The sequence below is a fragment of the Tachyglossus aculeatus genome, chromosome 5 (genome assembly GCF_015852505.1).
Source record: "Tachyglossus aculeatus isolate mTacAcu1 chromosome 5, mTacAcu1.pri, whole genome shotgun sequence".
Classification (NCBI taxonomy): Eukaryota; Metazoa; Chordata; class Mammalia; order Monotremata; family Tachyglossidae; genus Tachyglossus; species Tachyglossus aculeatus.
The window spans coordinates 29,839,909-30,122,821 of record NC_052070.1 but is presented as its reverse complement, the minus strand read 5'-3'; the positions used below and the strand labels follow the sequence as shown (position 1 = coordinate 30,122,821).

At 44.4% G+C, this 282,913-nt stretch overlaps 1 protein-coding gene across 1 annotated transcript; it reads left to right on the top strand.

Moving 5' to 3' along the window:
- Nucleotides 1-71,856: 71,856 nt before the first annotated feature.
- On the top strand, nt 71,857-277,882 carry RTTN (rotatin). Its single transcript, XM_038746402.1, has 49 exons — nt 71,857-71,887; nt 76,403-76,590; nt 79,386-79,587; nt 80,797-80,889; nt 83,488-83,578; nt 87,134-87,248; nt 88,312-88,462; nt 90,423-90,588; nt 92,903-93,084; nt 103,179-103,294; nt 109,540-109,710; nt 117,495-117,707; nt 121,051-121,163; nt 124,354-124,483; nt 127,662-127,787; nt 128,797-128,913; nt 134,578-134,717; nt 137,950-138,121; nt 140,768-140,867; nt 145,507-145,595; nt 146,311-146,428; nt 149,091-149,187; nt 151,193-151,258; nt 155,226-155,414; nt 158,020-158,259; nt 161,535-161,679; nt 167,617-167,771; nt 169,410-169,629; nt 175,104-175,232; nt 175,797-175,907; nt 178,567-178,725; nt 180,874-180,945; nt 185,131-185,320; nt 188,475-188,566; nt 210,143-210,251; nt 216,535-216,730; nt 222,444-222,534; nt 225,932-226,085; nt 228,174-228,311; nt 230,786-230,997; nt 246,729-246,834; nt 251,680-251,777; nt 254,427-254,504; nt 263,303-263,429; nt 266,291-266,493; nt 272,906-273,173; nt 274,634-274,737; nt 276,182-276,251; nt 277,488-277,882. The coding sequence occupies exons 1-49, from the start codon at nt 71,857-71,859 to the stop codon at nt 277,568-277,570; spliced, it is 6,726 nt and encodes a 2,241-aa protein (XP_038602330.1). The 3' UTR covers nt 277,571-277,882.
- The last annotated feature ends 5,031 nt before the right edge of the window (nt 277,883-282,913 follow it).

The window sequence follows — 282,913 nt, the reverse complement described above, 5'->3', positions numbered from 1 at the left end:
TGGAGGGTATGGGCTGGGCTGTAGAAGGAGAGAATGGAGGTTAGGTAGGAGGGGACGAGGTGATGGAGAGCCTTGAGCTCTATACACATAGAGCTTAACTAATACTATTAATATAACTATTTCAATCATATGCCATTATTATTATTAATAAATATGATTGAATGAATGAGCAAATACCATCGTTACGATTATTAATTATTATTATGGCTGAAGGGGAAAACTCTTGTGTCAGCAGCTGAGTGGGCGAGCTTCCTGTTTGGTTAGGTTTTTATTTTGGACCTCGTAACTCACCGATACTTATGAATGTTTCTAGTACTTGAGTGGTTTCTTTTCCCCCCCTCTATCCCACTCCCCCTTTCCTGCTCCTCCTTTGCCTTTCTAGACTTGCCCTCCTTCCTCTTCCCCTCCTCCCCCTCCCCATCCCCCCTACCTTACCTCCTTCCCCTCCCCTCCGCACCTGTATATATATATATATATATATATATATATATATATATATATATATATATATATATATATATATATATATATGTTTGCACATATTTATTACTCTATTTATTTATTTTACTTGTACATATTTATTCTACTTATTTTATTTTGTTAATATGTTTTGTTTTGTTGTCTGTCTCCCCCTTCTAGACTGTGAGCCCGCTGTTGGATAGGGGCTGTCTCTATATGTTGCCAATTTGTACTTCCCAAGTGCTTAGTACAGTGCTCTGCACATAGTAAGCTCTCAATAAATACGATTGAATGAATGAATGAATGAATGAATATTTTTCAGTCATATATATTGAGTGCTTACTGTGTGCAAAGCACTGTATTAAGCATACAACAATAAATGGACACATATTCCTGGCCCACAGTGAACTCACAGTCTAGAGAGGGAGAGAGGCATTAATATAAATAAATAAATGAATACATTGCATAAGTGCTATGGGGCTGGGAGGGAGAGTTGAAGGAAGGGAGCAAGCCAGGGCAACACAGAAGGAAGTGGGAGAAGAGGAGGAGAGGATTTAGTCAGGGAAGCCTTCCTGGAGGGGTTGTGCTTTCAATAAGGCTTTGAAATAGGGGAGAGTAATTGTTGGAGAGTAATCGTCTGTCTGATTTGAGGAGGGATGGCATTCCAGGCCAGAGGCAGGATGTGGGCGAGAGGTCAGTGGTGAAGTAGACGACATCAAGGTACAGTGAGAAGGTTAGCATTAGAGGAATGAAGTGTGCAGGCTGGGTTGTAGTAGGAGAGTAGCGAGGTGAGGTAGGAGGGGGCAAGTTGATTGAGTCTTTTAAAGCCAATGGTGAGGAGTTTTTCTCCTCTCCGTATTGTACCTGGAGAGTTTTCACTACTCTACCAGTTTCTGCTATGGTAGGGAGAGTCAAGCAGAGTCATACCCATTCCATTCCTAGACTGGACAGTAGCCAGCAAGTGGAAAACAATGTACTACAAGTCAAAAGTCACTTGAGCTGGGCACTATGGGAGAGAGTCAAGGGTGGAGAGTCAGGTTTACTGCGTGGAAGAGGGCAATGGTAAACCAGTTCCTTATTTTTACCAAGAAAACTCTATGGATACACTACCAGAACAATTGCAGATGGAGGTGGGGCGTTCTGGGAGAGATGTGTCTATGGAGTCGCTATGGGTTAGAAACGACTCATCAGCATAAAACGAGATGAGGATTTTTTGTCTGATGCGGAGGTGGATGGGCAACCACTGGAGTTTCCTGAGGAGTGGGGAAGCATGGCCTGAACAGTTTTGTAGGAATATGATCCAAGTAGCGGAGTGGCATGTGGACTGGACTGGGGAGAGAAATGAGGCAGGGAGGCCAGCAATGAGGCTGATAGAGTAATCAAGGCAGGATAGGATAAGTGATTATCCTATCCTCAAGTACTAGTGCTACTACTACTACAACTACTATTACTACTCTTGCCTTCCGGATATCTCTACTTGTTTGTCCTCCTCAGACCTTAACCTTAACATGGCCAAAACTAAACTTTTCATCTTCCCAACCAAACTTTGCCTCCCCACACCTTTCCCCTAACTGTAGACAACATCACTATCCTCCTTGTCTTGCAAGCCCTTAACCTTGGCATTATTATTATTACGGTATTTGTTAAGCACCTATGATGTGTCGAGGACTGTTCTAAACTCTGTGGTACATACAAGGTAATCAGGTTATCCCACATGAGGCTCACAGTCTTAATCCCCATTTTACAGATAAGGGAACTGAGGCACAGAGAAGTTAAGTGGCTTGCCCAAGATCATACAGCAGGCAAGTGGCGGAACTGGGGTTAGAAGCCACGTCCTCTGACTCCTAAGCCCGTGCTTTTTCCACTGAGCCACACTACTTCTGTATCTCGACTTCTTTATTTAATCAGTATAATCAGTCTGCCCCTCAAATACTGTCCGTTCTACCTTCACAACATCTCCAGAATCCACCCCTTCTCTAGCCAAACTGCTGTCATGCTAATTCTCCTCGAGCTCTCGGCTTTCTTTAGAGCCTGCTCTGCAAACACACTCTGACTTTGGTTTTGCCATCACAGTGCTCTGTTGCTTCTCTTCTTCCCTCTCAGGGTCCTTTTTCTCAGCTTCTTTGCTGACTTTTCCTGCACCTCTCTCCCCCTAACTGCGGGTGTTCCTCTTCTCACGTCTCACTTCTCACTTTACACTCATTCCCTCTGGCATTCTCCTGCTCCCATGGCTTAAGTTACCAGTGCTAGCCCCAACATCTCACCTCCTTCACAATCTCACGTTTCCTCTTATTACTAAAACTGAACTCCTCATCTCCCCTCCCAAATCTTCTCTTCCACCTAAATTGCCCATCACGGTTGATCTCTCCCCTCCGCACCCCTAAAGCCCACAATTTTGGCATTATCCTTGACTCCTCCCTGTATTTCAAACAATATATTCTATTTAAATCCTGTCAGTTTTTCCTTCCTAACATTTCCAGCATCCGCCCCTTCCTCTCCAACAAACAGCCACCACCCTGTTTCAGGCATTTGTAACATCAATTGGTCAATCAATCAATGGCACTTACTGAGTGCTTATGGTATGCAGAACACTGTACTAAGCTCTTGGGAGTGTATAATGCAACGGAGTTGCTAGACACATTCCCGGTCCACAAGAAGCTTACAGTCTAGAGTGGAGGAGAGATGTTAAAATAAGTTACAGAAAAAGGAAATGGTGGAATATAAGGACATAGATGAAAAGTTTCTGTAAAACGAGGATTCAATGCCTCTTCTCCCTCCTCCTTAGACTCAGGGCCTGAGGAATGGCAGGGACTGTCTTACTTGGTTATGTTATATCTACCCCAGCCCTTAATAAAGTGCTTGACACATAGTAAGTGCTTAATAAATATCACAATTACTGTTATTGTTCTTAAAGTGCGTAATGGGTGCACACCCAAGAGCATAGGTGATGCAGAGGGGAAAGTGAACAGGGTGGGGGAATAAGGGTTAGTCAGGGAAGGCCTCTTGAAGTCTCTTGACATCTCCTTGAAGTGGCCTTCTTCGACTAGGCCCTAATTTCTTCTCCCTCTCCCTTCTGCTTCACCCTTGCACTTAGATTTGCACCCTTATCCACCCCTCCCTCAGCCCCAGAGCACTTATGTACATATAAATAATTTATTTATTTAAATTAATGTCTGTCTCCCCCTCTAGACTATAAGCTCGTTGTGGGTAGGGAACATAACAATAATAATGTTATGTTATGTTATATAATAATATAATATAACAATAATAATGATGGCATTTGTTAAGCGCTTTCTATGTGCGAAGCACTGTTCTAAGCACTGGGGGGGGGGATACAAGGTGATCAGGTTGTCCCACGAGGGACTCACAGTCTTATTCCCCATTTTACAGATGAGGTAACTGAGGCCCAGATGTGCAAAGCACTGTTCTAAGCGCTGGGGAGTTTGCAAGGTGATCAGGTTGTCCCACGGGGGGCTCACAGTCAATCCCCATTTTACAGATGAGGTAACTGAGGCTCAGAGAAGTTAAGTGACTTGCCCAAAGTCACAACATGTCTGTCAACTCTGTTATACTGTACTCTCCCAAGTGCTTAGAACATGGTTAAGTGCTCCATAAATACGATTGATGTATTGACTGATATGACTTCAATTGTGTTTTGAAGGTGGGGAGAGTGATGATCTGTCGGTTATGACGGGGTGGGTGTCTCAGGTAGGAGGGAGGGCATGGGCAGGGGTCTGTGGTGAGATACGTAAGATCGAGGTACAATAAGTAGGTTGGCATTAGAGGAGCAAAATGTGTGGGCTGGGTTGTAGGGAGAGATTAATAAGGTAAAATAGCATCGAGAGATCTGGTTGAGTGCCTTGAAGCCTGTAATAAGGAGTTTCTGTTTGATGCGAAAGGCAACAAGTAAACATAAAGTCTCTTTCATGGTCCCCTCCTTTGCCTCCCACCCTCTAACTGTAGGATTCTCTCAAGGCTCAGTTGGGCGTCCCCTTTTATTTTCCATCTACACCCACTACTTCAGAGAACTCATTCACTCCCACAGCATCAACTATCATCTCTACCAGGATGATTCCCAAATTTACACCTCCAGCCCTGACCTCTCTCCTTCTCTGCTGTCTCGTATTTCCTCCTGCCTTCAGGATATCTCTACTTGGATGTTCCACTGATGCCTCAAACATAACATGTCTAAAACAGAACTCCTCATCTTCCCACCCAAATTCTGTCCTTCCCTGAAATTCCTATCACTGCTGACAGTTCCACTATCCTCCCTGTCTCACAAACCCATAACCTTGGCATCTTCCTCATCTCGTCTCATTCAACCCACATATTCAATCTGTTACCAAATCCTGTCAGTCCTACTTTGACAACAGTGCTAAAATCTGCCCTTTCCTCTCCATCCAAACTGCTATTATGCTGATCCAAGCACTAATTATACCTTGCCTTGGCTATGGCATCAGCCTCCTTGCTGACCTCCCTGCTTTCTGTCTCTCCCCACTCCAGTCCATACTTCACGCTGTTGCCTGGATAATTTTTCTAAAAAAAGCATTCAGTTCTTGATTCCCACTCCTCAAAAACCTACTGTGGTTGCCCATGCATCAGAATCTCCTTACCATTGACTGTAAAGCATTCAATTGTCTTGCCTCCCTCCTACTTTACCTCGCTGATTTTCTACTACAACTCAGCCTGCTTACTCCACTCTAATGCCAGCCTACACGCTGTACCTCAGTCTCGTCTATATCACTGATGACTCCTTGCCTGTGTCCTCCCTCTGACCTGGAACTCCCCCTCCCCCCCCACACCATATATAACAGACCTCTACTCCCTTCTTCTTATAGGCCTTATTAATAATAATAATAATAATAATAATAATAATGGCATTTATTAAGCACTTACTATGTGCAAAGCACTGTTCTAAGTGCTGGGGAGGTTACAAGGTGATCAGGTTGTCCCTCGTGGGGCTCACAGATTTAATCCCCATTTTCCAGATGAGGTAACTGAGGCACAGAGAAGTTAAGTGACTTGCCCAAAGTCACACAGCTGACAATTGGCGGAGCCGGGATTTGAACCCATGACCTGGGACTCCAAAGCCCATGCTCTTTCCTACTGAGCCACGCTGCTTCTCTAAAAATCACTTCTTCTCCAAAAGGCCTTCCCCACCTAAGCCCTCATTTTCCCTACTCCCTCTCCCTTCTGCGTCACCCTGGCACTTAGACTTGTACACTAAGCACTGGATATTCACCCTGCCCTCAGGCCCACAGCACTTATTTACATATCCATAATTTATCTTAATGTCTGCCTCCCTCTTTAGACAGTAAGCTTCTTGTGGGCAGCAAGCGTGTCTGCCATCTCTGTTGTACCGTACTTTCCCAATCAATCAATCAATCAATCAATTGTATTTATTGAGTGCTTACTGTGTGCAGAGCACTGTACTAAGCGCTTGGGAAGTACAAGTTGGCAACATGTAGAGACAGTCCCTACCCAACAGTGGGCTCACAGTCTAAAAGGGGGAGAGCACTTAGTACAGAGCTCTGTGCATAGTAAGCGCTCAATTTAAATATCATTGGTGGATTGATTTTTGCCTGCTTGGCTACTCTATCAGCTTCCTCATTAATCTCTCCCCTGATAAACTACCACTCTGCTGCCCAGATCATTTTTCTAAAACCCGTTTCTGTCTACATCTCCCCTCTCCTCAAAAACCTCTCCAAAACAGTCAGAAATTCCTGTCCTTCCTGAGCTTTAAGGCAGTCAGTTATCTTCACCCAAGTTTTTATCCTCTTCCTTCTCCCCCTACACCCCTGCTTACATGTTTCATTCCTCTCAAGCTAACCTACTCACCATTTCTCAGTTTGGTTTCTTCTGCCTCCCATTTCTTGCTCTTGCCCTCTCTTCTGTCTGAAGCTTTCTCCCCTTCACATCTACCATACCACAGCTCTTTCTGATGGTGGTGGTGGTTCTGGATCACCACCAAGGTCGCCGGGCAACTAAAGAATTAGTCAAACAGAATGTGACTATTGAAAGTTTTAATAAAGTTTTACTGGTAAGGCCAAAGACTGAATGGGGGGTAACACACCCAGCGGGCTCCTTTCCTTAAGGGAAAAGGCGGTCGAGTGCCCGAGGTAACAAGCTTCTCTACTGCTGTTGCTGATCACAGTGATTGGTACAGATTTGAAAACAGGGGGGACTGGATTGGTGCAGATTTGGTGCAGATTTGGTGCAGATTTGGTGCAGATTTAGTGCAGAGCTGGGCGGAGTCTATCTCATTATTTGGTTTGGTTCCCAGACCCAGCTAGTGGGCTGCAGGGTCTAAGGCCCATACCAAATATGGCAACAGGACCTTATACGTTCAAACAATGTCTGCAACCTTTCCATGGTGCATGGGGCCCCATTATCTCCATCTTTAAAATCCTTCAGAAGTCTCATCCCCTTTAGGAGGTCATCCTTGATTAATTTCTCACCTCCGGATATTACATCTCCTCAAATGCCAGTTCAGTACTTTCTTTGCTAACCACACATTTGTATACTCACAGCTTCATGTGTATAATATATATGTAAATGTATATATGCATATACAGACATAATAATAATAATGTTCGTATTCATTAATCACTTTCTATGTGCCAAGCACTGTTCTAAGCACTGGGGTAGATACAAGGTAATCAGGCGATCCCATGTGGGGCTCATAGTCTTCATCCCCATTTTACAGATGAGAGAACTGAGGCACAGAGAAGATAAGTGACTTGCCCAAGATCACACAGCTGACAAGTGGTGGAGCCAGGATTAGAACCCATGACCTCTGACTCCCAAGCCCTTGCTCTTTCCACTAAGCCACTCTCCTTCTCATATATATATATATGAGAAATATATATATTTCTATAGATAGATAGATGGATGTTAATAATAATGATGATGACATTTGTTAAGCGCTTACTATGTGCAAAGCACTGTTCTAAGTGCTGGGAAGGATACAAAGTGATCAGGTTGTCCCATGGGGGGCTCACAGTCTTAATCCCCATTTTACAGATGAGTTAACTGAGGCACAGAGAAGTTGTGACTTGCCCAAAGTCACGCAGCTGACAAGCAGGGATTTGAACCCATGACCTCTGACTCCCAAGCCTGTGTTCTTTCCACTGAGCCATGCTGCTTCCCTATTGATATATGATTGCTTCCCTATTGATATTGATATTGATAGCTGCTTCCCTGTTGATATATGTGTATATCTATCCTATCTGTAAATAATTTTAGAGTCTATCTCCCCCACTAAATTGTCAATTCATTGAAAGTAGAGATCATGTTTACTCATCTGTTGTTCAATTCAAAGGACTTAGTGCTAGACCCTGTACATATAGGCACTTGGTAAATACAAATGATTGATAAAAGAGTAAGATAAAGAGAAACTAATGAAAAAATCAAGTAACTAAAAAGCATATAAGTAAACAGATGACAGGGTGTAGAGGAGAGTGCTAAGGAGTCTGATGAAGTGTGTATGCCAGGTGCATTGAAGTATGAGAGAAGAAAAAAAATACGGTACTTGGTAAGCACTTACTATGTGCCAAGCACTGTAGACAGGAGTCCTGCCTTTGAGGAACTGACTTTTAACTGCCAAGATAGAAGATTAAAAAGAATGTCTCTTGCAAGAGGCCTTGAAGGAGACATGTAGAGTGTAGGGTCATGGGAAGAGGTCCAGATGGGGGGCCCTAGGCTGGAGAAAGGAGGAGAACCCAGAGTGAGATAACAATTTCAAGCTTTGCTTGACAGCAGTGAAGAATATGCAAGTTGGGAAGTAGCAGGAGAAGAATGTGGCTAGGTAAAATGAAGCAAGGCAGCAGGGAGCCTGCTTAGGAGATTTTGTTTAATGTGGAGATCAATGAGTAGCCATTGGAGGAGTGGCATGGGGGTGTTCAGAGCAGTGTGGGAAGATATGTGCAGCTCTGTGTGGGAGAGACTGGAGATGGGAGGGAAAGAAAGCCGGGAGACCTGTAGGAAGATCGTTAGGGCAATCCACCTGGGAGGTGATAAGGAATTGAAAAAAGGGTAGGGGAGAAATGGCATATCTTGTATCTACCCCAGAGTTTAGTACAGTATGTAGTGCACAGTGCTTAACAAATACCATAATTATTATTGTTATGGCTATTATTATTATCATTATATCTAATAATACTCATGATTCTGGCACTTATTAAGCACTTATTGTGTTTCAGAGCACTGTGCTATGTTCTTGGATAGGTACACTATCATCAGACTGGTCTTGGTTCTGGGGCCTCACAGCAGGGCTCCTACTCTAACAAAAGGCTCACAGTTTAAATCTAGGAAATACTTTGGAAGAATCAGCAGGAATGGAGACAAGTGAGTGTTTTCAATTAAAAATAAAAGAGCCCAAATAACAGATGTTCTAAAGTCGAAAAAGGTTTGTGTTGGTTGAAAGAGTTAAAATGTGCTCATGGCAGACACTCGGCTGGAAATTTTAAACTCTTTTTTGTTTAATGATGTTTGATAAGAAGAGGAGACACTTTGCCAGACACTGTACTTAGCGCTGGGGTAGATACAAGATAATCAAGTTTTACAGTCTTAATCCTCATTCTACTGGTGAAGCAACTGAGGCACAGAGAAGTTAAGTGACTTGCCCAAGGTTTCACATACCAGGCCAGTGGCAGAGCTGGGATTAGAACCCAGGTCCTTTGACTCCCAGGCCTGTGCTCTTTCTACTAGGCCATGATGCTTTTCACAACTCTTGAGAACCTGCATACCTCCTCCTGGGCTGGCTTTCAGGATGAGAGATTCAAGTCACTTGATCTGGAGTTTATGAAATGCACGATTCAATATAATCAATCAATTAATAATGGTATTTATTAAGCATTTACCGAGCACAGAACACTGTACTAGGCTCTTGGGAGAGTACAATAAGAATAAGTGGCTATGATCCCTGTCCTCAAGGAGCTTATAGTCTATCAAGGGGAGGCAGACATTAAAATTAAGTCCAGGTAGGGAAAACGACTGAGTGTAAGAATATGTATCTAAGTGCTGCGGGGGTGGAGTGAGTACTTGGGTGTTTAGGAAGATTAGAGGAGCAGCGTACTTTAAAGTAGCAGCGTGTCATAGTGGAAGGACCATGGACTTGGAAGTCAGAGGTCATGGGTTCTAATCCCCACTCCTCCACTTATTAGCTATGTGACTTTTGGCAAGTCACTTATCTTCTCTGTGCCTCAGTTCCCTCATCTGTAAAATGGGGATTAAGACAGTGAGCCCCACATGGGACAACCTGATTGCCTTGTATCTTCCCCAGTGCTTAGAACAGTGCTTGGCACACAGTAAGCACTTAACAAATACCATTATCATTATATATAATTATATTTGTATTATTTATATTATTATTATTATAATTGGAAAGTGAGATTTTTGGAAGAAAGTTATCACTAAAGGTCACATTATTAGACCACACAATTCTTGTCAAAGTGACTCGAAGGAATTAATTAACTACTCAGTATAGTGCACTATACTAAGTGCTGGGAAGAGAACAATAGAGTTACTAAACACAATCCCTTACCCTCAAGGATTCTATGGTCTAGTGGGAGAGAATCTTAATCAGAGAAGCAGTGTGGCTCAGTGGAAAGAGCCTGGGCTTGCGAGTCAGAGGTCATGTGTTCTAATCCTGGCTCTGCCACCTGTCAACTGTGTGACTTTGGGAAAGTCATTTAACTTCTCTGAGCCTCAGTTACCTCATCTGTAAAATGGGGATTAAGACTGTGAGCCCCACAGGGGACAACCTGATCACCTTATATCCCCCAGCACTTAGAACAGTACTTTGCACATAGTAAGCGCTTTTGCCATTATTACTATTATTATTATTATTATTATTATTATTATTATTATTAATCACAAATCAAGACAGCATTGAAGGGAAGAGACTCAAACTTCAAATAGCTAAGGTTAAAGATATAAGCTCCGTGGTTCTTAGTGTGATAGAATATATCATTCATTCATTCAATCGTATTTATTGAGTGCTTACTGTAGGCAAAACACTGTACTAAGTGCTTGGGAGAGTACAATATGATAAACAGACACATTCCCTGCCCACAATGAGCTTACAGTCTGCGGGGGGTCGGGGGTGGGGTGGGGTGGAGACAGTCATCAATACAAATAAATTACAGATATGCATATATCTGTGCTGTAGGGCTGGGAGAGGGGATGAATAAAGGGAGCAAGTCAGGGTGACACATTTAAGTCCATGGGGTATGGACACAAATACCTCGGTGATGCAGAAAGGAGGGAGAGTAGGGTGGAGAGAGAAGAGATCTGCCCTGGGAGAGCATCTTGAATGAGACATGTTTAGGAAGCTTTGAAAATGGGGAGGTTGGTGGTTTGTCAGAGATGAAGGAAGAGGGAGTTTCAGGTCGGAAGGAGGGTTACCGAAGATTGTGCAACATTGCTTTGTAAGGAGCTGGGTGGCTAATGGCTGCTGTTAATGCCTGGAATTTTACAAGTAAACCTGCCTTGACCTTCGCCCCCATCTTAAGGAAGTGATGCCTTTCAGTTCTCCTCTGCAGTAATTTCTGGGAAGATATTACAGGGTTGAATTTGTGGATCCTTTTAGAAGCAGCAGTAGTCATAGTGAAGGCATTTATTGAGCACCCAGTGGGTGCAATGCCCTGTACTAAACACCTGATGCGGTGATACTGGCCAGCAAAAGGAGGAAATAACCACATTTCAGCCAGTTAGGGAAACTCAGAGGCGGGGAGCAATAATCCCCATTAAGATTAGTACCCAGCCCCTATTTCAAACCTCTGAAGCCATCTGCTGTAAATTCAAATCTAGGAGTCACTCAGAGGGTCTTTGGGAATTACCGAGTCTGTTTGTCGTTAGTTGTAGAGTAACAGACAGTGTAGAACAACATTTGGGAATTGCAAAGCTCTACCGTCTGCTCATCTGCTCTTGACCTCCGAATGTCTCTGTTCTGAGGAACCCCTCAACCCACCCTACCCACTGGCCCAGTTATTTTAAATTTTCATGAGCGAGGATGCTATGAGAACTTGAACGGAGATGACCATATATCACATCTCTTCATTTCCACAGCTGCCTGTTGTAAGTTAGAAGCTGAATTTCTTGTTTTCAGCTATTGTTTTGGCCCTATTTCTCATTTTTAAATAATTGGGATATTTAGGGTTATATTTCACTACGTTGTTGTGAAATATTGGTCTGGAACATTGAAATTGGTTTGGGCTGCCTGCCATAGAAGGAATTCATTAAAATGTTTTAGGCTACATTTTCCATCCAGGCATTCATTTTCATTTCAAGTCAGCCTTTACCGGAAGAGTTCAGTTTATGCACACAAAGTGCTTCTTTGATCGAAGGAAGAAGATTAAAGAGAATTCTAACATGTCTCAAGGGATCAGGAATCCTTTAGACTGTGAAGCCCGCTGTGGGCAGGGATTGCCTCTCTTTATTGCAGAATTGTACTTTCCAAGCACTTAGTACAGTGCTCTGCACACAGTAAGCGCTCAATAAATACGACTGAATGAATGAATGAATGAGTGCGGTGGTGGTGTAGTTTTGAGCAGTGGTAAAGGGATGAGAGCTTTACCTAACTGAGAATTCTAGCCCCTAAAATTGTTTCTCTGAGTCCTGCTTAGAACAGGTGCCATGTCTGATCAAAGGTGATATTATCGGTGGTGACATTTTACTGATAGCATGCAGGTCTGGCTGATTGGGCCAGGAGTAGTGTGTGGCAGTCAATCAATCAAAAGTATTTATTGAGTGCTTACTGTGTGCAGAGCTCTATACTAAGTGCTTGGGAGAGTACAATTATAATGTATTATAATACAATATATTCCCTGCCCACTAAGAACTTACAGTCCTTCTGAATCTGATGAATGCCAATTAATTCTAGATCACATCCTGTCCAATTTCCCCTCAGACCTTCTGAACCAACTATGCACTTATGCACTCCCCCCCTAAACTTCTGCACATATCAACTGAACTACACTGCCTTTTGAGAGCTTATTCACCCATCCATCCATCCACTGTTCTTTTCTCTGCTACTAGCTGTAAATTATATTGTGTTTGTCTTCCTCACTAGACTACAAGCTTCTTAAGGGCAGGGAACATATCTTCTAATTCTATTGCACACTTCCAAGTGCTTAGTACAGAGTGCACAAAATTGGCACTCAATGAAAGTCTTATTTATTTGCAGAATCACCTCACTTTTGGCATATTTTTTGCAATCCAAAAACAGGGAGGGGCTAGTATGTAAAATCATACAGGAATAAAGTATTTCATTAAAAAGAACAAGAGAAAAAAGAAGAGAAGAAAACAAAAGAGGAGGAAAAGAAGAGAAAGGAAGAGCAAAGTAAGAAGCTGGTGGACCCCTAGTCTGCATCCTGCCTTTAATAATAATGATGATGATGATAATAATAATAATAATAATGGTATTTGTTTAGTGCTTACTATGTGCCAGGCACTGTATTAAGTGCTGGGGTATATACAAGCAAATCAGGTTGGACATAGTCCCTGTCCCACATGGAGCTCACAGTCTTGCTCCCCATTTTACAGATTTATTCATTGTCATATTTATTGAGCACTTACTGTGTGCAGGACACTGTACTAAGCCCTTGATGAGGTAACTGAGGCACAGAGAAGTGAAATGACTTGCCCAAGGTCACATAGAAGATAAATGGCAGAGCCGGGATTGAAACCCATGACCTCATGGCTACAAGGACCATGCTGTATCCACTATGCTATGCAATGACTTTGGCCTGGAATTCCCTCCCTCTTCATATCTGACAAACCATCATCTCCACCTTCAAAGTCATATTAAAAGCACATCTTCTCCAAGAGCCTTTCTCCAACTAAGCCCACATTTTCTCTACTCCCTCATCCTTCTATGTCACCCTTGAGCCTGGATTTGGACACTTGCACCCCCGTCCCAACCCCACAGCACTTATATATGTAGCCATAATTTATTTATTTATATTTATGTCTGTCTCCCCCTCTAGACTCTTAGCACCTTGTGAGCACTGGATGTGTCTATCAATTCTGTTATACTTGTACTCTCCCAAGTGTTTAGTACAGTGCTCTGCACACAGGAAGTGCTCAATAAATACGATTGATTGATTGAAGTCACTGAAGACTTTTGGGCCACTCAGTCAATCAGTCAAATTACTTCTACTGTATTCATTCATTCATTCATTCAATCATATTTATTGAGCGCTTACTGTGTGCAGAGCACTGTACTAAGCGCTTGGGAAGCACAAGTTGGAAACATATAGAAACGGTCCCTACCCAACAGCGGGTTCACAGCCTAGAAGGGGGAGACAGACAACAAAACAAAACATATTAACAAATTAAAATAAATAGAATAGTAAATATGTACAAGTAAAATAAATAGAGTAATAAATATGTACAAACATATATACATATATACAGGTGCTGTGGGGAAGGGAAGGAGGTAAGGCGGGGGCATGGGGAGGGAGCGGAGGGGGAGAGGAAGGAGGGGGCTCAGTCTCTTCCAAGTGCTGGTACAATAAGCACCTTTGCCTCTTATCAGCTGTGTGACTTGGGCAAGTCACTTAATGTCTCTGTGCCTCAGTTACCTCAACTGTAAAATGGGGATTAAGAGTGTGAGCCCCATATGGGACAACCTGATTTCCTTGTATCTACCCCAGTGCTCAGAAGAGTGTACATAGTAAGCACGTAGTAAGCGCTTAACAAATATCCTCATTATTAGTGCTAGACTGTAGACTTGAAGCTCACTTTGGGTATTATAGGCACCCTGACTTGCTTCCTTTACTCATTCCCCCTCATTATCATCATCATCATCATCATCATCAATGGTATTTATTGAACACTTACTGTGTGCAGAGCACTGTACCAAGCACTTGGGAGACTACAACAAAATAGGGGTAGTAGACACTGACTACAGCTAGTTTACAATCCCAGCCTCACATCACTTATGTACATATCTATAATTCATTCATTCATATTCATTCATTCATTCAATCATATTTATTGAGAGCTTACTGTGTAAAGCACTGTACTAAGTGCTTGGGAAGTACAAATTGGCAACATATAGAGATGGCCCCTACCCAACAATGGGCTCACAGTCTAGAAGGGGGAAACAGACAACAAAAAAAAACAAGTAGGCAGGTGTCAATAACATCAGAATAAATAGAATTATAGCCATATACACATCATTAATCAAATAAATAGAGTAGTAAATATGCACAAATATATACAAGTGCTGTGGGGAGGGGAAGGGGTTAGGGCAGAGGGAGGGAGGGGAGTCAATGGGGAGGGGAGGAGGAGGAGGAGAGGATAAAAGTGGGGCTCAGTCTGGAAAGGCCTCCTGGAGGAGGTGAGCTTTCAGAAGGGCTTTGAAGGGCGGAAGAGAGCTAGTTTGGTGGATGGGTGGAGGGAAGGAATTCCAGACCAGAGGTAGGACGTGGGCCAGGGATTGACGAGACAGGTGGGACAGGAGAGAACATGGCTCAGGAGGAGGTTAGCGGCAGAGGAGTGGAGTGTGAGGGCTGCGCTGTAGAAGGAGAGAAGGGAGGTGACGTAGGAGGGGGCGAGGTGATGGAGAGCTTTGAATCCAACAGTGAGGAGTTTTTGCTTGATATGAAGGATGATAGGTAACTGCTGGAGATTTTTGAGGAGGGGAATGACATGGCCAGAGTGTTTCTGTACAAAGATAATCCAGGCAGCAGAGCGACATATAGTCTCCCCCTCTCGACTGTAAGCTTATTTGGAGCAGGGAATGTGTCTGTTATATTGTTATATTGAACTCTCCCAGGTGCTTAGTACAGTGCTCTGCACACAGTAAGTGCTCAGTAAATTGACTGATTGAAAGGTACTGTGTCTGTTAATTCTTTTGTACTCTCCCAAGAGTTTTGTACAGTGCTCTGTACATATTAAGCGCTCAAGTACTATTGATTGATTCACTGATTGACTGACGAACCCTCACACTCCCTTCTACCTCACACTACTCTTTCTTTTGTCTCAAGGAAGAAACACTTTTGGCAAGCGTGTTCTGAACTTTCTCTTCTCCTTATTTCACCTTGCATGAGCCTACCTTTCAAAGAGGAAACTCCCTCGCAAAAACTGGCATCTGGGGCATTAGCACAATGTGAGCCTTCTTTTCTCCCTTCCTTCTTGGCACCAGCTTCCCTTTTTATAAAAATAATCCTTGTGGGCAAGGTTCTCATCTACCAGCTCTATTGTATCATACTCTTTCCCTGGCGTCAATTACAGGGCTCGGCACATGATAAGTGATCAATAAAAAGTAAATAATATAATCACTCATATTTATTGAGCACTTACTGTATGCAGAGCACTGTACTAGGTGCTTGGGAGAGTATAATATATTAGAGTTTGTAGTTGCTCTCCCCTGCCCAAGGAAACCAGGTCCTTCTTCACCAGAACTGGAGGTGAAGTCAGGAGCTCTTACTTGCCTGAGTGGTGCTTCTAGACTGTGAGCCTGTTGTTGGGTAGGGACCGTTTCTATATGTTGCCAACTTGTACTTCCCAAGCGCTTAGTAAAGTGCTCTGCACACAGTAAGTGCTCAATAAAATTCGATTGAATGAATGGGTTGGGGGTGGCAGAGCCAGGAGGAAGGGGCTTTCAGTGAGACAAAAGAGAAGGGGGCTCTCAGGAAAACAAGTCAAGCAATGCATACTGAGCCCCAACCAAATGACAGATTACAGAGAAGAGTCACTCTCTTGGGCTCAGTCAGTGTGGCTAAGTCACTCTCTGGGGTTTAGGAGTCAGAGGACATGGGTTCTAATCCCGGCTCTGCCACTTATCAGCTGTGTGACTTTGGGCAGTCACTTAAACGTCTTTGTGCCTCAGTTCCCTCATCTGTTTTAGACTGTGAGCCCACTGTTGGGTAGGGACTGTCTCTATATGTTGCCAACTTGTACTTCCCAAGCGCTTAGTACTGTGCTCTGCACACAGTAAGTGCTCAATAAATACGATTGATTGATTGATTGATCTGTAAAATGGGGATTAAGATTGTGAGGCCCACGTGGGACAACCTGATCACCCTGTATCCCCCCAGCTCTTAGAACAGTGCTTTGCACGTAGTAAGCTCTAAACAAGCACCATCATTATCCCCTTCTAGACTGTGAGCCCGTTGTTGGGTAGGGACTGTCTATATGTTGCCAACTTGTACTAACCAAGCGCTTAGTACAGTGCTCTGCACACAGTAAGTGCCCAATAAGTTCAATTGAATGAATGGATGAATGAATGAATGAATCTGTAAAATGGGGATTGAAACTGTGAACCCCATATGGGGCAGGGACTGTGTCGAACCCGATTTGCCTATATCCACCCCAGCGCTTAGTACGGTGCCTGGCATATAGTAAGTGATTAACAAATACCAGAATTATTATTATTATTAAAAAAAACCCAGGTCCCGGGTGCAGTTTGAGACATCTCTCCGGGCAGTCTCTGCCATAGCGGATCAGGGTAGGGCCATATTTTTGATGACCGACCCCAAGGAACAATAGGACAATAGGACAATAGCCACAGAAGCTGCTTGGCCTGCTGGGTAGAGCATGGGCCCAGGAGTCAGAAGCACCTGGGTCCTAATTCTGTCTCCGCCAGTTGTCTGCTGTGTGACCTAGGCCAAGCACTTCAGGACATCAGTTTCCTCATAAATGGGGATAAAGACTGCAAAGCCTAGTGGAACAGGGACTGTGTCCAACACAATTACCTTGTATTTACCCCTGTGCTTAGTACAGTGCCTGACACACAATAAGCATTTAACAAATACCACAATTATTTTTATTATTTTTAGGCCATGAAGCAACTGGTGCAGGGGTTGGATGAGGTTGGTGTTATTCTGAGACTCACCAAAGCCTGTGACCATTTCAATCATTCAATCAATCGACAGCATTTATTCAATGCTTTCTGAAATTAGAATCATAATAATTGTGGTATTTGTTTAGTAGTGCTTCATAATGCCATGTACTGGACTAAGCACTGGGGTAGATAGAAGAGGGAGAACAGGGGAGCAGACCACCCCACTAAGTGCTTGGGAGAGTATGATACAATAGAGTAGGTAGTCAAGATCCCTGCCCACAAGGATTATTTTTCTGAAAAGGATAAGTGGTGCCAAGAAGGAAGAGAAAAGAGAAGGATCTTGTGCTAAGAGAGAAGGCATTGTGCTAATGCCCCAGTTGCCAGTTTTTGCTAGTGAGTTTTTTTCTTTGAAAGGCAGGCTCATACAAGCTGCAATAAAGATAAGAAAAAGGTCAGAACCCAGTATCCAAATGAATTTCTTTCCTGCCCATAGAGAGCTTAGAGTCTACAGAGGGAAACAGACATTAAGATCAATTAGGGAGAGATTGTTACACAACATCTCAGGAAGTGGAACTGTTCAAAAGCCAGAAGAATCAAGTCTCATTATTATCCCGTGATAGAAGCCCGCGTTCCTGATGGCACATCCCTTGTTCAGGAACAGGACCGTGATCCCTGGTGATCTGGAGCCTGGCAGAAAGCAATCAGGACCCGGGATCAGGCCCAGATTCAGATCAGGGGGAGTTTGGGATTGGGAGCAATGGGACATGATAGCAGGACCCAGCCTGGCTGCAGTGTGACTGAGGGGGTGGTGACTGGAGGTACACCAAAGTGCAAGAAAAGTCACATCAGGAAATGCTGCACCAGGAAATGCCTCCAGGGTGGAGGAGCAAGAGCAGAGTTTATCTATTATATTGTTATACTGGACTCTCCCAAGGGCTTAATACAGTGCTCTGCATACAGTAAGTGTTCAGTAAATATGATTAACTGACTGACTTACTGACAGATTAGCTCTGCCTGAAACTGCCCAAGCATGTGGGCAGGACAGGGCTGAGGAGACGGTGTGCCTGACTCTGCTCCTCCTATAATAATCATTACCATGCTATTAAGCACTTACTCCATGCCAAGCACTGCGTAAACACTGGGGTAAATAGATGATAAACAGGTCAGACACCATCACTGACCCTCACAAAGCACGCAGGCTACGAGCATTGTCTAAATCTAAGACAGGAAAAGCAGGTTTCTTATTCCCATTTTACAAGTGAGGAAACTGAGGCACAAAGCAGTTTCATGACCTGCTCAAAGTCACCCAGCAGACAGATGACGGGGCTGGGATTACAAACCAGATTTCCTGACTCTTTTGTATTTTTGATTTTGCGGGGGGACAGTGTTAGTGGTATTTGTAAAGCTCTTACTATGTGCCCAGCACTATACTAAGCACTGGGGTAGATCAATCAATTGTATTTATTGAGCTATTACTACATACAGAGCACTGTACTTAGCTCTTGGGAGACTTCAGTGTGGCTTAGTGAAAATAGCCCAGGCTTGAGAGTCAGAAGTCATTGGTTCTAATCCTGACTCCACCATTTATCAGCTGTGTGACTCTGGGCAAGTCACTTAACTTCTCTGTGCCTCAGTTACCTCATCTGTAAAATGGGGATTAAGACTGTGAGCCCCAAGTGGGACAACCAAGTGGGCCTTCCCAGACTGAGCCCCCTTTTTCCTCTCCTCCTCCACATCGCCCCTCACCCTACCTCCTTCCCCTCCCCATAGCACTTGTATATATTTGTACAGATTTATTACTCTATTTATTTTACTTGTACATATTTACTATTCTATTTATTTTAATGATGTGCATATAGCTATAATTCTATTTGTTATGACAATTTTGACACCTGTCTACATGTTTTGTTTTGTTGTCTGTCTCCCCCATCTAGACTGTGAGCCCGTTGTGGGGTAGGGACTGTCTATATTTTGCCAACTTGTACTTCCCAAGTGCTTAGTACAGTGCTCTGCACATAGTAAGCACTCAATAGATATGATTGAATGAATTATCCTGATTACCATGTATCTACCCCAGTGCTTAGAATAGTACTTGGCACATAGTAAGTGCTTAACAAATACCATATTATTATTATTATTATTACAATTCCACAGAATTAGCAGACATATTCCTTGCCTATATACAGTCTAGAGGGAGAAACTAACATTAATATGAATAAATAATTTAAAATATATAATTTAAATATATGTACATAGGTACAAGCAAGCAGATTGGCCACAGTCCATGTTCTACATGGGGCTCGTAGACTTGATCCCCATTTTATAGTTGAGGTTATTGAGGCCCAGAGAAGTGAAGTGACTTGCCTAAGGTCACACAGCAAACTAGTGGCAGAGTCGGGATTAGAACCCAGGTCCTTCTGACTGCTAGGCCTGTGCTCTATCCACTAGGCCATGCCGGTGAAAGATAAGGAAAGACTGGCAGATTGGTACGGATTTTAAATGAGCAGGGGAAGAAGCTGGCAGAAGCAGGGGAGGGGGAAACAGCAAAGGTGGAAAGAATCTGGATGCAGGGGTAAAGAGGAAGGGAGAGAGGGAGGTTGGGAAGGATGGGAGAGGGGATGAAGAGGGAGAGGGAGAGAATCAGAGTGGCTCCTGAGCAGAAGAACCAGCAGCTAAACCAGCTTTCAAGCCAGCTGGTGGCCTCAGGAGGGAAGAAAATAGCTAGCTCAAATCTCCTTTGTCCTGAACATCTAAGTAGAGATGTCGTGGAGGCAGGAGAAAATGCCAGATTGTCTGGAGAGAGAGGTTGGGACATTGAGGCAGAGGTAGTGTGAGGAGGGGGTGGTTGCAGCCTTGGGAACAGATGAGCTCTCCAAGGAGTGAACGTAGATTGAGACGAGAAAGTGACCCGGAACTGAGCTTTGAGGAAGCCCCACAGTTAAGGAGTGGGAACTAGAGGAAGAGCCGGCCAAAGACAGTAGAGAAGCAGCATGGCTTAGAGGAAAGAGCTCGGGCTTGGGAGTCAGAGGTCGTGGGTTCTAATCCTGGCTGGGTGACTTTGGGAAAGGCACTTAACTTCTCTGTGGCTCAGTTACCTCATCTGTAGAAATGGGGATTAACACTGTGAGCCCCCTGGGGACAATCTGATAACCTTGTATCTCCCCTGGCACTTTTAACAGTGCTTGGAACATAGTAAGCATTTAACAAATACCATCGCTATTATTATTATTATTACAATAAGAAGGAGCTGCCAGCGAACTCAAAGAACTAAATGAGGATTGTGCCAGAGAAACCAAGTGTTGAGGAGGGGAATTTTGGCATGACGTGGGGTCAGAGGCTGTGTGGCATTGGTGAGGGATCAGGCTTTAGTAGAAATAGTAACAGTAATGGTATTTATTAAGTGCTTACCATGGGCAGATCACTGTACTAAGCACTGGGAGAACACACACAAGCAGCCTGGCAAAGTGCATAGACCACAGGCCTGCAAGTCAGGACATCATGGGTTCTAATTCCGACACTGCCACTTGTCTGCTGTGCAATCTTGGGCAAGTCACTTCACTTCTTTGTGCCTCAGGCCTCAGTTACCTCATCTGTAAAGTGGGGATTGAGACTGAGCCCATGTTGGATAGGGACCATGTCTAACCTGACTTGTTTGTATCCACCCAAGAGCTTAGTACCATGCCTGGCACACAGTAAGTGCCTAACACCACAACTATGAAATAGACATGGTTCCTGTCTCTTAAGAGGGCTTGCAATCTAAGGCTGTAAGTTTCTGTCCAATTGTTCCTGGCGGCAGGAATTGTGTGAGGTGTCTTCTGGTGTGTTTCCTGGTTTCCAGTCAGGGGTTGGGGGTCGGGGCCGGGTGGAAATGATGAGGGATCAGCCTTTAAAGTTCAGTCCAGAGGTCTCCAGTTTCCTTTGGGTGGGGGGAGGGGGGATAGGAGAGGGGGATCAGTCAGTCAATCAGTGGTAGTTATTGAGCACTCACTATGTGCAGAGCACTTCAATGAGTGTTTGGGAGAGGACAATGGAGTTCATTCATTCATTCAATAGTATTTATTGAGTGCTTACTGTTTGCAGAGCACTGTACTAAGCACTTGGTTAAGAACAAATAGGCAACATACAGGGACGGTCCCTACCCAACAATGGGCTCACAGTCTAGAAGGAGGAGACAGATAACAAAACAAAACAAGTAGACAGGTCTCAATACTATCAGAATAATAGAATTATAGCTATATACACAACATTAATAAAATAAATATAGTTAATATGTACGAATAAAATAGAGTAGGTAGACATGTTTCCTGACCACAAGGAGCTTACAATCTAGAGGGAGAGGCAAACATTAAATTAAATTCTGGATATTCATTCATTCGTTCATTCATTCATTCATTCAATTGCATTTATTGGCACAGGGAGGGCATTCCAGGCCGGAGGGAGGATGTACGGGGGCGAGGGAGGGGTCAGGGGCAAGATAGACAAGGTCAACTTACAGTAAGAAGGTAGCATTAGAGGAGTGAAGTGTGTGGGCTGGGTTGTAGTAGGAGAATAGTGAGGTGAGGTAGGAGGGGGCAAGGTGATTGAGTGCTTTAAAGACAATGGTGAGGAGCTTTTATTTGATGCAGAGATTGGTAGGCAACCACCGGAGTAAGGGGCAATTACTCCCCCCCCCACCCCTTTGAAGCCTTATTGCAGGCACATCTCCTCCAACAGGCTTTCTCTAACTAAGGCCTCCTTTCCCCTTCTCCCATTCCCTTCTGATCCACCCTGACTTGCTCCCTTTATTCATCCCCTCTCCCAGCCCCACAGCACTTATGTACATATCTGTAATTTATTTATTTTTATTAGTAATCTGCCTCCCCCTCTAGACTGTAAACTTATTAAGGGCAGGAAATGTGTCTGTTAATTATTATATTGTACTTTCCCAAGCGCTTAGCATGGTACTCTGCACACCGTATGTGCTCAATAAATACAACTGAATGAACAAATGAATCTTACCTTGGAACATGACATTTCCCTTGCCTAGAAAGAGTGCATTAGCCCATATTGGGAATTTAATGTCTAAATGATATTCAGCACTCCTCATCTTCTCCTTTTATTTTTTTAAACGATATTTGTTAAGGGCTTACTGTGTGCCAGATGTTGTTCTAAGTGCTGGAGTAGATACGAATCACTTAGGTTGGACACAGTCCTTGTACCACATGGGACTCACAGACTTAACCCCTGTATTACAGATGAGATAAATGAGTCGTAGAGAAGTGAAGTGACTTGCCCAAGGTCACCAAACAGTGCAGGAGTGAGAATTAGAACCTAGGTCCTTCTTACTTCCTGGCCCCACTAGACTATGCTGCTTCTCCTTAGCCCTTGGAAGGAGTGTTGTGCTGCTCCAGAGTCCACAGGCCTGCGTTACATGGATGAAGACCGCACACTCATCTTTAAATCCACGGCAGCCAACTCCCTCATTGCACCCGGTGCCCTCACGGAAACGTGACTGACCGGGAAGGGAGAGGGAGGGAGGGGCTACCCAAACCAGTGGCACAAGAATCAGCTCTTCCAGGCAGCTTCTCGGGCCTGAAGTTTCTCAGGATGGAGCTTCATCCACCAAGCGCCATGGGACTCCATCTACCCCGGCTCTCTGGAGCTGGGACCGGGTCGCCATATCAGATGACACCACCTGAAAAGAGGGATGCCTTTCTAGTTGTATGGTTTGGGTTTCAATTGGCAGATTTTTGTTCTAGCTTCAGGGTTAGAGCAGTTGATAGTCTGACCAGCAAATTATCTAAAAGCAGTTGCTCAGTGAAGGGTTCATGCTCGTTCTGGTTCCCCACTGGTTAAAAACAATAATAACTCCGTTCTTCACCCAGGGATGCTCCAGTTGGCAGTCTTCTCTGTGAGAATGGATGCTGTGTCCGCAAGGCTGGAGGGACAGAGGCTGGGTCACTTCTTCACAAAATGGAAACCAAGCATTGTGTCAGAATCCGTGTCAATTACTTTAAAAACAAACATGGTTACTGCAGTGCCAATGTAATCATTTCATTTGGAAAGCAAACGCACTGTCTCTCCCTTTCTCTTTCTCTTTCTCTCTCTCCCTCTCTTTCTCGAGCACATACTCTAAAACAGAAGCAAACCTTGTCCTGTTCTTCATAATCATCTCCCAGGAGACAATTATCCTGTAAAATTGATGTGTGCCACTGTGGTTATTATTTAATGGTTGAAGACACTGCCTGTTCTTGATGAATATGAACATCTTCATCCTTCACTTATTTCTGATTAAAACTCAGTTCACCTAATGAAGGAAAAGATATTTAAAACACAGACAGATTACATAATGTTTTCCAACCCGGAAACTCGAAAGATGTCTGGAAGTGAAACTGTTTTCCAGATAATTATTTTGTTCTACTTCATCAATGTGTCCAATAGGCAAATAAAAATTCCTATCTACTTCATTTATTTTTTAAATTTTTTCCTTTTCATCTCATTATTAAAATAAATTGATGTTAGTTTAGTTTTGGAATACACCTCTCCAAATTTCTTCCCGAACTGTTATTCTAGTTGAGAAGGCACCAAGTCCCCCCTGCTCCAAAAGAAAATGTCCTGCCTTTTACAATATCGGGGGTTTGTTTAATCAACAGAACCACAGTAAAATTGGGGCCAGAGAGCTGACAAAGCCTGAGGCACTCCTCGTTAAAACAGGGTCAATACAGCTTGTTATGGCTCTCTGCCTGCTGGCACTGGTCACTGATCTGAGAGAGACTAAACGTGAAGAGAATGGGTCACTCTGTCAGGTGGCTGCCACATTCTGAGGGTCAGCCCCAGAAAGAACACAGTACCATAATAAGTTGAACACAAAACTGTTGGCTCCCAAATCCCACTCATAGTAATAACTTTAAAGTTATTTATGGAGAGCTCAGTGAGTACAATGCAATCACTCAGTGGTATTGATTGAGCACTTACCGTGAGCAGAGCACTTGACTAATAATAATTATGGTATTTATTAAGTGTTTACTTTGTGCCAGACACCTTATTAAGTGCCGGGGTGGATACAAGCCAATAGGGTTGGACACAGTCCCTGTGCCGCGTGGGGCTCACAGTCTCGATCCCCATTTTGCAGATGAGGTAACTGAGGCACGGAGAAGTGAAGTGACTTGCCCAGGTTCACACAGCAGACAAGTGGCAGAGCCGGGATTAGAATCCATGACCTTCTAACCCTCAGGCCTCAACTCTATTCACTACGCCATGCTGTTTCTCAAGCGCTAAGGATCAATCAATCACACAGGCATAAAAATATTTACAAATAGAGTAATCAGAATAAAGTGACTGCACAAGTGATTATACATACAATAAACAAACTCTGAAGGGAGGTAAAAATCAACAAATATGGGCTAAAGTTGGCTGACCCTTCTCAGACTCGCACCTGGAGAGTTTCCAGTAGTCTGCCCTTGACTACAGGAGGGAGAGTCAAGCAGAGGCCTACCCATTCCATTCCCAGCTTGGGCAGTGGCTAGTGAGTGGAAGGCAATCTGCTACTAGTCAAAACTCACCTGAGCTGGGCAACAGCGGCTTGGCAGAGAGTTGAGGGCAGAGACTCAAGTTTGCTGCGTGGAAGAAGGCAATGGCAAACCACTTCTGTATTTTTACCAACATAACTCTTTGAATACACTATCAGAATGACTGCAGATGGAGAATGGGGCATTCTGGGAGAGATGTGTCCATGGAGTCGCTATGGATCGGAGACGCTAAAGGTCAGAGATGACTCGGCAGCGTAAAACAAGACAAGTGTTGGCTGACAGGTTGATGTGAATCAGGGTGTGGGGAGCTCACCACGAAGACTTGATGAAGAAATTAGGATTTTAGGAGGGCTCTGAATGGGGAAGGAGCTGTCAGATTTGGGCAATGGGGGAGGGGTTTTAGGCCGGTGGAACATCGTGAGGGAGGGAGGGAAGGAGGGAGAGAATGGAGGTGGGAGAGTGGAGAGCGATGTACACTCAGGATTACTTTCTGCTCTGTTTTAAAAGAGGGATTAATGCCATTACAGGAGCACCGTGGCCAAGTGGAAAGAGCGCAGGCCTGGGAGTCGGGGACCAGGATTCTAATTCCAGCTCTGCCACTTGTCTGCTGTGTGACCTTGGGCAAGTCCCTTTACTTCCTTATGCCTCAATTAGCTCATCTGTAAAACCTCATCTCATCCTTGACTCCACTCTCTCATTCACCCCACATATCCAAGCAGTCACCAAAACCTGCTCGTTTCACCTTCATATAACATCGCCAACATTCGCCCTTTCCTCTCCATCCAAACCGCTACCACATTAGTACAATCACTCATCATATCCCAACTGGATTACTGCATCAGCATCCTTTCTGACCTCCCAACCTCCTGTTTCTCTCCACTTCAGTCTATATTTCGCTCCGCTGCTTGGATTATCTTTCTACAGAAACGTTTTGGGCATGTCACCCGCCCCTCAAAAATCTCGAGTGGTTGCCTATCAACCTCAGTATCAAAAACTCCTCACTATTGGCTTCAAAGCTCTGCATCACTTTGCCCCCTCCTACCTGACCTCTCTTCTCACCTTCTACAGCCCAGCCCGCACACTCCGCTCCTCTGCCGCTAACCTGCTCACTGTGCCTCATTCTCGCCTGTCCAGCCATCGACCCCCTGACCCACCCCCTACCTCTGGCCTGGAATGCCCTCCCTCCTCAAATCTGCCAAATTAGCACACTTTCCCCCTTCAAAGCTGTACTGTAAGCTCACCTCCTCCAGGAGGCCTTCCCAGACTAAGCCCCCCTTTTCCTCTGCTCCCACTCCCTTCCCCTCGCCCCCACTCACTCCCTCTGCTCTACCCCCTCCATGCCCCACAGCACTTGTGTGTATATATATGCATATTTATAATGCTATTTATTTTATTAATGATGTGTATATATCTATAATTCTATTTATTTATATTGATGCCTGTTTACTTGTTTTGATGTCTGTCTCCCCCCTTCTAGACTGTGAGCCTGCTGTGAGAAGGAATTGTCTCTGTTGCTGAATTGTACTTTCCAAGCACTTAGTACAGTGTTCTGCACACAGTAAGTGCTCAGTAAATATGATTGAATGAATAAAACAGGAATTCAATACTGGTTCTCCCTCCTACTAAGATTGTGAGACCTGCGTGGGACAGGGGCTGTCTTTGACCGGAGTATCTTGTATCTTCCCAAACATTTAGTAGAGTGCTTGACATATAGTAAGCCCTTAACAAATACCATGGTCACTGCTATTATTATTATTATTATTTTTCCAACAGTCATTATTGTAGAACACCTACAGAGTCAGAAATGGGCAAAAACACAATTTGCGTGGTTTTGCTTTCAATCTTAGCTTTTCAGTAGCCAAAATGTTGCTTTCAACATTGGCTTTTCCTCCTTATTTAGCCGCTTCTTTAAAAGGCACGTTATTTCTGCCATTTTAAACTTCCTCGGATATTCTAGGCTGGGTTCTTCCTTTTCCCTGCTTGCAAGGGTTTAGAACTGAGCTTTATTGTGCCAGCCTCTGCCTCAGTTGGTCCCAGTGTAATCAAGTTTTGAGAAAATTACATGGAGAGTCAACCAAGAAAGAAAGCCCCAAGTGTTTGAGTTTCAATTGTGGTTTCCCATGGTGTGAGGAGCTTTTGTTTCAGATGATGGGAACAGCTCAGCGGACCGGCCCTGGCTTCCCTTTGACCTCCTCAAACCAATTAGCAAACAATGTCTTCACCCGCTTTCACTGTTCATCCTTGTTTCTTCTGCAAATCCAGGCAATTAAGCTGCCTGGGAGCCCCAACCTCAGCAAGCCTCTCTCTGTTAGACACTGGAAAATATTCACTACAAATTCATACCAAAGTAAACAACCCCAAAACCACACATGATGTGACATGTGCTCCGATAACATGTAGAAAAGAGGTTTTAATAAATCTCTCTGAATTTCTTTGCTCATCAGGGTTGGGGAGGTCAAAATCTAGCCCCGGTTCTGCCACCTGCTTGCTGTGTGACCATAGGCAAATCACTTAATCTCTCTGTGCCTCGGTTACTTCATCTGTAAAATGGAGATTAAATCCTGCCCCTACTTAGACTGTGAGCCCCACTGGGATAGGGATTGTGTCTCCAACCTGATTAAAGCAGCGTGGCTTAGTGGAAAGAGCACAGGCTTGGGAGTCGGAGGACATGGGTTCTAATTCCACTCCACCACTTGTCTGCTGTGTGACCTCGGGCAAGTCACTTCACTTCACTGTGCCTCAGTTACCTCAACTGTAAAATGGGGATTAAGACTGTGAGCCCCATGTGGGACAACCTGATTACCTTGTGTCTTCTCCAGTGCTTAGAACAGTGCTTGGCACATAGTAAGCACTTAACAAATACCATCATCATTATTATTATTATAAACTTGCTTCTACCCCAGCACTTAGCACAGTGCTTGGCACGTAGTAAGCACTTGAGAAATACCATAATAGCATAACAAACCATAACTAATGATTATGATTATTATCATGTGCTTAAGAAATACCATTAAAGTTATCAATCAATTAATCATATTTGTTGAGTGCTTACGGTGTGCAGAGCACTGTTTTAAGCTCTTGGGAGAGTAAGTGCTCGATAGATATGACTGATAGATTTTTTTTAATGGTATCTGTAAAGTGTTATAACGTCAACTTTAAAGCACTCAATCACCTTGCCCCGTCCTACCTCCTCACTACTCTCCTACTACAATCCAGCCCACACACTTCATTCCTCTAATTCCAGCTTTCTTACTGTACCTCAAGCTCAGTTATCTTGCTGTTTACCTGCCACCCATGTCCTGCCTCTGGCCTGGAATCCACTCCCTGTTCATATCTGACAGACAATTACTCTCTTCCCCTTCAAAACCTTAGTGAAGACACATCTCCTCCTAGGCCTTCTCTGATTAAGCCCTCTTTTCCTATTCTTCCACTCCCTTCTGTGTCACCCTGACTTGCTCTCTTTATTCATCTCTCTGCCCAGCCCTATAGCACATATGCACATATCAGTAATTTATTTATTTATATTAACGTCAGTCTCCCTGTCTAGACTGTAAACTTATTGTGACCAGGGAATGTGTCTGTTACATTGTTATATAGTACTCTCTCAAGTGCTTAGTACAGTGCTCTGCACACAATAAACACTCACTAAATATGACTGATTGATTGATCGATTGATTCCCTTCCCTTTAAGGAACTTACAGTCTAGAGAGGGAGACAGGCATTAATATAAATAAATGAGTTACAGATATGTACATGAGTGCTGTGGGCCTGAAGGTGGGATAAATAAAGGGTGCAAATCTAAAAACTAGGGAGATGCAGACTATAAGCTCATTGTGGGCAAGGAATGTGTCTGCTTGATTATGTTCTACTCTTTTAAGTGCTTTGAAGGGTGCTCTGCATACAGTAAACAGTTAAATATGATTGATTGATTCATGGATGTAAAAGGGAATGGGAGAAGAGGAAATGAGGGCTTAGTTGGGGAGGGCTTTGAAGGTGGGGAGAATGATGGTCTTTCAGATATAAAGGGGGAGGGAGGGAGTCTCAGGCTAGAGGCAGGACTTGGGCAGATGGTCAGCAGGTGAGATAGACCAGATTGAGGTACAGTGAATAGATTGGAATTAGAGGAGGGAAGGGAATGTGCTGGACTTAGTAGGAAATCAGTGAGGGGAGAGAGGAAGAGGCAAGATGACAGTGCTAAAGTAAGTCCTAGTTTATGGTCCAGGATTTATTGCCTCTGGATCTTCAGGGAGTGCCCCTCAAAACCTGCATTCTTATCATCCTGGCATCTGGGCTGCAATCCCGACACTCCCTACCTGGTCCTTCCAAACAAAGGGTTCACCTTGGAAAGCAGGAGGCTGGATGGCTAAATTTCCCAAGAAGTGATTGCATAGAGAAGCAGCATGGCCCAGTGGAAAGAGCCCGGGCTTGGGAGTCACAGGTCATGGGTTCTAATCCTGCCTCTGCCACTTGTCAGCTGTGTGACTTTGGGCAAGTCACTTCACTCCCCTGGGCCTCAGTTCTCTCATCTGTAAAATGGGGTTGAAGACTGCGAGCCCCATGTGTGACAACCTAACCACCTTGTATCCCCTCCAGCGCTTAGAACAGTGTTTAGCACATAGTAAGCACTTAACAAATACCAACGTTATTATTATTATTATTATTATAACAGCACCCTCCTCTCATTCTTCCTACAATCCACTAATACTGGAGTGATGTTCGTGACCCACTGTTGAGGCTACTTCTTTCCATTGTTCCCTCTGGGGCAAAGCAATTCAAAGGAATACAGCCAGCTGGGACATAGATGGAGGAAACAAGGGGTGCCATTTGCAACTCTGTCTTACATGGGAATGTGTGATAGCTTTCTCAATCAACCAGTCAATCAATCAGTGGTCTTTGTTGAGTATTAATGAAGAGCTGATGGTTTAGTTCCAGTGACAGATCGAACCTCTTGAGTGGGTTTTATCTCATCCACCTCATCCTACCTCTTTCCACTTCATCCCGCCCCATCAGCCCTGTCCTTTACACTGGTCATACCCTGGTGCTTACCATTTTTTTTTTGTATCTCCCCCACTACAGTATTAATATTTTGCAGGCAGAGAACATGTCTTAGACTTCTGTTGGATTGCCCCAGTGCTTAGTACAGTGCCTTGCACTCAGTAGGTGCTAATAAATAGCATTATTACCGAGAAGCAGCATGGCTTAGTTGATAGAGCACAGGCTTGGGAGTCAGAAGGAGGACCTGGGTTCTAATCTTGGCCCTGCCACGTGTCTGCTGTGTGACCCTGGGCATGCCACTTCACTTCTCTGGGCCTCAGTTACCTCATCTGTAAAACGGGAATTCAGACTGTGAGCTCCATGTGGAACGGGGGACCGTGTCCAAGCTGATTAACTTGCAGCTACTCCAGCACTAAGTGCAGTGCTTGGCATGTAGTAAGCACTTTACAAACATCACCATTATTACCGTTCCCAAAGAATCTGTTCCAGTACAGAACTCTCTACATTGTGAGTTCATCTTGGACGCAGGGTTTGGGCTCCCAGCTCTGAGCTTTTTCCAGGTTCTCAAGGGCCATTGCAGCGAATGGTGTGCTTTTATTCATTCATTCATTCAATCATATTTATTGAGTGCTTACTGTGTGCAGAGCACTGTACTATGCGCTTGGGAAGTACAAGTTGGCAACATATAGAGACGGTCCCTACCCAGCAGTGGGCTCACAGTCTAGAAGACTGTGCTTTCCCATGGCTTGTCCATTCCTCCCAGCTTCTAGTGCCAGGCCTTGAGCTGCCTCTGCTGGATTTATCCCTCCCTCCCTCCCCAGATGACTTCTAGGTGTAAAATCAAATCAGAGCCTCATTCAAGCAACCTCTTCTGCTTGGCACCACAAGAGTAATAATAATAATAATAATCATGGTATTTGTTAAGCACTTACTCTATGCCAAGCACTGTACTAGTTCTGGGTGGATACAAACAAATCAGGTTGGACATAGTCCCTGTGCCATATTATAATAATAATAATGACATTTGTTAAGTGCTTACTATGTGCAAAGCACTGTTCTAAGCACTGGGGGGATGCAAGGTGATCACATTGTCCCACGTGGGGCTCACAGTCTTCATCCTCATTTCACAGATGAGGTAACTGAGGCTCAGAGAAGTTAAGTGACTTGCCCAAGGTCACACAGCAGACATGTAGTGGAGCCAGGATTAGAACCCATGACCTCTGACTCCCAAGCCCGTACTCTTTCCACTGAGCCACGCTGCTTCTCTAAGGGCTCACTGTCTTCATCCACATTTTACAGATCAGATAACCAAGGCCCAGAGAAGTGAAGTGAATTCCCAAGGCCACATAGCAGATGAGTGGCAGAGCTGGAAGTAATAATAATGATAGCATTTATTAAGCACTTACTATGTGCAAAGCACTGTTCTAAGTGCTGGGGAGGTTACAAGGTGATCAGGTTGTCCCACGGGGGGTTCACAGTCTTCACCCCCATTTTACAGATGAGGGAACTGAGGCCCAGAGAAGTGAAGTGACTTGCCCAAAGTCACACAGCTGACAATTGGCAGAGCTGGGATTTGAACCCATGACCTGTGACTCCAAAGCCCAGGCTCTTTCCACTGAGCCAGGCTGCTTTTCAAGACACCCTTCCTCACTTCCACAGGCTGGGCCCTCCAGGGGACCCTCAGTTTCACTCCTTAGCAGCAGGAGGAGCAGGTTGCTAGTTGACCTTGGATTTTATCAGGCCCTGCTACTCGCTGCCTGGAGCCCCCAGCTCAAACCCCCAAATGCCTTTCTTTAGATCACTGATGCAGCCTCGCTATGTCTTTTGTCCCATAACACAGCAACATGCAGCTACTGCTCTTCTCCTACCCACTAGGGTTTGAGCGAAGAATCCTGCTCCTTTTCTTTTCCTAGGGTATTTGTTAAGCACTTCCTACGTGCTGAGCACTGTACAAAGCACTGGGGTAGATACAAGATATTCAGGTTGGACATAGCCACTGACCTACAGTCTAAGTAGGAGGGAGGAAGATTCAGTCCCCGTATTAGATATGAGGAAACGGAGGCCGAGAGAAGTGAAGTGTTTTGCCCAAAGTAACACAACGGACAAGTGGCAGAGCTGGGATTAGAACTCAGATCCTCTAGCTCCTGGGTCCGTGCTCTTTCCATTAGGCCACACTGCTGCTTCAAATACTAATAATTAATTATGGCACTTGTTAAGCACTTACTGTGTGCCACCACTGTTCTAAGCACTGGGGTAGATACAAGTTAGATGGGAAGCAGCATGGCTCAATGGAAAGAGCATGGGCTTGGGAGTCAGAGGTCATGGGTTCTAATCCCAGCTCCACTGCTTGTCAGCTGTGTGGCTTTGGGCAACTCACTTAACTTCTCTGTGCCTCAGTTAGCTCATTTGTAAAAAGGGGATTAAGACTGTGAGCCCCACGTGGGACAAGCTGATCACCTTGTATCCTCCCCAGCACTTAGAACAGTGCTTTGCACATAGTAAGTGCTTAACAAATGCCATCATTAATTAATTAATCAGGTTGGACACAGCCCCTGTCTCACATAGAGCTCCCAGTCTCAATCTCCATTTTACAGATAAGGTAACTGAGGCACAGAGAAGTTAAGTGACTTGCCTAAGGTCACATAGCAGACATGTAGGGGAGCCAGAATTGAAATCCAGGTCTCTCTGACTCCCAGTCCTGTGCTCTCTATCCATTAGGCCACACTCTCATGTAAGGGGGTGGCCTCGGGCCTGGGGCTACAGCAACAGTGATTCATTTATACTGGGAGAGGTGCCAGGGCACAGAAAATCAGCAGAAAGAACCCTTTCCCAGGGGCTGAGATGCCTCCTCCAAGCAAGGAGGCTTCAGAGTGAGGGGGAAGAGAGGCAGTTTTTGAGACCAGAAGCTTACCACTTCCTCCTTTCTCTGCTCCCACGCATCTCCCGTGCACCTCGCTGGCTTTGGAGAGCCAGGCAGAGCCCCTCACATGTGCCAGGCCTGTATTAAGAGGTGCCAAGATGCTGTGCACGGGGGCCAAGGCTGTTTTCCGGCCTGGCACAGATTAGGTTCTGTGGAACAGGGTTGGTAGGTTTTGGACTACCTACAGCTCTGGGGACTTGCAGGGTGCCAGCTTGCAGCTCTTGGGGCTGATCTAGCTTTCTTGGAAGTAAGGCAGAGTGAAGCTCTTGGCTTCTCGACACCCGAGGAACAAGTATTTCTTGGGCAGAATCATACTCATGGACCAATACTTCTGGAGGAACAAATCACATACATTTCACTCTTGTGGCAAAAGATGTAGCTGAAATTCATTTGGAAGCTACTTAAACGTGGGTTTCTCTTGGGGGGAATCATTGAAACCTGCCCTTAGAAAATGGAATTACTGTTTTAGATGCAAAAACATAGTTTTGACCTCGGTGATATACAAATCAAAATGGGAATGGTGACTCGTTTTCATGAGCCAGGAAAATCAATCAGTTATATTTATTGAGCACTTACTGTGTGCAGAGCATTGTACTATGTACTTGGGAGAGTACACTGGAGTTAGCAGACATGATCCCTGCCTTTGAAGAGGTTACAGTCTAGAGGGGGGAGACAGACAATAAAATAATCTAGAGACAGGAGGAAAAAGGAAAGTTGATATGTATGTGAATGAGCACTTAAGTAGGTGATTGAGTACCAAAATGCCTCAGGTCATTCATTCATTCAATCGTATTTATTGAGCACTTACTATGTGCAGAGCACTGTACTAAGCGCTTGGGAAGAACAAGTTGGCAACATATAGAGACGGTCCCTACCCAACAGCGGACTCACAGTCCAGATCAGTCTAGGTCATTGTGGGTATATAGGTGTGTGGTTAGTAATAATAATAATAGTATTTGTTAAGCGCTTACTATGTGCAAAGCACTGTTCTAAGCACTGGGGAGGTTACAAGGTGATCAGGTTGTCCCACAGGGGGCTCATAGTTTTAATCCCCATTTTACAGATGAGGTAATGAGGCACAGAGAAGTGAAGTGACTTGCCCAAAGTCACACAGCTGACAATTGGCTGACAATTAGAGAAGCAGTGTGGCACAGAGAAGCAGCGTGGCTCAGTGGAAAGAGCCCGGGCTTTGGAGTCAGAGGTCATGGGTTCAAATCCCGGCTCTGCCAATTGTCAGCTGGGTGACTTTGGGCAAGTCACTTAACTTCTCTGGGCCTCATTTACCTCATCTGTCAAATGGGGATGAAGACTGTGAGCCCCCCGTGCGACAACCTGATCACTTTGTAACCTCCCTGGTGCTTAGAACAGTGCTTTGCACATAGTAAGCGCTTAAAAAATGACATTATTATTATTATTATTATTATTATTAATTGGTGGAGCCGGGATTAGAACCCATGACCTCTGACTCCAAAGCCTGCTCTCTTTCCATTGAGCCATGCTGCTTCTCCAAATGCTAGTACAAAATGCTGGGATGGCATCTGGAGAATGGAACTGGGGGAGTAGAGAAATTTATCAAGGAAGACTTCCTGGAGGAGGTGAAATAAACCCCCCCATAAAATCAGTGGTATTGATTGAGTGCTTACTGTGTGTAGAGCACTGTACTAAGCCCTTGGGAGAGTACAGTGGTGTAGTGGATAGAGCACAGGCCTGGGATTCAGAAGGTCATGGATTCTGATCCCGTTCTGCCACTTGTCTGCTGTGTGACTTTGGGCATGTCACTTCACTTCTCTGGGCCTCAGTTACCTCATCTGGAAAATGGGGATTGAGACTGTGAGCCCCACGCGGGACAGTAACTGTGCCCAACTCAATTTGCCAGTATCCACCCCAGTGTTTACTACAGTGCATGGCAGGTAGTGCTAAAAAAATACCATTATTATTATTATTATTATTATTACACTAGAATAGAGGTGGTAGATACATAGATACATTCCCTTCCCATGAGGAGCATGTAGTCTAGAGGGAGATTAACAGTCTTGAGGGGAACAAGAAAAGATTTGTCTCAAATTTCTCTCCTCAATTTTATTACATGTAATAAAGGACTCATCATGAAGCACTCCTAATAATAGTAATGATGGTATTTGTTAAGTGCTTACTATATGCCAAGCACTGTTCTAATAACATTTATGAACAGTGTTCTAATCCACCTGAAATGTGGAAAGGTGGGGAAAGGCAGTATCAGATAAATGCCATGAGTCATGAGGAAACTGATGTTCTTTTTTCTTTTGGTCTCTTGTCCCTGCCTTGGTTGGTTTTGCTCATGAAAGTCATCAAGTTTTCTCACATTTATACCAAGGCTTATTATGGGCAGGGAACATGTCTGCTAATTCTGTTGCATTGTACTCTCCCAAGCACTTAGTACAGTGTTCTGCATATAGGAAGTGTTCAATTGATAGACTGATTGATTGATTGATTCATTCATTCATTCAATCATATTTATTGAGCGCTTACTGTGTGCAGAGCACTATATTAAGCACTTGGGAAGTACAAGTTGGCAACATATAGAGACGGTCCCTACCCAACAGCGGGCTCACAGTCTTGATTGATTTGACAGTGCATCAAATTTCCCATTTTAGTGAACTTTATGACATGTAATAATAATAATGATGGCATTTATTAAGCTCTTACTATGTGCAAAGCACTGTTCTAAGTGCTGGGGCGGTTACAAAGTGATCAGGTTGTCCCATGGGGGCTCACAGTCTTCATCCCTATTTTACATATGAGGTAACTGAGGCACAGAGAAGTTAAGTGACTTGCCCAAAGTCACACAGCTGACAGTTGGCAGAACTGGTATTTGAACCCATGACCTCTGACTCCAAAGCCCGTACTCTTTTCACTGAGCCACGCTGCTTCAAAATCCCATAGTTCCCACTGGTTTGTCAGTGCTATTGGCTGCTGTCAACGAGGCATTCCCAGGACTCTGGGACCACAGTCCTATCTCATTCCTTCCTATTCTGCTAGAGGCGATGTGGTGAAGAGTAAAGAGCATGTGACAGCCAGGTGGAAGACCTGGGTCTGGTCTCAGCTGTGTCTCTGGCCTGCTCTGTGAAATGAGGATAATTGCTTAACCTCTCTGGGCTTCCATCAATCAGTGGTATTCATTGAGCACTTACTGCATGAAGAGCACTGTACTAAGTGCTTTTTAAAAAAATGGTACTTGTTAAGCATTTACCATGTGTCAGGCACTGTTATAAGTGCTGGGGTAGATACAAGATAATCAGTTTGGACATAGTCCTTGTCCCACATGGGGCTTACAGTCTTGATCCTCATTTAAGAGATGAGGTGACTGAAGCACAGGACTTGCCTAAGGTCACACAGCGGACAAGTAGTGGAGCCGGGATTTGAATGAAGCTCCTTTTGACTCCCCAAACCATTCTCTAGGCATGGTCCCTGCTCACAAGGAGCTTACAATATCAGTTTTCTCATCCATAAAGTGGGATAAAATAGATTGAGAGCTCTATGTGGGGCTAATCTTCTTATCCAATCTGGTGTTTAGCTCATAGTGAGCACTTAGCAGACACTGTGGTATGTATTCCTGCCCCTAGAAAGCAGGTTTAACAAGGCAGGGGAACCCAGTTCACCTAAGCAGTACCCACAATGCAAAACTCTATTTTCCACCTCTCAGAGATGACTGAAAATCATCCAAAAGTCATTCTTGAGAAATCAGCAGCCAGCTCCGTTTCTGAAGTGAGACCTGCATTTGTCACTAGAATTTCTAGGAAATAGCAAATGGACAGGCCAATTCCTTTTCCTCTGATGCTAGTCCTCCTCGGGCATCACGGTCTCCCCAAGAAGGCAGCATCGATTTATCACAACCTCCCTCTCCAGGGAAGATCTATCAAAAACAAGTTTACTGATCAGATGTTGTGCCTAGATTTTAAAAGGATTCATTTCTTATCCAATTGAATTGGTATTTTTAATACTTTGGAAAGGAATGTGGCACCTGAAAATGCCCAGATAAAGGTGATTGAGAACCCCAGATCTGGCAGTGGATGTTGACAAGTACAACAATGAAGGTACTTTAAGCAAGTGTTTTTATCAGCAGGAATGAAGAAAGAGAGACAAAGAAGGTTGGACCTAGGAGGACATGTAGATTTTTAAGCTCTTCTTTTAGACTTCAAATTTGTCCTGTAGACTGTAAACTCCTTGTGGGCAGGGATCCAGTCTACTTTCTATTGCACTGTACTTTGACAATTGTTTAGTACAGTGCCCTGCACAGAGTAAGTGCTCAGTAATCGCCATTGATTGTTTGTCTGATTGATCAGCGCAGCCTGCTGATTCTTTAAATCAAGTACCATTCCATTTTTTTTAATGGTATTGGTTAAGTGCTTATTCGGGGCCAGACGCTGTACTAAGTGCTAGGGTAGATACAACCTAATCAGGTTGGACAAAGTCTATGTCCCACATGGAGCTCACAATCTTAATCTCCATTTTCCATATGAGGGAATTGAGGCATGGAGAAGTTAAATGACTTGCCCAAAGTCACACAGCAGACAAGTGGCAGACCCAGAATTAGAACCCAGGTTCTTCTGACTCCTAGAACTGGGCTGTCTCCACTAGGCCACGTTGCTTCTGTAGTGAAACAAATTCTACCAGAATAAAATTACTTTCTCACAACACTATGAGGTGTATTTCCTTAACTAAACATGAAAATGACAAGACTACCTATGCTATTGACCTTGTGAAGACTTGGATTGGTTATGAGAAACTCCTGTGTGAGCATCCGGAGTTTCTGAGCAACTAACTGAGTCCTGCTGCTCTCCTTTAGGCAACATAGGGACTGGAGCGAGGTCAGCCTCAAGAAGCTTGGGTGGGGTGGGGGGTGGTCTCCATGACTTCACATCCCCCAGTACTTCTTTCTGGTTCAAGTCAGTGGGCTTCCACAACCTGGAACTCACTCAGAATCAAATCACTGATCAATCCACCCTGATGTAAGCCTCTCTCGAGCTCTTCATTCATCATTTTTCAGCATAAATAGCTCCTTGCTAGCTCCTGGAAGACTTGGCAAAATCTGACCAAAACCTTCCTCGTAGGGGTATTTCTCTTTCTCTTAATTTTATTGAACAAGGTGAATTGTCAATTTAAGAATAGGTACTGTCATTGGTGACCTGTGAGGATCAATTTTCCTACTTTGGTCTGCTTGTGAGCAGGGATCCATTCATTCAATTCAGTCGTATTTATTGAGCACTTACTGTGTGCCGAGCACTGTACTAAGTGCTTGGGAGAGTGCAATATAACAATAAACAGTCACATTTCCTGCCCACAATGAGCTTAAAGTCTAGAGGATCCAACAACTCACCACTCTTCATGACCTACCACCACCACTCTTCCTCTCTTTAAAGATCTGTTAAAATCATATCTCCTCCAGTTAGCCTTCCCTGACTAAACCTTATAGATCTCCCTACTCTATTTTCCCTCCCTACTGTATCACCTGTGCCCTTGGGTCCACACTATCAAAGCACCTCCACCCCACAGCACTTATGTGCATGTCTTTATTCTCTCTTGCTTCCCCTACCTGTAATTTACTAGACTGTTAGACTATTGAAGGGCTTACCAACCCTGCTGCATTGTCATCACCCAAGTGTTTAGTTCAATGCTCTATGCACATAAAGCGATAAATGCCATTGATTGATCAGGGATCAAGTCTCCTCCATCTAAATGTACTCTTCCAAGCAGTTATATGTCTTGTCTTACACCGTCGAGTCTTCGACCCATAGCAACACCGTGGATACATCTCTCCCGAAACACCCCACCTCTACCTGCAATCGTTCTAGTACTGTAGTTTTCTTGGTAAAAATATGGAAGCTGTTTACCATTGCCTCCTTCTGCCCAGAAAACCTGAGTCTCCACCCTCGACTCTCTCCCATGCTGCTGCTGCCCAGCACAGGTGAGGTTTGACATGTAGCAGATTGCCTTCTACTTTCTAGCCCCTGCCCAGTAGAAATGGAATGGATATGCCTCTTCTTCACTCTCCTTCCTGTAGTAAGGACCGGTAGAGTACTGGAAACTCTCCAGGTGTGACCCTGAGTGGTAAAGCAGTTATATAGCACACTGCAAATGGACTGGAGGCTGAGACTATGCCTGCTAACTTCATTGTATTCTCTTATGAGTATCATACATTCTGAGGGCAGAAAAAACAGTAGGAACTCAAGAAATACTACTGATTGGTCAGAATCAGATTTCAGAATCCAAGCATCTTCCTGCTGGTGCTCTCTGTTTTCAGGGAGCTCATCTCTAGACTGAAAGTTCGTTGTGGGCGGGGAACGATGCTTCAATGAATCAATGTCACATTTATGGAGTGCTTACTGCATGCAGAACACTGTACTAAGCACTCAGGAGAGTACCAGCACTTAGAACAGTGCTTTGCACATAGTAAGCGCTTAATAAACGCCATCATTATTATTATTCCAAGATAGCAATACAACAGGCATGTCCCCTGCCCACAAAAACCTTGACAGCATTCGGCCTGAGGTGCATCATTATGTATGAAAGTCACCAAGGCTTGACTGCAGTTCTAGTATGTCACCATGTGTACTTAGCCATCCTTTCCATCAATCAATCAATCAATCAATCAATGGCATTGAACATCTTCTGAGCAGAATACACAGATTGGTTAAGGTTTGGGAGAAAAAAAATCAAGTTAGCAGACACAATCCCTGACCTCAAGGACATTTCAGAGTACCAGGGGAGACATACATGGAAAATTCACCATCTTCTAATTCAGCATCCAACATGAAAATCTCAATTCTTAACAAGTTTCAGCATTGGGCTGTAGAGAAAAATTCAGCACTAAATCCTGTGTGAAGGCGTTTTGAAAATTGCTATTCTCTGGGGGCTGTTTTTCTTTGTTGGAGTCAGAAACTAGCATTTGTCTGGATCTCACTTTCACACCACACTCTAAATTTTTCATGGGGTTCTTTCTGAAAACGTTTTATTTTTGAAAAGATTTAGTGGGTCTGGACACATCAGGGAACAAAATCTGTACTGAGACATCTAAAAGTCTGCAAATGGGCTTCACTGCCACCCTTCCGGGAGATGCTGAAACACATTTGAGAACAGTTTGATTGCAAAGTTTCCTTTCCTTCTGAGGGTGGTGGCTAAGTTGGATGTTTAATTGCTTTTATTCTTACTGGAAATGATTCTGGAGAAATGAGGGCTTCAGAGCAGCTCGAGTTCTCCCCATGGGCTTTTACTTCGGGGTGGGAGAGGCACAGGGACATCCTGGTGCATCCTGTCCTCTCTGCAGGACCCATGACCTTTCGATTCATCGATGGTATTTATCGAGTGTTTACTGTGTGCACAATATCATGCTAAATGCTTGGAAATATGACATAACAGAGCTGGTAGACACATTCCCTGTCAAAAAAGCGCTTACATCATTATCATCAATCGTATTTATTGAGCGCTTACTATGTGCAGAGCACTGTACTAAGCGCTTGGGAAGTACAAATTGGCAACACATAGAGACAGTCCCTACCCAACAGTGGGCTCACAGTCTAGAGATGAGCATACAGTCTAATTAAATAAATAAATAAACAAATAAATAAATGAGAAGCAGCATGGTATATTGGATAAAGCCTGGGCCTGGGAGTCAGAAGGTCATGGGTTCTAATCCTGGGTGCTGGGTGATCTTGGGCAAGTCACTTCACTTCTCTGTGCCTCAGTTACCTCATCTGTAAAATGGGAATTGAGACTTTGAGCCCCAGGTGGGACAGGGACTGTGTCCAGCCCACTTTGCCTGTATCAGTCCCAGCATTTAAAACAGTGTCTGGCACATAGTAAGCACTTAACAGATACCACAGTTATTATTATATATTAATTTATATTAAATGTCTGTCTCTCCCTCTGGACTGCAAGGTCGTTGTCATCAGGAAATATGTCTATCTAGTCTATTACACTGTACTCTCCCAAGTGCTTTGACAAGTGCTCTGGACACAGTAAGTGCTCAATAAATACCACTGATTAACTGAATGACTGATTGGTTGATAGGAACTTAGAGTCTAGGGTTGGAGAAGATATTCAGCCTACATAAGTAGTGAGCAATCAGGAATGCACATGCTGCCATCCACAACCAGCCAACTCCAAGCCCAAGTCAGTCCATCAATCAATCATATTTATTGAGTGCTTCCTGTGTGCAGAGCACTGTACTAAGTACGTGGAAGAGTATGGTAGAACAATAAATAGACACATTCTCTGTCCACAATGAGCTTACAGTCTAGAGGGGGAGACTGACATTGATATCAATAAATTATAGACATGTCCATAAGTGCTTTGGGGCTGGGAGGGAGGATAACAATAATAATAATAATAATGGCATTTGTTAAGCACTTACGATGTGCAAAGCACTGTTCTAAGTGCTGGGGAGGATACAAGGTGGTCAGGTTGTCCCACGTGGGGCTCACAGTCTTCAACCCCATTTTACAGACGAGGGAACTGAGGCCCAGAGAAGTTAAGTGACTTGCCCAAAGTCACACAGCTGACAAGTGGTAGAACTGGGATTAGAACCCATGACCTCTGACTCCCAAGCCCGAGGTCTTTCCACCAAGCCATGCTGAAAGGAGCAAGTCAGGGAGATGTAGAAAGGAGTGGGAGAAAAGGAAAGGAGGGCTTAGTCAGGGAAGTCTTCTTGGAGAAGATGTCCTCCTCTGGCTCAACCTGCAGCAGATTGGAGATAGGTATCATTTGCTTTTATCTGATCAATTGATTAATTGATTAATGATCAATTGCCCCTTCACTGAGTGATTGATGATTCAAGCACAAATAATCATAATTGGCTCCAGTGTCCTTGGAGTCTCCCTATTTGTTCACACCTGGTGATCTGCTCCTGGTGGGCAGTGAACCTATCTACTAACTCTGTTGTACTGTACTCTCCCAAGAGCACTGCACAGGTAAGCGCTTAATAAATACCATTAATAGATCAATTGATTGATTCTCTGTCCCAGTTCCCACCCCCACCACCTGCCTTCCGATCCAGATCTCCTTCCCTGCTCGAGTCTTCTGGGGTTGTCAGCTAGGGGGTTCTCAGCCAGCAGTGCTTCCCCCTTCCACCCTTCCACTTCCTTAAAGGCCGTGCCCAATTCAAACCCTACTGCCAAACCCCACAAGGTGACATGTTCAGGGGGTGGGCCATGCTATGGTGGCTTTTTTACAATGATATCTGTCAAGCACTCACTATATCTCAGGAACCATTCAAAGCGCTGGGGTAGATACAAGTTGAGCACGTTAGACACAGTCCCTGTCCTGCATTACAGTCTAAATAGGATGGAGAACAGGTATTCATTCATTGATTCATTCATTCGTATTTATTGAGCGCTTACTGTGTGCAGAGCACCGTACTAAGTGCTTGGAAAGAAGTACAATACAGCAGTAAAGATAGACAATCCCTGCTCACAATGGGCTCACAGTCTAGAGGGGGGTAGACAGACATCAATACAAATAAATAGAATTATAGATATTGCACATATGTACATAAGTGTTGTGGGGCGGGGAGAGGGGGGAAGAGCAAAGGGAGCAAGTCAGGGGGATGTGGAAGGAGAGAGCTGAGGAAAAGTGGACATTATTTCATTCATTCATTCAATCATATTTATTGAGCACTTTGTGCAGAGCACTTACTTTGTGCAGAGCACTGTACTAAGCACTTGGGAAGTACAAGTTGGCAACGTATAGAGATGGTCCCTACACAACAACGGGCTCATAGTCTAGAAGGGGGAGACAGACAACAAAACAAATCATGTGGTCACGTGTCAAGTCATCAGAATAAATACAGGTAAAGCTAGATGCACATCATTGACAAAATAAATAGAATAGTAAATATGTACAAGTAAAATAAATAGAGTAATAAGTCTGTACAAACATATATACAGGTGCTGTGGCGGGGGGAGGAGGTAGGGTGGGGGGATGGGGAGGGGGGAGACGGAAAAGGGGGCTCAGTCTGGGAAGGCCTCTTGGAGGAGGTGAGCCCTCAGTAGGGCTTTGAAGGAAGGAAGAGAGCTAGCTTGGTGGATGTGCGGATGGAGGGCATTCCAGGCCAGGGGGAGGGCATGGGTCGGGGGTCGATGGTGGGATAGGCGAGAACAAGGCACAGTGAGGAGGTTAGTGGCAGAGGAGCGGAGGGTGTGGGCTGGGCTGGAGAAGGAGAGAAGGGAGGTGAGGTAGGAGGGGGCGAGGGGATGGAGAGTCTTGAAGCCCAGGGTGAGGAGTTTTTGCCTGATGCGTAAGTTGACTGGTAGCCACTGGAGACTTTTGAGGAGGGGAGGAACATGTCCAGAGCGTTTCTGCACAAAGATGATCTGGGCAGCAGCGTGAAGTATAGACTGAAGTGGGGAGGATGGGAGATCAGAGAGGAGGCTGGTGCAGTAATCCAGTCGGGATAGGATGAGAGATTGAACCAGTAGGGTAGCAGTTTGGATGGAGAGGAAAGGGAGGATCTTGCTGATATTGTGGAGGTGAGACTGGCAGGTTTTGGTGACCGATTGGATGTGAGAGGTGAACGAGAGCAGAGAGTCGAGGATGACACCAAGTTTGCGGGTTTGTGAGATGGGAAGGATGGTAGTGCCGTCTACAGTGACGGGAAAGTCAGGGAGAGGGCAGGGTTTGGGAGGGAAGATAAGGAGTTCAATCTTGGACATATTGAGTTTTAGATGGTGGGCAGACATCCAGATGGAGATGTCCTGAAGGCAGGAGGAGACCCGAGCCTGAAGGGAGGGAGAGAGAGCAGGGGCAGAGATGTAGATTCGGGTGTCATCAGTGTAGAAATGATAGTTGAAGCCATGGGAGCGAATGAGTTCACCAAGGGAGTGAGTGTAGATAGAGAACAGAAGGGAACCAAGAACTGACCCTTAAGGAACCCCTACAGTAAGGGGATGTGAGGGGGAGGAGGTGCCCGCAAAGGAGACTGAGAATGAACGGCCAAAGTGATAAGAGGAGAACCAGGAGAGGATGGAGTCAGTGAAGCCAAGGTTGTATAGCGTGTTGAGGAGAAGGGGGTGGTCCACAGTGTTGAAGGCAGCTGAGAGGTCGAGGAGGATTAGGATAGAGTATGAGCCGTTGGATTTGGTGAGAAGGAGGTCATTGGTGACCTTTGAGAGGGCAGTTTCAGTGGAATGTAGGGGATGGAAGCCAGATTGGAGGAGGTCAAGGAGAGAGTTGGCATTGAGGAATTTGAGGCAGCAGGTGTAGATGACTCGTTCAAGGAGTTTGGAAAAGAATGGTAGGAGGGAGATAGGGTGATAACTAGAAGGGGAGGTGGGGTCAAGAGAGGGGATTTTTAAGATGGGGGAGATGTGGGCATGTTTGAAGGCAGAGGGGAAGGAACCAGTGGAGAGTGAGAAGTCAGGGAAGGGGCGAGAGATTTTATAAGATGAGAGGGAATGGGGTCAGAAGCACTAGTCGCTGGAGTAGCACTTGAGAGGAGGGAGGAGATCTCATCTGAGTATACTGCTGGGAAGAATGGGAGAGTAATGGAGAGGGTTCAGAGCAGGGGGGTTGGAGAAGGGGGAGGAGTGATTTTGGGGAGCTCAGACCTGATGGAGTTAATTTTACCAATGAAGTAGGAGGCCAGATAGTTGGGGGTGAGGGAAGGAGGAGGGGGAGGAACAGGGGGCCTGAAAAGGGAGTTGAATGTATGGAAGAGCTGATAGGGATGATGGGCATGGGTGTCAATAAGGGAGGAGAAATAGTTTTGTCTGGCAGAGGAGAGGGCAGAGTTAAGGCAGGAAAGGATAAACTTGAAGTGAACGAGGTTGGCTTGGTATTTAGACTTTCACCAGCAGCGTTCAGCAGCTCGAGCATAAGAGCGAAGGAGGTGGACAGTGGCAGTGATCCAGGGCTGTGGGTTAGTGGTGCGAGAGCGGCGAAGGGAAAGGGGAGCGAGCGAATTGAGCTGAGTAGACAGGGTAGAGTTGAGAACAGTAATCTGATCATCAACATTGGGTAGAGAGGAAAGGGAGGGAGGTGGGGTGTGAAGCTCTCAGAAAGATCAATGGGGTCAAGAGAGCGGAGGTCTCTGTGAGGTAGTAATATAGAATTACAGAGGAGGGGAGTGTGAGTGAGGAGGCAGGTGAGAAGGTTATGATCAGAGAGAGGGATTTCAGAGTTTGTGAGGGTGGAGATAGTGCAGCGGTAGGAGATGATGAGGTCGAGGGTGTGACCAAGTTGGTGAGAGGGCGAGGTGGGGTGGAGCAGGAGGTTGGCAGTGTCAAGGAGAGATAGAAGGCGGGCGGCAGAGGAGTCACCAGGGATATCCATGTGGATGTTGAAGTCTCCGAGGATCAGAGTGGGCATGGAAAAGGAGAGAAGGAAGGTGAGAAAGGGGTCAAAATCGTTAAAGAAGTTAGAGGTGGGGCGGTGGGGGGGGGGGAGGCGTTAGATGAAGGCTACAAGAATCTGGAGGGGGTGATAGAGGTGAATAATGTGGGCTTCAAGGGAGGGGAAGGAAAGGGAAGAGGGAGGAGGGATAGTGCGTAACTGACATTGGGGAGCGAGAAGGAAACTGACACCTCCTCCTTTTCCTGTGAGCCTGGGGGAGTGGGAGAAGAAGAGGCCTGCACTGGAGAGAGCAGCAGAAGAGACCGTGTCATCCAGAGAGAGCCATGTTTCAGTTAGGGTGAGGAGGAGTAGAGAGCTGGAAAGGAATAGGTCCCGGGTGAAAGGGAGCTTACTTATAATAGAGCGGGGGTTCCAGAGGCCACACTTGGCAGCAGCAGTGGAGGGAGGGGAGGGTTTGGATTGGGATGAGTTGGCTGGGGCCTGGGTGGGGATTGGGGGAAGAGGGGTGGTGGTGAGAAAGAAGAACTGGGATGGGGTGGGGGTGGGGAGGAGGGGAGGGAGGGGGTTGGAAGGGAGGAGTTGAGGGTTGGCACTGGTACAGAGGGATCCTGGAGGGGGGGGAGGGGGAGGGGCGGGGGCGGGGAAAGGGAAGGAAAGAGCTGGGTGGGAGAGGGGAAAGGGAAGGTGAGGAATGGGAAGGGCAGTTGGGAGCAAGGGAATTGATAGTTCATGATGAGGTCAAAAGGTAAATGACAGCACAGTGGGAGGTTAACAATTAACATGTAGTAGCAATAATGCAGTAGCAATAATAAAATAAGTAGGTGTTGACATCACAGATGGTAGTTAACAATTAACATGCTATGGCAATAATGAAATAAGCAGATGAAGTGGCCTCCACCTTCAGCTCGGAGGCTCCCTCAGAATGCCAGTTCAGAAACCCCATCCCTTTTCCTTCCTCCTGCTCTAGACTGTAAGCTCGTTGTGAGCAGGGAACGTATCTGTTTGTTATGCCCGTTGTTGGATAGGGACCACCTCTATATGTTGCCAACTTGTACTTCCCAAGCGCTTAGTAGAGTGCTCTGCACACAGTACGCACTCAATAAATACGATTGAATGAATGACTGAATCAATCAATCATATTTATTGAGCGCTTACTGTGTGCAGAGCACTGTACTAAGCCCTAGGGAAGTACAAGTTGGCAACATATAGAGACAGTCCCTACCCAACAGTGGGCTCACAGTCTAGAAGGGGGAGACAGAGAACGAAACCAAACATATTAACAAAATAAAATAAACAGATATGTACAAGTAAAATAAATTAATAAATAAAATAAATGAATGAATGAATGATGATATCACAGAGAGCAGATAACAATATGTGATGGCAAAAAATAAGCAGATGATGACATCACAGACAGCAGTTAAGAATTAACATGCGATGGCAGTAAAATAAGCAGGCGGTGACATCATCGAGAGATGTTAACATTCGATGGGAATAATAAAATAAGTAGACAATGACATCACAGACAGCAGTTAACAATTAACATGCAGAAGCGACCGTAATATGGGCAGATGATGCTCAAGGCCGAAGGATGAATTGTTCATAGGTCAGTCAAATCAGATCAAAGAGGTTAATGGCAAGCAGAGTCCAGGGGCTCTTGGCAAAATTGTCTCGGAGGTGGAGGAGGATGGAGTCCTATGGATGGTAGTTCATTAGTCTGGGATGACCTCTTGGAGGAGGTGCGCCTTCAGCAGGGCTTTGAAGGGGTGAGGGGGAGAGTGATTGTCTGGTGGATTTGAGGAGGGAGGGCTCTCCAGGTCAGAAGTAGGATGTGGGGCAGGGGTCAGTGGAGAGACAGGCAAGATTGAGGCACAGTGAGAAGGTATTGAATCCCCATTTTACAGGTGATAGAATTGAGGCACAGAGAAGTGACTTTCCCAAGATCACATAGCAAGTAATTGGCAGAGTAAGGATTAGAACCCAGATCCTCTGACTCCCAGGTCTGACTCCCAGTGGTATTATTGAGCACTGACTATGTGTAGAGCACTGTCTTAAGCACCCGGGAGCTTATAATACAACAGAGTAGGCAGGCACGTTCCCTGGCCACAGTGAGCTTTCAGTCTAAAAGGGGAGACAGACATTAATATAAATAAATAATTTATCATATGTAATTTAAAGATAGGTACATAAGTGTTGTTCCCCTCTCAGAATCACACCTGGAAAGGTACCAGTACTACCAGTTTTGGCTACAGGAGGTAGAGTCAAGCAGTCCCATTCCATTCCATTCACTGCCGAAGGGCAGTGGCTAGTGAGCATGAGGCAACCTGCTACAGGTCAGAACTCACCTGTGCTGGGCAGCAGCAGCATGGGAGAGAATCGAGGGCAGATCGTCAAGTTTACTGTGCTGAAGAAGGCAATGGTAAGCTACTTCTGTATTTCTACCAAGAAAACTCTATGACTAAGCTACCAGAATGATTGCAATGGAGAGTGGGGCGTTCTGGGACAGATGTGTCCATGGAGTCGCTATTGGTCAGAGATGACTTGACAGCAGAAGATAAGACAGAAGAGTTGTGGGGATGAGGATGAGGATAGTATCAGATGCCCAGAGGTCACAGGTTCCAGAGGTCTCCCTCTCTAGACTGTAAGCTCACTGTGGGCAGGGATTGCATCTGTTGTGTTGCACTCTCCCAGGTGCTTAGTACAGTGCCCTGCATACAGTAAGCGTTCAGTAAATACCATTCATTGATTGATTAATCCAACAGCATAGATGATGTAGAAAGGAGATGGAGGTGGGGAAAGCAAGGCTTAATTGGGAAGGCCTCTTGGAGGAGATGTGACCTTAATAAGGCTTTGAAGGTGAGGAGAGTGGTGGTCTGGTGTATATGGGGCGGGCGGGGGGGGGGGGGGGCGGCGAGGGGAGTTCCAGGCTAGGGGGAGGATTTGGGAGAGGCGTCGGTGGTGACATAGAAGAAATTGGGGCACGGTATGTAAATGGGCTCTAGAGGAGTGAAGTGTGTGGGAAACACTGTCCTATCTTTGTCTTTTCCAACCCTGTAGACAGCACCACCATCCTTCCTGTTTCAAAAGCCTGTAACCTTGGCATTATCTTTGACCTCTCTCTCTCATTCAACCCTTATATTCAATCTGTCACTAAATCCTGTTGGTTCGACCTTTGCAACATTGCTGAAATCCGTTCATTCCTCTCCATCCAAACTGCTACCATGTTAATCCAATCACTTATCCTCTCCTGCCTTGATTACTATATTGGACTCCTTGCCTCCTGTCTCTCCCCATTCCAGTCCATACTTCACTCTGCTGCCTGGATCATTTTTCTATGAAATCATTCAGGCCATATTTCCCCACTCCTCAAGAAACTCCAGTAGTTACTCATCCACCTTTTCTTCAAACAGAAATTCCACACCATTGACTTTAAAGCATCTTACCCCCTCCTACCTCACCTCACTACTCTCCTACTACAACCCAGCCCGTACCCTTCACTCCTCTAATATCAACCTTTTCAATGTACCTCGATCTCATCTCTCTCTCCATCGACCTGTCACCCATGTGCTGCCCCTGGTCTGGAGTACCCTCCCTCCTCAAATCCAACAGACAATCACTCTCCCCTTCTTCAAAGCCCTATTTTAGGCACATCTCCTCCAAGACACCTTCCCTGACGGACTGACTGACAGTTGATGAAGTAGGAGGGGAAGAGCTGATTTAGCTCTTTCCATCAAGTCACACTGCTTTTCTGTGATACTGGGTTAAGCCTTCAAAATGCAGTATTTCCATTCAATCGATCGTATTCATTCATTCATTCATTCATTCATTCATTCATTCAATTGTATTTATTGAGCACTTACTGTGTGCAGAGCACTGTACTAAGTGCTTGGGAAGTACAAGTTGGCAACATATACAGACGGTCCCTTCCCAACAACTGGCTCACAGTCTAGAAGTGGGAGACAGACAACAAAACAAAACATATTAACAAAATAAAATAGAATAGTAAATATGTACAAGTAAAATAAATAGAATAATAAATATGTACAAATATATATACAGGTGCTGTGGGGAGGGGAAGGAGGTAGGGCGGGGGGAAGGGGAGGGAGAGAGGAAGGAAGGGGCTCAGTTCAGGAAGGCCTCCTGGAGGAGGTGAGCTCTCAGTAGGGCTTTGAAGGGAGGAAGAGAGCTAGCTTGGCGGATTCATTCATTCATTCATTCATTCAATCATATTTATTGAGCACTTACTGTGTGCAGAGCACTGTACTAAGCGCTTGGGAAGTACAAGTTGGCAACGTATAGAGACGGTCCCTACCCAACAGCGAGCTCACAGTCTAGAAGGCGGAGACAGACAACAAAACAAAACATATTAACAAAATAAAATAAATATGTACAAGTAAAATAAATAAATAAATATGTACAAACATATATACACATATACAGGATGTGTGGAGGGAGGGTATTCCAGGCTGGGGGAGGATGTGGGCTGGGGGTTGATGGTGGGACAGGTGAGAACGAGGCACAGTGAGGAGGTTAGAGGCAGAGGAGCGGAGGGTGCGGGCTGGGCTGGAGAAGGAAAGAAGGGAGGTGAGGTAGGAGGGGGCGAGGTGATGGAGAGCCTTGAAGCCGAGAGTGAGGAGTTTTTGCCTGATGTGTAAGTTGACTGGTAGCCACTGGAGACTTTTGAGGAGGGGAGTAACATGTCCAGAACGTTTCTGCACAATGATGATCCGGGCAGCAGCGGGAAGTATAGACTGAAGTGGGGAGAGACAGGAGGATGGGAGATCAGAGAGGAGGCTGATGCAGTAATCCAGTCGGGAAAGGATAAGAGATTGAACCAGCAGGGTAGCGGTTTGGATGGAGAGGAAGGAAAGGGTGGATCTTGGCGATGTTGCGGAGGTGAGACCGGCAGGTTTTGGTGACGGATTGGATGTGAGGGGTGAACAAGAGAGCGGAGTCAAGGATGACACGAAGGTTGCGGGCTTTTGAGACGGGAAGGATGGTAGTGCCATCTGCGGTGATGGGAAAGTCAGGGAGAGGGCAGAGTTTGGGAGGGAAGATAAGGAGTTCAATCTTGGACATATTGAGTTTTAGATGGTGGGCAGACATCCAGATGGAGATGTCTTGAAGGCAGGCGGAGACACAAGCCTGAAGGGAGGGAGAGAGAGCAGGGGCAGAGATGTAGAGTGCTTAGTGTGTGCAGGGCACTATACTAAGCTCTTGGAAGAGTTCAAAGAACAATTTATACAGGCCCATTCCCTGCCCAGAATGAACTTACGGTCAAGAGGGGAAGGCAGACATTAATATAAATAAATATACTACTGATATGTACAAAGGTATTGTGGGGCTGGGGGTGGTGAATAAAGGGAACATGTCAAGGTGACACAGAAGGGAGTAGGAAAAGAGGGAATAAGGGCTTAGTTAGGGAAGGCTCCTTGGAGGAGACATGCCTTCAATAAGGTTTTGAAGGTGGGGAGAGTCACTGTCTGTTGGATAAAAAGAGGGAAGGCATTCCAGGCCAGAGGCAGGATGTGGAGTTGCTGACCATATCCACACTCCAGGTATTCATTCATTCATTCAATCGAATTTATTGAGCACTTACTGTGGGCAGAGCACTGTAACTGCTTGGGAAGCACGAGTCAGCAATATATAGAGACGGTCCCTACCCAACAATGGGCTCATAGTCTAGAGTCCACCACTCCAGGTAGTGTGGTGGAGTGGAAAGAGCATGGAACTAGCAGCCAGAAGCCCTGGGTTTGTGTTGGGTGACTTATCCTTTTTGTGGTATTTGGTATTTGTGGCATTCTTTAAGCATTTACTGCCACTCTACGGCATAAGACAAGACATAAGATAAATGTGCCCTACCGTGCTAAGCACAGAGGTAGATTCCAGATAAGTGGATCAGACCCGGTCCCTTTCTCCCTGGAGGCTCACAGTCTAAGCGGGAGGGAGAACAGACATTTAATTCCCCTTTAACAACCGAATAAAACCGAGGAACTGAGAAGACAATAATAATAATAATAATAATAATAATGACATTTATTAAATGCTTACTATGTGCAAAGCACTGTTCTAAGTACTGGGGAGGTTACAAGGTGGTCAGGTTGACCCACAGGGGGCTCACAGTCTTCATCCCCATTTTACAGATGAGGTAACTGAGGCACAGAGAAGTTAAGTGACTTGCCCAAAATCACACAGCTGACAATTGGTGGAGCCGGGATTTGAATCCATGACCTCTGACTCCAGAGCCCGTGCTGTTTACACTGAGCCATGTCACACAGCAGACACGGGGCTGAGACAGGTTGAACCTGGATCTCCTCATTTCTAGTCCTCTGTTCTTTCCACTGTGCCACATGGCCGCAAAAAGGATATAATGTTACCTGCTTCTCTTTATCTCACAGAGTAGCTGCCAGGATAAAATTGATGTGAAAACCCCTTTGGAAGAATTAGAGTTCCACATGAACAGCAGGGCTGTATTAGCATTATTATCCAGGCCCAGAGGCGAGTCTGGGGAGACAGAGCAGGGGCATGTTATGGTGCCCTTTGGGAGGCAAAGTTGGGAATGAACTAAACCCCAACTCGGTTGTTGTGGACTTTGGGGGCAGGAAGGGAGGCAGGAATGTGCTGAAGCAGGACAGGGGTCTTCTAGAACGGTAAAAACCTGAGCCCTGGCCCTCTATGGCACTGAGGGACCAATTAGGCTGTGGATTAATTTCACTGCTCTGCCCATGCTGGACACGGAATTGTTACATGGAGTATATTACTCTTCATTAACAATGCACAGTCCTTGATTAATTATTAATGCTTCCTCCCTCCCCTCCCCCAACCACCCTGGGAATTCTATTGACATTCCAACATGATTCCAAGTGCATGTCTGCAATGTACGGCACTGGCACTATCCGCTGGATTGCTAAAAATTGGCATTAGCTGCTGCCGTTAAAGGCTTTGTGCCAGCCTTTGGAAAGCAGTTTGGCCTAGTGGAAAGAGCCTGGGCCTAGGAGTCAGAGGACCTGGGTTCTAATCCAGGCTCTGCCACATGTCTGCTGTGTGACCTAGGGCAAGTCACTTGATAATAATAATAATAATTGTGGTATTTGTAAAGTGCTATCCATGTGCCAGGCACTGTACTAAGAGCTGGGGGGGAGGGGATACAAGCAAATCGAGTGGAATACAGGTCCTGTCCTACATCAGTCTCAAAGTCTTAATCCCCATTTTACAGATGAGGTAACTGAGGCACAGAGAAGTGAAATGATTCGTTTAAAATCACACAGCAGACAAGTGGCGGAGTTGGTATTAGAACCCATGACCTTCTGACTCCCAGGCCGGTGCTCTAGCCACTAGGCCATTGTGCTTCTCTGTGACTCAGTTACTCCAGCTGTGAAAAGGGGATTCAATCCTACTCCCTCTTATTTAGACTGTGAGTCCCATGTGGGACAGGGACTGTGTCCAATCTGATTAACTTGCATTTATCTCAGTGCTTAGAATAGTGCTTGCTACATAACACCGTCTCTATATGTTGCCAATTTGTACCTCCCAAGCACTTAGTACAGTGCTCTGCACACAGTAAGCACTCAATAAATGATTGATTGAATGAATGAATGAATAATAAGCACTTAAGTACCATAATCATCATCATCAAGGCAAGTTTGGTTTCTCCCTGGGAGGCCACAAGGAAAGACGGAGAGTTCATTTTCCAGTCAGTTTAGGGGTTTTGGTGGTCCAGGCTGTTGGCTTAGGAGAGAATTTTGTTCTGCTCACATTGACCTAATGTCGGTCATTATCTTCCCCGGAGACCGAAAACTGTGAGCTTCTCATGGGCAGGGATCACACCTACTAACTCTTTTGTATTTATACTTTCCCAAGCACATAGTACAGTTTTTTGCATCACCTCCTTGCTGACCTCCCAGCCTACTGCCTCTTCCCACTCCAGGCTATACTTCAGTCTGTCGCCAGCATCATTTTTCTACAAAAACGTTCATTCATTCATTCATTCATTTGTTCATTCATTCATTCATTCAGTCGTATTTATTGAGCGCTTACTGTGTGCAGAGTACTGTACTAAGCGCTTGGGAAGTAAAAGTCGGCAACATATAGAGACTGTCCCTACCCAACAACGGGCTCACAGTCTAGAAGGGGGAGACAGACAACAAAACAAAACATGTGAACAGGTGTCAAGTCACCAGAATAAATAAAAATCAACCTAGATACACATCATTAAGAAAATAAATGGAATAGTAAATATGTACAAGTAAAATAGAGTAATAAATCTGTGCAAACATATATACAGGTGCTGTGGGGAGGGGAAGGAGGTAGGGCAGGGGGGATGGGGAGGAGGAGAGGAAAAAAGGGTCTCAGTCTGGGAAGGCCTCCTTCCATGTTTCCCCATTCCTCAAGAGCCTCCAGGGGTTGTCCATACACCTCCACATCAACCAGAAACTCCTTCCCATTGACTTCAGAACATTCAGTCACCTTGCCCCCTCCTACCTCACCTCACTCCTCTCTCATTACGGCCCAGTCCACATGCTTTGCTGCTCTAATGCCAACCTAGTCACTGTACCTCGATCTTGTCTAACTCACCACCTACCTCACAACCACATCCTGCCTCTGGCCTAGAACGTCCTCCCTCTTCATTTCTGACAGACAATTATTCTCCTCACCTTCAAAGCCCTATTGAAGGCGCATTTCCTCCAAGAGGTCTTCCCTAAATAAGCCCTCATTCCCTCTTTTCCCACCCCCTTTTGTGTCACCCTGACTCACTCCGTTTATTCACCCCTCCCTCAGCCCCACAGCCTGTACTTACATATCTGTAATTTATTATTTATATTTATAATAATAATAACAATTGTGGTATTTGTTAAGTGCTTTCTATGTGCCAAGCACTGAACTAAGCTTTGGGGTGGATAATAATAATAATAATGATGGCATTTATTAAGCACTTCCTATGTGCAAAGCACTGTTCTAAGCGCTGGGGAGGTTACAAGGTGATCAGGTTGTCCCACGTGGGGCTCACAGTCAATCCTCATTTTACAGATGAGGTAACTGAGGCACAGAGAAGATAAGTGACTTGCCCAAAGTCACACAGCTGACAATTGACAGAGCTGGAATACAAGCAAATCAGGTTGGACACAGTCCCTCTCCCATGTGGGGCTCACAGTTTCAATCACCATTTTACGGATGAGGGAACTGAGGCCCAGAGAAGTGAAGTGATTTGCCCAAGCTCACACAGCAGACAAGGGTCAGAGCCAGGATTAGAACATATGACCTTCTGACTCTCAGGCCCGTGATCTATCCACTAGGCCACACTGCTCCTCAGTAATAATAGTGATGGTATTTGTTAAGCGCTTACTATGTGCCAAGCACTGTCCTAAGTGCTAGGTTAGATACAAGGTAATCAGATTGTCCCATATGGGGCTCACAGTCTTAATCTGCATTTTACAGATGAAGTAACTGAGGCATAGAGAAGTGACTTGCCCGAGTCACACAGCTGACAAGTGGCGGAGTCAGAATTAGAACCCACCACAGGATTAGAACCCATGACCTCTGACTTCCAAGCTCGTGCTTTTTCCACTAAGCCACACTGAGTAGCCATGCTGCTCCTCACTGTCTCCTTCTAGACTGTGAGCTCACTGCAGACAGGTAATGTTTCTACCAACTCTGTTGTATTGTACTCTCCCAGGAGTCTGGTACAGTGCTCTGCACATAGTAAGCACTCAATAAATAAAATTCCTTGATTGAATTCAGAGGCGGTAGGAGGGAGTGGGGTGGGGGAGTGTTTCAACCACAATTTCTAATGCTGTTTTCCCCTTATGCCTTTATGCTTGGTGACCTATATTCATTCAATTGTATTTATGGAGCGCATCTACAATGCTGTTACCAGGAAGATTGGAGAAAAGCAATTAACAGATCTCAAGGTGCCTCTCAAGGAGCCTGTGACTAACTGCTCTTTGGGCTTCCCTCCACTGAATTAGTTGTAAAATCCAACCCAACTAATGAAGTTAATACTTTATTGGAGGGCTGAGACTCAGAGAGAGAGAGAGAGAGAGAGAGAGAGAGAGAGAGAGAGCAGATAACAGCTCCCTCATGCAAATACTACCCAGTCATTGAACAGCAGGACTTTCAGTAATAATAATAATAATTATTATGGCATTTGTTAAGCACTTACTATGTGCTAGGCACTGTACTAAGTGCTGCGGTGGATACAAGAAAATCAGGTTGGACACAGTCCCTGTCCCATGCGCAGCTCACAGTTTCAATCCCAATTTTACAGATAAGGTGACTGAGGTCCAGAGAAGTGAAGTGACTTGCCCAGGTCACACAGCAGATAAGTGGTTGATCCAGGATTAGAACCCATGACCTTTTGACTCCCAGGCCTGTGCCTTATCCACTATGCCACGCTGCTTCTCATATATTTATTACTCTATTTATTTATTTATTTTACTTGTACATATCTATTCTATTTATTTTATTTTGTTAGTATGTTTGGTTTTGTTCTCTGTCTCCCCCTTTTAGACTGTGAGCCCACTGTTGGTTAGGGAATGTCTCTGTGTGTTGCCAATTTGTACTTCCCAAGCACTTAGTACAGTGCTCTGCACATAGTAAGCGCTCAATAAATATGATTGATGATGATGATGATGCTGATTCAGTAAAATCAGTCTTTGAAAATACTCAATGTCCTTGAGATGTTCATGATACCTGACAGTGAGCTGGTTGGCCGACTCATCTCATTCCCAGACCATCTACAACCGAAGTCCTCATCTACCCACTCAAATTTTCTCCTCCACCTAACCTGCTTCATATAATACTCAATGTTCTTGAGATGTTCATGATCATTGACAGTGAGCTGGTTGGCCAACTCATCTCATTCCCAAAATATCTACACCTGAACTCCTCATCTTCCCACTCATATTCTCTCCTCCACCTAAATCCCCCTCTGGACTGTACGCTCTAGGAGGGCAGGGAGCATGTTTACCGAGAAACAGTACTACCTTCCTCCCTAGCTTTGAAGAAAATCCACAACCCTGGATTTATCCTCCCTTCCTTTCAGTCCTCATATTCAACCTGTCCCTAAATCCTGTCGGCTTTTCCTCCACAGCATTTATACAACACCCCCAAACCTGACACCCCCCCCCACACACACACCACACACACTTCTCCATCCAAATGGCCACCATGCTTATCCAGACCCTTGCCAGATCTTGGCTTGACTACCTCATCAGCCTCCTGCTTCCACGTTCTCCCCACTCTAGTTCCTACTTCTCACTCTGCTGCTTTCAAAAATGTTGTTCTGCATTTGTCTCCTCATCTCTCAAAGCCTCCAGTGTTGGCCCATTTTTCTCCACATCAAGCAGAAGTCCTCTTCTGTGTCACCGATGCAATTGAGTCTGTGCCATTTAAGAACTTTGACAGCCTAGTGTAGCTAGAGCAATTGCCTAGGAGTCAGAAGGACCCATGTTCTAATCCGGGCTCTGCTATTTGTCTGCTTTGTGACCTTGGGAAAATCCCTTACTTTCTCTGTGGCTCTGTTACCTCATCTTTAAAATGGAGATTAAGATTGTGAGCCCCATGTGGAACATGGACTGTGTCTAACCTCAGCACTCAGAACAGTGTTTGACACAGAGTAAGCACTTAACTATTATTATTATTATTATACTTGCCCTGCTCCCAGCAGCAAAGCATTTATGTACATGGGTTCATAAGTGACCTTGGGCAAATCACTTCACTTCTTTGTGCCTCAGTTGCCTCATCCATAAAATGGGAATTAAGACTGTGAGACCTATGTGGGACAGTGCCTGTCTCCAACCCAATTTGCTTGTATCCACCTCAGTGCTTAGTACAGTGCCTAGCACATACTAAGCACTTAACAAATATCATCATCATAATTATTATTATCATATAGACTTATGCACTGGCAATTCCCCCATCTGTAATGTATTTTACCATCTGGCTCCCCCTCTGAACTGTAAATTCCTGGAGGGCAGGGATCATGTCTACCAACTCTATTGTATTGTTCTCTCCCAAGTACTTAGTTCAGTTCTCTGCAAACATTAAGTGCTCAAGAAATACCATTGATTGATTAACTTAAGGCATTCAGTCTGCTCTCTCAGTCCTAGGAATGCATTCTATTCTTCCACTGTTTCCCAGCTTGCAGCCTTTTCAAGATCACCTGCTCCACTGTTGGGTAGGGATCGTCTCTATATGTTGCCAACTTGTACTTCCCAAGCGCTTAGTACAGTGCTCTGCACACAGTAAGTGCTCAATAAATACGATTGAATGAATGAATGTGCTTTGTTCTCATCTCTCCATCTCTCACCTCATGCTCACTCCGTCCCTATTCCCTCCCCTTCCAAGTTCGCCAGACCACAGTTCTCTCCACCTTCAAAGCCCTTCTGAAATCACATCTCCTCCAGGAGGTCTTCCCTGATTAATCTCTCATGCCCCCCTTGTGCCTTGTCTATGCACTTGCATCTGTGACCTTTGGACATTTGATATTCACCCCACCTCCAACCCCTCAGCAGATATGTACAGCGTGGCTCAGTGGAAAGGGTACGGGCTTTGGAGTCAGAGGTCATGGGTTCAAATCCCGGCTCTGCTAATTGTCAGCTGTGTGACTTTGGGCAAGTCCCTTAACATCTCTGTTCCTCAGTTACCTCATCTGTAAAATGGGGATTAAGACTGTGAGCCCCATGTGGGACAACCTGATTACCTTGTAACCTCCCCAGTGCTTAGAACAGTGCTTTGCACATAAGTGCTTAATAAATGCCACTATTATTATTACAGATCTTCAAATTATATATTATAAATAACTTATATTAATGTCTGTCTCCCCCTCTAGATTGTAGGCTCATTACAGGCAAGGAAGTTGTCTGCTAATTCTCTGTATTGTACACTCCCAAGCACTTAGTACAGTGTACTGCATATAGTAAGTGCACAATAAATACCATTAATCAATTGTCATCTTAGGATAATGAGAATCCTCAGGCTGACCTGAGGGATCTAGAACAACAGGAAACAGCATGGCCCCATGGATAAAGCATGGGCCTGGGGGTTAGAGGACCTGGGTTCTAATCCCACCTCTGCTGTATATTTGCTACATTTCTACTGTGTAATCTTGGGCAAGTTTCATAATTTCTCTGTGCCTCAAGCACCTCATCTGAAAAATGGGGATTAAGGCTGTGAGCCCCATGAGGGACAGGGACTATGTCCAACCGGATAAACTGTTTTTACCCGAGTTTAGAACAGTACTTGTCACATAGTAAACTCTTAAGAAGTACCATCGTAATCGATGCTGTTATTATTAACTCACTTGGTTTGACCTTCCCTCTGCCACTGTCACCTCTGAGAACAGCCTCCTTGTAAAGTGCAATCAATCATCGGCCAGTGAGAGCAGCAGCTGATCTTCCATGGAAAGAAACCTGGATTCTGCTTTCCTTGGAAATTGCCTGCTCTCTTGACCCCCGAGGTGGAAAGGTAAGACTCCTAAAAGGCTGGGGCATAGGTCGCTAGGATTCAACTCCAGGGACAATTAATTATCAATCAATCAATCAATTAATGGTATTTATTGAGCACTTGCTATGTGCACAGCACTGTACTTACTAAGCACTTGGGAGAGTACAACAGAATAAGCAGACACATTCACAACCCATAGTGAGCTTACAGTCTAATTAATCAATTATGGTATTTATTGAGCATATATTGGGACCACTTGGAAGAACAAAACAGAGAAGGTGCAATACAACAGGGAAGCAGCTTGGCCCAGTTGATATAGTACAGGCCTGGGAGTCAGAAGGAACTGAGTTCTAATTCTGACTTCGCTACTTGTCTGCTGTGTGACCTCAGGCAAGTCACTTTACTTTTCTGTACCTCAGTTACTTCATCTGTAAAATGGGGATTGAGATTGGGAGCCCCATGAGGGTCAGGGACTGTGTCCAACCCCAATTCCTTGTATCTACCCCAGTGCTTAGTACAGTACCTGACACATAGTAAGCACATAAAAAAAGCCATATTTAAAAAGTTTAAGAATTTGGGAAGCATTTTGCAAAATTAGTAAAGAGTGCTGCACAGAGTAAGCGCTCAATAAATGCAATTGAGTGAATGCAAATTAAAGTGTCACAAATGCTACATGGAGTAGTGTTGATCCAGTGAAATAAAATGTACCACTGTACATCCAACCATAAAATCTACCCTGTCCCACTGGGACAGATACAAATTTATAAGGTTAAACACAGTCCCTGTTCCACCTGGAGCTTGCAGTCTTTGTTTCCCATTTTACAGATGAGGTAATTGAGGCACAGAGAAGTTAAGTGGATTGCCCGAGGCCACACAGCAGATGAGTAGCGGAAGCAGGATTAGAACCCGGGTCGTCTGACTCCCAGGGCTGTGCTCTATCCACTAAGCCACACTGCTTCTTGTTATTCACCTTTGTGTCCCCAGGTGACATTTTACACTGAAATAGCTTTCCTTGTCTTCTCCAAATTCCCCAGGTTAGGAATTTCTAGCTGGTATGTGAGTCTCCCTGCTTCCGAAAGTGTGGTCCCACCTGTGATCCCTACAGGCTCCAGGAGCTCGGGGGAAATGTGTACGAGAGCGCCCACTGCTGGTCAAGCCACAGACCACTGAAAAGCAGGCCGAAAGGGTGTTCTTTGGGATGCTGGGTCTGGGGGATGCTTTCCCTCAGAATCCAGCCTCAGCGAGAGAGAGGAAGAAAAAAAGGAAGGAAAGAAGGAAAGAGAGAAAGGAAGGAAGAAAGAAAGAAAATGAAAGAAAGAAAGAAAGAAAGTGGAAGGAAGAAAGAAAGAAAGAAAGAGAAAGAAAGAACAAAAAAGGAAGTAAGAAAGAAAGAAAAAGAAAAAGGAAGGAAGGAAGGAAGAAAAAGAAAAAGGAAGGAAGGAAGAAAGAAAGAAAAAGGAAGGAAGGAAGGAAGAAAGAAAGAAAAAGGAAGGAAGGAAGGAAGAAAGAAAGAAAAAGGAAGGAAGGAAGGAAAGAAGAAAAAGGAAGGAAGGAAGAAGGAAAGAAAAAGGAAGAAAGAAAGAAAGAAAGAAAGAAAGAAAGAGGAAGGAAGGAAGGAACAAAAAAAGGAAGGAAGGAAGGAAGAAAGAAAGAAAAAGGAAGGAAGGAAGGAAGGAAGAAAAAGGAAGGAAGGAAGGAAGGAAGGAAGAAAAAGGAAGGAAGAAAGAAAGCAAAAGGAAGGAAGGAAGGAAGAAAGAAAGAAAAAGGAAGGAAGGAAGGAAGGAAGAAAGAAAAAGGAAGGAAGGAAGGAAGAAAAAGAAAAAGGAAGGAAGGAAGGAAGAAAGAAAGAAAATGGAAGGAAGGAAGAAAGAAAGAAAGAAAAAGAAAGAAAGGAAGGAAGAAAGAAAGAAAAAGGAAGGAAGAAAGAAGAAGGAAGGAAGGAAGGAAGAAAAAGGAAGGAAGGAAGAAGGAAGGAAAGAAAGAAAGAAAAAGGAAGAAAGGAAGGAAGGAAGGAAGGAAGGAAGGAAGAAAAAGGAAGAAAGAAGGAAGGAAGGAAGAAAGAAGGAAGGAAAGAAAGAAAAAGGAAGGAAGGAAGGAAGAAAGAAAAGGAAGGAAGGAAGGAAGAAAGAAAAAGGAAGGAAGGAAGAAAGAAGGAAGGAAAGAAAGAAAAAGGAAGGAAGAAGAAAGGAAAGAAAGAAAAAGGAAGGAAGGAAGGAAGAAAGAAGGAAGGAAAGAAAGAAAAAGGAAGGAAGAAAGAAGGAAGGAAAGAAAGAAAAAGGAAGAAAGAAGGAAGGAAGAAATCAATCAATCAATCATATTTATTGAGCGCTTACTATGTGCAGAGCACTGTACTAAGCGCTTGGGAAGTACAAATTGGCAACATATAGAGACAGTCCCTACCCAACATTGGGCTCACAGTCTAAGAGAAAGAAGGAAGGAAGAAAGAAAGAAAGAAAGAAAGAAAGAAAGAAAGAAAGAAAGAAAGAAAGAAAGAAAGAAAAAGGAAGGAAGAAATAAAGAAAGAAAGAAAAAGGAAGGAAGGAAGAAAGAAAGAAAGAAAAAGGAAGGAAGAAGGAAAGGAAGAAAGGAAGGAAGGAAGTATGAATGAAAGGAAGAAAGAATGAAAGGAAGGAAGGAAGAATGAAAGGAAGGAAGAATGAAAGGAAGAAAAAATGGAAGGAAGAAAGGAAGAAAAAATGGAAGGAAGAAAGAGAGAGGAAGGAAGAAAGGGAGAAAGAGCCCTCAGGAACTCTAAAGAAAGAGCCTTTGAAATGTTTGCTTGGTTAATAATAATGATAGCAATAATAATAAGACCAGAGAAGAAGTGTGGCCTAATGGAAAGAGGAGGGGCCTGGGAGTCAGAGGACCTGGGTTCTAATTCATTAAACTGTATTTATTGAGTGCTTACTGTATACAGAGCACTGAATTAATCACCACTCTACCACCCACCTGCTGTTTCACCTTGGGCATTTCACTTCATTTATCTGTGCCTCAGTTCCCTCATCTGCAAAATGGGGATTCAATACCTGTTCTCCCTCCTACTTAGACTGTGAGCCCAGTGTGGGACCTGATGATCTTGTATCTACCCCAGCACTTAGTACGGTGACTGGCACATAGTAAGATCTTAACAAATACCATAGTTATTATTATTATTTGTGTTAGTATTAATAATAATAGTGGTAATAATATTAATAATTCCTGCTCTCCCTCGCACTCAGACTGAGAGCCCCATGTGGGACAGGGACTGTATCTGACCTGATTAATTTGTATCTACCCTAGTGCTTAGAACAGTGCTTGACACATAGTAAACACTTAACAAATGTCATTTTTTTTTTAAAAAAGGAGCCGGACAACCCATGATTCTGTGCTTCCAGGATTCATTCCACACTTCCAGAGCAATTCCCGCCCAGACTCAGGGACTGGGAAATCACGTAAAGTCTTTGCTTGGTTTTCACCGGGGGATCCCTCTCAACTGTTGCCGATTTGTACTTCCCATGCACTTAGTACAGTGCTCTGCACACAGTAAGCGCTCAAGAAATACGATTGAATGAATGAACTGTAGGCTCCTTGTGGGCAGGGATCGTGTCTCCCCAACCTACTGCACTGTACTCTCCCAAGCACTTAGTACAGTACTCTGCACAGAGTAGGTCAGTAAATAACCATTGATTGCTTGACATCACCTTTCTACATGCCTTCAGGAATATTCTCTGAGCCTTCCGTGGGCTGTGTGCCCATCGGAAAATACAATCCACAGCCAGCATTGTTATGATGTTTAATTAACTAATGCTGGGGAAGAGGGATGTTAGGGCAAAGCAATATTTCTATGCTGCGGATGCTATCCTGATTAGTCAAACCTTATCCTCTCTCTTCTGGGTATGGTTCAGCCTGCTACAGAGGCTTCCTGGAAAACTCATGATAACACACACATCTCTTCAGAGATGGGGCAGGAGCATGGAATTCTCCTGAGATCTGCCAGAAGTCGTGAGCCCGTGAGGAGAATATCTACTGTTAAGAAGTAGCGTGGTCTATTGGATAGAGCACAGGTCTAAGAATCCGAGGGAGCTGGATTCTAATTCTGGTTCTACTACTTGTCTGTGGGGCGACCATGGGCAAGTCACTTCACTTCTCTGTGCCTCAGTTACCTCATCTGTAAAATGGGGATTAAGACCATGAGCCCCATGTGGGATATGGACTGTGTCTAACCGGATTATCTTATATTTACCCTAGTGCTTAGTACAGTGTCTAGTACATAGTAAGCACTTAATAAATGCTTTAAAAAATGTAACAGCTACCCTCCTCTCTGTGGGGCATGGCCAAGACTCCCTGTGAGGGCCCAGGGCAGCACTTTTTGAATCTTTTTCATTCATTCATTCATTCAATCATATTTATTGAGCACTTATTGTGTCCAGAGCACTGGGAAGTACAAGTCGGAAACATATAGAGATGGTCCCTACCCAACAACGGGCTCACAGTCTAGGATGGGGAGACAGACAACAGAACAAAACATGTAGACAGGTGTCAAAATAGTCAGAACAAATAGAATTATAGCTATGGACATTCGGAGCCTTCCTGACTCTCTGGCAGGAGTGTTTGCAGGCTCTGGAGATGTCCTCCAGTTCAGGCTCCTGTGCCATGATGCGCATTCATTCTCAGTGTTTCCATGCCCACGTGGGGGAGTGCAAGCTGGCACTGGGCCTGGGGAGCGGAGGTTGGCACACCCCTCCTCCCCTCACTGTCTGCCACTGGCCAGGCAGGGGGGCCACTTCCAAGGGGGTTTTCTTCCACAAAGTCTCTTCTTCAGGATTACTCCCTGATGGAGAGAGGGAAATCATTGTACCTCCACCTACACTGAGGCAGATTCTGCCCTGCAACCCCAACAAGCTCTGTGTCTAGGGGGTCTCCCTCCAGAGAAAAGCCAGATGGGAGCCCTCTTTTACCATTTCCAAGGCCTTCCAGGGCAGGCTCAATGAGGACCGTTACTCTGCTCCCCAAGGGAAGATGGGTAGGATCAATAAGAAAAATGATAATAATCATCACTGTGGTATTTGATAAGTGTTTTCTGTGTGCCAGGTACTGTACTAAGCACTGGAGCAGATACAAGATAAACAAGTTGGATTACTGGGGGTCACAGTCTTAATCTCCCTTGTACAGATAAGAGGCATAGCAGTTATGTGACTTGTCCAAGGTCACACAGGAGACAAGTGGCAGAGCCGGGGTTAGAACTCAGGTCCTCTGATTGCCAAGCCCATGCTCTTTCCATCAGGCCACACTGCTTCTCAATTGATAGCATTTATTGAGCACCCACTGTGTGCAGAGCACTGTACTCTGTCCCACAGAATTATAGACACAATCTCTGCCCTCAAGGAGCTGAAAAAATCTAGTAGTTTCTGGCTTCTGTTACCACAGCAGAAAGACGAGTGTCAGCAGGTGTGCGGGGTCTGGAGCAGGGAGTGGGGAAGGATGGGGAGATGTAGTGGCTGCCGTCACCTCTGGAGCTTGCCTCCCAAGCCACTGCCTCTTCTGAAGTGGCCACCGGCAGGACTGTGCTGGTTGGAATGGGCCTGGACCCCTGGTCCCATGATGTCCACACAGCCGTGGCTAAGTACCCTGGGAAGATGCTACAGTGGGCAGAGGAAGGGTCAGACATAGCTGTCCAGAGCAGAACAGGGAGGAGGGAAAATGGACCAAAGAAGCAACCCTGGTTGGGGGATATAAGGAGAGGCTCTAGGAGGAGATAGGTGAGAGAAGGGAGGGAGGGGGAAAGGGAGGGAAGGAGAGAGAGAGATAGACAGACAGGCAGGATGATAGAATGAGGAGATATGTAGAGGTACAGAGAGGGAAAGAAAGAGACAAGCTGTTAAATTCAAAGAAGATTCAGGAGCAGGGGAGAGAATAGGGCCGTGAAAGGAGGGGAAGGAGGAAAGAGAGATCAAGGAAAAGGACAAGTACAGCTTCTGGGTGATGCTTGGATCAGGGATTTTTGTCTCCCAAGATGGATTCTGAAGCCTCCAGTTCTGAGCATAGCTCTCCACCATGGCTGAGCCAAGCAACTGCTGCTTTTCCTCCCACCTCTGAGCCCATGGTCACACAGCAGAAAAGTGGAGGAGCCAGGATTAGAACCCAGGTCCTTCTGGCTTCCAGGCCTATGCTCTATCCACTGGGCCATGCTGCTTTTCTAATATTATTATTGTTGAAGGGCAGGGGAACCTAAGGGGTCTGAAGGGGAATGGATTGCTGTACTTCCAGGAATAAGCTGGTGTAGGGTGAGGGGCTGCATGCCCTGTAGTGATTCTATTCCCTTTCCAAATGAAGTTTAAAATGGTTGCTAGCTTTTCTTAAGGCCCGCTGCAAAACTAAAACTGAGTCCTTGGACACATAATGCTATGACAATACCAGCACTGATTATGGTTTTCCAGTTTCTGCAGGGCAAAGGTCTGACGGTTCAAGGAAACTGAAATCCTTCGTGGAAGAGTGAGAATTGTGGGGGTTTGTGGCGGGGTGGGGGGGAGCAGAGGCAGGGGGCAGGACCCAGGAGGTTGGCCCAGCAGGATCCGTAACAGAGAGGGGAACAGAACATTAGCAAAAACAAGAAACATCTGGCTTCCCTAACAGGTCAGATGTATCAGTCAATCAATGGCACTTGTTGAACACTTAGTTGGTAAACACAAGGAGTTTACAGTCGACAGGGAACAGCACATCAAGCAACTGGCCAGCTTGGGCTGAGCACTCCATTACACTCTCTTGAGGGCTTATTATAGTGCCTTGTCCAATGCAAGTAAAACTATTGATTGATTGATTGATTGGTTCCAATTTGTGAGTTCTCCTACCTCACCTCCCTTCTCTCCTTCTACAGCCCAGCCCGCACCCTCCGCTCCTCCGCGGCTAATCTCCTCGCCGTACCTCGTTCTCGCCTGTCCTGCCATCGACCCCCGGCCCACATCATCCCCCAGGCCTGGAATGCCCTCCCTCTGCCGATCCGCCAAGCTAGCTCTCTTCCTCCCTTCCAGGCCCTGCTGAGAGCTCACCTCCTCCAGGAGGCCTTCCCAGACTGAGCCCCTTCCTTCCTCTCCCCTTCGTCCCCCTCTCCATCCCCCATCTTACCTCCTTCCCTTCCCCACAGCACCTGTATATATGTATATATGTTTGTACATATTTATTACTCTATTTATTTATTTATTTATTTATTTTCCCTGTACATATCTATCCTATTTATTTTATTTTGTTAGTATGTTTGGTTTTGTTCTCTGTCTCCCCCTTTTAGACTGTGAGCCCACTGTTGGGTAGGGACTGTCTCTATATGTTGCCAATTTGTACTTCCCAAGCGCTTAGTACAGTGCTCTGCACATAGTAAGCACTCAATAAATACGATTGATGATAATTTGCAGCTGAGCAGCGAGATTGGGATCCAGAATTCTCTGACAGCTCAAGGAGCTTGGGAAATCATATAAGTGTTTCTAGAATGCAAAGTTCAACGGTTTAGTTGAAAGATTTTTGTCCTAGGCTGGGACCTCCTGGGAAGTGGGAGCTCTTGAGGACACAGAGGGCAGATGCAGAAGATGAGCTATTATACTCTCCCAAGTGGTTAGTACAGTGCTCTGCACACAGTAAGGGTGGTTTAGTAGATACAGCACGGGCTTGAAAGTCAGAAGGTCATGGGTTCTAATCTCGCCACATGTCTTCTGTGGGATCTTGGGCCTCTAGGCCTCAGTTACCTCATCTGTAGAATGGCCAATTAAGAGTGTGACCCCTATTTGGGGACAGGGACTGGGTCCACTCTGATTACCTTGTATCTACCCTAGTGCTTAGAACAGTGCCTGCCACATAGTAAGCACTTAACAAACACCCTAATTATTATTACTATTATGGGCTCAATAAATACGATTTAATGAATGACACAATGCCCCACCCTGTCCGTGCATTCCCTCCCCGGGGCATGGCCTCCAAGGCCCACATTTATTATTATTATTATTATTAAAGTGCCATCCAGTCATTTCCAACTCATAGCGACTCCATGGATATAGTTTCTCCAGAACGTCCTGTCCTCTGCCATAACCTGCAACTTTTCTAATGGTTCTTCCGTTATCGTTGTTATGGTCTCTATCCATCTAGCAGCAGGTCTTTTCCCCTGGACTTTTCCTAGTATTAGCGTCATTCATTCATTCATTCATTCATATTTATTGAGCCCTTACTGTGTGCAGAGCACTGTACTAAGTGCTTGGGAAGTACAAGTTGGCAACATATAGAGATGGTCCCTGCCCAACAGTGGGCTTATAGTCTAGAAGAGGGGAGACAGACAACAAAACAAAACATGTGGACAGGTGTCAAGTCATCAGAATAAATAGAAATAAAGCTAGATGCACATCATTAAGAAAATAGAATAGTAACTATGTACAAATAAAATAAATAGATTAATAAATCTCATCATCATCAATCATATTTATTGAGCGCTTACTGTGTGCAGAGCACTGTACTAAGCGCTTGGGAAGTACAAGTTGGCAACATATAGAGACAGTCCCTACCCAATAGTGGGCTCACAGTCTAAAAGAGGGAGACAGAGAACAAAACCAAACATACTAACAAAATAAAATAAATAGAATAGATATGTACAAGTAAAATAAATAGAGTAATAAATATGTACAAACATATATACATATATGCAGGTGCTGTGGGGAAGGGAAGGAGGTAAGATGGGGGGATGGAGAGGGGGAGAGGAAGGAAGGGGCTCAGTCTGGGAAGGCCTCCTGGAGGAGGTGATCTCTCAGCAGGGCCTTAAAGGGAGGAAGAGAGCTAGCTTGGCGGATGGGCAGAGGGAGGGCATTCCAGGCCCGGGGGATCTGTAAATCTGTACAAACATATATACAGGTGCTGTGGGGAGGGGAAGGAGGTAGGGCTGAGGGGATGGGGAGGAGGAAAGGAAAAAGGGGCTCAGTCTGGGAAGGCCTCCTGGAGGAGGTGAGCTCTCAGTAGGGCTTTGACGAGAGAAAGAGAGCTAGCTTGGCGGATGTGCGGAGGGAGGGCATTCCAGGCCAGGGGGAAGACGTGGACCAGGGGTCGGGTGTCTTCTCCAGACAATGAGACCTCCAGATTATGTGTTCAAAATACGCTAATCTAAGTCGAGTCATTTGGGCTTCCAAAGACCACTTTGGCATAATTTGCTCTAAAATCCATTTATTTGTTTTTTGGGCTGTTCACAGTATTCGCCAAGGCCTTTTCTCCAGAACCACATTTCAAATGAATCGATGTTCTTTCTATCCTTTTTTTCCCACCGTCCAGCTTTGGGATCCATACATTGTCCCTTGAAACACCATAGAATTGACAATTTGTATCTCTGTGGCAATTGTTCCATCAGCCCATTAATGATGTGTATAGAGAAGCAGCGTGGCTCAGTGGACAGTGCTCTGCACACAGTGAGTACTCAATAAATATGATTGAATGAATGAATGAATGAAAGAGCCTGGGCCTGGGAGTCATTTATTCATTCATTCAATCAAATTTATTAAGCGCTTACTGTGTGGAGAGCACTGTACTAAGTGCTTGGGAAGTACAAGTTAGCAACACATTGAGATGGTCCATACCCAACAGAGGGCTCACAGTCTAGAAGGGGGAGACAGACAACAAGACAAAACATATTAACAAAATAAAATAAATAGAATAAATATGTACAAATAAAATAAAGAGTAATAAATATGTACAAACTTATATACATAGATACAGGTGGTGTGGGGAGGGGAAGGAGGTAAGGCAGGGGGGATAGGGAGGGGGAGGAGGGTGAGAGGAAGGAGGGGGCTCAGTCTGGGAAGGCCTCCTGGAGGAGGTGAGCTCTCAGTAGGGCCTTGAAGGGAGGAAGAGAGCTAGCTTAGCGGATGTTGGGAGGGAGGGCATTCCAGGCCAGGTGGATGACGTGGGCCGGGGGTCGATGGTGGGACAGGCGAGAACGAGGCACGGTGAGGAGATTAGCAGCAGAGGAGTGGAGGGTGCGGACTGGGCTGTAGAAGGACAGAAGGGAGGTGAGGTAGGAGGGGACGAGGTGATGGACAGCCTTGAAGCCGAGGGTGAGGAGTTTTTGCCTGATGCATAGGTTGATTGGTAGCCACTGGAGATTTTTGAGGAGGGGAGAGTCAGAGGTCGTGGGTTCTAATCCCGGCTCTGCCACTTGTCTGCTGTGTGACCTTGGGCAAGTCACTTCACTTGGAGAAGCAGAATGGCTCAGAAGAAAGAGCACAGGCTTGGGAGTCAAAGGTCATGGGTTCCAATTCCGGCTCCGCCACTTGTCTGCTGTGTGACTTTGGGCAAGTCATCTCACTCCTCTGTGCCTCAGTTCCCTCATCTGGAAAATGGGGCTAAAGACTGTGAGCCCCCCGTGGGACAACCTGATTACCTTGTATTCCCCCTAGTGCTTAGAACAGTGCTTGGCACATAGTAAGCGCTTAACAAATGCCATTATTATTATATATCTACAATTCTATTTTATCTATTTGGATGGTAGTGACGCCTGTCTACTTGTTTTCTTTTGTTGTCTGTCTCCTCCTTCTAGACTGTGAGCCTGTTGTTGGGCAGGGACCAAGCTCTTAGTCCAGTGCTCTGCACACAGTAATGGCTAATGCAATACGATTGAATGACTGAATGACTTGTGCACATAGCTTTAATTCTATTTGTTCTAACGATTTTGACACCTGTCTCCATGTTTTGTTTTGTTGTCTGTCTCCCCCTTCTAATAATAATAATAATAATGATAGCTTTTATTAAGCACTTACTGTATGCAAAGCACTGTTCTAAGCCCTGGGGAGGTTACAAGGTGATGAGGTTGTCCCACGGGGCGGGGGGGGGGGGGGGGGGGGGGGGGCCTCACAGTCTTAATTCCCCTTTCCCAGATGAAGGAACTGAGGCCCAGAGAAGTGAAGTGACTTGCCCAAAGTCACACAGCTGACACGTGGCAGAGCCGGGATTTGAACCCATGACCTTTGACTCCAAATCCCGGGCTCTTTCCACTGAGCCACGCTGCTTCTCACTTCTAGACTGTGAGCCCGTTGTTGGGTAAGGACCGTCTCTATATGTTGCCCATTTGTACTTCCCAAGCGCTTAGTACAGTGCTCTGCACACAGTAAGTGCTCAATCAATAGGATTGAATGAATGAATGAATGAATGACTGAAGTCTGGCCTTCCCAGAATGAGCCCCCTCCTTCCTCTCCCCCTCCTCCACTTCCCATTCCCCCCTTACCTCCTTCCCCTCCCCACAGCACCTGTATATATGTCTGTACATATTTATTACTCTATTTATCTATTTTACTTGTACATATTTATTCTATTTATTTTATTTTGTTAATATGTTTTGTTTTGTTGTCTGTCTCCCCTGTCTAGACTGTGAGCCCACTGTTGGGTAGGAACCGTCCCTATATGTTGCCAACTTGTACTTCCAAGTGCTTAGTATAGTGCTCTGCATACAGTAAGCGCTCAATAAATATTACTCTATTTTATCTGTACTTATTTATTCTATTTATTTAATTTTGTTAATATGTTTTGTTTTGTTGTCCTCCCCCTCTCCATCCCCCCCTTACCTCCTTCCCCTCCCCACAGCACCTATATATATATATATATATGCTTGTATGTATTTATTTATTTTATTTCCACATATTTATTCTATTTTGTTTCTATGTTTTGTTTTGTTGTCTGTCTCCCCCTTCTAGCCTGTGAGCCCACTGTTGGGTAGGAACCGTCTCTATATGTTGCCAACTTGTACTTCCCAAGTGCTTAGTATAGTGCTCTGCACACAGTAAGCGCTCAATAAATATTACTCTATTTATCTATTTTATTTGTACATATTTATTCTATTTTGTTAATATGTTTTGTTTTGTTCTCTGTCTCCCCCTTCTAGACTGTGAGCCCGCTGTTGGGTAGGGACCGTCTCTATATGCTGCCAACTTGTACTTCCAAGCGCTTAGTATAGTGCTCTGCACACAGTAAGCGCTCAATAAATATTACTCTATTTTATTTGTACACATTTATTCTATTTATTTTATTTTTTTAATATGTTTTGTTTTGTTGTCTGTCTCCCCCTTCTAGACTGTGAGCCCGCTGTTGGGTAGGGACCGTCTCTATATGTTGCCAACTTGTACTTCCAAGCGCTTAGTATAGTGCTCTGCACACAGTAAGCGCTCAATAAATATTACTCTATTTATCTATTTTATTTGTACATATTTATTCTATTTTGTTAATATGTTTTGTTTTGTTCTCTGTCTCCCCCTTCTAGACTGTGAGCCCGCTGTTGGGTAGGGACCGTCTCTATATGCTGCCAACTTGTACTTCCAAGCGCTTAGTATAGTGCTCTGCACACAGTAAGCGCTCAATAAATATTACTCTATTTTATTTGTACACATTTATTCTATTTATTTTATTTTTTTAATATGTTTTGTTTTGTTGTCTGTCTCCCCCTTCTAGACTGTGAGCCCGCTGTTGGGTAGGAACCGTCTCTATATGTTGCCAACTTGTACTTCCAAGCGCTTAGTATAGTGCTCTGCACACAGTAAGCACTCAATAAATATTACTCTCTTTATCTATTTTATTTGTACACATTTATTCTATTTATTTTATTTTGTTAATATGTTTTGTTTTGTTGTCCGTCTCCCCCTTCTAGACCGTGAGCCCGCTGTTGGGTAGGGACCGTCTCCGGATGTTGCCGACTTGTACTTCCCAAGCGCTTAGTATAGTGCTCTGCACACAGTAAGCGCTCAATAAATATTACTCTATTTTATTTGTACACATTTATTAAATTTATTTTATTTTGTTAGTGTTTTGTTTTGTTGTCTGTCTCCCCCTTCTAGACTGTGAGCCCGCTGTTGGGTAGGGACCGTCTCTAGGCGTTGCCGACTTGTACTTCCCAAGCGCTTAGTACAGTGCTCTGCACACAGTAAGCGCTCTCAATCAATAGGACTGAATGAATGAATGAATGGCTGACTAATCAGTGAATGACTTTTTCCAGGCCCTTCCTTCCTTCCCAGCCTAGCCAGCCTAGCCAACCAGCCAGCCGGCCAGCCCTCCTAACGGCGGTTCCTGGCCTGGCGGCGTCCGCACTACAACTCCCAGCGTGCGCTGCGAGCGGAGTGTTCCCTTCCGGCGGGTCCCCCCCCGCCCCCCATCGCCTCCGGCCGTCCCGAAGGTTCCGGACGGCTGCTCGGGTCCGCCAAGCCGCCCGTTCCCCAGCCCCGGCGGCGGGCCCCCCCGGCGGCCGTGGCCTCTCCCCCCCGCCTCGTCCTCCCGCTCGCCCTCCCGCCCTCCGTCCGGCCCTCCCTCCCTCGGCGGCGGCGGCGGGCGTTTCGTGTGGGTGGTGGTTTCCGGGGGCCCGCACTGGGGGCGGCGCGGAGCCGAGCCGAGCCGCGGCGGTTGAATGTGTCCGGGCCGGGCCGGGCCGGGCCGGGATGGAGCTGGGCGGCCTGGTGCGGAAGCTCGGTAACGCCCGCCTGAACCCTGACCCCTGACCTCTGACCCCTGACCCTCACCCCCCGTCCTTGGGGCCTCAGCCCCCATCTCTGATCCCCTGACCCCCCGATCTCTGACCCCCTGGACCTTCCCCCCGACGGCCAACAGTCCCTGACTTCCCCCCCCCCCGTCCTTTTGACCGCAGCCCCCCGATCTCTGACCCCCTGGACCTCTTCCCCGACGGCCAACAGTCCCTGACCTCTGGCCCTCCGGTCCCCTCTGACCGCAGCCCCCGATCACTGGCCCCCTGGACCCCCCCCCCCCCCCCCCGCACACACACACACGGGCTCACCCCCTGCTCTCTGGCCCCCTGGTCCCCTCTGACTGCAGCTCCCGATCTCTTATTCCCTGGACCTTCCCCCCGACCGCTAAAAGTCCCTGACCTCTGACCCCCCAGTCCCCTCTGACCGCAGCCCCCGATCTCTGACCCCCTGGACCTTCCCCCCGACGGCCAACAGTCCCTGACCTCTGCCCCCTCCGTCCTTTTGACCTCAGCCCCCAGATTTCTGACCCCCTGGACCTCAATCAATCAATCAATCAATCAATCGTATTTATTGAGCGCTTACTATGTGCAGAGCACTGTACTAAGCGCTTGGGAAGTACAAATTGGCATCACATAGAGACAGTCCCTACCCAACAGTGGGCTCACAGTCTAAAAGGGGGAGACAGAGAACAGAACCAAACATACCAACAAAATAAAATAAGTAGGATAGAAATGTACAAGTAAAATAAATAAATAAATAAATAAATAGAGTAATAAATATGTACAACCATATATACATATACGGGCTCACCCCCTGACCTCTGACCCCCTGGTCCCCTCTGACCGCAGCCCCCAGATCTCTGATCCCCTTGACCTTCCCCCCGACGGCTAACAGTCCCTGACCACTGATCCCCCCAGTCCCCTCTGACCGCAGCCCCGATTTCTAACCCCCTGGACCCTTTCCCCCGACGGGCTCACTCCCTGACCTCTGACCCCCGGACCCTCTGACCGCAGCCCCGATCTCTGACCCCCTGGACCTTTTTCCCCTATGGGCTCACCCTGACCCCCCGATCTCTGACCCCCTGGACCTTCCCCTCGACGGCCAACAGTCCCTGACCTCTACCCTCCCGTCCTTTTGACTGTAGCCCCCGATCTCTGACCCCCGGGACCCTTTCCCCTGATGGGCTCACCCCCTGACCTCTGACCTTCCGGTCCCCTCTGACCGCAGCCCCGATCTCTGACCTCCTGGATCTCCCCCCCCCACGGGCTCACCCCCTGCTCTCTGGCCCCCTGGTCCCCCCCTAACTGCAGCCCCCGATCTCTGATCCCCTGGATCTTCCCCCCAACGGCTAACAGTCCCTGACCTCTGACCCCCCAGTCCCCTCTGACCGCAGCCCTGATGTCTGACCCCCTGGACCCTTTTCCCCTAATAATAATAATGATGGCATTTATTAAGCGCTCACTATGTGCAAAGCACTGTTCTTAGCGCATGGGAGGTTACAAGGTGATCAGGTTGTCCCACGGGGGGCTCACAGTCTTCATCCCTATTTTACAGATGAGGCAACTGAGGCACAGAGAAGTGAAGTGACTTGCCCAAAGTCACAGAGATGACAAGTGGCGGAGCTGGGATTTGAACCCATGACCTCTGACTCCCAAGCCCGTGCTCTTTCCACTGCACCACGCTGCTTCTCTAATAATAATGATAGCATTTATTAAGTGCTTACTATATGCAAAGCACTGTTCTAAGCGCTGAGAGCTTACAAGGTGATCAGGTTGTCCCATGCGGGGCTCACAGTCTTAATCCCCATTTTACAGATGAGGTAACTGAGCCCTACAGGCTCACCCCCTGACCTCTGACCCCCCGGTCCCCTATAATAATAATAATGATGGTGTTTGTTAAGCACTTACTATGTGCAAACCATTGTTCTAAGCCCTGGGGGGATACAAGGTGATCAGGTTGTCCCACGTGGGGCTCACAGTCTTCATCCCCATTTTCCAGATGAGGGAACTGAGGCCCAGAGAAGTGAAGTGACTTCTCTAATTTTCTCTTCTTCCCCTCTGACTGCAGCCCCCGATCTCTGATCCCCTGGACCTTCCCCCTGAGGGCCAACAGTCCCTGACCTCTGATCCCCCAGTCCTCTCTGACCGCAGCCCCTGATCTCTGACCCCCAGGACCCTTCCCCCCCAATGGGCTCACCCCCTGACCTCTGACCCCCCGGTCCCATCTGACTGCAGCCCCTATCTCTGACCCTCTGGACCCTTCCCCTGGCTCACCCCATGACCTCCGATTCCCCGGTCCTTTTGACTGCAGCCCTGATCTCTAACCCCCTGGACTTTCCCCCCGACGGCCAACAGTCCCTGACCTCTGCCCCCACCCCTGGTCCTTTTGACCACAGCCCCCGATCTTTGACTCCCTGGACACTTTCCCCCCCTACAGGCTCGCCCCTGACCCCCTCGGTCCTCCCTCACCTATGGCCTCAGGCCCAGATCTACGACCCTGCCCCTCACCCCAATCCCTCTGACCCAATCCCCTATCTCTGACCTCCTGGACCCTTTCCTCTGACGGCCTCAGTCCCTGATCTCTAACCCTCCGGTTCCTGAACTCTGACCCCCTGGACCCTTTCCCCCGACGGGCTCACCCCCTGATCTCTGACCTCTTCCTCCCTCGCCCCCCCCCCCCCCCCCGCCCCAAGTTCCTCTCTCCCCTACGGCCTCAGCCCCTGCTCTCTGACATCCCTGGTTCCTCATTCCCCTATGGCCTCAGCTCCTGCCCTCTGACCCTTGCCCAGTCCCCTCTGACTGCAGCCCCCAATCTCCGACCCCCTGGACGCCGTCACCCCATAGGCTTACCCCTGTGAGCCCGTTGTTGGGTAGGAACCGTCTCTATATGTTGCCGATTTGTACTTCCCAAGCGCTTAGTACAGTGAATGAATGAATGACCCCCCCCCCCCCCCCCGGTCCTCCCTCCCCTATGGCTTCAGCCCCCAATCTCCGATCCTGCCCCCCACCCCCTACCCCAGTCCCTCTGACCGCAGCCCCCGATCCCTGACCCCCCAGTTCCCCTTCCCCCTACGGCCTTAGCCCCTGAACTCAGACTCCCCTGGTTCCTCATCCCCCCGTGGCCTCAGTACCTGCTCTCTGACCCTTCCCCGGTCCTCTCTGACCGCAGCCTCCGCTCTCTGACCCTCTGGACCCTTTCCCCCGACGGCCTCAGTCCCCGATCTCTGACCCGTTCCTCTGAATGCAACCTCCGATCTCTGACCCCCTGGACCCTTTCCCCCTATGGTCTCAGCCCCTGAACTCTGACACCCCCCATCCCCCCCTCCCCCCGCCGATCTCTGAGCACCCCAGATGGTCCCTCTGACCCCAGTTCCTGGTCTCTGATCCCTCAGTCCCTCAGACAGCAGCCCCAGATCTCTCACCTCCCTGAACCTTTTCCCCATGGCCTCAACCCCGATCTCTGACTCTCCCCAGCCTCCCTCTCCCTATGGTCTCAACCTCTGATTTCTGACCTTCCTCGGCCCCCCTCCCCCTGTGGCCTCAACCCTCAATATTCAACCCCTGCTTCCTTGATCCCTCTCCCTAAGGCCTTAGCCCTGATCTCTGACCCCCCGATCCCTCTTTCCCTATGGTCTCATCCCCTGTCCCCTTGACTCCTCTCTGATCCCCTCTCTGAACTCTAAGCCCTTGGTCTTTCTCCCCTTGTGAGCTGAGCCCTTGATATCTGACCACCCTGTCCCTCCAAACGCATTCCCTGCTCTCTGACCGCCCCCCTCCCAACCCACACCCTGCAATCCTTCTGTCTGCAGCTCCCACTCTCCGACCCCTGGGTTCCTTTCTGCCCACGGCCCCTGAACTTCCAACCCCAGCTCCCTCTCTGCTGGCAGCCCCTGATCTCTGACTCCCTGGGCTCTCCCTCCCTACGGCCTCAGCCCCCAGTCTCTGATCTCCTGGAGCCTCAGCCCCTGATCTCTGGCCTCCGGCCCCTCTTCCCTAGAGCCTCACTCAGCCCCTGATCTCCCACCCCCTGGTCCTTCTTCCCCTGTGGGCTCCACCCTGACCTCTGACCCCTCAGTTCCTCTCTAACTGCAGTCCCCAGTCTCTGCCCCCACACTCCCTCTCTGACCTCCCGGTCCCCCTCCCACTATGGGCTCAGCCCTGATCTTTGACTCCCCCGTCTCTCTCTGACTGTAGACCCAAGTTTCATCCCTCTTCTTCCACTTAGCCCCTTCCCCCCGCCCCTCTTCCCTCACCCTTCCAGTTTTCCCACGGTTCCCCTCCAATTCCCATCCCTGAACCCGGCTCGGGAACCCCGAATGCATCCGCTTCAGCCCGCGACTGTCACCGCGCCCCGGTTCACAGGGAAGCGGCAACACCCTACAGGGGTGGCGCACCCCAGCCTTTGGCCTGCAAGGTCTCCCCAGCCCCCTCCCTCCGCCCTTCCCTCCCTTCCTTTCTCTGGCCCCTCCAGGCCGGACCTCATGCCTTTCCCTGTCTGGCAGGGCACCCACTGGTGGAGATCCGGGAGCGGGCACTGCACAACCTGTGCTGCAAGCTGGAGCACGGGCTGGCTTCTCTCTCCCAGCTGGCTGGAGACAAGCGGCTGCTCATCCACCTCCTGGAGTGGTTCAATTTCCCTTCCACCCCCATGAAGGAGGAGGTGCTGGCTCTGATCGGCAGCTTGGCCAAGGTAAAAGCGTCCCGGGCGTCCCCAGGAGCCGCTCTTTCGAGTAACACACTTTTGGATCCGAGCGCTAACAAGGAGTAACAGAGAAGCAGCATGGCCTCGTAGATAGAGCAAGGGCTTGGGAGTCAGAAGGACCAGGCTTCTGAATTTCAACTCCACCACTTGTCTGCTGGGTCACCTTGGGCAAGTCACATCACCTCTCTGGGCCTCAGTTACCTCATTGGTAAAATGGGGATTAAGACTGTGAGCCCCATGAGAGGCATGGACTGTGTCCAATCTGCTTAGCTTGTATCTACCCCAGCGCTTAGCACAGCAGTGTCTGGTACATGGTAAGTGCTAGTGAAGCACATGGCTCAGTGGAAAGAGCACGGGCTTGGGAGCCAGAGGTCGTTGGTTCTAATCCCGGTGACACCACCTGTCAGCTGTGTGACTTGGGGCAAGTCACTTCACTTCTCTGGGCCTCAGTTACCTAATCTGGAAAATGGGGATGAAGACTGTGAGCCCCACGTGGGACAACCTGATTTTCTTGTATCCTCCACAGCGCTTAGAACAGTGCTTTGCACATAGTAAGAGCTTAACAAATGCCATCATTATTATAGAGATGCAGCATGGCTCAGTGGAAAGAACACGGGCTTTGGAGTTAGAGGTCATGGGTTCAAATCCTGGCTCCACCACTTATCTGTGTGACTTTGGGCAAGTCACTTAACTTCTCTGGGCCTCAGTTCCCTCATCTGTAAAATGGGGATGAAGACTGTGAGCCCCATGTGGGACAACCTGATTTCCTTGTATCTACCCCAGCACTTAGAACAGTGCTTGGCACATAGTAAGCACTTAACAAATACCAACATTATTATTATTATTGTTAACAAATATTGTAAAAAATTTTTAATGTCTTGTCTTCCGTATAGGCTCTAAACTCTTTGTGGGCAGGGATTGTGCTTACCAACTCTATTGTACTGTACTCTCCCAAATGCTTAGTATTGTGTTCAGCACACAGCCCTCAATGAACACCATTAATTGATTGGGAGAACAGGAATAAAATCTTGACTTTCCAGATGAGGAGACTGAAGCACAGAGAAGTTAAAAAATAATAATAATAATGATGGCATTTGTTAAGCGCTTACTATGTGAGAAACACTGTTCTAAGCGCTGGGGGGGGATACAAGGTGAACAGGTTGTCCCACATAGGGCTCACAGTCTTAATCCCCATTTTACAGATGAGGTAACTGAGGCATAGAGAAGTTAAGTGACTTGCCCAAAGTCACACAGCTGACAAGTGGCGGAGCTGGGATTAGAACCCATGACCTCTGGCTCCCAAGCCCGGGCTCTTTCCACTGAGCCATGCTGCTTGCCCAAGGTCACACAGCAGACAAGTGATTGAGTCAGGGTTCAAACCCAGGTCCCATGAGTCCCAGGCCCGTGCTCTTTCCACTAAGCCACACTGCTGCTCAACCTTCTCTCCCCACTGGTGCTGTACTCGGTCATGGGAGTTGACAGCCAGAGAAATTCTTGTCCTGAGTTCAGCACCATCCTTCCAATCTTTACATTTTTATACTCCCCCCATTAACATACAGAGGAATCAGCACGATAAAGTTGACATCGAAGAGCGAATCGTTCATGTCACGGTGTCTGGGGTACAGTGAACTTGCAGATTAGCGATAAAGATTTTTTACACTTACAAAGTGTAGTTTTTGTCTTTTAATCCAGTGAAATCTAAGCAGTTGGAGTGGCTCCCAGAGGGCGGGAAGCTCAAGTTGCTAAAACGACCCTACTTTAAATGAGCCTAGAAGGGAACTGAAACAGGCCAATGAACCTTTAGCAAAGGGAGAGGAGCTGAGACATTATTAGCAGAGGTGGTTATAATCGACCATCTGGTGGCAGAACGACCTGGAATCGACAAGACCAGCTGTCTGTACATTGCTATTTAAGGAATAAGATCTCCTTATTTTAATGGGAAGAAAAGAAGTATTCATTTTGCAAGAATAGAACAGAGTTCTTCGTAAAGGGCAGGCATTTGAGTTATTAAATTGGGATTGGATGGAATTATCTGTTCACTGGAATAAATGACTCTGTGAAGCTGCATTTAAGTTTTGATAAAATAATTCTCTAGTTGAGGTTAACAGTTTAAAAGTGGAATGAATCAGTCATTGCCTTTTTGGGGGGAATTAAGAGGAGTGCTTAATGTTTTCACCTACCTACCTCTTAATGTAGCATGATGTTATTCCAGTTTCAGAATTCTCAACCTTTTTAGTGAGGCCTCTAGCCCTGATCTTGGGAAGCAAAGTTGGTGATGAGATCTGTTTGTGTTCGCCGAGAAGATGGGAGAGAGTAAAGTTGCTCTTTGACCCCAATTACACCTAACTTCACTTGTGTTTTTTTTTTGTTGGGTTTGAGAAATCAAATACTGCTTTTCTTCTTTCTGTGGTCACTGTCGACAAAATAATTCTCATTTTTTCTGGTGAGGATGATTTTGGTATGGTCCTTTGTCGTTTGGGGGGTGGGGAGAGTGCAAAATAGGTGTGAAAGAATGGATGCGGCTCCCAGAAGCCAGTGCTCCGTTGTCCTTCCTGGTGATCTGTAGGTAGCATTTACTCGAAATATTCCTGGACTTTTGTACATTTGAGTTGGCCAATCTCTCCAACACAGCTTCCTCGTGTCTGCCGAGATGCTTCCCACAGAGACTCAGATTTGGTTGAGAAATAGCAGGGCCATTTTCCATTTCTTCTTGGTTTGCTCGAGGTGTAGGATTTATTGGGCGTTTTTGATCATCCTCCGCTGACCGCCTTTTGTCATTGCAGCATCCGCCAGCGGCACAGCATCTGCATGAGATTGGGGCCGTGGAATTCTTCTCCCAACTTCGCCCCAATGTCCATCCAAATCTGCAAGCTGAAATCGACGGCATTTTGGATGGGCTCTTCCTCCTTTCTTCAGAAGTCCCGTCCCCGCATCACCGTGCTGCATCTCACCGGACCACATCCTCGGCCCCTGTAAACAATCCAGGTAGCTCCGTGCAGTTCAGAGGGGAGAGGTTAAGAAGGAAAGGCCTCTTGGAGGAGAAATGATAGTAGTAGAGCTTTGAACATGGGGAGAATGGTGGTTTTTCAAGTGTGGAGCAGCAGGGAGGATACGAGCAAGGGGTTGACATTGAGAGAGACAAGATGGAGGTAGAATGAGCAGGTTGGAGCAGGAGTGAAGTATGTGGGCTGGGTTGCAGTGGGAGATGCGAGGCTAAGTAGGACGGGGGAGAGCTGATTGCTTTAAAGCATCTCTCGTGCTTTAATCTTACCCTCTGAAATGTTCATGCCTTTGCATGCAGGTACTCAAAAATATTACTGAATGGGTGAGTGGATGTTATATGACATTTAGCTTTAATTCTGTTTGTTCTGAAGACTTGACACCTGTCTCCACATGTTTTGTTTTGTTGTCTGTCTCCCCCTTCTAGACTGTTGGGTAGGGACCATCTCTATATTTTGCCAACTTGTACTTCCCAAGCACTTAGTACAGTGCTCTGCACACAGTAAGTGCTCAATAAATACGATTGAATGAATGAATGATACAAGGTAATCAGGTGAACTTCTCTGGGCCTCAGTTACCTCATCTCTAAAATTGGGATTTATTTCCCATTCCCCCTCTACCTAGACTTTGAGCCCCATTTGGGACAGGGACAGTATCTTGTATCTACCCCAGCATTTTGTTTGGTGTTCGGCACATGTAAGTGCTTAACAGATACTATTATTATTATTATTCTTATTGTTAACAATAATAATAATAATAATGGCATTAATAATAATGATCTCAGGGACTGGATCTCCCAATCACTAATTGAGGTGTAGATGATCAATAGTCTCTACTAATTGCTCTATATGAATATCCTAGCCAGATAATTCAGACCCCAAGTGGGTATTTTTGGCCAAAGATGATCCACTTAAATCATCTCTGGAGCAAACCAACTAGTTTGTTGCCCTGTCTTCCAACTTCCATGAACTGGCAGTTCCAGCCAGTATATCTCAGCAACAAATGGCTCCTTAATTTCGTTGAGAAATTTTTTTATAAGGGAAGTGCAGCATCCTATGTGGAAATGGTTGGTACTTTTCTAGACTGTCTTGTCAAAGCACATTTATGAAGAAAAAGAAAACTTAAAAGATTGGAAATAGTTTTCGTGAGGTAATGAAATCACCCCAGGTAACAGAAGTTTCCTCTGCTTTTTAGTTTCGCCTCAAGAAGAAGAAATCATCACTGGCTATTTTCCACAAGACAGAAGTAACTTCCAGGAGAGGGAATTGCCTCCCAAAAGACCCGTGGGTGTGTAGAGCAATGGATGGCGTTTGCATAGATTAATCTGAAATGGCTGGGCATGCCCAATCCCGAGAAGTCATTACTGTAGGGCTCAAAACCTTAATTGCCTAACCCAAGTTGACAGTTTCTTCAGATCATCGGTCTGTGGTGTGAAGGCACCAAGAAGGTTAACAAAATGTTGGATGTCTTCAGCAAAGGGATAGAAGGCAAAAGGCATCATTTTGTCACTATAGAATACCACATGTGGAATATTATGTTATCGTGGTTGCTTCATCTTTGGAGGGACAGAATAGAGCTGGTGGCAGACAGAAGGGCAAACAAGATGATCAAGAGACAGCCTGGCTTCCATTAGAGAATAAACCAAAAAAGTTGGGACTCCAACCTGGAAATACAAAAGCTGATGGAACCCATGACTGAAGTTTGCAAAAGCATGAACGGTGTGGACAGGGAGAACATGCCATTATTATTAAATCTGCCAACACTAGGACTTTAAAGCAGCGAGTGAGGCATAGGGGAGTGAGCAGGGGCCTGGGTGTCAGAGGGAGCTGGGTTCTAATCCCAGCTCTGCCACTTGTCTGCTGTGTGACCTTGGACAAGTCACCTAATGTCTCTGGGCCTCAGTGCCTCATCTCTAAAATGGGGATTAAGACTATGAGCCCCATGTGGGACATGGACTGTGCCCAGCTTGATTGTCTTTGTATCTACCCTACCACTTAGTACCGCACTTGACGCATAGTAAGTGCTTAACGAATACCATTAAAAAAAAAATGAAAGGTTCAAGGAGGAGTTTGAAAAGTAAAAAAATAAAAACACTTCTTCAAACAATCGTGGGGGTGGAAATTTAAGGGATTTCTTAACATGGGTTGTTGTGCAGGTTGAAAGTATCGATAAGCTCAAGAGTCTTTTGGGCAGGGTCACGAAGGATGAGGATTCAGTCATTCATTCATACAGTTGTATTTATTGAGTGCTTACTGTGGGCAGAGCACTGTACTAAGTGCTTGGAAAGTACAATTCAGCATAAAGAGAGGCAATCCCTGCTCACAACGGGCTTACAGTCTGGACAGATCATAATTGGGTAGGAGAGGGAAACTTAAGGCTGCAGAGCGGAACACTCATCCCCGAACATGAGGAAGCTAGTCCTGAATAGCAGACATCACCTTGTTCCTCTCAGTTCTGATATCCCTGTTATAGACAGAATCCTGGGCCATCAATTTGACCCAGGAGTGTGGTGGCTCAGGGACTTGGGGAAACTGCAAGGGGACTAATGAGGCTCATGCTGGGAGACAAAAAAAAAAATTACAAAGCTCTTTTGCAGGGTTTTTTTGCCCATAGATTTCCCCAAGAAGCAATGCTCATTTTCCCTAAAATTAAAGCGCACCAAGCTTTGTCTTCAAATTACCCTCTGGCCAGGGTCGGCTGAGCCCATTCCCACTGCTCTCCATTAGAGTCTTATGGAGTTGATTATTTTTGTGACTATTCAGCACGTTTTCTCAGAACTCTTACCGACCCTAACAGTCCTATCTTATTTCAGTGGCTCTTTGGAAGCCAGCATCTTTGAGGACTTAGAGTTCTACAGTAAACACATGTTGTCCTTTCACGACTTCCTTTCTTTTCCCTCACCTGTTGTGGCTTGGAAAAGGGCACAGCATATAGCGTAAATTGGTTGGTGGGTTGTCCTTTTCCAGTTGGAAGGGCATGTGCAGAAGCGGCTTCTCAATCCTGCCAGTTTACCTCTCTGAGCAGGGAAAAGGCAGCTGAAAAATGAGCATGCCCGGGACCTGGGTGGTTTTTAATTATTCTTGGTCTTTCTGGGCCACCTACTGACTCCTTCAATTTTGCCGAAGAGTGACACTGTTTAGGTGTGCTGGTTTCAGTTGCTCTTATTGAAATCTTCATTTGCTTTTCCTGCAGGTTTAAAGTTAAAAGGAGAATATCAAGTATTAAACCTTGTAAAGGATATTTAAACACGAACTGTCATTTTTAATGGATTTTATTTATTTCTTTGAAATGTGCTTTTACAGGTAGCAGGTCAGTTGAGAGTTACATATACAAACTGACCTACCGTTTATAATGCTGATTTCCTGAGGTCAGTTATGCCACTTGCTGTCAGGTGCTAGCCAGTCACTGGGAAAATGGAAAATGAATCTGGAAGTTGAAAAAATGGCAGCTTAAAATTAATGCATGATAAGTGCTTTTTACCCGGTTACCTTTTAGGATATACATGTAAATGGCTCCCCGATAGAGGAGAAAAAAGCTCTTTTTTAAAAAATAAGTCCAGGAAAATAGTAAATTAGTAGTTTTGGTAAGGGAAAATTTTACCTTAAATGTGCCATGTTTTCCCAATGAAAATGTTTGTTTTTTGTTGATCATGAAAAGGTGAATTCTTCGTCTTTTAGAGTGTAATATTCTCATTGACTTCAGCTAATGTGGGTTATGGATGAACTTAATGAAGATGTCCCCCTACTGTATTGCTATTCTTTCATATTACATTCATAGGCAAGTGGGTTAAATGCCAGAAGGTTTCAGGAGTTTTACCACTCATTTCTAGAGTGGCTCTACTCTGTTGTCATAATGATGTCACATTTTTACCATTTTTTTTAACAGTAAATCAGTCGGTGAAGTGCTTAAAGTTTTCCACGTTTCCTTGGCTGCCGCTGACCACCACAGACAGACATGTTCTCTCCTCGAATGAAAGGTACAGGAACCGAAGTGTTTAAATGGTTCCTAATTCAATTACAGATATTCAGTCTCAGTGCTCCTAATTCAATTACAGATATTCAGTCTCCGTGCTTGACAGATAATTCATCATCATTATTACTCTCTTCCCACTGTAAGTAATTTTTCAAGGCAATTTGGTGTTCATGAAAGGCACAAGATCATCTAGATTAAAGTGCCTCATTTATCGGGTGAATTGGTTTTTGCTGGGTTGAGCAAGGTGTCTCAGAAGTGCATGGCTGGGAAACCCCACTAAGCAGGAGTGATTATGTAAATCTCCACTTCAGGCGGTAACACCAAAGGGAGTGTTAGGTCTAAGTGGAATTGTTATCTTGGAAATACCCAGTCACCAGAACCAAGTTAAATAAGACTAAGCCCCACTTTTCCTCAGCTCCCACTCCCTTCTGTAGTCATCCTTACTTGCTCTCTTTGCTCTCTCCCCTCTTCCCTCCCGACAGCACTTATGAATACATGTAAATATCTTTAATTTTACCTATTTACATTGATGCCTGTTTACTTGTATTGATGTCTCCCCCGCAGACTGTGAGCCCGCTGTGGGCAGGGATTGTCTCTCTTTATTGCTGTATTGTACTTTCCAAGCACTTAGTACAGTGCTCTGCACACAGTAAGCACTCAATAAGCATGATTGAATGAATGAATGAAGTTAAATAGAATCTCCAGTTTTCTTGAAAAATAAGTCTTAGGAAAACTAAATGCTGATAACAACATCCAGATGCCATCATTCCCAGCTCCCAAATCCTAAAATTGAAAGTTCTGCCTTAATGTGAGTCTTCGATCAAGCAGGCATTTATTGAGGATCTGCTTTGTGCAGAGCCCCATACTAAGCGCTTGGGAGATGTGTTTTGGTTTGAGTGCAGTAAGTGAGTTAGGGAATGTTCTTCTGACTCCCTGAGCTTTCTGGGCCTCGGCATGATGAGTTACTAAAGGAATCGCTTGTGTGCCCCTGTGACCACACGTGGCTTCGGAACAAGCGAATCCCACAGTGCAACTGTTCTCTTTGGAAAGGTTTTGGAAGAATGCCGCCCCTACATTCTAGGAGCAGTAGATGTGAGTAGCATGATACCATTATTAATCCACTGAATTTTCAGTAACCCATCCCTGAAACAAAATTCTTTGAACAGTTTCGGGGTTTTCTTTCTTATGGAAAAGAAGCTGGAGGCAGTCTTGGGGTGTAAATAATTTGAAAGTTGAAAGGCCAACTGTTTGCCTTTTGTAAGCCATTTCCTTTTTTTCCTCCAATAATCATTTCACATTAAAATCGTGCAGAGTTTTGGGAAACTCCAGAATTAGCAAGACAGTTCAAATCTTACAGCACCTCTGTTCTTGAAGTATCAATACTAAAGAAAATGGAATGCAGCTACTGTGCATTGTACACATGTCACTAGTACAGTTTCACTTTCTGGTCCTGCTTTTCTAGCTCTTCAGCTTCCTTGGGCCACCTTGATTGAGCTTGGCCAGACAAGAGTATCAATAGTGAGGCCCCAGAACACAGATGGCCAACAAGGAGGCAATGTTAGCAGCAGCCCAACTTCACTGGGCAGGGCATAGGAGGAGAATGGGTGACAAGAGGATACCCAAGTAGCTACTCTATGCTGGGCTGAAAGGGGGCACACACACAAGTCGGGGAGGGAGAAGAAAGGATTTAAAAGCAAAGTGAAGCTCACATTCCCAAAGTGACATCACAGCAGACAGACAGTTGGAAGATCACAACTGACCTGAGGCTTTGAGAAGCTAGAGCTACCAGAAGGGCAGCCTCCACAACAGAGACTGTCCTGAGTGAGGCAAACTTGAGCCTTGGGGTCAGAATGACCTGGGTTCGAACCCTGGATACTACACTTGTCTGCTCTGTGTCCTTGGCCAAGTCACTTAACTTCTCTGTGGCTCAATTACCTCATCTGTAAAACGGGGATTAAGATTGTGAGCCCCATGTGGAACAGGGACTGTGTCCAATCCAGTTTGCTTGTATCCACCCCAGGCTTAGTACAGTGCCTGGCACATATTAAGTGCTTAACAGATACCATATTTATTGTGGTAATTTAAACTTGGACTGTCTCTCTAAGCAGCATGGTGTAGTAGAAAGAACATGGGCTTGGAAGTCAGAGGATGTGAATTTTAATTCTGCCTCCACCACTTGTCTGCTATGTGACCTTGGGCATGCCACTTAATTTCTCTATGCCTCAGTTACCTCATCTGTAAAATGGGGATTAAGACTGTGAGCCCCATGTCAGACAACCTGATGGTCTTTTGTCTAGTCCAGTGCTTAGAACACTGCTTGGCACATGATAAGCGCTTAACAAATACCATTATTATTATGCACCATATAGAAGGGAATATTGACCACACATCAGTCTTTTCACCCACAAGTACCTATATGGAGAGGATTTCTCCTCATTAGCGTCTAAAAATTTAGGGCAGTGGTACAGATAGATAAAGGTATCTGTAGCTCATTCTGCAGTGTTTATTATATGTGTATTATAGTGTCCTGACCACTTAGTACAGTGTTCTTCACCCAGCGAACGCTCTAGAAGTGAAGGGGAAACAGCGTGGCCTTAGTGGATAAAACATGGGCCTGGGACTCAGAGGACCTGGGTTCTAATCCCAGCTCTGCCATTTGTCTGCTGCGCAAATCACTTCACTTCTCTGAGCCTCAGTTACCTCATCTGTAAGATGGGGATTGGACCTCTGAGCCCCTTTATGGGACATGGGCAGTGTCCAGCCTGATTGTCTTGTATCTACCCCAGTGCTTAGTACAGTGCCTGGCACATCATAAGTGCTTAAGAAATCCCATTTTAAATAAATAAATAAGTGCCATTGTTGATGAGGATGATGATGGTGGCCAAGGTTTGGAGGGGTCCAAAGGTTTTAGAAAACAACCTGCTTGCCGCCTCTGCATCGTGTGCCAGCTGAACCATTTCTACACTGCCAGCATGTACTGGAGTTTCAGAGGAGTGATGTGTACACTTCCTATCTTGGGTGTCAGTGGATCTGCTCAAGGACTGCTTGTCCACCCCTAGCACCAGGTTCCAAGGACTATGTTATTAATCAGTGCTGTTTATTGATCACTTACGGGTTGCAGAACACTGTATTAAGCGATTGGGAAAGTACAGTACAGTGTTGTGCAGATGAATCAGTTCTGTTTAGGTTCTGTATTGGCTCTAAGCTGTTTTAGAAATCCTGATCTACTTTCACGTTTGTACATTTGTCTAAATTCCTGATATGTCTGTCTGGAACACTGTGTTCTATAGCCCCTCTTGCTGTCATACTGTCCCAAGTGCTTAGTACAGTGCTTCAAAGAGAGTAAGCACTCAGTAAATAGCACTGATTGGTTGACTGATTGTAGTCTCGGATTTGATTGGAAGTTCCTAGAAGGCAGACATCTGTTTAATCCACTCTGTTCCTCTTCAGCCCTGTTTGCAGTTGGTACTGCTGAAATGCTTTTTGATGATTGAGGGGATGATGCCAGGATGCTCTGGGAAATGTTAATGTTTATAAAGAGTGCTTTGATTTCTTTTAGCTCTCTGAGAAGTACTAACCACACTTTAATCTGGAATACATGTGAGCTGTTACAAGATGTGATTATGCAAGATTTTCCTGCTGAGATCTTCCTTCAGAGACCAAAAATTGTTCAGGTGGGGATCGTTTAAGTTTGAAAAGCATGGGCCCACATTGATACAATTTTGCATTAGTCTCTTCCTTTAAGGTTTCCAGTTAGCCAGTTAATCATACTAGATAGCCACAGGATGTAGGGCTAGAATGGGTTTCCAGTGTTCACTGGGCCTGCTGGCTTCAAAATGGTGAACTCCAGCCATCCTGAGTACGCCTAGGTTTGAATTTAGAGCTCAGGGGCCGGGAAGAGTGCTCTGTATGCTCGCATCTTCAGATTCTGGAGTACCCTGAGACGTGAGGCACTTCCCTGAGCCCCTCAAGGCCAAGTTCCCCTGGACCTATAATGGGGCAGGTTAGAGGGGCAACATGTCCATGACTGGGGCCTTTCTCAGCCTTTGTGCTCTGGGAGAGAAAGCATTGGAACTGCGGATCCAGACCATGTCTTGCCTCTGGAAAGTTCTACACCTAAATGTCCTGATTTCAGAGAGACCATGAAGGGCATATTATAGAGTTGGGGTGGGGGAGGGCTGGCTTCTGTAAACAAAACGGCAGAAAATGTGTCGTAGAATCCCACCCCCAGTAAAGGTTCTCCACTATGTGAGTTTTCAGACTTGGAACTACAGAGACCTCTTTCTCTTCGGGAACCTACTTTCCAGCCAAGTAGCCTTTACTGGCTGGAAGCTTTTTTTACTTCTGCCCAAATATTGCTCTCTCATTTTATCTTATTTCCCTTCAAGGGACAATATTTTGGTGTCCTAAGCGTCTGCCTTGCCAGGCAGGAGATGACTCCCAGGGATGCCAAGGTGTGATGTTGCATGTCACTTGGGGTGGTGGAAGGTTTGGTAACATGGTCCATTTGGGTAAGTGGTAGTAGGAAAGGGTGGCAGTACCCTGGTTTCAGACAAAAGGTAAATTTTAGTTCTCGTCAGGTCTGCATGAGCAGAACTTCACTCTCCACTGCTTTTCCTTTTCTTTTGCAAACAGGCTGCTTTTCATTCCTTCACTTTCTTTAGCTTATTTTTAACTTTTCTGGTAAGTCTAGGCCTCTGTTCTCCTAATCATTTTCATTGTTGTTCTATATTCCAGAGCCTTTTGTCTCTATTGAAGCTGGCATTCGGAAGAGATGGAAAACATCACTTAGCTTTGCAGGCTGTGTCGTGCTTACAACAATTGTGTACATATTTAAGAAACAGACTTAACTTTCATCGAGATCCAAGTTTTTTCTCCAGTAAACAAGGTGTTTATATAATTATTTAGTCTTTACTTTCTGGCTGTGTCTGTATCATTTCCATTATATTTGATATGGCAGAAGTCAGAACACAATCCTTCCTCCTTTACTCACTCATCAGTAGAACATAAATTATTAAAATTTAAAAGAATTAAAGCATGGAAATAAATTGGCTCCCATCCCCTAAAGATTCTTACATAATTCTTTTCTCTCACTCATGGATAGAGACCAACATAATCAGGTAAGCAGCGTGGCCTGATAGAGAGAGCATGCCCTGGGAGTCAGAAGGAACTGGATTCTAATCCTGTCTCTGTCACTGGCCAGCTGTGTGACCTTGGGCAAGTCATTTCACTTCTCTGTGCCTGAGTTACCTCATCTGTAAAATGGGGATTGAGACTGTGGGTCCCACGTGGGACAGGGACTGTGTCCAACTCTATTTACTTCTATCCACCCCAGTGCTTAGTACAGTGCCTGGCACGTAGTAAGCACTTAACAAATACCACAATTATTATTGCTATTATTATTAGGCATTCCTGCATCAGGTGTGAAAACCATACAACATTTCTGTCTCTACAACTGATTATTGATATAATTATGTGTCCAATTCACTGTCCCTTTAAGTTCCCATTTTTTTCATCTGTATATGAAGTGACATTGGCCACCCTTCTTTAGGTTGATGGTTCTAGTCCAAAAATAGAGAAGGAAGCCAAGTGTTCAAATGGAATCTCAACCTGTTTGGTGGCTTTAACCCCTTTATCTGTGTACCAGAATTAAAGATGTGAAGTCTTCAAGCCAGGTCTGCGGACTCTGCCCTCGATCCCCCTCCTTTCTCGTAAGTCTCTTTCCTGGAGTGGCTGCTGTTGGCCCCAGAGCCGTCTCTGATTCTGCTACCACGGTCAGCAGCTGTAGCCCGTTTCATCCGACCAAAGCAACGGGCTCATGGCAATTTGGCACAGCAAGCTGCAGTCACTTTGGCTGGAAATGAATTCTACATGTGTTAAGAAGCTTTGCGGGCTCTTCATGTTGTGCTGCATGCCTACTCTCCCTTGCACTCCAGGCCTCAGGGGAAACCCGGCTGACTATAATCAGTAACTTCTGGGGACCAGGTTCACCATGGACATGCGCTCCTTTATAGACTCTTTATCTTCCCCTTCTGCCTACCCCTTCTCCTCTCCTAGTCCTGCCAACCACACGAAGGGAATCAATCCCCAAATCAATTTTTGATCTCTGTTTATATTCAATGGAAAACTAATGGCCTGAGAGATCTTGGCTCTGCGCCATGTCTGCTGTGGGGCCTTGGGAAAGTCACTTCTCTGTGCCTCAGTTACCTCATCTGTAAAATGGGGATTAAGACTGGGAGCCCTAACTGGGACAGGGACTGTGTCCAACCCGATTTGCTTGTATCCACCCCAGAGCTTAGTATGGTGCCTGGCATGTAGTAAGTGCTTAACAAATACCACAATTATTATTACTATTATTCTGTGCTTCTTCTGATTGGGACATTGACTCCCCTCTCTCCAGGAGAATTAAGCCCTTCCTCTTTTTAAATAAAGGTCTTTGGAGGGAATGATGAAAGTAATTATTATAGAGGGGAGGTAGACATTAATATAAATAAATCAATTACAGCTATTGACATAAGTGCTGTGGGGCTGAGGGTGGAGTGAATGCCAACTGCCTACAGGATATAGTTCCAAATGCAACAGTAAGTAATGGAAGTAATGCCTGGTGAGACATTCATTCCCCAAGGTGAGGCTGGAGGGGGAAATACACAACCAAGGTATTTGTTTAGAGGTCGACTCTAGTCGGCTTACTCACATTAAAGCAGTGAGTGCTGTATGTTCATTCGATTTAACCCATTTCTCATATTGGCTGGCACATCTCATCAATGCTTTTCATAGAACAGTTACTTGTCCTGCGTCCTTGATGAAAAATGCGCCTTCATTTTCATTTTTCTTTCTTTTATTCTTAGATTCGGTGTCTCAGAATTCCTCTCTGACCTATTGCCAAGAAGCCAGAGGCGCCCAGCATTCTCCAAATCCATCCCCTGGAAGCAGTAGCCCTCGCCCTTCCGTCATTGGACGCACTGGCCAGCGCCCCAGGGGGGATGGCCAGGATTGGGATGCAGTTTCTTCCAGGTGAATTGAGCCATAGTGCCAGCTAGTGAGATCAGGCTGGGGAGGACATCAGGTGGCCATTGCCAGAAGAGCCGAGGACAGAGGCTTACTCATCCTGCTGGCTCATTTTAGCTTGTTTTTTTTTTTAAGGGGCCACTCCAGTTAGCTTACTCAGTTTGAAGCAATGAATGCTGCCTGTTTGTTTTTCACCGAATTTTTAGTTTGCAAACTCCTTGAGAGTATAATAGATCCATTCTCAAAGGTTTTGGGGAAGTTCTCTATGTCCAGTAAGTGCCTGAAGAGTGACCTTGTTTGTGTATTTTCCCCTCCTTCCACACCATGGGTAATCGATGTTTCACCCGGCATTACTTACATTACGTACTGTTGCATTTGGAACTATACCCTTTAGGCAGTTGGTATTCACTCCACCCTCAGCCCCACAGCACTTATGTACATTGCTGTAATTAATTTATTTATATTAATGTCTTCCTCCCTCTAGACTTTCAGCTCGTTGTGGGCAGGGAATGTGTCTCCCAATTCTGCTGTATTGTACTCTCCCAAGCACTAAGTATAGTGTTTTGTACACAATAAACATTCATTAAATACCATTGATTATTTATGTAAGACTTCTTTGGCTTGTTAATAGGTGAGTGTTTAGTACAGTTCACTACACCAAGTAGACACTCAAAACTTTTGCTACTACTTCTACAAGTTGTCAGGCTTTTTCTCTTGAAGATTTTTTTTTCCTTAATAATGGTCATTCTAGGGTCATTCAGTGGAATGATTTTGTGGTGAAGAAACCTAGGTGTAGTTGAGTGAACTGAACCATTCTAGCCAGTTCACATGGATTCTGTTCCCTTGGGAATTAATCAGTAGTATTTATGGATCATTTACTGTGTGCAGGCCAGTGTACTAAGTGCTTGGGAGAATACAGTACAACAGAGTTGGTAGACACATTCCCTGTCCACAAGGATGTCACAGTCTAGAGGGCAAGACAGACATGAATGAAGAAATTATGGATATGTACGTGAGTGCTGGGGAGAATATCAAGTTCTTTAAGGATACAGATAAAACTGCATAGGTGCTGCACAAGAGAGTGGGAGTAAGGGAAAGGAGGGTTTAATCAGGGAAGGCCTCTTGAAGGAGATAAGATTTTAATAAGGGTTTGAGGATGGGGAGAGTAGTCGTCTGTCCAATATTAAGGGGGAGGGAGTTCCAGGCTAGAGGGAGGACTTGGGGATGGGGTCGGTGGAGGAATAGACAAGATCAAGGTACAGCGAATAGTTTGGTGTTAGAGGAGTGAAGTGTGTGGGCTGGGTTGTGGTATGAAATCAGACAAGTAAATTGGAGGGAGCGAATTGATTGGGTGTTTAAAGCCTATCTTGAGGAGTTTCTGTTGGAAGTGGGAACCTTGGGAATTTTCTTTCTAACAGCAGTGAAGTTGGGACACTGGTAAATGTATTCAAGTTAAGTAATTTGTATTTCCAAGAGGTGAACTATTAAACATTTCAGATCATGTAGTGAAGACCAGTAAAGACAAGCTAGACTGATGTCCTATTTGGTTAAACTGTTCTTTTCAGGATAATTGCTAGAGAGCCATAATATGAACCTGTAGACTTCTTTTCCTCTAGAAATGAAAAAAAAAATGATAAAAAAATGATGAATGCTAATATTTCTTGGCTTGCTGTAGACATCTGAGGTATTTTGAGGAAGTCTTGGAAGAGTGAAGTATGTAATTTGAATTGACATGATTACCTTGAGAAGCAGCGTGGCTTAGTGGAAGGAGCACGGACTTGGAAGTCAGAGGACATGAGTTCTAATCCCGGCTCCACCACTTGTCTGCTGTGTGACCTTGGGCAAGGCACTTAACTTCTCTGTGCCTTAGTATCTCATCTGTAAAATGGGGGTTAAGACTGTGAACCCCACATGGCACAACCTGATTACCTTGTATCTACCCCAGCGCTTAGAACGGTGCTTGGCACATACTAAGCGCTTAACAAATACCATAATTAATTATTGTTATTATCCTGAGGCAACTTGGTAGGGGTTTTCATCGAAATTTCTCCCCCTCTAGACTATAAGCTCGTTATGGGCAGGGAACATTCCCACTAATTATATTGTACTCTCTGAAATGCTTTGAACAGTGCTCTACACGTAGTAAATTCTCAATAAACACCATTGGTTGATTGACTTACTGATTGATTGAAATTCATCTAGGTTGCCCAGAGCATGTGGAAACATGTCACCTATCACCTTCCTTGTCCCCAGACTGTACATGTGGTGAACTTCTTTTCTGAATCTGGTTCATTTTCAATGGTTGTTATTTATTCTTCAGTGGAAGCAGTCCTCAAGTGAATGGCCACTCTAGGCTCTCTGTACATTCACCAGTGGATATGCGACACATCGATCTGCCAGAGCTAGAAAGTGAGGACATGTTGGAATTGCAGTTCCAGCAGCTCAGCCTTCCCCAGTTCTGTGTCTCGGTTCTGGAATCAGCAGTCCCACTCTTAAGAGCAGGTGAGTTTGAACAATAATAATAATAATGTTTGTTAAGTAATAATGTTGGAATTTGTTAAGCTCCAGGCACTCTACTAAGTGCTGGGTGGATACAAGCAAATTGAGTTGGGCACAGTCCTTGTCCCACGTGGGGCTCACAGTCTCAATCCCCATTTTACAGATGAGATAACTGAGGCACAGAGAAGTGAAGTGACTTGCCCAGGGTGTCACAGCAGAGAAATGGCAAAGCCGGGATTAGAACCCATGACCTTCTCACTCTCAGGCCCGTGCTCTATCCACTGTGCCATGCTGCTTCCCTTAAGTGCTACAAAGTGCCAAGCTCTGTGCTAGGCATCAGGATAAATACAAGATAATCAGGAGAGACACAGTCCTTGCCCCACGTGTGGCTTACAGTCTAAGGGGGAGAGGGAGGGGAAGGGACAACTGGTATTAAATCCCCATTTTACAGATAAAGAAACTGAGACACAGAGAAATTTATGTGACCTGTCCAAGGTCACATGGCAGGCAGTCACTCAAGGGTATTTATTGAGAGCTTTCTGTGTGCAGAGCACTGTACTAGGTAATAATAATAATAATAATTATGGTATTTGTTAAGCACTTACTATGTGCAAAGCACTGTTCTAAGAGCTGGGGTAGATACAAGATAATCAGCTTGTCCCACATGGGGCTAACAGTCTTAATCCCCATTTTACAGATGAGGTATCAGGTAACTGAGGCACAGAGAAGTTAAGTGGCTTGCCCAAGGTCACACAGCATTCAAGTGGTGGAACCCGGGATTAGAACCCACGACCTCTGACTCCCAAGCCCGTGCTCTTTCCAGTAAACCACGCTGCTTCTCAAGCAGCATGTTTGGGAGAGTCCAGTAGAGTCAGTAGACCCAACTCCCTCTGTTTTGTGGTTGGTGGTGAGCAGAAAGGGTGGATGGGAAGGAGAGTTATCAGAGTAGGGATGGAGAGAAGCCTGCCCATTTTGAGAGAAAGAAGAGGGGGAATGACAGCCAGAGTGACTGATTTTCCTCTTTTTGGCCACAAACATGGGAAACACCAGGGAAAAGTTTCCTCTCGGGAAGAATTTACTTCGTATTCAGTTCAATTCAGTCATATTTATTGAGTGCTTACTGTGTGCAATGTACTCAGCATTTGGGAAAGTACAACATAACAACAAACTGATACATTCCCTGCCCACAACAAGCTCACAATCCAGAGAGGGAGACAGACATTAATATACGTGAATAAATAAATTACAGATATATACATATGTGCTTTGAGGCTGGGAGGGCGAATGAAAAAAAGGAACGAGTCAGGATGACGTAGAAGGCAGTGGGAGAAGAGGAGAGGAAGGCTTAGTTAGGGAAGGTTTCTTGGAGAAGATGTGCCTTCAATAAGGCTTTGAAGTGGGGGAGAGTAATTATCTATCTGATATGAGAAGGGAGAGAGTTCCAGGCCAGAGGCAGGATGTGGGCAAGAGATCGGTGGCAAGATAGACAAGATCGAGGTACAGTGAGAAGGTTAGCATTAGAGGAACGAAGTGTGCGGGCTGGATTGTAGGAGAGTAGCAAGCTGAGGTAGGAGGGGGAAGATGATTGAGTGCTTTAAAGCCAGTGGTAAGGAGTTTTGCTTTATGCGGAGGTGGATGGACAACCACTGGAATTTCTTGAGTGGGGAAACACGGTCTGAACTTTTTTGAAGGAAAATGATCTGGGCAGCAGAGTGGATATGGACTGGAGTGGGGAGAGGCAGAGGGCAGGGAGGTCAGCAAGGAGGCTGATACAGTAAAAAAAAGGAGGGATAAGTATTTGGAGGGAGAAAGAGAGTTAAGGCAGTTTCTGTAATGGACGTGAAGTGGGATTTGCCCGTTTGGTTAACCAGAAGGCCTCCCCAGCTCCTCCACCTGAGGTATTTCACAGTGATGGTGGGAGTCCTGAAGGGCTAGTCCGGCCCCTTACCAACCCTGATCTCAACCACCTCTCACTAAACTCTGGGTTCATCAACTTACTTCTGCTCCATGCCATCCACCTCTGGTCTCCCCAGCTTGGCTTTGTTCTCCCTTCTTCCCTCGAGAAGCAGTGTAGCCAAGTTGAAAGAGCATGGGCCCAGGAGTCAGAGGACCTGGGTTCTAATCCAGGCTCCACCTCATGTCTGCTGTACGACCTTGGAGAAATCACTTAACTTCTCTGTGCCTCAGTTGCCTCATCAATAAAATGAGGATTAAGGCTGTGAGTCCCATGTGGGTCGTGGACAGTGCCCAACCTGATTAGCTCGTGTTTACCCCAGCGCTTAGTACAAAAGCTGGCACATAGTAAACACTTCTCAAAAACCATTTTTTAAAAAAAGAAAGACAGTGATGATATTGGCAGCTCTGATATCCTGTGGCATGTCCTCAGTGTTCTATAAGTTGAGGAAGTGTTTCTATATGCGTTTTAGCAGTGTGTGTCCTCCACACTGGTAAATCTCAGCAGGGGCATATGTCATCAGGTGCTGTGCCATTTGTCATGGCTCTGATGACAATGGTGCCTTTCTCAGTAGTTGGGACAAGTGCTGGGGTCTCTGAGAGCTGGAAGCTTTCCTGTCTTGAACGGCCTCATCTTCATTAAGAGACAGGGTATTGAGGCAGGGTTGAGGAGACAACTTTTCATGTAGAGTAAGAAAAGTTTGCTCCTTTCAAAAACACATCTTAAAGAGTTATCAAACCTGTCAAGGCAGCAGCGTAAGATGAGTGAACTTCTGTTCTTTAAAACCCTCCCAAATATTAAATGGGTTCCATGCAGTGCAACCTTTAAGGCATGAGGATTTTTTTTGTTTGCTGAGAAGTTGCGGTTTCCTACTATAAGTTTCAGGGTGACCTTTGGAAGAAAATCACATAACTTGGCTTACAGACCAAACACGGGAGAAATATTTGCCCTTTGGATGTTGTTGTGATCCTTGTTTCCAAGAGGTTGGTGTATGTTTTGAACTCTTGCTATTGACATAGTCTTGGAGTGAGACTGTAAGCTTCCAGATCTTGTGGGCAGGGATCACGTCTACCAACCCCGTTGCCCTTCTGCTGGCTTCAAGGACCGGACTCTATCCATTAAGCCCTGCTGTGCAGCAGAATGAAGTATGGAATGGAGAGGGGAGAGACAGGAGGCAGGGAGGTCAATGAGGAAACTGAGGTAAGCTGTGATAAGTGCTTGGATCAGCATGGTAGCAGTTTGGATGGAGAGGAAGGGGAAGATTTTAGAGATGTTGTGAAGGTAGAATCAAGAGGATTTGGAGGCAGACGGAATGTGTGGATCGAAAGAGAAAGATGAGTCAAGGATAGCGTCAGGGTTATGGGGCTTCTGAGGCAGATGGAATGGTGCGTTGTCTGCTGTGATGGGGCAGTCTTGGGAAGGACAAGGCCCAGGTGGGAAGATGAAGAGTTCTGTTTTGGAAATGCTGAGTTAGGGGTGTTGTTGGGACATCCAGACACCGATATCCTGAAGTCAGCAGGAAGGGTGAGACTGCACAGAAAGGGATGGGTTTGGGCTGGAGAGGTAGATTTGGAAATCATTCACATAGAGATGGTAGTCGAAGCCGTAGGTTACATCACTGGGATAAATGTGCCTTTGTTTGCCAGCAATTGATTGTGATGTACACATACTAATTTGCACCCATTTTACAATGAGAAAAATAGCTTTATATGTCACGCTTGCTTCTAACCTTTTCCTAATTTGCTGTAAAAGTCAAATTGATAATTGTACAGGTATTTCTTCAAACATTAATTTTCTAAATTTCCTCTTGCCCTTTGCAGTGAAATAGCACACCATTTATACATGCTCACTAGCAGGAGCGATTTTTAAGACTTTATGCCAGCTGTTGAAATGTGGAAGTTTTAAGGGCACTAAAGATTAGCCAGATCACTTTGGTTTCATTTGCAGAAACGTACCTTGAGTATTTTGGGACCAAGAATTATTTTTGAAAGTTTCTTCTCCTCATGTTTCTTCTGAATGTGAGTTAGTGCTGATCTGCAGGTTGGGGTTTTTAACTTTCACCCTGAAAAATGTAGCTTAGTGGAAAGAGCACAGGCCTCTGACTTAAAGGAACTGGGTTTAAATTCTGGTCTGCCACGTGGCTACGGTGTAAATTTGGGCAAGTCACTTCTCTGTGCCTCAGTTTTCTCATCTGAAAAATGGGGATTGAATCCTACTCCCTCCTACTGATACCATGAGCCTCATATGGGAGGTTAAATGCTTACTATGTGCCAGGCTCTGTACTAAGCACCGGGGTAGATACAAGCTAATCAGGTCGGAACAGTCCTTGTCCCCCACGGGGCTCACAGTCTTCATCCCCATTTTACAGATGAGATAACTGAGGCACAGTTGAGATAACTGAGGCACAGAGAAGTTAAGTGACTTACCCGAAGGCACATAGCAGACGAGTGGTAGAGCTGGGATTAATAATAATGTTGGCATTTGTTAAGCACTTACTATGTGCAAAGCACTGTTCTAAGCGCTGGGGAGGATACAGGGTGATCAGGCTGTCCCACGGGGGGCTCACAGTCTTAATACCCATTTTACAGATGAGGTAACTGAGGCACAGAGAAGTGAAGTGACTTGCCCAAAGTCACACAGCTGACAATTGGTGGAGCTGGGATTTGAACCCATGACCTCTGACTCCATGCTCTTTCCACTGAGCTACAAACACGGGTCTTCTGACTCCCAGGCCTGTGTTTTATCCACTAGACCATGCTGCTTCTCATGTCCAACGTGATTATCTTATATCTACACCTGCACTTAGTATAGTGTTTGGCACATAACAGATACAATAAAAGAAAATAAAGTGACCCTGGGTTCCAATCCCAGATCTGCCACTTTCCTCCTATATGACTCTGGGCAAGGCAGTTAACTTCTCAGTGCTTTAGTTTTCTCATCTCTCTGGAGATGAAATACTTGTTTTCCCTTTTACAGAGTCTGTGTCCAGTCTGCTTATAGAGTAGCTACCCCAGACAGTAATACAGTGCTTAACCATTCATTCATTCAATCGTTTTTATTGAGCGCTTACTGTGTTCAGAGCACTGTACTAAGCACTTGGGAAGTAGAAATCAGCAACATAGAAACGGACCCTACCCAACAACAGGTTCACAGTCTAGAAGGGGGAGACAGACAACAAAAACAAGTAGAGAGGTGTCAATACCATCAGAATAAATAGAATTATAGTTATATACACATCATTATAAAATAGAGTAATAAATATGTACAAATATACACAAGTGCTGTGGGGAGGGGAAGGGGGTAGGGCGGGGGGGGCGATGGGTAGGGGAGGAGGAGCAGGAGAAGAAAAAGGGGGCGCTCAGTCTGGGAAGGCCTCCTTGAGGAGTTGAGCTCTCAGTAGGGCTTTGAAGGGATGAGAAGATTAACCCACAGTAATCACTTAATAAATAGCACAGCAGCATGGTGTCATGGATAGAGCATGGGCCTGGGAGACCTAAAGTCATGGGTTCTAATCCTGGCTCTGCCACTCTTCTGCTGAGTGACCTTGAGCTAGTCACTTCTCTGTGGGCCTCAGTTACCTCATCTGTAAAATGGAGATTGAGATGGTGAGCCCCATGCGGGACAGGGACAGTGTCCAACCCTATTTGCTGTTTAGAGAAGCAGCATGTCTTAGTGGAAAGAGCCCAGGCTTGGGAGTCAGAGGTCATGGGTTCGAATCCTGGCTCTGCCCCTTGTCAGCTGTGTGACCGTGGTCAAGTCACTTCACTTCTCTGGGCCTCAGTTCCCTCATCTGTAAAATGGGGATAAACACTGTGAGTCCCATGTGGGACAACCTGATTCCCTTATATCTACCCCAGCACTTAGAACAGTGCTCAGCACATAGTAAGCACTTAACAAATGCTATTATTATTATTATTATTATTATTGAATCCACCCCAGTGCTTAGTACAGTGCCTGGCACATAGTAAGTGCTTAAAAGATTTCACAATTATTATGAACAAAACAAAATAAAAATATCAGGCCTCTCACCTGCACTGTTCTAGACAGGTCTTATTTGGTTCCACCATGGTACTCGTCCTGTGAGCCGCACTTTCAGCCTTCACTAAAATTCTTGCTAGTCTGCAGCCTGAAATTTGTTTAGACTTGGTTAAACATCTTTAGGGCCTTGAGCCGGTATTAACTTCTTGGCTAGATGGGTAGTGTGCTCGACATGATATACCATCTGTCTCCTTGGTATTTTTTTGTTCTGTAAATACTAATACAGATTCGTGGAGCTCATCAAACTCACTTATCGTCTGTCTGTCAGGGACAAGGGAAAAAATCAAGATGGATGAGTGGGTAATGGTATGTGTAATGAGCAAAAAGAGACGTGAGAGGCAGAGAGGTATTGAGCCAAATCATGAAACAAAGCGGTGAATAAGCATTTCAGACAGAGATGGCCCAGGCAGGACCAAGCATACTTAGGTTTTTGGAGTGTTTCAGGTGCACAGTGAAGCGCGTAGGAGACCGTGTTGTCTCCACCGTGGGGCTGTGGCTGAGCCTTGGCTTGGACTTTGAGCTGGGCTGGGGTCTATTCTGTGTAGGCTTGCCCCTGTCTGGAGAAAAGCTTAGCCTAGGGAACTCTGGTTTTTCAGTCTTCCCACCAAGAAGACCTGGAAGCCTCTTCCCCGGTTAATCTCTCATCTCTCCACTCCCTGCGACATTGCCAACAAAGCATTCCATCACCTTGCCCCCTCCTACCTCACCCTGTTATTCTCCTACTACAACCCAGCCCACATACTTCACTCCTGTAATGCCAACCTTCTCACCGTCGACCTCTAGCCCACATCCTACCTGTGTCCTGGAATGCCCTCTCTTTCATATCTGACAGGAAACTACTCTCCCTTCCCTCAAAGTCTTATTGAAGGCACGTGTCCTCCAAGAGGCCTTCCCTGATGAAGCCCTCCTTTCCTCTTCTCCCACTCCCTGTATTCGTCACCCTTCCCAGCCCCACAGCACTTATGTACATATCTTAGTTTTATTTATATTAATGTCTCTCTCCCCCTCTAGACTGTCAGCTTGTTGTGGGCAGGGAAGGTGTCTGTGATCTTAGTACAGTGCTTTGTACACAGTAAGCGCTCAATAAATATGATTGAATGAATGAATATTGAATTCTCCCAAGTGCTTAGTGCAATGCTCTCCACTCACCAAGTGCTCAGTAAATATGGTTGACTAACTGACTTCAACCCTTTCATATCACCGAAGCACATCACCCCTACACTTTCCCCACTGTAGCACTTATGTATGTATGTATCTTTAAGCTTTTTTGCTTCCCCCTCCCTATAATTTGTTTTAATGTCTGCTAGATTGTAAACTCTTGGAGAGCAGGGATCGTGTCTTCTAGCACTTGTACTCTCCCAAGTGCTTAGTATGTGCTTTGCCCAGAGGAAGGGCTCCATTAATACTATTGTACTGAAGCAGCGAGGCTTCAGTGGAAAGAGCCCAGGCTTGGAAGTCAGAGGACATTCTAATCCCACCTCCGCCACTTGTCTGCTGTGTGACCGTGGGCAAGTCACTTGACTTCTCTGTGCCTGTTACCTCATCTGTGAAATGGGGGTGAAAAGTGTGAGCCCCACCTGGGACAACCTGATCTACCCCAATGCTTAGGACAGTGCTTGGCACATAGTAAGCGCTTAACAAATGCCATCATTTTTATTACTGTTATTATTTGTTCAATCTGATGGTTCCCTGAGGCGCCTCTTGGATTTCATCTGGATCAGCTCCAGGACCAGACTGGAGGTGGGCTAGGACTGAGCAGGGTTGTCCCTGGATCCCTGCACTCTGGGATTTTGTGTTTGTCTCAGAGGGGTGTACTTTGGGGTGACCTGGTGCTGAGCCCTGAAACGGAATCTGACTAGTCTGATAGGCTCATCTCAAGGGTCATGGGTTCAAATCCCTGCTCCGCCAATTGCCAGCTGTGTGACTTTGGGCAAGTCACTTAACTTCTCTGGGCCTCAGTTACCTCATCTGTAAAATGGGGATTACGACTGTGAGCCCTCCGTGGGACAACCTGATCACCTTGTAACCTCCCCAGCGCTTAGAACAGTGCTTTGCACATAGTAAGTGCTTAATAAATGCCATAAAAAAGTCACTTAACTTCTCTGTGCCTCAGTTACCTCATCTGTAAAATGGGGATGAAGACTGTGAGCCCCACGTGGGACAACCTGATCACCTTGTATCCTCCCCAGCGCTTAGAACAGTGCTTGACACATAGTATGCGCTTAAGAAATACCAACATTATTATTATTATTATTAAGGGAAGCAATGTGGTCCAGTGGAAAGAGCACGGGACTGGGAGTTTGAGGACCCAGGCTCTAGTCCCGGCTCCGCCACTTGTCTGCTGTGTGATCTTGGGCAAGTCACTTCTCTCCTCTTTGCCTGTTATTTCGTCTATAAATTGGGGATTAGGACCGAGCCCCATTTTGGCATTTTGGGTAGGGAGTGTGTGTTTTTTTTGTTGTTGTTATTGTTGTTTCATTTTGTTTTTTGGTACTGGTTAAGTGTTCATTATGCACTGGGCAGTATACTAACACTGGGGTAGATATAAGCCAATGAGATTGGATACAGTCAGTGTCCCATGCGAGGTTCACAGTCTTGATGCTCATTTTACGGATGAGGTAGCTGAGGCACAGGGAAGTTGTGACTTGCCCAAGGTCACACAGCAGATGAGTGGCGGAGCCAGCATTAGAACCCAGGTCCTTGGACTCCCAGGCTTGTGCTTTATCCACTAGATCACACTGCGTCTCATGTCCAACATGTTATCTACCCCAGTGCTTAGTACAGTGTTCAAGTGGTTAGTTCAGATCTCAAGTGCTTAGTATAATGGTTTGCACTCAGTAAACACTCAATAAATATGATTGACTGAATGAATGCTTAGTACACAGTGCCTGGCACATAGTAAACACCTAACAAATACTATTGGAAAAAAAGAGGGGGGATTGTAACCATTGGATGCTTCCAGTTTTCTGGGGTGTCTTTTTCATGGTGATCAGATATATGATTAATTTGTTTTGTTAAGATCCAACTTGGGTTTTTTAGTGCAGTTAGTCCCCTTAGATTCCCTTCCATCAGCTTTGGAAACATTTACATAAAAAAAAATGGCATTTGTTAAGCACCTACTATGTGCCGAGCGCTGTTCTAAGCACTGGGGTAGATACAAGGTAATCAGGTTGTCCCACCTGGGGTTCACAGTCTTAATCCCCATCTTACAGATGAGGTAACTGAGGCACAGAGAAGTAAAGTGACTTCTCCAAAGTCACACAGCTGTTCAGTGGAGAAGCCGGGATTCGAACCCACGACCTCTAACTCCCAAGCCCGTGATCTTTCCACTGAGCCACTCTGCTTCTCTGCCACACTGGCACTACCAAACATTGGTAGATATACTATAGAATCATGGTGGTTCATGAGAACTGACTCGAGTGCTCTGAAGTTCAAACTCCCAGATTTTGAAAAGCAGCATGGCCCAGTGGAATGGGCATGGACCTAGGTTCCAGTGCCAGCTCCAGCATTTGTCTGCTTGGTGACCTTGGGCAAGTCACTTAGCTTCTCATCACTTAACCTCTCTGGGCCTCAATTTCCCCTTCTGTAAAATGGAGATTAAATCTTACTCCCACACTATGAGCCTCATGTGAGACAGGGACTAGGACTCACTGACTGTCGTATATCTACCCCAGTGCTTAATACAGTACTCGGTACATAGTAAGCACTTAGCAAATACCACAATTATTATTAGAGAAGCAGCGTGGCTCAGTGGAAAGAGCACGGGTTTGGGAGTCAGAGGTCATGGGTTCTAATCCCGGCTCTGCCACTTGTCAGCTGTGACTTTGGGCAAGTCACTTCACTTCTCTGGGCCTCAGTTACCTCATCTGTAAAATGGGGATGAAGACTGTGAGCCCCATGTGGGACAACCTGATTATCTTGTATCCCTCCCAGCGCTTAGAACAGTGCTTTGCACATAGTGCTTAACAAATGCCATCATTATTATTATTATTATTGTCATTGTTATTATTCAGGTTCATCATTGAGCACTTTTCTGAGAGCTGAAACTTTCAGTACACTGTTATCTTAAACAACAACTGATCCCGTTTCCCTTCTGCATTCCCAGGCAGTCGAAGAATGACATTGCGGGTTCTGGAATTGCTTGTGGAGAACATGCTACTTCTCGGCCATGCAGTGTCAGAAGAAACCTGGGAAGACAGCAGCCTTTTTGCCTTAGAACTGGTGAGGCAAAGCATTTTCTTTTATCGTTTAATACAAGTTAGTACCTTTGTTATTCTATATAGTCCTTGGCCAAACCCCTTATTTCAAGCTTTTCATTTTCAGAACTATAATGGGTTCAGCTTGAGAAATTCCTGATGATTTTTTCCTTCAGTGGGAAGACACCCTGTTTGGCTACTGTACCCATTAGTAGCAGTAGCATTTATTAAGCGCTTACCATGGGCAGAACACTGTAGTAAGCGCTGGGAGAGCCTATACAAGTAGGAATAAGACATAGTCTTTTTCCCTTTGAAGAACTCAGATTACTTTTGAGGCTTGCCAAATGGTGCTCAGATAGCGTGCAAATGTATGTTTCATATGAAGCTATTTGTGTTGAGGGTTTAGCAGTGACTGTGAGGAGGTACACACTGTGCTACAGGGAATGTTTGGTGAATCATGGGACTTGGTGAATCATGAGGATGGAGTTCTCTCAGCCTATGCCCAGACTTTGGGTTCTGGGACCAGGCTGAACTACTACTGCCAAACCAAGTTGACCTCAGGTGGTGTCACTGTGGCCTTTTTCCAGTTCTCTTGCCCCACCCCAGAGCAAGAGCTGTTTTCCTGCCTCGCCGCTGTCTGGTCTGCCCAAGCTGCCCGTGTCGAGTCAGCAGGGATGCATCAGGGCTCGGGCTCCAGAGTCATGGCGTCTGGGGCAGCGGGGCTTCATATACCTCACAACATGGCCAGGGGCTGTGGCTGGGGCAGAGCTGACTGAAGGACAGCAGAGCTACATTTGTGCAGTCCCGTGGGGTGAACGCTATTGCCCCATGGGGAAGACCAGGACGGGGGGAGGCAGGAGGCTGCTGGCCTGAGGGCTCTCACAGGGCCTTGGGGAGGGGACAGACCCCTTACGTCCAGGCCTCATTTACTCTCAGCCACTGTAGTCAGGGAGGGCCAGAGAGATGGCAGTAAAGGAGGGGAAGAGGTTTTTCCTTAAAATCTTTGCCTTCCTTTTCCTCTCCCTCATTCTTTCTCTATTGCTTCCTTCTTTGTATCTTTCTTCTCTCACTCTCTCCACTCCCACCCTCACTCTCTCCACTCTCCCTCTCTCCACTCTCCCAACTCTCTCCATTCCCCCACTACTCTCTCCGTTTCCTTTCACTCTCCCCACTTCACTCTAATTTCTCCCCTGCCTGCCATTCTCTCTTCATTCTCTCCACTTGCTCCTGCTCTCTCCATTTCCCCCCTTTCCACTTTTTCCCACTCTCCACATTGTCCCACTCTTTCCACTTCCTCCCAACTCTCTCCACTTTCTCCCACTCTCTCCACTTTCTCCCACTCTCTCCACTTTCTCCCACTCTCTCCACCTCCTCCCATTCTCTCCACCTCCTCCCATTCTCTCCACTTTTCTAGAGAAGCAGTGTGGCTTGGTGGAAAGAGTTCGGGCTTGGGAGTCAGAGGACGTGGGTTCTAATCTTGCCTTTGTCACTTGTCTGCTGTGTGACCTTGGGCAAGCTACTTAATTTCTCTATGCCCGTTACCTCATCTGTAAAATGGGGATTAAGACTGTAAGCCCCATGTGGGACAACCTGATTACCTTGTATCTACCTCAGCGCTTAGAACGTCACTTGGCAAATAGTAAGCGCTTAACAAATACCATAATTATTCGTATTATTATTATTCTCCTCACTCTCTCCACTTTCATCTTACTCTCTCCACTCTCCCCTACTCTGTCTCCCCCATTGAATATTCCTTTCTTTCCTCCCTTCTCTTAAAGCACGAATGCCAATGCCACATCTCCTCAATGCTCTGCCCCCCAATTTTCCCCATTCTCAAAATATAAAGTCAAAACCCCTGATTTTTTAGATTTTCATTTACTAAAATTTTCCTTGTAATGGACAGTATTACTAAATGCTGAGAGTTTTGGCCAAAGAATTTTATGTTAATCAGCAAGCTAATAGTTCACTCTTTACTTCTGGCTGCTGATCTTACAGAACGCAATGAATTATTTTTGTTTTAAAGGTTAAATCTGTTGTTTAATTTCCAGCTAATATGCTGGAAATGTTAAATACAGCAAAACTGTTTGGAATTATTTTTGGTTTGCTTTGGTTTGGTAAAAATATCTAATTATCTAAGTAGATAATTAGAAACATTTAATTTCCGCATATTGTTTAAAGCTTTCTTAGAGGGGGGGAAAAGGAGCTTCATAGTAGTTGGGATTTGCCCACTGTTGGGTAGGGACTGTCTCTATATGTTGCCAACTTGTACTTCCCAAGCGCTTAGTACAGTGCTTAGTACAGTGCTCTGCACACAGTAAGCGCTCAATAAATACGAATGATGATGATTTTTCTTGTCACTTTTAAGGTTATGAAGAAAGTAGGTGAATTGAATAAAAAGAGAGAGGAGAATAGTCTTCTAGACTGTGAGTGCGTTGTTGGGTAGGGACTGTTTCTATATATTGCCAACTTGTACTTCCCAAACGCTTAGTACAGTTCTCTGCACACAGTAAGCACTACTCAATAAATACGATTGAATGAATAAATAGGAATGTATGTGCCGTCCAAGCAGTTTTGTATCTGCCTTCTCAGAAAACAGTCACCTTCAAATATGAAGTATCTCACTCTCTCTCTCTCTATATATATCTTTCGATGTGGACAGTAAGACCTTATCCATCCTCTGAATAGTGCTGAAAACCCAATGAGGGGCCACCAATCCCTTCTGCTCTGTACAAGTGAAATTCTTTGCTGGGCTCTTGAATTGGCTTTTAGAAGTGGTGTCGCCTAGTAGAATGAGCACAGGCCTGGGAGGACTTGGGTTCTAATCCTGGATCTGTCATTTCCTTCATTCATTCAATAGTATTGATTGAGTGCTGTGTGCAGAGCCTTGTATTAAGCGCTTGGGAAGTACAAATCGGCAACATATTGACATGATCCCTACCCAACAATGGGCTTACAGTCATTTGCCTGCTCTGTGGCCTCAGACGAGTCACTTCTCTTGGACTCAGTTTATTTACCTGTAAAATGGGGATTCATTACCTGTTCGCCCTCTTTAGACTCTTGAGCCCACTGTGGGACAGGGGTTATATCAGATCTGCCTATACTCTATTCCAGTGCTTAGTGTAGCGCTTGTGGCTCATAAAAAGTGCTTCACAAACATTATTATTACTATTGTTATTAGTAGTGTTATTATTATTATGCAACAGCAGATTGTGTTTTTCATTCTTCCTCAGTTTTTAATCTTCCTGATTCCTGTACTTGTGAGGAGCCATTCCATTCTTGAAATTCACCCTCCAGTCTGGTGCACTATCTTTTCCTCATGACTCCCAGCTGTCTCCAGCTTTGTCACATGATTTGAATTGGGCTTCTTTGGGCCTTATTGAGATTTTAGTTCTTCCAAGTGTTTTTTGGGCCCTTTTCTCTGCTCTCCCTATTTTAGCTAATCGCATAGCAGCTGGCTAGGTGATTCTGACATCATCCATTCTTCTTACTCTAATCACCCCACCCCCAACTCCACAGCACTTATGTACATATCTTTAAATTATGTAGTATAAATTACTTGTTCATATTAATGTCTGTCTCCCCCTCTTGACTGTAAGCTCATTATGGGTAGGGAATGTGCCTATCAACTCTGTGGTATAGTTTTCCCCCAAGTGCTTAGAACAGTGCTCTGCACTCAGTAAGCGTTCTGCAAATACCATTGATTGATTAATGAAACTCCATCATGATTAGCACTGCCTCAAGCTGGTACATTGAGTTCCCAGATCGTCTTGTTTCTGATACTGTCTTACCATGTGGTAGAGGTGAAGATAATTGAGATTGTTCTAGAAGTCAATGGTGAAAGCCAAATGATTCTCACTACTACATAAAAAGTGAACTTGGAACATTTTTGTAGACATTCAGGTTGGTCTGAAGCTTGAAGCCACGTTATCACCCAGCCTCTGTCAGTCTCCCGAGGGCCTGCTGGCTCTCTCGGTGGGCTACTACTTTGCCTATTTGTGCATTATTGGAGCTAACAGACAGGGTGCCACCTAATTCTGGTCTTCTTCAGGCTAAATGCTGGTCTACAGTACCTTGCCAGAGCTGAAAAGCCATTTATAAGAAGTGGCCGGTTTTTCTTCATTCATTCATTCATTCATTCATTCATTCATTCATTCATTCAGTTGTATTTATTGAACACTAACTGTGTGCAGAGCACTGTACTAAGTGCTTGGGAGAGTACAGAATAACACTAAACAAGCATATTCACTGCCCAGTCTAGAAGGGGAGACAGATAATAATAATAATGATTACATATATTATAAAGATATAAGTATTAATTATGTATATTAATGTCTACCTCCCCCTCTAGAGGCAGACATTAATATAAATAGTTAAGGAGAGTGCACATCCAGGACACAGTCATCAGCAAAGAGGAGCTCCTTTGTAATTGATTCTATGGACTTCGGAAGCTGGCATTATTCTCTCGAGTTGGAAAAGGTTGCCTTATTCAACCATATATTAGAACATGGGAGTTGAAGATTGTCACATGCTTATTAAGACAGTAGCATGTGAAATTATGGTACACACATTTGTGAGTCAGTGTGGTAAAATAGTGTTGTCAGTTCAAAGGCTTGGAGGCTATTTTTGAGAGGGGGGAAAGAAGCCTAGGAGAGTGTGATGTTGTGGTAGACAGTGCAGAAGGGAGTGAGTTGGTCACAAACAATGGGAAGCTCAGCAAGATCAGGGAAAGAGCTGTGGCTGCCTTAACGTTGGGTGGAAAGGGTGGCGAGTTGCCCATGGCCTACATACAACCAACTCTCACTTCCACCTGCTGACTTCTTGTGGGCGGAGAATTCATTCATTCATTCATTGAATTGTATTTATTGAGTGCTTACTGTGTGCAGAGTACTGTACTAAGCGCTTGGAAAGTACAGTTCAGAAATAATGATAATAAGGCATTTATTGAGCGCTTACTATGTGAAAAGCACTGTTCTAAGCACTGGGAAGGTTACAAGGTGATCAGGTTGTCCAAGTGGGGCTCACAGTCTTAATCCCCATTTTACAGATGAGGTAACTGAGGCACAGAGAAGTGAAGTGACTTGCCCAAAGTCACACAGCTGACAAGTGGCGGAGCCGGGATATGAGCCCATGACCTCTGACTCCAAAGCCTGGGCTCTTTCCACTGAGCCATGTTGCTTCTCTACTATCCCTGCCCACACCGGGTTTACAATCTAGAGGAGGGGAGACAGACATCAAAACAAGTAAACAGGCATCAATATAAATAAATAGAATTATAGATATATACATATATTCATAAGTGCTTTGGGGCAGGGAGAGGGGGATAGAGCAAAGGGAGCGAGTTGAGGTGATACGGAAGGGATGGGGAGCTGAGGAAAAGGGGGCTTAATCTGGGAAGGTCTCTTGGACGACATGTTGCCAGTGTTGCCAATGCCAATGTTATGTTGCCAACTTGTACTTCCCAAGCGCTTAGTACAGTTCTCTGCACACAGTAAGTGTTCGATAAATATGATTGAATGAATGAATGAGGAGGTGTGCCGTCAGTAGGGCTTTGAAGGGGGAAGAGTGATTGTTGGGCAGACTGGGGAGGGAGGGTGTTCCAGGCCAGAGGTAGGATGTGGGCCAGGGGTCAATGGCGAGACAGGCGAGATCGAGGCACAGTGAGGAGGTTAGCAGCAGAGGAGTGGAGGATGCGGGCTGGGCTGTACAAGGAGAGAAGGGAGGTGAAGTAAGAAGGGGCAAGGTGATCAAGTGCTTTGCAGCCAACAGTGAGGAATTTTAATTTGATACAGTTTGTTATATTGCTATACTGTACTCTTCCAGGCGCTTAGTACAGTGCTCTGCACACAGTAACTACTCAATACATACGATTGATTGATTGACGTCCCCTCATCCTTCCTGCCATGGCCATTACCAAGTCAGAGAGGAGGGCCTGCATCCTAAAGAAGGGGAGTGTGTTTGTGCTCAGTGAGTTTTGAGCTGCGCGAGAGTAGATTCAGGGTATGTGCTGAAAGTGGAGCTAGATTGGTGGGCTGAGGAGGGAGTTGATGGAGAGGAAGTGCAGATGGCACAGATCTATTCAGGAGAGGCAGAGTTGTCATTTAAGGGAGGAGGAGCCACGGAGGGAAGGAAAGGGTAGTAACTGAAAGGAGAAAGCAACATGTCTACCAATTCTGTTGTATTGTACTCTCTCTCGAGTTTAGTGGAGTGCTCTGCACAAAGTAAGCACTCAGTAAATCCCTTTGATTGATTAATTGTTTTGTTTGTTTCCAGAAAGAGAAGCTGCTCTCAGTTCTGGGATCCCTTGGAGAAACGCTAACCTACCACAAAAGCAGCATCAGCTCCGAACAGCCAGAGTCCGTGCTTGGGCACCACAGAATGGCATTTGTCAGCATTTCACTTTTCACAGTCCGATTGTTGCAGACACTGCTCCCTGTGGAAAAGGTGAGGAACAGATAGAATTACTAAATTGCATCTTAATGAATTAATATACTGAGTGTTCAGTGTAGGTTTCCCAGGCCATCTGCAGGGGTTAAGTTCCTGAAATTACACTCAGAGGACAAGTACAAAGGGTCATGGGGAAAAACGGGGTGAGGGGCTATTGGATTTCTTAGATTGTGAGCCTCCCAAGGGACAGGGACCTTGTCTAATTCCTACCTGTATATTCTCTGCCAGCACTCAGTACAGTGCTCTGTTTTGTAAGTGCTTAGTAGATACTATCACTAGTACTGGGTGAAACATAGGTTTGGGGAAATTCAATCAAGCAGTCGTATTTATTGAGTGCTTACTGTGTGCAGAGCACTAAACTAAACTGTTGGGAAAGTTTAGTATAATATTTTGATCCCTTTCTCACATCCCGTCTCTCTTTATCCATCCCTACATTGATCCTTTTGGACTTCTGCTGCTCGCCTTCTATCACTCCTCAACTCCAATGACCTCCTGCTCCACCCCAGCTCTGCCACTCACCAACTTGGGCACACAGTTGATCTCATCATCTCTAGTCACTGTACAATTTCTACCCTCACCATCTCTGAAATCCCTCTCTTTGACCACAGCCTCATCACCTGCCTTCTCTCCCACACACTTCCATGCAAATCTGTCCTCTTCCCTGACAGAGACTTCTGATCTTTTCACCCTATCCAATTTTCTTAAGTCCTCATGTCCCATTTAACCTCCATACTCAAGCTATCTTCCCTTGATGACCAAATTGACGCCCTAAACACCGTCCTCTCGGCTGAACTCATCTCTCTCATTTCCCTAGCCCATCGTCGATCTTGTGCCACCAATCCACAGCCCTGGATCACCTCCCTAGTCCACTTTCTTCACTTCTGGTCACAAGCTGCAGAGTGCTGCGGACCGAAATCTCGATATCAGGCCAACTTCATCCATCTCGAGTTCATCCTTGAGTGCTTGAACTCTACTCTCTCCTCTGCTCGGCAGAATTATTTCTCCATTCTTATTGAAACCCATGCCCATTTCCCTCACCAATTATTCCAGCTGTTAAACTCCCTCCTCAAACCCCCTGTTCACCTAATGACCTGGTCACCTACTTTGAGATAATTGAATCTATCAGAAGTGATCCCCATCACATCTCCCCTGCTCTTCTCCAGTTCCACCCTCCTCTTGTCCCTTTGTCAACTCTCCCATCCTTCCCAGCAATATCTCAAGATGAGATCTCCTGCCTTATCTAAAAATCCAACCCCTCCACTGCACATCCAACTCCATCCCTTCGCACCATATCAAAGCACTTGCCCCCTCCTGTCTTCTCTCCATGACCTTCATCTTCAACTGTTCTCTCTCCAGTGGCTTCTTCCCCACTACTTTCAAACATGCTCATGTCTCCCTTACCCTAAAAAAACCTCTTTCCCTTGACTCCACACCTCCCTCCGGTAATTGCCCCATCTCCCTCCCACCATTTCTATCCTAGCTCCTTGATCGAGTTGTCTACAGTTGCCGTCTCAAATTGGTCTCTTCCAGTTCTCTCCTTGACCCTCTCCAATCTGGCCTCCACACCTTCACGCCACAGAAACCACCAAGTGTTGTTCATGGCCTGTATACAGAACTGTGATAGCCAGAATTGTTAAAAGAAAATGGAGTGTGACTTTCTAAGACCACAGTTGGAAAAACCCATGGTTTACAAGGGAAATCTGTGTTTTCTTGTTATTTTATAGTGCAGCAGGACATGATGAGAAACTTTTCTTCATTTTTTTCCCTATTTTAATTTTTTTTATGTATGTGAAGCAAAGCAAGGAATAGCAATGCACAGTTAGCTTATTGTTAGCTAATGCAGTATTCCCATTTGAAAGCTGTGGGGAGGGGAGTGTTGCATGTGTGGTTGCCTGGTTTTTGTGAGTGGGGTTGGGGAGAAGGGGAGGCTGAGATGAATTTGGAAGTGGAAAGAGAGGGGCAGATTCACCAAATAACTTCTGCAACAGATGAGACTGTTAAGGCCCTTTCCCTCCATTCCCTTGCTGGCTGAATCCAGCTTGTCCCCCTGCCTCCCTGAAGGACATGAGGACTTTAGCCATCCCAACCCTTTTAGGCCAACTCGCATCCCTTCCAGTAGGATGCATCGTTAACCACTCCAGGCCTTTTTGCCCTGGAGGAAGGCAATGGAGTCCCACTGTTCTCCGTCAGTTTCAGATAACTCTTTAGTACAGCGGAAAGACCATGGGGCTATGAGTCAGGAAATCTAGGTTTGAGTTTTAGACTGCTTCTGGGGCAAGTCACTTAGCCTCCTTCCTCCCTGTGTCTCAGAGTCCTCAATTGCATAATGCAACACCACCTGCCCGTCCACACCTCAGGGATGCTTTGAAGATGGCATGAGATAAATGATGTGGATAATTCTTTGGAAAAAAATAAAAGCACTATTCAAATAGAAGGTATTCTTTTTGAGCAGTCATGTAATGAAATATTTAGGAACTCCTGGGCAAGCATATGACTGGTAAAAGTCCTGGAAGATTAGGGTCTCCCTCCACAAACATGAGAGGCGATCAAATCTCCAAATGGCCCAAGGCAAGTCCTAAGGCATATTTTCTGGTATTAATGCTTTTGTTCCTATCCTTTTCTTTCAGCCTTTGGGCATGGCTCGCTACTTTGAAAAGACCAATTAATAACTAAAATTGGGGTCAGAGGGGAGGATTTGGCAAGGGGTTTTGACAGGTGGGTCATTGTTTCCTCACTCCTTGTTCTGCCTAAAATGAGTTTGGGGTGTGGATACTCTGGGTTTTAGATTCTTCAAAGCATTTCAGTTAGGCATTGAATAGCATTTGAGATCAGTAAAGAAGTAAATCTATAGCTGTTAGTCTATTTAATCTGCCATTTAGTAGTTTTTATAAAGATTCATTTCATAAAATTCTAAGTAGTATAAATCAGGTTGTGCCAGAAAAATCCTGCTATTAAGGTATTGGTTTCCATTGAGTCTGTTTCCTTGGACTGGTAAATTGGATAAGGATTTTTTAAAGGGATATTTGAAAGTGTAAAGGCTTCATTTTGTTAATGCTTATTCCTTCACAAGTTTGTGATTTACAAGGTTATGCTGCCCTCTGCCTGTTGCTAGCTCACCAAACTCCTTTTGGCCTGTAGAGCTGTCTCAGAAATCTGCTAATCTACACTCTGAAATATCCTAGTTTTTAACCACCTGGGTTCCTGCACCATAGAAATTGGATGTCAGCAGGCAGATTAGGGAGTGGCAGCTCACCTAGAGTTGAAAATTAAAGGTTGATGGCAGACTACAGTGAGCCTGGTGGATGTCCATGCTCCTTCATGAAGTTTTTCTGTGAAAAATCAGGGGGAAATTGTTGCCGTATAAGGCTAATTATAAAGTCTGGCGTAAGTAATGTCAGTAACCTTATAATGGCACTTGTTAGTCAGTGGGTACTTCTGGAGAGCTCTCTACTTGTCTCCACTGAGCATGCTGGGAGATGAGCCTCCTCTTCCTAATTCTTTAGAATAGCCACTAAGAGATGTACATGTGCTCCGGTGGAGAGCACATAGGACTGAGAACCAGATCTTTGCACAACCCTACTGGGGTTGTGCAAGTCAATCAGCAGAATTTCTTGAACTGTTGAGGTCAGAAAACTGAACTCGGGGCTTTCTGAACACAAATGTTAGCCCTGCTCTCACTTGAGGTTGGGTGATTAGCCTGTATGAACTGGTGGAGACTGTCCCTTGTGTTTCTGTGCGGGTGGAGGCTAAATTCCCATCCTCCCCTCTGTGTGGGGTCGCCGTGATGGGCAGGTGTGGCCGGGCATCTCTTTTGGGCGGGGGAGAGGTGGGCACTGCTGGGGAGCGGTCAGTCCTTCTGCTACTTGTGAAGCCCTTGCTTTTAGTGTTATGGTGTCTGTTAAGTGCTTACTATATGTCAAGTACTGTTTTATGCACTGGGGTAGATGTAAGTTAATCAGGTCGGACCCAGTCCTTACTCCACATGGACCTCGCAGTCTAAGGAGGGGCAACAGGCACTGAGTCCCCATTTTATAGGTAAGGAAATTCGGGACAGAGAAGTTGTCCATATTTACTATTCTATTTATTTTGTTAATGACGTGCATCTAGCTTTACTTCTATTTATTCTGATGACTTGACACCTGTCCACATGTTTTGTTTTGTTGTCTGTCTCCCCATTCTAGACTGTGAGCCCGTTGTTGGGTAGGGACCGTCTCTATATGTTGCCAACTTGCACTTCCCAAGTGCTTAGTATAGTGCTCCGCACACAGTAAGTGCTCAATAAATATGATTGAATGAATGAATGAATGAAGTGACTTGTCTGGGGTCACCCGGCAGGCAAGTGGCCGACCTGGAATTAGAACGCAACTCTTCTGACTCCCGGGCTGGTGGTCTTCCACTAGGCCACCCTGCTCCTCGGCTCTTGTGCAGTCCTTTAAGCCATGTTGGTGCACTCCTAACCTTGGGGCCTGCATCTGGAGGGCAAAGGGCAGGTTGTCCCAGGATCCCACCCCTGCCAGAGGCCCAGAGACTGCAGTGTAGGGAATACTTTGCTGACTCGTCCAGTGGTTGCTCACCTCCCTCTGCGACACACTCCTTAGCACTGTTGGCTTTAAGCTGCGTGGCATAGTAGAAGCAGCATGGCGTAGTGGATAGAGCACAGGCCCGGGAGTCAGAAGGTCATGGATTCTAATTCTGGCTCCACCACTTGTCTCCTTTGTGATCTTGGGCAAATCACTTAACTTCTCTGTGCCCCAGTTATCTCATTTGCAAAATGGGGATTGAGACTGTGATCTCCATGTAGGACAGGGACTGTGTCCAACCCGATTTGCTTCTATACACCCTGATTTGCTTGTATCCACCCCAGTGCTTAGTACAGTGACTGGCACATAGTAAGCGCTTAACAAATACCATAATTATTATTATTTAAAGCCCTCAACCAGATTGCTTCCCCTCTACCTTACCTCAGTGATCTCCCACTACAGCCCAGCCTGCACACCTGGCTGCTCTGCACCCACTTGCTCACCATGCCTTGACTTCATCTATCCTGCTGCCATCCCCTTTCCCACATCCTCCCTCGGGCCTGAAACTCTCTTCCCCCTCCGTATATGCCAGACCACCACTCTCCCCACCTTCAACGCCTTCCCTGATTGACCCTCTTTTCCCCTACTTCCTCTTCTTTCTGCGATGTCTGTGTATCTGTACCCTTCAAGCAACTGATATTCACCCCACCCTCGGTCCCATAGCACTTAGGTACCTACGCGTAATGTATTTATATTAATGACCATCTCCCCATCTAAACTGTAAGCCCGTTGTGTACAGGGAACGTGTCTACCAACTCTGGATTGTATTCATTCATTCATTCATTCAATTGTGTTTATTGAGCGCTTACTGTGTGCAGAGCACTGTACTAAGCGCTTGGGAAGTACAAGTTGGCAACATATAGAGACGGTCCCTACCCAACAGTGGGCTCACAGTCTAGAAAGGGAAGACAGAGACAGCGAACAAGACATATTAACAGAATAAAATAAATAGAATAAATATGTACAAGTAAAATAAATAGAGTAATAAATACGTACAAACATATATACATATATACAGGTGCTGTGGGGAAGGGAAGGAGGTAAGGCGGGGGGATGGAGAGGGGGAGGAGGGGGAGAGGAAGGAGGGGGCTCAGTCTGGGAAGGCCTCCTGGAGGAGGTGAGCTCTCAGTAGGGCCTTGAAGGGAGGAAGAGAGCTAGCTTGGTGGATGTGGGGAGGGAGGGCATTCCAGGCCAGGGGGAGGATGTGGGCCGGGGGTCGACAGCGGGACAGGCTAGAATGAGGCACGGTGAGGATATTAGCGGCAGAGGGTGCGGGCTGGGCTGGAGAAGGAGAGAAGGGAGGTGAGGTAGGAGGGGGCGAGGTGATGGACAGCCTTGGAGCTTACTCTCCTAAGTGCATAGTACAGGGCTGTGCACACGGTAAGCGCTCAGTAAATAGCATGGATTGGTTGATTGACTTATTCAGCACACTGTGCATGCTCTCCCAACCCAGTAAGCAATGACTTAGGAAGGTCCAAAGGCAGCTCAGCCCCTTTGGGAAGGCCTTGGGATCAGCACCACTAGTATTCGGGATCTTGTTTGCCGCTTAACTGTACTTGGAGAAGCAGCATGGCTCAGTGGAAAGAGACCGGGCTTTGGAGTCAGAGGTCATGGGTTCAAATCCTGGCTCTGCCAACTGTCAGCTGTGAGACTTTGGGCAAGTCACTTAACTTCTCTGTGCCTCAGTTACCTCATCTGTAAAATGGAGATTAAAACTGTGAGCCCCCCATGGGACAACCTGATCACCTTGTAACCTCCCCAGTGCTTAGAACAGTGCTTTGCACATAGTAAGCACTTAACAAATACCATCATTATTATTATTATTATTATTATTACCAAGTTCGTGGGAGTCTGTCATCATAGAATGCATGAAATCAAACCAGGCAAGAGCATCGTGGCCTACTGGAAAGAACACGGGCCTGGGAGACAGAGGACCTGGGTTCTAATCCTGGCTCTGCCACTTGTCTCCTGTATGATCTCGGGCAAGTCACCTCACTTCTCTGTGCCTATGTTAGCTCTCTGTAAAATGGAGATTAAGGCTTCGAGCGCTTACGTGGGACAGGAACTGTGTCCAAGCAGCGTGGCTTAGTGGCAAGAGCATGGGCTTGTGAGTCAGAGGATGTGGGTTCTAATCCCAGCTCCACCACTTGTCTGCTGTGTGACCTTGGGCAAGCCACTTCACTTCTCTTTGCCTGTTACCTCATCTCTAAAATGGGGATTGAGACTGTGAGCCCCACGTGGGACATCCTAACTACCTTGTATCTACCCCAGCACTTAGAACGGTGCTCGGCACATAGTAAGTGCTTAACACATGCCATAATAATAATAATAATAATAATTATTATTATTATTGTTATTATTATGTAGCCTGGCACTTAGTATAATGCCTGGCAACAAGTAAGTGCTTAACAAATACCATAATTATTATTATTCTGCTCTTTCAAGCAAGAAATCAATCAATGCCATTGAGTGCTTACCATCTGCAGAGCCCTGTACTAGGCACTTGGGAATGTAAAATACAGCAGAGTTGGTAGACACATCCCCTGCCCACCAGGAGCTTACCGTCTCCACTATAGTGTAATAAAGTTTCCCCTGACTTCTTCAAGGGGCTAAGCGATGCCTGATCTTCTCTGATGATAGATTTCAACCTAAGGTTATTCTGTGCCACGTGGCGTTTTTGATAAGTTTCTAACCCAGAAAGATTTCCTATGATTAAAAGTCATTGTCCAATTTATTGGCTGGAAGCTTGGTATCTATTGAGCATGGCCACCCTACAGTTGAAACTAGCTCCTGTTCTGGGGTTTTCTTAAAATCAGTGAATCTAAACATCCCTCATAATTAAGTTAAAATTGCAACTGTAATTTTCTCTAGATTTTTTGGTGGAAATTCAAATGGTTTTCTCTTTCCTGATGGAGTCTTGGAATCATAACACAGAAAATTGGAGACCTCCTTTAATGTAGTGTCAGCAACACACCTATCAATTTGGGACCTGTCCAAAGTAAACAAACTGATATGCAAAGTCTGTGTTTGGAACGGTATCGTTTCATTTGGACAGTGGGCAATGCCCTCGCTAGCAAAAGAAATGCAAGATAAATTGCTTTTCTAAAAAAAAAATTAAATCATGGATTATTTCTCTTCCTTCATTTGATTTATATGCTGCCATATCACTTTCAACTATTCTCTTATGTCCTTTCCTTCAAGGCAAGCCAGGTGTTACCGGAGAGATTGATGAATGCATTGTTCCTTCTGGCCATGGATATACCCTTTTCTTTGGAGTATCCAAATATTCATGAGTCTGTGGTCGCCTATCTGGAGCAGCTGGATTTCGAGAACTACAACCTTTATAAACGGACAGCAGAGACTGTTCATTCAATTGAATGCAGCTGTAACTTCCTAACCGATGTTGGAAAGGAGGTAGGAACTTTATTTGCAAAGTCCTCAGCAGACTATCTAGTTGTGCCAAAATGTTTCATGGGTGATCACGTAGAGGCAGAATTGGTTCATTGTCGACTGACGTAGTGACACGGTTTGTCTATAATAAAGAAATAAAACAAATCCCAATTTGTGAAGGGTTTCCAATAATAGGATTTATAACCTCACTGGCGTGAAAGGAGTAACAAAAAACTTAGGGTAGGTAGTGGTATATCTGTATTTTAAATAATTTGTCATGATCAATTAATCAGTTACGTTTATTGAGCGTTTACTGTGTATAAAGCACTGTACTAAGTGCTTGGAAGAATACAATAGAACAGATTTGGTAGACATGTTTCCTACCCACAATGAGCCAACATGACAGGGAGAATTACAAATTTTAAGAACCCAAATTTTAAAAAGATAAGTGACACAAATGGATGTATATGAATGTTCACTCAGTGACTTATTTTCCACCACTGTCTCAATCATTGATACTTGATGAGCACCACACTAAGCCATTGGGAGAGTCTAACAGAAGAGAAGCACATTTCCCCGCCCTCAAGGAGCTTATAATTGAATGGGGGAGTATTAGAGTCTTTTAGACTGTGAGCCCACTGTTGGGTAGGGACTGTCTCTATATGTTGCCAACTTGTACTTCCCAAGCGCTTAGTACAGTGCTCTGCACACGGTAAGCGCTCAATAAATACGATTGATTGATTTAATATTTTCTGAGTTGGATTTACATATCGGCTCTTAACACTTTCATTTCTCCCACTCTGGGGTCACGTGATTGGGTCTTCTTGGAAGAATGTTAACTTTTCCAGGAGAGCAAGGTGCCAGGGAGCGCAAAAACTCTCTTTTGTGGAACAGCAGCTCCCGTGGCATCAGAAGAGGTTATGGAAGCCTTTGAGGTAGGGTATCTGGATTTCTCCAGAAGGGAATGGGAGCAGTCTTGCCCCTACTGCCCCTCAGTCTTCCCTCATCCTTTTCCTTCCATCCTTCCCAAACCATAGAAGGCCCTGGAATCTGGGAACTTTTTCCCCAAGAGCTGATGCCGCCTGCTCCGATTCTGGGATCCCAGTGTGTCACGGATGTGTGCTCAAGGGCTTATTGCTGAGCTCCGCGCGCAGCAGTTGCTCAAGAAACACTATTATTGTTATTTTTATTAAGCACTTACTATATGGCAAGTACTCTAATAGGCACTGGGGTAGATACAAGATAATCAGATTGGACACATGGGTCTCACCGGTCTAGGTAGGAGGGAGTGGGATTTAATCCCCAATTTACAGAAGAGAAAACTGAGGTACACAAAAATAAAGTGACTTACTCAAGGTCACACAGCAGACAAATGGCGGATCCAGGATTAGAACCCAGGCCCACTGACACCCAGGTCTGTGTATTTTTCACGAGATCATGCTGCTTCCCTGTGTCAGTCAAACACTGCTGACTGATGTATTGTTGAAGTGGTACCTTCATGGCTTTGGGGCTTTAATGTACCTCCCAGCTCCCATCAGGGACTAACCAGGTCGTGGCAACATGTTCATGGATTGAAGCATTCTCCTGAATGACCCATCCGTTCGGGGCCGCAGCAGAGGGAGTGTTCGTAATATCCCTTTGATGAGAATCCTGTGCGGAAAGTCACCAGGAATCCCTGAAGGCCCAGCGGGGGTAGTCTGTCCAAGAGACAGGCTTGGATTCACTTCCTCATTACCTCAGTGTTAGACCTTCTGTTGGTCCGGGAGAAAGCACTGTTCTGGGAATCAGGAGATGTGGGTTTTGGGCCTGGTTCTACGTGGAGTTGGCTAACACGGTGAAGCTGTCCACCTCCTATTTGCACTCCCTGCCCCAGTGTGAGCATGGCTGGCAGGGATGAGAGCATGTGCATGGCACTGCACAAAACAAGAGCACCGTAACAGGACTGAGAATCTGCTCAGGGGAACTCTAGTCCTCTGCTTTAATGGAGGTAGTGTGGCCTAGTGGAGAGAGTATGGGCCTGAGAGTCAGAAGGACCTGGGTTTTAATCCCAGCTCTGCCAATTCCTTTCTGTGACCTTGGCCAAGTCACTTAATTTCATTGTGCCTCAATTTTCTCAACTATAAAATGGGGATACCTGTTCTCCCTCCTACTTAGACTATGAACCTCATGCAGGATAGGGACTGTGTCTGACCTAATTAACTTGTACCCCAGCGCTTAGAGCAGTGTTTGGCAAATAGTAAGCGCTTAACAAATAACATTAAAGAAAAAAAAAGTCCTGGGACCGAGATGCATCCGTCATCCCTGATGGGAGACTCAATTATCAGCTCAGTCCTGGAGTCTGCTTTTTTGAATGTCCAATAATTTGTAGTCCGAATGTGCCGACCACTGTTGTTCTAGAACCTGTTGGCATTTTGTCAGTGAGAATCACTTCTGTTTAAACGTCGCCAAATCGGATGCACCTTTTCAAGTTTACCAAAGGCTCTTGTGAGCCTCACTTGATAGGTTTCAGAAAAGTGGCATGACGGGACAAGCAAGGACAATTTTTTACATCTGTCCACCTGAGAGCTCCCTCAGCAGCAACGTGGATTGACCTCTCCTGTCAACAAAGTTATGTTGCCAACTTGTACTTCCCAAGCTCTTAGTACAGTGCTCTGCACACAGTAAGTGCTGAATAAATATGAATGAATGAATGAACAGAGCACTGCACTAGGTGGTTGGGAACATAGTAAGAATTAAACAACACTTTCCCTGCCCTTGAGGAACTTATAGTCTAATGAGAAGCTAATCAATCAATCATATTTACTGAGCACTTTCTGTGTACAGAGCACTGTTCTAAGGCCTTGGGAGAGTGCATTATAACAGAATGGATAAACACATTTCCTGCCCACAAGGAGCTTACAGTTTAGAGGAGAGTGAATTAGGTACATATTCCACTTTCAAACCCAGGCTTTCCCAGCCCTGTCACAAGACCTCGCCAATTCCCACTTTCTCTTCCAGGGCTCGCCAAACTTCCAACCGCCTTGGTTCTGTGTCGAGTCTGTCCTGGACTCCCATGTTCCCACTTTCTAGGTCCTTTTTGCTTCTGTCTTGGATTAGGGCTCCCGGACAACAGCAACAAGCCACAGGGACCCCATCCCCACTCATTGCTGACCTGAAGCTTACCGAGGGCCAGTTCTGCAGCTTTCCTGCCCCACTTCTTCCTTCCAGAGCCAGAATCCATGGTCTGCCTGTTGAAGAAATAGATTGAGGCAGGAGAAAAATGTTCTCCAAATCACAGAATGCTCTAATTATTAAAAAGCTATTAAGTTGGCCGATAAGCATCTGATGGGATTCTGACATTTAATGTTGCACTTTCCTTCTTTTCCAGGGAGAGAAGAATCTCTTTGAATTAGTGGAGCTGGCAGACCAGGCTTTGCGAAGCCTTTTTTATCATCAGCATTTTCCGTTATTAAAGGAATTCATCTCCATCTGTTCAAACATGTAATAAATCCTCTCCTAGAAGATTTCGTACTTTTAGGCCCCGATTAGAATTTAGCTGGTACTGTGCTAAGTCTTGGGGGTTATGAAAGGATCGGGTTGGTGCTGCTTTCCACTGTTCTACTTTCCTGTTTGGGCAAGAAATGTTAAGAGACCAAAGAGGGGGCTGCCTGACTGTGGGCTTCCTACCCAGTTTGAAATACGTACGTGCTGGCATCCTGTTGATCCAGTTCTGGAGCAATAGCTGCTCGATTGGCGGCTACAAGAGAGGCAGAGATAGGGGCAAGGGTCAGGCAGGGAAGAAGAGCTGCTCAGAAAGCAATGATAGTGACAGTTGGCAAGATGGCAGCTCAGTGGGAACCAGGGAGAAGAAGCGTGTCCTTCAGGAAAAGGGCCTGGGAGAACGAGGGAGATAGTGGTGCTGTCAGGCTGGGATGAAAGGATTGGGCTATAGTCCTGACAATCAATCATTGAATCAATCAGTAGTATTTATGGAGCACTACTGTATGCAGGACAGTGTACTGAGTGCTTGGAAGAGTAATAATAATAATAATTTTGGTATTTGTTAAGCACTTAGTATGTGCGAATCACTGTTCTAAGTGCTCGGGGGATACAAGGTGATCAGGTTGTCCCACGTGGGGCTCACAGTCTTAATCCCCATTTTACAGATGAGGTAACTGAGGCCCAGAAAAGTTAAGTGGCTTGCCCAAGGTCACACAGCTGACAAGTGGCAGTGCTGGGATTTGAACCCATGACCTCTGACTCCCAAGCTTGCACTCCTTCCACTGAGCCACGCTGCTTCTCTAAGAGTGCAGTACCATAGAGTTGGTAGACCCAGTCTGTGCCCACAACAACCTCACAGTCTCAGGAGCACAGAACAAAGCTCGCTGTGGGCAGGGGATGTGTCTCTCCCAAGCGCTTAGTACAGTGCTTTGCACACAGTAAGTGTTCAATAAATACAATTGAATTGAAAGCTTTCAGCATTTAGGATGAACTGAAGTATTTAGTCTCAGTCCCCCTTTGAACTCAGGATTCCAGTGGACAATCAGTTGTATTTATTGAGCACTTACTGTGTGCAGAGCACTGTACTAAGCACTTGGGAGAGTACAATGCGACAGAGTTGGTAGACACGTTTCCTGCCCTCAGTGAGCTTACAGTGTAGAGGAGGAGACAGATATTAATATAAATAAATTACAGTTATATACGTAAGTGCCATGAGGCTGGAGGAGGGGTGAATAAAAGGTGTAAGTCCAAGTGCAAGGGTGACTCAGAAGGGAGTGGGAGAAGAGGAAATGAGTGCTTAGTCAGGGAAGGCCTCTGGGAGATGTGCCTTCAATAAGGCATTGAAGGCGGGGTGCGCGCGCCTCTCCGATATGAATACGGAGAACGTTTCAGGCCAGAGGCAGGAAGCAGAAGCAGCGTGGCTCAGTGGAAAGAGCATGGGCTTTGGAGTCAGAGGTCATGGGTTCGAATCCCAGCTCCGCCACATGTCTGCTGTGTGACCTTGGGCAAGTCACAACTTCTCTGGGCCTCAGTTACCTCATCTGTAAAATGGGGATTAAAACTGTGAGCCCCACGTGGGACAACCTGATCTCTTTGTATCCCCCCAAGTGCTTAGAACAGTGCTTTGCACATAGTAAGCGCTTAACAAATGCCAACATTATTATTTTTTTTTTATGTGGGCGAGAGGTTGGTGGTGAGATGGATGAGATCAAGGTCCAGTGAGTAAGGTCCAGTGGGCCCTCCTGGAAAAACCAGGGGGCCTCTTCTTGACCTCTAGGTTTCTCCTCTCCACTGGACAGCTTCTGGGGACAAATGATTTATTGCCCCCATGCATATTAAAATTCCATTAAGGCTAGTACTTTGAGGGGCTAAGTACCAGAGAGCTCCCAAACTATTCCTGTCTGACTGTTAGGAAGGAGACAGAGGAATTGGCTATTGGGTCCTTGGCCCTAGGGGAAGCTCTTATCAGCTCCTCCTTTGGCCCACCTGAGGGTGACTGTTTAGCTGCCCCACTGTTCTAGTCCCACAGATGAGGGGAGAGGCAGCCCTCCCTTCCTCCCACCCCCTGTTCCTCCTGATAACAGAAAGACAGGACCCCCCTTGCCGGAAGAAGGCTGCCTCAAAACCGTGAGGAGCAGAGCAAGAGGCTGGGGCTTAATCTGTCATTTATTTAGAATGAGCACAATCTGTCAACAAGGTGCGGAGAATATGAGAGATGGAAAAAACAAGATTACCCGGGAAGCATGAGGGAAGAAGTTCTAGTGTAGGAAAACAGAGACTGTTAGAAAAGCTTCCAAGTGTAGTAATTATTCAAAGAAGAAGTGTCTGTTAATGGGTGGGAAGGCAGACCAAATTAGAAATTTAGGAATGGACTTCAGAGGTCCTTGAAGGTAGGGAATCGTGTCTACCTACTCTATTGTTTGATGCTCTCCCAAGCACCTAGTACAGTGCTCTGCACACAGTAATTGCTCAATACCATTGATAGATTAATGGATTGATTGTGCCGCAGGAAGGAGGATCCTGACTAGCTGTGGTCCCGCCCTTCTGCTGTTAGAGCAAGAGGAAGCTGCTTTAAAGTGAGTGGGTGCTTGGGGGTGAAGAAGAGGAGTTGAGAACAAGCCCTCCAAGTAGAAACTGTGTAGTGAAGGAAGTGGGCAACAGTTCCAGCCACAATTAGCACACCAAAGTTGTCCTCCTAAACCTTGGGTTTTGCTCTAAGTCTAGGGCTCCGACCCACCTGCCTGGGGTAGCTTAGTTGCTCTCCTGTTGGGATTTGGAAGTATGACTGGCATCTCTGCAAGAGTCCCCTGCCAAAGGATCTCCTAATCTCCAGAAAGTAGTTTACTCACCTGACATTATTATGGCATGATCGTTTTGCTCCTTTCTCTGCAATATTTAATTTCAAGTCAGAGATGCCAACTTTGCATTTGAAGGGAGGGATTTTAGAGGGGATGGGGATAGGAAGGGGGTGGGCTTCAAAGAGCTACTGGACTATTTTGGGTCTTTTCAGCCCTTGTTGGAAACTTTGGTCTTGTCAGAACCCTGGGATGGGAGTCCAGCTCGCAGAGCTGTCAGGGCAGAGACCCCTATTGCTAAAGTTCTCTGAGACACATTTTGAACCAGACTTCTGTGCAGGGGTTTGCCACAGCGTAAAAGCTGACAAATCTCAACTGTTTAACTCTTCTTGTAGGTGCAAACCAGGTCAGACCAGTGGTCCTGTGCTCCAGGGTGAAAGTCAAAAGGTTCTGCTGCGACTCTTGTCTTACCCCGTGCTCTCGGTGAAGGCCGAAGCTTATCGCAACTGCCTGGAAATGGTTAAGGTAAGAACGTGAATTCAAGCAGCTTTTTTCTTGCCCCCAAAGCCCACTATTTATTTATGATTCCACTTAGTTTGATTTGATTTTTATCTGTGATTCCATAGCAAACCTCTTATTACATCCCCCAAATAAATTACTTAAAATGAGTACATGAATTTCTTAAAAATTAATCCACTTTGCCTGTCACTTATCGTAATGGATAGTAATTGTTCATCATTCCTAGGGACACTATATTAAAAATTTGATTAGCTTAATATTTCCATTTAGTGATTAAATTGCTCTGTGAAAGGTTTTACCAAGCAAAGTGTTGTACTTCATTTTATATTGAATTAGTATAATTTGCCATTGCTAAGGCAAAGCCGAATTTTACCGAGTCCTAATGTTAACCTTGATCTTTCTACTCAGAAAATGATTTAACTGACTCCAGTCAGAACCAATGACCTGGCTTTTCTAGTTCTGGAATGGTTGACCTAGTTTTCATCTTCCTTACATAACCAAAGCCAAAGAAAAGAAAATAAAGTTTAATGGAATATTAGGGTTGTCTATAATCCGTCATTTCATTAAACCACATTAAAGCGGCACGTATTTTAATTTGAAAGAAAAACTGTTGAGCCCTAGATCCCAAATAGTCACGTGGCCATAGCGTCTCCTTTAGGAGCGTATTATTAATCATAATTTACTCTTTGCTAAGTAGGCTGTTGAACAGCCTTTCAGTTGGTCATGGATGCTGACCCAATTTCCTGTATTGCTGAGACCTTTGCTGTCCTCAGATGTTAATAATGGCGCTAGTAGTGGTGAGGGACCAAAGGGTCATAAACTAGAGTGTGTCATGGTGATTTGCATACATTTACAACACTTTTTAACCCCATCTTGCGGAGCTCAACTTCACTGCTTTTCAGAATGCTCCATTTATACCGTGTCAACCTGAGAGTAAATAACTTTTAAAGGAAGGAATTATTCAGTTCACATGGGTGTTAGCAGCAGTTTCTTATGTGAGGCTAATTCTGTCCTAAGAATTCTACTTCTCCCCTCTCAGATGTTTGTCTGAGCTCCTAGTGCTATACTGTGGGGCATCAGTACTGGTAGTAATCGTATTTATTAAGTGCCTACTGTGTAAAGCATTTAACTAAGCACTGGGGAAAAAACAAAAATAACCCTAGAACACATGGGTGACTATTAGTCACCATCTCTGGTTATCAAGGGGCTCACAATGATAATAATAATAATAATAACTGTGGTATTTGTTAAGCACTTACTATGTGCCAGGCTCTGTATTAAGTGCTGGGTTGGATACAAGCAAATAAGGTTGGGCCCAGTCCCTGTCCCACATGGAGATCACAGTCTCAATCCCCATTTTACAGGTGAGGTAACTGAGGTCCACAGAGAAGTGAAGTGACTTGCTCAATGTCACTCAGGAGACAAGTGGCAGAGTCGGGATTCGAACCCATGACCTTCTGACTCCCAGGCCCGTGTACTATCCACTACGTCATGTTGTTGTTGTGCTATTTATTAAGTGGCTACTATGAGCCAAGCACTGTATTAAACTCTGGATCTAAGAATAAGGTAGGAAGAGGGAATTGGCAACAGATAAAGACAGAAAGATGACTCAGTAAAAATACAAAACAACAGACAATACGAAGACTATGAAAAATGGAAAAAATAGAACAAAAAGAACAATAGGTAAAGTGTCTAGAGGAGTAGAATTTCAGGCTCCTTGTGGCTCAGAGTCAAATGTTCACAGCCGAGGCCACAGGAACTGGAACAACCTTCCCAACTTTCAGATTCTGTGGAGGTTGCGAGCTGCCGCTACTTTTGTCTTTCCCACTGGTGTGGGGCATGTTGGGAGTGAGGCCTCAGAAGGGCAAGGTGGGGTTGGAGGGATCGTGGAGAGGGCGGTTACCATCACCAGCTCCCATGTTCAGCCCTCTGGTGGGCTGTCAGGCTGCTCTCTCCTGCCTCTGCTTCTGCCCTTCCACATTGGGTCAAAAGATGACATGGGAACCGCATGGGGACATGGTGAAGGTGCTATGCTATAGTCGCCTCACCCAAGGATCTGGGATCTAATAACATAGCAGAAATGGGCAACTTAGAGCACGGGCCTGGGTGTCCGAGGATGTGGGTTCTAATCCCAGCCCCGTCACTTCAGCGCTTAGAACAGCGCTTTGCACATAGTAAGCGCTGAACAGATACCGTTATTAATTAATTGTCTGCTGTATGACCTTAAGCAAGTCACTTCACTTCTCTGGGCCTCAATTACCTCATCTGGTATACATCTGCTCTGTATATATGTTTGTATGTATTTATTACTCTATTTATTTATTTATTTTACTTGTACATATCTATTCTATTTATTTTGTTAATATGTTTTGTTTTGTTCACTGTCTCCCCCTTCTAGACTGTGAGCCCACTGTTGGGTAGGGACCGTCTCTATATGTTGCCAACTTGTACTTCCCAAGCGCTTAGTACAGTGCTCTGCACACAGTAAGCGCTTAATAAATACGATTGATTGATTGATTTCGTCCTGCTCTCTCTGGTCCTCAGGCAGAAATAATTCATCTGTTTTTCTGTTTAAGGGATCACAACCCAGGCTTCCATGCAGTCCTTTCCCCACCACAGAGTAAGGCATTCCTGGGGTTGGAGTAATTTAACCAGGCTCTCTAAAATATCAGCACACACATTTCGAAGCTGATTTAGTGTCACCTAGTGCAGCTCTGAGGCCCTGACCCGATTCCACAGATCCCAGATATAGTCACCACTGCTCACCAAAATCATATTTAAACACATCCCTTTAGGCAGGGGCCCTCTGTTGGCATCCCTATGTTGGGTGTCTCTCTCTTTCAGAGACATCTTGCTGACTTCTGGCTTGCTCTTGCAAGACTTAGTACAGTGCTCTGCACACAGTAAGCACTCAATAAATACGATGGATTGATTGACTGGTGGTAACGCAGCCCCTCTAGATTGGATACGCAGAGGGGGCATCCTCTTTCAGGCTTCAGCTGCCCTCTCTAAACTTTTGTGGTCTGCCTTAGTTTGAGTCTCCGGGGAAGACCTTGCTAAATGTGGTGTTTGAAAACCCCTAGATTGTGAATGAAAAAATAACCTTATGAGAATTGTAAGTATATTAAAAAGGGGATCTTCTTGAGTATAAGAATTAATAATATGCTTTCAAACATTTTTAAAGGAATGCTTAGGAATCCATAACGTTTCTAAGCCATCATCTTCAATTTGCCATGGAATTCACTTCCTTCTACACCCCAAAGTTTTGTATGAAATCTCCACTTTTGGTCTTCAAGAATCCCAAAACGAGGTAAAGTATGTTTAAAAACAAAGGGTGGGGAAACATCCTCAGGCTTCAGAAATGCTACTTAAAGGGGCCTTTGATCTGGACCGGTAATACTGGAATGGTAGTTTGGGAAACAAATTTAGCTGTTTTCTATCAGTAGGTTGAGGTGTATTATAAGTTGTGTGTAGACTGTAAGCTTGTTGTGGGCAGGGAACATGTCTACCAACTTGGTTGTATTGTACTTTCCTAAGCGCTTTGTACAATGCTCTGCACATAGTAAGTGCTTAATAAATGCCATTGATTGGTTGATATTGATTGATTGTTGGCCTGACTAAAAGGGGAGGGGAGTTTATGATGTTTGAGAGAATGAGAAATATAGTGCAAAAACCTTTGGATTGAAAAAACACTAATCATTTTTCTTTTATTTTTCAAATCCAATTTTAGGAAGAGAGTTGTGCATGAAGGTATATCCCTCTAGATTGTAAGCTCGTTTGGACAGGGAATGTATCTATTGTTGTATTGTACTTTCCCAAATGCTTAGTACAGTGCTCTGCACACAGTAAGCACTCAATAAATAGGATTGAATGAATAAATATTTCAAAACCAACAACAAAAAACCTCAAACGAATGGCTCAGGGTGATCAAGGAGTCTCCCATCCTGAATGGTTGATGAGCCTTGGTCCTGTGCTAATTAGTAGGGTAGTGTGTGAGAGCATTCTTTTGGGAGAAGGAATTGACCAGTGTTTAAAGGAGTTAGCCAAAGTTTCCTAAGGGGAGCTAGTTCTGCCTCTAGACCTGGAACATCCATTTCAGGCTTTAAAACACTGAATCCTACTTTGTAAAACAACATAAGCTGTGGTATATGTTGGAAAAGCCTTTCGTTGCATTTTGCCTCAATTGTCAACTTCCAAAAGGTGGATCTTGTCTAAAGTAATCGGGTACGACTTTTATTCACTCCAGAAGGTCGGCCTGGTAAACTCGGGGGGCACCGTTTTTTATCATATTGTATCAGTTTATCCTTGTTGTTGAGCAGGTGAACGCTACTGCCAAGGCCATTCTGATATATCTGCTTCAGGGGCGATTAATGATGACAGCAGTGACCTGGAACAAGTTTATTGAGGCGCTCTGCCCTGTCATCCCAATTCTACAGGTATTCCTTGCTCTTTGGCTTTTCAAATTCAGTTTTCTCTTAGGTTGAGTTTGATGGACTTAGCGACTCTGTATCCTGTAGAACTGTTATGTTGGACTAGAATGAGGGAGAAGTCGCAGAGTAAGATGAGTAAGGAAACAGAAAGAGTCCTTGTCTGGTTATCCTCTCACAGAATGCTCAACAGGACAGTTACTCCAGGGATTCAGCCTTTATCCGGACACAGGCTAAGTGGCACTTGATTTCTTAGTACAGTGTTCAGCACACTGAAAGCACTCAATAAACACCACTGATTGATTTAGCCAGGTCTAAAAATGAGGCCCTTTCATCTGTAGACTTTAATGAATCAATGGTATTTACTGAGCACTTACCATATGCAGAGCACTGTACTAAGTGCTTGGGAGAGTACAGCACAGCAGAATTAGCAGATGTGTTCCCTGTCTATAATGAGCTTACAGCCTAGAGCATAAATTTATCAGCATAGCTATAAGCCTATCAAATGAGAAATATCTGCATTCATTTTTACATTGAGCCTGGAGGAACTGTTTTCTTTGTTGTGGAGTTGGAACCTGAGGACAGAAGGAGCCTTTCTACAGCCCAGATTCAATAAAATAAGAGAAAGAGCTAAGAGTATAGTTAAGATTGAAAGGTCCATGTTTGAAATAGTCTTTCCCAAATAATTGGCTCATTCCTTACCAGATCCCTGCCTGTGACTGCTTCTTGTAGAAAGTCTTTGAATGTAGTTTTATATGTCACCAGTGCTACCTACTGAAGAATTTTTGACACTAATTCAGATAACTGTTTTAACATAGTTTATGGTATTGTATCAAATCCCAAAGACTATATTGATCCTTTAAATTGTCCTGTGGGGATATAATTTCTTAAAAATTAACAAAGCTAGGGCTGACTTACACTTCCTAAAATGAAGCAAGTCAGTGTTTAAAATAAATAGTTCAATATTCTATTTCGTGTGAGGTACTAGCATTGGGTTGGCTGGCAACAGATGTACCATTTATACCCATAAAATCGTTGTTCCTTCAAAATTAGTTTTTTAAAAAATTTTTATTTTATTTACTACTTAATCTCTCCCCTGTGAGGGCAACCAAGAATGATGACTACCTGTTCCCTTGGGCTTGGAGTAGATGACAGAATAGCTGTCATCCATTATTGCCAAGTGAGGAGTCTTGCGATGCCTTACTATTCTTTACTATACCTTTCTTACTCTGTATAATGTGAAGAGGACAGGCTGTGAAAATCCTTTTCAGGTTTTTATGTAGAAGTAGGAGAAGGATAGTTTGACAGGACCTACCCCGCAGAAGAGCATGAAAATTTTGTTGTGTATGTCAGTGTTCTTGGCGTTCCCTCAAGGGCTCTATGAGATTGTGGCTAAGAGTTGGGCTCAGCAGTGAGATCTAGCATCTGCTGTGTACAGATGTGTACAGATGCTGTGTGCAGCATGCTGCTGTGAGGGTCATGGGTTCTAATTTTGACTCGTCCACTTATCAGCTCTGTGACTTTGGGCAAGTCACTTTACTTCTCTGGGCCTCAGTTTCCTCATCTGTAAAATAGGGATTAAGACTGTGAGCCCCACGTGGGACAACCTGATTACCTTGTATCTACTCCAGCGCTTAGAACAGTGCTTGGCACATAGTAAGCACTTAACAAATACCATCATCATCATTACTGGACTAAGTGCTTGTGAAAGCACAATGGGATTAGTACACATAATCCCGGCCTTCAAGAAGATGACAATCCAGCCTAGTGGGAGAGGCAGATAAAGTGTATTATGTATAGAAGGGAATAATAGAGTATATCACGTATGCATAAGTGATACAGAAGGTAGTGAGCATGTAAGGGCTTGAGGGGTGGGGCAGAAGTGGTAGTTGTGGGGGTCATAAAGTGGGGAGATTATAAAATTAATTGGGAAAATCCCGCTGGAGGAGATGTGATTTCAGAGGGGCTTTGAATATGGGGAGAGCTGTGGACTGAAGAAAGGGGAAGGGGGAATTTCAGACCAGAGGGATGGACCTGTAGCCTACCACTCATTCCTTCATTCATTCAATTGTATTTATTGAGTGCTTAGTATGTGCAAAGCACTGTACTAAGTGCTTGGGCGAGTATAATATAACAAAAATGGAGCCAAAGGTGAACTATTGCTGCTATGGAGAAGGAACTGTGTGATTAAATTGGACCCTGATATTTCCTGTTAGAGGGCATTTGACCTATTATCTTGTCTTTACCATACTGCTTAGCACAGTGCTCAGTATGTAGTAAACACTATCATTCAACTGTTTCTGGTGATTCAGGATAAAAGGGACAATTTGCCATCTGGATTGTCCAGATTGATGATTTACTTTCAGGTCACTGCCCAGGAGAACATGGGATTGATTTACCTGAGCAGGTCAGTCTTGGATGGGGGCTTTGGACTGTTCTCTGTCTTACATGCTTGGTTGGCATAAATAGGCAGTCATGTGTAGGTTTGGATAGCTGTAGTCTCAAGAAGCAGGTTTAAATTGAGGCAAGATTGTAGATGTACTAACTGCTTTACATCTCAGCAACTGTCACCCCTTCCTCTAACCCATTTGCTAAAATCCTCCCTTTCCTCTCCATCCACACTGCTACTGTGCTGATCCAAGTACTATTCATACCCTGTTTTGACTACTGCGGTGACCTCCCAGCCTCCTGCCTCTCCTCACTCCAAACCATACTCCAGTCTGCTGCTCGGATTATTTTTCTAGAAAGCACATTCAGTCCACATCTACCCACTCCTTAAGAACCTGGAGTGGTTTTATCAAACAGAAACTCTATACCATTGGTTTTAAAACACTCACTCAGCTTGCTTCCTCCTATCTTGTCTTGCTGGTTTCCTACTACAAGCCAGTCTGCACACTTCACTCCTCTAATCCCAATCTACTCCTTGTAACTTGTTCTCATCTGTCTCGCTGTTGACTGCCTGTCCACATGCTCTTTCTGGTGGGACATCCAAGTGGAGATGTCCTGAAAGTAGGAGGAAATGGGAGATTGCAGAGAAAGAGAGAGGTGAGGGCTGAAAATGTCGATTGGGGAATCACCCACATAGAGGTGGTGTTGAAGCTGTGGGAGCGAATGAGTTCTCCAGGGGTGTAGATGGAGACTAGAAGGGGAACAAGAAATAAGCCTTGATGGCCACCCCACCACCAACTGTCAGAGGGTGGGAGGCAGAGGAGGAGCCCGCTAAAGAGACTGAGAATGAACAGCTAGAGAGATAGTAGGAGAACCAAGAGAGGACAATGTCAATGAAGTTGAGGTGGATAAAGTTTCCAGGAGAAGGGGGTGGTCCACAGTGTCAAAGGTACTGAAAGGTTGAGGAGGATTAGTCTGGAATACAGCTGTTTGGGTTTGGTAAGAAGGGTGTCTTTGAAGACCTTTTAGAGGGTAGTTTCCATGGAGTGAAGGGGGTGGTAGCAAGATTGGAAGGGGTCAAGGAGAGACTCGGAGAAGAGGAGATGGAGGCAGCGGGTGTAGGTGACTGCTCAAAGGAGATTGGAGAAGAATCATAGGAGGGAGATGGGGTGATAAATGCAGGGAGCCCTGGGGTCAAGGGAGGGTTTTTTTAGGGTAGGGGAGATATGAGCATGCGTGAAAGCAGTGGGAAAGAAGCCATTGGAAAGTGAACAGTTGGAGGCGGCAGTCAGGGAGGGAAGAAGGGAGGGGGCAAGTGTTTTAATAAGGATCTGAATTCTCATCCTCACTCTGCCGTTTGCCTGTTGTTTAACTTCCCTGGACATCAGCTTCCTCACCTGTAAAATGGGAATTAAATGTCTGTCTCCCTCCCCTTAAATTGTGGTCCTCATGTGTGACAGAGATGGTGTCCAACTTGATTATCTTGTATCTTTCATAGTGGTTCTTTGCTTGTCACATGGTAAGCACCTAATAAATGTTAAACATTATTTTTGTCATTGTTGATTTCTTTTTGCCATTCGTCAAGCACCGATCTAAACACTGGGGAGATAGAAGTTAATCACGACAGATACAGTCCCTGTCCTGTATGAGACTCGCAGTAGGGGAAGAACAGGTGTTGAACCCCCATTTTGCAGTTGAGGAAATTGAGGCACAGAACTGTCAAGTGACTCACCCAAGATCATACAGTAGGCAAGTGGCAGGCCTGGGATTAAAACCCAGGTCTTCTGACTCCCAAGCCTGTGCTCCTTCCGCTAGACCACACTGCCTGTTATGAGTAATAGTAGAGAAGGGAGTCAGAAGGTCATGGGTTATAATCCTGGCTCTGCAACTTGTCTGCTATGTGACGTTGGCAAGTCACTTCATTTCTCTGTGCCTCAGTTACCTCATCCAGAAAATGGAGAATGAGACTGTGAGCCCCACATGGATCAGGAGACTTTGTCCAACCTGATTTGCTTGTATCCACCCCAGAGCTTAGTACAGTGCCTGGCACATAGTAATTGCTTAACAAACACCATCATTATTATTATTATTATTATCAATGACAGAGAGGTCAGGCTGCTGCAAGTCCTGTGCTTCAAGTGGTACTTAGTGGCCTAAGGAAGATAGTCTTCCCCAACCAGAGCTTTTTATTCTTACCTTCCAGTCCCACCAGATCCCTTTGACTGTCCTTCAACAGTAATCGACTTGGGCACCCAGCATTCCTGAATTTCATAATGAAAACAGAAGGACAGCCTCTCTGAGGAATCTTTTGACCTAAGCAGCACATTTGCCAGAATTGTCAAGGAGTAATAATATAGATAATTGTACATGATATGAACTTTGTGTTCAAAAAGTTGTAATGATGTTTTAGAAAGCTGATCAAAACCTGAGATACCGCAACATTTTAGAAGGAGGGTTTGGATAAATTCATGGATGAGCAGTCCATTCTATCTAGGGCCCTCAGGTTTTATTTATTTTATTTCTGAATTTATTAAGAGTTTCCTGTGTGCCAAGTACTGTGCTAAGAGCTGGTGGGAGAGAATGTGTGAAAAAATAGGTCTTTGGTCTTACTGTAGGGTTGCTTTTTAATTTTTTCCCTAGTATAGTATTTGTTAAGCACTCACGGTGTGGCAAAGACTGTACTAAGTGCTGGGGTATATGCAAGATAGGTTGGACACAGTCCCTGTTCCACATAGTGCTCACAGTATTAATCCCCATTTTACAGATAAGGTAACTGAGACACAGAGAAGTGAAATGACTTGCCCAAGGTCACATAGTGACAGAGTGACACTCAAGTGGCAGAGCTGGGATTAGAACCCAGGTCCTCTGACTGTAAGCTCATTGTGGGCAGTCTGTTATATTGTTCTGTTGTACTCTCCCAAGTGCTTAGTACAATGCTCAGCACAGAGTAAGCACTCAATAAATACGATTGACTGACTCTGATTTCCAGGCCCGTGCTCTTTCCATTTTCTGTTACTTCTCTTTTGTTCTTAACTGGACTTATTTTAAGTTGTATGCATTGTTGTAGTTTCTGCCTAAAGCTGCTGCTTCTTCTCAGGCCACTGTCTAAGAAGTGCATTGCAGAGGCTAATGAGCTACTGACATTAGATCCTTATTATGATGTTGTGCAGCAAAACAGAGCTAAAAATTCCTGTTCATAGAGATTTGTTTCTTCTCATCTAGCAAACTTGGTGCTTTATTAAAGGACTGTATGCCTAAGCTTTCTTTGCTTTTAATCTGTCTTAGGGTTATGCAGATATGGAAGAAACCTTGGGGAAGTGCATTCTCATTCTGAGTGAAACCAATTCTGAGGCTGGCGATGGAATTCTCCCTCGAACTACCAGACTGAAGGCAGGACTGCGACTTCTGCTAGCCAAGAAACAGTCGTGAGTAAAGCAATAATTTAAAATATGGGGAAAAAAGATAAGGTACTGGGTTGACTACCCAAGTGCTTAAGTGAATCAGACACATCAAAATGGCAGTTGGGGTGAAATAAGATGTGGGCTTGAGAGATCATCCTTTATTCAATTCCGCTTTTTTTTTAATATAAATTCTAAAGTCCCCAATAACAATCTGAGTGCAGTAGTTTTCCTGCTGGTGGTGGGGTGATCTAATTCTTGGTTGGAGCCCTGTTCTCCCTTATGAATGCCTTGATCCCATCCTCCTCTTGTGTTCTGTTGACTACCTTGTGGCTCCTGGTGCCTGCCTTTCTGTGTTCGCGTCTGCCTCATCCCATTCTCCTGCTCCTTTCCTTATTCCCCATACATCCAGTTTGAGTACCCCAACATCGGCAGTAGGAGCCCTCAAGTGTCACTGCCTACCTAGTCTCTGAAACAGGGAATGAAACCATATTCACTTTCCCCTAAGTGCTTAAGTATGTTGTATGCTAATCTGACTAGCAGACACTTTCTGATTCCCCAGTCAGTGAGCTCCCTTCCTGGTGTTGACTCATTCACTCATTCATTCATTCACTCATTCATTCAGTCGTATTTATTGAGCGCTTACTGTTTGCAGAGCACTGGACTAAGCGCTTGGGAAGTACAGTTCAGCAACAAATAGAGACAATCACACCGGGCTTCAGGTATAGATTTCTCCCAGTCCTAGTAGAGCTTGCCATTCTGCTGATGTGATTAGGAGAAGCAGTGTGGCTCAGTGGAAAGAGCCCGGGCTTTGGAGTCAGAGGTCATGGGTTCAAATGCCGGCTCTGCCAATTGTCAGCTGTGTGACTTTGGGCAAGTTACTTCACTTCTCTGGGCCTCAGTTCCCTCATCTGTAAAATGGGGATGAAGCCTGTGAGCCCCCCATGGGACAACCTGATTACCTTGTACTCACCCCCAGCACTTAGAACAGTGCTTTGCACATAGTAAGTGCTTAATAAATGCCATCATTATTATTATTAGCAATCAGTTTTCTTGGTCGAGCTTCCGGTTATCTTCTTTTTGATCAGCAGGCAGTCCTATGCTGTGTGATCCTGGGCAAGTCATTTCACTTCTCTACCTCAGTTCCCTCATCTGTAAAATGAGGATGAAGACTGTAAGCCCCATGTGGGACAACCTGATTACCTTGTATCTACCTCAGTGCTTAGAACAGTGCTTGGCACATAGTAAGCGCTTAACAAATATCATCCTTATTGTTATTCATTCATTCGTATTGATTGAGCACTGACTGTGCAGAGCACTGTACTAACTGGAAAGTACAATTCAGCAGTAGAGACAGTCCCTGCCCACACCGGGCTTAAAGTCTAGAAGGGGGGAGACAGACATCAAAGCAAGTGAACAGGCGTCAATATAAATAAAAAGAATTATAGATATATACACTTCAACGCAAGTAAACAGGCATTAATGTAAATAGAATTATAGATAGGTACATATATACTATCTACCGCACTTTAGTCACTCCTGTTTCCAATATTCAACCTTCGTCCATGCCTGGTGGTGGTGGTAGTAGTAGTAGGAGTAATAACAGTATTTATTAAGTGCTTTCAGTGTACTAAGTGCTGGGAAAGAATACACATGGGAATTAGACAAGGTCACTGTCCCTTGGCAGGCTCACAAGCTAAAAGATGGAGTGAGGGGCCTCATAGTAGACATATACCAGATGAAGCAAAAGACAACATAAAGACAAAAAGCAACTTCCACTAGACTGTAAGCGCCTTGTGGGCGGAGATAGTGTCCACCAACTCTATTACATTGGGCTGAGCAAAGCCTTCTCCCCTCAGCATTACCAAACCACTTACTTCCCCTCTGTCAAATCCCTCTGAGAGGCATTCTCTGATTTTCATCCACAGGCCATTCCACTAACCACTTTAGAACTGCTCTGTATAGTTTACATATTTAATTTTCTGTTGGTCTACTTACCTGTTTATCATGACTTCCCACACTTTAAAAAAATTGTATTATTTTGCATTTTTGTTTCTGCTTGACTTCCCTACCCACCCCCAATTAGCTTGTAAGGTCTTTGAGGGCACCTCATATCTAATTTCGATTGCATCTTCTCCAAGCACCTATTACAGTATACTGACATCAGTAACTGCTCAAGTAATGGTGTTGCTGAATTACACAGTGTGTTCCTTTTATAATTCAGTGGCAGCACTTGACTTTGTTGCCGAAAAAAGTCTTTGGTCGTGTGTAAGTTTTTGCAAGGTTTAGGTTGGCACATAACCTTGGCCTTCTTTAGAATGATTGTCAGACCATAGGGCTTTGAGTCCACAAGTGGTTCATGATCATAAGTCTGTCTTCGTTCTTGCGAGCTTTCAGTGCACAATCATAAAGCTGTCTTCGAGATTTTGGATAATAGCTATAGGCTGTTTAATTGAAGACTCCTTGTCTAAGCCCCACTTTCATCTTCTACTTCTGCATCACCCTGACTTGCTGCCTTTATTCATCCCCCTTTCCAGCCCCATAGCCCTTATGTATGTATCTGTAATTTATTTATTTATAATAATATCTGTCTGCAACTGTAAACTGTAAGCTCGTTGTGGACGAGGAATATATCTATTCATTGTTGTACTCTCCCAAGCACTTAGTACAGTGCTCTGCACACAGTAAGCGCTCAATAAATTGGATTGACTGACTGACTGGAGAGTTTAGCTGCAATAAGCAGCATGGCGTAGTGGAAAGAGCATGGGCTTGGGAGTCAGAGGTTGTGGGGTCTAATCCCAGCTCTGCACTTGTCAGCTGTGTGACTTTGGGCCAGTCACTTAACTTCTCTGAGCCTCAGTTACCTCATCTGTAAAATGGGGATTAAGACTGTGAGCCCAACCTGGGACAACCTGATAACCTTGTATCTCTCCCGGTGCTTAGAACAGTGCTTGGCACATAGTAAGCACTAGCACATACCATCATTACTATTATTATTATTTCTTGGAGGATCTGAAGAATATTACAACACTACCTTCATGATTTCTAGGCTGTATAGACTAGATTGAACATGATTTAATGTGATTTAGTAGTCAAGCTACTTTATCCTTTTATAATCATGGATTAACATACGAGTGTGTTGTGTTAGTAATATAGGAACACAGTATTATTGTGTAGCATTGCAATCGCAATGATATGTGTGTTTTCAGAGATGAGTAAATGGAAGAAAAACCCTGATGTTCTTATTTTGTGTTTGTAGGGTACGCTCCATGGCACTAAAACATTTAACATTTCATCTAACAAATGAAGAAGGACCCAGCTTGAAGCGCCCTCTCTTAGATGGAAATGTTCTCTCTAGAATTACTAATTTATTCATTGTTGAAAAGCCGCTTGAACTCAAATTGGATGACCCAAAAGAAACAATTATTAAGGTGAATAAAAGTAATCTTGTAACACTGTGTTACATGAATTGCTTATTTCATGCATATTTTATTTGCTTTTGGGCCCTGACCTCTCCATGCAGAGTGGGAGATTAGACTGTTGTGATGGGGCAGGAGAGTACTTAACTCTGGTTCTGCAGCTTAATCAGGCAGGAGTGGGAAATGGAGAAAAAAACATTTCTCCATCTTCTGTGCTCAGGTGCAGAACTGCTATATTGTTAGGTTGTACCTGAGGAAGATTATCGTGGGCAATTTTAGAAAAACACAACCATGTCTTCCATGCCTCTTGAGTCTTCCCATGCTCCAGTTACATGTTTTTCAAGAGGAAGCGGGAAGGCTCTCAAATACTAGATGGTGTACTGATGTCTGGGCTTTCGGGAGAAATAATCTGGTCAATTTCCTTAGAGAGCTCCTGGGGCTGCAGAGTCTTATGGCCAGCTGCACCAAGTTCTCTGCGATTGGTACCTGGTGATCCCGTTCATGTCTTTGGATGTTTTGCATGTGTAGGAAAGAGTGACATTGGCCGTGGCCTAGAATAGCCCATGGGGTGGTGTCTTTGGAGATAGCTGATTGATTGACAGCTGAAACCCATGCTCTATCCACACAGAAGCAGAGTGGCTTGATGGAAAGAGCACAGGCTTGGGAGTCAGAAGTTGTGGGTTCTAATCCCAGCTCTGCCATTTGTCAGCTGTGTGACCTTGGGCAAGTCACTTAACTTCCCTGTGCCTCAGTTACCTCATCTGTAAAATGGGGATGAAGACTGTGAGCCCCATGTGGGACAACCTGATTACCTTGTATCTCCCCCAGCGCTTAGAACAGTGCTTGGCACATAGTAAGCACTTAGCAAACACCAACATTATTAAGTATTATTATTATTGTTCTCTGGCTGCCACCAATTGTCAATTTGATCAGAGGTGGAGAATCATTGACAGCTGTGGGACAGACTCTCCCCTTGGTGGACTGAGAGAACATTGCCCCTGTCAGGCCCAGTGGAATATTGACCCCATCTTTTTTTTATTTTTATAGTATTTGTTAAGTGCTTACATTGTACCAGGCACTGTACTAAGCACTGGGGTAGATTCCAACTAATCATGTTGGATACAGTCCATGTCCCAAATGGGACTCACAGTCGTAATCCCCGTTTTACAGATGAGGTAACTGAGGCCCAGAGAAGTGAAGTGACTTGTCCAAGGTCACCCAGCAGACATGTGGTGGAGCTGGGATTAGAACCCAGGTCCTTCTGACTCCTAGGCCTGTGCTCTATCCACTGGGCCATGCTTTCTGACTGCCTTTCCTAGCATTTCTGTGGTTTTCACTATTAAGCGTCATGCATGTCTTGAAAGTTTTGGGTGTTTCTAACACCTGTATTTGAGCCATTATGAGCTATGCCAAAAAATAAGGAAGATCCAGTATATTCTTTTTAATTCACTGAGTTACTGGAAGACAAATTACAGATCATCAGATTGTTACCTTAGAGACTTGTCAGCAGAGGCTTGTGCTGAAATGTTACTTATGGAGTGTATTGCCAGCCTGGGATTTAAAAGGGCATCAAGTTTGTTTCATTATTTTAATATTGGTGCTTTCTTTTTCCAGTTTCATTTCATTTATCAAATCAGTAAAAATTAGGTTAAACTGAGAAAAGCTCTAAAAATCCATACCCTACTGATCAATTAACATTCAATTTTAGGAGATCGTCCTTAACTGCGTATCCCATACTAACTTCCTTTCTAAGCAATTGTTTGGAATATCAGATACCTCACTGATATTCACTTAACTTCTCTGTGCCTCAGTTACCTCATCTGCAAAATGGGGATTAAGACTGTGAGCCCCACCTGGGATAACCTGATAACCTTGTATATCCCCTGGCGCTTAGAACAGGGCTTGGCATATAGTCAGTGCTGAACAAATATCATCATTATTATATAAACAAAGATTTTAGTTTTTACAGTTCTAAAGTTACATTTAAGGAGGTAACTATTACAACTGTTTATAGTTGCTCCATAGTAATGATTTGGTCTGAGATTAAATCAATATTGTGAATTCATCTTTCTTTTCTCTTTGCTTATTTTTCTCTTCTGTTCCGAGTCTTATTGTTCATCCTATGTTCAATATGTATTAAATTCACTTGCCCTTAACAGTGCAGTTAACCACAAAAATTTTTAAAGAAATATAATTCTGGGAAGAAACCCTATGTAAGTTATTTATGGTCCAATGCTGTGACCATCTGGAAGCAGACTTAAAAACAGTTACTTTTGAAAAGTATTTAGAGAAAGGTGTTTTGTTGAGGGTTTTTTAATGTTTTATGCAGCTTTTTAAAATGCTCCCAGGAAGGCAGCCTGGCTAGTGGAATGAACACAGTACTGAGAGTATGGAGACCTGAATTCTAGTCTCAGCTTTGTCACTGGCATGTTCTTTGACCTTGGACAAGTCACCTTCCCTGGGCCTCAATTTCCTCATCTGTAAAATGGGAACAACATAACTTTCTCACTCTCCCTCTAAGATTGTGTGCCCCCTGTGGGACAGGGACTGTGTTTAAACTGATCATTTTAACCCATAATGGCTATTGAGTAATTACTTGAAAATTGCATGACTCATTATTTAATGTGTTTCAAAATGTAAATTAACTTCTGTTTTTAGGTGGGGACAGCTGAAAAAGTATATGAAATTTTTACCTCGGACACCATTGATTTAGCTTTGAGAAAATCTGCGGCTGAGCAGTTAGCTGTAATTGTGCAAGGTAATATAAACACCTGATTCTCTTCTAACACGGGGTCATGTTCTTGCATAACTCTGCCTTAAGGAGACTCACATCGCAGTTTTCACTGGATCTGACATTGCAGACATGCACGTGGACAAACTGTTTCCCTCTTCCATCATGTTATGTCTAAACAGGTTTGTGTTGTTGGATGAAGGCTCCCTAACTCACTCATAGAGCTGTAGTTAAAACATGCATTTTGTCAAAACTAAGCCTCAGTGTCATTCAGTGGTATTTATCAATCAATCAATCAATCAATCAATCAATCGTATTTACTGAGTGCTTACTGTGTGCAGAGCACTGTACTAAGCACTTGGGAAGTACAAGTTGGCAACATATAGAGACGGTCCCTACCCAACAGTGGGCTCACAGTCCAGAAGGGGGAGACAGAGAACAAAACCAAGCATACTAACAAAATAAAATAAATAGAATAGATATGTACAAGTAAAATAAATAAATAAATAGAGTAATAAATATGTACAAACATATATACATATATACAGGTGCTGTGGGGAAGGGAAGGAGGTAAGATGGGAGGGATGGAGAGGGGGGCGAGGGGGAGAGGAAGGAAGGGGCTCAGTCTGGGAAGGCCTCCTGGAGGAGGTGAGCTCTCAGCAGGGCCTTGAAGGGAGGAAGAGAGCTAGCTTGGCGGATGGGCAGAGGGAGGGCATTCCAGGTCCGGGGGATGACGTGGGCCGGGGGTTGATGGCGGGACAGGCGAGAACGAGGTATGGTGAGGAGATTAGCAGCAGAGGAGCAGAGGGTGCGGGCTGGGCTGGAGAAGGAGAGAAGGGAGGTGAGGTAGGAGGGGGCGAGGTGATGGACAGCCTTGAAGCCGCAGACCACTGTACTGAGCATTTGGGTAGAGTATAGTACCTCAGAGTTGGTAGACATGATTCTTGTCCTCTAGGAGCTTAATGTCTGCAGGGAGAAAACAGTCCAGAGGGGGAGACCCAGGTGATAGAATGCCAACCAGGTGAATTACTTTTCTGTTGACATTGCTTGGAGGCTTATTTCAAACACTAGAGCTGCATTTCATGGTCTCTGTTCTCTTTTAAATAATAATAATGATGATTGTGGTACTTGTTAAGTTCTTACTATGTACCAAACCCTGTTCTAAATTCTGGGCGCTGGGATAGATACAAGTTTATCAGGTTTGACACAGTTCCTGTCCCACATAATAATAATAATAATGATAATGATGGCATTTGTTAGGCACTTACTATGTGCCAAGCACTGGTCTAAGCATTGGGGTAGATACAAGGTAATCAGGTTGTCCCACATGGGGCTCACTCTCTTAATCCCCGTTTTACAGATAAGGTAACTGAGGTCCAGAGAAGTTGTGTGACTTGCCTGAGGTCACACAGCAGACATGTGGAGGAGCTAGGATTAGAACCCAGGTCCTTCTGACTCCCAGGCCCATGTTCTATCCACTAAGCCATGCTGCTTCCCTTTAACAATGACCCTTGGAAGCTGGGCTCCATAATAACAATAATAATAATAATAATAGTAATTATGGTACTTGTTAAGTGTTTACCATGTGCCAAGCACTGTTCTAATCTCTGGGGTAGATACAATTTAACCAGGTTGGACACAGTCCCTGAACCATATGGGGCTAACACTCTTAATCTCCATTTTACAGTTAATAATAATAATAATGTTGGTATTTGTTAAGTGCTTACTATGTGCCAAGCACTGTTCTAAGCACTGGGGTAGATACAACGTAATCAGGTTGTCCCCCATGGGGCTCACAGACTTCATCCCCATTTTACAGATGAGGTAACCGAGGCTGAGAGAAGTTGTGTGACTTGCCCAAGGTCACACAACAGGCATATGGCAGAGCTGGGATTAGAACCCATGACTTCTGACTCCCAGGCCAGTGCTCTTTCCATAAGCCATGCTGCTGAATAACAAGAATAATAATAATTATGGCATTTGTTAAGCGCCTACTAAGTTCTAAGCGCTGGGGGAGATGCAAGGTCATCAGGTTGTCCCATGTGGGGCTCACAGTCTTAATCCCCATTTTACAGATGAGGTAACTGAGGCCCAGAGAAGTTAAGTGATTTGCCCAAAGTCACACAGCTGACAAGTGGAGGAGCTGGGATTAGAACCCACGGCCTCTGACTCCCAAGCCTGTCCTCTTTCTACTGAGCCACGCTGCTTTCTAGAAGCCATGCTTCTCATGGTGCCTCATCCAGTCCAGTTTATTTGGCATCCAGGTCAAGTCATGACTAGGCTGGACATCCTGGACCAACCAGAATATCCAAGACCCGTAGTATCTCCCCACTCCCTCTCCTGCTTGCACCCTCCTCCCCCCCTGCCCAAGCCTCAAGCATTGGGGTCCCCTGGGTGGAGGGGGAGCGGAGGCCTTGTGCATTGCAGAGGTCTGAGCACCCTGGGCCTGCACCTGCCAGGGCTCCAGATGACACGCAAGAATGTCTTCCACCAAGTCAGTTAACTAATATTGCACCACTTTCCCAGTTTTAACATCACTTTAGTCTCTCTGCGAGAGCTGTCTCCAGACCAGCCGATTTAAAAATTTCCCTTTGATGTTTCTTAATTGCAGAGACCAATCAATCAATCAATCGTATTTATTGAGCACTTACTGTGTGCAGAGCACTGTACTAAGCGCTTGGAAAGTTGGCAACATATAGAGACGGTCCCTACCCAGCAGTGGGCTCACAGTCTAGAAGGGGGAGACAGAGAACAAAACAAAACATATTAACAAAATAAAATAAATAGAATAGCTATGTACAAGTAAAATAAATAAATAAATAGAGTAATAAATATGTACAAACATATATACATATATACAGGTGCTGTGGGGAAGGGAAAGAGGTAAGGTGGGGGGAGGAGAGGGGGAGGAGGGGGAGAGGAAGGAGCGGACTCAGTCTGGGAAGGCCTCCTGGAGGAGGTGAGCTCTCGGGCCTTGAAGGGAGGAAGAGAGCTAGCTTGGTGGATGTGGGGAGGGAGGGCATTCCAGGCCAGGGGGATGACGTCTCAGAGATGCAGTCTCAAATCAGTGTAGCCCCAATTGATTCATGTTCACTAGAACTAATGGGTATGATTCTGCCACCTCTGTCTCGCAAACCCAACTCCCCCCACTCCCCTCCCCACCTCACTCCCTCCACTGCTTGCCTTGAGGCTACATGGACTAGTGTGCTAAGCAATGACCTTGCCCAGGGTGTTGTCTGAGGGCCAAGCAGCCATCGCCACTTAGGGTTCTGTGATCAGCTCAACCACTGCTGCTTTGATCCTTCAAATAATAATAATAATAAAAATTATGGTATTTGATAAGTGCTGACTATGTGCCAGACACTGTACTAAGCGCTGGGGTGGATACAAGCAAATTGGGTTGGACACAGGCTCTGACCCATGTGGGGCTCCCAGTCTCGATCCCCATTTTTACAAATGAGGTAAATGAGGCACAGAGAAGTTAAGTGACTTGCCCGAGGTCACTCATGACTTTCTGACTCCCAGTCCCGTAACAGTAAGCTCACCGTAGGCAGGGAATGTGTCCGTTTATTGTTATATTGAACTCTCCCAAGCAGTTAAAACAGTGCTGTGCACACAGTAAGCGCTCAATAAATACGATTGATTGACTGACCTTCTGCATTCCAAAAGGACTCTGCTAGGAAGAGCAGAGCAGGCAGCAGGACTGATTTTCATGCCTATGGGAGAGAGGTGGCTTTCCCTTTTGCAGCTCCCAAGGGTGAGTCGTGTCTTCTTAGAAGGTTTGAATGAGCAAGTAGGACTTAGCTTCCTAAGGCACTTTTCTTCTGCAGAATTAAGAGGTCACACAAATCCAATGCATTTTAAAGGAGGCACTTACTCTCCCAAGCACTTAATACAGTGCTCTGCACATAGTAAGCACTCTGTAAATGCAATTGATTGATTGGTAGTAAGTTTCTGATCCAATAATAGTAATAATAATAATTGTGGTATTTGTTAAGCACTTACTATGTGCCAGGCACCATACTAAGTGCTCGCTGGGGTGGATATGAGCAAATCGGGTTGGGTACGGTCCCTGTTCTGAGTGGGACTCACAGTCTTAATCCCCATTTTACAGGTGAGGTAACTGAGGCACAGATAAGTTGACTTGCCCAGGATCACATAGCATCTCTGAAGCATCTTTCCAGTTAAAGCATGTTTCACAGAATAGACTCCTTTCACCCTTCAGTCACTTGGTTTAGATCAAGTCATCTGTATCATGGGTGAGTCACCAGGAGCCGAGGGCCATTTGTCCTGGGGGAAGACATTTGTGGGCTTCAGGCCAATTGCTGATGAAGGAGAGTGTATGTCATTAAGCACATATAGATAAATAGAAGCCTGAGTAACAAAGCCAAAGATAGAAGGGATGGAGAAATCAAAATGTGTGTTTTCATTTAAAGTACCACTTCTTAGCTAGGTTTTATAAAAAAAAAAAAACACAGAAAACCTCCAGAGGGTGCACTGTTGCTGTCATGTTGTAAATTGAGGAGCCAATGCTTTATTTGGAAAATCCAGCACTTTTTATTGCCTCTGCAGTTACATAAACCAATTCCTCTTCCTATCAACACCATGAAAAATTGAACATGGCTACAGCGTTATTATATTTTGGTAACTCTACCTTCTTTTTCAGATATCAAAATGCATAAAGTGGTAAAGAAGTTGGGTGCAGTTGACAAGATTCTTGCTTATATCAGTGAATGTGTAGGTCAAGGTGGCAAGGTAAATATATACATTTAAATTCCTGTGCTCAGTTGTTATAATAGTAATAATAATTGTGATGTTTGCTAAAGGTTGGGGTAGATACATGCTAATCAGCCAATAGCCAGCCAATCATACACACCTAGCCAGTGGCTGGTTTTTTGGAGGTTCCCCAGAGAACTCCAGGCACCCTCCTGTTGGGTAGGGAAGACCACATCCAACTTTGCAGAAGGTGTCCACCATGAGGTTGTGATGGGGAAAAGATTGCTACTGCCTCTGTCCTTGGGGAGGGAGACCAAGTGGCATGTGCGATGGTGCGTTGGGTGACATGGCTGTTGTGAAGGAGTTTTGGTACATACCGGGAGGACAGACAGAGCAGAGGAGGGAAGCCTCTTTGAGGTGCATTGGAAACGACACCACAGATGTGGAGTGGTAGAGCCATGCCAGGTCTAAACAGCCACAAGGGGCTTGCAGTTGCCTGCAGTAAGATCTGTGTTCTCCTTTTCCCTCGCGTCAGAGCCCACTTGAGGCATCCTAAACCCCAGGTGGGCTGGCGTTAACTGGGGACGCCCACGCTGCCACTTCTTGATTTGCCGTGAAAATGGCATCAGGGCTTAGGCAAGCAGCAACAAAACATTCCAGAAATATAAAGTCAGAAAAAGCAAGCCCAGAGATGTGATAACTTCGGTTGAGTTTATGAAACTGAAATTTATTCTGTTTCTTCATTCTGGTCCAGGTATTGGAGTGTGTAATGCTGCCATGTCTCACATTCCTCCGGAAACTAGTGACCGCGGATCCAATCATACGCCTGTCCCTCTCCCAGCAGCCCTCAGTCCTGCTCTCATTATTCAGAGGTGATTGCAAAGAGCTTTGCAGTACAGTGACACTCAGATTGTTATTTGAGAGCTTAGAATTTATACTGAAAGAAAACCAGAATTGAATAAATGATGATCTCTCATCTCCTCAGCATTCTATTTCACTCCAGTTGCCATTTCAACCTGTCTGATTCACTTAAGCACTTGGGTAGTCAACCTGGGGGCATGAAAGTACCCGTCTATATATTTTATTGCTTCTGCCCATCTGCAATTTATTTTAGAATGTGAACTCCTCAAGATCAGGGACCGTACCTACTAACTCCATTGTACTCTCCCAATCAATAATAATAATAATAATTGTGGTATTTGTTAAGCACTTACTATGTGCCAAATACTATTCTAAGCACTGGGGCAGATACAAAGTAATCACGTCGGACACAGTCTCTGTCCCACATGGGGCTCACAGATGAGGTAACTGAGGCAGAGAAGTGAAGTGACTTGCCCAAGGTCACATAGCAGATGTGGCAGATTCGGGATGAGAACCCACAACCTCTGATTTCCAGGCCCGTGCTCTTTCCACTAGGCTATGCTGTTACTAGTCCAGTGCCCTGCGCAGCATAAGTGCTCAATAAAGACTGTTAGTTGATAAAACTCTTTAGGCTAAAAAGAACCAGCATATGAATCAAAGTTTCAGCAGGATTGCTAGGTTTGATTCTAGAAAATCAATCAGTGGTGTTTATTGAGTACTTCTGGTTTGCAGAACACTGGACTAATTGCTTGAGAAAGTACAAAACCGTAGAACTGACTCTTTAGCATTGAGGTCTAAATTGAGGATCAGTGTGGCCTGGTGAAAAGAGCACAGACCTGGGAGCTGGAGGACCTGGGTTCTAATCCCACAGCTCTGCCATGTGCCTGCTGGGTGAGCTTGGGCAGTCACTTGCTTAGGAATCCTTAGTGTTTCTAAGCCACGACCTTTATTCACTTCCTTGTACATTCCAAAGTTTTGTTTGAAATCTCCACTTTATGTCTCTGGGAATCCCAAAATGAGGTAAAATATATTTAAAAACAAGGAGGGGAACATATCTGCAGGCTTCAGAATTGCTATTTAAAGGGACTTGTGTCCTGGAGAAATAATACCTGAATGGGCAGTTCAGGAACTCAAATGAAACTGTTTTCTACCAATAGTTTGGGTGTATTGTAGGTTGTATGTATACTGTGAGCTCACTGTGGGCAGGGAGTGTGTCTACCCACTGTGTTGTATTGTACTTTGCCAAGCGCTTAGTACAGTGCTCTCTGCACACAGTAGGGACTCAATAAATACCGTTGATTGACTTAAAATCCTTATGCCTCAGTTACCTCATGAGGTCTAAACCTAAACCTCATCTGTAGAATGGGGATTCAGTACCTGTTCTCCCTCCTACTTAGATTGTGAGCTCTGTATGGGACAGGTACTGTGCCTGAACTGATTATCCTGTATCTCCCTCAGGGCTTAGGTTCAGGGCTTAACAAATGCTATTATTTATTATTTTTATTATTATTATTGCTGATAATAATAATAATGGCATTTGTTAAGCACATACTATGTGCCAAGCTCTGTTCTAAGCGCTGGGGGGATACAAGGTGATTTCGTTATCCCACGTGAGGCTCACAGTCTTAATCCCCATTTTACAGATGAGGTAACTGAGGCTCAGAGAAATTAAGTGACTTGCCCAAGGTCACGCAGCAGACGTGGGGGAGCCAGGATTAGAACCCATGACCTCTGACTCCCAAGCCCGGGCTCTTTCCACTGAGCCGCGCTGCTCAGTAGTAATAATAATAATAATAATGATGGCATTTATTAAGTGCTTACTATGTGCAAAGCACTGTTCTAAGCACTGGGGAGGTTACAAGGTGATCAGGTTGTCCCACGGGGGGCTCACAGTCTTAATCCCCATTTTACAGATGAGGTAACTGAGGCACAGAGAAGTTAAGTGACTTGCCCAAAGTCACATAGCTGACAAGTAGCAGATCTGGGATTTGAACCCCTGACCTCTGACTCCAAAGCCATGCTCTTTCCACTGAGCCGTACTTCTTAGTAGTAGTAGTAGTAGTAGTAGTAGTAATAAAATAAAGTATATTTTAAAACAAGGGGGAAACATGTCTGCAGGCTTCAGATAGTATTTAAAGGGACCCGTGAGCTGAAACAACAGTAAAGGAATGGGATGGTAGGAAACACAAATGAAGCTGTTTTTTATCAATAAGTTGGGTGTATTGTAGGTTGTATGTAGACTGTAAGCTCGTTTTGGGACATGTCTACCAACTCTGTTTTATTATACTTTCGCAAGCACGTAGTACAGTGCTCTGCACATAGAAAGTGCTCAATAAATACCATTGATTAATTAAAGAGCATATCTGCAAAATGACTGACCGAGAAGACGCAGAATTGAAATTCTATCCCTTTTACCTGGACTCGTCTCAGAAGGATCACTGAACCCTTATTTGTGTCTTCGGGATTGCTTTTCCATTCATACAGGGTCTAAACCTAAGATGGTTATGTCTGCTTAGAGTGTTGCTGCCATAGTGTGATTTTTCAAATATAATATGTATTTTAATTTTTTTTAATTAACACTTTAAGTTAAAATGTATCATTGATATTTCGTGAGCTTTGGAGTAGAGGTGTTTTGGGGGATATTGAAGTCTTTTATTCTTTTGGATTCTCCAGTTGCTTTGATCCTTCAAGAAGACACTGCAGTTGTGACAGAAGTGGCAGCATTGTTTGGTCTTCTCCTCTTTGATGAAGTTTCAAGACTAGACGTATGGTAGGTTACGATGGCTTTATAGCACCAGCTCATCCCGAGGTTGGAAGTCAGTGGCAGAGCTACACAACTGAAACACAGTTTAAAAATCAGCCGAATTTCTGACACCGTAGATATGAACCTTTCTGGCAACCAGCCGAGGAATAAGCTAGTTGAAATAAAGAAACCATTGGGAGCTCAGAAAGCCGATAGGATATTACTAGTTGTTGCTCTTTTCTCTGGGAATACTACCAGAACAAGTCTGTTGCTTCATATGGAAGTCTGAGTGCAGACAGAAAATGAAATGGAAATTTGGCCTGGCTGGATGGTTTTCCAATCCATCCCATTATTTTATGTTCTGTCTCTTCAATGCAGGGTATCTTGAAGTTTTCCCCAATGTGGAATGACAGACCCCTGAAAAATGCTGCTGAAAGTTCATTAGTAGTATTGAAGGCAGAGATTGAGTCTTAATTCAAACCAAGGCTCTCATTGCCAAATGTCACATGAACCAAAACTGGTTCTAAATGGATGCTATTAAAGATATATGACCTACTTTTTCCTAGGTCCTTGTATTTAGTATATTTAACAGACAACATTTTACATTTCCAATTTAGTCCTCAGGAAGTAATAGCTCTTCTTTTTCCCCAGGTGGGCTCTGTAGGGGTGACTGCCTGCAGCGATGGTCTTTCTGATCTCAGTTGGTTGGGGAGGCCTAAGCTTGCTGATAGGACTGGAGGTGTTGGGGATGGGTTTAGAAGTTGTGCCCAGAGGTACTCTGTATTCTTCCAAGGACTTAGTACAGTGCTTTGCGCACAGTAAGTGCTCAGTAAATACGATTGAATGAACGAATGAAAGATAGGCCCAAACCGACTATGCCTGGAGCAGCTTTGTAATTGTCCAAATGACTTGGGCTGTGGGAAACTTGCTGCCATTTCCCCTGGGTGGCACCTCTCTTAGGGTCCCAGCAACATTCTTCACTTCTCTGTCTAATGATTTGTCATTGGCAGCTCCTCTTTGACTTTTATAGCCAGGGTGTTCACACATCTAACAGAGTAAGGCTTGCATGCAAGATGTTTAGCCTGTCACCATTTGTCTGGATCCTGGCATAATATTGTAACACATTAATAGTTGTTAAGCGCTTATTATGTGCCAAGCAGAGTTCTAATCCCTTGGGGTAGCTTCAAGGTAATCGGCTTGCACACAGTATCCACCTCACATGGGGCTCACAGTCTTAATCCCCATTTTACAGATGAGGTAACTGAGGCACAGAGATGTTAAGTGCCTTGCCCAAGGTCACACAGCAGACATGTGACCGAGCCAGGATTAGAACCCACGTCCTCTGATTCCCAGGCCAATGTTCTTTCCACTAGACCATAGTGCTTCCCTACACATTACATATTAGAAGATCCTTTTGCCCTTTCAGGCTGAGTATTGCTTTTGTGGGGGCCAGAAAAAAAACTGGCTAAACTATTTTGTAATGATGCCTTAAAGAGCAGATCAACGTATCTTTGCATGGTCTACTGTATAGGAGGTGAACAAAGTGGCAAGAAGATGCTGGCCTGTCAGCCACAAAATCTGGCCAGTATTTCTTTTATCATTTCATCTTCTAAAAAATGTGAGTGGAATTAAAGGCTCATATCCATTTTCAAGTGGTGGTCAATCAGAGGGTGTTGGGTTTAATTAGAAGATAGATGGTATTAGGAGCTCAGTAATTCTCATTAATGTTGGATTTTTTTCTTAGTCAATCAGTGGTGTTTATTGAGCACTGTTCTAAGCTCATAGCACCACTCTCCCCCTCTGGCTCCACCTTATGCTTGTTTCGCCTTCTGGGTGGTGTTTTTCTTTTGTATTTGTTCTTAAGAGCCTTTGAAAATGAAGTTAACAAGTTAATAGGTTTACTAGATTGATAAAACTAACTTCAGTCCCTGGTTGAAGAAAAGTCAATTTATTCCAGGAAGGTTTAAGCAGAGAAATAGAGACCATGAAGCCAAATTGCTTTCTGTTTTTTATTTCAAATGTGTGCAAGCAGGTCTGACTGTGTGTCCAGTACTTCCACACCTCCTCTCTTCAGCTTGCCTGTTACAGTGATTAGACGGTAAGGACTTTTTTGTCGTATTCATGAAGACTAAAATACGTTTAATTTCAGAGAGGCATCGAGAGATCATCATCTGTTACAGTGATAACTTTGTTTCACATAAATCCCTTTACCTAAAAATTTACTATGCTCACTTCAATCAAGTAATCAATCTTATTTATTAAGTGCTTACTATGCGCAGAGCAGTGTACTAAGTGCTTGGGAGGGTACAGTACAATGGAGTTAACAGACACTTTCCCTGCCCATAACGAGCTCTTTTTCTTCCTTTGTTCTGATCTAAGTTGACAGTTATTTAACAGAATAAGCTTTCTGCAATTGAATATGCAAATATTAAGAGTCAGAAATTTACAATACGTGGATTCTATGACTGATGTTTATCACCATCTCCTATCCAACCTTCTCTTTTATTTGGCTATCTCTTTTTTCAGTATTTGAAATTTCCAATTTTCTTCTTCAGTTATTTCTATTTTGGCCTGTCAACAGCTAAATGAAAAACTATCTATTGAAGGTCCAGACCAACTATTCTTATCTACTATAATAATCTGACTCTAGATTGTTGTATTAAAGATACACAATTGGAAAACCTTCTGTGTTTACATGATATACGTGACATTTGAAGATGTTCATCCTTAGACTAGAAAATTTTTCAAGAGGAAATATGCAGTGATTTTCCAAACATTGATTTGTTGGACAGTGCTTGAGGTTGCTGTGGTATCGGTTAGGACTTTTCACTTGGACTGACCTTGGAGGCTTTTACTGGCAGTGAGATACTTTGATTAGTACAGTGCTCTGCACACAGTAATACTCAATAAATTGATTGATTAGGCTTGATCCTGGTCACAGCTGTATTAGGAGTATTATGCTAGTTTTCACTTTATAACGTGAGAGGGATTGAGAGAACCTTGAAAGTAATCGAAAGCTTTTGGATGATCTAAGAACCAGGACCCTGAGAGTAAGGTTGTGACACCCTTCCCACTGAACTAACCAGGGATTCAATAAGTTTCTTGGGAAGCAATGTGGTCTAGTGGAAAAAGCATGGGCTTGGGAGTCAGAGTTCTATTCCCAGCTCCCCCACTTAATAGTAATAGTAATAATTATGGTATTTGTTAAGTGCTTACTATATGCCAAGCACTGTTCTAAGTGCTGGGGTAGATACAAGGTAATCAGGTTGTCCCTCATGGGCTCACAGTCTTCATCCCCATTTTTTAGATGAGGTAACTGAGGCACAGAGAATTGAAGTGGCTTGCCCAAGGTCACACAGCAGACAGGTGGTGGAGCCAGGATTAGAACCCACATCCTCTGACACCTAAACTCGTGCTCTTTCCACTATAATAATGATGGCATTTTTTAAACACTTAGTATGTGCCTAACACTGTTTTTAGCGCTGGAGCACTATGCCACACTGCTATTCAATTATGGTATTTGTTAAGCATTTATTATGTGCCTAGCACCTGAGAAGCAGCATGGCTATGAGAAGCAGCGTGGCTCAGTGGAAAGAGCACGGGCTTTGGAGTCAGAGGCCATGGGTTCAAATCCCGGCTCTGCCAGTTGTCAGCTGTGTGACTTTGGGCAAGCCACTTAGCTTCTCTGGGCCTCAGTTCCCTCATCTGTAAAATGGGGATTAAGACTGTGAGCCCCCCGTGGGACAACTGGATCACTTTGTAACCTCCCCAGCGCTTAGAACAGTGCTTTGCACATAGTAAGCACTTAATAAATGCCATTATTATTATTTTTATTATTAGCACAGTTCTAAGTGCTGGGATAGATACAAGGTAATCAGATTGTCCCAAATGGGACTCACAGTCATAATCCGATTTTACAGATGAGGTAACTGAGGCACAGAGAAGTTAAGCAACTTGTACTTTACTCACTTCTCTGTGTCAGTTCCCTCATCTGTAAAATAGGGATTAACACTGTGAAACCCATGTGGGACATGGACTGTGTCCAACTCAATTGTCTTGTATCTACCCCAGCGCTTAGTACAGTGCATGGTACATAGTACATAAGAAATACCTTAAAAACAGAAGCTTGGAGAATCAGCACCCCCCCAAAATGGAGAGTGGAGTTGTTTTTTCGAGAGGCATGTATGGAGATCGTGTGCTAACCTGAAACACTGGAGAGGACCTTCGCCAGAGTGACTTGAGCACCATTCCTGGCATGGGCAGGATATTTAGGATCCTGCCTGGTGAAAACAAAGGAGGGCAGGACTTCAGCTGAGGGAGGATGTTGTGGGAGAGATCCATGTGTGCTTGCCCTCAGGAACATGTTCAGAGTGACTTTCGGCTTAACCACAGTTCCAGTTTAAATCCTGTAATAGAAATGAAAAATCATAGTTTTTAGGTTGTTGGGCATTGAGTTCCTTTTTGACTGGAAGACCCAGATATTTTACTATCTTAACTGTTGACAAGAGGCTGATATGCTCCATTAATGGTGGGATAATGATTATGTGATTAATGATTATCAAAGTGTTATGACTACTGACTAGTTATACATCTCTTGACTATCCCCAGCATCCGTGGAGTAAAGCAAACTTACTAAGTCCAGTCTCACCAATTAATTGGTGTGTATTTATTGTGCTCTAACTATGTGCAAAGCACTGTAGTACACACTTGGGAGAGTACAGGAGAATTAGTAGACTCAAGCCTTCCCTCAAGGAGTTTGTCACCTCGTGATCTACTAATCTCATTCAAACTAATCCTTCAGCCATGCTGGGGATACGAAGTTCACCTGGAAGCTGATTTTACCTTTCAATCAATTGTATTTAGTGAGTGCTTACTATGTGCAGAACACTGTACTGAGTGCTTGGGAGAGTACGGTAAAGCAGAATTGGTAGACACGTTCCCTGTCCACAAGGAGTTTTCAGTCTAGAGATTAATTAATGATTCTCTGGGGAACTCTTTCTCCTCATTTAAGTGCTTACTGTGTTCCAGGCATTGTACTGAGGACTGAGGTAGACACAAGATAATCAGGTGGGCACAGTCCATGTCCCATGTAGGGCTCACAGTCTTAATCTCCATTTTAAAGATGAAGTAATTGAGGTACAGAGAAGTGAAATGACTTGCCCAGAGTCACAAAGCAAACACGTGGCAGGGCTGGGATTGGAACTCAGGTCCCTCTGTCTGTCAGGCTCAGGCTCTATCCATTAAGCTGCACTGTTTGGATTATGCCTCTTACAGGGGCAACAGAGTGGACCTCATGGTTAGGTTGTATCATCTTGCATTCCTAACTGCCTTCGTCATCTCTAACTTTCCCATTATGGACTGCTTGCCAGTCAGTCAATCAAAAGTTTTTATGTAGCATTTACACTGTGCAGTGCACTGAACTACACACATGGGAGGGTACAGTGTAATAGAGTTGGTAGACATGATACTTGCTCTCAAGGAGCATACAGTTTAGTGGAGGAGAGAGGCAGTGAAAATACATGGCAGATTGGGGAAATGGCATAGTATAAGGATGTGTACTAAGTGATGTGGGGCTGGGTGTTGGGTGAGTAACAAAGTGCGAGGGTAGTGAGAATGCAAAAGGGAGTGTGAACAGGGTGAAGAAATGAGACCATAGTCAGGGAAGATCATCTGCAGGAGATAAGATTTTTTAGTCGAGTTTTGAAGGGAAGACTAGGTTTAGTAGGGAGAGTAATGCGCTATGAAAGGAGGGGGAGTTCCAGGCCAGAGGGAAGAACTAAACCAAGGGGACAGCAGTGACACAGACGAGATTGAGGTTCAGTGAGTAGGTCCATGACTTTTCAGTCTCGTCTTGAGCCAGCTGATATTTTCACAGACACTTGGTTTCTGGGTGAATTGTAACAATGAGGGATAACTATGGGATGAAAATTATCTTGCATTCATTATATTAAGTAGCAAATGGGATTTTGTTCAGGTAAGTTTTTCCTAATGTTTGAAAGTGGACGTATATGGGGGAAAAAGCCAAAAACCTCTTTAAGTCAAAGTCTTTGCTCATATTCCTAAAGGTACCACCTTCCGTTCCGGGTCCAAGGGCATCACGCAGTCAGCCCCAACTCAATTGTCCTGCCGCTATCTGTTGATTGTTTGGCCTTGAAGCCGGTGTCTGATGCTTTGAGAATGGCATGGAACCTGTCGTGGAACCATGGGATTGAAAACCTGTTACAGAAGAGGAGCTGTGGATCAGAATCACAACAGTAAGCAGTGAAATAGTGGTATTAACAATAATGATAATAGTAATAGTAATAATTGCATTTGTTAAGTGCCTACTATGTACTCAGAGCTGGGGTGGATACAAGCAAATCAGGTTGGATTGAGTCCCTGTCCCATGTGGGGCTCACAGTCTCAATCCCCATTTTACAAATGTGGTAGCTGAGGCCCAGAGAAGTGAAGTGACATGCCCAAGGTCATACAGCAAACAAGTGGCAGAGCTGGGATTAGAACCCACCACCTTCTGACACCCAGCCCTGGGCTCTATTCAGTATGCCCTGAACAGCTACCATGTGTTATTAGAGAAGCAGCATGATGTAGTGGAAAGAGCAGGGGTCTAGGAGCCAGAAAACCTGTGTTCAAATCCCTGCTCCACCACTTGCCTGCAGTGGGACTTTGGTCAAGTCACTTTCATCTGTAAAATGGGGATTCAATATCTCTTCTCCCTTCTACTTAGACAGTAAGCCTCTTGTATCACAAGGACTTTGTCTGACCTGATGGTCTTGTATCTACTGTAGCACTTAGTACAGTGTTTGGCACACAGAAAGTGTTTAACAAATTCAAAAATTATTTATTGGAATATGTAAGTTGATATTTTCAAAATCTCACTTTATTTGAGGTTCTCTTTCTCAAAATTAATCATGTTTCTTGCCATTTCATCATGTGGGGTGTTTTAACCAAAAATCACCCCTCGTGGTTCTTTATTTCAAAATATTGTACTCTCAAACAGATTGTTATATAAACTTTCTTTGGGTTGGAAATTTTCCCAAAACAAAAACAAATAAGGTTTAAACCAGCTTGGTCTTCTGGGCTATGCCCGAGATGGGGGCATCAGATGACCTTTTTGGAATGTCCAGAATCACATTAACAGATTTCACAAGCCCGCAACCTTGGTGTCATCCTCGACTCCGCTCTCTCATTCACCGCTCACATCCAATCTGTCACCAAAACCTGCCGGTCTCACCTCCGCAACATCTCCAAGATCCGCCCTTTCCTCTCCATCCAAACCGCTACCTTGCTGGTTCAATCTATCATCCTAGCCGACTGGATTACTGCATCAGCCTCCTCTCTGATCTCCCATCCTCCTGTCTCTCCCCACTTCAGTCTATACTTCACGCCGCTAACCGGATCATCTTTGTGCAGAAATGCTCTGGGCATGTTACTCCCCTCTTCAAAAATCTCCAGTGGCTACCAGTCAACCTACACATCAAGCAAAAGCTCTTCACTCTCGGCTTCAGGGCTTTCCATCCCCTCGCCCCCTCCTACTTCACCTCCCTTCTCTTCTTCTACAGCCCAGCCCGCGCCCTCCATTCCTCTGCCACTCACCTCCTCACTGTGCCTCGTTCTCACCTGTCCCGCCGTCGACCCCCGGCCCACGTCCTCCTCCGGGCCTGAAATGCCCTCCCTCTGCATATCCTCCAAGCTAGCTCTCTTCCTCCCTTCAAAGCCCTACTGAGGGCTCACCTCCTCCAGGAGGCCTTCCCAGACTGAGCCCCCTTTTTCCTTTCCTCCTTCCCCTCCCCACAGCACCTGTATATATGTTTGTACAGATTTATTACTCTATTTACTTGTACATATTTACTATTCAATTTATTTTGTTAATAATGTGCATCTAGCTTCATTTCTATTTATTCTGATGGCTTGACACCTGTCCACATGTTTTGTTTTGTTGTCTGTCTCCCCCTTCTAGACTGTGAGCCCATTGTTGGGTAGGGACCATCTCTATATGTTGCTGACACCTGTCCACATGTTTCGTTTTGTTGTCTGTCTCCCCCTTCTAGACTGTGAGCCCGTTGTTGGGTAGGGACCATCTCTATATGTTGCCAACTTGTACTTCCTAAACACTTAATACAGTGTTGTGCACACAGTAAGTGCCCAATAAATGTGATTGAATGAATGAATGAATGAATCTTTGTGATTCTGACTTATTACCCAAGGCCATTTTTTTAATGCTATTTGTTAAACACTTACTATGTGTTAGGCACTGTACTAAGCACTGGAGTGGGTACGAAATAATCAGGTTGGATGCAGTCCTACCCCACATGGGTCTCATAGTATTAATTCCCATTTTACAATTGAGATAACTGTGACACAGAGAAGTGAAGTGACTTGCCCAAGTTCATGCCGCAGACAAGTGGCAGAGCCGGAATTCATTTATTCATTCATTCATTCAATCATATTTATTGAGTGCTTATAGTATGCAAAGCACTATACTAAGCGCTTGGGAGAGTACAATATAAAAACAAACAGATGCATTCCCTGCCCACAACAAGCTCACATCCTCTGACACCCAGGCCTGTGCTCTTTCTACTAGGTCATACTGCTTCTCATCTTTTTTCTGTTTTGTGAAGAAAGCAGGAGCTTAAACCCTTAAATGCGAGTTTTTATTGCCAACATTGGCTTATCGCTGCCAATTTGTTCTAAGTAAATGAAACTGGAGACCTCCCAGAATGCTCAAAACCCCCTGGATTTTTCAAAATTCCAGTCAAATCGTGCCCCCTCTTCATTGCGATATTAGAGCAGAGATTAAATCATGTGTGAATGTGAACCCCATTTAAAATTAATGTGATTGATGACGATTTTCGTTTTCAGACCTTTAGACATTTTGAAGTTGTCCCCCGAAGACACCATGATCCTGAGGCGAACCCACGCGGCCAGCGGCTCACAGGACTGTCTCAGCGCCATCGTTCAGGCCGCCTCCCATGGGGAAGTCAGGGCTGCCATCACTTCCATGAGCTTTTATCTTCTGAACGACAGGCTGGCTCTGAAGAGCAGCCCCAGCTCATGGAGTGCTACCTTGGAACACTCGACTTGGCACTCTTCCCTAAACAGGTCAGTGTCAGGGAAAAGCCATGGTACAGGGTAACAATCAAACTGTGGGAGAGCTCAAACCCTTCTCTTTCAACCAGGGGAGTTTCCTGGGATAGAGGGCAGGTATCCTTTCTGAAGGAATGCACAGACCATTTGATAGACAGTTCCTACAGCAAGTCAGATTTCTATTTGCTTTACTACTTACTTTAGAAAAGCAGTGTGGATCATTGGAACAAGCGCGGGCTGGGAGTCAGAAGATGTGGGTTCTAGTCCTGGCTCCGCTACTTTTCTGCTGTGTGACCTTGGTCAAGCCACTTCACTTTTCTGTGCCTCAGTTACCTCACCTGTAAAATGGGGATCAAGACTATGAGCCCCATGTAGTACAACCTGATTACCTTATATCTACCCCAGCGAAATACGATTGAATGAGTGAATGAATGAATGAATGAATGAACAGTGCCTGGCACATAATAAGTGCTTAACAAATGCCATTATTATTATTATTAATGATAGTTTGGTAAAAAATGATTCATGAACTCATAGTGCCTTTTGGCACTGTGCCTTAGTGCCTGCCCAGTCACTCTGGGCAGGATCAGTCGATGGTTATTTATTGAATACTTCCTGTGTGTGGAACATTATACTAAGCACTTAATGTGTTCATGTGAGCATGAGTTAAGCACAGAATGTATTCGTGTGTGGGTAAGTGCAGCTCATTACACTTCTCCAATCAGCACCCTGGGCAGGGCAGCTGAACTATCAATTTGCAGGTCCAGCCGTTCGGTGGGGTTTGGGGTTTCAAGGAAATGGGCCCATTTGTACAGAGCGGATCAGGTCGTGGAGTGCATATGGAGGTAATGGCAGTGTGGCGTTATGTCTTAAAAAGCCAGTGGGAAGGCCACAGTTTTGTTAGAAAGAAGCATCTGAGGTAAAGAGCACCCACTCTCTTAGTGGTAATATACTCTAATGTACTTTTAAATAGCCATCTTGCAAAAGGACATAAAAATGAGTAATTAAATTCTTAAGCTCAGCAGTGGTAGAGGTAAGATTGGGTCAGCAATGTGAACTAATGGATTTTGCTCTTCTTTATGTTGAGTATCAGCATTAGCAGAATTTATGAAGCAACTGCTGTGTTCAGAACATTGGACTAGACAACTGGAGATGGGCAAAACAGATAATAAGATGCAAGACCCTGTCTTGGAGGAACTTCCGGTCTAAGATCAAATTAAACCAATAATTATTCACTCAAAGGACGTGCATATAACATGAGATATTATCCCATTTCAGCATGGCCTTATAAGCATAGGACTATGATTGCATTTTGGATAGCGTTTTCTTCCCTTTTTGTAGTTTTAAATCAGCATTATTAATATTCAGGCTCCAATAGGAGTGCTAGCACTTTTGAAATTGGGTCCTGTGTTCATGCTCCTTTCCTGACTATATATAAGGAATAAAGTATATTGTGTGCATCACAAATACTGACCAATTTTAAATGGTTTTCATTTGCAGAGCTGCAGTTGCTGTTTCATTGACCAGCCAAAGCTAAAATTAATTAAGTACCTCAAGATGTATCAGTGAGCCATTTGCAAATAGGCTAATTGCTTATTTGGTTTTAAATAAATGCAGTGCTATTTTTAATTGTTACAATTTGCCTCAAATTGCCCTCCCCTTCCCCATAATAATAATAATAATTATGGTATTTGTTAAGCGCTTCCTATGGGCCAGGCACTGTAAATAATAATAATAATAATGGCATTTATTAAGTGCTTACTACATGCAAAGCACTGTTCTAAGCGCTGGGAAGGTTACAAGGTGATCAGGTTGTCCCACGGGGGGCTCACAGTCTCAATCCCCATTTTCCAGATGAGGTAACTGAGGCCCAGAGAAGTGAAGTGACTTGCCCAAAGTCACACAGCTGACAATTGGCAGAGCTGGGATTTGAACCCATGACCTCTGACTCCAAAGCCCAGGCTCTTTCCACTGAGCCACACTCCTTCTCCAAGCGCTGGGGAAGTTACAGCATAATCAGATTGGGCACAGTCCCTGTCCCATATCCCAGTCCCTGTAAGACTGATGAGGAAACTGAGGCACAGAGAAGTGAAGTGACTTCACACAGGACACACAGCAGACAAGTGGTGGAGCCAGGATTAGAACCCACAATCTCTAACTCCTGTGACTGCGCTTTTGCCACTAGGCCACCAAATGAGTCACTTTTTACCAGTTTTCCAAATATCGCTCCTTTAGAAGCTGGTCTTTTTTTTTTTTAAATGGTATTTGTTAAACGCTTAGTATGTGCCAGGCACTATTCCAAGTGCTGGGGTAGATATGAAACAGTTGAGTTGGACACGGTCCCTGTCCCACATGGAGCTATCTTAATCCCCATATTACAGACTGTGAGCCCCAGTGTGAAACAGGAACTGTGTCCAACCTGATTACCTTGTATCTATCCCAGCTTTTAGAACAGTGCTTAGCACATAGTAAGCGCTTAACAGATACCATAATTATAATTATTATTATAGGGGTGGGACCTGGAGGCTGGTCTGGGCTTCCTTACTGCAAAGAGCCATTCCTCCTGCCCCCAACAGGGCTTTTTGCCCCCCCACCCAACCTCCCCACCCCTGGGCTCCTTGCTCGCACAGCTGGACTGTGCGTCTGTGGACTGGGCCTGCCACGGGGGTAAAATTGCTCTGGGCCTCAGTTACCTCATCTGGAAAATGGGGATTGAGACAGTGAGCCTCACATGGGACAGGGACTCTGTCCACCCCGATTTGCTTGCATCCACCCCAGCGCTTAGTACAGTGCCTGCCACGTAGTAAGCACTTAGCAAATACCATTATTATTAGAGGAGCAGCATGGCTTACTGGATAAAGCAGGTGCCTGAGAGTCAGAAGGTCGTATGTTCTAATCCCAGCTTTGCCACATGTGACCATGGGCAAGTCACCTCACTTCTCTCTGCCTCAGTTACCTCATCTGTAAAATGGGGATTGAGACTGTGAGCCCCAAGTAGGACGAGGGACTGTGTCCAACCCGATTTGCTTGTCTCCACCCCAGCACTTAGTACAGTGCTCGGCACATAGTAAGCGCTTAACAATTGCCATAATTATTATTACTAGTGTGTTTTTTCCCAGTGCTTAATGCAAGGCTTTGCACATAGTAGGTGCTTAATAAATATGATCACCACTACTAAATAGATTTCAGCCATAGGGCGATACATGGGTAGGAATGGGTGTGCCAGGCTTCTGCGAGCATGTTTTTGGTGAGAAAAATGAAACCCTCGGGTCGCTGATGTTGTGTGGCAGGTTCCTGCAGGTACTCCCGGCTTGCACCGAAGATGAGCGTCTCCTGACAGATGTCATATGCTTCCTAAACAAGTTACTGAGAGTTCAGAAGAAAGGTTCAGTGTCAGAACTTCTGAAGTGGATCTTGGAAATACTTCTGAAACATGTAAGCGAATTCTGGGTACACTCTTCTTTGGATATATTCGTTGAATATATTGCTACTGTGTTGCGTTACTTAATTGTGGTAAGGCAGACAAATTCAGCAGGGGCCACTGCAGGTGCATCTGTATGGAAGCTCACTGTGGGCAGGGAATGTGCTTGTTTAATGTTACATTGTACTCTCCCAAGCACTTACTACAGTGCTTTGCACACAGTAAGCGCTCAATAAATGCATTTGACTGACTGTAACCATGTGTGCATTCTTGGATAAATTTCCTCCCATTCGGTTCTAGGGGCATTTTATTCATGCTCCTAGTGTTAAGAACACATTCTTTACTATTTAGTAAGCTGGAAATGAGCCGAAACAGACAATACTAGCCTTGTAGTTAAAGCCAGATATTTATCTCTAGGCGATTTTAAAACACCACAGAAACGCTACATCTAAAAAGTTCTCTCTAACAGGAAAGAGCTGAGAAGTAATTTCCCAGAAGGATTAAAACATGAAACATCATATCCAGCAATGAAGTTGTTATTCATCCTGTCCATCCCATCCTTCAACCTAAACTTCCCAGGGGTCCCATCTGGACTGCCTCGTCTGCGTTCCCTCTGGCCACCCGGTGATGCAGGAGCATTTGGGCCTGAGGGCTGATCTGGGGGCATGCCCAAGGGGTCCCATGCCTTGGGCCCACATTTTGGATTTTTCATTTTTCAGTGGTATCCATTAAGCGATTTCTGTGTGCCAGGCACTGTTCTAAGTACTGGGGTTGATACAAATAATCAGGTGGATGTGTGGGGACTAGTGGAAAGAGCACGGGCTTGGGAGTCAGAGGTCGTGGGCTCTAATAACGGCTCCGCCACTTGTCAGCTGTGTGACTCTGGGCAAGTCACTTCACTTCTCTGTGCCTCAGTTACCTCATCTGGAAAATGGGGACTAAGACTGTGAGCCCCACGTGGGACAACCTGATTACCTTGTATCTCCCCTAGTGCTTAGAACAGTGCTTGACACATAGTAAGCGCTTAAAAAATACCATTATCATCATCATCATCAGAGCACTTCTATCCATATCCATAATTTATTGATTCAGAATAATGCCTGTCTCCCCCTCTAGACTGTAGTAAGCTCGATGTGGGCTGGGAATGTATCTGTTGTATTGTCGTGTTGTACTCTTCCAAACGCTTAGGACTGTGCCTTGCACACAGTTAGCGCTCAATAAATATGACTGGTTGATTGATTGAAGATGTGAAGTAAGGATGGCTTCAGGGAGGCAAGCTGATTTGGTGCGAGCACAGTCTGTTCCCCAGTTCCCCAGTTGTGTTCTGAAGAGCTCGAGAAACAGTATGTTTTAGAGTGATGGTGACCTGAGGATTTGGGGAGGGGTGATAGGGATCCCAACTCCAAGGAGCTGAGGAGCGCTAGCTTTGTGTGCAGACCTGGCATTGTGTGGAGAATGTCCAAACCCTCCGTGCCCTTTGGAACTAGAAAGGGGCTCAAAGGGGAGTCAAAAAAACTGCCCTACTTCTTGCCCCCTTCCTACAAACCCACACTCATGACAGCAGTAAGGAAAAATAGCCCTGTCCTCAAGGAGCTTCTACTCTAATGGGGGAGAAAGACTCAAGATAATTTACCTTTGGGAGGAAGAATCAATCAATGTCAGTCAGTCAGTGGTATTCACTGAGTGCTTACTGTGTGCAGAACACTGTAATAAACTCTTGGATAGAGCCACTAGAGTTGATAGCCCTGATACTGAAAAGAAGGTTAATAATAATGGTGGTATTTGTTAAGTGCTTACTATGTTCCAGGCAGGGTACTAAGGGCTGGGACCAATACAAGGAAATCGGGCTGGACACAGTCCCTGTCCCACATGGGGCTCACAGTCTTAATCCCCATTTGACAGATGAGGGAACCAAGACATAACAGACAAGTGGCAGAGCTGGGATTAGAACCCAGGTCATTCGGGCTCACGGGCCCGTGCTCTGTCCACTAGGCCATGATACTTCTCTAATGCTTAAATAGTGGAGTATGTAAATCGATTTGTACAAAAGTCCAGTGGGAGGTTGTGAATTTGTTGGGAAGGTGTTACCGGGGGAGATTAAAAATCAGTTGATGCTCCGGGGAATTTGAAAGAGTGAATTCCAGACAGGAGGATGAGCATGAGCCAGGGTTGAGAGTCTAGAAGAGTTACCACCATGGTTCACCTAGTGAATAGGTGTGCTTGGTGGGCACATAAAGAATCTAAGCAGCTGACTGTCCGAGGGAGAATAGGGCAAATAAGTAAGAGGGAGAGAGCTGATGGAGTGTCTTGAAGGCAATAGTCAGGACTTGCTGCTTGAAGCAGAGAGGAATAGGTAACCATAGAAGGACTTTGAGGAGTGGAGAGATGTTTGTGCAGCAACATTTTTGCAAAATGATCTAGATAGCAGTGTGAAGGCAGGACTGGAGATGGGAGAGACTTCAGGCAGACTCTGATATAATACGGTAGTCTGGCTGGGCTATAACAGGCATGTGGGCCAGGAGATTTCATATTCAATTGTTCTTGTTTATGATGAGACTGCAATTGGAAATAATCGCCAAAGGAGTGTGGGCATAAAGAAAATGAACCTCATTCTAAGAATCGGTGTGAGGTCAGGAGTGAGAATGTAATGACTTAAGAAAAAGCGTGGCCTAGTGGATAGAGCACAGACCTGGGAGTCAAAGGGATCTGGGGTCTAATTCCGGCTCTGCCAATAGTCTGCTGTGTGACCTTGGGCAAGTCATTTCACTTTTCTATGCCTCAGTTACCGCATCTGTCAAATCAGGATTAAAACTATGAGCCCCATGTGGGACAGGGACTGTGTCCAACCTGATTAGCCTGAATTTACTCCAGCGCTTAGTATGGGATCTGGCATGTAGTAAGCACTAAACAAATGCCATTAAAAAAAAAAGTCGGTAGTTTAAAATGAGGCTTGAGTGCTAATATTTTGATTCAAATACTTTGGGTATGAATAGACACTTATGGTTACTAGTCATCAGTATGATTCATTTATTTCCCCTCAAAAGTCATATGTAGATAATAGTTTCAGTAAGGTTGAATATAATGATTTTAATTTAGGTGTCATTGTTTCCACAGGCTCACAATGAAAATTCAGTTGTTGGGCTGTATTCATTTTGTCCTGACATCAGCCCAAGTTTAAGAGGAAAAGTATCCCAATGTTACAATAGAGTGAGGGAAGGAAAAAAAATCACTATTTGCTGATTTATCCAAAAACATAGGGTACATACAACTCTAATTGCATCATGCAAATTTACATTCCTGGTAAGGAGCTCCAGTAATTTTACCTGTCTGAAATGAGAAAAAACACAATGAAGCAAGGTTATTAATACAGAAAACTGTGTGGGGAGAATAAGAATAATCACAATCATAATAATACCGATATTTGTATTAAGCACTGTGGTAGATTCAAGGTAATCAGTCCGGACATAGTCCCTGTCCCACATGGGATTTGTATTCTAAATAGGAGGGAAAACAGGTATTTGAATTCCCATTTTACAGATGAGAAAACTAAGACTCAGGGGATTTAAGTGATTTGCCCAAGGCCTCACAGTAGACAAATGGCAGAACCTGGGAATTAAAACCCAAATCCTCTGACTCCTAGGCCCATGCTCTTACCCTCTATACTATAAGCTTCCCTCTAGACTGTAAGCTCACTGTGGGCAGGGAATGTGTCTGTTATATTGCACTCTCCCAAGCCCTTAGTACAGCACTCTGCACACAGTAAGAGCTCAATAAATACAGTGGATTGATTGATTTCCACTAGGCTATGCTGCTTCCCTAATGCTTTTCTAAATTACACAGTAGTTGCAAACCTCAAATTAATTGTTTGTGTAAGAGTTTGTTGCATTAGTGAGTATATTTTTTTGAAGGAAATTTAGAAATACTGTAGAAATTTTGCACCCATTTTCCTTTATATTGCCTTTTTTCAAGGAAATCCAAATCAATCAGTTTGAGGCATGCCATTCTTATGGTTACAGCGTTAATGTAGGTTTGGGACATCATTTTTTCGATGCGTTAATTTTCGTGTTGAGAAGTAGCAGAACCTAGTGGAGAGAACAGGGCCTGGGAATCAGAAGACATCTATCAATCAGTCAGTGGTATTTATTGATCATTTACTGAATGCTTGAGAGAGTGCAGTGTGAAAGAGTAGGTAAAGACAATCCTTACCCATTAGGAGCTTATGGAATAGAAGGAGAGACAGACGTTATAATCAAATACAAGTGGATATGAATGTAAGTGCTGTGGGGATGCGGGAGGAGTGACTTATCAAAGTGCTTAAAGGGGAACAGACCCAAGTGCCCAGGCGACAAAGAGGAGATGACTTAGACAAGGATGAGAGGGCTTAGGGAAAGTCTCTGGGAGGCGATGTGATTTTGATAAGACTCCAAAAGTGTGGGGAGTGGTGGTCTATCAGATATGGAAGGGGGAGGGAATTCTGTGTCAGAAGGAGGATGTGGGTGAGGGATCGGTGGGGAAAAAGACAAGATGGAGGTACAGTAAATAGATTGGTGTTAGAGGAGTGAAGTTTGTGGGATAGGTTCAATCAATCAGTCAGTCTTATCTTCCGAGCACTTACTGTGGGCAGAGCACTGTACTAAGCGCTTGGGAGAATACGATATGACAACACGTTCCTTGTCCACAGTGAGTTTACAGTGTAGAGGAGATGAAACATTAATATTAAAAATAGTTAAAGATATGTACATGAGTGCTGTGGGGCTGAGAAAGGGATTGAATAAAGGGAACAGATCAGGGTAACGTAGAAAGGAGTTGAAGAAAAGGAAAAGAGGGTTAGTCAGGGAAGGCCTCCTGAAGGAGAGGTGCCTTCAGTACTCGCTCTTATATTGTGAGCCCCATGTCAGAGTGCAAGATCTGTGTCCATGCTGATACTCTTGTTTATGCCCCAGAGCGCAGCACAAAGTAAGTGCTTAATAAGTTCCAGTTTTTGATTATTTTTAAAAATGTCCAACCTGATTAACTTGTATATACCCCAGTGCTTAGTACAGTGCGTGATCCGTAGTAAGTGCTTAGCAAGTACCATTAAAAAACCCCCCATAACTCCTTTATTTGTATTATGTATTTTTCAGGAAAGTAGCAATGACTTATTTTATTTACGTTATCCAAATAGGAGCATGACAATCCTATTTCACAGCTGTGGATTTCATTATTCTAGAGACATAGTTAAACTGAATTTAAAAGCAATAAAATCTGGAACATTTGGAAAAACTACATGGTCTGGTGAAAAGAAGACAGGCCTGGGATTCAGGGGAACTGGGTTCTAATCCTGCTCTGCCACTTGCCTCCTATGTGACGTTGGGCCAATCACATATCCTCGCTGTGCCTCAGTTTCCTCATCTGTAAAATGGGGAAAAATACCTTTTTTCCCTCTGTCCTAGACTATGAGTCTCATGTGGGACTGGGATTGTACCTGACTTCCTTGTATTTTTTGACCCGGGCACTTATTATGTTCTTGGTTTGTAATAAGCTGTAACAAATACCACAACTATTTATATTATTTTATTTATGATATGATATGGTATGATATTTGGGAAGCAGCATGGCCTAGTGGATGGAGTATGTGCCTGGGAGTCAGAAGGACCTGTCCGCTGTGTGACCTTGAGCAAGTCACTTCACTTCTCGGTACCTCAGTTACGTCCACTGTGAAATGGGGACTAAGACTGTGAGCCCCATGCAGTACATGGATTGTGTCTGACCGGATTAGCTTATATCTACCCCAGGGCTTGGCACATAGTAAACGCTTAACAGACACCATAAAAACATGAAGATTGCATACTGATGTAAACATGATATTAACCTTTATCATCAGTGCAAGTGTACAGACACGTCCTTAAGGGGAATATGGACTTAATTCAAAATAACTTTCTAAGTGACTTTGTCAAACTTTCTCTTTTCAGAACCCCAATCCACTATTAGAACTTCTGGTACAGATGGAATCCCCAAATCAGGAAGAAACAGATGAAGTACAGGCTGCTGTCCGGCAACAACTGCAGAGAGAATTGATTGCTCTCTTCAGTACCTTGCTGCTGTACTACATGCCAGTTACTGACAGGTACTGCACCCAAATATGTGTTCAGGGATGCTGCTTACATTCATTAAAACCCATTCGATCCTCTCCCAGAATAGAAGAAAGAGGTTTTGGTGACTATTCGTCTCTGTTGGTATAGTTCTTTATGGCTTACATCTGGACTTATAGAAAAACATGGAGACCTGAGGAATGTAACTCACACATTCCTACTTGACAGAGGCCTTGCAAGAGTTCACCGATTGCTGTTGACGCAATATTTTGCAGATCCGGGGAATCAGTAGTAACAGTGTAGGGCATACATTCTTCAGTTACAGAGGCCCTCACACATTCCAGATCTGCTGAAGGTGAATGCAAAATGCCCATTCTGAGTGGTGGAGTAGTGTTGCTTAAATGAGGGCTCTAGATCGTAAGCTCATTGTGAGTAAGGACCGTGTCGACTGACTCTGTTGTACTCTCCCAAGTGCTTTAGCTGGAGAGCAATTGAAGGCTCCCTTTCTCAAAACCCTACTTAACTGACAGGCAGCAATTCCCTTGGCAATCACACTTTTCTCCTTCCCTTTGTCCTAGACTGGTGAATGAAATCATTTGGGTAAAGAGGTAAAAAAAAATATATATATATATTTGGATCCAACTCATGATTTGAAACTTTCTTTATTATTTGGTTGAATTGGAAATATCTCAATGTAATTCTAAGAGCTGGAAGCTCCTTTAATTCACTTAAATTTCTACTTTCCTCAAAGAACCGAAAATGCTGTAGTGACCGACCCAGCACAGAACTAAAGGTTTTCTTTGCAGTGGAAATTCTATGAATTTTGTCTGGAGGGTGAGAGGAGAGGGCAAGTGAGCACTTGATGGTATGAGAGAGAGAGAGACAGAGAGAGAGAGTACTAGAGAAAGAAAAAGAGAAAGAGAGAAAGAAAAAGAGAGTCAAAGAAAAGTATATACCTGCTTGAGATAAACAGTGTGGTCTATTGGAAAGAGCACAGGCCTGGGAGTCAGAAGACATGGGTTCTAATTCTGACTCTGCCTTTTGTCTGTCGTGTCACCTTGGGCAAATCACTGCTCTGTGTCCCAGTTCCCTCATCTGCAAAATGGGGATTCAATATCTGTTCTCCTTCCTACTTCGACTGTAAGCCCCATGTGGGACCTGATTATCTTGTATTTTTCCCAGTGCTTAGTACAGTGCTTGACACAAAGTAAATGCTTAACAAATACCACAGTTATTGTTATGCAAATACTTAATGGTCTTACAAATGGGTTCAAACATTTTCAGCTTCCTTTTCCACAATATTTTTGTCTAATGAGCATTGTATATCAAAAATGGCTGGGATTCTGATTCTTTTTTTGGCCAGACCTCATTTCTCTCAGGCTATGGAGTGGGGGTGGGGGGGTGGGGGTGGTGGTGGTGGTGGTCCTGGGGTGCGTGGTGCTGGGGGTGGTGCTGGGGGTGGGTGTCCGTCCCCTTCTGTCCGTCGATGCTGGGCATAAACTGAAGTGATTCATCTGGTGTTCCAGGGTTTTTCCATCAACCAGCCCCCTCACACCTCACTGCCCATCATTCCAGTACAGTAACAGCTAACCTCGGGCATCTAATGCAATGGTCTATTAAGACAGCTTAACAACCGTAAGGTAGCTGATTTCTCTTCTGTGTTCTGTTTACAGAAAATGCTTGGAACTTCTTTATGTCTTCCAAACCCAGCTGGCCCTGAAACTGCTCCAGTGTCTGCGGGTAACCAACGCTCCCCGTTTCTATGGATTGCCGTCTCTGGAGAGGACCTTACGGGGGATGGTCCACGTGACAGCTCTGCCAGGATGGAGCTCACACTCCCCTCTAACTGAGCCCTTCTCCATTTGTGTGAAGTATCTGGCCGGCCTGCTGGAGGTAGGACTTTTCTGTCACCACTGAAATCCATGGAGGACTTGCTATTTGTGAAACGGTTCCCTAGCACTTCCAGGAGGTGTTTCTCCCGGTGGCAAAGGGTCACTCTTTGAATATAATAATAATAATAATAATTGTATTTATTCAGCACTTACTAAGTGTCAAGCACTGTTCTAAGCTCTGGGGTAGAGGCAAGCTAATCAGGTTGGATACAGTCCTTGTCCCACATGAGGCTCTCAGTCTGAATCCCCATTTGACAGATGAGTTAACTGAGGTCCAGAGAAGTGAAGTGACCTGCCCAAGGTCACACAAAAGATTAAGTGGCATAGCTGGGATTAGAAGCCAGATCCTTCTGACTCCCAGGCCAGTGCTCTAGCCACTGGGCCATCCTGCTTCCCTGAAGCATACCTTCACTGTAATGGGATTGCATAGGTTCACACAGTGGTAAGAGGAAAATTTCGTTTGTTTTGAGAATCAGACTTCCTCTTCCCTTTCCACTTCTCCATTTCGGTCGTTCCAAACTGAAAAGTGATATAAAGTCTTGAATCAAATCTCCTGGTAAACGGACTAATGACTCAGATATCATTAGAGCCATTAAACACATTTCACAGAATCCCGGCATCTATCATAGTGTTGTCTTGGTCCTGTGCAGACACTGCCAGTGAGTCATTGACATGATTATCTTGCTGACACTGAGTCAGTGGCTCACTGAGGATTAAAACTGAAGGCCTCTAAATCTTCCTTTGCTTACCACTTTGAAATGCATTGCCCTTCAGTGTAGCAATAATACTGTGGTGGAAGTGTTAATAAAATTTATTAAGTGATAACAGAGCACTAAGTACCTTGCAGAGCACAGGCAATTTATAGTCCCAACCAGGAAACTTAAAGTTTAAATAAGAGGAGCCAAATGCTACTGAAGGAGAGAAGCAGATAAATTGGGCTGCTGGAAAGCTGTGGGAATAATTTCCACTTCCCGTAATTTTTTTTGGATCCATTAGCAGATTGTGACCCAGGTAATTCATTCTAGCTAATGTGGGTTTTACCCAATTAGTTAATCATCAGTTGTATTTATTGAGTGCTTACTGTGCGCAGAGCACTGTGCCCAATGCATGGGAAGTACAGTCGAATGGAACTGGTAGACACAATCCTTGCCTTTAAGTAGTTTACAGTCTACAGGGGGATACAGGCATTAGAATAAATTATAGGTGGTTATGTTTATAAGTTCTGTTCGGTTGCGGGTGGGGTGAATATGCTTAAGAGATACAGACCCAAGTGAAGTGCATAGGCGATGCAAGATGAAGAGCAAATAGAAGTGAAGGTTCAGTCAGGAAAGACCTTTTGGAGGAGGTGGGATTTTTGGAGGGCTTTGAAGGAGAGAAGGTTGGGCTACTGCTGGATGTGGGGAAGCAGCATGGCCTAGTGGATGGAGCACAGGCTGGGAGTCAGAAGGACCTGGGTTCTAGTCCTGGCTCTGCTACTTGTCTGCTGTGTGACCTTAACTTCTCTGTGCCTCAGTTACCTCTACATCTATACAATGGGAAATAAAGACTGCGAGCCCCATGTGGGCCAGGGATTGTGTTCAACCTCATTAGCTTGCACCTACCCCAGCACTTAGAAGAGTGTTTGACACATAGTAAGTGCTTAACAAATAGCATCATCATCATGAAGGAGGAGGGAATTCCAGGCAAGAAGGCAGGCACGGACAATGTGTCAGTGGAGTGCAGTAGCCTAGTAATCTTCCCCTTTCATCTAAAAATCAGGACATGAATCCAAGCGCGTAAGTGAATATAAATGTTAGTTTTGGTTGTGGTATTATAAATACAGAAGAGGAGCATTTCAATGACTTCTGAGAAACTCAGGACACACAATGAGGTTTTAATTAAAAAAAATAATCTTCCTAGATGCAGTAAGATTTAGACCCCCCCAAAAAAAGTTTGACCTTGTTTGGTAACCTGTGAGCTCTTGAAGCAAATGTAGTCATAGTCAGTGAATAGCAAATTGTACAGTTAGTAAATGAATAATGAAATTGAATTGCCATTAAATGAAAGCATTGAGTGCTTCCAAACTTGTAAAGAGAGCGGAGGAGTTGTAACAACAACAACAACAATATTAATAATAATAAATGCTACTAATAATAATGATACAATCATTTGTGTTTGTATAACACTTTAATCTCCTCAAGGGCCTTCTCACAAGTTGTGTCATTTTACACTAATAACATTCCTGGGAGGGAGGGAGGGAGATAGTCATCCCCAGTTTCACAAATGAGGAAACTGAGGCTCAGAGAGATTAAGTGACTTGGCCAAAATTACCCAGCAAGTCAGTGGCAGATCTGGGACTGCAATTCAATCCCTTGGCCCCATCCCTTGTGCTGTCCTTGTGGGCAGGGAATTTGTGTGTTATATTGTTGTGTTGTACTCTCCCAGGCACTTAGAACAGTGCCCTGCACACATTAAGTACTCAATAAATATGATTGAGTAATTTCCTCTAGATCATATAAATTGACTCACCCATTGAGAGCTGCCAAGGATTTTTGTCCCTGAAACCATAGTTAAATGGTCAGTAGGATCACCAGACCCCTCTTAGGATCACGCTTGGAGAGTTTCTGGTGCGGGAGGGAGAGTCAAGCAGAAGCATACCCATTTCATTCCTAGCTTGGGCTGTGGCTAGTGAGCGGAAGGCAATCTGCTACAAGTCAAAACTCCCCTGTGCTGGGCAGCAGCTTCACAGGAGAGAGTCAAGGGTGGAGACTCAAGTTTACTGCATGTAAGGAGGCAATGGTAAACCAGTTCCTTATTTTTACCAAAAAACTCTATGGATATACTACCGGAATGATTGCAGATGGAAGTGGGGCATTCTGGAAAAGATTCGTACATGGAGTCTTTATGGGTCGGTGACGACTCGACAGCATAGGACAAGACAAGAAAAGGATCACAAGAAGACAGACCTCCTCCTCACACAACTGACCTTGGGGATGGCTGAAGAGCAGGCAGGAGAGAACTGTGATATTAGCTTCTGGATCTGAGGTTTAAACATTAGTGGGATCTGGGAAGACGATTTAAAAAATTTGTGTATTTAAAGTTATATTAAAATAAATAATAATAATAATGATTGCATTTATTAAGCGCTTACTATGTGCAAAGCACGTTCTAAGCGCTGGGGAGGTTACAAGGTGATCAGGTTGTCCCAGGGGGGCTCACAGTCTTAATCCCCATTTTACAGATGAGGTAACTGAGGCCCAGAGAAGTTAAGTGACTTGCCCAAAGTCACACAGCTGACAATTGGCAGAGCCAGGATTTGAACCCCTGACCTCTGACTCCAAAGCCCGGGCTCTTTCCACTGAGCCACGCTGCTTCCCCTAAAATTAAAAATTTTCCATGGTTATGATACTTGCTTTAAGGAAGCCATGTATAGTCTACTTTGTGCTGTCTTGTTTTCCAATTTTGCATTGTTTGAGCAAAGTAAGATATGTCTGTATGGTGACAGAAGGGTTACTTTAGGGGCTTCTGTCATGAATAACAGCCTTCCCAGCCTTAGAAGAATGACTTGAAATCCCCTCTGGATTGTTAGATTGGGTAGATCCCTGGAAATAGTGCACCGTGCTCTGGTTTGTGAAAAACGTACTTTAAACTTCAAAATATGTTAGCACCTCATCAGCACTCCTTTGTCATTTAAAAGTTTGTGAATTATAATGACTTTCAGTTGTCATAAAGAAGAGAATTGATGCCATCGAAAACACATCACCTCCTTTCCCACAGCTTCTCCTGTTTTGCTGTAGCTGGATTTATTTCCATCTTAGAAAATCACACAAAATCTCAAGAGTAGAGAAGCTTGCTCTGTGCCAGATGTGCTGAGGACACTTTTTGACCCAGATTATCCAAGGAATACCTAAATGAGAAATCAATTTGAACCAGAAGCAGACCCCTTGGGAATCTGGGAAACAGAAGTGACTTAGTGTGATAAATGGTTGCCTCAAGAGAAATTGCAATATGTTCATCCATGTTAGCAGTGTTCTAGAATTTGCAATGCAACACTCCCAATAAATATCCCTTCCCATCCCCCAATCAAGAAAGGCATTCAATCATTCAGTGGTATTTATTGAGCATTTACTGGATGCAGAACCCTGTACTCAATACATCTTTAACCCAATTAGGCTGAGCAAAGATATAACAATTGAAGGATGTACTCTGCACTCTTGAAGCAAGCACCCTCAACCCCATAACAGTTATGCATCTATCTGTAAAGTGATATTTATTAAATGCTTACTATGTACCAATCACTGTACTAAGCCCTGGGGTAGATACAAGGTAATCAGGTCCCACATGATCCCACAGGACCTATATTCTTAGAAGGAGGGATCACAGGTATTGAATACCCATTTTGCAGATGAGGGAACTGAGGCACCGAGAAGTTAAGTGACTTTCCCAAGGTCACACAGCAGGTAAGTGGCAGAGCTGGGATTAGAACCCAGTTCCTTTGACTCCCAGGCCCGTGCTCTTGCCAGTAGGCCATTCTATGTCTCCAAATACATCTGAATTTATTTATATTACTATGGGTCAAATCCCGGTTCTGCCAATTGTCAGCTGTGTGACTTTGGGCAAGTCACTTAACTTCTCTGTGCCTCAGTTCCCTCATCTGTAAAATGGGAATGAAGTCTGTGAGCACCCCCGTGGAACAACCTGATCACCTTGTAACCTCCCCAGTGCTTAGAACAGTGCTTTGCACATAGTACGTGCCTAATAAATACCAGTATTATTATTATGATGATGATGATGATGATGATGATGATGATAGAGAATGGGCCTGGGAGTCAGAAGGACCTGGGTTGTAGTCTTGGCTCTGCCACATGTTTGCTCTGTGACCTTGGGAAAGTCACTTGACTTCTCCGTACCTCAGTTCCGTCATCTGTAAAATGGGGATAAGAGAGTGAGCCCCATGTGGGACAGGGACTGTGTCTCACCTGATTAACGTCTATCTACCCCAGTGCTTAGATCAGTGCTTGGCACACGGTAAGTGCTTAACAAGTACCCTTATTATCATTATTATTATCATTATTAGCTGTGGAGGTACAGCATCGCTTAATGGAAAGAGCACAGACTTGGAAGTCAGAGGTCATGGGTTCTAATCCTGCTCCACCACTGATCAGCTGTGTAACTTTGGGCAAGTCACTTGACTTCTCTGGGCCTCAGTTACCTCAACTGTAAAATGGGGATTAAGACCCTGAGCCCCACATGGGACTACCTGATTACATTGTATCTACCCCAGTGCTTAGAACAGTACTCGGCTCATAGTAAGCGCTTAACAAATGCCATCCTCATTACACACTGAATATCTGTTTCCCTTGATTCGTAAGAGGGGGAAAAAGATTATTTTATATCTGTCATGTTTGAATTCTCTGGCATCAACCAAATCTTATGCACTTGTCTTTATATACTGCTCCCAGCAAAGCCACCATGAAATTGTTTTACTCTTTCCAGGTCATCTCTTCATTTTACGTTGATCGTGGAGGAAATGCTATGTCGTTCATGGGAAAAGGTGTCACCAAGAGCACAGTTCTTTGCTTGCTTCACTTATCCCACGAGATGATGGCTCAGTCTAAAACCTCGGTGAGACACTAAAAGCTGCCCTTCTCGCTCCATCAGGACAGTTTGCTTAAAATCCCAAATATTACTATTCAAAAAGGGCAAGGCTTATGTGAGCAGGTTTTCCTTCCTGACACGCCATTTCTTGGGAGGAAGATGATTTCAGTCCAAGCATGCCTTAGAGGCAGTAGGTGTTGAAAATAACTTTACATGTGATTTCGACTAATAGAACTGCAGGCAGTGTACTTGAATTAACTTGTAATAAGGAGCAATCCACAGACTGTAAGCTCGCTATGGGCAGGGAATGTGTCTGCTAATTGTTGTACTGTACTCCCATAAGCATTTAGTACGGTGCTCTGCACACAGGAAGTGCTCAATAAATATGAGTGATTGATTGGGCCAAGATTTCTGATTTCACCGCCATGGGGAGATTGTCATTTAAAGCAGACTGCTTCAGTAAATTCTGAGTAATTTTTGTCCGGCCTTGTCATGGTATTTACTCAATGACTTTGCCCTACCTTTATTCTGTGAGTTTGATTGTCTTTGAAATGCAGTTCTAACCCATTTTCTCCATATTTCTGGATGTAGGATTGGGTGTCTCTGTGGTTTTTGCCTTTTGAGAGTAACAGTGAGCGTCAAAGTCCCACTCGCCAAGGACTGGCTTGGCTGATCCCATTATGGGTAGACAGAGACCCTGAGGTTAGTATAACTTTGTTTTTTTTTCCTGATTTTCCTTGACTGGAAGCCAAGAACAGAGAAGCAGATATTGCAAGTGCAGAAATGATTTTAGACAGTGGGCCCAATTCTTTCTTTGGCTGTAATCTTCTTTATTGGGCTTAGTTCCCCAGCCACTAAAGGAATAGAGAGAACTGGACTTGGTAGACTCTGGGGTCTCCAGAGTTTATGGAGGGGGAAGCAAGCCAAGAGTCTAGAGAGCTTTCCTTCCCGAGGATGGATCTTGGTTTTTTTGAGGCCAGGACTTTATATTGTACCCAGGAGAGCTAGCTTTAGATCTTTTAATGTAAGGAAGCAGATATCTTCTGGCTCTCAGCTGGCTGTGGCTCTTTCCGGGCTAATATGTATAGATTTCTGATCTACATGTGTAACCTGTGCTCCTGCTCTAATGCATTTTCCAGGAAGCAGCATGACCTAGTGGAAAGAGCATGGATCCCAGGAGTCAGAGGTCCTGGTTTCTAATCCTGGCTCCACCACTTATCTGCCATGTGACCTTGGGCCAGTCATTTAACTTCTCTGGGCCTCAGTTTCCTCAGCCGAAAAATGGAGATGAAAACTGTGAACCCCATGTGAGACAGGGACTGTGTCCAACCTGATTAACTCGTACCTATCCCAGTGCGTATTACAGTGCCCTGCACATAGTAAGCACTTAGCAAGTATCATTTAAAAAAAAGAACCTTGCTGGATCATTATTAGGTCAGAACAGAGAATGGTGGTTTCTGAATTCAACCACACTAAAGGAGAAAATGGTCATTGACTGCAGATGGCTTGGCAAGGTTTTAATTTTAAGTGTGGCTGTCACCTAAGCAATGTAGTACATTCCTTTTACAGTGTCTGTATTCCTATCCTTCCGCAGTTCTTTTAAGTTCAAGTTTATTCAGCTCTACTTCAATTATTTACTTTATTTGTAAAAATTTTTACATGTTTCCTCCAATAGATTTACATTGTTCATTGTTGGGAGAGAATGTGTTATTTGTTTTAGTGGCTCCCAATTCTTAGTGCAGTACATTGCTTCAAGTGGGCACTCAAATACTGTTATCATTACTATTACTATGACTATTACTTTATTAGAGGACTCTAATCAATGCAGCTTAGCTCTAATGGGATCATTCCTTTGGGTGGGCTAGTGGTTCATTCATTCATTCAGTTGTATTTATTGAGTGCTTACTATGTGCACAGCTGTGTACTAAGTGGTTGGGAGAGTACAATCCAACAGTAAACAGACACATTCCCTGCCCACAACGAGCTCACAGTCTAGAGTGGGGGAGACAGACATTAATGTAAAATAGTTAATTATATATATGTACATAAGTGCTGTGGGGCTGGGATTGGGGAAGAACAGAGGGAGCATGTGGGAGTGGGAGAAAAGAAAAGTGGGGTTTAGGGAAGGCCGCTTGGAGGAGATATGCCTTCAATAAGGCTTTGAAGGAGGGGAGAGTAACTATCTTGAATTTGAGGAGGGAGGGTGTTCCAGGCCAGGGCAGGATTTGGGTGAGGGGTTGTTGGCGAGATAAGCGAGATTGAGGCACGGTGAGAAGGTTAACATTAGAGTAGCAAAGTGTGCGGCCTGGGTTGTATTAGGAGAGTAGCCATTTGAGGTAGGAGGAGGTGATGCAGTGCTTTAAAGCTAATTGTAAGGAGTTTTTGTTTGTAGAGGTAGATGGGCAACCACTGGAGTTTTTTTGAGGAGTGGGATGACACGTCCTGATCATTTTTGTAGAATAATGATCCAGGCAGCAGAGTGAAGAATGGACCGGAGAGGTTGCCCTATCCTGCTGCTTTGTGGAACAAAGTGCAGAATTTTCTAGAAATAATTCCATTACTATTTCCTGGTGGAGTAATCAGAAGGGTCAGAGTTTGTATCATTCTGCAGAAGTTCAGAAATGAACCTGAAATCCACTTAAGCCCTCTCTTGGCAGAGGGTGGTTGTGATATTATTATAATATGGGAATCGCAGTATTATATAAAAATCTTTAATTCCAAATCCTTGATTCAGATCAGAACCCTTCTCTAGGCACACCAATAAAACGGGGGCTTGCTTAGACCCGTCCTTCCTGTTCGGGAAGAGTGACGGGCCAAGGAGCGGGCTGCATGGGAACCTCGGGCCGTTGAGAGGCGAGTTTTCTGTGATGAACTAACTTTAACATTTGAAATAATGCTTCTTTAAATTACAGACCTGAATCCAAATTCCAACCACCACTTCTTGACATCTCATTTTAGTTTTCTCTCTAGTCCTTGTGGACAAGAAAATGTTGGAATGGATTCCTTTCTTCTAAGCACACTCCTTTGCGTGACGTGTAGAAGGTGGTGATCCAAACGTATTTCTTTAAAGTCCATCTTTCCTTCGGAAAGGTTTTATTTTTTAAGCACTATGTGCCAGGCACTGTATTAAGTGATGGGTTGTGGATACAAGTAAATTGGGTTGGATACAGTTCCTGTTTCAAGTGGGGCTCACACTCAGTTAAAGAATTAGGTCCGAGAGGTTGTTTTAGAGTCATGGACGAGAGAGTTGAGTTTTGGGTTAGTTTAGCAAGGAGCTGAATTTACTGCTTTTCCAACCCAGAACTGCTAAAGAACCAGTTGGGATTCTTTCTGTATTACCACTCTCTGTTTGATGAAACAGGTGCGGTTCACATCTCTGGGGATAGGCTCAGCACTAACTTCCGTTGAAGAAGGCTGTGTTGCTTTATCGGACAGCTGCCAGAACATTGCCGGAGGCTTGTGGGGAACTGTGGTGAACATTCTGCTGGAACAATCAGAATGCAGCATGGTGCGCAGGGAGGTATGTCATTTTTTTGATGTCTTTTTTATTTGGTTCCAGGAAGGCCAGATTAAAAAAAAAAAAAGCAAAAACATACAAACTAAAAAAAAAAAAGACCAGAAACAACCTCACACCATGGAAATGGAAATACATTTGGTTTTCCTCCCCCTGCGTTGTTACTGTGCCTTAGGAGGTAGAATTCTAAGGGTCCTTTATGTCCTGATATCTAATGAAAATGCATCCCCTTTGGGCCCTTAAACTGCTGCTTGAACATCATTAGAGGCCCCTAAAGATTGTTGCGGTAGAGAACTAATACGTTTTTGTTGTGTTGTCTCAAATGTACGCTGAAATATTTTAGTGCCTTAACGTCATCTGCCTGTTATCTGCCTCAGACCATGGGAAAGCGTGCTTACTGCTTTTGCTGTTCATTTTATAGTGTGTCGAACGAGCCTGCAAGTAGTTTTGAATTCATTTTGCCTTAAAAGAACGATGCACTGGGGCAGTCTCTGAAGATATCTTTGATTCTCCTAAAGTGTTCCAGATTTAAGAAGCGGACTTGTTTGTATGCAGCCCAATCAACTGTGTGAATTGGGTTTTGAAGCATTTCGGTTCTATTGTGTTGTTTCAAATAATAATAATAATAATGATGGTATTTATTAAGCGCTTGTGCAAAGCACTGTTCTAAGTGCTGGAGAGGTTACAAGGTGATCAGGTTGTCCCACGGGGAGCTTACAATCTTAATCCCCATTTTACAGATGAGGTAACTGAGGCTCAGAGAAGTGAAGTGACTTGCCCAAAGTCACACAGCTGACAATTGGCGGAGCCGGGATTTGAACCCATGACCTCTGACTCCAAAGCCCGCGCTCTTTCCACTGAGCCACGCTGCTTCTCGTGTTCAAAGTGTTGTTTACCTGAGTAGTCTCACCTGTAAAGCAGTTAGAGCAACAATCAGTTCAGTAAGCACCTATCAGTAAATGCCTCCTATTACTTTGTAGTTAATAGGTATAATAATAATAATAACTGTGTGTTTGTTTTTAAGTGCTTACTATGCCAAGCACTGTACTAAACACTGGGGTAGATGCAAGATATCCAGATCCCACATGGTAGGAGGGAGCACAGGTTTTGGATCCCCATTTTGCAGATGAGGGAGCTGAGGCACAGAGAAGTGAAGGTACTTGCCCAAGGTCACATAGCAGACAAATGGAGCCAGGATTAGAACCCAGATCCTCTGACTTCCAGGCCCATTGCCTTTCCACTAGGCCTTGCTGCTTCCCTCTATATGGTTCCCTATGTAGATATGGTTGGTAGGTAGTACTCTAGATTGTAAGCTCATTTGTGGGCAGAGAAGCAGCGTGGCTCCGTGGAAAGAGCACGGCCTTGGGAGTCAGAGATCATGGGTTCGAGTCCCAGCTCCGCCACATGTCTGCTGTGTGACCTTGGGCAAGTCACTTCACTTCTCTGAGCCTAAATTCCCTCATCTGTAAAATGGGGATTAAGACTGTGAGCCCCACGTGGGACAACCCAATCACCTTGTATCCCCCCTAGCACTTAGAACAGTGCTTTGCACATAGTAAGCACTTAACAAATGCCATCATTATTATTATTATGTCTACCAACTCTGTTATATTGTACTCTCCCAAATGCTTAGTACAGTGCTGGGCACACATTAAGCATTCAATAAATAAGATTGATTATGCTGGCAGATGGCACCACGCTAGTAGTTCATCTTGTACCCATCCAAGATTTTCACCTCCAGTTGCATAGGACTTAAACGACGCAGAGAAACTTAACTTGAGATTATGCAATGTATTTTGCTTGCTTATTTGATTTGACACTGTATATGCACTTTATTCATTTCTGCCTATATTATACGAATGGACGATTTGGGATGAACACAGATTCGTCGTTAATTTATGTTTGAAAACCAGAAGCGTATTAAGTCACTGAGAGTTAAAACTAGAACTAGCTGAGGCGGTAAACACAACATTTTTAAGGTCATTAGCTATTTGGAAAATTCAGGAAGTTCCCTGGATTTTTAAAAAGCATATGGAGATGTGCCAAGTGACCAGTGCAGGTGTCCTAGGATACTCTTTGGAGGGCTACTAAGTTGGATTGGTGATTTCAAATGTGACAACAAGAGGGCAGTATTGATATTTTCTTGTTTTTCAGGCTGCCTTTATTCTTCAGAACCTTCTTGTGATGCCAATGCCGACTGAAGAAATCAAGGATTGTGCTTGGCAGGTGGGTCATTTAAAATTTCAGTACTATCTGGCAACAGTATTTAGAGAAATTCAGGTACTGCTGTGTTGCTATTATAACATGCATCCCTCCCATTGAAAGTACCAATTTTGTGCAACTTTGGAGACCGGTGATAAAAACTGTGATTGAATCATAAGAAGGAAAGTGAAGAAACAGAAAGTTTTCAGCTGTGACACTATGAATGACAAGTTTGCATTGATTGAAAAATGAATTTTTTTTTAATGGTACTTGTTAAGTGCTGACTGTATGTCAAGCGCTGTTCTAAGCGCTGGGGTAGATTACTAGTTAATCAGGTTGGTCACAGTCCTGTCCAACGTTGGACTCACAGTCTAAGTAGAAGGGAGAACGGGTTTTGAACCCCATTTTGCAGTTGAGGAAACTGAGACACAAAGGAAATGAAGTGATTTGCCCAAGGTCACCCAGCAAACAAGTGGTAGAGCTGTAATTAGAACCCTGGTTCTCTGACTCCCAAACCTGTGCTTTTTTTTCACTAGGCTGTGCTGCTTCTCATTTAACATTTAGTAGTACTCTTTTCCTTCCAAAATATGTTAATGTATAGCTCTCCTGAAAAATTTTTCTGGTGATTCTAAGTCATCTTCTGGACATCTCTACTTGGATGTAGAGAAGCAGCATGGCTCAGTGGAAAGAGCACGGGCTTTGGAGTCAGAGGTCATGGGTTCAAATCCTGGCTCCGCCAATTGTCAGCTGTGTGACTTTGGGCAAGTCATTTAACTTCTCTGTGCCTCACTTACCTCATCTGTAAAATGGGGATGAAGACTATATACCTGTATATATGTATATATGTTTGTACATATTTATTACTCTATTTATTTTACTTGTACATATCTATTCTATTTATTTTATTTTGTTAGTATGTTTGGTTTTGTTCTCTGTCTCCCCCTTTTAGACTGTGAGCCCACTGTTGGGTAGGGACTGTCTCTATATGTTGCCAATTTGTACTTCCCAAGCGCTTAGTACAGTGCTCTGCACATAGTAAGCACTCAATAAATACGATTGATTGATTAACAGGAACTGTGTCTGACTCTATTTGCTTGTATCCACCGCAACGCTTAGTACAGTACCTGGCACAAAGTAAGCGCTTAACAAAGACCACAATTATTATTATTATCATTAATCCAACCATTTATCCTACCCCACCTTGATTACTGCGTCAGTCTCCTTGCTGACCTCCTACCCTCCTGTCCCTCCCCACTCCAGTCCATGCTTCACTCTGCTGCCTGGATCATTTTTTGACAAAACCATTCAGTCCATGTTTCCCCGCTTCTCAAGAATTTCCAGTGGTTGCCCATCCAACTCCACATCAAACAGAAATCCCTCATCATCCTAGCCCTCTCCTGCCTTTCCTCCTGGCTCAGTGGAAAGAGCACGGGCTTTGGAGTCAGAGGTCATGGGTTCAAATCCCAGCTCTGCCGCTTGTCAGCTGTGTGACTTTGGACAAGTCACTTAACTTCTCTGGGCCTCAGTTACCTCATCTGTAAAATGGGGTTTAAGACTGTGAGCCCCCCTGTGAGACAATCTGATCACCTTGTAACCTCCCCAGCACTTAGAACAGTGCTTCGCACATAGTAAGTGCTTAATAAATGCCATTATTATTATTATTATTATTACTACAACCCAGCCTGCAGACCTTGCTCCTCTAATGCCAACCTACTCATTGTACCTTGATCTCATCTCTCTCGCCTCTGACTTCTTGCCCGCATCATTCCTTGGAATGCCCTTCTTCTTCATATCCCACAGATGATTGCTCTCCTTACCTTCAAAGCCTAATTAAAAGCACCTCTCCTTCAGTCAATTTGTTGTTGTTGAGTGCTTACTGTGGGCAGAGCACTGTGCTAAGTGCTTGGAAGAGTTCAATACAACAGAATTGGTAGGCACATTCAAGAGGCCTTCCCCAAATAAGCCCGAATAAGCAGCGTGGCTCAGTGGAAAGATTCCGGTTTTGGGAGTCGGAGGTCATGGATTCTAATCCTGGCTCCGCCACATGTCTGCTGTGTGACCTTGGGCAAGTCACTTAACTTCTCTGAGCCTCAGTTACCTCATCTGTAAAATGGGATTAAGACTGTGAGCCCCACGGGGGACAACTTGATCACCTTGTACCCCCCAGCGCTTAGAACAGTGCTTTGCACATGGTAAGCACTTAACAAATGCCATTATTATTATTTCCTCTACTCCCATTCCCTTCCGTGTCACCCCTGCACTTAGATCTGCACCCTTTACTCAACCAGTCTCAGCCCCACAACACTTGAGTACATAGCCATAATTTATTTAGAGTTATTCATTCAATCATATTTATTGAGCGCTCACTGTGTCCAGAGCACTGTACTAAGCACTTGGAAAGTACAAGTCAGCAACATATAGAGACGGTCCCAACTACCAAATGTTATGTCTACCATCTCTGTGATTTTAATAAGACTTTGAATGTGGAGAGCATCATGGTCTGTCACCCAATCAATGGTATTTACTGAGTGCGTACTATGTGCATAACACTGTACTAAGCGCTTGGGAGAGCATAGTACAATAGAATTAGCAGAGTCCTTCCCTGCCCATAACAATCTTACAGTCTGTGGCTTGTCCTTATTATGAGTTAATTCAAGTCAGTATACTGAGTGAGCTGTAAACAAAAAGTAATCAGATGTGAAGTTATGGCTAAATGCTCCCTAATGTTCCTTAATTCCCCAATAGAGTTCTCTACAATACACATAGTAAAAATGTGTTACAGGACAATTGACAGGATATCTGCATAGACACATATATCTATGTCTATAAATACACATAAACTTTCATTCCATTACAAGAAGCTATTTACAAAGCTTCTTTAAACCAGGGAACCTCACCCTTTCTGAGATTTAATTTCCTTATCATTGGGCATGTTGGAAGCCCTGAATTAATTTAAACTTGCATAAGAAAACTGAAATTGTTAATGCAGGAAGATCAGTTTGTGTACAGATACTAATCATATGAATCATACTGAAAATATATTGGTAATTTTTAAAGCCAAATAAAAAAGTTTAGTCATGTTAAATTTCCTCCCTGCAAATAAATGTTAGTGAAAAGTATCTTGTTAACAAAGAGATTAGGCCTTTGGTTTGTTGAACTGAGGTGAAAAAGCACTGTATAGTCTACCTGTGAGATAGAGAGACAGAAATTTTGACAGACTTTCCAAAAAGCAACAAGTATTCTAAACCGAAGGCAGTCTTGTTCTGGGGTAAGTAAAGAAACACAATGTACTCTTTCCAGAGGAAGGAGAAAATATGTTTGACAGAATTAGGATCCTGCTAGAAAAAAAAATAATATCCATATTGATGTCTATGGGAAAGTAAGCTGTGACTGGGTTGCTATTATCTTCGTAACATTTTAACTATCTTGTTTTTGTGCATTTTGATTTCCCAATATTTGTTGTCAAATCACACATTTTTGCAGCTCAGTGTATGATTTTCCAGAATAAATAATTTCCACCCCTCTGACAAGTTAGTCACTGAAACTTCTCTGAATTCTTTTGGACGAGCTTGCCTAATCGCTGTGGGAGAGGGGAGTGAGGAGCAGAGAGACTTGGGTGGGAGTTGCACTCAGCCTCCCCACCTCCTTTCTTCCTCCCTCCCTCCTTGGTGGGGTGTTGGCTGTAGCTCAGGCAATGCCACAGAATGACTGAAATAGTGAAAAGGTACATAAAAGCCCCTTCAAGAAGCACCTTATTTTCCTAGCTGACTTGAGTGATTGCTAAAACAGGGCATTTAGTCTCCTGTAGCTAGATTCTAGCAGCCATATTTATTCATTAATTATTAAGACCCACTGTCATAACACAGTAGTGAGGTGGTTTCCCAGAGCCTGTTAAATTAATTTGAAATGCATGGAAAAGAACAATGAGTTTGTCATCCCCAGTGATGAAGAAATGGTCCATTTATGAATTGTAATAATATCCAGTGATAAGAATTTAACCGTAGTGCTATTCATTGGTACTTAGCAATGAGTAGTGTGTATTTATAAAAACAAACCTAATGCGGACTGCTATGATGGATACATTCTCTGATTTCATTTTCTGCTGGTGAAGAATGGGAAGACTGAGCATGTATATTCACAGCAAATGCATATGTTGAGAAAAGTTAAGTGCTGGCAGGAAATAGATTTTTGTGATCCTTTTCTCTTCAGGGCCCCTGTGTACATGATGAGGAATCTGGCCTGTCTCTGATAGGAAAACCTGCCCTTCAGATTCTGTTATATCACTGCCAGTTTTATGAACAAGTGATTCAGATGGCGACACGGTGCTATCTAGGACGATATACGTTTGACTTGAATTATTCTCCGGTAGATAGCTTCGCAGCGCGGTGTGATAAAAATGGTAAGTGGTATTTATTCCATTTTAATGGAACAGTTTCAAGGCACTATCTTGTCTGTCTCAGACATAAGATATTTTCTCAAAATAAATGGCTACTGTAAAAAATATTCAGCAGAATTATGTCTGCATGCAGAGAAAATGTTCAAACCTACGATCTCTAAATGGCACTATTGCTGTGACCAGATGTATCTGAGCATTTCTTTTCCTCTTTCTTCTCCATGGAGGAACTTAAGCCAATGTTTCACCTTTAATGTAAGCAAATTAAATGTTCTGGGTGGCTGAAGCCACTGAAAGTTAAATTATGTATAACCTGAAATTCTTAAATCAATCAATGGTATTAATTAAGTGTGAACTGTGTGCAGAGCACTGTGCAAAGTGCTTGGGGAGTACTCCAAATATTTAAATTAGAATTACTGAAAAGTCACACTTCATGATGAAAATTTGTGGAAGACAGTGCAAATGCATGGTCACAGACCCTCTCCCTACCTTCACTCCAGGAAGTGTGGTTTTCAAAGTGTGAGTGAATGTAAACAGTTCTTAATCTTAAAACCCATCCATCTGGCCATTATGGTCCAGGCAAACATTTGTGTTTATGGTTATTTGAAGAGTGGCATCCATAATCACTCCATCTTTGGGATGTAGATTTAAGACTATCGTAAGAACTCAACCAGCCAGTCAGAAATGGTATTGCAGAAATCATCGCTCAGAATGGTAGCAAGAACTCACTGACTTTTCAGAGTTCCATATTGCTACACTACAGATATCACTGGATTTCTTTTATGAAGTATTTCTAGAACAGATATTCCTACCTTGCTCTAGCACAATTGACTCAGTTGTGATTTGCAGATCATGTTTTTCCCCTTGAAACTTTATCTGCTAGATTCTCTAGATGATTTTCTTACTATGGCCGGTGGTGTTTGTGATTTGCAGACACATTACCTTAAGGTAGTGATCTTCGAACATTTTGCAAAGTGAACGGGAATCCTGAACAAACTCAGGAAGAATGATGGCACTATGATATTGCTAATCATCCCAGTAGAAATTGTTGAAGATTCATGGGTTAAAGGAGTAATTTGTTCAAAGTTGTCTTGTGGAAAGCAAAAATTGTGATTCTTCCCTAATTGGAAAAGGATGTCCACACTGATTCAACTCATTGTACAGCCACCTGCCATTATAACACCATACTTTAGCTCTTTTTGTGGGAGCAATGTTGAACTTTAATCAAACAATGGTATTATTTTTAATCGAACAATGGAGTTTATTGAGAGCTTCCTATTTACATGTACTAAGTGTTTGGGAGAGTAGAATACAACAGAGTTCCCTACCCATAACGAGCTTACAGTCTAGAGGAATTTCAGTGCAGTTATTTCCTACAGTGCTCTCTTACTTTGAGGTACCCTGCAAATTTTGCTTTGATTTGTGTACTTCCCTTCTCCCCCAACCTGTGAAGTATTTGGACTCACGTCATTAAAGTGATTAAAGCCCATTTAAATTTAGCATTAGATCATGGCAGATAGATTTAGCCTAGATAATGCTAGATCACCAATATGTTGTTACAAGTTGCTTTTAGTAGAATAGGAATTGAAAAATTGTACTTGGAAAAGTAAATAGTATGAAAAAAAAAGAATCTGAAATGTTATTTTTGGTATATATTTACTTTGATATTTGATCATGTTACTATATTCATTATGTTTCATTACTTTTTATGTATCATTTTTTGGGGGGCAAGTATTTTTTTGTAGGAAACTATAATTCATTTAAGGCTCTTGTGCTTAACATCCTGTTGTCATGTAACCAGCAGCATGGCTCAGTGAATAGGCCACGGGTCTGGGAGTCAGATACGAGTTCTACGCCCCGCTCTGCCACGTGTCTGCTGTGTGACCTTGGGCAAGTCACTTCACTTCTCTGTGCCTCAGTTCCCTCATCTGTATAAAGGGGATTATGAATGTGAGCCTCATGTGGGACAGGGACTGTGTCCACTCTGATTAATTTGTATCTACCCCAGCACTTAGAACAGTGCTTGGCACATAGTGAGCACTTAACAAGTACCATAATTATTATTATTATTATCATTATTATTATTTAAGAGCTGTAGGAGCTGTAGCCTGGGATAATGGGAATCAATCCCTTGAATTTGAATAGGGCTGATTTTTCTTAGGTGCTTTTGCATAACTTATTGACTTCACAGCATCTTAAGGTAAGGGGAGGCAGAAATTATTAGCCCCATGTTACTGACAAAGATACTGAGGCACATAGTGATTGCCTTATTTGCCCAAGAGTAGTGACAGGCCTGACAGAATTCAGATCTCCTGAGTTCCAGATCGAGGATTTTTCCACTAGACCATACTATTCCCACAGCACAGGCGATTATTTCCATCGATTGGGTGGTTTATTCATTCACCGAGGATATTTGCTTCTGGAAGTGAGTAAGTGATTAAGGGCAGTGTGTTCAGCTCTAGATCACTTCTCCAGTACCTGCCCGCCCCCCCCCCGGAGATTGTCAGGCTTCTGAGGTTGATTGGGCTCAGGTCAGGCCCAAGTAATGCCAACAGCAAAACTGTTGAATGATTTTTAATTCCCAGTTTTTGCCTGTTTTCATCATTACACTCAATTGAGCCTGGGAATCCAATGTGGGACAAGGACCCTGTCCAACCTGATTAATTTATATCGACCCCAGTGCTTAGAACAGTGCTTGACACTTAGTAAATGCTTGACAAATGCTGTTTTGATGCTATTGATGCATGTCTGCTTGTTTTGTTTTCATGTCTGTCTCCCCCTTCTAAGCTGTGAGCCTGTTGTTCAGTAGCTTGTTGCCAAACTGTACTTTCCAGCTGCTTAGTACAGTGCTCTGTGCACAGTAAGCATTCAATAAATATGATTGAATGAATGAATGACAAATGCCATAATAATTCTTATGCTTTCCTTCATATCTTTTCCGAATGTAATCAATTAATCAATGGTTTTTATTGAGCGCTTACTATGTACAGAGCACTGTACTATGCACTTGGGAGAGTATAATACAACAAAATCAGTAGAGACGTTCCATGCCCATAACAAACTTACAGTTTAGAAGGGGAGACAAACACTAATGTGAATAAATAATTTATGATGTATAATTTAAAGATGTGTGCATGCTAATATTTCTTTTTATTTTCAGAACTGGATGATTCTGTAAGTTTTGGGAGAGCCCCTTCCAGCCTGTCCAGTCGAAGTCAAGCTGTGGGTTCTCTCTCAACATCAGAAACAATGGTAAATTCTAATGCCATTATGAATTCATTTTACACTTTTGAAGAAGATGGTCATATCCCTTTTCAATAATAATAACAGTAATTATGGTATTTGTTAAGCGCTTACTATGTGCCAAGCCCTGTTCTAAGCGCTGGGGTTGATACAAGGTAATCAGGTTTACCCTCATGGGGCTCACCATCTTCATCCTCTTTGACAGATGAGGTAACTGAGGGACAATCAATCAATCAATCAATCAATCGTATTTATTGAGCGCTTACTATGTGCAGAGCACTGTACTATGCGCTTGGGAAGTACAAATTGGCAACACATAGAGACAGTCCCTACCCAACAGTGGGCTCACAGTCTAAAAGGGGGAGACAGAGAACAAAACCAAACATACCAACAAAATAAAATAAATAGGATAGAAATGTACAAGTAAGATAAATAAATAAATAAATAGAGTAATAAATATGTACAACCATATATACATATATACAGGTGCTGTGGGGAAGGGAAGGAGGTAAGATGGGGGGATGGAGAGGGGGACGAGGGGGAGAGGAAGGAAGGGGCTCAGCCTGGGAAGGCCTCCTGGAGGAGGTGAGCTCTCAGCAGGGCCTTAACTGAGAAGTGGCTTGCCCAAGGTCACACAGCAGATAAGTGGCAGAGCCAGGATTAGAACCCACATCCTCTGACCCCCAGGCCCATGCTCTTTCCACGAAGCCATGCTGCTTTTTCCCTTCTGGGAGTTTCCAGAGTATGGAAAATGAAAATTTCACTTCACCCAAGTACCTCCTATTAAGCAATATGGCCTAGTGTATAGAGCACAGGCCTGGGCTTAGAAGGAACTGTGTTCTAATCCCCGCTCTGCCCCTTGTCTGCTATTTGACCTTGGGCAAGTCTCTTAACCTCTGGGCCCCAGTTACCTCATTTGGAAAATGGGGATTAAGACTGTGAGCCCCATGTGGGACAAGGACTGTATCCAACCTGATTAGGTTGTACCTACCGCAGTGCTTAGTACAGTGCATGGCACCTATTAAGTGTTTAACAAATACCATAAAAAAATTAGACAAAAGTATTAGACTTCTGATTTTCTCTTAAGTCTTCAACCAGAGCTGCTAAAGAGGAGAAAAATGGACCAGTTAGAATTTGGCTTCCTCTTCCTCTGATATATTAAAAGGCAGCCAAGTGGCCAAGAGGCAGATGGCCAGCTCACTGAGGAGCCAGGAGGGGAGAATGGCTCTGGAAATCCCCATTGGCTGACACCGGGTCATTGAGCATTGACTGTATCCAGTCAGCAGCACGCTTGGAAGAGAAATTGCTCTGTTGGAAGGCAGACCCGTTTGAGAAAAATGATTTTAAATTCCCTTAAGTGAAACCTCCTTATTCCTATGAATCTAGGTAATAATGGTATTATTATTTGTTTACTATTTGCCAAGCAGTGTACATGGGGCTCACAGCCTAAGTAAGAGGGCGAACAGGTATTGAATCCCCATTTTACAGAGGGCAGAACTGAGGCACCGAGAAATTATGTGACAAGGTCAAACAGTGGGCTAGTGGCAGAGCTGGGAAAAGAACCCAGGTTGTCTTCTGACTCCCAGGCTTATGCGCTTTCCATTAGACCACAATGTATGGTGATTGGATTATTTCTTAATCTTTAAATTACGTGTTTAAAATTGCTTTATCCAGTTCCTTTTTTACAAACTTTTTTATTTTGCACATGCACTGTTTCCCACTTTTTTTCTTTTTCATGGTATTTGTTAAGTGCTTACTCTATGCCAGGCACTGTTCTAATCGCTGGAAATAGGGAGTGTACAGTTCCCGATGCTAGCAGTGGAAATGGTAATCCTGGACTACCACGGTGCCCCACAGAAGTATTTATTTTGCATTCAGTGAGGTTCTTCCATTGGCATATCAAATAAACCAATTCCAAACTTGAGTGTTTACTGAAAATCTTTTTACTTCATTCCCAATCATTGATTTTTCAATAAAGATGGGTTTTCACCCCAGTGGATTCTCACCTCAATTTTCTAAAATATTGAAGTAATACGAGGCTAATCTTGAGTTGCCACAAGTTTGTTTAGATTTCAGATTCGTTGGTGATTTTGAGCTAGAGATGCTAATCGAGACTTAACTGGGTTAGAGATGTGTGTCGTTGACTCAAAATTGGAAACTGGGGGCTAAGTCTGAACTGTTTTTTCTTCATTTCTTTGACCTCTTTATTATGTAAGTATGCTAGAGCTTCCTCTCTCTACAACAGCTCTGGTTCTAATGATGGTGCATTGCAGGGATATTTATTAACATTTTTGAACCAAAATCTTTTAGTTGTAATAACGGTATTTATTAAGCACTTAGCGTGTGCAAAGGATTGGAGAGATCAGGAGAAATTGATTGTACGGTCAATGGAAAACAAGTCACAAGTGGGAATTATTTGCAATCTAGGCCCAATAAGGTGGGAACTGGAGAAGAACTTTGTTTTTAATTGGGGGGGAATAAAAAGGAGAGTAAGCTGTAAGACTGTAAATTTACCCCCTGTACTTTCCCAAGGGCTTAGAACAGTGCTCTGCACATAATTAGAGCTAAATAAATTGGATTGATTGAGAGATAAAATAAAATGTTTTGCGTAGAGGACTCCAGGCATAAAGGAATAAACAGTCTGTAAGCTCACTGTGGGAAGGGAATGTGCCTACCAACCCTGTTATATTGTACTCTACCAAGTACTTAGTTGAGTGCTCTGCTCACAGATAGCACTCAATAAATACGATTGATTGATTGACCTTATGCTTGCCATCCTTAATCTAGTATGCCAATGATAATGTCATTCACTGAAAATGTTTGACCTACACTAAACATAGGCACAAGAATTCAGAAATAGAAACAAAGTATCCATTTCATTAGTGAACAAGATGTAAATGTATTAGTAATATGTAAAAAAATGTATAGCCCAGTTGGGCATGTAAAAGTCAAAAGAGATAGGACAGATGAAATATTTGTACTCTTATACATTTAGGGTAATTCAAAAATGTATTTATTTTTAGAATTCTTAAGCTTATCCCTTCTTTGCAGTTAGTTTATATTGAGACACCTGCAGAAGCCCTTTGTGTTTTCTTGAATTTCCAGTATTTGTCAGGTGTAGGAATGTGTTCTTATACCTTGAGTACAAATCCCTCCAGGTGTGAATTTTTCATTATAATTTTTGCACCGTTCAAGCACATTTCCCAAGAAAGACACATTTCCAGATGTTAGAATGGCATCATGGTGTACAGCCTGCCAGGCAGAAAAGATGGCAGAATTTGTTAGGCTCCATTTAGGGTAGAGTAATGGATTGTATCATCTTTATGTTTGGTATCCTACTATTAGGAGATTTTTATAACATTATGAAAGAAACAGGATGCGTGCACACTGCATGAGAAGCAGTGTGGCCTAGTGGAAAGAGCATGGGCCTGGGAGTTAGATGACCTGGGTTCTAATCCCAGTGACCATGGGCAAGTCACTTAAATCCTACGTGCTTCAGTCTCTTCATCTGCAAATTGGGGATTTAATATCTGTGCTCCCTCCTATTTAGAGTGTGAGCATCATGTGGAACCTGATTATCTACTCCAGCTCTCACTTTATAGTAAGCACTTAAATGATATTATTATTATTATTATCGGGAAGGTTCAGGGAAGGAAGAGTCTTGACTGCTATACGTATGGCAGGGTAGGATCAGGAGTAATTTACTACCTATCCATTAGCTAGGGAAGATAAAATAAAAATAATAATGGTAATGTGTTAAGCACTTACTGTGTGTCAAACACTGTTCTAAGCACTGGAGCAGCACTGGATGATGATATTCATTTGTTGCATCGCATTTCTTGTGCGCTTACTCTGTGCAAAGCACTATACTTAGCTCTTGGGAGAGTACAATATAACAACAAACCGACACAAAATGCCCACAACAAGATAGAGTGTCCCTTTGAAAATGACGGATGCGTTTCAGGCCTGAGATTTCGGGAGCAGTAGTGCACTAAGTGGAGTTGATTATGGTCTAAATAGTTCACACCGTGCTGCTGTCTCGTTCCTGCTGGTAACTTTATTGCCTTAAAGGAGAGATATTTCTGAACTGTTTGAAAAAAAAGGTCTGGAAAGGGGTTTGTGAACTAGAGGAGGACATTCCTGACATTAAGGGCCAATTGAGTGACATCTTAGGAGAGTCTGATAATTGACTGAATGTGGGCCTGATAGGCGGGAAGAAATCCAGTATGAGGGGAACAAGTGAAAGTGAGGTAATTGGATGGGCTTGGATGAAAGGCTTTTAGCATGGGGTGAAAGTTGGATCTAGTGCAAAGTGCACTGGGAAAGCTGAGATGGGGCATTAATAACTTATCAACCAATACTGTTTATTGACCTCCTGAGTTATGCAGAAAACTGTACTTAGGTGCTTGGGAACAAGCAGGAGAATTTCTAAATATTGTCCCTATTTTCTAGGAGTTGGCAATCTAGCAGGAGAGGCAGACACTAAGGAAGGAGGGACTTTTGAAGCTTCTTAGAAGAGGGTTTTAGCCCAAGAAATAAGCGTAACTGGAAGAATAATATTGGAGGTCAGAGTCCAGAGAGGAGGATATTGCAATGGTCTGGTTTGAGAATGTTTAAATTTGGACATAAGTGTAAAAAAGTTTTATACTCTTTGCTGGTATATCTAAAACTAATGCTTCTTTGTAATATGTGGTGCATTACAAACTTCCCTCATGGGACAGAGGTGAATTTTTTTGGGAAAGAATTTTCATTGTCTGTCTCTAGGAGAGGAAACATCTAACTTTTAAAGGATTTTCAAAATATGGTGACTCCTTCTCTTTCACTGCCCATTATCCTTGAATAGAAAATAATAACCAAGGCCAATAATTCTGAGCATATTTTTTTGGAATATCAAAACTCTCTTCCAGACAAGATTCCCCAACAGGACATATCCCTTCATGGCATAGTGGATAGAGCACGAGCCTAGGAGTCAGAAGGAAATGGGTTCTAGTCCCACGTGTCTGCTGTGTGGCCTTGGGCAAGTTGCTTCACTTCTCTGTGCCTGTTACCTCATCTGTAAAATGGGGATTGAGACTGTGAGCCCCATGTGGGACAGGGACTTTGTCTAACCTTATTTGCTTGTATCCACCCCAGTGCTTAGTAGAGTGTCTGGCAGCTAGTAAGTGCTTAAGAAATGCCACAATTATTATATTTATCATAGCGAGATATTGGTATGCTGGCATAATCACCTAATAGCTTCTTCTTTCACCCTTTGCAGAAGGCTTTGAGAAGCAGCATGGCTTAGTGGAAAGCATATGAGCCTAGTAGTCAGAGGACCTGGGTTCTAATCCCAGTTCTGCCACTTGTCTGCTGTGTGACCTTGGACAAGTAACTTACTTCTCCATCCCTCAGTTACGTCATCTGTAAAATAGGGATTAAGAGCATGAGCCCCAGGTGGGACATGGACTGTGTCCAAGCTGATTAGCTTGTTCCTACCCCAATGCTTAGTAGAGTGCCTGGCACATAGTAGACACTTAACAAATTCCATTAAAAAAAAGTTTAAACTTGGGAATTTAGCCTGTCCAATCTGGCTTGCAATGATGTTCATTACATACCTCATTTCCAGATGTCATTCTGTTTTAACATTTGGTATTTTTTCCATAAGAATAAAATCTTGTTTAAGCACACATTTTTAGCTAATAAAAAAATCTGTCATTTTTAGTATGGAGTGGGGTCACTTGACCTCCAACCCTTTGGATCGATGGCCCTTATCCAGCAAAAGAGAGCTAATTGCCCCAAAGCCACTACATGACAAGCTTTCTCCACAGTGCCACAGCAAGAAAGGGAAAAGCTTGAAAGAGGGTTTCCAAAACCCAAATTTTACTGCCTTGATGCTACTTGTAAGAGTTACTAACATCTAAACCGGTACATTTTCCATTCCTTCTCAGAATAGTTCTCTTGTATTGAAATTAGAAAACATCAACAGGAGTTCTAAATTAAGGCCAGTGGCTTTGTAGTCCCTATGAGTGACTTTTACAGCAATGTAATGCGGTCCATTTAAATGGAAACTAGTTCTATATTTAGTATGATCCAACAGAGACTCGTAGGTTGCTTTCATCTGAAATTTCCCAAAATAGATCAGAGTTGTGCATTCTGTTTCCTTTCCCTACCAAGTTTCTTATTTTCACACGAATAGACATAGTTTGTCTGAGACAAAATCGCCCAGGTCCCAGGGATAGGGCTGTTATCTGGGAATAAGTTAGGACACTTCGGAAAGTGAATTAATTTTGACATACCGCCATGGTCCCATTTCATTTCCCAGTGCAGGAGTTTTTCTCAAAAGAGGTCTAGTAGGCTGAAAGTGCCTTTTTTTGTTATGGTATTTGTTAAGTGCTGATTATGTGCTAGGCACTGTACTCAGCACTGGGATGGATACAAGCTAATCAGATCGGACACAGTCCATGTCTCACATGGAGCTCAGAGTCTCAATCCCCATTTTACAGATGAAGTGACTGAAGCACAGATAAGTGAAGTGACTTGCTGAAGGTCACACAGTGGACAAGTGGCAGAGCTGGGATTTGGATCCAGGTCCTTTTGACTCTCAGGCCTGTGCTGTTTCCGCTAGGCCATGATACTTCTTCTGAGCGAGGTCTTTTCACTGAAATTTCTGCTGTAGCACTTGTTTATCCTTTCAAATCCCAGTCTGCACAGGTTGAATTATCAGCATCTAGGTGGACAACTTAACCCTTTTGGTCCTCAGTCTACTCATTTCCAAGATGAGAATAACAGTACTAATGGCTTCACTGGGGAGAATGAGTGAAATGGACGTAAAGAACTGGCAAAAATAAATGTCAAATCACATCACGTAATAGTGGCACTGCAGATTGAGATAAGTCTTTAGTTCCTTAATGGCTTTAAAGAAAAGTGAAACTAAATTGTTTTAGAGATGAGTGTTTTTCACCTATTCCTTAGGTAGAAAACTGAGTCTGTAACTACAGTTTATATTTGAATATTAGTTAAGTGTTGCCAATCCAGTGCAATTCGACCAGGGATACTTATTCATTGATTCGTTTTAGCATAATGAAATAATAGACGCTAAGGTCCTTGAGGGGTCAGTCATGTGAAGTGGGCATGGGACAGAGGGATTCTAGCCTGGCCACTTTGCATTTCCAACTCCTAACCTACTTAGCTGGGGTTCCTTTGGGTCAGTCAGAGAGTGAGTGACCTGTTTGACTTCACTTGTGCACTTCACTGCACTTCTCTTGTGGGGACTGGAGGGTGGTGTCTCTTGCCTTCCTTCTGTATGGGAAGACCACCCTATGACATGGTCCTAATTTTTTTTCCTTCTTCCATTTCCCTCCAGCCCTTCTATCTGTACAATGCATCTTTCTACTATACTAACATTGTTAGAAGCATAATAATAATAATAATAATAATAATAATAAAAGTATTGTGTGCTAAAAATAAGTGTGCTAAGTGTGGCGGTAGATAGAACTTAATCAGATCAGACACAGTTTGTGTCCCACATGAGGCTTATAATCTAGATGGAGCAGAGGCAAGGCCAAATGGAAGCCAGGGGCTGAGGGGATCAGAAAAAGAGATGAAGTCAGAGAAGTGGGGAAGAGGAGGAAAGGAGGATGCAAAGAGGAGAAATGAAAAGGAAGAGGGATAAGAAGAGGAAAAGATGGTGGGGAGGAGCAGGAGATAAGGGTAAAGGTGAGAAGGATGAAGGGGGGAAATCAGTAGTATTTATTGATTGCTTCCTGTGTGCAAAACGTTTTTCCTAGCTCTTGGGTGAGTCCAGTGGAAGAAAAAGACATGATCCCAGGTCTTAAAGAACTTAAAATCCAATGGGAGAAGTGAATCAAGCACTATTTAAAATTAAGAAATGAAGTAAAACTGGTAATAACAAGAGAAAGGAAAGATGGATAAGGGAATGCACTTGTAGTCTACTCTAGATTATATTTACAAACGTGCTATGGGTAGCAATAAATAAGTGCTGAGATGACTCTAGGGGTGATACGACCTGGAAAGGAGGTAATTTAATTGTGGAATGCTTCTTGGATGGGTTTTCAAGAGGACTTTGAAGCTGGGGAGAGTTGTGATCTGGTGGATTTGAAAGGGGGAGAGAATTCTAACCAATGGGAAAGACACGAGCAAGAAGCCAGAGTTGAGAGAGAGATGAGAATGAGGACAGTGGCAGGGTGAGCACCACAAGAGCAGAGAGTGCAAACTGGGGAGTAGCAATGTAAGAAGGAGACAGCTGATGAGAAACCTTGAAGCAGAAGGAAATGGTGTCATTGGGTGAAAGTATCAGTTGGCGAGAGCTTGTGAGAGGGAGTAAGGGGAAGAAAGAGTTTTCTGACAATTGCCCGCTGTCTGATCTATAGTGCTTACTATGTGCCAGGCACTGTTTTAAGGGCTGGGATGGATATAAATTAATCAGGTCGGACACAGTCCCTGTCCCACCTAAGGCTCACAGTCTTAATCCCCCTCTTTTACAGATGAAGCCACTGAGCCACAGAGAAGTAAAGTGATTTGCCCAAGGTCACACAGCAGACAAATGGTGGAGATTAGCTGGGATCTTGTTCTCCCTCCTACTTAGACTGTGAGCCCCATGTGTGGGACAGGGGCTGTGTCCAACCTGACCATCTTGTACCTACCCCAGTGCTTAGAACAGTTTTGACACAGAGTAAGCGCTTAACAAGTACCATTAGAAAAAAATGGAGGTTTAGGGGAGAGTGAGAAACAGGGAGGAGAGAGTTGGAGAGGGCAGGGAATGTGTCTTCCAGTTCTGTCTATTGAACTCTCCCAAGCGCTTAATACAATGCTCTGCACACAGTAAACACTCAGTGAATACAATTGTTTGATTGATTGAGGGGAAAGGACAAATGGGAAAGGGAGAGAAGCAAAGGAAAGAAAGGGATGGGGACAAATGGGAGATAGGAAAATTAGGTATGTATTATTTACAAGTCTTTTTGTGTGATAGCTCAAGAGTAGTGCCAGTGGCATTGTGGATTGACAGTAAGTCTGACAGTAAGTCCAGCCTACACCCAGGAAATGCAACCTTCAACCAAACTGAATGCGGTTTCTGAGTTCCGCTACCTCGTTTCTGCATGGATACCAGAAGTATCGATTGTGTTTATTGAGCCCTTACTGTGGGCAAAGCACCAAACTAGGTGCCTGGGAGTGTACAACAGAACAGATTTGGTGGACATGTTCCCTGCCCACAGTTAGCTTGCACCTCAGAAGGGGAAGCAAATGTTAAAACACATTATGGATATGTCTAACTGCTGCCGGTCTGTGGTTGGGGTGACTAGCAAGTGCTTAAAGAGTGCTGATCCAAGTGTAGAGGTGAGGCAGAAGAGAGAGGGAGCAGGAGAAATGAGGGCTTAGTAGGGGATGGCTTCTTGGAGGAAGTAATTTTAATAAGGCTTGAAAAAACCAGCTAGCGTATTTCAGGGGAGATTTGATTAGCATTCCAGAGAATCAAGCGTCATACCGAGTTGAAGGTCTATCGAGCTGTAGCAGTGTTGACCCTTTTCTTTGACTCTGAGATTTGGAGCTTGGGTCTGTAGTAAACTGGAAAGCCAGAAAAGGAGTCCACATTGATACGGGCAAATACAAACACAACCCCAGACAATGTCAGAGAACATTATGGCAGGAAGCAGCAGGGAACAGCATGGCCTAGAGGAACCAGCATAGCCTAATGGAAAGAGCACAGGCCTGGAAGTCAGAGGCCCTGAGTTCTAATCCCTGCTCTACTACCTGTCTGCTGTGTGGCCTTGGACAACTCCCTTAACTTCACTGTACCTCAGTTCCGTCATCTGTAAAATGAGGATTGAGATGGTGAACTCCATGTGAGACATGGACTGTGTCCAACCTGATTATCTTATATCTACCCAAACACTTAGTGCAATGTCTCACACATAGTAAGCACTTAGAAGCAGCGTGATTCAGTGGAAAGAGCCTGGGCTTGGGAGTCGGAGGTCAAGGGTTCAAATCCTGGCTCTGCATTTGTAAGCTGTGTGACTTTGGGCAAGTCACTTAACTTCTCTGTGCCTGTTACCTCATCTGTAAAATGGGGATCAAGACTGTGAGCACCACATGGGACAACCTGATCACCTTGTATCCCCCCCAGCGCTTAGAACAGTCCTTTGCACATAGTAAGCGCTTAACAAATGCCATCAGTATTATTATTATTAATAAATACCATTTAAAAAAAACAGCAAAAAAAAACCCAACAGGCTACTGGGAGACCACCCTACACCTCCAATCTGTTGCCAAAACCTGCCAGTCTCACCTCCACAACATCACCAAGATCCACCCTTTCCTCTCCATTTAAACCACTACCTTGCTGGTTCAATCTCTCATCCTATCCCGACTGGATTACTGCATCACCCTCCTCTCTGATCTCCCATCCTCCTGTCTCTCCCCACTTCAGTCTATGCTTCACTCTGCTGCCCTGATCATCTTTGTGCAGAAACGCTCTGGGCATGTCACACCCCTCCTCAAAAATCTCCAGTGGTTTCCTGTCAAACAAAAACTCCTCACTCTCAGCTTCAAGGCTGCACCTCGCCCCCTCCTACCTCCTCCCTTCTCTCCTTCTACAGCCCAGCCCGCACCCTCCGCTCCTCTGCCGCTAACCTCGTCACCGTGCCTCGTTCTCGCCTGTCCCACTGTCGACCCCCAGCCCATGTCCTTCCCCTGGCCTGGAATGGCCTCCCTCCACACATCTGCCAAACTAGCTCTCTTCCTCCCTTCTAAGCCCTATTGAGAGGTCACGTCCGCCAGGAGGTCTTCCCAGACTGAACCCCTGCTTTTTTCTCTGCTCCTCCACATCCCCCCTCCCTCTGCCCTACCTCCTTCCCCTCCCCACCGCACTTGTATATATTTGTACAGATTTATTACTCTATTTTACTTGTACATATTTACTACTCTTTTTTGTTAATGATGTGCATATCGCTATAGTTCTATTTATTGTGACAGTTTTGACACCTATCTACGTGTTTTGTTTTGTTGTCTGTCTCCCCCTTCTAGACTGTGAGCCCGTTGTTGGGTAGGGACTGTCTCTATATGTTGCCGACTTGTACTTCCCAAGTGCTTAGTACAGTGCTCTGCACTAAGTGCTCAATAAGTACGATTGAATGAATGAATCCCAGCAAACAGAGTTGACTGACAGGTTGCAGCTGGGGCAGGGAGTTGTTTCCCTTCAGTGGTTGCTTCCTGAAGATTGGGGTGCTAAAAGACAGTCTTTGATAGGGCAAAAATCACTTCCACAAAGCATAATAATAATGATATTTGTTAAGTGTGTACTATGTACAAAGCACTGTTCTAAGCGCTGGGGAGGTTACAAGGTGATCGGGGGGGGTGCTCACAGTTTTAATCCCCATTTTCCAGATGAGGTAACTGAGGCACAGAGAAGTTTAATGACTTGCCCAAAGTCACACAGCTGACAGTTGGCATAGCCGGGATTTGAACCCATGACCTCTGACTCCAAAGCCATGCTCGTTCCACTGAGCCAGGCTGCGTCTCCACCCAACAGGCAAGATAGCGTGTTGATCATACATTGATCCCTTCAGCCATGCCCTCACACATAGGAATGGTTTTGCTGGCAGGAACATCATCTTCCAAAGACAGTGGTTTATATGACCCAAACTGCTAATCTACATGTCCCCTAATGTTGATCTTTTCCTAGAGAATTTCCTCCGTATTTGATCATTTGTGCTGTTAAGCCATGGGTAGTTTAGCACTGCATTTCAGGTGATTTAAGCATCTTGATTTTTTTAATGGTATTTCATTCGTTCATTCATTCATTCATTCAATCGTACTTATTGAGCACATACTGTGTGCAGAGCACTGTACTAAACGCTTGGGAAGTACAAGTCGGCAACATATAGAGACGGTCCCTACCCAACAATGGGCTCAGTCTAGGAAGGGGAGACCAAAACAAAACATGTAGACAGGTGTCTACATCGTCAGAACAAATAGAATTATAGCTTGTTAAGTGTGCTAGACACTGTGCTAAGCACTAAGGTAGATACTGGCTAATTGGGTTGGACACAGTCCATGGTCCACATAATAATAATAATAGCATTTATTAAGCGCTTACTATGAGCAAAGCACTGTTCTAAGCGCTGGGGGGGGTTACAAGGTGATCAGGTTGTCCCACGTGGGGCTCACAGTCTTAATCCCCATTTTACAGATGAGGTCACTGAGGCACGGAGAAGTTAAGTGACTTGCCCAATGTCACACAGCCGACAAATGATAGAGACGGGACTTGAACCCATGACCTCTGACTCCAAAGCCCGGGCTCTTTCCAAACTGAGCCAGGCTGCTTCTCGCTCACAGTCTTAAATCCCCATTTTGCAGCTTAGGTAATTGAGACACAAAGAAGTTAAGTGACTTTCCCAATGTCACACAGCAGATAAGTGGCAGAGCTGGGATTAGATTCCAGGTCCTCTGACTCCCAGGCTCGTGTTTTATCACTAGACCATGCTGCTTCATTGTGGGCAGAGGACATGTCTACCAACTCTGTTGTATTGTACTCTCCTAAACTCTTACTACGGTGTTCTGTGCATAGTAAGTGCTCAGTAAATGCCAATGATTGATTGTTGGACCTCTCAATAAAATGAATGATTCTGGGAATATAGGGAATCATTTGGGATAGGGATTGTGTCTGATAGTTGTATTGATATTTACCCCAGTTCACAGTTAATTGATTGACTGGCACATAGTTAGTGCTTAATAATGCTAACCTTGCTGTGCCTTGATCTCACCTATCTCGCTGCCAACTCCTTGCCCACATCCTGTCTCTGGCCTGGAACTTCCTCCCTCCTCAAAGCCTTATTGAAGACAGATTTCCTCCAGAAGGCCTTTCCTAAGCCCCCCTTTCCTCTTCTCCCTCTCCCTTCTGCATCGCCCTGACTTACTCCCTTTGTTCTCCCCCATCCCAGCCTCACAGCACTAATGTACATATCTGTAATTTATTTATATTAAAGTCTGTCCAGCCCATCTTGGGCGGGAACTGTGTCTGTTTATTGTTGTACTGTACTCTCCCAAGCACTTAGTACAGTGCTCTGCAAACAGTAAATGCTCAATAAATATAATTGAATGAAATACCATAACCAACTAACTAATGCCAAAGCCTGTACTGCTATTTAGGGGCTCAGGAAAAGAGGTTTACTTTTTATTCCTTTCATTTTTGGATATGAATCCCCTTAGAGATTCTCCCTATTTTGGTCTGGAGTTTACTCGAAACAGCTCTTTTTCTGTCTTTATTGCTCCTGAAATCTCTATTGTTCCATAGCTCGTTATGTTGTCAAGTATGCTTTTGCAAAAGGGAATAGGTCACTGTTACTAAGTCAGATTTCCCCAATAAGATCTCCCCCATCAGAAAAGAGGTGCTGGGAGCAAAAAGGCTGTGAAAATGACTGATAATTTGTTTAGATTGCCAAAAATTTCTGTTTTTAACCTTGCTCTCACTGTGGAACTTTTAAGTATCTTTGCCATTCACTATCAATCAATCAATCAATCAATCGTATTTATTGAGCGCTTACTATGTGCAGAGCACTGTACTAAGCACTTGGGAAGTACAAATTGGCAACATATAGAGACAGTCCCTACCCAACAGTGGGCTCACAGTCTAAAAGGGGGAGACAGAGAACAAAACCAAGCATACTAACAAAATAAAATAAATAGAATAGATATGTACAAATAAATTAAATAAATAAATAAATAGAGTAAAAAAAATATGTACAAACATATATACATATATATAGGTGCTGTGAGGAAGGGAGGGAGGTAAGATGGGGGGATGGAGAGGGGGATGAGGGGGAGAGGAAGGAAGGGGCTCAGTCTGGGAAGGCCTCCTGGAGGAGGTGAGCTCTCAGCAGGGCCTTGAAGGGAGGAAGAGAGCTAGCTTGGCGGAGGGGCAGAGGGAGGGCATTCCAGGCCCGGGGGATGACGTGGGCCGGGGGTCGATGGCGGGACAGGCGAGAACGAGGTACGGTGAGGAGATCAGCGGTGGAGGAGCGGAGGGTGCGGACTGGGCTGTAGAAGGAGAGAAGGGAGGTGAGGTAGGAGGGGGCGAGGTGATGGACAGCCTTGAAGCCGAGGGTGAGGAGTTTCTGCCTGATGCGCAGATTGATTGGTAGCCACTGGAGATTTTTGAGGAGGGGAGTGATATGCCCAGAGCGTTTCTGGACAAAGATAATCCGGGCAGCAGTATGAAGTATGGATTGAAGTGGAGAGAGACACGAGGATGGGAGATCAGAGAGAAGGCTGATGCAGTAGTCCAGACGGGATAGGATGAGAGCTTGAATGAGCAGGGTAGCGGTTGGGATGGAGAGGAAAGGGCGGATCTTGGCAATGTTGCGGAGCTGAGAGTGGCAGGCTTTGGTCACGGCTTGGATGTGAGGGGTGAATGAGAGAGCGGAGTCGAGGATGACACCAAGGTTGCGGGCTTGTGAGACGGGAAGGATGGTAGTGCCGTCAACAGAGATGGGAAAGTCAGGGAGAGGGCAAGGTTTGGGAGGGAAGACAAGGAGTTCAGTCTTCGACATGTTGAGCTTTAGGTGGCGGGCAGACATCCAAATGGAGATGTCCTGAAGGCAGGAGGAGATGCGAGCCTGGAGAGAGGGGGGGAGAGAGCAGGGGCAGAGATGTAGATCTGGGTGTCATCAGCGTAGAGATGATAGTTGAAGCCGTGGGAGCGAATGAGGTCACCAAGGGAGTGCGTGTAGATCGAGAACAGAAGGGGACCAAGCACTGAACCTTGGGGAACCCCCACAGTGGAGAATGGGAGGGGGAGGAAGAGCCTGCAAAAGAGACTGAGAAAGAACGACCGGAGAGGTAAGAGGAGAACCAGGAGAGGACGGAGTCTGTGAAGCCAAGGTCAGATAGCGTGTTGAGGAGAAGGGGGTGGTCCACAGTGTCAAAAGCAGCTGAGAGGTCGAGGAGGATTAGGACAGAGTAGGAGCCGTTGGATTTGGCAAGCAGGAGGTCATTGGTGACCTTTGAGAGGGCAGTTTCCGTGGAATGTAGGGGACGGAAGCCAGACTGGAGGGGGTCGAGGAGAGAGTTGTTATTGAGGAATTCTAGGCAGCGAGTGTAGACAACTCGTTCAAGGAGTTTGGAAAGGAATGGTAGGAGGGATATGAGACGATAACTAGAAGGTGAGGTGGGGTCAAGAGAGGGTTTTTTTAGGATGGGAGAGACATGGGCATGTTTGAAGGCAGAGGGGAAGGAACCAGTGGAGAGTGAGCGGTTGAAGATGGAAGTTAAGGAGGGGAGAAGGGATGGAGTGAGAGATTTCATGAGATGAGAGGGAATGGGGTCAGAAGCACAGGTGGCCTACTATTGCCAAGAGACTTCAGAGGCATGCTTTTACAACCAGAGTAAATTATTATTGATTTTTATTTATCTAAAACTGGTGTTTCTTGATTCAAGCACAGTTTGCAGTTCAATGAGGGGGTTAAGGCAAGCTTTCAGAATTGTGGAATCCATGTTACTACTAGTACGGAAGGCATACTTATTAACTTCTTTATTTCCTAGGAACAAAAATAGGTTGTTTGAAAGTAACTACTTTTAAGGCCAATTTGTCTCTTTCCCCATTACATCCTAGTAAAGCATTTGGATTTGTCTGGTATTTATTCAGTCATATTTATTGAGTGCTTACTGTGTGCAGAGCACTGTACCAAGAGTTGCTTTGCTGGGCAAATTATGTAATTTTAATAAGATAAAGTGCTTTAAATTTCATTTAGCCTACCAAGAGGAAATTAGTTTTGAGTCACATTGTGGATAAAAAACTTTCATTTCTGAACTAATATTTTTAATTATATTTGATGTTTCTGACATTTGCATCAGCATGCTTTCTGATTTCCCAACCACCTGTCTCTCCCTGCTTCAGTCTATATGTCACTCTGATGCCTGGGTTATCTTTCTACAGAAACACTCTGGGCATGTCACTCCACTCCTCAAAAATCTCCGGTAGTTGCCTATCAACCTTCGAATCAAGCAGAAACTCCTCACTATCGGCCTCAATGCTGCCCATCACCTTGCCCCTCCTACCTCATCTTCCTTCTGTCCTTCTCCAGCCCAGCCCGCACCCTCCGCTCTTCTGCCGCTACCTCCTCACTGTGCCTCATTCTCGCCTGTCCCACCTTTGACCCCTGGCCCACGTCCCACCTCTGGCCTGGAATGCCCTCCCTCCTCACATCTGCAAAACTAGCTCTCTTCTCCCCTTCGAAGCCCTACTGAGAGTTCACCTCCTCCAGGAGGCCTTCCCAGACTGAGCCCCCCTTTTCCTCTGCTCCTCTTCCCCTCCCCATCACCCCTACTCCTTCCCTCTGCTCTACCCTCTTCCCCGCTCCACAGCACCTGTGTATATTTGTACATATTAATTATTCTATTTATTTTATTAATGATGTGTATATATCTATCATTCTGTTTATTTAAATGCTATTGATGCCTGTCTACTTGTTTTCTTTTGTTGTCTGTCTCCCCCTTCTAAACTGTGAGCCCGTTGTTGGGTAGGAATTTTCTCTATCTGTTGCCAAATTGTACTTTCCAAGAACTTAATACAGTGCTCTGCACACAGTAAGCATTCAATAAATACAGTTGACTGACTGACTGAATGAATGAATGAATTCTTGCCGAAACATGCTGAAATCCTATTGAAATGGGAGTCAGAGGACCTAAGTTCTAATCCCAGCCCTGACACTCATTTGCTATGTGACCTTGGGCAAGGCACTTAACTTCTCTGTGCCTCAACTACCTCACCTGTAAAATGGGGATTAAGACTATGAGCTCCATGTGCGACATGGACTGTGTCCAACCTTAGTTTATATCTACCTTAGCACTTAGTATAGTGTCTGACACATAGTAAGTGCTTAACCACTTAAAAATTAAAATGAAATATTTAAATATTGTTTTGATTGTGCCCCAGGTTGTAAATGCCTTACAAGCTTAAAGGCATCTTCGAGCAAGGTGGCTACTACTTCTACGACTACTAATTATGATATTAAGGAAGAATTTACCTTGTGACAAACTCTATGCTAAATGTAAGATGTCAAAGTAATAATAATAATGATAATAATAATAATAATAATGGCATTTATTAAGTGCTTACTATGTGCAAAGCACTGTTCTAAGCGCTGGGGAGGTTACAAGGTAATCAGGCTGTCCCACTGGAGGCTCACAGTCTTAATCCCCATTTTACATATGAGGTAACTGAGGCCCAGAGAAGTTGTGACTTGCCCAAAGTCACAGAGCTGACAATTGCCAGAGCAGGGATTTGAACCCATGACCTCTGATTCCAAAGCCCGGGCTCTTTCCTCTGAGCCACGCTGCTTCTCTGTACCACATAGGTTCACAGTGTAAGAGGTTGGGAGAGCAGATATCTTCATTTTATAGATGAGAAAAGTGAGGCACAGAGATGTTAGGTGGGTTGCCCGAAGTCACTCAGCAGACCAGTATGTACTGGGCTAGAATTCATTCACTCATTCAGTCATATTTATTGAGCGCTTACTGTGTGCAGAGCACTGTACTAAGCGCTTGGGAAGTACAAGTTGGCAACATATAGAGACAGTCCCTACCCAACAGTGGGCTCACAGTCTAGAAGGGGGAGACAGAGAACAAAACAAAACATATTAACAAAACAAAATAAATAGAATATGTACTATCTATGTATCTCTTGCTCTATCCAGTAGGCCACTATCCACTAGAGAAGCAGCATGGACTAATGGATAAGCACAAGTCTGGGAGTCAGAAGGACCTGGGTTCTAATTCTGGCTCTGCCACTTGTCTGCTGTGTGACCCCGGGCAAGTCACTTCACTATCTGTGCCTAGTTACCTCGTATGTAAAATGGGGTTTGAGACTGGGAGCCCCATGTGGGACATGGATGGTGTCCAACCCAATTGTCTTGTATCTACCCCAGTGCTTAGTACAATGCCTGACATATAGTAAGCCCTTAACAAATACCACAATTAAGCCAGTCTATGTCTCACAATTCAGCTGTCTCTCAGTCTCATGCTCTTTCTGCTTAGACCACACCACCTCCTACACTAACAATAATAATTCATAATGAATAATGAAAATTATTGTGTTTAAGGGCTCACTAGTTGCCCAGCACTGTACTAAGCACTGGAGTAGATACAAGATAATCAGATTGGACAAAATCCCTGTCCCCCATGGGGCTCTGGAACTAACGGTCTATGCAGAAAGAAAAAAAAATGTTCACTTATTCTGTTTTTCCCTGTATCAGTTGTTGTTATTGTTAGGTTAGGCTATCCAGATTGGAAAAAAAAAATTCTACATTTCAGAAAAATAATCATGGTCATCGTTTTGTCACACCTGACCAGGTTTGACCTCCATAGCAGGAGGGGTTGCTTTGATGCTAGCCAAGTGATGCGTCTGCAGATAAATGTCATAGGCCAGCAGTGTTGCATACCTGTGAATCGTAAATAAAACATCTAATGATAGATTCTTTAAGAAATGAGCAGTCTCCTTTAAGGCTATGTTTCATTCCTTGGTTTGTTATAGAAATGTATAGTACAATGATCAGGTAGTATTGATTTCCCAAGAGGAATCCGCGTTTCCCCAGTTGCTTTGTTTTCTAAGTCTCTCATTCTGGGATGCTCTCTTAGAAGTTACAATTTATTTAGCAACAGTTGCTAAGGATGTTGAGCAGTTTCTCAATGAGGAGAAGCAGTCAGAAGAACCCACTGGCTTCCAGAGCCTCAGCTAATGTTTTGACTTTTTCAGTAAATCAAAAGGAAAAGCAGGAGGACAGAGTTTGGTGGAGATGCCTAATGATGCTTTTATTTAATGTGGTGCCTCAGTCAGAAGGAAATAACGCTGCTCATTATTGAGGATAGCAAAGAAAAGTAGTCTGTCTACCATTATTCCAATAATATATCTTTGACCCCTCCCTCTTTCAGTCCCCATATGCAGTTTGTTGCCAAATGTGCCAGTTCTGTCTCCACAATATTTCCAGAATCTGGCCCATCCTCTCCATCCAAATGGCTAAAATATGTGATCCAGGCATATATGGACTTCTGCATTGGAACAGCCACTTCACTGACTACTCTCTGCCAGTCTCCACCCTCAATAAATCAATTACGTTTATTGAGCATTTACTGTGGGCAGAGAACTGCACTAAGCGGTTGGGAGAGTACAATATAACAGAGTTGGAAGAAACATTCCCTGCCAACAGCGAGGTTACAATCTAGTCCTTGCTTCACTCTGTTCCCTGGACCATCTTCCTAATATATCATTCTCCATGTGCCTCCTCAGTTCCCATAAACTCTAATGGTTGCCCAGTCTTCTCTGAATCAAACTCTTGACCATGGGGTTTAACAAATGTCATCTGCTATTTCAGTCTTTACTGTCTGCAGAGCCCTGTAGTAAGCACTTGGGAGAGTATGGCCTGTAGGAAGCAGTATGGCCTAATGGCAGTAGCGTAGGGTTGGGAAGTAGCAGACATAAGCTGTAATCTCTGCTCCATTGGTTGTCTACTGTGTGACCTTGGGCAAGTCACCTAACTTCTCTGTACCTCAGTTACCTCATCTGTAAAATGGGGATTAAGACTGTGAGCCCCATGTGGGACAGGGACTGTGTCCAACCTGATTATTTTGTATGTACCCCAGTGCTTAGAACGGTGCTTGGCACATAGAAAGCACCTAGCAAATACCATGACTATCGTTTTTACTATTATTATTCGTACAGTCAAATAGAGTTGGTAGACACGTACCCTGCCCACAAGGAGCTTACCGTCTAGATGGGGTGACAGTCATTAAAATAAATAACAGATAGGGGAAATGGCAGTGTGTTAGGGTAAGTACACAAGTGCTGTGGGACTGAGGGTGAAATGAATAGTATGTGCTTAAAGGGTACAGATCCAAGTCACTTGGTGACACAGAGGCGAGGGGAAGTAGGGGAAATGAGGCCTTAGTTGAGAAAATTCTCTTGGAGGAGATGTGATTTAAATAAGGCTTTGAGGGAGGGGAGAGGGGTGGGTGGTCAGTTTTCTGAAGGTGGATGGAGTTCCGGGGCAGAAAGAGGATGTGGGCAAAGGGTCAGTGATGAGATGGACAAAATCAAGAAACAGTGAGTAGATTGGCATTAGAGGAGTGAAATGCGGGGGCTAGGTTGTGAAAGGAGAGCAGGGAGGTAAGGTAGGAGCAGGAGATCTGAGTGGGTACCTTAAATAATAATAATCAGGGTATTTGTTAAGCACTTACTACATGCCAAGCACTGCTCTAAGCACTGTGGTAGATACAAGGTAATCAGGTTGTCCCACTTGGGGCTCGCAGTCTTAATCCCCATTTTACAGATGAGGTAACTGAGGCACAGAGTGAAGTGACTTGCTCAGAGTCACACAGCTGACAAGTAGCAGAACCAGGATTAGAACCCACGACCTCTGACTTCCAAGCCTGTGCTTTCTCCACTAAGCCACTCTGCTTCTTAAAACTGATGCGAAGGCCTTCCTATTTGATGCGGAGGTGGATGGGCAATCTTTGGAAGTTTTTGAGGATTGTGGAGACATGGACTGAATATTTTCATAGAAAAATAATACAGGCAGCAGCGTGAAGCATTGACTGGTGTAGGGAGAACCAGGAAGCAGGGAGGTCAGCGAGGAAGCTGCTGCAGTGTTCAAGGAATAAAGAGATGAATGCTTGGATCAGCATGATAGCAGTTAGGATGGGAAGGAAAGTGCAGATGTTAGTGATATTGTGATGGTACAAGCAACAGGTTTTGGTGACAGGTTGAATACGTGGGTGAATGAAATGAATCAAGAATAATGCCCCTCTCTTCTCTCACTACACCCCAATGTTTTAACTTTGTCCCTCTCTCACACCTGTTATTCACTGTGCTTCATTCTTGGATTTACCACTGCAGGCTTCTTCCTCATGCTCTCCCTCCTGCCTGGTGCTCCTCCCCAGTCAACTAGTCAGTTAAACAATAGTAATATTTATTGAATGCTTTCTGTGTGAAAAATGCTTGGGAAAATACAGTAGAGTTAGTAGATATCTGACAGATGTTATGTTCTGTTTGTGTTCCTTAGTGTGAAAACCTTAAGGTTTAGCATTTTCATCACTTCCAGGCACTGATTGTAATTCCATAGTTCCCTGACCGTTGGAAGGGGACTTCTTTAATATCAGAACTTTACCAGAAGGTTAAATCAAGACTGGATTGCGCAGTTAGTAACATCATCAGCGGCTCCTAGCTTGAAAAGAAATAATGAATAAACAGAGAAGCAGTGTGCCTGGTGAAAGAGCATGGGCTTGGGAGTCAGAGCACCTGGGTTCTAATCCCAGCTCCACCATGTATGGGCTCTGTGACCTTTGGGTGAGTTACTTAACTTCTCTGTGCCTCAGTTCCCTCATCTGCAAAATAGGGACAGTACCTGCTCTCCCTCCTTTTCAGGTTGTGAGCCCCACGTGGTTAGTACAGTGCTTACAAATACACAGTAAATGCTTATTGAATACTGTTATTATTATCATTGTTATTTAATAATGAAGAAAAGCTGCCACAATGAATGTTTCTCTGATCCCTGTTCTTCCTTTGAAACATAAAGCATCATTTGCTCTGTGATTTCATAGGTACTTTCTGTGTCAAACTCTGTGGGGAGCACTGAAATCCATCCCCCTGTGGGGCTGCCAATGGCGTCTGTTATTCCTGAAACACCACTTGATCGACTTGTGGCTCAAGGTAAGCCATATGAAAATGTATTTCATCAACTCTAACTCAATTAAGAGTCATGTTTGGAATGGGAATGGGTTGTCAGGAAGTAGTGGATCTCTTCATATGTGAAGTTCTAGCCCACCTTCGAAACCAGTGTCTGGGCTCTGATTTCCTCCCCAACTGGGCTAAGAAGAGGCCCATTCTCCTCACCTACGATCTGAACATTTTTTTCAGATTTTCAAATTAGCCTTGATAATGGTAACTGGTATTGGTATCTTGTCGCTGACCCCTTTCCCACATCTTCCCTCTGGCCTGGACCCTCCATATTCTCCAAACCACAACTCTCCCCACCTTCAATGCCTTATTAAAAACGCATCTCCTCCAGAGGCCTCTTCCAATTAAGCCATCTTTTCCCTGAATCCCTCTCCCTTCTGCGTCATCTATGCACCTGGATCTGTACATTTTGGTCTGTCTCCTCAAACCCTGTAGACTGCAAGCTTGTTTTGGGCAAGGAACATGTCTAACAACTCTGTTATATTGTACGTTTCCAAGTGCTTATTATAATGCTCTGCACACAGTAAACATTCAATAAAAACGATTGATTGATTGGTATTTTTTAAGTGCTTACTCTGCATCAAGTACTTCACTAAGCCCAGTGACAGATATAAGATAATCAGGTTCCACGTGGGGTTCACATTCTGTCAGAGGAATAGCAAGTATTGAATCCTCATTTTGCAGATGAGGTAACTGAGGCACAGAGAAGCTGAGTTGTCCAAGGTCACACAGCAGACAAGTGTCAGAGCTGGGATTAAAACCCAGGTCCTCTGACTCCCGGACTAGTGCTCTTTCCACTAGGCCATGCTACTTCTCCTGTAGTCTCCCAAGTGCTTAGTACAGTGCTTCGCTTGTATAGGAGCTTAATAATGCCACTGATTAATTGATTGGTAACTGGTAGATTGGATAACCATCATTCAGATCGTCATCTTTCCTCATTCGTGTGAAAGCCAGCTAGTCTTCCAATTTAACATTCCTTCTAGGAGCTAGGGCTCAGTGTCTGGTTAATCAGTATTCTTCTGAATAGGTGTCAGTTTAATACAGAGTTGGAATTACAGTCCTTTAGATTGTAAATTTCTCAAGGGCAGAGAAGGTTTCTTCCATTTTTATGGTCAGCTTCCAAGCACCTAGTACAGTAAGTTCTATTGACATACTAGTCTCTTAATGAACCTGATGATGACGATATTGATGAACTCGCCCAAAACTCCCCGCAAGTGAAATTTTATCACTCATTTAGTCAAACTGCCATTTGCTTCAGAAAAAGGAATTTGATTGTACTTTTTTTCCTTTTGTGTGATTTTTTCATTAGGGTCTTTATGCTAAAAATTTCCTAAGCAATTTTCTGTATAGATTTTCCATGCCTTGCAAAATTTGATTATCCAGATGAATGCAGTTGCTGAGATTGTATATTTGAGTTCCGTAGGGATTGCTGAAGCAACCTTTGAGCTTGTTTTTGGATGTACAGGAAATCCTCTTGTTGAAAAAACCAAGTATTCTTTCAGTAATGTTCATATTAGAACTACTTTGGTTCACTGTTGTGAGGAGTGGGTTTTTTATTTGCAAGGGTGATACTTGGTGTTTATATGCATTCAAGCAGTTTCTCTGTATGATCAATCACTTAAATGTGATTTGACACAAAAAGCTTACTGAATATTGATGCCTGTTTACTTGTTTTCATGTCTGTCTTCCTCCTTTTAGACTGCAAACCCAATGTGGGCAGGGATTGTCTCTATTGCTGAATTGTACTTTCCAAGTGCTTTGTACAGTGCTGTGCACACAGCACTCAATAAATATGATTGAATGAATGAATGAATCTGAAAAAGATCCTTTGAAAAGTGGTCCCAAGTATCAGTGTCATTTTCAACTGTGATCCTTAAGATTTGCGGTAAATTATTTTATTGATTTTCTTCTTTAATGGCATATTTTGAAGATAGAACACTAAGATTGGGTCATGGTGAAGTTTGAGTTCTTCCAACTCAATGAAAAGATGTAATATATATGCAGCTGTTGCTGAAGTCATTTACAATTTGTCCACTATTTTTCAGTCAACCCAAATTTATTTGCTGATTTGTTATTGATTATCTTATGTCTGTGTCACTTTAAAAGATATTATATTTTCCCAAGCACTTAATACAATGCTTTGCACACAGTAAGCGCTCAAATACCATTTGATTGATTGACCTAGTAAAAAACAAGAGTATTTTTTAAAGTAAAATTTACATACTTAGCCTCTTTAATATTGGTTCCTAATCCAGTCCAAAACAGGTCCCCCTTGGGCTTGGGGGAATATCCTTCTCCTCACCTGGAGTACGTACCATTATGCCCCTAAATATTATTGGGGCTCACAGATTTAGAGTTAGAGCAGGCACAGTGGAGTTGTTTAATCTCCTGTTGAGCCTACTCCAAGCTGCAAACCTAGAAGTCTGAGCATTTATCCAACCAGGCTGTCTGAGGTCTCAACTGCACCTCCTTAAGGGAAGTTAAACCCCATCAAATGTGGATAACCTCCTGCCACAAATGATAATAATCATAGTAATAATAATAATAATAATCATGGTATTTGTTAAGTACTTACTATGTGCCAAGCACTGTACTAAGCGCTGAGGTAGATGCAAGCAAGTCAGGTTGGACACAGTCCCTTTGGGGCTTACAGTCTCTAACCCAATTTTACAGATGAGGTAACAGGCACAGAGTGACAGCAGACAAGTGGCAGAGCTGGGATTAGAACCTGTACTTTCCAAGTGCTTAGTACAGTGCTCTGCACACAGTAAGCGCTCAATAAATACAACTGAATGAATGAATGAACTCCCAGGCCTGTGCTCGATTTACTACACTATGCAGCTTCAGGATGGACTCCTGAAATAAGGACTTCAGATTTTGAGCTCCTGAGGGATGGGGACTGTGTTTAATTTCCAACTGTGCCAGCACTCAGTACAGTACTCAGCACACATCAGCACTTAACAAATCAATCAATCAATCAATCAATCGTATTTATTGAGCGCTTACTGTGTGCAGAGCACTGTACTAAGCACTTGGGAAGTACAAGTTGGCAACATATAGAGACAGTCCCTACCCAACAGTGGGCTCACAGTCTAGAAGGGGGAGACAGAGAACAAAACCAAACATATTAATAAAATAAAATAAATAGAATAGATATGTACAAGTAAAATAAATAAATAAATAGAGTAATAAATATGTACAAACATATACATATATGCAGGTGCTGTGGGGAAGGGAAGGAGGTAAGACGGGATGGAGAAGGGGTGGGGGGGGGAGAGGAAGGAGGGGGCTCAGTCTGGGAAGGCCTCCTGGAGGAGGTGAGCTCTCAGTAGGACATTGAAGGGGGAAGTGTGCTAGTTTGGTAGATGTGAGGAGGGAGGACATTCCAGGCCAGAGGTAGGACGTGGGCCAGGGGTTGACGGCAGGACAGGTGAGAACGAGGTACAGTGAGGAGGTCAGCACCAGAGGAGCGGAGTGTGTGGGCTGGGCTATAGGAGAGAAGGGAGGTGAGGTAGGAGGGGGCAAGGTGATGGAGAGCTTTGAAGCCAATATTGAGGAGTTTTTGCTTCATACGAAGGTTGATAGGCAACCACTGGAGATTCTTGAGGAGGGGGTGACATGCCCAGAGCGTTTCTGTGGAAAGATAATCTGGGCAGCAGAGTGAAGTGCAGACTGATGTGGGGAAAGACAGGAGGTTGGGAGATCTGAAAGGATACTGATGCAGTAATCCAGTTGGGGATATAATGAGTCATTGTACTAACAAGGTCCTGAAGGCAGGAGGAGATGCGAGCCTGGAGGGAGGGAGAGAGAACAGGGGAGGAGATGTAGATTTGGGTATCATCATTCATTCTTTCATTCAATTGTATTTATTGACCGCTTACTGTGTGCAGAGCACTGTACTAAGCGCTTGGGAAGTACAAGTTGGCAACATATAGAAACGGTCCCTACCCAACAGCGGGCTCACAGTCTAGAAGGGGGTGACAGACAACAAAACATATTAACAAAATAAAATAAATAGAATTAATATGCACAAGTAAAATAGAGTAATAAATACGTACAAACATATATACAGGTGCTGTGGGGAGGGGAAGGAGGTAAGGTGGTGGGGGGGGGGGGGGGGGGGAGGAGGAGAGGAAGGAGGGGGCTCAGTCTGGGAAGGCCTCCTGGAGGAGGTGAGCTCTCTGTAGGGCTTTGAAGGGAGGAAGAAAGCTAGCTTGGCGGATGTGCGGAGGGAGGGCATTCCAGGCCAGGGGGATAAAATGCTATTACTATGCTACTACTACAAATAGAAGTGCTGCAGAAGAAATGATACATTACTAATCTACTGGTGCTCTTTGAAGGGGTCAGAAAACATTTGGGGACACTAGATTTACATTTTTAAAAAGTCTTGGGCAAGGTTACGTATCAAATGGTTTTTTAAAAATCAGATTTGAGAGATTGTTCATGGATAAAAAGTGGGCTAAAGGATAGAGTAGAGGGAAATGACTTCTTTCTGAGTGGAAAATATAAAAAGATTGAGAAACAGTGTGGCCTTTGGAAAGGGCACAGGCCTGAGAATCAGACAAGCTGGGTTCTAATCTCGGCTCTGCCATGTACCTGCTGTGTGAACTTTGGCAGGTCGTGTAAGCTCGTTGTTGGCAGGAAATGTGTCTGTTTATTGTCATATTGTACTCTCCCAAGCACATAGTACAGTATCCTGCACACAGTAAGTGCTCAATTATTAATTGTACTTATTGAATGCTTACTGTGTGCAAAGTACCCTACTAAATGCTTGCCATAGGTCAATATGTATGATTGAATGAATGTATGAACAAATGTAATTTCTCTGTGCCTGTTTCCTCAACTGCAAAATGGGTATTCAAACCTGCTCTCCTTCCTATTTAGACTGTAAGCCCCATGTGAGACCTGATTATCTTGTATCTATCCCAATACTTAGTACAGTGTGTGGCACATATAGGAAGTGCATAACAAATACCACAATCATTATTATGATTATCTTATTCTACTATTCCCTCAATTTGTTGAATTAAACATACTGCATAAGCCAAAAACACCAACTAAAGCATCACCAGGATGGGGATGAAAAACAAAACATGTGGAGGAGTTATGCTTATATAAAACCTAAAGATTCTTGCAGTTGGAATTTTGCAACCATTAACTGAGTAGCATATTTTAGGAAGGATATAATTGTGCAGAAGTTAGTTTCAGAGAAGGGCAATCAGACAGAAAGATTAGGACAAGGAATACAAAGACTGAGAGGGGACATGAAAGAAGTGTATGAAATTATGGTGTTGGTGGATGGACTGGTTACAGATTTGTTGTTCATCAGTTTCCACTATGACCAAGAAGCAGCATGGCTTAGTGGAAAGAGCATGGGCCACAAAGTCAGAGGAACTAGCTTCTAATCCCACCACCACTACTTGTCTGCTGTGAGACCTTGGGCAAGTTACTTAATTTCTGCATGCCTCAGTTTCCTCTTTTGTAAATCAGGGATTAAATCTTTCTCCCTCTGATCTTTGTCAGGCAGGGACTTTGTCCAACCTGATTATCTTGCATCTACCCCAGCGCCTAAAACAGTGCTTGACACGTAGTAAGCGCTTAACAGATAGCATAAAAAAATAGTGTCTGGGCTGGGTATTTTTGCATTTGTTACCCCAGGCATAGTCAGTCATTTGTACTTATTGAGCACTTACTGTGTGCAGAGTACTGAACTAAGCGCTTGGGAAAGTACAATGTAACAATAAACAGATACTTCCCCTGCCCACAATGACCTTGCAGTCTAGAGAACATAGCAGTACATTCAGTAATCCTTTGGATCAAGTAATGAGCAATAAGATCATAATATACTTTTCATGAGTATTGGGGGCAGAAGGGGCAACCCAGCCCTTTGGGTTGGGTTGGTCCATGGGGCCACTGCTGGAGCCAGGACACTGGACTTGTTGGGTCATGGTCTGACCTATTGCAGCTATTGCTCGTCTTTTTAAGATCCTTACTAAGACCTGGATTCTAGGTTCTAATCCCAGCCATGTGGTCTCTACCCAGCCACCCCGCTGCTGACCGGGAACAGTCACCCAATCCTTTTGATTCAATCTCTTTGAAAATGAGCTAATAATGCTTTCTGCAGTCCTACCCCAAAGGAGGATTGTGAAGATGCTAATGAATCGTAATGAGTGCAAGGGCCTGTTCCAGAGGATCACACACCAGGGGACCTGATTTTAGTAGAGATTTTTCTTATTTTTTTGTTTTTTTATAATAGGTCAGAGTGAAACCACCACAACATCTTCAAGCCCCCAAGATTCTCCCCTTTCTGCTCACCTGCCAAATGTGTGTTCAGTGGTCACCCCTCCTCTGCTTTCTGCTGTGTGCAGCCTGCTGGACAACCTGCTGATCGTGGCTCCAAAGGACACCGCAGCTGCATTTCACCAAGCCCACCTACTCACAGCTCTCTGTAGGTAAGAGATCGATTACTGCTGACCTCTGGGCAGAACTGTAAGTAGAGAAAAACAAGTCCCAGCTGAGCTTTGCTTACATTCTTGCCTGGAGTTTCCTTACAGTGATTGATTAGCTCCTCAGTGCTCGGGTACTTTCTCAACCTGAATAAGTAAAGCAGAAGACACTTAGAAGAGGCAAATAGATGAGACTTTTCTTCTCATTTTAGACTCTTCTGGTAGGCACAATGTCTTAGCCTTTGGGAATAATCTTTTGAGTTTCCTAGAACTGTCAATGTTGAGCCTAGCCTGAGCTTCATAACTAGAATGCTGTAATTCATTTATATTAATGTCTGTTTCCTCCTCTAGACTGTAAGCTGGTTGTGGGCAGGAATGTGTCTATCTCCTCACCCTCGGCTTAAAGGCTCTCCATCACCTCGCCCCCTCCTACCTCACCTCCCTTCTCTCCTTCTACAGCCCAGCCCGCACTCTCCGCTCTGCCTCTAATCTCCTCACTGTGCCTCGTTCTCGCCTGTCCCGCCGTCGTCCCCCGGCCCACGTCCTCCCCCTGGCCTGGAATGCCCTTCCTCCGCACATCCACCAAGCTAGCTCTCTTCCTCCCTTCAAAGCCCTACTGAGAGCTCACCTCCTCCAGGAGGCCTTCCCAGACTGAGCCCTCTCCTTTCTCTCCCCCTCCTCCCCCTCCCCCTCCCCCCCACCTTACCTCCTTCCCCTCCCCACAGCACCTGTATATATGTATATATGTTTGTACATATTTATTACTCTATTTTACTTGTACATATTTATTCTATTTATTTTATTTTGTTAATATGTTTTGTTTTGTTGTCTGTCTCCCCGTTCTAGACTGTGAGCCCGCTGTTGGGTAGGGACCGTCTCTATATGTTGCCAACTTGTACTTCCCAAATGCTTAGTACAGTGCTCTGCACACAGTAAGCGCTCAATAAATATGATTGAATGAATGAACTCTGTTATATTGTACTCTCCCAAGTGCTTAATGCAGTGCTCTGCACATAGTAAGACCTTAAATATGATTGATTGACTGACTGGTGATATGTGCATAGAGACAAAAAATTGAGTTTGTCACAAGTTCCGAGAGGAGGGACTTGGCCCCACATAGGATTTCCTTTTATTTGCAAAACAAACTCAAAGATATCAGTCAATCAATCAGCAGTATTTACTGAGTACTTTCTCTGTGCAGGGTAATGAACTAAGCACTTGAGAGAGTACAACACAGTAAATTAGTTGACATGCTCCCTGCTCACAATGAGCTTACAGTCTAGAGGGGGAGACAGACATTAATATAAATAAATGCTTTACAGATATGTATATGAGTGTTGTGGGACTGAGAGTGAGGCAGTAGGAAGTTTTAGGCTCAGTCTTGTTTGGATCACCAGAATCAGAAAATTGAACTTTACAGTGTTTTTAATGGCAATAGTTAATATCCATGTCCACAGAAACAATGCAAGTGTAGCAAAGTAACATAGCAAATGAGAAAATTATGCCCCGAAGTGCTTGAATTGTGCTTCTCTAAATCTCAGGAGAATCAATTTAATTCTGGTCTTTGAAATGACCTCCGTAGTAGGTTTTCCTTTGTCCTAATGAAGCATGTTCCCAGAAAGGAACTAGACAGTCTGTTTTGTTCTTCCAGCCCAGGCAGCTGAGAGTTTTTTCTCTAAGACTGCAGGAGGTTTCACATACTCACTCCAGTGCTTAGTAACCCTCACTGTCAGGACAATCTTCTTTATGTCTTCTCCCCCCAATTCCTAATGCTGTAGCTTAAGCCCATTTATTTATTTGCTCAGAGGTGATTTCCAGGCTGGCTTGGAGTATGGGTCATCTCTTAAGGCCTTTTGTAGCTGGCTACTTTGGGATGCTATCCCTTTTCCTGGCCGTCCCCATACACCTCCCCTCCCTCTGCTCTGCTCCTTCCCCTCTCCTAACTTGGAAAGACTATGTCTCCAATCATTGTCCATCTTCTCTTCTTGTCCTTTCTAATTAACTTCCAGATTCCTGGGATTTTGCCTTCTTCAGTGCTACACATCTGTATTTGCTGGGGTTCTGCCAATGGCTAATATTCTATTCTCTGTCCTAATCACCCATGAAGCTTTCCATAGTTTTTGGCACTGCTGACCATCATTTCTAGGTTTTTCATCTTACCTCTGTTATCTGTCTGCATCCCCTCCCTCTCCTCTGCTCCTTCCCCTCTCCTAACCTGGAAAGACTGTGCCTCCAATCATTGTCCATCTCCTCTTCTTGTCCTTTCTAATTAACTTCAGACTCCTGGGATTTTGCCTTCTTCAGTGCTACACATCTGTATTTGCCAGGGTTTTGCCAATGGCTAATGCTCTCTTCAGTGTCCTAATCACCCATGAACCTTTCTGTAGTTTTTGGCACTGCTGACCATCATTTCTAGGTTTTTCATCTTACCTCTGTTACCACTCCTCTCAATTTCCTTTGCTGTCTTCATTATCTCTTTTCATCCTTTAAATGTGGAAATCTCTTGAAGCTCAGATCTAGATCTTCTACTAATCAATCAATCAATCAATCAATGGTAGTTATTGAGTGCTTACTGTAGGCAAAGCCTTGTACTAAGCATGTGGGAAAGTATAATAGAGTTTGTAGACATGTTCCCTGCCCACGAGGAGATTACCATCTAGAGGGAGGAGACAGATATTAAAGTAAATTCCAGAATGTGGGAGACACATTCTTGCCCATAAGGAGCTTACTATCTAGAGTGGGGAAAAAGCCATTAAAATACATTACAGATAAGTGCTGAGGGGGAAAGGATGGGTTGAATAGCAAGTGCTTAAATGGTACAGATTCAAGCGCAGAGGCAATGCCGAAGAGAGAAGGAGCAAGGGAGATGAGGGCTTAGTTGAGGAAGACCTCTTGGAAGAGGTGTGATTTTAATAATGCTTTAAAGGTGGGGAGAGTGATGGTCTGTCAGTTATGAAGGAGGAGGGAGTTCAGGCCATGGAGAGAACATGGGTAAGGGGTCATTGCTGAGACAGATGAGATGGAGGTACAGTGAGTCAGTTGGCGTTATTGGAGTGTAGCGGATGGCCTGGGTTGTAGTAGAAATTCAACAAGGTGAGTTGGAGGGTGGAAGGTGATTGAGTACTTTCAAGCCAATGGCAAGGAGTTTCTGTTTGATGTGCTGGTGGATGGGCAAGCACATCCACTGGAGGTTCTTGAGGACTGGGGAGACATGGACTGAACTTTTTTGAAGAAAAATGCTAATAATAATAATTATAGTACTTGTTAAGCCCTTACTATGTGCCAAGCACTGTTCTAAATGCTGGGGTAGATACAAGTTAAGCAGATTTGGACAGAGGCCCTGTCCCACATGGGGCACACCCTTAAAATGCCCTTTTCACAGATGTGGGAACTGAGGCACAGCGAAGTGAAGTGACTTGCCCAGAGTCACACAGCAGACACATGGCAGAGCCGGATTTAGAACCCAGGTCCTTCTGACTCCCTGGCCTGTGCTCTATCCACTAAGCCATGCTGCTGGTTCCGTGACAACAGTGTTCTAAGCACAAGAGCCCTAAATGAATTATAGTTTCCCACAAAACATATTTGCCCCAAACAATATAAGTACATATAAAGTAATAAAACAAAATGAATATAGTTACAGGATCAAATACCAAAGAAAACATGTACCAAAAGTAAGACTTGGGATTCATTTTAATTTTTTTAAGGTGCATGTGGGCAGCAGAGCAAAATATAGACTGGACTGTGGCGAGGCAGGAGGGAGGGAGGTCAGCGAGGAGGCCGACAGGGCATGACCTGCCCCTTTCACCCAGGATCTGAGACTAGGTCGTGCAAGGTTCAGTCCTCCTGAATCCTGATGTTTGTAGGGCTCCTTAAAATGCAGAATGGACAAGTGATCAGTTCTGGCCAATGGCCTGCTATCGTGAAATTCGCTCTATCCCATAATTCCTTGTGGCCAGGGATTGTGTCTGCCAACTCTGTTGTACTTTCCCACACACTTGGTAAAGTGCTCTGTACAAAGTAAATAAGTATCTTTGACGATGAAGATGATGATGATGAGGACTCTCTCCTCGCCAACTCTCTCCTCGACCCCCTCCAATCTGGCTTCCGTCCCCTACATTCCACCGAAACTGCCCTCTCAAGGTCACCAGTGACCTCCTGCTTGCCAAATCCAACGGCTCCTACTGTATCCTAATCCTCCTTGACCTCTCAGCTGCCTTCGACTCTGTGTGCCTTCTCCTCAACACGCTATCCAACCTTGGCTTCACAGACTGTCCTCTCCTGGTTCTCCTCTTATCTCTCTGGCCGTTCATTCTCAGTCTCTTTTGCAGGCTCCTCCTCCTCCGACCTCCCATCTCCTTACTGTAGGGGTTCCTCAAGGGTCAGTTCTTGGTCCCCTTCTGTTCTCTATCTACACTCACTCCCTTGGTGAACTCATTTGCTTCCACGGCTTCAACTGATGACACCCAAATCTACATCTCTGCCCCTGCTCTCTCTCCCTCCCTTCAGGCTTGTGTCTTCTCCTGCCTTCAAGACATCTCCATCTGGATGTCTGCCTGCCATCTAAAACTCAATATGTCCAAGATTGAACTCCTTATCTTCCCTCCCAAAACCTGCCCTCTCCCTGACTTTCCCATCACTGTTGACGGCACTACCATCCTTCCCATCTCACAAGCCCGCAACCTTGGTGTCATCCTCGACTCCGCTCTCTCGTTCACCCCTCACATCCAGTCCGTCACCAAAACCTGCCGGTCTCACCTCCGCAACATCCCCAAATCTGCCCTTTCCTCTCCATCCAAACCGCTACCCTGCTTGTTCAATCTCTCATCCTATCCCAACTAGATTACTGCATCAGCCTCTTCTCTGATCTCCCATCCTCCTGTCTCTCCCCACTTCAATCTATACTTCATTATGGTGCCCGGATCATCTTTGTGCAGAAACGCTCTGGGCATGTTACTCCCTTCCTCAAAAATCTCCAGTGGCTACCAATCAGCCTACGCATCAGGCAAAAACTCCTCACTCTCGGTTTCAAGGCTCTCCATCACCTTGCCCCCTCCTACCTCACCTCCCTTGTTTCCTTCTACAGCCCAGCCCGCACCCTCCGCTCTTCTACCGCTAACCTCCTCACTGTGACATGTTCTCGCCTGTCCAGCCGTCGACCCCCAGCCCACGTCATTCCCCTGGCCTGGAATGCCCTCCCTCTGCACATCCAGCAAGCTAGCTCTCTTCCTCTCTTCAAAGCCCTACTGAGAGCTCACCTCCTCCAGGAAGCCTTCCCAGACTGAGCCTCCTCCTTCCTCCCCCCATCCCCCCCCGCCTTACCTCCTTCCCCTCCCTACAGCACCTGTATATATGTTTGTACATATTTATTACTCTATTTTACTTGTAAATATTTACTATTCTATTTATTTTATTTTGTTAATATGTTTTATTTTGTTGTCTGTCTCCCCCACTTCTAGACTGTGAGCCCGCTGTTGGGTAGGGACTGTCTCTATATGTTGCCAACTTGTACCTCCCAAGCGCTTAGTACAGTGCTCTGCACACAGTAAGCGCTCAATAAATATGATTGAATGAATGAATTAATGAATAAGGAGGATTTTCCATTTGGGTTCATCCCCTTTTCTCACGGTCGCCTTCTTCTCTCAGTGCTCTTTTAAACTGTCATTTAATAATGCATCTGCTCCTGACCTATAACTTGCCCTTCTCTTTTTGTTCCATGTAGTGTGGTAAATGCCGGCGTGATCGAGAAGTGCATGCAGGAACTCAACACCCCACTGTCTAATCGAGGACCAATTGAACCCACTAAGGCTCAGGTTCGTGGCAGGAGTCTGACTTGCATAAAAGTACCCATTGGTGTTCAGTAGTAATAGTATTCACTAAATGCTTATTGTGGGCAGCGCACTGTACTAGGAACTATAGAAAACACGCAAGTGGGAATTTCACATGCTCTGTGTCCCTCAGGGGGCTTAGAGTCCGTTGTTGAAAGAGTATCCCTTTGGCAAAAATGGGCACAATGATTTCTTTATGGAAATTTGTGCTGGATTTGTAGACAGGACTGTTTCCACTTTTAATAGTTTTATTGATTGCATATGTATCGAAGTGGGCTGAAATTGGGTAGTGGCTGGATTGTGTTCATTTTTAACAACTAAACTAATGGGTCAGAGCTTTTTCAAACATCTTTTCAAATCGCTTTGTGCTTTTAGTTGTCATTTGGCCTGCATTTATGTTTTATTCACCTGAGTGATTTGATTACCTTGATATGAGAGAAAACATTCATTTGATTTGGCTGGTATTGGGTCTTGGGGGTGACATCCAACAGATGATTGAGGCCATTTTCCTCTTTGCTTTCCCTTCCAACAATCTCTTCCTATTCCTAGTGCCTAGGAGAAGCATTCCTAGTTCCTAAGAGAAGCAGCGTGGCTCAGTGGAAAGAGCACGGGCTTGGGAGTCAGAGGTCATGGCTTCTAATCCCACCACTTACCGGCTGACTTCGAGCAAGTCACTTCACTTCTCTGTGCCTCAGTTACCTCATCTGTAAAATAGGGGTAAAGAATGTGAGCCCCACATAGGACAATGATCACCTTGTATCCCTCCAGCGCTTAGAGCAGTGTTTTGCACTTAGTAAGCGCTTAACAAATACCAATACCGTCATTATTATTATTACTATTTTCCCTTCCTTGTCCTGTCTCACAAGAGGGAGGACTTGCAAGTTAGCTAGGGCCCACAAAACCAGGGCCTGAAAGAAAATAGGTGAATATATCAGTTAATCCTATTTGTTGAGCACTTACCATGTGCAGAGCACTGTACTAAGTGCTTGGGAGAGTATAGTGTAACAGAGTTGGTAGACATGTTCCCTGCCTACAGTGAGCTTACATTTTAGAGGGGGAGACAGACATTAATATAAATAAATAAATTATGGATATTTGTTTAGTGTTGTGGGGCTGAGGGATGGGGTGACTAAAGGGTGCAAATCCAATTGCAAGGGTTGCACAGAAGGTACTGGGAGAAGTGGACATGAGCGCTTAGTCATGAGGGCTTAGTCACCTGTCTACATGTTTGGTTTTGTTGTCTGTCTCCCCCTTCTAGACTGTGAGCCCGTTGTTGGGTATGGACCGTCTCTATAGGTTGCCAACTTGTGCTTCCCAAGTGCTTAGTACAGTGCTCTGCACACAGTAAGGGCTCAATAAATACGATTGAATGAATAAATGAAATGAATGGAAGGCCTCTTGGAGGAGGTGTGCCTTCAACATAGCTTTGAAGGTGGGCAGAGTGATCATCTGTTGGCATCCCCAAAAGAAACCGGGGTGCAACTGAAGAAGAATGTAATTAAAAATTGAAACACAAATAGAGAGCTTGCAGCCTGTTGAGTTTGCATCATCGGACACATCGTTGCTACAATGTTGGCAAACTCTGAAGATTTGGTGAAAGTTTTTAATCCCGGCTCCACCACTTGTCTGCTGTCTGACCTTGGGCAAGTCACTTCATTTCTCTGGGCCTCAGTTACCTCATCTGTAAAATGGGGATTAAGACTGTGAGCCCCATGTGGGACAGGGACTGTGTCCAACCTCATTACCTTATATCTACTCTAGTGCTTAGAACAGTGCCTGGCACCTAGTAAGCGCTCCATGAATACCTTTATTGTTATTATTATCGTTATTATTTTGTATGCTTGTGGATTTTTTTAGCTGCCCCAAAACTGTGTTAATTGTTTCAAATAATTTAAGCTCAAAAATACAGACAGATAGCACGGGAAACCTAGATTGACTATATTAACAATACGGCTGAGGTCCTACTGTACTTGGGGAAAGTATGGGAGATGTAAAAGATACATGTAAAAAAAGATGTAAAAGTTTATGCCTTAAGGTAGCTTAGAGCCCAGTGGGGGATGTAGGAGATACAAACTGATCTATATGCCACAGTTTAGAGAAAGAGAGAATGCATACAAGTAATAGACCAAATAAATAACAAATACGTGAACAGATAAATATGTGAGTATTGAGGTGGCTGTTAGAAGTTTTAATGGACACAGTTTTTGTTAGTGACTGATTCAGCATTTCTTTAACCAGCTCCTGGGTTCTCCCATTGGCTGTCCAGTTCTGGCCCATCTTTCCTTCATTGAGGCTTCTCTTTCCTAGCTGTTTCCTCAGTTTGTTGTCACATTGGGTCCAGTTGTAGAAGGTGGAATAAAAAAATAATTTGTCTCCCTTTTCTCTCAAACAAAGTGCAGTGCTACATATGGGAGAGGCTCTAGAAGACAGACTTTAGGCAGGCGGCATTTGAACCCTGCTTCCAAACCAGGCGAAAGGTTCAAATTGAAGGAAAGACTGAGGACATAGTCATGACCATTAGGCCGAAGCAGTTCTTTGATAGCTTTTTTAGATGCTTCATCCTGCATAGTGTTTTGCAAAGTCACTTGTCCTGAGCAGATGCAACTTATGAGAGTGCTCTTCCCTTTTCTCCTCTCAGGGTGCTTGCATAGCCTTAACTACTTGTGAAAAATGACGGATTTCATTAAAATGGTAATGAAGTTGGGCATTGAAATCAGACCACTGTACTCGATGACTTTGTCTTATGCCGTCGAGTCATCTCTGACCCATAGCAACTCCATGGATGCATCTCTCCCGTAATGCCCTACCTCCATCTGCATCATTCTGGCAGTATATCCATAGGGTTTTCTTGGTAAAAATATGGAGGTGGTTTAGCGTTGCCTTCTTCCGCGCAGCAAACTCGAATCTCCACCCTTGATTCTCTCTCTCATGCCGCTGCTGCCCAGCACAGGGGGGTTTTGACTTGTAGCAGATGGCCTTCCACTTGTTAGCCACTGGCCAAGCCAGGAATGGAATGGATATGCCTCTGCTTGACTCTCCCTCACGTAGCCAAAACTGGAGAGTACTGGAAACACTCCAGGTGCAATTCTGAGAGGGGACTGTACCCCAAATATATCAACAGCATTAGTATCACCATTAATGCCATGCTAGTTTTATGTCAAAAATATTACTTTCCACCCACTAACTATTAAAGTTTAACTATATCCACCGTTGCTTTATTTCATCTTTACAGCTGTTGTATTGGTTTTTCTGTAGCATAATGTCTCAAGGAGCCGCACGACATGATGTTACTTATTGAACCGTGAGGATTTTGTGACTGTGAGACTGGGTTTCCTGATCGCTATTCATGCTTCCCTCTGTTTTCCTACTCTTGCTTTGACAGGTGTCATTCCTACTGCAGTACTTGTCCTCTCTGGCCAGGCTCCTGCAGTCGTGCTTATTGGTAGACCCAGAGCTGGTGGTCCAGGATGAACTTCTGAAACCTCTGCTGGCAAATATTGTCAAAGTCCTTACCGTGGACCCTAAAGATGGCTTAGGTATGTCTGGTTTGAGCACTAGTTCAAGATCTGTTGGTCTAGCTGAAACAACTCAACTGTATCATGTGCCAGGTAATTTGTTAGAGTTGCTCATTCAGGTTTTCCATTTGCCGGGTATTCTCGAAATCTGTTAACCTGCCTAATAAGTTGAATGAGTTCTGTGGTTGTATTTGAGGTATTAGTGTCCTGGAGAGGGGATGTAGCCTAGTGGATAGAGCATGGGCTTCGGAGTCAGAAGGAACTGGGTTCTGATCTTGCCTCTGGCACTTATCAGCTCTGTGACTTTGCGCAAGTCACTTCATTTCTTTGGGTCTCTGTTACCTCATCTTTAAAATGGAGATTGACTGAGAGCCCTTGTGGTGCATGGACTTTGTCCTACCTGATTAGTTTGTTTTTACCCCAGCACTTAGAACAGTAAGTGCTTAACAATTGTTGTTATTATTATTATTATTATTATTATTATTATTGTCAACCAGGGGCAGTTTGGCAAGTCATTATTAAAGGTGTACCGGTGAGTGCCTGTTGTAGAAATGGGTGCTGGCCGGAGGAATACCTCCCCATGCCCCCCAAACACAAAAGAGCGGACTGACAGACTACCCTAAGGGAAAGTCCTGCCTTTAGGAATCAGTCCAGGGAAAGAAACAGCCTGCTGTGTCATATGAAGAAGCAGAAAAATGGCAGTGACTAAAATTGCCCTTATCTCCAACAAATCAGCAAGCTACCGGACAAGGTAATCCTGTTTCTAATGGCCTATAAACATGTTTACTACTTGCAAAGTGAATCTAGAAATGCTTTCAAACTTGAGCTTCTTTGCTTATGGCCAGGGTTATAGGAAAGGTTCCAGGACAGGGAGTGGAGAGGGCCACTTGTAGCTATTCAGGTTATTGAACCATGTAAGAACATAAGCGATCCATTGCTGGATCCTGCTGATGATTCCTCCTGCCAAGTATTTTTTCTTTGATAATCCCAACGGGATGCTTGGTAGGAGTTTATGGTGGCTGCCCTTCTTAATAATAATAATAATTATGGTACTTGTTAAGTGCTTGCTGTGAGCCAAGCACCATTCTAACTGCTGCAGTAGATGCACGTTAATATGGTTCGACACAGACCCAGTCCCACATGGGGCTCACACTCTTAGCCCCATTTTACAGATGAGGTAACTGGGGGACAGAGAAGTGAAGTGACTTCCTAAGGTCACACAACAGACACGGTGGAGCAGGGATTAGGGCCCAGGTCCTTCTCACTCCCAGGCCCATGCTCTATCCACTAAGGCACACTTCTCCATTATTTATCCCAGGGTTTGGGGATATGCCATCTGCTCTCTCTCACTTTCCCCTCTCCAAGCCCCACTCTTCCTCTTCATTGGGGTGGAAGGGGAGCTGCCAAGTAAAATGAATCAGAGGGAAGACCACAAACCTCTCCAGGGAATGCCCCACTCGCTTGGCTCCTCCAGGCATTCTGTGCTGTCACAAACAGAGTCCTGCACAAGTTAGGCCATTGCTCTGATGTGGGCTAACACTACTTATGGTCTTCAGTTCTTTTGCTGAGAAGGATTGGCAGGTGGTAAGGGATACAAGACAGAGGAGAAGCTACTCAGTAGTTCAATCAATCAGTGGTATTGACTGAGCACTTACTGCGTACAGAATACTGTACTAAGCACTTGGGAGAGTACAATATAATACAGTTGGTAGATACATTCCCTGCTCACAAAGAGTTACTACTTTTCTTCCATCCCATGAATTTGAAAGAAATATTAATTTTTTCCCACTGAATCCAATTTTTTTCCCCTGCATCCAATCCAAGACAGCAGTGGGGCACAATTTGGGAAATCTAGAAGAATGTAACCCTTTATTATGTCTCAGACTTCCTCTACCTCTTTTCCTTCCCGTCTTCTCCCTCCCATCCACCTGTGGAGATGTGTACTCGGAAGTTAGCTTACTGGGCGAAGGAGGAGTGTTCCACCTTTCTGGACTCAACCTCGAGGAAGGGAGGGAAAGAGGGAGGGCATAGCCAGATGTAGAGATCCCCCCATCATCCAGGCCATTGCTGCTGGCTAAGAGCTTCTCCTTTCTGATTTGCATTTTACAGATGCTGAGTTAACAGCCACTGTTCGCTGCACATGGAAAGACTTGTTTAGCCTTCTGTCTACCCTGCTGAGGAAAACCAGCCTGACTACTGTTTCATCAGTGGCAGCAGCTCTGGCAAAGCACTGGTCTGCAATCCTTGGTAACCTTCCTTCTTGAATGCCTTTAGTTCTTCTAGTTAATAAAGAACAAGGCTTTTGACTGGATATTTCAAAGAAAGTGAACCTAGAATTGACATAAGGGAATGGATTTGGCGCTTCCTCCTTTCTGTTTGTTCCTGATTTGAACTGTTTGCTAAAGTTTTAGTGAACTGCTGGGATTAGCAGGGTCAGACCCTAATGATTGTGCTTAATAAATACCAGAAATATTATTATTATTGTTGTAATTATTATTATTATTGTTGTTGTTGTTGTTATTATTGTTATTCTAGGTAGTCTTTCTGCCTCAGCTCCCGGACATCTCCCTTCCTAGGCTGGAGAATGGAGGGTAGAGTGGAGATGGGGTAGGAGACAAAACATAGTGTCCTGTTTTAGACCATACAATAGAGCACAGGCCTGGGAGTCAGAAGGACCTGGGTTCTAATCCAGGCTCCGCCACTTGACTGCTGTGTGGCCGTGGGCATGTCACTTCACTTATCTGTGCCTGTTACCTCATCTGTAAAATGGGGATTAAGACTGAGCCTGATTTGGGACAGAGACTATGTCCAACCCGATTTGCTTGTATCCACCCCAGCACTTAGTACAGTGCCTGACGCATAGTAAGTGCTTCACAAATACCACAGTTATTATTAATGATAGTAATAATTTTGGTATTTGTTAAGTGCTTACTATGTGCCGAGCACTGTTCTAAGCACTGGGGGAGGTACAAGGTACAAGGTGATCAGGTTGTCCCACAGGGGGCTCACAGTCCCCATTTTCCAGATGAGGGAACTGAGGCATAGAGAAGTGAAGTGACTTGCCCAAAGGCACACAGCTGACAAGTGGCAGTGCAGGGATTAGAACCCATGACCTCTGACTCCCAAGCCCAAGCTCCTTCCACTGATCCACGCTGCTTCTGTATTATTATTATTATCATTAGGATCTGGAAGTAGAAGGGCTTCAATCCTTTCTCTCAAATTCACATTCTCCCAGGTGAAGTGGCTTGTTTGTTTAAGAGATAACCATCTCCTCTACTCTTTCTTTCTCTAAGTAATTCTGAATGATAGCCTGGGGAATGAATGTTCGGTGCCTGTCTTTTTCTGGGGGTAAAACTGGTCTGGATTAGTTCAATTTACAGTTCAGCATCAAATATACAGCACACTAGAAAGATTTTTGCCCACCACCCCTGGAATAACAGTTATTGGTATTTGATAAGCGTTTAGTCTGGGCTAGGCATCATACTAAACCCTGGGCACAAGCACTGTTCTTAGTGCTGGGGTGATGATGATGATGATGGCATTTATTAAGCACTTACTATATGCAAAGCACTGTTCTAAGCACCAGGGAGGTTACAAGGTGATCAGGTTGTCCCACGTGGGGCTCACAGTCTTAATCCCCATTTTACAGATGAGGAAACTGAGGCATAGAGAAGTGAAGTGACTTGCCCAAAGTCACACAACTGACAAGTGGCGGAGGCAGGATTTGAACCCATGACCTCTGACTCCAAAGCCCGGGCTCTTTCCACTGAGCCACGCTGCTGTTTAACTGATATGAGTTAATCAAATCAGTCACAGTCCCTGTCCCACATGGGGCTCATACTCTAAGTAGGAGAGAGAGCAGGTAATGAATCCCCATCTTACAGATGAGGAAACAGGTTAAGTGACTTTCCCAAGGTCACACATCAGGCAAGTGGCAGATCAATCAACGGTATTTATTGAACCCTTATGGTGTGCAAAACACTGCACTAAATGCTTGGAAGAGTACAAGAATTGGTAGACACATTTCTTTTTTTTATGGCATTTATTAAGCACTTACTATGTGCAAAGCACTGTTCTAAGCTCTGGGGAGGTTACAAGGTGATCAGGTTGTCCCATGGGGGACTCACAGTCTTAATCCCCATTTCACAGATGAGGTAACTGAGGCCCAGAGAAGTTAAGTGACTTGCCCAAAGTCACAAAGCTGACAATTGGCGGAGCCCGAATTTGAACCCATGAATTCTGACTCCAAAACCCGGGCTCTTTCCTACTGAGCCACGCTTTCTTGCCCACAGTGAGCTTACATTCTAGGGGGAAGAGAGGAGATCAGAACCCATGTCCTCTGACTCCCAGGCCTGTGCTCTCTGCCCTAGGCCTTGCTGCTTCTGAGCTGATACAGTTTATAAACAAGTCTGTGGCCAATTGAAAAGGCTGGAAAGTGCCAATGGGAGTCAACGTTTTAGAATTTATGAAAATGGAAACCCTTCGCTCTTGATTTGTTTACTATTTTCAAGTGGACTTTAATGTAAAACATTCCAGATGCTGACATTCTCTAGGGCATTTGTTTCTTATTCACAAGTGGTTGACTTCTTTTTTTTTTTTTCTCATTTAACAGATTTCAGGGCAGTGTCTTTCAACCCTCCTAGTGTGACGCTTTTAATTCTTCAGTTTTTCTTGGTTCATGTGCCAACTACTCACCTTCGATTCTTTTATTTTCCATTCAGGTATGTTTTGCAAGTGCGTGGAGCTGTCAGACGCATGTCCAAGTCTCTCCATGGCCAGTTTGCAATTTCTTTCTGTCCTTTTGGTTGAAGAGGGGAAGAGACAGCTTCAAGACAACCAAAATGTTGGTCACAACCCAACAATGGTGTCACTTCTTGATAAGATGGATGGAAATCAGGAAGCCATTGCCCGACTTAATGAATTAATTCTTCAGGTATATATATATTTTCTTGTTTTAAAATATTGATTAAGTAACCCACCAAGATTTCTTTGGGTTTATTCACCTGAATCTGTCACCTTTTCAACTATGAACTTGGGATTTTTAACCCTCAGAAAGGAGGTGAAAAATGTCTTGATGATTCAAATGAGTAAAATACCATCATTTAATGCTTCGGCAGATTATGACTGTTGCCTGAAGGGAGAAGTGAGTTGAGGCTTTTCTGTGTGGAAACTGAAGACAGTCCTCTCATAATCAGACTATGACTGGTTATCCAGGCTTAAGACATCATGGTTTAAATTGTTAGCTTTCTATCCTCTTTAGAACATGGAATATCTAATTACATCTTGCCTCCAAAAATTTTTCTTAAACTGACTCCAGGAGCAAGTAGTAGAGACATTCTACTCCCTGTGCTCCTGTCCTCTTTAGTAGCTTTTCTGGTTCTGAGGCCTCTCATAAATTCAATGAAGACCACTAAAGGATACTTTGGGAAACATCATACTCACCTTCAGATGATATTTCACACCTTTTAGTCTATGGTACTAAGCTTGGCACTAGGCAAAATTAATTTCAAAATGTTGTATTGAGTGCCCACTGTATGCCTAGCACTGTACTAAGTACTATCATCCCTAAGTACTTCAGAAATATGCAGAAAGGAAAGAAGAAAACAATTTCTTTGGTTTTCGTAGTTCCTTTTTCTTGGGAGTTTTAAAAAGTTCCATGAATGTTTTGTTACTCCCATCGAAAATGAAAGGATAAGCTACATTGTAAGTAAAATCAGTCAGTCAATCATCAATGGTATTGACGGAGCATTTACGGTATGCAGAGCACTCTGCTAACCATTTGGGGAAGTTCAGTACAACAGAGTTGCAGAGGGCCTCATCACTGGTGACTGTTGTAGTTTCATCCCATTTGAGTCATCGCCTCGTGGGAAGTTCTGCCTTGACCGGAGTCTCCCTGTGTAACACCTCAGGCAAACTGCCTGCCGATCGTTTGGCCTTCCTTAGGAACCCGGCACAGAAAAGTGGCAAGGTAGATTGCAATGCAGGAACGTGGGGCTGGGACACCTCAGCCAACAGAGGCGTCTTATGGGTACCTGGCGAGGCCTGCGTTCTGGGGAGTGGCAGCAAGGAGTTTTAAGTCTACAGGGGAAGTCAGACATTAAAGTAGAATTTCTTTATCTCGGAGGCTGCAGTTGTGTGTAAATTGTTATGGGAATCCTCCCTTAGCTATATTTCAAAAAAGATCAGAGTACCTCATCAAATAACGGGTGAAAGTGCTTGGAAAAAAAATAGTTGTAATAATAGTATTGATTAAGTACTCACTGTCTGCAGACCACTATTCTGAGCTCTGGGTGGGAAATTCAACATGGTCCCAGTCACACTGGTATCTCCCTGTGGTATCTCCCTGTCTCATGAAATAGATCAGCACAAACATGATTCCTGATTAACTCTTCCCAAACCTGAATTACTTCATGAGGCTTGGCTCCTGTATTGGGAAACAGTTTTGATTTTTTTTTCTCCATTAAAATAGCAGTTGTCACAATCAAAGAGATTATGGACAGTTTTGGAGAAGTTTCTAAATAAAGAGTAGTTAGGAATAGATTTGGCTTACCAAAAATTTTCAGAGGCATGTATTATTTACATTTGTTAAGGACTTTGACAAAGCAGGGAAAAGGAATAAGGATATTATCTCATTCAGGGTTCTTTACTCATAAGGGCACAATTGTAGTCACTAACGTTTCTCTAATTTTTATTCCCACTCACTTCTTTCCCATTTTACCAGTATAATAATATTATTCCAAGATAGCTGTTCTCCAAGAAAGAATCTGGTCCACTAAATAATTCAAGTCTAAATAAATAGATTCCTTTCTTTAATTAAAAAAATACACACAAACCCCCCTATATTTAACACATTTCTTTTCATCATAAAGCCATGCCTTCAGTTTCCCTATGACTCCTTTCTGTGTTGCTATTGCTTTTTCTTCTCTGATACTAGGTATTCTGGGGCCCTCATATTTGCATGCAGCATTTTTAACATTACTTATCGCAAAAGAGCTGAATTCAACCAGACAACAAAAGAATATAATAATAATAGCATTTATTAAGCGCTTACTATGTGCAAAGCACTATTCTAAGCGCTGGGGAGGTTACAAGGTGAACAGGTTGTCCCACATGGGGCTCACAGTCTTCATCCCCATTTTACAGATGAAGGAACTGAGGTCCAGGGAAGTGAAGTGACTTGCCCAAAGTCACCCAGCTGACAAGTGGCGGAGCCAGGATTTGAACCCATGACCTCTGACTCCAAAGCCCGGGCTCTTCCCACTGAGCCACACTACTTCTCTAGAATATGATTATAGGGTTTCATAGCACCTCAAGAAGCCAGTCAGTCCCTACTTTGCCTCCAGATCTGTAAATAAAAGATCTAGTCACATCAGAAACTGTGTCACTAACTTATGTGTTTACTTGTCTTGGACTCAAAAACTAAACTCTGTTTTATTACCAGACAGTTCTAATCCCTCAGTAATCATGTATGTAAAATGCTTAGAACAGTTCCCAGCACTTAAAACAGTTCTTTGCACATAGTAAGAGCTTAATAAGTTCCATCATTATTATTGTTATTATTATTCTGAACAACCCCTCCCACACTTCTCTCCAGATAAAGGATAAATCAAGTCTTCTAGTAGTGCTTTGTTTCCCCACTTCATTTTATTTTCGTACTAAGTGATTTTTTTTCTGCCTGCTAAATGTTTTAGTTTCTCAGGTGAAGAAATCTTTTAAGAGGTATTTCCTGCTATGCCATCATCTTTTTCTATGCAGATCAAGAAATCATAAGTTTTAATTTGCTTCACATTACAAATGAAAGTCTAACAAGTTGGATCATCTCCCAGCTGCATAGCGGCTGCTCCTTACCTGCCTGAGTTAAAGGGGGTGGTGTTTTAACTTTCAGGAATTGTCGTGTTCTTCTTCAGGGAGGCATGGAATTAGGAGTTGTACTTACACGTGATCTTGATTTCAAGGAAATGGGACCAAAGTAATACCTCTCATTTCTTAACCATGCCATCATTTTATGAATTTTTCCTGTCCTCTTTCCCTCTTTTTCCCTTCTCTACCTATTGAACACCCAGCCATCTTCAAAGTCCTTCTAAAATTCTACTGCTCCAATAGGCTTTGCCAGATCCCAAATCAGTACCCCTAAATCTTATCAACAAATCAGCCCATTTCCCCTACCCCTTACCTGCTTTAATGTCTGCCTCCCTCTCTAGGTTGGTAAACTCCTTGTGGGCAGGGATCACATCTATCATCTCTGTTGGATTGTACTCTCACATCTGCTTATTACAGTGTTCTGCACACAATAAATGCTCGATAAATACCATTGATTGATTGATCAGGCACCTCAAGCACTTAAGTGCTTGAGCACTCATACCCTTTCTCTATACTGTGTATTGATATTAGTATTCTAATTATTATATTAGTTAAGTGCTTACTGTGTGTCAAGCACTCTTCTAAGGGCTGGGGTAGCTACAAATTAATTGGGTCAGAAACAGTTCTTGTCCCCTATGGAGCTCACACTCTAAGTAAGAGGAAGAATATATGTTTATTTGATAGGAATTTTTGAATCTCAGTCCCCTGTCTATAGCATAGAAGCAGTGTGATCTAGTATAAAGAGCAGAGGATCAGGATTTAAGAGACCTAAATTCTAATCCCAGCTCAGCTTTTTAATCGAGTAAACAGTACTTATAAATGCTTATTTTGAGTATCTCACCACTCCAGACATACCATTCTCGCTTGCAAACTATTAAATGATTCCTGGCATTTAAAATGTTGGAAACACAGGCTTCTGCCCACTCACTCCTCTGATACTCTGCCAGCTTCCCATGTTTAATAGGGATCAATCAATCAATTGATCAATGGTATTTATTGAGCGCTTACTGTGAGCAGAACACTGTACTAAAGTGCTTTGTAGAGTATAGTACAACAGAGTTTGGTAGGCACATTCCCTATTGACAAAGATAGGGAAAGACAGACATTAATATAAAGTAATTATAGTTGTATACACAAGTGCTTTTAGACTGTGAGCCCACTGTTGGGTAGGGACTGTCTCTATATGTTGCCAATTTGTACTTCCCAAGCGCTTAGTACAGTGCTCTGCACATAGTAAGCGCTCAATAAATACGATTGAAGATGATGAAGTGCTGACTGGGAGAGGGTGCAGTGAATATCAAGTGCAGAGGCAGTGCAGAAAGAAGAGGGAGTAGGGGAAATGAGGGCATAATCAGGGAAGGCCTCTTGGAGGAGATGGAATTTAATAAGCCTTTGACGGCAGGAAGAGTGGTGGTCTGTTGGATATGAAGGGGGAGGGAATTCATTCATTGATTGTCATATTTATTGAGTGCTTACTTTGTGCAGAGCACTGTACTAAGTGCTTGGAAAGTACAGTTCGACAACAGATAGAGACAATCCCTATCCAACAATAGAATTCCAAGCCAGAAGGAGGACATGGGCAAGGGGTCAGCAGCGAGACAGATGAGACCAAGGTACAGTGAGTAGGATGGTGTTAAAGAAGTGAAGTGTGCGGGCTGGATTATCGGAGCAAATGAGCGAGGTAAATTGGAGGGAGGGAGCTGATTGAGTGCTTTAAAGCCAGTGGAAAGGAGTTTCGGTTTGAAGTGGTGAAGTGGAGGTGGACAAGCAACCACTGAGTAGTTGGACAGATGGACTAAATTTTTTTTTTTTTTTGAGATTGGAAGCAGGGGCATTAAGTGACTTACACAAAGCTGTACAGCAGAGAAGAGGTAGAGACAAGTTGAATGGAATCCAGGTCCTTCTGAGTCCCAGGCCCAGTCCTCTGTCTACTAGGCCATGCTGCTTTCCCATCTATTCATTCATTCATTCATTCATTCATTCACTCAGTTGTATTTATTGAGCACTTACTGTGTGCAAAACATGGTACTAAGCGCTTGCCTGGAAGCTCCTTGTGGCATTATATCATATCAGTCAATTGTACTTCCCAAGCACTTAGTACAGTGCTCTACTGAGCACTGTTGAGCGCAGAAAGTGCTCAATAAATATGATTGAATGGATGAATGAATGCATTTATTGAGCACTTACTGTGTGCAGAGCACTGTACCAAGCGCTTGGGAGAGTACAATATAGCAGAGTTGATAGACAGATTACCTGCTCACAACAAGCTTACAGTCTAAAGAGGGAGACAGACATTAGTATAAATAAATAAATCACTGATATGTATGTAAGTTCTGTGGCTCTAAGGGAGGGGTGAATAAAGGGAGCAAATCAGGGTGATGCAGAAGGGAGTGGGTGAAGAGGAAATGAGGACTTTGTCTGGGAAGGCTTCTTGGAGGAGATGTGCCTTCAGTAAGGCTTTGAAAGTGGGGAGAGTAATTGTCAGATATGAAGAAGAAGAGTGTTCCCGCCCAGAGACCGAATGTGGGTGAGAGGTTGGCAGTGAGGTAGATGAGGTGGGGATACAATGAGTAGAGGAGTGAAGTGTGTGGGCTGGATTGTAGCAGGAAAACAGGTGCGGTAGGAGCGGGTGCAGTGAATGAGTGCTTTAAAGCCAATGGGAAGGAGTTTCTGCTTCCTTTGGAGGTAGATGGGCAACCACTGGAGTTCATGAGGAGTGGGGAAACGTGGACTGAACATTTTTGTAGAAAAACAATCCAGGCAGAAGAGTAAAGTATGGATTGGAGTGGGGAGAGACAGGAGGCAGGGATGCCATCAAGGAAGCTGAGACAGTAATGAAGGCAGAATAGGATAAGTGCTTGGATTAATGTGGTAGCAGTTTGGTTGGAGAGAAAAGGCCGGATTTTAGCAGTATTATAAAGGTTGAACTGACAGGATTTAGTGATAGATTCAATATGTGGATTGAGTGTGAGAGATGAGTCAAGGATAGTACCAAGGTTACGGGCTTGCTAGAGAGGAAGGATGGTGATGCTGTCTACAGTTATGTAAAAATCGGGGAGGACAGGGTTTTTGTGAGACGATAAGGAGTTCCATTTTGGACATGTTAAGTTTGAGGTGTCTGCAGGACATTCAAGTAGAGATGTCTTGAAGGCGAGAGGAAACGTGAGATTGCAAAGAGGGAGAGAGATCAGGGCTGGAGATGTGGATTTGGGAATCACCCACAAAAAGGTGATAGTTGAAGCCATGGGAGCAAATGACTTCTCCAAAGGAGTGGGGGTAGCTGGAGAATCAAAGGGTACCCAGAACCGAATCTTAAGGGATTCCCACAGTTAGGGGGTGGGAGGCAGAGGAGGAACCTGTGAAAGAGATTGAGAAGCAGCCTGGCTTAGTGGATAGAGCATGGGCCTGGGAGTCAAAAGGTCACGAGTTCTAATTCCGGCTCCACCACATGTCTGCTGGGTGATCTTGGGCAAGTCACTTCACTTCTCTGGGCCTCAGTTACCTCATCTGTAAAATGGGGATTAAGAGTGTGAGCCCTATGTGGGACAGGGACTGTGTCCAACCTGACAAACTCATATCTACCCTAGTTTTTAGAACAGTGTTTGGCACACAGTAAGCACTTAACAAGTACCATAATTATTAATGAGCGGCCAGAGAGATACGAGGAGAGCCAGGAGAGGACAGTGTCAGTGAAGCCATGATTGGATAATGGGTCCAGGAGAAGAGCATGGTCCACAGTGTTAAAGGCAGTTCAGGGTCAAGGAATAAGTATTAGGATGGTCGTTAGGCCATCAGATTGGCAAGAAGTAGAACACTGATGACCTTAGAGAGGTCCATTTTCATGGCTTGAAGGGGGCAGAAGCCAGGTTGGAGGGCTTCAGGGAGAGAATTGGAGGAGAGGTAGTGGAAGGAGTGATTGTAGACAACTCATTCAAGGAATTTGGAAAGGAATGGTAGGAGGGAGAGGGAGCAATAACTGGAGAAAGCTGTGGGGTCACCGGAGGGTTTTTCTCGATAGGGGAGACATGAGTATGTTTAAAAGCAGTAGAGAAGAAGCCATTGGGAATTTATTAGTTGAAGATGGTGATCAGAGAGGGAAGAAGGGAGGGGACAAACACTTTGAGAAATGTACAGGAGAATGGGGTCAGAAGAGCAGGTGGGTGATCAGAGAGGGAAGAAGGGAGGGAACAAACACTTTGAGAAATGTACAAGAGGATGGAGTCAGAAGAGCAGGTGGACGGAATTTATTTTGAGAAGAGGCCGGAGATTTCCTCTTGAGATACTGCTGGGAAAGATTGGAGAGTCGAAGAAGGACCCAGAAAGGGAGGGAAGGAGTGGATTGCAGATGGGGAGATTTGAGGAAGATCATGCTCGACGGTTTCCATTTTATCATTATGGGAGAGAAACGGGATCGAGGGGACAGAGCGTTTGTGGAGGGTGTTGAATGTCTTGAACAACTGGTCTAGGCAGTGGGTATGTGTATGGGTAAAGATAGAGAACCATTGTTGGGTGGAGGAGAGGGCAGAATTGATTAATCACTAAATATCTTTCTCCCCCTCTGGCCTTTAAACTGGGGATCGTGTCAATCAAGCAATTGTATTTATTGAGTGCTTACTGTGTGCAGGGCATTGAACTAAGTGCTTGAAAGAGTACAGTATTACAGAGTTCATTCATTCATTCAATCGTATTTATTGAACGCTTACTGTGTGCAGAGCACTGTACTAAGCACTTGGGAAGTACAAGTCAGCAACATATAGAGACAGTCCCTACCCAACAACTGGCTCACAGTCTAGAGGGGGGAGACCGACAACAAAACAAAACATGTAGACAGGTGTCAAAATCGTCAGAACACATAGAATTATAGCTATATGCACATCATTAACAAAATAAATAGAATAGTAAATATGTACAAGTAAAATAAATGGAGTAATAAATCTGTGCAAGTAAATAAATCTGTACAGAGTTGATAGACATATTCCCTGACCTCCAAGGACCTTGCAGTCTAAATGGGGAAACAGATATGAAAATAAATTACAGATATGTACTTAAGTGCTGTGGGGCTGAGGGTGGGTCAATAAAGAGTACAAATCTGAGTGCAAGGTGACACGCAAGGGAGAGAGAGTAGGGAAAATTAGGACTTATTCGAGGAAGTCTCGTTGGAGGAGATGTTAACGCACAATATGCGCTCAGTAAATCCAATTGAATGAATGAATAAGGCTTTGCAGGTGGATAGAGTGGTGGTCTAGCGTACATGGAGGGGAAAGGAGATCCAGGCCAGAGGGAGCACATGGAAAAGTCTAGTCTGTCAGCAAGACAGACTAGATCGACCATGAGCAAGCTGGAGCTAGCGGAGCGGAATGTGTGGGCAGGGCTGTAGTAAGAGATCAGTGTACCGTGATGTACTAACTCTGTTATATTGTACTGTCCCAAGCAGTTAGTACAGTGCTCTGAACACAGTAAGTGCCCCACTCCTGGGTTGCTGGATCTCCTAAGTTCCTGCTGGACCTCGGATCTCTATGCCAAGGGATTCCCAGTGCCACTGGGTGTGTATTATTTATCTAATAATGATCATTTTGGTATTTGTCAAGCGCTATGTGCCAAGCACTGTTCTAAGCGCTGAGGTAGATACAAAGTAATAGGGTTGGACGCAGTCCCTGTCCCACATGGGGCTCACAGTCTCAATCCCCATTTTACAAATGAGGGCCCAGACAATTGAAATGACTTGCTCAAGGTCACACAGCAGATGAGTGACGGAGCCAGGATTAGAACCCAGGTCCCCTGACTCCCAGGCCTGGGCTCTTTCTACTGGGCCACACTGCTTCCCAACTAAATGATTGTTGATTTTCTCTTATTAACTTCTTCAACAAAGTTTTTTAAAAATATTTTATTAGACGAGGAGAATTTTCTTCATGGAGCAACCGAAAAATCTGAGCCTGTTTTAGTTGCAGGTACACTTGCTTGGTAACAGGGATAAGAAGAATATATCAATGTAGCTATCTAACCCTTCAATTCACAAGCCCTGAAGGTACACTTGCTTGGTAACGAGGATAAAGAAGAGTATATCAATGTAGATAGCTAACCCTTCAATTCACAAGGCTGGAAAATTATATGCAATGTGAAGGCACTTTTGTTATCTTTTTTATGTCTACAAATTTGAGCAATACCTGAGAGAGATAATGTGGTAAGGACACAATAAGCTGTTACCTAGCCATTCAGGAAATCCACTCCCCTCCTTTGTGGCTAGCAGGGAGGAAGGAAATGTAATGGCATATATTTATTTCCTGATAATGATCAGAAAGCCACTTGCAAGAAGGCATGCTTGTAGGGTAAGAACAGCTGCCGAAACAAAGTGGGCAGAATTTCCCCAAATCCTAATTCTTTTCAGGGCCATCCAGTGAGGACATGGAAACAGCTTGTGTCCCAGTGTATGTGAATTAATTTCATTCTGAAGAAATAAATTACAGATAGGGCAACTGGCAGAGTGTAAGGATATGTACGTAAGTCCTGTGGGGCGGGGGGTGGGGAGAGTATCAACGAGAGTAGGGGGTTCAGATACAAGTGCATAAGTAACTCAGAGAGGAGGGGAGATAGGAAGGGAAGGTGAGAGGCTAGTCGGGGAAGGCTTCCTGAAGGAAGGAGGTATGATTTTAGTAGGGCTTTGAAGATGGCCTAGTCGAAAGAGTACGGACCTGGGAGCCAGGGAACTTGGGTTCTAATCTCTGATCTACCACTGCCTTCTGTGTGACCTTGGGCAAGTCACTTAACTTTACTGTGCCTCAGTTTCCTCAACTGCACAATGGCGATTCACCGCCTGTTCTCCCTCCTACTTAGGCTATGAGCCCCTCATGGGACAGGGACTTTGTCCAGCCAGATTAACTTGTATCTAGCCCAGAGCTTAGAACAGTGTTCGACACAGAGTAAGCACTCAATAAATACCATTAAAAAGGAGTGGGGGCAGGGTGGAGAGGAGTGGTTTGTCCTTGTAGCAGATTAGTCAGGTAAAGAGGAAGAGGGGGAGCTGATTAAATGTCTTAAAGCCACCAGTTTGGAGCCTTAAATGGCTTAAATGATGCAGGCAGCAGAGTAAAGTATGGTCTGGAGACGCTGAAGGCAGGGAGGTTAATGAGGAGGCTGAGGCAGAATATAGCAAGTGCTTGGACCAGTGTGGTAGCAGTCGGGGTGGAGAGGACAGGGCAGACTCTAGAGATGTGGTGATAATAATAATAATAATAATGTTGGTATTTGTTAAGCACTTACTATGTGCCAAACACTGTTCTAAGTGCTGGGGCGGGGGGGAGATGATACAAGGTTGTCCCACGTGGGGCTCACAGTCTTAATCCCCATTTTCCAGAAGAGGTAACTGAGACACAGAGAAGTTAAGTGAGTTGCCCAAAGTCACACAGCTGACGAGTGGCGGGGCTGGGATTAGAACCCATGGCCTCTGACTCCCAAGCCCGGGTTCTTTCCACTAAGCCACTAGCAGAGGCAGGGTTTGGTGACTGACTATGTGGGTTGAATGCGAGAGATGAGTTGACATAATGCCGTGGGTGCAGACTTGGGGGACAGGGAGGACAGTGGTGCTGTCTACTTTGATAGGAAAGCAGAAGTGGGGAGAGGGTTTGGGTGGGAAGATTAGGGGTTCTGTTTTGGGTATGATGAGGTTGAGATGTCAGTGGCGCATCCAAGTTGAGATATCCTGAAGGCAAGAGGAAACGCGGGCCCACAGATAAAGGAGAGAGGTCAGGGCTGGAGAGGTAGATTGACTTGATCAATAGATTAATGGTATTTATTGAGAGCCTACTTTGGGCGGACCACTGTACAAAATGCTTGAGTACGGTTCTGATTGAGAACTGCACTAAGCACTTGAGTATCCTATGTTTTCCACACATGCTGATTTAAATCGATCCACTTTTTTTATAACCTTTAAACTATTTAATTATTTATTATGGTGTGAATTTCTAACTTTTCAACCACTGGTCAGTTGTTCATTATTGATTTTAAAAAAATTCAGAGTAATAAGTGAAAAAGCCTCAGGAACGTTTAAAAGAGGCTCTATTTTTCAGTCATCTCTTATCAGTTTTCCTTCCCCACCCACACTCAGTGTGACATTCTTTCCCATCTTCCTCTTTTACCCAATATAATTGAAGATTTTCAAAGTACTTTTTATGCATTATGCTAATTACATTTCCTTTCCAGGCTTCACTTTTTAATTACCTTTTATGTCTTATGCTAATTACCTGTCCTTTCCAGTGTTGGCTTTTCAAATCTTGTCTCTAATAATCATGCTCTTTCTTTGTACCTTCCTTGCTAACCTAGCCTAATTTCCCCTTTTGTGGCTTTCCCATTGATCCTTCAGATGCTCCAGAGTTGTCAGGTTGGCCAAGTTGGTGTCTTTTACCATTTTGTGAACTGGCGGGGTTTGTTGTCCAGACTGCAGAGCTGTCTCTTTGAAGAACCACCAGCTTTCTTAGACCTCTTTCCCTTTCCTGCCTTCCAGCCTTCGGATCCTCTCTGAATGTGCTCCAGACCTGTTAAAATGGGACTCCCTAAAATTAATTTTCTTTATATTGCTGATTTCTTTTCTCCATTTTCTTTGCCTCTTAAGTGCTTTCTTCTGATCGCTCTCACCAGAGAATCCATTCGCCTTCGGATCCACAACTGACGCTAGGACATCTGCCTTAGTTGAGGTCTTTGCTTTCTGTAATAGGAATTTGCCTCCCTGTGAAACAAAAACTTGTAAAGTTCCTTTCCCCCAGAGATGATCTCTGACTAATCTTCATCTCCCTAAGCATCCCATCAGCCATCCTCTGTACCAGGGTATAGCTGTTGATTCGCTTTTGCTTACTCTTATTTTTATTAGGCCCACCTATACCTTTACAATTTATTGTCTGTCTCTTTGGTTCGATTGTAAGCTTTTCAAGGGTGTGACCTTTCAAGGGCCCAGCTCCATGGCACTGAGAGGGGGCTTATCACCCCCCATCAAGAATGCCATCCTTTCATTGAACATAGGATGAACTAAGGGTGGGAGGATGAGCAAGCAGGATGCCAAGGTTTTGACGGGGAGAGACAAAGGGGAAAAGAGAGGGGAAAGGGAGAGTAGGATACAGAGAGGGAGAAGAATAGGAGGAGGTAGAGAAGGAAAGGGCTAGTGAGAGACCCTTGGAGAGAGGGGGTGGTGAATAAATGGAGCAACTCAGGCAACGCAGAAAGGAGTTGGAAAAGAGGAAATGAGGGCTTACTCAGGGAAGGCATCTTGGAGGAGATTTGCCTTCAATAAGGCTTTGAAGGTGGAGAGAGTCATTGCCTATCAGATATGAAAAGGGAGGGCGTTGCAGGCCAGAAGCAGGATGTGGGCGAGAGGCCAGCGACACAGTAGATGAGATTGAGCTACATTGAGTAAGTTGGCATTAGAGCAGCGAAGTGTGCAGGCTATGCTGTAGTAGGAGATCAGCAAGGTGAGGTCTGAGGGAGCAAGCTCATTTCCTCTTTTCCCACTCCTTTCTGCGTCACCTTGACTTGCTCCCTTTATCCATCACCACCACCACCCCCAGCCCAACAGCACAGACTGTAAACTCACTGTGGGCAGGAAATGTGCCTGTTACATTGTTGTATTGTACTCTTCCAAGTGCCTAGTACAATGCCCTGCACATACTAAGCACTCAATAAATACGAATGATTGATTGGAAAGGAAAGAGGCATTCATCCTCCACCGCTGCGCCGTCTCCTCCTGAGTCACAGCGGTCAAGACTAGCCAAACAGCAGCCGCTACAGGACTAGCCCAGAGTGGGTGAATGGGTTTGCTGAGGTGTAGGACATTGCACCACCTCCACTGCACCCCTGTGCTCAAAATGCTGTGATGGTATTTGTTAAGCGCTTACTATGTGTGAAGCATTATTCTAAGCGCTGGGGGGGATACAAGGTGATCAGGTTGTCCCACGTGGGGCTCACAGTCTTAATCCCCATTTTACAGATGAGGTAACTGAGGCACAGAGAAGTTAAGTGGCTTGCCCAAGGTCACACAGCAGACAAGTGGCAGAGCAGGGATTAGAATCCATGACCTCTGACTCCCAAGCCTGTGCTCTTTCCACTGAGCCACACTGCTTCTCTATGCCAAAAGGTGTTCTTCATATCTCTTTTATTTCTGTTAGAGGTTACTAAGAGCTTGACACCATGACCTAAATGCAGTAGCCTCTCAAACAACACGTCAGGGGTGTCGAAGGTGAGGTTGATGTTAACCCAGTCACCCAGCACCACCAGATCCTGAGCCAAAACCTATCTCGTGCATTGTGGGAGGGGTCATGCTGCCATGTGGGACGTGACCTGAGGGCCACTGGGGGCTCAGACAGACAGAGCCCCTCCTTTAACAGGTGGCTGGGATTTCAATCAATTGTATTTATTGAGAGCTTATTGTTCATTCATTCATTCAATCATATTTATTGAGCGCTTACTGTGTGCAGAGCACTGTATTAAGCACTTGGGAAGTATAAGTCAGCTACATATAGAGGTGGTCCCTACCCAACAACGGGCTCACAGTCTAGAAGGGGGAGACAGACAACAAAACAAAGCATGTAGACAGGTGCTACATGTGTGCAGAGCACTGTATTAAGTGCTTGGGAGAGTACAATTATAGGGTGTTGGTAGACACATTCCCTGCCCTCAACCAGTCACAGTCTAGATGGGAGAAAAACATTTATATAAACCAATACATTAGGGATATATACGTAAGTGATGAGAGGCTGAGGGAGGGGTGAATAAAGGGTGCAAAGTCAAGTGGAAGGGTGACACAAAAGGAGTTGGGAGAAGAGGTAATTAGGGCTTAGTCGGGGAAGGCTCCTGGGTGGAGATGTGCCTTCAATAGACTTCGAAGGTGGGGAGAGTAGTTGTCTGTTAGATATGAAGTGGGAGGGCGTTCCCAGCCAGAGGCAGGAAGTGGTTGAGAGGTTGGCGGTGAGATAGACGAGATCAAGGTACCGTGAGAATGTTGGCATTAGGGGAGCAAAGCATGCTAGCTGGGTTGTAATAGAACAGTGTTTACAGCCCTGAAAGTGTCACTGCATCCAAGCAGCTTAGAATGATAGATCATTTTTCTCCCCCACTCTCACTCGCCAAGTCCAATTCCTTTGAAACTGTGGTCTCCAGTTCTTTTATGCTCATGCCAGATTGTATATGTTCAGTTACCGGTTTATTGTTTCTGCTTTTTCCCCTGTGCCTTATCAACAGGACCACCAAGCCCATTCTAGAATTCAGGCATCCTCCCATATCCATGGAAAATGTCCTTCCCCATAGACTTAGGAGATCCATCCTCATCAAGTCTGGTTTAATGCTTCCTCACTGTGTTAGCCAGTCTACTTCTGAAGACTTTCCCTTTCTCCTTGGGTGGATCCTGTCTGAGCTCAGGTGAACCCTCTTCCAAATGGACACACTGTTATCAAGGAATCGGCAGCACTCTCAGTCTCCAGCTGTGTGGGCTCACCTAAGGTGCATCCGTCCCTGCTGGAGCCTTTCCCCTTGGCTGGGCTCTGGGAGGTCTCTGCTCCTCTTTCCCTTGCTCCCAGAGCCCTGTCATTCCCAATCCTCTCCAGGTGAGATTATTAAATAGCATTCATTCCTACTTACTCTGATAAGTATGTTGGCTTGGTGATTGTAGTAGCCGTGGTGGTAGTAATATGATTTATGAAGTGTCTACTATGCAAAAAACTATATTAAATACTGGGAAAAAATACATGAGAGAATTAGACGTGGTCCCTGGCCTGTAAGGGATTCAGTCAATCATATTTATTAAGCACTTACAGTGTACAGAGCACTACGCTAAGTGCTGGGGAGAGTAGGATAATGATCGGGAGAGACAGGTGGTGAGAGACACATTAGGAAATGTAAAGGCACAAGAATAATAGAATGATGGCACTGAACACAAAGATTCGATAGGGCATCATGGCGAGAGGCGCAGAGGACTGGAGGATCTACTTCCATTCTCATCTGTGTTTCACAAGGATCTGCGTCCATTAAACATTTGATAGTCACCCTACCCTTAGGCCCACAACATGAGCTTGGTAGTCAGAGGACCTGCGTTCTAATCCCGGCTCTCCCAGTTGCCTGCCTAATGAACTTGAACAAGTCATTTAACTTCTATACCTCAGTTTCCCAATCTGTAAACAGGGATTTGATACCTGTCCTCTCTCCTACTTAGACTGTGAGTCCCATGTGTACAGGGACTGGGTCCAACCTGATTAACTCATATCTATCTACCCCAGCACTCAGAGCAGTGCTTGATGCATAGTAAGTGCTTAACAAATATCGTAATAATAATACCTGTCATTTAATTTAAAGTCAGTACTGTCCCATGTGCTTAATACAATGCTCTGCTCACAGTAATTGCTCAATAAATACCATTGATTGAGTGATCAACTGGATGAATCTGCCCAATCTCCCTGTAATACGATAGGTTTGGGTCCCAAACAGGCAATACAACTCCCAGGACTCAACATCCCGCTGGGGACTCTGTTGATCAATCACTCAATCTTTGATTAATGGATTATTGAACACCTCCTGTGTGCAGTGCACCACACTAAATGCTAGGGGAAACACAGTACAACAGAGTTAGTAAATGTGCCCCCTGCCCACCAGGAGCTTAAGTCTAGAGGGGGAGACAGACATTAAAATCTATTATGGATCTGTATGTAAGTCTACAGAGTCCAGGTTAATGAGGAGAGCTGAGAGTTGAAGTTCCCCCAGGTCTTTCAACAGGAATATCTCTACTGGGTACATAATTTTTGTATAACCCAGGAAATGTGGTATTCTTCACAGAGCTATGAAGGAAAATCGTCCAAGGATATACTGAAAACAGTGTCTGCAACTGCACTGCTCTCTCTGCTGGCTGTCAGTAAACGAGCCCAGAACTACGCCGTGAAAGGTAAGTGAGTCTCCAGCTATGCCAGCTGAATGGAAAATCAGCTGGTTGGGTACCACTAATGGGATTCCAGGTTCCACTTCTGACACTGGTATCTGTATCTAAGTTTAACTTAATCAGGAAGCCCCAAGTAGCATTTCATCTTGATTACTGTATCAGCCTCCTTACTGACCTCCTTCCTCCTGTCTCTCTCCACTCTAGCTCATGCTTCACTCTGCCGCCCGGATCTGTTTCTACAAACCATTCAGGACATATTTCCCCATTCCTCCAGAACCTCCAGTGGTTGCCCATCCACCTCCACATCAAACAGAAAGTCCTAATCATCAGCTTTAAAGGACTCAATCATCTTGCCACCTCCTATCTCACCTTGCTGCTCTCCTACTGCAGGCTGTGCACTTTGCTCCTCTAATGCCAACATTCTCACTGTACCTCAGTCTCATCTATCTCACAACTGACCTCTCGCCCGGAAACACCCTCCCTCTTAATGTCCAATAGACAGTTACTTCTCCCACTTCAAAGCCTTATTAAAGGCACATCTCCTCCAAGAGGCCTTCCCCGACTAAGCCCCCCCCTTTCCTCTTCTGCCACTCCCTTCTGCATCACCCTGACTTGCTCCCTTTATAATAATGATAATAATAATGATAATGATGGCATGTGTTAGGCGCTTACTAAGTGCAAAGCACTGTTCTAAGCACTGGGGAGGTTACAAGGTGATCAGGTTGTCCCACGGGGGCTCACAGTCTTAATTCCCATTTTACAGATAAGTTAAGTGACTTGCCCAAAGTCACACAGCTAATTGACTCGATTTTATTAATGATGTGTTTATAGCTATAATTCTATTTATTCTGATGATATTGACACCTGTCTACTTGCTTTGTTTTGTTGTCTGTCTCCCCCCTTCTAGACTGTGAGCCTATTGTTGGGTAGGGACTGTCTCTATATGTTGGGTAGGGACCATCTTCCCAAGCGCTTAGTACAGTGCTCTGCACACAATAAGCACTCAATAAATACAATTGAATGAATGAATTGGAGCCGGGATTTGAACCCATGACCTCTGACTCCCAAGCCCGTGCTCTTTCCACTGAGCCACGCTGCTTCTCTTTATTCATCACCCCTTCCCAAGCCCACAGGACTTATGTACATAGCTATGATTTTATTCATTTATATTCATGTCTCTCTCTCCCCCTCTAGACTGTAAGCTCATTGTGGGCAAGCAATGTTTCTGTTAAATTGTTTTAGTGAACTCTCCCAAGTGCTTAGTACAGTGCTCTGCACACAATAAATGCTCAATAAATATGACTGACTGACTGACTGCATTTTGTGATCGAACCCTACTATCCTGCAGAACGCAATTAATGTTTGGGACAAACTCCATTTTGATAGTGCATAAAAGAAGCAAATATCAGCAGTAGTCCTCTGTGGTGTTCTAATTTCCCTTTTGAGCATTGTTGGAGTCACATTCTGCCAAAATGGTGTGAGTGGCGGATTTACAAACAGTGATTCAGTGAAGTTGGAATAAAAAGCTATGATCCTATAATTTTAGGAGACCATCCAATAACATGGAGTGAAGAATGCATTTCTGACCGAGCTAATGTGATTTTGACTGAGTGGGAGAGAACTAGTTGTGAGAATGGGTTTTTGTGGGGAATTTCTGTGGTTTTGAACAAATCTATGCTGGTGGAAATAGTATTATCACAGACCTAAGCCTAATATACTGAGCCCGTTGTTGGGTAGGGATTGTCTCTATTTGTTGCCAAATTGTACTTTCCAAGCACTTAGTACAGTGCGCTACACATAGAAAGCACTCAATAAATATAATTGGATGAAATAATGAATATATTGTAAGCTTCTTGGGGGTAGGGATAGTGTCTTCTAACTCAACTGAAACTCCTCTCCTGACACACACAGAGTAGGTCCAGAGTAGCTCTGCACAGAGTAGCTCCTAAATAAATACTAGTGATTGATTGGAAGGCTATTGCAGAAATCTGGAGAGTAGTGTTTTGCAGTGAAAAACGGCAAAAAATCAAAGATCAGAGCTGTGAATTGTGAATTGGTGCCTAACTCAGGGTTTAAAAAAGGTATTCCACTGGGACCAAATGAATGATAAAATCTTAGAGCTGAAAGGAAAATCAATCTAGTCGAGTCCCCTTCCTTCAAGCAGTTTCCCTAACCTGCCCAAGATGAAAGTCATCTACCTTTCTCTTAAAGATCACCAGGGATCAAGATCAAAAGCAATACTCTCAGTACCTGGTTTTGTCCAACAATCCTCATTGTCAAGTGGTTTTTCCTAGTGTATTTGGTGGTTTTCAGATAATACTTTTCCTCTTTCTCTTCTGTGGAAGTGTAAGACCCTTTCTTCCCATTTCCTCCACCCCAGCAGTTAGCACAGTGCCTAGCACACAGTAACCACTTAACAAATACCACAATTATTATTTTATCTCTTCAGTGATGGAGAACAATAGGCCATTATTTTCTTCATCGTGACCCTTCATGTTCAGTTATTACAGCAAAACACAATAGGCAGGTTCTTGAAAACCCTCACTGGGCAAAGAAATGGATTGTCAACCCCTGCTCCTACAAAAACAAGGTGGTAAGAAGAAGGTGGTTCAAAAATAATCCAGTTGGGTAGGGAGAAGGTGGTTCAAAGCCAAACGAAATAGTACTCGAGAGGGCTTAGTAGCTGCCTGACTTCTGCCTCTAAAGCCAATTAAAGGAGCTTTTGTTGTGTTTCTGTATCAAAGCTATTTCTTCTGTTCACTGGCATTTTACCGGGAACTGCATGTAATTTGCAAGTGCTAGTAGTTCAACATTTGTAGCCACTGTAAGATAATAGTGAACTTTTTTAAAACACAAAACTTCCTTGGCTTCCTCAGTGCAAATGATGGAATACAGAGTTCCTGAATAAAATGCAATGCATTTCCGCTTGAAGGCCTTCCTTCCCGGTCACACTGTGTTCTGGCCAATTCCCAGCCATATTTTCCTATGTTCACCTGTTCTGTCATTGGGTTCTATTCAGATTGTGCCCTGAGCAGCCCCCCTTTGACAGGCTCTACTGTACTTCTAGACAGTTGATTCCCTTCCCAGCTTTTTCTTCACTGCATGACATACTCTTTTTATTTATTTTTATGTTACTCATTAAGCACCTACTATGTGCCAGGCACTGTACTAAGCGCTAATCAAGTTGGACACAATCCATGACTCACATGGGGCTCAGAGTCTTAATCCCCCTTGTACAGATGAGGTAAGTGAGGCATAGAGAAGTTAAGTGACTTGCACAAGGTTACACCACAGACAAGTGGCAGGATCAGGATTAGAACCCAGGTGCTTCTGACTCCCAGGCCCACGCTTTATCTACTAGACCACACTTCTACTCCTGTTGTCTTTAGCTTTTATTGATAAAATTTATTCACTTCTCTCTCGATCACTGTTGAAACTTAGGCATTGCCTAACTCGAGGAACTCTAATAATGCCAATCAGTAAACTTCAAATTAATAATTTTTCATTAAAATGTGTTTGTGTTTGGGACCCACTATTTCAAGTCAGCAATTAGTGTGCAGAGTGATGTATGTGGTACATGAAACCAGTGCAATATTTAATTAATTTATGGTATTTATTGAGCACTTACTGTGTACATAGTACTGTACTGCTCTTGGGAGAGTGCAGTACAACAGAGTTGGTAGCCAGGTTCCCAGACCACAACATGCTTACCAACTATAGGGACAAGGTATGGCAGAACAGAATTCACCCCAGCAGTATGCAATATGGATGCATTTCAGACATTCCAGTGGAAAATCCCGCCTTTCTTTACTTTCAGAGACAAAGTCACCGATTGGTTACTTTCCTGACAAACTGTTTCCTGATATTCTACTCCAATTTAGCATTTACCCATTTCTGATCAAGCTTCATTATCATTTGTATTTTTTAAAAAATCTATCAGTCTTAAATCTGATAAATCTATCAGTCATTGGTACATATTGAGTGCTTACTGTGTGTACAGAGCACTGTATTAAGCTCTTGGGAGATTTGGAAGACATGTTTCCTGCCCCTACTGAGCTCACAGTCCAGAGGGAGCTTACAATCTACAGGAAATGTTTAAAATGTTTAAATATACTTATGCTCCCTTGCAGGATCAAATGAGTCTGCATCTTGTTTTGCTTTTACAACTTTCTTTCTAAAGCTGTCTGTTTCCTCAAATTAATTTGCTTGCTCTCTCTTCTAGTATTGATCAATTTTAAGCTCCTTGAGGTCAGGGACTGTGTCTACTAACTCTATCATACTTTCTCAAGTGCTCAGTGCATTTCTCTGCATAGTGTGAGCGCTCAATAAATATTATTGATTGATTAACCAAAAGGCCTAATTGCAAATTCCGTTCCATCCATTTGGATTCCTTTCAAATAAAATTGAACATCCAAATCAAGTTTTATTAAGTTCCTTCCTTGAACTACCAGATGTCAGGCTTCAGTTTGGGATTATTTTAAAATATCTCAGCCCTGTTTCTCCCTGTATCATAAACACAACAGACAAAGAGACTTCATTTATGAGGTTTGATTTTTGTTTTTTGGGTTTTTTTTAAGAAATTCGGTTCCAAAACTTATCTCAAGAACAAGTCTAAAATAGCCTGGTTATCTTGTGTGTTGCATTCATTTGTATTGAGAGTATAATTTTTAGTTGACAGTTGAGCAATTAAAAGTCTAAAAAGGGCTCTTAACTGGAGGTTATTTAGAAATATCTGAAAAAGAACAGCTTATACCAGAAATGTAAAGTGTCATCTTACCTTTTCCTAACTTGTCGTTTTTGCATGTATTTGTATGAATTGTGACTTGCAATCATATGGGTTTTGTCTTTCAGCCGACCTCATAGACAGCTGCATAGAGCAGATGAAGCGGGTTCACGCACAACTGAACTTAGATTCCCTGAGGCCTGTGAAAACAGCACAGAAAAAAAAGGTAACTCCACAGTCTACAGAATTGGCATAAAAGAAATGAGTTTACTGAGCACATTCCATTAACTTGTATTAATTCTCTTATATATAAATGGTCAGTACTCTAGTTAGACGTTGGGCATTGCTTATCTAGTCAAAGGTCACTTGAACATCTTGATCAATCAATAGAATTTATTGAATGCCTACTCTGTGCAGTGCATTGTAATAAGCGCTTGGAAGAGTAAAATAATAATATTAAAACACATGATCCCTGCCCTCAAGAAGCCTGTACAACTTAATACATATGTCACTTGATGCCTGCATGATAAATATGTGCAGGCTGCTCTCCTAGGCACCGAATGGAACTAGAGGAACAGTCACGATTCCTGATCTATAGGAGCTTTGAATTAAAATGAAAGTTTTAACAAGCTGCCTCCTAGGGAATAGCTTTTCAAAAATTTTAAGCCTATTATCCTAAATGACCTAAACAAATATAAAAAGTCAAACAGATTCCTGTTCAACTGTCAATAAAGGATGCATTTATTTGGTTAGCAGCACATTATGTAGAAACGTATTAGATCTCATTTGAAATGTCTTTGAATTGACTTTCAAAATGCTCATGAATTCACAGTGTGGTCCGTTCTCCTACAGCTTGTGTTTTTTACAACATGATTTGGATAGAAAGGGTGGTTTTATTATTATTATTATTATTATTATTATTATTATTATTATTATTATTATTAGCATTTGTTAAGCACTTATTACGTGCTAGGCTCTGTACTAAGCACTGGAATGGATGCAAGCAAGTTGGGTTGGATGCAATCCCTGTCCCACATGGGGCTGACTGTTTTAATCCCCATTTTACAGATGAGGTAACTGAGGCCCATAGAAGTGAAGTGACTTGCCCAAGGTCACACAGCAGAAAAGTGGCAGAGCCAGGATTAGAATGCAGTTCCTTCTGACTCTCAGGCCTGTGCTCTATCTAGGGAGCATTCTTCCAACAATGCAAATTAGGTTTAGGTAGAATGCACCTGAGTGCTAAAATGTGAATTTTTCTTTAATATGGGAATCTTCAAGAACACAATCCCCACAACATAGGATAACTGAAAACCCAAAAGTTAAAAGAACCTTGACCTTAATTTTCTGCATGTCGACAGGTTTCTTTAGGTTTCAAATGAGTTCATAAACATTTTTCAATTGCCACCCATGTGCCAGATTGCACATCAATCGATCAATCAGTGGTGTTTATTGAACACTCACTATGTGCAGAGCACTGGACTAATTGTTTGGAAGAGTTCAATAAAGTAGACATACATGACCTCTGCTCTCAAAGGGCTTGCAGTCTAGCAGGGCTGGCAGATATTAAAATGACAGGTCGAGGAAGCGGAGGGATTGGGGTGGGATATCCGATGCTTTGGGGATACGGACACAAGAGGGAAGCAGCATGGCCTAGTGGGAAAAGTACATGCCTGAGAGCTGGAGGTCCTGGGTTCTAATCCCGGCTCCACCACTTGCCTTGGGCAAGTCACTTCACTTCTCTGTACCTGTTTCATCAGCTGCAAAAAATGGTGATGCAATACCTGTTCTCCTTCCTCCATGACTGTGAGCCAAATGTGGAACACGGACTGTATCTAGCCTGATTAGCTTGTATCTACCCCAGCACTTAAAATAGTGCTTGGCACAGAGTAAGCTCTTAACAAATACCATAAAAAATGCAGAGGTGATGCAGAAGGGAGGAAGAATGGGGTGGGGATATACAGAACATCTGATGTACAGCAAACTGAAGTCCTTTTCTCAGAGAATGTGGTAGAAAGTAGGTAGATGCACAAAGACAGGAGGAAAGGGAAATTCACGTCACAGTACCGTGACATGGGCAAAGCAGTATGGCTCAGTGGAAAGCATGGGCTTTGGAGTCAGAGGTCATGGGTTCAAATTCCGGCTCTGCCAATTGTCAGCTGTGTGACTTTGGGCAAGTCACTTAACTTATCTGTGCCTCAGTTACCTCATCTGTAAAATGGGGATTAAGACTGTGAGCCCCCCATGGGACAACCTGATCATCTTGTAACCTCCCCAGTGCTTAGAACAGTGCTTTGCACATAGTAAGTGCTTAATAAATGCCATTATTATTATTATTATTATTACTGAAACCGCTTATCCAATGAACCCTTTTGGTTCACTTTCACTTAACATTTTCGGGGGTGCAGTATATCTGTCTCAAGGTAGACCATTTTATGTAGTTGGAAATGAAATCAGGAACTTGTCAGAGAGAAAGGTATATGTTTGCTGTTCTCTTCCTTACCCTTACTTTTTCATCTCCCTCTTTGGAAGTGAACCTCCGCTTCATCATTGAGAATGTCAGCCAACACCTGATGTGATTGAAAGCCAGACAGTCCTCACAGCACTTTATTGAGATGAAACATGGGTCCTATTAAACGTCTCAATTCCTCTCCGCTTCGTAGAACAGAAATAGGTTTTTTGGTGGAGGATGAGCTGGCGGAGACGTGGTCATCTTTCAGAGATCGTTAGCTTGTCAGCACCAGGGAGTGATGGTGGGCAGGCTGATGACAGGGACGCCCGTTCGGGTAGCATCAGAAGGGGAAAGGGGCACGGTGCTGGGGAAAGGGGAGTTCTCCCTTCTGAGGCACACTCTGAAACCTCTCCCTACTCCCAACAGAACGAGAGCTGCCTCAAAGAACTGAAGACAGCCATGCATCTCCTAAGAAACTGCCTGTATAAGAATGAAGTGTCCAAAGTGAGTGTCACTGCCAGACCTCGCAGGGGTTGGGCCATGGTCTGAGGAGGGTGGAAGGGTTCTGGAGGCCAGGCCGCTTCCACACACTTCCTATGAGGGGGAGTTTGAGGGTGAAAATGAACAACTTCTCAAATGACAGCTCTTAGGGCTTTCCAGTGACCATCCCACCATTGGTTGAGAAGTGGTTGTGCCTCGTCCAGTCATCAGATTCTTCTGTTGAGAAAATGGTCCTGGCTTTCACGCTCAAGACCAGGGCACGGGGGTTAAGGGATTTTGTGGTTTGGAGGGGGAAATAGCTTGAACTTCCAGCCACAGTGGCTCCTAACTAGTTCTGAGCCCGATGCAAATGGGAGCTGGACCTAGAACCGCTGACCACCATGGGGACCAGAACGGCGGAGGAAGGGGAGATTGCCGGGCTCGGGGCCATGAGGGAGCCAGTTCGTTTGGAGCGAGTCAGTCAGCGGGACAGGTCTAGCCCACACATACTGTGATCAAGAAGTGAGCGGCTCTCTCTGAGCAAGAGCTCAATACAGAACAAGAGATGGGCAGGCAAAAGAGAAAACAGTGCCATGTACTACAGGTATTTGACAGGCAATGCAACTATGGTTGGTCTTTCATTCATTCCATCGTATTTATTGAGTGCTTACTATATGCAGAGCACTGTACTAAGCACTTGGGAGAGTACAATATAACAATAAACAGATGCATTCCCTCATCACAGTAAGCTTACAGTCTTTGTGTGTGCACACTGTGGCTGGGACTGTGGTCCCACACTGGTCTTTTTGGCCACAAGTGCACTTAGAGGTGAACTTCACTGTCAGAGATGTCTTCTCCAAATTCAAAGGAAAAGTATACATGGCTGCACTCAACCCACCTCTGCCTTAGAGGGGAGGTTTTATACCACTAGGTATTATATGTACCATATAGAGAAGCAGCGTGGCTCACTGGAAAGAGCACGGGCTTTGGAATCAGAGTTCATGGGTTCAAATCCTGGCTCTGCCAGTTGTCAGCTGTGTGACTTTGGGCAAGTCACTTAACTTCTCTGTGCCTCAGTTACCTCATCTGTAAAATGGGGATGAAGACTGTGAGCCCCCCTTGGGACAACCTGATTGCCTTGTAATCTCCCCAGCGCTTAGAACGGTGCTTTGCACATAGTAAGCACTTTATAAGTGCCATTATTATTATTATTATAGTGGAATGTTTAAAAGAGCAATGAAGAGCCAACTTAGCCTTTGGGAACAAAATCCAGCCTGGAGTGATTCTTATTCTAGGACTTGACTCTGTGACTGACTCTGGGGCCTTGGTTAAAACACTCAGTTACTCGGATGGTTGTTGCACTCCCTGGAAAGCCGTTGGGATCCTACCAAGCCACTTTGGAATTTTAACAAACCCTTGCTCCCTACACCTTCTCCTATCTGTGTCACCTATGCCCTTGGGTCTGTACCCTTTAAGCACCTGATATCCATCCCACCCTCATCCCCACAGCGCTTATGTTCATAGCCATAGTTTATCTTAATGTCTGTCTCTCCCTGTAGACTGTAAGCTCATTGTAGGCGGGGAATGTGTCTACCAACTCTGTTATGTTGTACTCTCCCAAGTGCTTGGTACAGTGCTCTACACCCAGTAAATATTCAAATACCAATGATTGATTGATTGAGAATACTGGGTATAGACCTAGCGTTTTTGAGCACTTTCAGTGATGCAAGATCTATTTCCGGCCACTAGAGTATGTTTGAGTGACGTTTGACATGTGGCATGATTCTTCAGTTGAAAAATGACTCTTGACAATGACATTACATCTCTGGGTATGAGTGGCAATCAGTCAGTCAGTGGTATTTATCGAGCACATACTGTGCTCATTGCACTGAACTAAGCCCTTCAGAGAGTACAGTAAAACAGAGTTGGTAGACACGGTCACAAGGCGCTTAGAGTCTACAGTCACTAAAATAAATTACAGATATGTGCATAAGTGCTGTGGGGCTGAGGATGGGGTAAATATCAAGTGCTTAAAACGTACAAGTCCAAGGGAGAGCACGGTGTAGAAGAGAGAGGGAGTAGGGGAAATGAGGGCTCAATCATATTTATTGAGCGCTTACTGTGTGCAGAGCACTGTACTAAGCGCTTGATAAGTCTTTGAAGGTGGGAAGAGAGGGGAAGGAGTTCCAAGCCAGAGGAAGTATGATAATAATAAAAATATATAACAATATACCATAATAATATATAAATATATACAATAATAATACATTATTATTATTATTATTATTATTATTATTATTATTATTATGGTATTTGCTAAGTGCTTAATCATGTGCCAGGCACTGTACTAAGCTCTAGGGTGGATACAAGCAGATCAGATTGGACATGGTCCCTGTCCCCTGTGGGACTCGTAGTCTCAATCCCCATTTTCCAGATGAGGGAACTGAGGCCCAGAGAAGTGAAGTGACTTGCCTAAGGTCACACAGCAGACAAGGGGTGGAGCCGGGATTAGAACCCATGACCTTCTGACTCCCAGGACCAGGCTCTATTCACTACGCCATGCTGCATATGGGCAAGGGTTCAGAGTGCTTAGTACAGTGCTCTGCACACAGTAAGTGCTCAATAAATATGATCGAATGAATGGTGAGATAGGCGAGATCAAGGTACAGTGAGTAGGTTGGCATTAGCGGAGCAAAGTGAGTAAGCTGCGTTGTACTAGGAAATGAGCAAGGTAAGACAATGGGGTGAGCTGATTGAGAGCATTAAAGCAAATGGTAAGGTTTTTCTGTTGGAGTGGAGATGGATGGGCAACCCCTAGAGGTTCTTGAGAAGTGGGAAAACATGGACTGAGCATTATTATTATTATTATTTCTTTTTTTAAGAAAAATGATCCAGGAAGCAGAGTGAAGTGTATACTCAAGTAGGGAGGGACAGAAGGCAGGGAGGACAGCAAGGAGGCTGATGCAGTAGTCAGTATAGGTTATGATAAGTACTTGGATCAATGTAGTTGCAATTTGGATGGAGAGGACAGGGCAGATTTTAGCTATGTTGTGCAGGTAGAACTAACATAATTTAGTAACAGATTGAATATGTGGGTTGAGTGAGAGGATGAATTGAGGACAATGCGAAAGTTATGGGTTTGTGAGACAGGTGGTGCTGTCCACAATAAAGGGAGGGTCAAAGGGAGAACAGGATTTGGGTGGGAAGATGAGTTCTGTTTTGGACATGTTAAGTTTGAGGTGTCATTGGGGCATCCAAGTAGAAATGTACCTGAATGCAGGAGGAAATGTGAGACTGCAGAGAAGGAGAGAGGTCAGGGCTGCATATGTAGATTTGGGAATCATTTTCTAACCTGGAAGTTGAAGCCCTGGGAGCAAGTGAGTTCTCCAGTAGAGTAAGTGTAGATGGAGAATAGGGGACCTGGAACTGAGCCTTGAGGGACTCTCACTGTTAATGTGGGGGAGGCAGAGGAGGACCCTACCAGAGAGACTGAGAAGGAGTGGTCAGAGAGAAAGGAGGAGCATGACCTCATGGATCGAGCATGGGCCTGGGAATCAGAAAAAACTGCATTCAAATCCCAGACCCACCACTTGTCTGCTGTGTGACCTTGGGTAAGTCACTTTAATTCTCTTTGCCTTAGTTACCTCATCTGTAAAATGTGAATTAAGACTGTGAGGCCCATGTGGGACATGGACTGTGTCCAACCTGATTAGCTTGTATCTACCCCAGCGCTTAGTACAGTGCCTGTCACATAGTAATTATTTAACTGTTAACATTTAAAGAAACAAAAAAGGGGGAGAAACAGAAGAGGACAATGTCAGTGAAGCCAAGGTTGGGTAATGTTTCCAGGAGAAACACATCTCTAGACTGTGACCTCGTTGTGGGCCAGGAGTGTCTCTATTGTTGAATTGTACTCTCCCAAGTGCTTAGTAAAGTGCTTTGCACACAGTAAACACTTAACAAATACGATTGAATGAAAAGGAGACGGGGGTGGTCCACAGTATCGAAGGGAGTTTAGTGATCAAGGAGGATTAGGATGCAGTATTCATTCATTCATTCATATTGATTACTTACTGTATGCAGACCACTGTACTAAGTGCTTGGAAAGTACAATTCAGCAATAGAGACAATCCCTGCCTAAAACAGGCTTACAGTCTAGAGGGGGAAAGACAGACATCAAAACAAGTAAACAGGCATCAATAAAAATGAATAGAATTGTAGATATATACATAAGTGCTGTAGGGTGGGGGGGCAGGGGAAGAGCAAAGGGAGTGAGTTGAGGTGAAAGAAGGGAGGGGGAGCTGAGGAAAAGTGGGGGCTTAGTCGGGAGAGGTCTCTTGGAGGAGGTGAGCCTTCTGTAGGGCTTTGAAGGGGAGGAAAGAGTGATTGGTGGATTTGAGGAGGGAGGGAATTCCAGGCCAGAGGTAGGACGTGGGCTAGGAGTCGGCGGCAAGACAGGCGAGATCAAGGCACAGTGAGAAGGTTAGCACCAGAGGAGCAGAGTGTGAGGGCTGGGATGTAGCAGCAAAGGAGGCAAGGTAAAAAGGGGCAAGGTGATGGAGAGCTTTGAAGCCAGTAGTGAGGAGTTTTTATTTGAATATAGGCCATTGGATTTGCAGTTGTCTTTGAAAATCCCTTGCTTGAACAGTTTGTCCTGGAAAACACATCGCAAATTTCCTGGCTCCTTGCCATTAGAGTGACCACTGCTCTACTACCAGTGGTTTAGAAGGGAAAGGTTTGGTTAACTGTGTTGTGCTGAATTAGGCTTTAGGAATGAATGCATCTCCACTAGCGTTTTTTTCTCCCAGTCAATCAATCAAAGGTATTCATTGAGCACTTACCTTGTGCAGAGCACTGTAATAATAATAATAATAATAATAATAATAATAATAATAATGGTATTTGTTAAGCACTTACTATGTGCAAAGCACTGTTCTAAGTGCTGGGGAGGTTAAAGGGTGATCAAGTTGTCCCACGGGGGGCTCACAGTCTTAATACCCATTTTACAGATGAGGGAACTGAGGCCCAGAGAAGTTGTGACTTGCCAAAGTCACACAGCTGACAATTGGCAGAGCCAGGATTTGAACCCTTGACGTCTGACTACAAAGCCCGTGCTCTTTTCACTGAGCCACTAAAGCACTTGGGAGAGTGAGTACAGTGCATTACAAGCCTAGATAGAGAGACAGATGTTAAAAGTAATTTCAGCTGGATGTGTATGTAAGTGCTCTTGGGGTGGGGCGAAAAGAAGCAGAGTGGCTTAGTGGATAAAGCACGTGCCTGAGTGCTTACTGCTTGCAGAGGACTGTATTAAATATTTGGAAAGTAAAATAGAACAGTAAACAGTGACATTCCCTGCCCACAATGAGCTCACAGGCTAGAGGTGGAAAGACAGAAATCAATACAAATAAATAAAATTCCACATATGTACATAAGTGCTGTGGGGCTGGGACCAGAGGACTAGCAAAGGGAGCAAGTCAGGAGGACGTAGAAGGCAGTGGGAGATGAGGAAAAGTAGGGAAAGTGCCCCTCTTCTGTGTGACCTTGGGCAAGTCACTTAACTTCTCAGTGCCTCAGTTACCTCATCTGTAAAATGGTGATTAAGACTGAGAGCCCCATATGGGACATGGACTGTGTCCAACCTGATTACCTTGCATCTACCCTTGCACTTGAGCAGTGCCTGGCACATAGAAAGCGCTTAATAGATGCTGTAAAAAAGGGTTAGGAAGGCCCTTGTAGTGTGAAGGCACAGCAATCCGTTACCATATAGGGCTCTGCAATTCGCATGAGTTGCTTGCTTGCCATGACTCTTGTAGTGACCCATTTTACGGTTCACACCTTGAACTAGACCATCTCACCCTTAGATAAGCCTCCACCTGTACGCAGGAATTTGGCAGTCTTCTCATATTTGAATGAAACAGATTTTCTGAGTTTGAATTAAGAATTAATGGGAAGCTGGTCAACGTTCCAAATGATGCATTCAACAGAAAAGCCTATTAATATGGATGCCAAGGTATGCTCTAAACAAGAGATTGGACGATTGGGGGCATTTACCAAGTAAAACAGAACATTTAGACTCCTATAAACAAAAGCTTCTGGCTCAGAGTTTTTACATTATTTTTTTGCATGAAATTTTATGATTTTACAGTTCAGTAATCTACATTATAGCTTTTAACTTTAAATTATAAATATACTTGGTTATTCCCAGCTCTTCATTTGTCTTCATTGTTCATGTCCTTTTCCTCCTTCTCTCTGCCTTATCCATTCTTTAGGTGGTTAGCCTCCATTACACTGCTTAGGTCTCAGATTGGCCTCTTAAACTGTGCATGTTATAGAAGAAGAAACAGACAGGAAATTGAAATGACATGAACAGTAGTGCCTCAGGAGTAAAGTCAAAGTTAAAACTTGCAGCCTGCGATCTTTAACCCTTCTATAGTCATGAGCTTATCGATTGTTTTTGAACGTATTTATTTTGGAGCATCTAGTAAGAAGCCAACTACCCTTTTCTCCTGTCATTTTCTGATGAGCTCCTGCTTCAGTTTCAACAAGACATACATGTTAAATTTCATAAAAACAAAATGAGTTTTGGTTTATAGCAGCTTTATGTATTAACATTTAATGTGTCAGGACATTCTGTGGAGAAAATATTAAATTCACAGTAAAATAAAACAAACATTCTCGGAAATTGTATTCTGGGTGGGAACCTATCATAGGGTTTTGAAGGCAAGATAGTCATTCAAGCAATTGTATTTATTCAACACTTACTGTGTGCAAAGCACTGTACCAAGCTTTTGGGAGAGTATAATAAAATATTGTTGGTAGACATGTTCTCTGCCCATAAGGATAATACAGTTTAAGAGGGGAAGGCGGAAATTAAAATGAATTATGGGCATGTCCATATGCTCTGAGGGGCTGAGGATGGGGTGAATTTCAAGTACTTAAAGGGTGCAGAGTCAAGTGCAAGAGTGACCCAGAAGGAAGGGAAAGGGAATAGGGAAAGTGAGGGCTTAGTTGGGGACGGCTTCTTGGAGGAGATGTGATTTTAATAAGGCTTTGAAGAGGTGGTCTGTCACTTATAAAGGAAGAAGGAGCTCCAGGCCAGAGGAAGAATGTGGCAAAGGGGTTGGTGGCAAGCAGATGAGACTGAGGTACAGTGAGTAGGTTGGTGTTAGAGGAGCCAAGTCAGCGGGCTGGGTTGTAGTAGGAAATCAGCAGGGTAAGAAAAGAGGGGGAGAGCTGATCGAGTCCCATAAAGCTGATGGTAAGGAGCTTCTGTTTAATGCAGAGGTGGATGGATACCTACTGGAAGTACTTGAGGAGTAAGTAGACATGCATTCAATTTTTTTTTTAAGAAAAATGATCAAGATAGCAAATGAGTTCTCCAACAAGTTTATGTAGATTGAGAATAGATGGGGACCCAGAACTGAGCCTCGAGGGACTCCCACAGTTAGAGGATGAGAGGCAGAGGAGGAGCACGCCAAAGAGACTGAGAATGAGTGGCCAGAGAGATAAGGAGGGGAACCAGGAGAGGACAGTGTCTCTGAAGACAAAGTTAGAATGTTTCCAGGAGAAGACATTGGAGTGATCAAGGAGGGTTAGGATGGAGTAAAGGCTGTTGGATTTGGCAAGAAGGGGGTCGTTGGTGACTTTAGAGAGGGCAGTTCCCATGGAGTGAAGGTGGTGAAAGCCAGATTGGGGAGGGTCAACGAGTAGAGGAAATGGAGGCCGAGGGTGTAGACAACTTGCTCAAGAAGTTTGGAGGGAAATGGTAGAAGGGAAGTGGGGCGATAACTGATGGGAGCTGTGGGGCCAACGGAGGGATTTTTTAGGATAGAGGGTACATGAGCATGTTTGAAAGCAGTGAAAAGAAGCCATTGGCAAGTAAACGGTTGAAGATGGCAGTCAGGGAGGGGAGAAAAGAAGGGGCAAATGTTAAGGTGCGAAGGGGTGGGGTGGGAGGTGCAGTTGGAGGAGGTAGATTTTGAGAGGAGGAGGGAGATCTCTTGAGATACTGCTGGGAGAGGAAGGGACTGGAGAGGAGCAGGGGAGATTTTAGGGAGATCATGCCTGATGGTTTAAACTTTTATCAATAAAGTTTGTGTCTTACTTGAGCAAAGATGGGGTGGGTGTGGAGGATCAGGGGGCTTTGAGGAGGGAGTTAATCGTCTGAAACATCTGGCCCAGGCAACGGTCTCGGGAGCTATAAGGATGGAGAAATAATGTTCCCGGATGGAGGAGTGGGCATAGTTAAAAAGCAGGTGAGGGTGAAGTTGAGATGGACGCGGCCAGCCTGGTGTCTGGGTTTCCACTAGCAATGCTCCATTCCTTGAGCACAGGAAAGGAGGAAGCATACATTGAGAAGCAGCGTGGCTCAGTGGAAAGAGCTCAGGTTTGGGAGCGAGAGGTCATGGGTGCTAATCCCAGCTCTGCCACTTGTCAGCTGTGTGACTTTGGGCAAGTCACTTAACTTCTCTGTGCCGCAGTTCCCTCATCTGTAAAATGGGCATTAAGACTGTGAGCCCCACGTGGGACAAACTTGATTACCTTGTATCTCCCCAGCTCTTAGAACAGCGCTTGGCACATAGTAAGCGCTTAACAAATACCAACATTATTATTATTACTGGGGAGGTGATCTAGGGCCGGGGCTTGGGACGAGAATGGTGGAGGGACAGGGGAGCAAGGGAATTTGCTCTTGTCATTACAAGAGCAAATTCTCTACCCGGTGGCTTTACCCTATCTGTGGCATTGCTAAGGTATATCGATTTATTTCCCACTGGATTCCTGATGTTTAGAGCAATCCTGAGCCTGTTTTCTCTCCCTACCAGGCAGCCGCTCTAGATGCTCATCTCGTTCCCATCTTGCACTCTCTGTGGCCTTGGTTTCTGATGGATAATTCGTTGATGCAAATCGTTTTGCAGCTGCTCTGTGTGTACACGGCACATTTCCCACCTGGTATGTTGAATGTACAATTGCATACCCATTTCCTGAAGTGGAGGTGTAATTTACAAACCATCACTTTTGGGTCTAGAAATAATCTATGCGTCACACAAAATGTCTTTCTTCTTGGCAGGAACTCATTAAAATAGTTTCATTAGAGGCAGATGTGCCACACAGCTGCCTAAAGATTACTTAGTGTCTAAACCCTGGCAGTATGCTTTCTACCATCCTCAAAAACATCTTACCTCTCCATTAGTTTAAGGAAAGGAATGAATCAGTCTCTTGGCTCCCTCTTTTTATGTGCCAAGGAGAGAGGGAAAGATCATGTAATCTCAAGTTGTTGGGGGTGATCTTGTCCAATCTGGAATATTTAAGAATATTGAGAAGCAGTGTGGCTCAGTGGAAAGAGCACAGGCTTGGGAGTCAGAGGTCATGGGTTCTAATCCTGGCTCCCCCATATGTCTGCTGTGTGACCTTGGGCAAGTCAGTTAACTTCTCTGAGCCTCAGTTACCTCATCTGTAAAATGTGGATTAAGACTGTGAGCCCCACGTGGGACAACGTGATTACCTTATATCCCCCCAGCGCTTAGAACAGTGCTTTGCACATAGTAAGCACTTAACAAATGCCATCATTATTATTATTTTCCATTGGAAATGTCACCGTTTGCTGCAACAGAAGACTCACTAAATCACATGTTCCTTTGCTGCCATGAAGTTGAATGTCTGCAAATATATGTTTTGGTCCATTGAAACCCTTTTCAAAATAACAGTGCTAATAATAATAGTGGTTGTTATATCTTAAGCACTTACTGTGTGCTAAACACTGCATTAAGCACTGGGGTAGGTACAAGAAAATCAGGTTAGGCACAGTCTCTGTTCCACATGGGACTCAGTTTATGAACTTCATTGTTGAAATAAATTTTGTTTGGTTTTGATGGGAGTAATGAGGAAAATTGTTGTAATATATTGAATTTTTGAAAAACTTCTGTTTATATGCAAATCTCTGAGTCTGTGGATCCATCCACCTTATATGTTGTGAGTCTTGTAGTTGCTGGGGAAATAATTTAGTGAAGAGGTGCAGTAAACTGCACACAAGCAGGACCACCTGTTTCATTTGTGGTTAGCTTAATTTTGTGAAAAAGGTTGTTATGCAGAATGTGCTCGGGAGTCACCTAAGATGTGCTTGTGCTTGATAGGAAGCTTAGCTGATTGGCCTTCCACAAACTTCACAGAACACCGGGAACACAAGCCATTAACACATTTTCAACTTTGAAGACAGTATTTATCCAGTGATGCACCCCTCTTAATTGAATCAGATCCTTGGATTGACAAGTTGCTTTTTTTTTTTAGTTCAAACCCCTTAATTTGTATGACCACCTTAGTTGCCAAAAGCAATTTAAAGAATTGTATTGTAAATGGCTGCCTTAGTCTTTTAAAGAAAAAGATGTCTTTCAGAGGTCAAAGTCAATAGAAAGTCAATATGAACTGTGTATTCATATTGGGAGTGCATATCATTTTTGTAAACATGAAGATGCCGTTTAGAGTTTTTAGTTTGCGTTCTTTTCAGTCTTTTCACACAATTTTAGGGTAGTTTTTTGCATACTTAAATCTTGATGAGAAAGAATGGTAGTGTGGCTTAATGGAAAGAGCCTGGTCTTGGGAGTCAGAGGACATGGGTTCTAATCCCACCTCTGCCACTTGTCTGCTGTGTGGCCTTGGGCAAGCCACTTAACTTCTCTGTACCTCAGTTACCTCATCAGTAAAATGTGGATTAAGACTGAGCCCCAAGTGGGACAACCCAATTACCTTCATTCAATCGTATTTATTGAGTGCTTACTGTGTGCAGAGCACTGTACTAAGCGCTTTCTACCCCAGCACTTAGAACAGTGCTTGGCACATAGTAAGCACTTAACAAATAGCATAATTTTTACTATTCTTGTTATTATTATTATCTTCTAGTAGTGTTTTCGATGAACTCATGATATACATTTTCAGCTCCTCCAAGAATGCTTCCCTCAGAAATAAATACTCACCACAATCCTCGAGTCCAGTTTCCATCTCATTTTGCCTTCAGAGTGGCTCTCGAGATCACTCTCCAGAATGTTAACATTCCTGCATGCACACAGATGTACATACATGCATGCCCTCTCTGGGCTTTGTTTGTCCACTCCCAAGGCAGAGGCTGTGTCACACCGTGTGGTCTTTAGTTCCGGGCTAGACGATGTCCACTGAATGTGATAATGATGACAGCGGGTTTGCAGATTGAGGCTGCAGTGGACTCAGAACAGGGCAAGCCCAGACCTCCAGGCCTAAATTTGCCCTTCTCCAAGCCACCATTCTTCCCAGAGAGCATTTTCATTCCCACCTTGGTATGCTTTGCTCTGTAGAACACCCGTGATATTTTTCATTTCCCACTGGGTGTGACGGAGGTAAAGGGAGTTCCCGTCTAAAGATGATGGCAGTAAGTCACCTGGAAAGCCAGGGCCAAGGGAAGCTACCCTTTTTACCCAGAGGTTACAGTGACCCTGCTTTTGAGAAGCCCTGCAGCGAAGCAGCGTGGCTCAATGGAAAGAGCCCGGGCTTTGGAGTCAGAGGTCAGGGGTTCAAATCACGACTCCGCCAACTGTCAGCTGTGTGACTTTGGGCAAATCACTTAACTTCTCTGTGCCTCAGTTACCTCATCTGTAAAATGGGGATGAAAACTGTGAGCCCCCCGTGGGACAACCTGATCACTTTGTAACCTCCCCAGCGCTTAGAACAGTGCTTTGCACATAGTAAGTGCTTAACAAATACCATCGTTATTATTATTATTATTGTGACTGGCAGGACCCCTTCACTCGGCGCTGAAAGTAAATAATAATGTATCATGGTTCAAGGTTGTGCTTCAGTTTGTTGGACAAGTGGTGGACAATCTCCTGCCCAAGCTGCATACAGAGGAGCCCCCAGCACCTCCCTGATGCTGTGTATCATCAAGTTGGCATCCCAGGTGCCCCCTGACAGTGCCACTATTCAGCAGCTGGCTTTTACCGTGCTTTCCAACCTCGCATTGACTCATGACTGCAAAGGTGTTATTCAGAAGGTAAGAGGCGAACCTCTCCTGAAGACCTTCCGGACATTCAGTAATAACCGATCCTTTCGATCAAGAGTTTGTGGAGAATGCCTTAATCTGAGGGGTGAATCACCAAAAACTCAAATTTCTAGAACATTAAAACCTTTCCTTCCCAAGAGCTGGTAGAATAAGTAAGAGATAGCTTTGTGTCATTATAAAGCAGTTACATTACAATTGATAGATACGTGGGGAGTTTGATAAGAACTCTTATTTTTATGGTATTTTTGACTCAGAGGCAGCGAGCTATATTTTCCAGAAAGTATGGGTCGCCGCAGCAGGCATCAGCCAGAATTTCCAAGTCATAAAAGTGATGCACTCCATCTTAAACTGCAAAAAGCAATGAGCAGTGACATACTCTAGTCTCTCTTCAGATCGTTTGAAGATCATATTCAAGCTCAATTGACATTGACAAGCTGTCTGAAGACCTCAGAGGATCATTTTTGTTTCCTCTTCTGACTCTCCTATGTAGATCTAAACCTGGAAATCTATATTATTATGATGGCATTTGTTAGGCGCTGACGATGAGTCAAGCACTGTTCTAAGCGCTGGGGTAGATATAAGTTCATCAGGTTGGACACGGTCTCTTCCCACATTGGGCTCACACTCTTAATCCCCATTCTTTACAGATGAGGTAACTGAGGCACAGAGAAGTTAAATGATTGGCCCAAGGTCACAAACCAGAAATGTGGCAGAGCTGGGATTATAACCCAGGTCCTTCTGACTCCCAGGCCACTAAAGCTTGCTGCTTCTCAGTATGATTGACCGACTGACTAGGTTGCAAATGCACCATAGAAAACCTCCCCATATAGCTGTCCTTCATATTTGAAGACAACGTTACTAAAAGACAGATTTTACCAATGCGTGCGAATGAGGACAAGACCAGTGGTAGGACAGGCATTCCCTTCTGAATCATACACCTGCTGCATTGTTGCATTTGGGACCCAGGGGGCCTGTCTCTGTTTTCATCGACAATCAGAAGATTGCAGACGGGACTCGACAAAGATTTTGGAAATAGTGGTGGATTGTTGGGAGAATGTCACTGGAGACCCACCAGCTGAGCATGCAGCAGTCAGGCGAGGAGTGGCTCTCTCCCAGTGGAGGCCACGTGAAGATTGAGACGCTCAGAGGCAGACTCGAAAACAGATGCAGGCCTCAGATGTGACAAGCACATCACCAAAATTTGGAATTATCTTTATATGCACTTGATGGAGTCACGAAGAGTGATCCATCATTACTCAATGATCATTTCAGCCACAGCCATGTGCACATATAATGACCTGTCACTATCACTTTGAAAGCAATATGGTCTAGTGGTTAGAGCTGGGCCTGGGTTCTAATCCCGCTTTATCCGCCTGTCTGCTGTGCGACCTCGGGCAAGTCACTTAACTTCTCTGTCTCAGTTACCTCATCTGTAAAATAGGGACTAAGACCAGATCAGCACTTTACAAGTATCATAATTTTTTTTAAGTTTATTTAGCATTTACTGTGTGCAGAGTACTGTACTAAGCACTTGAGAGAGTACAATATAACAATAGAACAGACACATCCCCTGCCCACAATGAGCTTACAGTCTACAGGGGGAGACAGACATTAATATAAATAAATAAATTGCAGCTATGTACATAAGTGTTGTGAGGCTGGGAATGGGGAAGAATGAAGGGAGCAAGTCCAGATGAAACAGAAGGGAGAGGGAGAAGAGGAAAGGAGGGCTTAGTCAGGGAAGGCTCCTTGGAGGAGACATGCCTCAAAATACCCCGTCAGTCGGATATAGGTGAGTACTCGGGAGGTTTTTGGGTAGGAGTGGAAAGCCAAGATATTATTCCGGCGTCCTGCTGGCCCTCCACTTCCGTTCCCACTGAATGCTTCTCAGGCTGAGATCCAGTCTGTGCATTAAATGTTCAACCAGTGGCAGTGGCAGCAGGAAAAGCAATTTGCACTGGGCATCTGCAATCGAGAGTGGCAAGGGAGCTCTCCACCACATGTGCGGGCATGTCCTACGTTAAGGCTAGCCACAGCAGAATCTGTCAGAGCAGCGGGGACTTATGGGAGCTACAAAGCAGCTCCTCTGGGCCTGACTGTTGAAGCCTCAGTCAGTGACACACTATCAAAGCCTGGCTGGCAAACTGTAGTAATAGTAGTAGGAGTAGTAGTAATACTTGCTCTCCTTTTCATGTCATCTGTGCAGTTCAATATGTGACCTTTGGACACTTGATATTCCCCCAACCCCGGACACTGTATATATCTATAAAATATATTTTATAAATTACTCATTTGTTCACCTTAATGTCTGTCTCCCCCATTAGACTGCAAGCTTGTTATGGATAGGGAATGTGTCTGCTAATTCTATTGTATTTTCCCAAATGCTTAGTGCAGTGCTCTGCACAGAGTAAGCATTCAATAAATACAATTGATTGGTTGATAGTAGTAGTAATAGTATTTATTAAATACTTACTCTGGGCAGGGAATCGTACCAAGTTCTCGGAACTCACTGCTTAGTGAAAAGGAGGAGAGGGGACTGTTGACAGACATGTGAAGAGAGATGAGACAAAACACAAAGGCAATATAAAGACAAAAATAAAGATCAGTAGGGTACTCTGGCAAGAGGAGCAGAATTTCAGGCTCCTTCCGGTTCAGAGTCCACAGCCACAACTGCAACCACAGTGACCCCTCCAGTAGCAGCCACTGTGGTCTTTCTGAGGGTTAGTAGAGGTCGGCACCCACCTACACTTCTCTGTCCTTCCGGGGTGTTGCAGGGTAGGTCAGAGTGGAGGATCCTCAATGATGCAGAGGAGAGCCAGGGCAGGATCCCGGGAAGGCAGCATGGCAGTCTAGTACAGGAAGATGCTGAGAGTCCTGGGAGTTGTGCCAGGATGGGGTGGGTACCTGGAGGAGTCTTGAAGCCAAATGGGGGGAGAGAGAAGCCTGGGAAGTGCTCAAGTGCTCCTGAAGTCCACACTGGTGCCTTGATGCCGGGTGGAGGCTAGAGGAGTCATGCGTCAGAGAGAGGGAATAGTGGAAAGTGAAGCACTTCCAGCTCCTCGCTGAGGAGAGTTTATTTGCCTGCAGTCTGAGACTGGCATTTGTGGCCACCCCCAACACAGGAGGCAGAAGGAGAGAAGGAGCAGGATAAAGTGAAAGATTGTGGGGACGATGTAGGCCAGTGACTTTGCAAGTGCGAAGGTGGTTTTTATATTTGAGGGTGTTAGTAAAAGCTAAACCACCAAACTTTCCATGGCTGACTCTTTTCAACAGCCCCTGCTAATTCTCCTTGATCAGTCAATCGGTCAATCACTGATATCTATTGAGAGCTTATTGTGTGCAGAGCACTGTACTAAACCCTTGGGTGTCATCCCTGCCCTCAAACCCTACGGGCTACAGGGGGAGACAGACAGTGAAGTAGGTTATGGATGGGGGAAATGGTAGAGTATAAGAATATTCTTATAAATATTGTGGGGCTTGGGCTAATATTACAGTGCTTAAGCTCCTGGCACCAGCACTCATCTCCCAGTCCCCTGCCACACCTGAGAGAAGGGTCAGGATAGTAATAACCATAGTAATGATCATATTTGTTCAGCACTTAACCTGAGCCTAACCCTCTGCAAAGTGTTGGGGTAGGTACAAGATAATCAGATCAGTCTCTGGCCCATCTGGGGCCTCAGACTTTGTTTGGTCAGGACTGTCTGACACTTATTCTGAAGGTTTTAATGGCGCTCAGTTCTACATCAGAACAGGCAAGTTCTACGTGTCAGGTTTTCCCTAAAATGAGGTTTCTCAAGAGCACTGCTCTTGCTCAGAGAAGCAGCGTGGCCTAGTGGAAAGATCACAGGCCTAGGACATGGGCTCTAGTTCTGACTCAGCCACTTGTCTGCTATATGGCCTCGGGCAAGTCACTTTACTCTGTGCCTCACTTTCATCTTCTGCATAAGGGGGATGCAATACCTGGTCTCCCTCTGATGTAGACTATGGATTATCTTGTCTCTACCCAGTGAAGTGCTTGGCACATCTACCAATAAATGGAATTTGAGTGCTAACTGTGTGCACTCTCCTAAGCACTTGGGAGAGTACAATATAACAGAGTTGGCAGACATATTCCCTGCTCACAAGGGGTGTACAGCGTAGAGGGACAGACATTAATATAAATGAATAGTAATGATAATAATAATGGTATTTGTTAAGCACTTACTATCTGCCAAGCACTGTTCTAAGCACTGGGGTAGATACAAGGTAGTCAGGTTGTCCCACGTGGGACTCACACTCTTAAGCCCCATTTTACAGATGAGGTAACTGAGGCACAGAGAAGTTTGAGGCTTGCCTAAGGTCACACAGCTAACAAGTGGCTGAGGCGGAATTAGAACCCACTTCCTCTGACGTCCAAGCCCGTGCTCTTGCCACTGAGCCACGCTGCTTATAATGGATATGCCCATAAGGACTGTGGGTATGAGGGAAGGGTGAATAAAGGGAACAAATCCAAGTGACAGGACATTAAGCACACAGTAAGTGCTCAACAAATACCACAATTGGTATTAATTATGTAGCAGTGCATCATAGATATTGGTCGACCTGACAAATTTCATTACCTAGCATAGGGTGTTCACTTAGGACTCCTGGGACTACTTTGCTTTCAGCCCTCAGTTTCTTACTGATGCTCTTGAAAGCTTAAATTGACCATCAGCTGACCCCGGGGGAAAAAAATTGAACAAATTGGATTCCCTCCAAGCAGCACCAGGTTTCTTACAGCTAAGACATGTAAGCCATCATGTTATTGTGCCCAACTAGCTGAAATTTCTAAGTGGTTTGTGGTTTCTTCGCTGTTACGGGGCTCTGCTTGGCAAAGTGCCTTTACCACTCGCTAGCATACAATTTATTGCTTTTAGGGGAAGGAAGAGTTTGCCCTAAAAATGTTATTTCTGCTCCTGTTTTCCCAGTAATAGGGCTGATAACTTGCTGGAAATATAATTGTTGTAGTTAAATGTCTGAGCTCTGTCCTCATATCCAGCACTTTGAACAGTGCTTTGCACATAGTAAGTGCTTAATAAATGCCATCATAATTATATACAGATGCAGGAGGGTGGCTTTCAGCAGCCTGTGAATAGGAGACCGATTAAAAATGATAATAAGTAAATCAATCCATAGTTTAATCATACTGAGCGCCTACTGTGGGCAGAGCACTGTACTAAGCACTTGAGAACATACAATATAACAGACACATTCCCTGCCCTCAACAAGCTGACAGTCTAATCAGAAATGTAATTGGTCATTTCAGCTGCCTTCCCCTCAACCTTTTTTACTGAAGCTACTAAAATAGGCAAAGTTGAGTTACTGATGTTTCAACTCATTGGGGTACCAGCTGGCCTCTGGTAATAACAATAATAATAATAGTGGCATTTATGTGCAAAGCACTTAGTAACCCTAAGCACTTACTATGTGCAAAGCACTGTTCTAAGTGCTGGGTAGGTTACAAGGTGATCAAGTTGTCCCACGGCTCTCACAGTCTTCATCCCCATTTTACAGATGGGGTAATTGAGGCACAGAGAATGTAAGTGACTTGCCCAAAGTCACACAGCTGACAAGTGGAGGAGTTGGGATTTGAACCCATGATCTCTGACTCCAAAGCCCATGCTCTTTCCACTGAGCCACACTGCTTCTCTGGTAGAAGTGCTGGCCAAGACCAAGGAAGGGAGAAGAAAGGGCCTGGAATGACCCCTGAATAACCGAGAGCTGACTGACACTCACTCTCCTATGTAGGCTAAATAATAATAATTGAGGTGTTTGTTAAAGTGTACCATGTGCAAAGCTCTTTGCTAAGAGCAGCAGTAGCAGATCAGACACAATCCCTGTCCCACATAGGACTCACAGTCTAAGAGGGAAGGAGAAGAGGTATCAAATTCTCATTTCACCCTCGAGGAAACTGAGGCACAGAAAAGTTAAGTGACTTGCCCAATGTCACACAGCTGGCAAGTGGCAGAGCTGGGATTAGAACCCAGGTTCTTTGACTCCCATACCTGTTCTTTTTCCACTAGGCCATGCTGGTTCTGCTGAAGGAATGGGTAGGGACTTCAAATGGATGTGCCTTCCCTTACCTTATACCCGTCTTTTCTTCATGAAAATAATGCCAGGGTTCTTTTTATGGGAAGAAGCAAGGAAAGGGGGAACCAGTGCTGGGGAGGATTTGTGGAAACTGGCATTGTGGGCCATGGTGGGTGGACTGAAAAATCATGACAGTTCTCCTGTAAGCCCGTTGTTGGGTAGGGATTGTCTCTGTTGCTGAATTGTACTTTCCAAGCACTTAGTTGAGTGCTCTGCACACAGTAAGCACTCAATAAATACGATTGAATGAATGAATGAGAATAAAAGAGTGTTCTTTCTTTCCCTCCACCTCCAGAGTAACTTCTTACAGAACTTTCTGTCCCTGCCTCTGCCAAAAGGAGGAAATAAAACCTTGAGTCCCCTGGCCGTCCTTTGGCTGAAGTTTCTATTGAATATGTCCTTGGGAGAAGATGGGCAGCATCAGATCCTGAAACTCCCCGGAGGCTTAGACCTGCTGGCAGAGATGAGCAAGTTCAAACCCAAGAGTGGCCCTCCCGTGGCCCTTCTCGTGCTCCACAATATCTGCTTCAGTCCGGCCAATAAGCCCAAGGTCCTAGCCAACGGTAGGTGTTCCAGGAATACCTGTTCTCTCTCTGAGGAGGTGTGCGAGGGACATTTTCCTATGATATTCCGGGGGGATTTTCAAAACAGCCTTCGCGGGGCCCTGGAACTGCAACCCTCACCTTGTCCCCAGTGGATCCCTCGGGCTCTCTGGGAGGACCAAGGCAGGGGGAGAGAGAGGTGGACAGGGTGGCTGATCCTCACTGGATTCCACAGGGAATCAGAAATGACAGGGCCCAGTCCTGGAGCCCCATAAGAGGCAGAAGCAAAGGTATTGGCAGAGGAGGAGGCGACCCAGCAGGAGTTAAGTACCTCTGCCTTGGTCTTCCTCTCCCCTTCTTTCTCAATCCTTTTCTCTGTCTTCTGCTCTATATTTCCCTTGTTTCTGATCTCTGCCCCTTCTTGCTCCTCGTTCCACACCCTCGGTGCTCCGTCTGCCTGCCAAGTTCAGTCTTGTGCTCTGCATGAAGTTGGCCCCCGCCTAAAGGTGGCCTTTTGTATAAGTATAAGGCCTCCTCCAGGAGGCCTTCCCAGACTGAGCCCCGTCCTCCCCCTCTCCATCCCCCCCCGCCCTACCTCCTTCCCTTCCCCACAGCGCCTGTATAAATGTATATATGTTTGTACGTATTTATTACTCTATTTTACGTGTAAATATTTATTCTATTTATTTTATTTTGTTAATATGTTTTGTTTTGTTCTCTGTCTACCCCTTCTAGACTGTGAGCCCACTGTTGGGTAGGGACTGTCTCTATATGTTGCCAACTTGTACTTCCCAAGGGCTTAGTACAGTGCTCTGCACACAGTAAGCGCTCAATAAATACACATGAATGAATGAATAAATGAAAGTATTTGTGTTCCTGAGGAGGGGGTGAGGGTGAGGAAAAAAAGTAGGGCAAAACTCACCTGCACCTCCTCTTCCGCCCCAGGCAGCTCAGCCTGTTCTGCCAGGGTCTGGGCTTTTAAAACTACCTGGGACATCCCCTAGCCCTTCCTTTCTACCACCATCATGCCATGTGCTCCCTTCTGGGGGATGGGGAGGATCCTGCCTGAATGTCTGTAGGCCAGAACCAAGGTGACAGAACCGGCTGACCGTGAAGCCTTAGCAGTATTGAGGATGCCCCTTTTAGTGGGGCCCAAGTAGCCATGCAATCCCAGGCTAATATGGGGGAGCTTCAGTGCTGCCGATGGAAGGGATGGTTGTCAGGGCCCTGGACCTACCAGGCCATGGTCTGCTTCTTTCATTCTCCTTGCCATCCGAGGGCTCTAGCCCTCAAGGTCGTGGCTTCTGCAGGATAGTCAATCAAAATCGACAGCTGTGCCCACCCGCCATGATGAATTAATAGTTCCAAAAAGGGTGGGAGGGGTGTGTGTGTGTATGTATGTATGTGGGTTCCTGGCAGCCAGGGTAGCTGTGCAGTATGGGAGCTAACTTGCTAATGCCCATATCTTCATTCTTCCTCAGAGAGGGTTGTCTCCGTGCTATCCGCCTGTCTTGAAAGCAAGAGTCGAAGTGCCCAGACCATTGGAGCAGCCGCGCTGTGGGCCCTGCTCCATAATTATCAGAAGGTCAGTGTGTGCCTTGAGGGGAAGTCGAGTCATTTCACAAGCTCCCAGAATATCCGAGGGAAACTGGACGTAAGCTCAAAAGGAACACCGGTGGCTGCATCTGCAGGCCTCCCCTCAGTTGGTAAACCAAAGATCAGTTTTACCGAATGGGGTCGTAAAGGTTTGGTTGTACCACATCTGATTAAATGGTTGCTGACGCTAACTCCATGGCACTCTACCCATCCTTCCCAAATTCTCTCCCATAAACTTTCTGTGGTAACCCAACTTCTACAGGAACACACACCCTTTCTTCAAATAGTTGAGATCAATGATGAGTCCATTTTCCCCACTTCTTTCAGTCTTCCCTGTTTTCTTTAGAAAATACCAACAGACATGGTCTCACACCCAGGGGAGATGGCAGTCTGTGGGGAGACTATGCGGGGAGAGGGAAGGAGTCGGGAGGGATGAGCTATGTTTGGGATGAAAGGGAGTCTTGAGGGGAGGTACCTCTGGAGCCAAATCTATGGAAGCAAAGGGGAGTGAGGTGGGAAGCTTAGTACAGGGAGAAGCTGCATAGCATAGTGGATAGAGCACAGGCCTGGGAATCAGAAGGACTTGGGTTCTAATCCAGCTCCGCCACTTGTCTGCTATATGACCTTGGCCAAGTCACTTCACTTCTCGGTGCCTCAGTTACCTCATCTGTGTAATGGGGATTGAGACTGTAAGCCTCACATGGGACAAAGGACTGTGTCCAACCTGATTTGCTCATATCCACCCCCATGCTTAGTACAGTGTCCAGCACATAGTAAGCACTAAACAAATACTGTTTTTGAGCAGCAGCGTGGCTTAGTGGAAAGAGCACAGGCTTGGGAGTCAGAGGTCTTGGGTTCTAATCCCGGCTACTCCACTTGTCAGCTATGTGACCTTGGGCAAGCCACTTAACTTCTCTGTGCCTCAGTTACCTCATCTGTAAAATGGGGATTAAGACTGTGAGCCCCAAGTGGGACAACCTAATTACCTTGTATCTCCCCTAGTGCTTAGAACAGTACTTGGCACATAGTAAGTGCTTAACAAATACTATCACATTATTATTATTGTTATTATTATTACAGTGCTCTGTACACAGTAATGCTCAATAAGTACCTTTGATTGAAGGGGAAAAGTGTCAGGACCCCAGTTTAGGGGAATAGAAGAGGAAGGATAGGGCTTGGGGAGGAGAAAAGTGAGAGAACCATCCATTACATGAACTGTCCAGTTGCCCAACCTGGGCTTGTCCTTGTATTCAGGGTTTTGCCTGAAGGGGAAGATGATTGCATGTGGAGTCAATAAATCAGTCAGTGGTATTTATTAATCCCTTACTGTGTGCAGAGCACTGCACTAACACTTGCAAGAGTGCAATGCAGTAGAGTGGGTAGACTCGATTAAAGTGGAGGGATGGAGTTACTCTGTTCTGTGTCTTTTGCAGGCCAAAGCAACTTTGAAAAACCCATTACTAAAAAGAAGAGTGGATGAGGCTTATTCTTTGGCAAAGGAAAGTAAGTTTTATGATTGAAAATATATTATTGTGGCCGGAGGAGGGGGTGAACATTGGGAAAGAGCCTCATTTTCCTCCTCCTCCGTTGTCTCCCATAAGAAGGACTCCAGCCAGCTCTTAAAATGTCCCCCTTCTGCCTTTGTCTTGGACTTTATCCCTTCCTTTCTTAAAAATACTCTTTCTCACCTAACTCCCCGGTCAGTGCTATTTCTGGGCTTCCACTGTACTCTACCTCGTTTCTGTCTGCCTTTAAACATGCTCCAGTCTCCCTCTTCTTGATAATGCTCTCCATTGACTCCAGCAGCACACCCTGGAGTTACTGCCCCATTTCTGTCCAAACTCCTGGGATGGGCCCTGCAAATACTGCCTCTGCTTCCTCTCTGCCAACTCTCTTCTTGACCCCCTGCAATCTGGAATTCATCTTTTCCACTCTGTTGATACCTCACACAACATTGTCTCCACAGAGGTCATTCTGGCTAAATTTAATGGTCTCTACTTGGTCCTCAGCCTCTCAATGAGGGGGAGCTGAGTTTGGGGAAGGTCTCTTGGAGGAGGTGCACCTGCAGTAGGACTTTGAAGGGGGGAAATGAGGATTCTAAAACCATTCTCAATCTTAAAGCTTGGCTTAGAGGAAAGAACATGGGCCTAAAAGCCAGGAGACCTGATGAGTATGAGTGTCAACTCTGCCATTAATAATAATAATAACTATTATTATTAGTGATGGCATTTGTTAAGTGCTTACTATGTGCCAAGCACTGTTCTAAGCGCTGAGGGGGATACAGGGTAATCAGATTGTCCCACATGGGGCTCACAGTCTTAATTCCCATTTTACAGATGAGGGAACTGAGGCACAGGGAAGGTAAGTGACATGCCCAAAGTCACACAGCTAACAAGTGGCAGAGCCGGGATTAGAACCCATGACCTCTGATTCCCAAGCCCAGGCTCGTTCCACTAAGCCACGCTGCTTCTCTAAGCATTGGCATGAGTGGACCTGGGGCAAGTCAGTTAACCTCCCTGGCCCTCAGGTTTTTCATCTGTAAAATGGGAATGAGGTAGATTGTGAGCTTCGTATGGGACAGGAACAATTTCTGATCTAATAACCTTGTATCTTACCCCAGTTATCTGCATATTAGTAAATACTTAATAAATAGCCATCATAACAGTAATGATTATTAAAGACCATTTATTAAAACAGCGTATTTGTTTGAGATGGTTTGGACTTATTTCTGTCTTTTAGCGATCCTGGACCCAGATGTAAACCCTCTAAATGCCTACCACCTCAAATGTCTGGAGAACCTGGCGCAGCTCCTCGCTGTGTGAGCCTGCTGTCCGTGGCCCCTGAGAGAGTATTTACCGAAGAGAGGATGCTGGGAACCTTGAGTTTCTGCAGGCCGAGGCTCCATGAGAGAGGAAAAAATTGACGTGCACACTCCGGCTAAGAGGGGGGCTAAGCTGACTGGACTCATCCTGCCGAACGATTGCCCGGCAGTGCAGTGGGATAGGTGGCTGGAGGGACCGGACGAAGACTTCCGAGAAGACCGGGGACGTGGAAGAAAAATGGGAATAAGCACTCAAAAGTGAACATTTCTGTGTGAGAAACTATTTTTAATAGTATTTATCCAAATAAAAATTATTTTTGGAATCATAACTGGAGGCATGTTCTTGTCAAGTGGAATGTGTCTGTTTATTGTTATGTTGTACTCTTCCAAGCATTTAGTACAGTAAACGCTGCACACAATAAGCACTCAATAAATATGAATGAATGAAAGGAAACACACCAAATTTTGGACTAAGTGGGGGATGGTATGAAACCTGTACTGGCCGTCTCTGATACACAGAGCAAGAAGAGCCTGAATGTATTGTGATTTTCTTGATTTGGAAGACAATTTCAATTATATTCAGCACTAACTTTCATGCTTCAGGCCATATTTATTGTCCTAAGTCAGGCTTTTTATTGGACCCAATTAGAAACTAACGCAGGGGTCATAGAGTAGATGGAGGGCAGACCTGTGAGGGTCAGAAAATTCCAGTGGCTTTATTCTTTGCTGGAGGCAATGATTTTGGAGGACTGGTTATCGTGAATCGGCTTGTGAATGAGTGGGAATAGCTGGATGGAAAATCTAACAGTGTTTCTAATCTGCTTGCCAAGAGAGCTCTCCAATGTGGTCTACTAGTTCTTGTTTTCATATAACCATTGTTACTAGGCAAGGCACATCACCCACCAAACATCACCTTGTCTGGGTCTGCATGGGGCATATATATGGTTATAAAAATCCTGTGTGGAACTAAGTGTTCATGGTCCACTGTGCAGCTAAGACCAACATTTTTGGAGCTGTTTGCTGCTATTGTCATCTACAAGCTCTGCTCCAGGACTGCCACTTCCCACCTTTCCACTACCACTGAGGGCCCCAGAGGCAGCCCCAGAACACAGGCAGGGTGGTGGCTGGGGGGGAGAGGGGGCTGTGGGAGTGTCCCAGTCCCCTCTGGTCACTGCCGTCAATCAGGCAGAGCCCCAGGCGAGCTGGGAAGTGCCCATAGGGATGCAGTCTCATGGCAGAAATGTGCTGGTTGATGAACGCAACCCAGGCCTCTTTAGATCATTCATGCTCAAATACACCCAAACTAGTCAGTAGCAAATTTTCTGTTAGAATTTATTCATTCATTCATTCATTCATTCAATCCTATTTATTGAGCATTTTCTGTGTGCAAAACACTGTACCAAGTTCTTGGAAGAGTACAATATAACAATAGACCTTTAATATTGTTAGTTCCATAAAGATACGGACAAAATCCACGATTCTTTTTTCAGTCAACCTTTAGCTTCTTCCCAGCCCAAGGTAACTGGGGAGTTTGTCTCTCGTGACTATTTCTGTGGCATTGCCAGGATATGAAACGCCCTTATTGGACAACACAGAACTTCTAGAATTACTATAAAGATTCAACTTTGTGACCACACGTGAAATTCCAGCCGCTCTTCCTTCTGACTCGACAGCCTCACTATCTTTACACAGCGAGACACTACCACTATCATGAGGCTTTTTGTTCCAGTGTTCATGATTAAAATGGCAACAGGAAAACCCAGTGGACCACAATAAACTGAACGATGTTTTCCTATTCCCCCACTGAATGCCCACCACTTTCAAGTTACTCACATGAAAGTCTATCCTGTTATACCTCAGACTTTATTCCCAATTTTAAGTTCCCCAGTTCTTGTTAATTTAATTCAACTGTGTGTTTGTTCTATGTGAAGCCGAAAGGACCTGGTAGTGGTAGTAGTCATCGTAGGAATTACGTATATTTAGTGCCTCAGTTGGTCCAGAGCCCTCTGCTAAGCACTTGGGAAACTCATAAAATGGGAGTGACACATTCCTTGCCCTCAAGGAGTTTACAGTCTTAACAGGGGAGACAAACATTAAATATTTATAATTTGAGTGGTCAAAATAATTTGAGCAGGCATATATGTAATAAGTGAGAAGCAGCATGGCCTAGTGGATAGAACCTGGACCTGAGAGTCAGTTGGACCTGGATTCTAATCCTGGGCTCCACCACTTGTTTTCTGTGTGACCTTGGGCTAGTCATTTCTCTGTACCTAGTTACTGCATCTGTGCAATGTGGATTAAGACTGCGAGCCCCATGTGGGACATGCATTGTGTCCAACCTGTTTAGCTTGGTCTACCCCAGTGCTTATTACAGTGCCTGGTACGTAGTAAGCGCTTAACAATACCATAAAAGAAGTGTGAGAGTAGTCTGCCTGGATGGTATGACTCAGGGTGCTGGAAAATTAATTAGGGAAAGTTTGTTGTAGGAGGTGAGATGTTAGGAGGGATTTGAATGTGAGGGGTGAGAGAGTTCTGAGTCGGGGGAACAGCATGAGCAAAGGGCCAGAGGCAAGAGAATCAAGACAAGATAGGGCTAGAAGGCTGGCTGGAGGAGGAAGCAAGATGGTGAACCGGGGAAGAGCAGGTGAAGACAGAAGATAAGTGGGACAAGAACTTGTGGGTGTCCCAGTTTTCTTAGCAGGATACTGTTGTTACCTGGAAATGAGGGGGTGCTGGTGGCACTATTGTACTTAGCATGGTCTAGTGGAAAAATCATGGGCTTGGGAGTTGGAGGACCTGGGTTCTAATCCAGCTCCGCCACTTGTCTGCTGTATGACCTTGGATCAGTCGCTTCATTTTTCTGTGCCTCAGTTATCTCTTCTGTGAAATGAGGGTTAAAAGTGTGAGCCCCATGTGGGACATGAACTGTATGCAATCACTTGTCAACCCCAGCACTTAGTATAGTGTCTGGCACATAGTAAGCACCACCACTTGTCTGCTGGGTGGCCTTGGGTAAGTGACTTCACTTCTCTGTGCCTCAGTTACCTCATCTGTAAAATGGGAATTAAGACTGTGAGCTCAATATGGGACGGGGACTGTGTCCAACGTTATTTGCTTTTATCCACCCCAGCACTTAGTACAGTGCCTGCCATGTAGTAAGTGCCTAACGAATACCACAATTATTATTATTATTAGCAATAATAGTAATAATAACCATTTAAAAAACTCTATAATTCATTCCCAGCACTGTCAAATTGTTGTCAACAGCTCTAGCTGGATTTTTAACAATTTAAATAACCAAAGCATAATTACTAATTTCTGTTATCGCTGCTACTGGCATTATTTTGAATGAGACTGCAAGTCGAGTGAAGAGGAGAGAAATGACTAAAAGGTTAATTTTTTACAAGATACCACCTCTAGGAGAGTCAAAGCCTTTTGTCTTCTTGCTCCTTTGAGCAAGCATCATACTAAGAACATAGCTGAAGAGAAAATAATAGACTTCTGAGGAGGTTGATAATCCTGGTTTGTCAACAACCATTGTACCAGTTTTAGAAATCATTTCTACCTGAATTACTGGTGACTCAGGTAGTGGAGCAAAATCACATCTTTGTAATAACTGCCAGGAGCAATGAAATTGTTGTCAAATGCACAGTAAACCAGGTTGGCCGATTGAAACTGGAAGAATGAAAATGCAAACTGAATTGTGACACTGTATACCCTAGACGGAAAGGCACAATGTTTCCTAATTCCTAATGTTTCCAGCCGCCCTGTTGACAGAATGTGGACATTTGCCATCAGTGTGGCATCGCCTGACTCTGCAAACCCAATTTATCTCTTCCTCTCAGGACTGCTGCCCGAGGCTCAAACAAAAGTAATGCCACAAGAAGAACGCAAGAAGTAGTAGTGGCAGCATTTATTGAACACCCACGTAGTGCAGTGCTCTATACTAGGCACTTGGGAGCTACAGAAAACTAGGTGACATGTTCTGTTCCCATAAGGAGCTTAAAATCGAACCAGGAGACAAAAATAAAAAGAGTTACAAGATTGAGAAGTATCAAAGCAATCTGTAATAATAATGATAATAATGGCATTTGTTAAGCGCTTACTATGTGCAAAGCACTGTTCTAAGTGCTGGGTAGATTACAAAGTGATCAGGTTGTCCCACTGGGGGCTCACAATCTTAATCCCCATTTTACAGATGAGGTAACAGCACAGAGAAGTTAAGTGACTTGCCCAAAGTCACACAGCTGACAATTAGCAGAGCAGGGATTTGAACCCATGATCCCTGACTCCCAAGCCCGTGCTCTTTCCACTGTACTAGTACTATGTACAATGATTACTGCATCAGGCTCCTCTCTGATCTCCCATCCTCCTGTCTCTCCCCACTTCAATCCATACTTCACACCGCTGCCCAGATCGTCTTTGTGCAGAAACGCTCTGGGCAGGTTACTCCCCTCCTCAAAAATCTCCAGTGGCTACCAATCAACCTACACATCAGGCAGAAACTCCTCACCCTTGGCTTCAAGGCTCTCCATCACCTCGCCCCCTCCTACCTCACCTCCCTTCTCTCCTTCTACAGCACAGCCCGCACCCTCCACTCCTCTGCCGCTAATCTCCTCACCAGGCCTTGTTCTCGCCTGTCCCTCCATCGACCCCAGGCCCACGTCATCCCCCTGGCTTGGAATGCCCTCCCTCCGCAAATCTGCCAAGCTGGCTCTCTTCCTCCCTTCAAATCCCTACTGAGAGCTCACCTCCTCCAGGAGGCCTTCCCAGACTGAACCCCCTCCTTCCTCCCCCTCCTCCCCATCCCCCACTTACCTTCTTCCCCTCCTCACAGCACCTGTATGTATGTATATATGTTTGTACGTATTTATTACTCTATTTTATTTGTACATATTTATTCTATTTTTTTAACTTTGTTAATATGTTTTGTTTTGTTCTCTGTCTCCCCCTTCTAGACTGTGAGCCCGCTGTTGGGTAGGGACCATCTCTTGCCAACTTGTACTTCCCAAGCGCTTAGTACAGTGCTCTGCACACAGTAAGTGCTCAATAAATACGATTGAATGAATGAATGTACTAGTACTAGTATGTACTAATATGTACTAGTGCTAAAGGGAGTGTAAATAACTTTCTAAGTGGCTGTGGCTAAGTGCCTTAATCCATGGTATTTATTGGCTGTGAATTATGTTCAGAGCTCTGTATTAAGCATTTCGGAGAGTACAATACAATAGAGTTGATAGGTACGTTTCCTGCCCACAAGGAGCATACAGTCTAGAGGAGAAGACAAATATGAAATAAATTACAGAGATATACTGGCTTTAAAGCACTTCTCCACCTTGCCCCC

Bases quoted from the DNA above. Each gene is read 5' to 3' on its own strand.
- RTTN (XM_038746402.1), top strand. From the start codon at position 71,857: ATGGAGCTGGGCGGCCTGGTGCGGAAGCTCG. The intron at 88,463-90,422 runs GTGTTTATATAA...TTTTATTCTTAG, and splicing joins TTTTTTCTCCAGTAAACAAG to ATTCGGTGTCTCAGAATTCC. The intron at 149,188-151,192 runs GTAGGTTACGAT...GTGTGCAAGCAG, and splicing joins GTTTCAAGACTAGACGTATG to GTCTGACTGTGTGTCCAGTA.